Source organism: Somniosus microcephalus, chromosome 1 (genome assembly GCF_052327205.1).
Source record: "Somniosus microcephalus isolate GS21.2 chromosome 1, FLI_Smic_1.0, whole genome shotgun sequence".
Lineage (NCBI taxonomy): Eukaryota > Metazoa > Chordata > Chondrichthyes > Squaliformes > Somniosidae > Somniosus > Somniosus microcephalus.
In genome coordinates this window covers 145,243,518-145,531,875 of record NC_140987.1, presented here as the reverse complement: position 1 = coordinate 145,531,875, position 288,358 = coordinate 145,243,518, and positions in this window count along the sequence as shown.

Below are 288,358 nucleotides of genomic sequence, written 5' to 3'. Positions count from 1 at the left end.
TAGAGTGCTCAATGAGCTTCATGAGGGTCATCTGGGAGGGGTAAAAATGAAAAGCCTAGCCAGGGCTTATGTGTGATGGCCGGGAATCGGTAAACAAATCGAGGACCTGACCAAGAGCTGCTCAGGATGCCAGAAAGCCCAAAATGCACCACCACAGGCCCCTCTACACCCATGGGAGTGGCCCTCATCTCCATGGCAACAGGTGCATATTGATTTTGCTGCTCCATTCATGGACTCAATGTTTTTAATAGCCGTGGATGCGCACTCGAAATGGCCTGAGGTCATCAAAATGTCCTCCACCACCACGGAGAAAGCTATTGCAGTCCTACGGACCATTTTTGCCAGGAATGGCTTGCCAGAACAGATTTGCTCCGACAACGGGCCACAGTTTGTGTCCAAAGAGTTCCGGAGGTTCTTGAAAAAGCATCGGGTAAGGCATTACACATCCGCCCCGTATCATCCAGCCACAAATGGATTGGCTGAGAGGTTCGTACAAACCTTTAAGAAGGCAATAAAGGCTATGTACAATGACAACATTCCGCTGCAGCACAAGGTGGACAATTTCCTGTTCGCCTATCGGAATGCGACACATGCAGTCACCAACCAGGCCCCAGCCATGATGTTCTTTAACCGAAGGTTAAGATCTCGCCTGGATTTGCTCAGACCAAACGTACGAAGAGATGTTGAGAGTAAGCAATTCCAGCACACCCATGAGAAGCCAACAAGGAGCTTCAATGTAGGGCAACCAGTCTTGGCCCGCGACTACCGAACAGAAAAATGGCAGCCAGGAACGATATGCACACGGCAGGGCCCACTAATGTACACAGTGGACGTTGGGGAGAGCATCGTGAGATGCCATGCTGACCAGATCCTAGAGTCACAGGAACAAGTCAACCCCATGCCTCGCCCATACGTACCTGGTGATGAACCCGATGTACAGGTCGCATCTACCCCAGAAACAGTAGCATCGGAAGCTGATGAACCAACCGATGACAGGGGGCCAGAATCGCCTCCGCACCAAGAGCAAGACACTCAGGAAAGGCGCTATCCAGAAAGGATCAGGAAGCCTCCCCAAAGACTGAATATATAAATAGACTATTTTCAGCTAATGTTAAATGTGTTAATGGTAATTAGTTTGATATTTAATTGTTAAATGAGTATTATGGTACTGTTAATCTAAAAGGGGAGGAATTGTAATGTATATACCTTTAAGGGGGGGAACTATGTTTTACAGCTCATGTATACTGCAGTACCGGCAGTGACCACACCTGTATATAGCACTGAATAGTAATCTGTACAGATCAGTTGCAGTGTGAGCCACATTGAGTAAACACCTGTTGTACCGTTCTCCGCAGTCTGTGTCTTATTATACACGAACGCAACAGCGGCAACCCTCAAGCCTCTGCTTCTACCACGCGCAGTTCGGCCCCAAAGCCAGGAAGTGCTGGCCCTCGTGCAGTTTTCCCACGTTGAAAAAAGCTAAAGACCACTCGTCATCTGCAATGGCTGTCGGCCGTTCAGGCAGTTTGTTGTTTATTACAGACACTGACTCCGGACGCCGTTTCCTTTGCGACACGGGCGCCCAGGTGAGCATCCTGCCCGTGTCAATCATAGACATTCAAGGGGGGAACCACGGCCCCGTCCTCGAAGCCGCCAACGGCAGTTCCATACGCACCTTCAGTAAACGGAGCGTGTCGCTTTGTTTTGGCAGGCAGCGGTTCCCCTGGGACTTTGTCACAGCAAAAGTGTCCATCCCCCTTCTCGGCGCTGACTTCCTCTGCGCCAATGGCCTTCTGGTGGACGTCAAGAACCGGCGTCTCATCAACGCGGAAACCTTCAGCTTGCTCCCATGTTCCCTCAGTGGGTCCAGCACAACGCAGTTGTCCAGCGCACTCTCGGCCTCCGACGAGTTTTCCCACCTCCTTGCCCAGTTCCCGGACCTCACGAAGCCAACGTTCTCATCCGCTGCCACCAAACACGGGATGGAGCACCACATCTCGACCACCAGTCCGCCCGTCTATGCCCTCGCTCGGCGCCTCGACCCCGGGAAGCTCGCCATCGCCAACGCCGAGTTCGACATCATGGAGCGCCTTGGCATCATCCGCCGGTCGAACAGTCTGTGGGCTTCGCCCCTCCACATCACCCCGAAACCATTGCCTGTGCGGAGATTACCGGCGCCTCAACGACGCGATGACCCCCGACCGCTACCCGATTCCACACATACAGGGCTTTTCCGCCCGCCTGGCTGGGAAAGTGGTATTCTCGAAAGTGGACCTTGTCCGGGGTTACCACCAGGTCCCTGTCCGGCCGCAGGACACCCCGAAAACCGCGGTGATCACCCCGTTCGGGCTATTCGAATTTCTCCGCATGCCATTCGGCCTCAAAAACGCTGCACAGGCTTTTCAACGCCTAATGGACACCGTGTTGTGGGACCTGACGTTCCTGTTCATCTACCTGGGCGACATCCTCATCGCCAGCGCCTCCGGGACGGAGCATGTGTCCCACCTCCTGACTCTCTTCAAACGACCAACACGGCCTAATCGTCAACCCGGCCACGTGTCAGTTCGGGCTGTCCTCGATCGACTTTCTCGGGCACTGCATCACAAAGGACGGGGCGGTGTCACTGCCATCGAAAGTGGAGGCCGTGATGGACTTCCCACGACCCCTCACCGTGAAGGCCCTGCAGGAGTTTTTGGGCATGGTGAAGTTCTACCATTGTTTCGTCCCCCGAGCAGCCCAGCTTATGCGGCCCCTTTACGAGGCCCTCAAGGGCAAGCCCGACAAACTTGCCGTCGACTGGTCCGATGAGATGACCAATTATTTCATGGATACGAAAAGGGCCCTGGCTAACGCGACCATGCTGGCGCATCCGTTACCTGATGCGCCGATCACTCTCGCCACCGACACCTCGGATTATGCGGTCGGCGCCGTCCACGAGCAGTGGGTCAATGGCTCCTGGCAGCCGCTCGCCTTCTTCAGCCGGCAGCTCCGCCCCAACGAGCGGAAGTATAGCACCTTTGATCGCGGGCTTCTTGGCCTCTACCTCGCCGTCCGACACTTCCGTTTCCTGCTGGAGGCCCGCCCGTTCACGGCGTTCGTGGACCACAAACCATTGACCTTCACCATGGCCAAAGCCTCCGAGCCGTGGTCGGCCCGTCAGCAACGCCAGTTGGCCTTCATCTCGGAGTTTACAACGGACATCCAGCATATGGCTGGAAAAGACAGCCCCGTCGCCGACTGTCTCTTCCGAGCTGTCGCCAGCGCCGTACACCTCGGCATCGATTACACCCGCATGGCAGCCGACCAGGCCTCCGACCCGGACATCCAGGCCTACAGGATGGCAGTCACGGGCCTTCAACTGGCGGACGTCGCGTTCAACGCTGCCGGCACCACACTCCTGTGCGACATCTCCATGGGGCAGCCACGTCCCGTCGTGCCCGAAGGGTGGAGATGGCATGATTTCGACGCCGTCCATAATCTTTCCCACCTGGGCAGGAAGCCGTCACAGAAGCTGGTGGCGGCTAAGTTCCTCTGGCAAGGGCTCAGGAAAGACGTTCGCGACTGGGCCAGCACCTGCGTGGTATGCCAACGCTCGAAAGTACATCGCCATACTAAGGCACCGTTGGCACCTTTCGCGGTGCCCAAGAGGCGGTTCGACCATGTTAACGTGGACCTGGTGGAGCCCCTGCCGCCCTCCCGCGGGTTCACCCACCTCCTCACAATGGTCAACAGAACCACTCGATGGCCGGAAGCCGTCCCGCTGTCTTCAACGACGGCCGCCGATGTGGCTCGGGCGTTCGTCAGCACTTGGATCGCTCGGTTCGGCGCCCCATCTGACATTTCCTCCGACCGGGGGCCCCAGTTCACGTCAGAGCTCTGGAACGCTGTCACCCGAGGCCTCGGGTTGAGACTCCACCGCACCACAGCATACCACCCTCAGGCTAACGGGCTGTGCGAACGGTTTCATCACTCCATGAAGGCCGCGCTCTGGGCCAGCCTCCGGGACGACAGCTGGATCGACAGACTCCTGTGGGTCATGCTGGGACACAGGACTGCTCCCAAGGAGGACTTCCAGTCCTCGTCCGCCGAGCTCATCTACGGCCAGCCACTACGGGTTTCCAGGGGATTTCATCCGCAACGCAACGGAACCTTGGTCCGCAGCCCGTCAGAGGTCCGACCTTCTGGACAACGCCGAGGTTTTCGCGTCGGTGCCCACGTCGCAGCACAGCCTCCCACAGTCCCACGTTCCATTCGACCTTCGTGAGGCGGAGTACGTTTTCGTCCGCCACGACGCCCACCGGGGACCTCTTCAGCCACCCTACGAGGGACCATTCCGTGTCCTGGAAACCGGGGACAAGACCTTCGTAGTGGATGTTGGCGGTAAGCCGGATTACATTTCCGTTTCCCGTCTTAAGCCGGCCCACCTGGATCTGGATCGACCCGTTGAGTTGGCACAGCCCCCGAGGCGGAGCCGAACTCCGGTTTCCGCACCCTCAGTCCACCACCGAGCGCCCGAGGTCCCTCCGACGAACCCCCCGGTCCCCGCCCCGGAACTGAGGAGCTGTTCCGGCCCTGTGATCCGGCCCCCCCAACGACTGACATTGCCAGTGCTAGTGAATTCTGGGGGGACGTATGTGGCGGAGACGACATAGGGACAATAACACAATGTAGAGCCAATGCTGTTATATGTACCTGAACACAATTCACTTTGTATAGCAATGTTGTGATATGTACATGCTGGGTTGGGTTATCGGTGCAGGGTCCCTTTAAGAGCGTCGGTAGCGTGATGACGTCATGACGTCGGCGGCGTGATGACGTCATAGCCCCTGCACGGGGCTGAGCCTTCAGACCTCGTGGACAGTGATTAAAGTAAGACACGTTTTGCCTTAGCTTAAACAAAAGTCTCTGCCTGTTGATTTCTGTCGATCACAACAACCCGCCCTTTATAGAACCCGACCTTTACAGAAATCGCCCTTTATAGAACCCACCCTTTATAGAACCCGCACCTTATAGAACTCGTCCTGTACAGAACTCACCCTTTACGGAACTCGCCCTTTACAGAACCCGCCCTTTACAGAACTCGCCCTTTATAGAACTGGCTCTTTATAGAATTCGTCCTTTATAGAACTCGCCCTTTATAGAACTCGCCCTTTTTAGAACTCGCCCTTTATAGAACCCGCCCTTTATAGAACCTGCCCTTTATAGAACCCGCCTTTATAGAGGTCGCCCTTTATAGAACTCGCCTTTTATAGAACCCGTCCTTTATAGTACTCGCCCTTTATAGAACTGGCCCTTTATAGAACTGGCCCTTTATAGAACTGGCCCTTTATAGAACTCGCCTTATATACAACCCGCCCTTTATAGAACCCGCCCTTTATGGAACTCGCTCTTTACAGAACTCGTCCATCATAGAACACGCCCTTTATAGAACCCGCCATATATAGAACCCACCCTTTATAGAACTCGTCCTCTATAGAACTCGTCCTTCATAGAACTCGCCCTTTATAGAACCCGCCCATTATAGAACCTGCCCTTTATAGAACCCGCCCTTTATAGAGGTCGCCCTTTATAGAACTCGCCCTTTATAGAACCCGTCCTTTATAGAACTCGCCCTTTATAGAACTCGCCCTTTATAGAACTGGCTCTTTATAGAATTCGTCCTTTATAGAACTCGCCCTTTATAGAACTTGCCCTTTTTAGAACTCGCCCTTTATAGAACCCGCCCTTTATAGAACCCGCCCTTTATAGAGCTCGCCCTTTATAGAACCCGTCCTTTATCGAACTTGCTCTTTATACACCTCGTCCTTTACAGAACTCGCCCTTTGTAGAACTCACTCTTTATAGAACTCGCCCTTTATAGAACTGGCTCTTTATAGAATTCGTCCTTTATAGAACTCGCCCTTTATAGAACTCGCCCTTTTTAGAACTCGCCCTTTATAGAACCCGCCCTTTATAGAACCCGTCCTTTATCGAACTTGCTCTTTATACAACTCGTCCTTTACAGAACTCGACCTTTGTAGAACTCACTCTTTATAGAATCGGCTCTTTATAGAACTCGCTCTTTATAGAACATGCCCTTTATAGAAATTGCTCTTTATAGAACCCGTTCTTTATTGAACTCGCCTTTTATAGAACTCGCTCTTTATGGATCTTGCCCTTTATTGAATCCGCCCTTTATTGAATCCGCTCTTCATGGAACTCGCTCTTGATAGAACTCGCCCTTTATAGAACTCGCCCTTTATAGAATTCGCCCTTTATAGATATCCACCTTTATAGAACTCGCACTACACAGAACCCGCCCTTTATAGAGGTTGCTCATTATAGAATTTATCAAACTCGCTCTTATAGAACCCGCCCGTTATAGAACCCACCCTTTATAGAACCCAGCCTTTATAGAACATGCCCTTTTTAGAACTCGCCCTTTATAGAACCCGCCCTTTATAGAACTCGCCCTTTATAGAAACTGCCCTTTATAGAACACGCGCTTTATAGAATTCGCCCTTTATAGAACTCGCCCTTTATACAACTCGCCCTTTATAGAACTCGCGCTTTATAGAAATCGCCCTTTATAGAATCTGCTCTTTATTGAACCTGCCCTTTATCGAACCCGCCATTTATAGAAGCCGCCCTTTATAGAACCTGCCCTTTATAGAACTCACTCTTTATAGAAACTGCACTTTATAGAACTCGCCCTTCATAGAACGCGCCCTTTATAGAAAGCGCAATTAATAGAACACGCCCTTTATAGAAACCACCCTTTATAGAAACCACCCTTTATAGAACTCGCCCTTTATAGAACCCGCCCTTTATAGAACCCGCCCTTTATAGAACTCCCCTTTAAAGAACTCGCCCTTTATAGAACCTGCCCTATATAGAAATCGCCCTTTATAGAACCCGCTCTTTATAGATTCCGCCCTTTATAGAACATGCCCTTTATGGAACCCACCCTTTGTAGAACCTGCCCTTTGTAGAACGCGCCCTTTATAGAACCTGCCCCTTATAGAACCCGCCCTTTATAGAACTCACCCTTGATAGAACCTGCCCTTTATAGAACATGCCCTTTAGAGAACTCGCCTTTTATAGAACTCGCCCTTTATAGAATTTGCTCTGTATATAACTCGTCCTTTGTAGAACCCACTCTTTATAGATCCCGGTCTTTATAGAAAACTTTCTTTATAGTACTCGCTATGTATAGAAACCGCCCTTTATAGAACTCGCCCTTTATAGAATTTACCCTTAATAGAAATCGCCGTTTATTCATTCCGCCCTTTATAGACCTCGCACATTATAGAACTTGATTTTTATAGAGCTATTCCGTTATAGAAAACGCCCTTTATAGAACACGCTCTTTATTGAACTCGCCCTTTATAGAACTCGCCCTTTATAGAATTCGCCCTTTAAAGAACTCCCCCTTTATAGAATTCACCGTTTATAGAAATCACACTTTATAGAACTCGCCCTTTTTAGAATTCGGCCTTTATAGAACACGCCTTTAATAGAATTCGCCCTTTATAGAGCTTGCCCTTTATATAACCCGCGCTTTATAGAACTCGCCCTTTATACAACTCGCCCTTTATACAACTCGCGCTTTATAGAAATCGCCCTTTATAGAACTCGTCCTTTATAGAATCCGCTCCTGAAAGAACCCGCCCTTTATCAAACCCGCCCTTTTTCGAACCCGCCCTTTATAGAACCCGACCTTTATAGAAATCGCACTTTATAGAAGTTGCCGTTTAAAGAATTCGCCCTTTATAGAACTCGCCCTTTATAGAACCCGCCCTTTATAGAACCCGCCCTTTATAGAACCCGCCCTTTATAGAAGTCGCCCATTATAGAACTCGCCCTTTATACAACCCGTCCTTTATAGAACTCGCCCTTTATAGAATCCGCCCTTTATAGAAACCGCCCTTTATAGAACCCTCCCTTTATAGAACTCGCCCTTTATAGAACCCGGCCTTTATAGAACTCGCCCTTTATAGAATCCGCCCTTTATAGAAACCGCCCTTTATAGAACCCTCCCTTTATAGAACTCGCCCTTTATAGAAACCGGCCTTTATAGAACTCGCCCTTTATAGAACCCGCCCTTTATAGAACCTGCACTTTATAGAAATCGTCCTTTATAGAACTCGCCCTTTATAGAACCTGCCCTTTATAGAAACCGCCCTTTATAGAACCCGCCCTTTATACAAGTCGCCCTTTATAGAACTCGCCCTTTACAGAACTCGTCCTTTATAGAAGTTGCTCATTATAGAATCTGCCTTTTTATAAAACGCTCTTTATCGAACTCACTCTTAAAAAACTCTCCCTTTATAGAACTCACCCTTTATAGAACTCGCCCTTTATAGAACTCGCCCTTTATAGAACTCGTCCTTAATAGAACTCCTCCGTTATAGAACTTGCCCTTTATAGAACTCGCTCTTAAAGAACTCTCCCTTTATAGAACTCGCCCTTTATCGAACTCGCCCTTTATAGAACCTGTCCTTTATAGAACTCGCCCTTTATAGAACCTGTCCTTTATAGAACTCGCCCTTTATAGATCTCGTCCTTTACAGAACTCGCCCTTTGTAGAACTCATTCTTTATAGAACTCTCCCTTTATAGAACTCGGCCTTTAGAGAACTCGCCCTTTATAGAACTCGCCCTTTATAGAACATGCCCTTTATAGAAATTGCTCTTTATAGAACCCGTTCTTTATAGAACTCGCCTTTTATAGAACTCGCTCTTTATGGATCTTGCCCTTTATCGAATCCGCACTTTATTGAATCCGCTCTTCATGGAACTCGCTCTTGATAGAACTCGGCCTTTATTGAACTCGGCCTTATAGAACCTGCTCTTTATAGAACCGGCTCTTATAGAACTCGTCCTTTATAGAATTCGCCCTTTATAGATATCCACCTTTTTCGAACTCGCCCTACACAGAACCCACCCTTTATAGAGGTTGCTCATTATAGAATCTGCCCTTTTAAAAAACGCTATTTATCGAACTCGCTCTTATAGAACCCGCCCTTTATAGAAGTTCACCCTTTATAGAACTCGCCCTTGATAGAACTCCTCCGTTATAGAACCCACCCTTTATAGAAACCGCCCTTAATAGAACTCGCACTTTATAGAACCCGGCCTTTATAGAACATGCCCTTTTTAGAACTCGCCCTTGATAGAATTCCTCCGTTATAGAACCCACCCTTTGTAGAAACCGCCCGTAATAGAACTCGCACTTTATAGAACCCGGCCTTTATAGAACATGCCCTTTTTAGAACTCGCCCTTTATAGAACCCGCCCATTATAGAACTCGCCCATTATAGAAACAGCCCTTTATAGAACACGCCCTTTATAGAATTCGCCCTTTATAGAACTCGCCCTTTATACAACTCGCCCTTTATAGAACTCGCGCGTTATAGAAATCGCCCTTTATAGAACTCGCCCTTCATAGAATCCGCTCTTTATCAAACCTGCCCTTTTTCGAACCCGCACTTTATAGAACCCGGCCTTTATAGAACTCGCCCTTTATAGAACTCGCCCTTTTTAGAACTCGCCCTTTATAGAACCCGCCCTTTATAGAACCTGCCCTTTATAGAACCCGCCTTTATAGAGGTCGCCCTTTATAGAACTCGCCCTTTATAGAACCCGTCCTTTATAGTACTCGCCCTTTATAGAACTGGCCCTTTATAGAACTGGCCCTTTATAGAACTCGCCTTATATACAACCCGCCCTTTATAGAACCCGCCCTTTATGGAACTCGCTCTTTACAGAACTCGTCCATCATAGAACACGCCCTTTATAGAACCCGCCATATATAGAACCCACCCTTTATAGAACTCGTCCTCTATAGAACTCGTCCTTCATAGAACTCGCCCTTTATAGAACCCGCCCATTATAGAACCTGCCCTTTATAGAACCCGCCCTTTATAGAGGTCGCCCTTTATAGAACTCGCCCTTTATAGAACCCGTCCTTTATAGAACTCGCCCTTTATAGAACTCGCCCTTTATAGAACTGGCTCTTTATAGAATTCGTCCTTTATAGAACTCGCCCTTTATAGAACTTGCCCTTTTTAGAACTCGCCCTTTATAGAACCCGCCCTTTATAGAACCCGCCCTTTATAGAGCTCGCCCTTTATAGAACCCGTCCTTTATCGAACTTGCTCTTTATACACCTCGTCCTTTACAGAACTCGCCCTTTGTAGAACTCACTCTTTATAGAACTCGCCCTTTATAGAACTGGCTCTTTATAGAATTTGTCCTTTATAGAACTCGCCCTTTATAGAACTCGCCCTTTTTAGAACTCGCCCTTTATAGAACCCGCCCTTTATAGAACCCGTCCTTTATCGAACTTGCTCTTTATACAACTCGTCCTTTACAGAACTCGACCTTTGTAGAACTCACTCTTTATAGAATCGGCTCTTTATAGAACTCGCTCTTTATAGAACATGCCCTTTATAGAAATTGCTCTTTATAGAACCCGTTCTTTATTGAACTCGCCTTTTATAGAACTCGCTCTTTATGGATCTTGCCCTTTATTGAATCCGCCCTTTATTGAATCCGCTCTTCATGGAACTCGCTCTTGATAGAACTCGCCCTTTATAGAACTCGCCCTTTATAGAATTCGCCCTTTATAGATATCCACCTTTATAGAACTCGCACTACACAGAACCCGCCCTTTATAGAGGTTGCTCATTATAGAATTTATCAAACTCGCTCTTATAGAACCCGCCCGTTATAGAACCCACCCTTTATAGAACCCAGCCTTTATAGAACATGCCCTTTTTAGAACTCGCCCTTTATAGAACCCGCCCTTTATAGAACTCGCCCTTTATAGAAACTGCCCTTTATAGAACACGCGCTTTATAGAATTCGCCCTTTATAGAACTCGCCCTTTATACAACTCGCCCTTTATAGAACTCGCGCTTTATAGAAATCGCCCTTTATAGAATCTGCTCTTTATTGAACCTGCCCTTTATCGAACCCACCATTTATAGAAGCCGCCCTTTATAGAACCTGCCCTTTATAGAACTCACTCTTTATAGAAACTGCACTTTATAGAACTCGCCCTTCATAGAACGCGCCCTTTATAGAAAGCGCAATTAATAGAACACGCCCTTTATAGAAACCACCCTTTATAGAAACCACCCTTTATAGAACTCGCCCTTTATAGAACACGCCCTTTATAGAACCCGCCCTTTATAGAACTCCCCTTTAAAGAACTCGCCCTTTATAGAACCTGCCCTATATAGGAATCGCCCTTTATAGAACCCGCTCTTTATAGATTCCGCCCTTTATAGAACATGCCCTTTATGGAACCCACCCTTTGTAGAACCTGCCCTTTGTAGAACGCGCCCTTTATAGAACCCGCCCCTTATAGAACCCGCCCTTTATAGAACTCACCCTTGATAGAACCTGCCCTTTATAGAACATGCCCTTTAGAGAACTCGCCTTTTATAGAACTCGCCCTTTATAGAATTTGCTCTGTATATAACTCGTCCTTTGTAGAACCCACTCTTTATAGATCCCGGTCTTTATAGAAAACTTTCTTTATAGTACTCGCTATGTATAGAAACCGCCCTTTATAGAACTCGCCCTTTATAGAATTTACCCTTAATAGAAATCGCCGTTTATTCATTCCGCCCTTTATAGACCTCGCACATTATAGAACTTGATTTTTATAGAGCTATTCCGTTATAGAAAACGCCCTTTATAGAACACGCTCTTTATTGAACTCGCCCTTTATAGAACTCGCCCTTTATAGAATTCGCCCTTTAAAGAACTCCCCCTTTATAGAATTCACCGTTTATAGAAATCACACTTTATAGAACTCGCCCTTTTTAGAATTCGGCCTTTATAGAACACGCCTTTAATAGAATTCGCCCTTTATAGAGCTTGCCCTTTATATAACCCGCGCTTTATAGAACTCGCCCTTTATACAACTCGGCCTTTATACAACTCGCGCTTTATAGAAATCGCCCTTTATAGAACTCGTCCTTTATAGAATCCGCTCCTGAAAGAACCCGCCCTTTATCAAACCCGCCCTTTTTCGAACCCGCCCTTTATAGAACCCGACCTTTATAGAAATCGCACTTTATAGAAGTTGCCGTTTAAAGAATTCGCCCTTTATAGAACTCGCCCTTTATAGAACCCGCCCTTTATAGAACCCGCCCTTTATAGAACCCGCCCTTTATAGAAGTCGCCCATTATAGAACTCGCCCTTTATACAACCCGTCCTTTATAGAACTCGCCCTTTATAGAATCCGCCCTTTATAGAAACCGCCCTTTATAGAACCCTCCCTTTATAGAACTCGCCCTTTATAGAACCCGGCCTTTATAGAACTCGCCCTTTATAGAATCCGCCCTTTATAGAAACCGCCCTTTATAGAACCCTCCCTTTATAGAACTCGCCCTTTATAGAACCTGCACTTTATAGAAATCGTCCTTTATAGAACTCGCCCTTTATAGAACCTGCCCTTTATAGAAACCGCCCTTTATAGAACCCGCCCTTTATACAAGTCGCCCTTTATAGAACTCGCCCTTTACAGAACTCGTCCTTTATAGAAGTTGCTCATTATAGAATCTGCCTTTTTATAAAACGCTCTTTATCGAACTCACTCTTAAAAAACTCTCCCTTTATAGAACTCACCCTTTATAGAACTCGCCCTTTATAGAACTCGCCCTTTATAGAACTCGTCCTTAATAGAACTCCTCCGTTATAGAACTTGCCCTTTATAGAACTCGCTCTTAAAGAACTCTCCCTTTATAGAACTCGCCCTTTATCGAACTCGCCCTTTATAGAACCTGTCCTTTATAGAACTCGCCCTTTATAGAACCTGTCCTTTATAGAACTCGCCCTTTATAGATCTCGTCCTTTACAGAACTCGCCCTTTGTAGAACTCATTCTTTATAGAACTCTCCCTTTATAGAACTCGGCCTTTAGAGAACTCGCCCTTTATAGAACTCGCCCTTTATAGAACATGCCCTTTATAGAAATTGCTCTTTATAGAACCCGTTCTTTATAGAACTCGCCTTTTATAGAACTCGCTCTTTATGGATCTTGCCCTTTATCGAATCCGCACTTTATTGAATCCGCTCTTCATGGAACTCGCTCTTGATAGAACTCGGCCTTTATTGAACTCGGCCTTATAGAACCTGCTCTTTATAGAACCGGCTCTTATAGAACTCGTCCTTTATAGAATTCGCCCTTTACAGATATCCACCTTTTTCGAACTCGCCCTACACAGAACCCACCCTTTATAGAGGTTGCTCATTATAGAATCTGCCCTTTTAAAAAACGCTATTTATCGAACTCGCTCTTATAGAACCCGCCCTTTATCGAAGTTCACCCTTTATAGAACTCGCCCTTGATAGAACTCCTCCGTTATAGAACCCACCCTTTATAGAAACCGCCCTTAATAGAACTCGCACTTTATAGAACCCGGCCTTTATAGAACATGCCCTTTTTAGAACTCGCCCTTGATAGAACTCCTCCGTTATAGAACCCACCCTTTGTAGAAACCGCCCGTAATAGAACTCGCACTTTATAGAACCCGGCCTTTATAGAACATGCCCTTTTTAGAACTCGCCCTTTATAGAACCCGCCCATTATAGAACTCGCCCATTATAGAAACAGCCCTTTATAGAACACGCCCTTTATAGAATTCGCCCTTTATAGAACTCGCCCTTTATACAACTCGCCCTTTATAGAACTCGCGCGTTATAGAAATCGCCCTTTATAGAACTCGCCCTTCATAGAATCCGCTCTTTATCAAACCTGCCCTTTTTCGAACCCGCACTTTATAGAACCCGGCCTTTATAGAACTCGCCCTTTATAGAAATCCCCGTTTAAAGAATTCGCTCTTTATAGAACCTGCCCTTTATAGAACTCGCCCTTTATAGAACCCGCCCTTTATAGAACTCGCCCTTTATAGAACCCGCCCTTTATAGAACCCGCCCTTTATAGATCTCGTCCTGTACAGAACTCGCCCTTTATCGACCTCGCACTTTATAGAACCCGCCCTATATAGAACTCGCCCTTTTTACAAACCGCCCTTTATCGAGTCTTTACAGAACACATCCTTCATAGAACTCGCCCTTCATAGAAACCGCCCTTTATAGAACCTGCCCTTTGTAGAAGTCGCCCTTTATAGAACTCGCCCTATATAGAACTCGTCCATTATAGAACTGGCTCTATATAGAACTCGCCCTTTATAGAATCCGCCCTTTATAGAAACCGCCCTTTATAGAACCCTCCCTTTATAGAACTCGCCCTTTATAGAACTCGCCCTTTATAGAGCTCGCCCTTTATACAACCCGCCCTTTATATAACCCGCCCTTTATAGAACTTGCTCTTTACAGAACTCATCCTTCATAGAACTCGCCCTTTATAGAACGCACCATTTATAGAACCTGCACTTTATAGAAATCGTCCTTTATAGAACCCACCCTTTATAGAACCCGCCCTTTATAGAAACCACCCTTTATAGAACCCGCCCTTTATACAAGTCGCCCTTTATAGAACTCGACCTTTACAGAACCCGTTCTTTATAGAAGTTGCTCATTATAGAATCTGCCTTTATAGAAAACGCTCTTTATCGAACTCGCTCTTAAAGAACTCTCCCTTTATAGAACTCGCCCTTTATAGAACTCGCCCTTAATAGAACTCCTCCGTTATAGAACCCGCCCTTTATAGAACTCGCTCTTAAAGAATTCTCCCTTTATAGAACTCGCCCTTTATCGAACTCGCCCTTTATTGAACCCGGCCTTTATAGAACTCGCCCTTTATAGAACCTGCCCTTTATAGAACACGCCCTTTATAGACCTCGCCCTTTATAGAACTCGCCCTTTATACAAATCGCCCTTTATAGATCTCGCGCTTTATAGAAATCGCCCTTTATAGAATCCGCTCTTTATAGAATCCGCTCTTTATAGAACCCGCCCTTTATCGAACCCGCCATTTATAGAACCCGCCCTTTATAGAACCCGGCCTTTAAAGAACTCGCCCTTTATAGAACCTGCCCTTTATATAACTCGCTCTTTATAGAAACCACACTTTATAGAACTCGCCCTTCATAGAACGCGCCTTTTATAGAACTCGCATTTAATAGAACGCGCCCTTTATAGAAACCACCCTTTATGGAAACCACCCTTTATAGAATTTGCTCTGTATATAACTCGTCCTTTGTAGAACCCACTCTTTATAGGTCCCGGTCTTTATAGAACACTTTCTTTATAGTGCTCGCTCTGTATAGAAACCGACCTTTATAGAACTCACCCTTTATAGAACTCGCACATTATAGAATTGGTTCTTTATAGAACTATTCCGTTATAGAACACTTTCTTTATAGTACACGCTCTTTATTGAACTCACCCTTTATAGAACTTGCCCTTTATAGAATTCGCCCTTAATAGAACTCACCCTTTATAGAACCCGCCCTTTTTAGAACTCGGCCTTTATAGAACACGACCTTTATAGAACTGGATCTTTATAGAACTCGGCCTTTATAGAACCCGCCCTTTATACAAACCGCCCTTTATAGAACTCGCCCTTTATAGAACCCGGCCTTTATAGAACTCGCCCTTGATAGAACTCGCCCTATATAGAACTCGCCTTTTATAGAACTCGCCCTTTATAGAACCCGCCCTTTTTAGAACTCGGCCTTTATAGAACACGACCTTTATAGAACCTGCCCTTATAAAACTCGCCGTTTATAGAACTCGCCCTTTATAGAACTCGCCCTTTATAGAACTCGCACTTTAAAGAACTCGCCCTTTATAGAACCAGCCCTTTACAGAACTCGTCCTTTATAGAACCTGCCCTTTATAGAACTTGCCCTTTATAGAACCCGCACTTTATAGAAATCGCCCTTTATAGATCTCGTCCTGTACAGAACTCGCCCTTTATAGAATTCACCATTTATAGAAATCACACTTTATAGAACTCGCCCTTTTTAGAACTCGGCCTTTATAGAACACGCCTTTTATAGAATTCGCCCTTTATAGATCTCGCCCTTTATAGAACTCGCCCTTTATAGATCCTGCCCTTTATAGAACTCGCCCTTTAAAGAACACGACCTTTATAGAACCTGCCCTTATAAAACTCGCCGTTTATAGAACTCGCCCTTTATAGAACTCGCCCTTTATAGAACTCGCACTTTAAAGAACTCGCCCTTTATAGAACCTGCCCTTTATTGAACTCGCCCTTTATAGAACTCGCCCTTTAAAGAACTAGCCCTTTATAGAACCAGCCATTTATAGAACTCGCCCTTTATAGAACCTGCCCTTTATAGAACTTGCCCTTTATAGAACCCGCACTTTATAGAACTCGCCCTTTATAGATCTCGTCCTGTACAGAACTCGTCCTTTATAGAATTCACCGTTTATAGAAATCACACTTTATAGAACTCGCCCTTTATAGAACCTGCCCTTTATTGAACTCGCCCTTTATAGAACTCGCCCTTTAAAGAACTAGCCCTTTATAGAACCAGCCCTTTATAGAACTTGCCCTTTATAGAACCCGCCCTTTATAGAACTTGCCCTTTATAGAACCCGCACTTTTTAGAACTCGGCCTTTATAGAACTCGGCCTTTATAGAACTCGCCCTTTATAGAACCCGGCCTTTATAGAACTCGCCCTTTATAGAACCTGCCCTTTATTGAACTCGCCCTTTATAGAACTCGCCCTTTAAAGAACTAGCCCTTTATAGAACCAGCCCTTTATAGAACTCGCCCTTTATAGAACCTGCCCTTATAAAACTCGCCGTTTATAGAACTCGCCCTTTATAGAACTCGCCCTTTATAGAACTCGCCCTTTATAGAACTCGCCCTTTAAAGAACTCGCCCTTTATAGAACCCGCCCTTTATAGAACTCGCCCTTTATAGAACTCGCCCTTTAAAGAACTCGCCCTTTATAGAACTCGCCCTTTATAGAACTCGCCCTTTAAAGAACTCGCCCTTTATAGAACTCGTCCTTTATAGAACCCGCACTTTATAGAACCCGCCCTTTATAGAACTCGCCCTTTATAGAACTCGCCCTTTATAGAACCCGCACTTTATAGAACCCGCCCTTTATAGAAGTCGCCCTTTATAGAACTCGCCCTTTATAGAAACCGTCCTTTATAGAACTCGCCCTTTATAGAACTCACCCGATATAGAACTCGCCCTAAATATAAATGGATCTTTATAGAACTCACCCATTATGGAACCCGCCCTTAATAGAAACTGCCCTTTATAGAACTCGCCCTTTATAGAACTCGGCCTTTATAGAACTCGCCCTTTTTAGAACTCGCCCTTTATAGAACCTGCCCTTTATAGAACACGCCTTTTATACTACTCGCCCTTTATAGAACTCGCCCTCGATAGAACTCCCCCTTTTTAGAACTTGCCCTTTATAGAACCCGCCCTTTATAGAACTCGCCCTTTATAGAACTCGCCCTTTATAGAACTCACGCTTTATAGAAATTGCCCTTTATAGAACTTGCCCTTTATAGAACCCACCCTTTATAGAATTCGCCCTTTATAGAACTCGCCCTTTATAGAATTCACCGTTTATAGAAATCACACTTTATGGAATTCGCCCTTTATAGAACTCAGCCTTTATAGAACCTGCTCTTTATAGAAGCGGCTCTTTATAGAACTCCTCCTTTATAGAACTCATCCTTTACAGAACTCGCCCTTTATAGAAGTCGCTCATTATAGAATCTGCCCTTTATAGAATCTGCCCTTTGTAGAAAATGCTCTTTATTGAAGTCGCTCTTGAAAGAACTTGCCCTTTATAGAGCTCGCCCTTTATAGAACTCGTCCTTTATAGAACTCGCCCTTTATCGAGCTCGCACTTTATAGTTCTCGCCCTTTATAGAATCTGCTGTTTACAGAACTCGGCCTTTATAGAACTCGCCCTTTAAAGAACTCGCCCTTTATAGAACTCGCCCTTCACAGAACCTGCCTTTATAGAACTCGCTCTTTATAGAAACGGCACTTTATAGAACTCGTACTTCATAGAACACGCCCTTTATAGAACCCGCCTTTAATAGAAGGCGCCCTTTATAGAAACCACCCTTTATAGAAACCGCCCTTTATAGCAATCGCCCTTTATAAAACACGCCATTTATAGAACTCGCCATTTATAGAAACCGCCCTAAATATAACTCGCCCGTTATAGAACTCGCCCTTTATAGAACCCGCGCTTTATAAATTCCGCCCTTTATAGAACATGCCCTTTGTAGAACCTGCCCTTTGTAGAACTCGCCCTTTAGAGAACCCGCCCTTTATAGAAGATGCCCTTTATAGAACTCGCCCTTTATAGAACTCGCCCTTTATAGAATTGCTCTGTATATAACTCGTCCTTTGTAGAACTCACTCTTTATGGATCCCGGTCTTTATAGAACACTTTTTTTATAGTACTCGCTCTGCATAGAAACCGCCCTTTATAGAACTCGCCATTTATAGACTCGCCCTTAATAGAAATTGCCGTTTATTCAACCCGCCCTTTATAGAACTCGCACATTATAGAACTCGCTCGTTATAGAGCTTATCCTTTACAGAAAACGCCCTTTATAGAACACGCTCTTTATTGAACTCGCCCTTTATAGAACTCGCCCTTTATAGAATTCGTCCTTTATAGAACTCGCCCTTTATAGAATTCACCGTTTATAGAAATCACACTTTATAGAATTCGCCCTTTATAGAACTCGCCCTTTATAGAACTCGCCCTTTATAGAACTCGTGCTTTATAGAAATTGCCCTTTATAGACCCCGCCCTTTATAGAACTCGCCCTTTACAGAACCTGCCCTTTATAGAACTCGCCCTTTATAGAACTGGCCCTTTATAGAACTCGCCCTTTATAGAACTGGCCCTTTATAGATCCCGCCCTTTATAGATCCCGCCCTTAATAGAACTCGCCCTTTATAGAAATTGCCCTTTATAGAACCTGCCCTTTATAGAACTCGCTCTTTATAGAAACCACCCTTTATAGAAACCGCCCTTTACAGCAATCGCCCTATATAGAACCCACCCTTTATAGAACTCGCCCTTTATAGAACTCGCCCTGTATAGAACTCGCCCGTTATAGAACTCGCCCTTTATAGAACCTGCTCTTTATAGATTCCGCCCTTTATAGAACATACCCTTTATGGAACCCGCCCTTTGTAGAACCTGCCCTTAATGGAAATCGCCGTTTATTCAACCCACCCTGTATAGAACTCGCACATTATAGAACTCGCTCTTTATAGAGCTTATCCTTTATAGAATACGCCGTTTATAGAACACACTCTTTATTGAATTCGCCCTTTATAGAACTCGCCCTTTATAGAATTCACCGTTTATAGAAATCACACTTTATAGAACTCGCCCTTTTTAGAACTCGGCCTTTATAGAACACGCCTTTTATAGAATTCGCCCTTTATAGAACTCATCCTTTACAGAACTCGCCCTTTATAGAACACGCCTTTTATAGAACTCGTCCTTTATAGAACTCATCCTTTACAGAACTCACCCTTTATAGAAGTCGCTCATTATAGAATCTGCCCTTTATAGAATCTGCCCTTTGTAGAAAATGCTCTTTATTGAAGTCGCTCTTGAAAGAACTTGCCCTTTATAGAACTCGCCCTTTATAGAGCTCGCACTTTATAGAACTCGCCCTTTAAAGAACTCGCCCTTTATAGAACTCGCCCTTTATAGAACTCGCCCTTTATAGAACTCGCCCTTTACAGAACCTGCCTTTATAGAACTCGCTCTTTATAGAAACGGCACTTTATAGAATTCGTCCTTCATAGAACGCGCCCTTTATAGAACCCGCCTTTAATAGAACGCGCCCTTTATAGAAACCACACTTTATAGAAACTGCCCTTTATAGCAATCGCCCTTTATAAAACACGCCATTTATAGAACTCGCCATTTATAGAAACCGCCCTAAATATAACTCGCCCGTTATAGAACTCGCCCTTTATAGAACCCGCTCTTTATAGATTCCGCCCTTTATAGAACATGCCCTTTGTCGAACCTGCCCTTTGTAGAACTCGCCCTTTAGAGAACCCGCCCTTTATAGAACATGCCCTTTATAGAACTCGCCCTTTATAGAACTCGCCCTTTATAGAATTGCTCTGTATATAACTCGTCCTTTGTAGAACCCACTCTTGATAGATCCCGGTCTTTATAGAACACTTTCTTTATAGTACTTGCTCTGCATAGAAACCGCCCTTTATAGAACTCGCCATTTATAGAACTCGCCCTTGATAGAAATTGCCATTTATTCAATCCGCCCTTTATAGAACTCGCACATTATAGAACTCGCTCTTTATAGAGCTTATCCTTTACAGAAAACGCCCTTTATAGAACACGCTCTTTATTGAACTCGCCCTTTATAGAACTCGCCCTTTATAGAATTCGTCCTTTATAGAACTCGCCCTTTATAGAATTCACCGTTTATAGAAATCTCACTTTATAGAACTCGCCCTTTGTAGAACTCGGCCTTTATAGAACACGCCTTTTATAGAATTCGCCCTTTATAGAACTCGCCCTTTATAGAACACGCCCTTTATAGAACTCACGCTTTATAGAAATTGCCCTTTATAGACCCCGCCCTTTATAGAACTCGCCCTTTACAGAACCTGCCCTTTATAGAACTGGCCCTTTATAGAACTGGCCCTTTATAGAACTCGCCCTTTATAGAGCTCGCGCTTTATAGAAATTGACGTTTATAGAAGTCGCCCTTTATAGAATCCGCTCTTTATAGAACCCGCCCTTTATCGAACCCGCCCTTTATAGATCCCGCCCTTTATAGATCCCGCCCGTTATAGAAATTGCCTTTTATAGAACTCGCCCTTTATAGATCTCAGTCTTTATAGAACTCGCCCTTTATAGAACTCGCCCTTTATACAACTCGCCCTTTAAAAAACTCGCCCTTTATAGAACCTGCCCTTCATAGAACTCGCTCTTTATAGAAACCACCCTTTATAGAAACCGCCCTTTACAGCAATCACCCTATATAGAACCCACCCTTTTTAGAACTCGCCCTTTATAGAACTCGCCCTGTATAGAACTCGCCCTTTATAGAACCTGCTCTTTATAGATTCCGCCCTTTATAGAACATACCCTTTATGGAATCCGCCCTTTGTAGAACCTGCCCTTTGTAGAACTCGCCCTTTATAGAACCCGCTCCTTATAGAACCCGCCCTTTATAGAACTCGCCCTTTATAGAACCCGCCCTTTATAGAACATGCTCTTTATAGAACTCACCCTTTATAGAACTCGCCCTTTATAGAATTTGCCCTGTATATAACTCGTCCTTTGTAGAAACCACTCTTTATAGATCCCGGTCTTTATAGAACACTTTCTTTATAGTATTCGCTCTGTATAGAAACCGCCCTTTACAGAACTCGCCCTTAATGGAAATCGCCGTTTATTCAACCCAACCTTTATAGAACTCGCACATTATAGAAATCGCTTTTTATAGAGCTTATCCTTTATAGAATACGCCATTTATAGAACACGCTCTTTATTGAATTCGCCCTTTATAGAACTCGCCCTTTATAGAATTCACTGTTTATACAAATCACACTTTATAGAACTCGCCCTAGATAGAACTCCCCCTTTTTAGAACTTGCCTTTTATAGAATTCGCCCTTTATAGATCTCGCCCTTTGTAGAATCTACTCTTTATAGAAGCGGCTCTTTATAGAACTCGTCCTTTATAGAACTCATCCTTTACAGAACTCGCCCTTTATAGAAGTCGCTCATTATAGAATCTGCCCTTTATAGAATCTGCCCTTTGTAGAAAATGCTCTTTATTGAAGTCGCTCTTGAAAGATCTTGCCCTTTATAGAGCTCGCCCTTTATAGAACTCGCCCTTTATAGAACTCGCCCTTTATAGAACTCGCCCTTTACAGAACCTGCCTTTATAGAACTCGCTCTTTATAGAAACGGCACTTTATAGAACTCGTCCTTCATAGAACGCGCCCTTTATAGCACCCGGCTTTAATAGAACGCGCCCATTATAGAAACCACCCTTTATAGAAACCGCCCTTTATAGCAATCGCCCTTTATAAAACACGCCATTTATAGAACTCGCCATTTATAGAAACCGCCCTAAATATAACTCGCCCATTATAGAACTCGCCCTTTATAGAACCCGCTCTTTATAGATTCCGCCCTTTATAGAACATGCCCTTTGTAGAACCTGCCCTTTGTAGAACTCGCCCTTTAGAGAACCCGCCCTTTATAGAACTCGCCCTTTATAGAATTGCTCTGTATATAACTCGTCCTTTGTAGAACTCACTCTTTATAGATCCCGGTCTTTATAGAACACTTTCTTTATAGTACTCGCTCTGCATAGAAACCGCCCTTTATAGAACTTGCCATTTATAGAACTCGCCCTCAATAGAAATTGCCGTTTATTCAACCCGCCCTTTATAGAACTCGCACATTATAGAACTCGCTCTTTATAGAGCTTATCCTTTACAGAAAACGCCCTTTATAGAACACGCTCTTTATTGAACTCGCCCTTTATAGAACTCGCCCTTTATAGAATTCGTCCTTTATAGAACTCGCCCTTAATAGAATTCACCGTTTATAGAAACCACACTTTATAGAACTCACCCTTTTTAGAACTCGACCTTTATAGAACACGCCTTTTATAGAATTCACCCTTTATAGACCTTGCCCTTTATATAACCCGCCCTTTATACAACTCGCCCTTTATAGAACTCGCCCTATATAGAACTCGCCCTTTTTAGAACTCGCCCAATATAGAACCCGCCCTTTATAGAACTCGCCCTTTATAGAACCTGCCCTTTATCGACCATGCCCTTTATAGAAATCGCCCTTTATAAAACTCGCCCTTTATAGAACTCGCCCTTTATAGAACTCGCGCTTTATAGAAATTGCCCTTTATAGAACTCGTTCTTCATAGAATCCGCTCTTTATAGAACCCGCCCTTTATCGAACCCGCCCTTTATAGAACCCGCCCTTTATAGATCCCGCCCTTTATAGAAATCGTCCTTTAGAGAACCCGCCCTTTATTAAATCCGTGTGTTAATGGAGACACGGAATGCAGGAGTTGGTTTAACAAGTCTTTACTGAATGGATACTATCTGGAAACTGAAACTACAGAAGCCTGCCAGGGCCTTTTATACATGGATGTTCACTGCCGGTACTGCAGTCTGAGACCAGTTATTCCCTTAAAGGGACATACACAACAATTCCTCCCCTTTTAGATAAACAGTACATAACATTCATTTAACAACTAAATAATAACTAATTACAATTACAATTACGGTTGCTAGATACATTAGTTGAAGTTAAGCAATTATAAGTTCAGTCTTTGAGGAGGCTTCCTGATTGTGTCTGGATAACGCCTCTTTGGGATATCAGGTTCTTCTGGCAAGGTTGAGTCGGGATCAATGTCGTTGTTTGGTTCGTCTGCTTCCAATATCACCGATTCTGCGGTAGATGCAATTGGTACTTCGGTTTCATCGCCAGGTGTATCAGATCGTGGTGTGGAGTTGAGGTTTTCCAGTGACTCTAGAATCTGGTCAGCATGGCGTCTTACAATGCTTTCTCCAACATCCACGGTATACATTAGAGGCCCTTGCCGTGTACAGATCGTTCCTGGCTGCCATTTCTCTGTGCGGTAGTCCCGGGCCAAAACTGGGTGACCTATCTTAAAACTCCTGGTCGGCCTTTCATTCATATTCTGAAACTGCCTGTTCTCCACATCTCTTCTGGCGTTTGGCTTAACCAAATCCAAGCGGCATCGTAGTCTTCGATTGAAGAACATCATGGCTGGAGTTTGGTTGGTAACCGCATGTGTCGCATTCCGGTAGGCAAACAAGAAGTTATCCACCTTGTGTTGTAGGGATATATCTTCATTACACATTGCCTTGATAGCCTTCTTGAATGTTTGAACAAACCTCTCGGCCAATCCATTAGTGGCTGGATGATATGGGGCAGATGTGTAATGCTTAACAACATTGTTCTTTAAGAACCTCCGGAACTCTTCAGACACAAACTGTGGTCCATTGTCAGAGCAAATCTGTTCAGGCAGCCCATTCCTGGCGAATATGGTTCGTAAGACTGTGATAGTTTTTTCTGTGGTGGTTGAGGACATTTTTATTACCTCTGGCCACTTTGAATGTGCGTCCACCGCAATTAAAAACATCAAGTCCATAAAGGGACCAGCAAAATCAATGTGCACCCTTTGCCATGGAGATGAGGGCCACTCCCATGGATGTAGAGGGGCTTGTGGTGGGGCGTTTTGGACCTTCTGGCATCCAGTACAGCTCTTGGTCATCTCTTCGATTTCTCTATCGATTCCCGGCCACCACACAAACGCTCTGGCTAAGTTCTTCATTTTTACCCCTCCCAGATGACCCTCATGAAGCTCATTGAGCACTCTATCCTTCAATTTGGGTGGAATTACTACTCTGGATCCACACATCAAGGTTCCTCTGCACACTGACAGCTGTTCTCTTCTCGGCGAGAATGCTGGCAGCAGTGGTTCGCCATGTGCTGGCCATCCCTTCACAGTTAAATCATAGACCCAGGAGAGTGTCGGGTCATTTCGTGTTTCCTTTTCTATGTTTGCATTCGTCACAGGGACACATTCGACAATAGTCGAGTGGAATAACTCCACTGGATCCACTGCCAGTTCTTCTTCCACCGTCGGCAACAGTAGGCTCGACAATCCATCAGGGTTCCCATGCTGTTTAGTTCCTTTGTACTCGATGTCATATTGGTGTGCCCCTAGGAAAAGGGACCACCTCTGTAGCCGTTGTGCCGTCATTATCGGTACGCCCTTCTGAGGGTTGAAAATGGAGACGAGAGGTTGATGATCAGTTAGTAGAGTAAATTTCTGACTGTGCAGGTAGTGATTGAACTTCTTCACCCCCCACACCAGGCTGAGGACCTCTCTGTCAATCTGGACGTAGTTACGCTCGGCTGAAGTTAACGAGCGTGACGCAAAAGCTATCGGCCTCTCAGAACCATCAAGGAATTTATGTGACGGTACCGCCCCAATGCCGTAGGGAGACGCATCACACGCCAGTCTTATCGGTAGTGATGGGTTGTAGTGAGCCAATACTTCTCTTGAAGTGATTAGGTCCTTACTCTTCTGAAAGGCCCGCTTACATTCATTGCTCCATTTCCATGCTACTCCCGTTCGTAGTAGGGCGTTCAGTGGATGCAGAATTGTGGACAAATTCGGCAAAAACTTATGGTAGTAATTCACCAATCCGAGGAATGACCTCAGTTGTGACACATTTTCAGGCGCTGGAGCCTTAACTACCGCTTCAATTTTGTCAGGGGACTTATGCAACCCCTCTTCATCAATCACGTGGCCACAATACGATATCTGTTTCTTAAAAAACTCGCACTTGGGGCGATTGGCTCGTAGCCCATGTTCACGTACTCTAGTGAGCACCTGCTCTAGGTTGGCAAGGTGTTCACTGTCATCTTCACCTGTCACTAGGATGTCGTCCAAGTAACACTGAGTCCTCGGAATCCCTTGCAGGACTTGTTCCATCGTCCTTTGCCATATCGCCGGAGCTGATGCTACTCCGAATACCAGTCGATTATACTGGTAAAGACCTTTGTGAGTGTTTATCGTGAGATACTTCCTAGAGGATTCTTCAACCTCCATCTGCAAATATGCTTGCGCTAGGTCAATTTTTGTAAAACGCTTCCCTCCGGATAGTGAGGCGAAGATATCTTCTATCCTTGGAAGAGGATATTGTACTGTGTGAAGGACTGGGTTCACTGTCACCTTGAAGTCCCCACAGATGCGAACCTTCCTTGGCTCCTCAGACTTATTTTTAACGTTTTCTTCATGACAGGAACGATGGGTGTCGCCCACTCGCTCCAGTCTACCTTAGATAACACGCCTGCATTCTCCAGATTCTCCAGCTCTGCCTCGACAGCTGGGCGAATTGCATATGGTACCGGTCTTGCTTTGAAAAACTTGGAATTGCATCCTCTTCTATTTTTATTGAGGCGGTTACACCTTTAAGAGTTCCCAGTTCTTGTTCAAATAACTCTTTGGCGTTAGCTAAGATTGTTGCCAATCGCCCAGGAGTGACGTCATCATCCTTTTTACCAGCCACCATCAGTGCCTGAATGGAGTGCAAGTCTAAACTTATCTTTCTGATCCATTCACGTCCCAATAACGGTGGTCCACCATCTTGCAGAATGTAGAGATACAATTTCCGTATTTTCTTGCCGTTGTATTCGACAGGCACCCTTATTTTTCCTCTGGGGTATACTTTTTGCCCCGTATACGTCCTCAAGACAGTGGATGTCTCTCTCAAGGGTATGTGTGAGAATAGCCGCTCGTAGTCTCGTCGATTCATGACGGTTAGAGCTGATCCTGTATCCAATTCTATTTTGACTTGAGACCCTGCTATCGTGAGGGTGACCCAAATGGTTCGGTGATCCTCTTTTGCGATTACGTTGTGAAGTTTGAGACAGCTTAGTCTCTTGTTTCCGGATTCACTATCGCTCATCTGGTCTTCGGAACTACTGTCTGTCATCTTTTGTACTTTCCTGTACGGTTCCTTAGTAGCCTTTTTATTGTCGTTGGTCTTCTTCTCAGACCTGCAAACGTGTGCAATGTGTCCCATCTTTCCGCATTGCCTGCATATTTTCTCCTTGGACCAGCAGTCCTTCTGGTCTTGGTTTGTTCTGCCACAGCGATAACATTTTGCAAATCCCCGTGTCATTTCGTGGGTGCCGTATTCCTGTGGCTTTTGTTGTATTTCCGCAGCTCCCCTTGCTGCTGCTTCGTATGATACTGCCACGCTGAAAGCCTTATCTAGCGTCAGCTCTTTCTCTGAGAGTAACCTCTTCTGGGTTCCTTCACTCAGGAGTCCACAGACAAATTTGTCCCGTAAGGTATCTGCCAGTCTTGCTCCGAACTGGCAGTGCTTTGATAGCTTGCGTAGTTCCGTAAGGTAATCAGCATTGCTCTCATTTTTATGCTTGTTTCTCCTGTGGAATTTAAATCTTTCTGCTATCAGCAGTGGTGTAGGATTTAGGTGTTCCTGTAGGATAGCAACAATTTCGTTAAAACTCTTTGCCTTCGGTTTGGCTGGAGTAATCAGGTCCCGCAATAGGCCGTACGTTCTTGCGCCCATTAAATTTAGCAATACCAATGCCTTTTTCCCCTCAGCTATTTCGTTTGCCTCGCAATATACCTAGACTCTTTCCACATACGTGGTCCAGTCTTCTATTGCATTATCGAAGGGTGTGATAGCGACAGTCTCTGGCATCTTGAAAATCTAAGATGGCGTCTCCCGTGCTTTTCCTTCTTCCCCGCTGAGTTAACATGGCGCCTCCCACGCTTTCCCGCCGCTGCCGCTGCTGCCAACGCCGCTCTCCGCGGTATTTTTATTTTTAACCGTTCCCGTCGTGGAGCAGACCCCCTGGGACATTTCCCTCCCTCTTCTTAGGTCCAAACGCTGCCCGGCTGCGAAGCACCAGCCACGCCCTGTGTGCTCCACCCTCTCTCTCTCTCTTTGCTTCCCGACTCGCTGCCCGGCCCCGTTGCAGAGCCACCCGATCGAGCTCTAGCCTGCCGCAGCCCAGGAAGGATCAGTGCAGTACCTGCCACCAGCCCGATTAGCTGGGAAACCACAGACTGGGGAACCATGCCTGGCTCTTGACAGCCTCCCCTGCAAGTTTTCAATCCGATGATTTGGAGGGCGGTTGCCCACGGTCGACGCCCGTTTCTCGAGTTTCGTTGGATTATTATTTTTTTTTCTTTTCTGGCTTCGACCTTCAATAACGTCGTCTGAGGGGCTGCCGAGTTGCAGGTAAGTTCGTTTCTTACTCGTTGCCAGTATTAAATCCGTGTGTTAATGGAGACACGGAATGCAGGAGTTGGTTTAACAAGTCTTTACTGAATGGAGACAATCTGGAAACTGAAACTACAGAGGCCTGCCAGGGCCTTTTATACAGGGATGATCACTGCCGGTACTGCAGTCTGAGACCAGTTATTCCCTTAAAGGGACATACACAACACCCTTTATAGATCTCGCCCTTTATAGAACACGCTCTTTATCGAATTTGCTCTTTATAGAACTCGTCCTTTAAAGAACACGCCCTTTATAGATCTCGGTCTTTATAGAACACGCCCTTTATAGAACCAACTCTTTATAAAGCTTGCCCTTTATAGAACTTGGCCTTTATAGAATTTGCCTTTATAGAACTCGTCCTTTATAGAACTGGCCCTTTATAGAACTCGCCCTTTATAGAACCCGCCCTTTATAGAACTCGCCCTTTATAGAGCTCGCACTTTATAGAATCTGCCATTTATAGAACTTGATCCTTATAGAACTCGCACTTCATAGAACTCGCCCTTTATAGAACACGCACTTTATAGAACTCGGCCTTTATTGAATCTGCTCTTTATAGAATCTGCCCTTTATAGAATCTGCCTTTTATTGAAAATGCTCTTTATTGAACTTGCTCTTTATAGAACCCGCCCTTTATAAAACTCATCCTTTATAGAACTCGTCCTTTATAGAACCCACCCTTTATAGAAGTCGTCCTTTACGGATGTCGTCCTTTATAGATGTAAAAAGTCACACAACACCAGGTTATAGTCCAACAGCTTTATTTGAAATCACAAGCTTTCGGAGCGCTGCTCCTTCTTCAGGTGAAGTGGAGAAATGCATAAAGACACAGCTTATATAGTCAGAGAATCATGTCAGATGTTTACAGGTAACCTTTCCAACTGCCATTAATCACACCTCGGCAGAGAGATAATCACAGCAGTCAAAGGTGTGAATGGTGTCCAAACAGGTCAGTCAGGGAAACATTACATCAAAGAACAATGAGGTGGGGTCACAAGGGGTCAAATATTGCAGATGCTGGGGTCTGTATGAAAAACAAAAAAACAGACAAAAAACATTTTTTTTTTTTTGGCTGGAAATCACAGCAGGTCCGGCCGCATCCGTGTAGAGAGAACAAGCCAATGTCGACTCGAGGCCATCCCCACACCTCCACTACTCGCTTTCAAACAGCCGCCTAACCTCAAACAGACCATCGTTCGCAGCAAATTACCCAGCTTTCAGGAGAACAGCGACCACGACACCACACAACCCTGCCACAGCAACCTCTGCAAGACATGCCAGATCATCAACACAGATACCATCATCACACGTGAGGACACCACCCACCAGGTACATGGTACATACTCATGTGACTCGGCCAACGTTGTCTACCTCATACGTTGCAGGAAAGGATGCCCCGGAGCATGGTACATCGGCGAGACCATGCAGACACTGCGACAACGGATGAACGGACACCGCGCAACAATCACCAGGCAGGAGTGTTCCCTCCCAGTCGGGGAACACTTCAGCAGTCAAGGACATTCAGCCTCCGATCTTCGGGTAAGCATTCTCCAAGGCGGCCTTCGAGACACACGACAACGCAAAATCGTCGAGCAGAAACTGATAGTCAAGTTCCGCACCCATGAGGACAGCCTCAACAGAGATCTTGGGTTCATGTCACGCTACATGTAACCCCACCTGATGCAGGGTCATCCAGACTTGAGTCGACATTGGCTTGTTCTCTCTACACGGATGCGGCCGGACCTGCTGTGATTTCCAGCCAAAAAAAAACAATGTTTTTTGTCTGTTTTTTGTTTTTCATACAGACCCCAGCATCTGCAATATTTGACCCCTTGTGACCCCACCTCATTGTTCTTTGATGTAATGTTTCCCTGACTGACCTGTTTGGACACCATTCACACCTTTGACTGCTGTGATTATCTCTCTGCCGAGGTGTGATTAATGGCAGTTGGAAAGGTTACCTGTAAACATCAGACATGATTCTCTGACTATATAAACTGTGCCTTTATGCATTTCTCCACTTCACCTGAAGAAGGAGCAGCGCTCCGAAAGCTTGTGATTTCAAATAAAGCTGTTGGACTATAACCTGGTGTTGTGTGATTTTTTACATTTGTCCACCCCAGTCCAACTCCGGCATCTCCACACCATGGTCCTTTATAGAAGCCGGCCTTTATGGAAGTCGTCCTTTATAGAACTCGCCCTTTATAGAAATCGCCCTTTATAGAACCCGCCCTTTACAGAACTCGCCCTTTATAGAACTCGCTCTTTATAGAATCTGCCATTTATAGAACTTGATCCTTATAGAACTCGCACTTCATAGAACTTGCCCTTTATAGAACTCACGCTTTATAGAATTCGGCCTTTATAGAACTCGGCCTTTATAGAACTCGCCCTTTATTGAATCCGCTCTTTATAGAATCTGCCCTTTCTAGAATCTGCCTTTTATAGAAAATGCTCTTTATCGAACTCGCTCTTTATAGAACCCACCCTTTATAGAACTCGTCCTTTATAGAACTCGTCCTTTATAGAACCCACCCTTTATAAAAGTCGTCCTTTACAGATGTTGTCCTTTATAGAAGTCGGCCTTTATGGAAGTCGTCCTTTATGGAAGTCGCCCTTTATAGAACACACCGTTTATAAAACCCGCCCTTTATAGAACCCGCCCTTTATAGAACCCGACCTTTTTAGAACTCGTCCTTTATAGAACTCGCCATTTATAGATCTCGCCCTTTATAGAACACATTCTTTATCGAACATGCTCTTTATAGAAGTCATCCTTTACAGAACTCGCCCTTTATAGATCTCGCTCTTTATAGAACTTGCCCTTTATAGAACCCGCCCTTTACAGAACTCGCACTTTATAGAACTCGCCCTTTATAGAACTTGCTCTTTATAGAACCTGCCATTTATAGAACTTGATCCTTATAGAACTCGGCCTTTATAGAACTCAGCCTTTATAGAACTCGCTCTTTATGGAACTCGCACTTTATTGAATCCGCTCTTTATAGAACTCGCTCTTGATAGAACTCGCCCTTTACAGAACTCGCCCTTTACAGAACTCGTCCTTTATAGAACCTGCTCTTTATAGAAGCAGCTCTTTATAGAACTCGTCCTTTATAGAACTTGCCCTTTATAGAACTCGTCCTTTACAGAATTCGCCCTTTATAGAAGTCGCTCATTATAGAATCTGGCCTTTATAGAGTCTGCCCTTTGTAGAAAATGCTCTTTATTGAAGTCGCTCTTTATAGAACTTGCCCTTTATAGAACTCGCCCTTTATAGAACTCGTCCTTTATAGAACTCGCCCATTATAGAGCTCGCACTTTATAGAATCCGCCGTTTATAGAACACGCCCTTTATAGAACTCGCCCTTTATACAACTCGTCCTTTATAGAACTCGCCCTTTATAGAACTCGCCCTTTAAAGAACTCGCCCTTTACAGAACCTGCCCTTTATAGAACTCGCTCTTTATAGAAACAGCACTTTATAGAACTCGCCCTTCATAGAAAGTGCCCTTTATAGAACCCGCCTTTAATAGAACGTGCCCTTTATAGAAACCAGCCTTTATAGAAACCGTCCTTTATAGCAATCGCCCTTTATAGAACACGCCCTTTATAGAACCTGCCCTTTGTAGAAATCGCCCTTTAGGGAACCCGCCCCTTATAGAACCCGCCGTTTATAGAACTCGCCCTTTATAGAACCCGCCCTTTATAGAACATGCCTGTAGTGTATGTGCCTTTAAGAGCCCCAGGTGTGCTGTAATGCCGGTAATGGCCACTCGGGCTATATAAGCCTGTATATTGTGTATATCCGTTAGAACCCCCCGCAGACTTTGCTTAGTAAACACCTATGAACCAACTCCTGTCTTCAGTGTCTTTATCAACACACGGACACTACAGTGGTGACGAAGTGGAAACGGACTTATCTGCAATTCAGCAGCACCTCAAGGACATCGATTCCTTGGGCGTCCAGAAGACTCAAGAAAGTGAGAGAAGCTGTGGTTTCACCTGCTGGCCAAGCTGGTGGCAGGTACTGCGCTAATCCTTCCTGGGCATCAGGCTGGGGCTCCAGCGGCTGGCTCTACAGCTGAGACAGGCAGCGAAATTGGAGGCAAGCAATAACGGACTGGGAGGGAGCACTCGGAAGACGGCCGGCGCGGCAAGCAGGTCAGCGCTCAGACCTGCAGAGAAAGTCCGGTGTGAACGAGTCTCCAACTGTAAACAAATAAAATAAAAAATAAAAAACAAAGAACGGAAACCGTGGGAAACAGCGTTGTCATCGGCAGCAGCGGCGGGAAAGCGCGGGAAGCGCCATATCTTTGCTGCTGAAAAGAAAGAAAAGCGCGGGAAGCGCCATATCTTTTCTGAAATGCCTAAGTCTGGCAATATTGATGCTTTTGATAGCGAAATAGAGGATTGGACCACATACGTGGAAAGAGTAGAGGTATATTGCACTGCAAATGGAATAGAAGATGAAAAACAAGCTTCAGTACTGCTGAACCTAATGGGCGCAAAGGCATACGGGCTGTTACAAAATTTAATCACTCCATCCAAACCAAAGGACAAGAATTTTAAAGAAATTGTTGATACCCTGCAGGAGCACTTAAACCCAACACCGCTGCTGATAGCGGAACAATTCAAATTCTTCAAGAGAAATCAACACAAGAATGAAAGTAACGCTGATTACCTAACCGAATTAAGAAAGCTATCGAAGTACTGCCAATTCGGGGCAGAACTAACAGATTATCTTCGAGACAAATTCGTTTGCGGTCTCGTAAGTGAAGGAACACTAAAAAGGCTGCTTTCTGAAAAAGATTTAACATTGGACAAAGCTTTCAGTATGGCTGTATCATACGAAGCAGCAGCAAGAGGAGCTGCAGAGATACAACAAAAGACACAGGACTTCGGCACCCATGAAATGACACAGGGTTTCAAAAGATGATATCGTTGCGGCAGATCCACCCATAACCAAAAGGACTGCTGGTTCAAGGACAAAGCATGCAGGCAATGCGGAAAGATTGGACACATTGCACGGGTATGCCGATCTGGACAAAATAAATCCACAGACAGAAAAAAAAAAATCAATAAAGGAAAGTACAGGAAGGTACAAATGATGACGGACAGTAGCTCCGAAGACCAGAAGAGCGATAGCGACTCCGAAAAAAAGAGACTAAGCTGTCTCAAATTACATAATGTACTTGCCAAAGATGATTACCAAACCATTTGGGTTACCCTCACGATAGCAGGGTCCCCTGTTAAAATGGAGCTAGATACAGGATCAGCTCTAACCGTAATAAATCGACGGGATTACGAGAGGCTATTTTCGCATATACCTCTAAAAGACACATCCATTATCTTAAAAACATATACGGGGCAGAAAGTATACCCCAAAGGAAAAATAAGGGTGCCTGTTGTATACAACGGCAAAGAAATACAAAAGTTGTATTTATACATTCTACAAGATGGTGGTCCACCGTTGTTGGGACGTGAATGGATCAGAAAGATACGTTTAGACTGGCACTCTATTCAGGCACTGGCGGTGACCAGTAAGAAAATAAACAATGATGACATCATACCTGAACGATTAAAAGACATCTTGGCCAATGCCAAAGAAGTGTTTCAAGAGAAACTAGGAACCTTGAAAGGCATCACCGCCTCAATAAAAGTGGAAGATGCAGCAATTCCCACATTTTTTAAGGCAAGACCGGTGCCATACGCAATTCGTCCAGCAGTCGAGGCAGAGCTGGAGAATTTGGAAAAGGCAGGCGTATTATCCAAAATAGATTGGAGCGAGTGGGCAACACCCATCGTTCCAGTCATGAAAAAAGCATTGAATAATGATAAATCTGAAGAACAGAGAAAAATTCGCATCTGTGGAGACTTCAAGGTGACTGTAAACCCGGTCCTTCACACAGTACAGTATCCTCTTCCGAGGGTAGAAGATATTTTCGCCTCACTATCCGGAGGGAAACGTTTCACCAAAATTGATTTGGCACAGGCATATCTACAGATGGAGGTTGAAGAGGCCTCTAAAAAGTATCTCACGATAAACACACACAAAGGCCTGCACCAGTACAATCGACTGGTTTTTGGAGTAGCATCCGCTCCAGCTATCTGGCAAAGAGCTATGGAGCAAGTCCTGCAAGGGATTCCGGGGACTCAATGCTACTTAGACGACATCCTTGTATCAGGAGAAAATGACAACGAGCACCTTGCCAATTTGGAGCAGGTGCTCACTAGGCTGAAAGAACGGGGCCTATGAGCAAATCGCCCCAAGTGCGAATTTTTCCAAAATCAGATATCATATTGTGGCCACATAATTAATAAGGAAGGGTTGTATAAGTCACCTGAAAAAATTGAAGCGGTCATAAAAGCCCCAGCACCTGAAAATGTTTCACAATTAAGGTCGTTCCTGGGATTAATAAATCACTATCATAAATTTTTACCGAACTTATCAACTCTTCTACACCCTCTTAATGAACTTCTACAAACAGGAGTGATTTGGAAATGGAACGAAGACTGTAAACGTGCCTTCCATAAATGCATAGACTTAATCACATCCGAAGAAGTTTTGGCTCATTACAACCCATCACTGCCAATCAGACTGGCGTGCGATGCATCCACTTACGGCATAGGAGCAGTATTATCCCATAAATTCCCTGATGGCTCAGAACGGCCGATAGCTTTTGCGTCACGCTCATTAAACTCAGCTGAGCGTAACTATGCCCAAATCGACAGGGAAGCACTCAGCCTGGTATGGGGAGTGAAGAAATTCAACCATTACCTACACGGACAAAAATTTACCTTGTTGACTGACCATCAACCCCTCATCTCCATATTCAACCCTAAAAAGGGTGTTCCCATTATGACAGCGCAAAGGCTACAGAGGTGGTCCCTTTTTTTAGGGGCACACCAATACAACATACAATACAAAGGATCAAAACAGCATGGGGATGCTGACGGGTTATCACGCCTACCGTTGCCAACGGTAGAAGAGGCACCTAGGGTAGACCCAGTAGAGATGTTCCACTCTACCATAGTGGAATGTCTACCAGTAACAAATTCTGCCATTGAAAGGGAGACGAGAAATGACCCGACTCTCTCACGGGTCTACGATTTAACAGTGAAGGGATGGCCAGCACATGGCGAACCACTGTTGCCAGCATTCTCGCAAAGAAGAGAACAGCTGTCAGTGTGCTGAGGAACCTTGATGTGTGGATCCAGAGTGGTGATTCCACCCAAACTCCAGGATAAAGTGCTAAAGGAACTTCACGAGGGGCATCTGGGTGGAGTGAAAATGAAGAACCTAGCTAGGGCGTTTGTATGGTGGCCAGGTATCGATGGAGACATCGAAAAAATGACCAAGAGCTGCCTACGATGCCAGAATGTCCAAAACGCTCCACCCCAAGCCCCTCTACATCCATGGGAGTGGCCCTCAGCTCCCTGGCAAAGGGTGCACATCGACTTTGCTGGTCCATTTATGGACTCAATGTTCTTAATCGTGGTTGATGCACACTCCAAGTGGCCGGAGGTAATAAAGATGTCCTCCACCACCACGGAAAAAACCATCACAGTATTAAGGACCATATTTGCCAGGAATGGGCTGCCGGAACAGATATGTTCTGATAATGGACCACAATTTGTGTCCGAAGAATTCAGAAAGTTCTTAAAAAACAATGGGGTTAAGCACTACACGTCCGCCCCATACCATCCCGCCACCAATGGATTGGCTGAAAGGTTTGTCCAGACCTTCAAGAAGGCCATAAATGCCATGGGCAATGAAGACATAAAACTTCAGCACAAGGTGGATAACTTCTTATTCGCATACAGGAATGCAACACATATGGTTACCAACCAAACTCCCGCCATGATGTTCTTCAATAGAAACCTAAGATGCCGGCTGGATTTGGTCTGCCCAACATCAGAAGGGACGTGGAGAACCAGCAGTTTCAAGGCATGAATGAAAGGCCAACTAGAACCTTCCAGATAGGTCAACAAGTTTTGGCCCGGGACTACCGTACCGAGAAATGGCAGCCTGGAACTATCTGCACACGACTAGGACCACTGATGTATACCGTGGACATCAGAGAAAGCATAATAAGGCGCCATGCTGACCAAATCATAAAGTCATCCGAAAAGGGACAACCTAAACCACAACTCTATACGTCTAACGATGAAGTAGAGATACCCATATCTACCTCCGATCCGGTGATACTGGAACCCGATGAGCCCAACACTGGCATTCAAGCCGAATCAGCCTTGCCAGAAGAACCTACTACACCACCAGAAACTACTACACCCCCGAGGCGTTATCCGGACCGAGTCAGGAAGCCTCCTGAGAGACTGACTTATAATTAATTAACTACAGCAATGTGTATATTATTTTTCTTATAACATGTAATGAATAATTACTTAAAATATGATGTACTGGTTAGTTAAAAGGTGAGGAATTGTAGTGTATGTGCCTTTAAGAGCCCCAGGTGTACTGTAATGCCGGTAATGGCCACTCGGGCTATATAAGCCTGTATATTGTGTATATCCGTTAGAACCCCCCGCAGACTTTGCTTAGTAAACACCTATGAACCAACTCCTGTCTTCAGTGTCTTTATCAACACACGGACACTACAATGCCCTTTATAGAAATCGCCCTTTATACAACTCGCCCTTTATAGAATTTGCCCTGTATATACCTCGTCCTTTGTAGAACCCACTCTTTATAGATCCCGGTCTTTATAAAACACTTTCTTTATAGTACTCGTTCTGTATAGAAACCGCCCTTTATGGAAATCGCCCTTTATAGAACACGCCCTTAATAGAAATCGCTGTTTATTCAACCCGCCCTTTATAGAATTCGCACATTATAGAACTCGCTCTTTATAGAGCTTATCCTTTATAGAAAACGCCCTTTATAGAACACGCTCTTTATTGAACTCGCCCTTTATAGAATTCGCCCTTTATAGAACTCGCCCTTAAGAGAATTCACCAAATATGGAAATCACACTTTATAGAACTCGCCCTTTTTAGAACTCGGCCTTTAAAGAACACGCCTTTTATAGAATTCGCCCTTTATAGATCTCACCCATTATATAACCCGCCCTTTATAGAACTCGCCCTTTATACAACTCGCCCTTTAAATAACTCGCGCTTTATAGAAATCCCCCTTCATAGAACTCGCCCTTTATAGAATCCGCTCTTTATAGAACTTGCCCTTTATCGAACCAGCCCTTTATAGAAGCCGCCCTTTATAGAACTCGCCCTTTATACAACCTGCCCTTTATAGAACCCGCCCTTTAAAGAACCCTCCCTTTATAGAACCTGCTCTTTACAGAACTCATCCTTCATAGAACTCGCCCTTTATAGAACGCGCCGTTTATAGAACCTGCACTTTATAGAAATCGTCTTTTATAGGACTCGCCCTTTATAGAACCCGCACTATATAGAACTCGCCCTTTATGCAACCCGCCCTTTATAGAACCCGCCCTTTATAGAACCTGCTCTTTACAGAACTCATCCTTCATAGAACTCGCCCTTTATAGAACGCGCCATTTTTAGAACCTGCACTTTATAGAAATCGTCCTTTATAGAACTCGCCCTTTATAGAGCCCGCCCAGTATAGAAGTCGCCCTTTATAGAAGTCGCCCTTTATAGAACTCGCCCTTTATAGAACCCGTCCCTTATAGAACTCGCCCTTTATAGAACTCGCCCTATTTAGAACTCGCCCTTTATATAACTGGCTCTTTATAGAACTCGCCCTTTATAGAACCCGCCCTTTACAGAACCCGCCCTTTATAGAACCCGCCCTTTATAGAATCTGCTCTTTACAGGACTCATCCTTCATAGAACTCGCCCTTTATAGAACGCACCGTTTATAGAACCTGCACTTTATAGAAATCATCCTTTATAGAACTCGCCCTTTATAGAACCCGCCCTTTAGAGAACTCGTCCTTTATAGAACCCACCCTTTATAGAAGTCGTCCTTTACAGATGTCGTCCTTTATGGAAGTCGGCCTTTATGGAAGTCGTCCTTTATGGAAGTCGCCCTTTATAGAACACGCCCTTTATAAAACCCGCCCTTTATAGAACCCGCCCTTTATAGAACCGGACCTTTTTATAACTCGTCCTTTATAGAACTCCCTATTTATAGATCTCGCCCTTTATAGAACACGCTCTTTATCGAACATGCTCTTTATAGAAGTCGTCCTTTACAGAACTCGCCCTTTATAGATCTCGCTCTTTATTGAACTCGCCCTTTATAGAACCCGCCCTTTACAGAACTCGCACATTATAGAACTCGCCCTTCATAGAACTCGCTCTTTATTGAACCTGGCATTTATAGAACTTGATCCTTATAGAACTCGCCTTTTATAGAACTCTCCCTTTACAGAAATCGCCCTTTATAGAACTCGGCCTTTATAGAACTCGCTCTTTATGGAACTCGCACTTTATTGAATCCGCTCTTTATAGAACTCGCTCTTCGTAGAACTCACCCTTTACAGAACTCGCCCTTTATAGAACCTGCTCTTTATTGAAGCGGCTCTTTATAGAACTCGTCCTTTATAGAACTTGCCCTTTATAGAACTCGTCCTTTACAGAACTCGCCCTTTATAGAAGTCGCTCATTATCGAATCTGCCCTTTATAGAATCTGCCCTTTGTAGAAAATGCTCTTTATTGAAGTCGCTCTTTATAGAACCCACACTTTATAGAACTCGCCCTTTATAGAACTCGTCCTTTATAGAACTCGCCCTTTATAGAGCTCGCACTTTATAGAATCCGCCGTTTATAGAACACGCCCTTTATAGAACTCGCCCTTTATACAACTTGCCCTTTATAGAACTCACCCTTTATAGAACTCGCCCTTTAAAGAATTCGCCCTTTACAGAACCTGCCCTTTATAGAACTCGCTCTTTATAGAAACAGCACTTTATAGAACTCGCCCTTCATAGAACACGCCCTTTATAGAACCCGCCTTTAATAGAACGTGCCATTTATAGAAACCACCCTTTATAGAAACCGTCCTTTATAGCAATCGCCCTTTATAGAACACGCCCTTTATAGAACTCGTCCTTTATAGAAACCGCCCTAAATAGAACTCGCCCATTATAGAACTTGCCCTTTATAGAATCCGCTCTTTATAGATTCCGCCCTTTATAGAACATGCCCTTTATGGAACCTGCCCTTTGTAGAACCTGCCCTTTGTTGAACTCGCCCTTTAGATAACCTGCCCCTTATAGAACCCGCCCTTTATAGAACTCGCCCATTATAGAACTCGCCCTTTATAGAATTTGCTCCGTATATAACTCGTCCTTTGTAGAACCCACTCTTTATAGATCCCGGTCTTTATAAAACACTTTCTTTATAGTACTCGCTCTGTATAGAAACCGCCCTTTATAGAACTCGCACTTTATAGAACACGCCCTAAATAGAAATCGCCGTTTATTCAACCTGCCCTTTATAGAACTCGCACATTATAGAAATCGCTCTTTATAGAGCTTATCCTTTATAGAAAACGCCCTTTATAGAATTCGCCCTTTATAGAACTCGCCCTTAAGAGAATTCACCAAATATAGAAATCACACTTTATAGAACTCGCCCTTTTTAGAACTCGGCCTTTATAGAACACGCCTTTTATAGAATTCGCCCTTTATAGATCTCGCCCATTATACAACCCGCCCTTTATAGAACTCGCCCTTTATACAACTCGCCCTTTATAGAACTCGCGCTTTATAGAAATCCCCCTTTATAGAACTCGCCCTTTATACAATCCGCTCTTTATAGAATCTGCCCTTTATCGAACCCGCCCTTTATAGAACCCGCCCTTTATAGAAACCGGCCTTTATAGAACTCGCCCTTTATAGAACTCACCCTTTATAGAACCTACTCTTTACAGAACTCATCCTTCATAGAACTCGCCCTTTATAAAACGCGCCGTTTATAGAACCTGCACTTTATAGATATCGTCCTTTATAGAACTCGCCCTTTATAGAACCCGCACTATAAAGAACTCGCCCTTTATACAACCCGCCCTTTATAGAACCCGCCCTTTATAGAACCTACTCTTTACAGAACTCATCCTTCATAGAACTCGTCCTTTATAGAACTGGCTCTTTATAGAACTCGCCCTTTATAGAACCCGCCCTTTATAGAACTCGCCCTTTATAGAACCCGCCCTTTATAGAACCCGACCTTTAGAGAACCCGCCCTTTTTAGAACCTGCTCTTTACAGGCCTCATCCTTCATAGAACTCGCCCTTTATAGAACGCGCCGTTTATAGGACCTGCACATTATAGAAATCGTCCTTTATAGAACCCGCCCTTCATAGAACCCATCCTTTATAGAACTCGTCCTTTATAGAACTCGCCCTATATAGAACTCGCCCTTTACAGAACTGGCTCTTTATAGAACTCGCTCTTTATAGAACCCGCCCTTTATAGAACCCGCCCTTCATAGAATTCGCCCTTTATAAAACCCGCTCTTTATAGAACCCGCCCTATATAGAACCTGCTCTTTACAGAACTCATCCTTCATAGAACTCGCCCTTTATAGAACGCGCCGTTTATGGAACCTGCACTTTATAGAAATCGTCCTTTATAGAACTTGCCCTTTATAGAACCCGCACTATATAGAACTCGCCCTTTATACAACCTGCCCTTTATATAACCCGCCCTTTATAGAACCTGCTCTTTACACAACTCATCCTTCATAGAACTCGCCTTTTATAGAACACACCGATTATAGAACCTGCAATTTATAGAAATCGTCCTTTATAGAACTCGCTCTTTATAGAACCCGCACTATATAGAATTGATAGAAACTTGGAAGATAGGAGCAGGAGTAGGCCATTCGGCCCTTCGAGCCGGCTCCGCCATTCAATGAGATCATGGCTGATCATCCAAATTCAGTACCCTGTCCCTGCCTTCTCCCCATATCCCTTGATCCCTTTAGCCTTAAGAAATATATCCAACTCTTTCTTGAATATACTTAATGAACTGGCCTCCACCGCCCTCTGTGGCAGAGAATTCCACAGGTTCACCACTCTCTGGTTGAAGAAATTCCTCCTCATTTCAGTCCTAAATGGCTTACCCCTTATACTTAGACTATGACCCCTGGTTCTGGATGCCCCAGCCATCAGAAACATACTTCCTGCATCTAGTCTGTCCAGGCCTGACAGAATTTTATATGTTTCGATGAGATCCCCTCTCAATCTTCTAAACTCCAGTGAGTATAAGCCCAATCGACACAATATCTCCTCATACGTGATTCATGCCATCCCAGGTATCAGCCTAGTGAATCTTCGCTGCACTCCTTCCATGGCAAGACCGTCCTTCCTCAGGTGAGGCGAACAATACTGCACACAATACTCAAGGTGTGGTCTCACCAAGGCCCTGTACAACTGCAGCAAGACATCCTTGTTCTTGTACTCGAACCCTCTTGCTATGAAGGCCAACATACCATTTGCCTTCTTAACCGCCTGCTGCACCTGCATGCTTACCTTCAGCGACTGGTGTACAAGAACACCCAGGTCTCTTTGCACTTCCCCTTCTCCCAATCTATTGCCATTCAAATAATAATCTGCCTTCCTGTTTTTGCCACCAAAGTGGATAGCCTCACATTTATCCACATTATAGTGCATTTGCCATGTTTCTGCCCAATCACCCAACCTGTCCAAATCGTGCTGGAGTTTCACGACTTCCTCCTCACAGCATACCCTCCCACCCAGCTTTGTGTCATCTGCAAATTTGGAGATATTACATCCAATTCCCTCATCCAGATCATTAATATATATTGTGAACAGCTGGGGTCCTAGGACCGATCCTTGCGGTACCCCACTAGTCACTGCCTGCCACTCGGAAAATGACCCATTTATTCCAACTCTTTGCTTTCTGTCCGCCAACCAGTTCTCTATCCAAGTCAATACCTTGCCCCCAATCCCATGTGCCATAATTTTGCACGCTAACCTCTTATGCGGGACCTTATCGAAAGCCTTCTGAAAGTCCAAATACACCACATCCACTGGTTCTCCCTTATCTATTTTACCAGTTACATCCTCAAAAAATTCCAGTAGATTAGTCAAGCATGATTTACCTTTTGTAAATCCATGTTGACTTTGTCCGATCCAGTCACTGCTTTCCAAGTGCTCTGCTATTACATCTTTTATAATCGACTCTTGCATTTTCCCCACTACCGATGTCAAGCTTACCGGTCTGTAATTCCCCGCCTTTTCTCTACCACCTTTTTTGAATAGTGGGGTAACATTAGCTACCCGCCAATCCATGGGTACCGTTCCAGAGTCTATCAAGTTCTGGAAGATGACCAGCAATGCATCTACTATTTCTAGGGCCACTTCCTGAAGTACCCTGGGATGTAGATTTTCAGGCCCTGGGGATTTATCGGCCTTCAGTCCCATCAATTTTCCTAACACCATTTCCCTACAAATACTGATTTCTTTCAGTTCCACCCTTTCATCAGACCCTATGTTCCCCGGCATCTCTGGGAGGTTATTTGTATCCTCCTTTGTGAAGACAGACCAAAATATGTATTTAGTTGGTCAGCCATTTCTTTGTTCCCCATTATAAATTCCCCCGATTCTGACTGCAAGGGACCTACGCTTGACTTCACCAATCTTTTTCTCTTCACATATCTATAAAAGCTTTTACAGTCAGTTTTTATGTTCCCTACTGGCTTACTCTCATATTCTATTTTCCCTTTCTTAATTAATCCCTTTGTCCTCCTTTGTTGAATCCTAAACTGCTCCCAATCCTCAGGATTATTGCTTTTTCTGGCCAATTTATCTGCCCTCTCCTTGGACCTTCTGTTATCCCTAATTTCCCTTGTTAGCCACGGTTGGGTCACCTTTTTTGTTTTATTTTTATGCCAAACTGGGATGAACAAATTCTGTAGTTCATCCATTCGGTCTTTGAATGTTTGCCATTGCCTATCCACCGTCAACCCTTTGAGTGCCATTCCCCAATCAATCCTACCCAACTCGCTCCTCAGACCATCGTAGTTTCCTTTATTTAAATTGAGGACCCTAGTCTCTGAGTCAACTACTTCATTCTCCATCTTAATGAAGAATTCGATCATATTATGATCGCTCTGACCCAAGGGGCCTCGTACAACAAGATTGCTAATTAATCCTTTCTCATTACATAATACCCAGTCTAAGATGGCCTGATCTCTGGTTGGTTCCTCAACATATTGGTCCAGGAAACCATCCCGTAAACTCTCCAGGAATTCCTCCTCCACAGTATTATTACTAATTTGTTTGGCACAATCTATATGTAGATTAATGTCACCCATGATGACTGTTGTGCCCTTATTGCACGCTTCTTTAATTTCTCTTTTAATGCCATCCCCAACCTCCGCCTTACTGTTTGGAGGTCTATAAACCACTCCCACTAACGTTTTTTTCCCCTTAGTATTTCTCAATTCTACCCATACAGATTCCACCTCATCAGAGCTAATATCCTTCATTACAATTGTGTTAATCCCTTCTTTAACCAGTAATGCTACCCCACCTCCCTTTCCTTTTTGCCTATCTTTCCTGAATATCGAATACCCCTGGATGTTGAGTTCCCAGTCCTGGCCTTCCTTGAGCCACGTTTCCGTAATCCCAACCAAATCGTATTTGTTTACTTCTATTTGCGCAGCCAATTCATCCACCTTATTACAAATGCTCCTCGCATTAAGACACAAAGCCTTCAGGCTTGTTTTTTTAACGTTCTTAGACCAATTAGAATTATTATTTACTGTGGCCATGTTTGATTTAAACCGTTGATTTCTCTGACTGCCACTTTTGTTTTTCTCCTTCCTATCTTTTGCTTTTATCCTTGTTTCCCTTTCCTCTGTCTCCCTGCTCAGGTTCCCAACCCCCTGCCATTTTAGTTTAAACCCTCCCCCACAGCACTAGCAAACACTCCCGCTAGGACATTGGTTCCAGCTCTGCCCGGTACTGGGGGAAGTGGAACTGGTCCCACCTCCCCCAGAACCGGTTCCAATGTCCCAGGAACTTGAATCCCTCCCCCTGGCACCATTCCTCTAGCCACGTATTCATCTGAAGTATCCTTCTATTTCAACTCTGACTGGCACGTGGCACTGGTAGCAATCCTGAGATTACTAACTTTGAGGTCCTGTTTTTTAATTTATCTCCTAACTCCCTATATTCCGCTTTTAGGACCTCATCCCGCTTTTTACCTATATCGTTGTTGCCTATATGCACCACGACAACTGGCTGTTCACCCTCCCCTTTAAAGATGTTCTGCAGCCGCTCGGAGACATCCTTGACCCTTGCACCAGGGAGGCAACACACCATCCTGGAGTCTCGTTTGCGGCTGCAGAAACGCCTATCTATTCCCCTTACAATTGAATCCCCTATTACGATAGCTCTACCCCTCTTTTTCCTCCCATTCTGTGCAGCAGAGCCACCACTGGTGCCAGGAAGTTGGCTGCTGCTGCCTTCCTCTGATAAGCCATCCCCCCCAACAGTACTCAAACTCGCCCTTTATACAACCCGCCCTTTATAGTACCCGCCCTTTATAGAACTTGCCCTATGTAGAACTCGCCCTTTTTAGAACTCACCCTTTATAGAACCCGCCCATTATAGAACACGCCCTTTATAGAACTCACCCTTTATAGAACCTGCCATTTATAGAACACGCCCTTTATAGAACCTGCCCTTTAGAGAACACGCCCTTTAGAGAACTCGCCCTTTATAGAACTCGCCCTTTATAGAACCCGCCCTTTATAGAACTCGCCCTTTATAGAACCTGCCATTTATAGAACACGCCCTTTATAGAACCTGCCCTTTAGAGAACACGCCCTTTAGAGAACTCGCCCTTTATAGAACACACCCTTTATAGAACTCGCCCTTTATAGAACTCGCCCTATATAGAACTCGCCCTTTACAGAAATCAGCCTTTATAGAACCCGCCCTTTACAAAACTCGCCCTTTATATAACTGGACCTTTATAGAACTCGCCCTTTATAGAACCCGGCCTTTATAGAACCCGCCCTTTACAGAATTTGACCTTTTTAGAACTCGCCCTTTATAGAACTCGCTCTTTGTAGAATCTGCCATTTATAGAACTTAATCCTTATAGAACTCGCACTTCATAGAACTCGCCCTTTATAGAAGACACGCTTTATAGAACTCGGCCTTTATAGAATTCGGCCTTTATAGAACTCGCTCTTTATTGAATCCGCTCTTTATAGAACTCGCCCTTTATAGAATCTACTCTTTATAGAAGCGGCTCTTTATAAAACTCGTCCTTTACAGAACTCGCCCTTTATAGAAGTCGCTCATTATAGAATCTGCTCTTTATAGAATCAGCCATTTGTAGAAAATGCTCTTTATTGAAGTCGCTCTTTATAGAACTTGCCCTTAATAGAACTCACCCTTTATAGAACTCGCCCGTTATAGATATCGTCCCTTATAGATCTTGCCCTTTATAGAGCTCGCACTTTATAGAATCCGCCGTTTATAGAACTTGCCCTTTATAGAACTCGCCTTTTATAGAACTCGCCCTTTATAGAACTCACCCTTTAAAGAACTCGCCCTTTACAGAACCTGCCCTTTATAAAACTCGCTCTTTATAGAAACTGCACTTTATAGAACTCGCCCTTCATAGAAAGCACCCTTTATAGAAACCGCCCTTTATAGCAATCGCCCTTTATAGCACACGCCCTTTATAGAACTCGCCCTTTATAGAAACCGCCCTTTATAGAACCCGCTCTTTATAGATTGCACCCTTTATAGAACATGCCCTTTATGGAACCTGCCCTTTGTAGAACCTGCCCTTTTTAGAACTCGCCCTTTAGAGAACCCGCCCCTTATAGAACCCGCCCTTTATAGAACTCGCCCGTTATAGAACCCGCCCTTTATAGAACTCGCCCTTTATAGAACTCACCCTTTAAAGAACTCGCCCTTTACAGAACCTGCCCTTTATAAAGCTCGCTCTTTATAGAAACTGCACTTTATAGAACTCGCCCTTCATAGAAAGCGCCCTTCATAGAACCCGCCTTTAATAGAACGCGCCCTTTATAAAAACCACCCTTTATAGAAACCGCCCTTTATAGAAACCGCCCTTTATAGCAATCGCCCTTTATAGCACACGCCCTTTATAGAACTCGCCCTTTATAGAAACCGCCCTAAATAGAACTCGCCCGTAATAGAACTCGCCCTTTATAGAACCCGCTCTTTATAGATTCCGCCCTTTATAGAACATGCCCTTTATGGAACCTGCCCTTTGTGGAACCTGCCCTTTTTAGAACTCGCCCTTTAGAGAACGCGCCCCTTATAGAACCCGCCCTTTATAGAACTCGCCCTTTATAGAACCCGCCCTTTATAGAACATGCCCTTTATAGAACTCGCCCTTTATAGAACTCGCCCTTTATAGATTTTGCTCTGTATATAACTCGTCCTTTGTCGAACCCACTCTTTATAGATCCCGGTCTTTATAGAACACTTTCTTTATAGTAGTCGCGCCATATTGAAACCGCCCTTTATAGAACTCGCCCTTTATAGATCTCGCCCTTTATAGAGCTCGTCCATAATAGAAATCGCCATTTATTCAACCCACCCTTTATAGAACTCGCACATTATAGAACTCTCTCTTTATAGAACTCGCCCTTTATAAAATTCACCGTTTATAGAAATCACACTTTATAGAAGTCGCCCTTTTTAGATCTCGGCCTTTATAGAACATGCCCTTTAGAGAATTCGCCCTTTATAGATCTCGCCCTTAACATAACCCGCCCTTTATAGAACTCGCCCTTTATACAAATCGCCCTTTTATCGAACTCGTGCTTTATGGAAATCGCCCTTTATAGAATTCGCCCTTTATAGAATCCGCTTTTTATAGAACCCACCCTTTATCGAACCCGCCCTTTATAGAACCCACCCTTTATAGAACCCATCCTTTATAGAACTCGCCCTTTATAGAGCTCGCACTTTATAGAATCCGCCGTTTATAGAACTCGCCCTTTATAGAACCTGCCCTTTATAGAACTCGCCCTTTATAGAACCCGCCCTTTAGAGAACGCGCCGTTTATAGAGCCTGCACTTAATAGAACTCGCTCTTTATAGAACCCGCCCTTTGTAGAACCCGCCCTTTATAGAAGTCGCCCTTTATAGAACTCGCCCTTTATAGAACCCGCCCTTTATAGAACCGGCTCTTTATTGAACTCGCGCTTTATAGAACTCGCCCTTTATAGAAACCGCCCTTTATTGAACCCGCCCTTTTTAGAACTCGCCCTTTATAGAACTCGTCCTTTAAAGAACTCGCCCTTTATAGATCTCGCTCTTTATAGAACTCGCCCTTTATAGAACCTGCCCTTTATAGAACCCGCCCTTTATAGAAGTCGTCCTTTATAGATGTCGTCCTTTATAGAAGTCGTCCTTTATGGAAGTCGTCCTTTATGGAAATCGCCCTTTATAGAACACACCCTTTATAAAACCCACCCTTTATAGAACCCGCCCTTTATAGAACCCGCCCTTTTTAAAACTCGTCCTTTATAGAACTCGCCCTTTATAGAGCTCGCCATTTATAGATCTCGCCCTTTATAGAACACGCTCTTTATCGAACTTGCTCTTTATAGAACTCGTCCTTTACAGAACTCGCCTTTTACAGAACTCGCCCTTTATAGAACTCGGCCTTTATAGAACTCGCTCTTTATAGAACCTGCCATTTATAGAACTTGATCCATATAGATCTCGCCCTTTATAGAACTCGCCCTTTATAGAACTCACTCTTTATAGAACCTGTTCTTTATAGAACTCGCCATTTATAGAACTCTATCTTTATGGAACTCGCACTTTATTGAATCCGCTCTTTATAGAACTCGCCCTTTATAGAACCTGCTCTTTATAGAGTGACTCTTTATAGAACTCGTCCTTTATAGAACCCGCCCTTTATAGAACTCGTCCTTTACAGAACTTGCCCTTTATATGTAAGGGTTTTTTGCTAGGTCTCTCTCTCTGGTGAGACCTCTCTCTTTTGCACAGTAATTTACCGAGTGGTTCGACCCACTCACCCCTTAGGTTCTGTACACTGGACTTTGAGGCAGGAACTACAATGCAGAGAATACTCTGTGGACCAAGTTTAATTAAACTAAGTGAAATTTTATTGCATAAAGGAAAAATTGAATGTAAGCAAATAAGGTACATGGGAGGGAAAAACAAATCATAATACGGTACTAACCAATATATCCACAGACATATTATACTTTACAAGGTTCACCATGAAACAGAGAAACACACGGAACATCGAGGGACAACAACTCATTGTTAATTATTCCCTAAAATGCCCACCCCCTAAACTTAGCTAGATTAGATTATGAGGGGCCAGAAACATGCTCACCAGTCCCAGTTAGAAAATAGAGGTTTTTGAAGTCTGCATTTTGGTCCTCTCAGGCGTCCTGTCTCCACATGGTCAGCGGAGCGCAGCGGGCTACGACACACTCTTTTCTCCCTCGAGGTAATGGACACGGACAGGCTGGATGTTAGCAGGCCTGGACGTCGGCGTGGAGTGAGCCCATCTGTTTGACCATATTCATAAGTTTTCCTCTTGGAGGGTCGTCGTCTTCTCGTCTCGTCAATGGCCCAGGGTTTGTCGATGATCTCCCGATAGCTACCCCAGGTCTGGACACTGACTCAACCTGAACCACCAATGGCTACTCTTAGTCTTCAAAACGTCTCTGATCCCAATCGTCTACTGAATCGTCTTCTTCTTCCGAGTCTGAAGAGCCTCTCTACCGAACCTGAACCCCTAACCGAACTGCACCTTCTTCGGACCCCCGAACGATCTCTCGAAAATGATCTCTACAATGCTCTCTCTATAATGGCTACCCCAGGTCTCCAGTTATACTTCTCATGGAGGCCCTTATCTCCCGCCATATCAAGGTTAGTCTTTGTTTAATTTTTGGCGGGCTTGTAGCACAGAGGGGTAGTCATTGTGTTTAAAGCATTTTCGGGATGGCCGGTAACTGCCATCTCTGGTCTGGAATGACCTTGTATTGTCTTTAATGGGTCTTGATATCCCCCTTTGAACTTGAAGCTGTTCCCCTTTATCTGGGTAAACATTTTGAGGGCCTTTATGTACAGGCCAATCTGATTGGATCTGCATCCAATCTATATGTATGGGGTTCTGTCTGGTTTTGCATTCTCTGAAATTGCATTCCAGAACTTACTGTGGGCTGAATCCACAAAAGCTGTCTGTGGACTGCAGGAACCATTTTAAAATGTCCCAAAAAGCTGGTCACGGGGTCTGGTGGCCATTTTGTGTGCCCCTTTTCCTGGGCTTCTTTTAAAGCAGTCTTTAAAATTAAGGCCTTTTCTGCCAATGGACCCTTATAGGACAGTGTTCAATTTTGCAAATCCTACAGTCCACCCTGATGATACTATAACTTGCTTGAAGTATCATAATTCTGGTTGAGCGAAATTTTCTGACTCTCCATAATCAAACCATCCCCTGTATTTACCTATCTATGACCCCACGAGACATGCATTTCCCATTTCAGATAACCCACAGTGTACATTAAGCATCTATAGATGGCAATACATTGGAGTTAAAATCTGACATACATATTTCCAGGTGTGGAGGGGGGCCTAATACCCCTACACCACCTGGTTCATACATATTGTAAGGGGTTTTTGCTAGGTCTCTCTCTCTGGTGAGACCTCGCTCTCTTTTGCACAGTAATTTACCGAGTGGTTCGACCCACTCACCCCTTAGGTTCCGTACACTGGACTTTGAGGCAGGAACTACAATGCAGAGAATACTCTGTAGACCAACTTTAATGAAATGAAGTGAAATTTTATTGCATAAAGGAAAAATTGAATGTAAGCCAATAAGGTACATGGGAGGGAAAAACAAATCATAATACGGTACTAACCAATATATCCACAGGCATATTATACTTTACAAGGTTCACCATGAAATAGGGAAACACACGGAACATCGAGGGACAACAACTCATTGTTAATTATCCCCTAAAATGCCCACCCCCTAAACCTAGCTAGATTAGATTATGAGGGGCCAGAAACATGCTCACCAGTCCCAGTTAGAAAATAGAGGTTTTTGAAGTCTGCATTTTGGTCCTCTCAGGCATCCTGTCTCCACGTGGTCAGTGGAACGCAGCGGGCTACGACACACTCTTTTCTCCCTCGAGGTAATGGACACGGACAGGCTGGATGTTAGCAGGCCTGGACGTCGGCGTGGAGTGAGCCCATCTGTTTGACCATATTCATAAGTTTTCCTCTTGGAGGGTCGTCGTCTTCTCGTCTCGTCAATGACCCAGGGTTTGTCGATGATCTCCCGATAGCTACCCCGGGTCTGGACACTGACTCAACCTGAACCACCAATGGCTACTCTTAGTCTTCAAAACGTCTCTGATCCCAATCGTCTACTGAATCGTCTTCTTCTTCCGAGTCTGAAGAGCCTCTCTACCGAACCTGAACCCCTAACCGAACTGCACCTTCTTCGGACCCCCGAACGATCTCTCGAAAATGATCTCTACAATGCTCTCTCTATAATGGCTACCCCAGGTCTCCAGTTATACTTCTCATGGAGGCCCTTATCTCCCGCCATATCAAGGTTAGTCTTTGTTTAATTTTTGGCGGGCTTGTAGCACAGAGGGGTAGTCATTGTGTTTAAAGCATTTTCGGGATGGCCGGTAACTGCCATCTCTGGTCTGGAATGACCTTGTATTGTCTTTAATGGGTCTTGATATCCCCCTTTGAACTTGAAGCTGTTCCCCTTTATCTGGGTAAACATTTTGAGGGCCTTTATGTACAGGCCAATCTGATTGGATCTGCATCCAATCTATATGTATGGGGTTCTGTCTGGTTTTGCATTCTCTGAAATTGCATTCCAGAACTTACTGTGGGCTGAATCCACAAAAGCTGTCTGTGGACTGCAGGAACCATTTTAAAATGTCCCAAAAAGCTGGTCACGGGGTCTGGTGGCCATTTTGTGTGCCCCTTTTCCTGGGCTTCTTTTAAAGCAGTCTTTAAAATTAAGGCCTTTTCTGCCAATGGACCCTTATAGGACAATGTTCAATTTTGCAAATCCTACAGTCCACCCTGATGATACTATAACTTGCTTGAAGTATCATAATTCTGGTTGAGCGAAATTTTCTGACTCTCCATAATCAAACCATCCCCTGTATTTACCTATCTATGACCCCACGAGACATGCATTTCCCATTTCAGATAACCCACAGTGTACATTAAGCATCTATAGATGGCAATACATTGGAGTTAAAATCTGACATACATATTTCCAGGTGTGGAGGGGGGCCTAATACCCCTACACCACCTGGTTCATACATATTGTAAGGGGTTTTTGCTAGGTCTCTCTCTCTGGTGAGACCTCGCTCTCTTTTGCACAGTAATTTACTGAGTGGTTCGACCCACTCACCCCTTAGGTTCCGTACACTGGACTTTGAGGCAGGAACTACAATGCAGAGAATACTCTGTAGACCAAGTTTAATGAAACGAAGTGAAATTTTATTGCATAAAGGAAAAATTGAATGTAAGCCAATAAGGTACATGGGAGGGAAAAACAAATCATAATACGGTACTAACCAATATATCCACAGGCATATTATACTTTACAAGGTTCACCATGAAATAGGGAAACACACGGAACATCGAGGGACAACAACTCATTGTTAATTATCCCCTAAAATGCCCACCCCCTAAACCTAGCTAGATTAGATTATGAGGGGCCAGAAACATGCTCACCAGTCCCAGTTAGAAAATAGAGGTTTTTGAAGTCTGCATTTTGGTCCTCTCAGGCGTCCTGTCTCCACGTGGTCAGTGGAACGCAGCGGGCTACGACACACTCTTTTCTCCCTCAAGGTAATGGACACGGACAGGCTGGATGTTAGCAGGCCTGGACGTCGGTGTGGAGAGAGTCCAACTGTTTGACCATTTTCAGATAGCTTTCTTCTTGGAGGGTCGCCGTCTTTTCGTCTCGTCAATGGCCCGGGGTTTGTCGATGATCTCCCAATAGCTACCCCGGGTCTGGACGCTGACTCAACCTGAACCACCAAGGAGTACTCTGAGTCTTCAGCACGTCTCCGATTCCAATCGTCTGCCGAATAGTCTTCTTCTTCCGAGTCTGAACAGCCTCTCTACCGAACCCGAACTCCTAACCGAACTGCACCTTCTTCGGACCCCCGAACGATCTCTCGAAAATGATCTCTACAATGCTCTTCTTGCTCTTCCACACTGCCCTCTCTCCGAACCCCTAATGGCTACACCAGGTCTCCAGTTATACTTCTCATGGAGGCCCTTATCTCCCGCCATATCAAGGTTAGTCTTTGTTTAAATTTTGGCGAGCTTGTAGCACAGAGGGGTGGTCATTGTGTTTAAAGTACTTTCGGGATGGCCGGTAACTGCCATCTCTGGTCTGGAATGACCTTGTATTGTCTTTAATGGGTCTTGATGCCCCCCTTTGAACTTGAGGCTGTTTCCCTCTGTCTGGGTAAACATTTTGATGGCCTTTATCTGCAGGCTGATCTGATTGGATCTGCATCCAATCCATATGTATGGGGTTCTGTCTGGTTTCGCATTCTCCAAAATTGCATTCCAGAACTTACTGTGGGCTGAATCCACAAAAGCTGTCTGTGGGCTGCAGGAACCATTTAAAAATATCCCAAAAAGCTGGTCACGGGGTCTGGCGACCATTTTGTGTGCCCCCTTTTTCTGGGCTTCTTTTAAAACAGTCTTTAAAATTAAGGCCTTTTCTGCCAATAGACCCTTATAGGACAATGTTCAATTTTGCAAATCCTACATTATTATCTTTTATTAATAACAACACACATAATAAACTTCAATAAAAATAATAAAGAAAGAAAAATACACACAAAATCACACATGAATACTATCAAAAATAGAGGAGGGAGGGAAACTTTAACTCTATACATTGCAGCAAAATTTAAATGGGTGTCTCCTCGTCTACCCACACATAATGCTCCCTCCACTCTCCTCTGTTCTCATACTTCTGGAAACGTTTGTCCCTCTTACAATGTACAAAGAGTAAATAAATCACAATAAAAATCTGACATACTACGAGGATGTGGGAGGCTATCCTAATCCATGAAGGGACTTTTATATTAGTGAACATGTCCCACCACTGTGGGGTCACTATATCTAATATGTCTGCCCCTATTTCTAATGTCTTCTGCTCCAGCGTGTAAAAATGTTTCTGTGAAATGGCAACGGCTTTTAGTATCTTGGTGAGGTGTTCAGGGAGAGGGGGAATGACGTAGCCAAAATGTGCAACAAATCGTTGCAGATCGGTGAAATTTTCTTTGACAGTGAGGTTAACAGTGGAAGGTTCAGGAATAGGGACAATTCGCTCTTGGACCACTTGAACTTCTGCCTTGGGTTTGAAGCAGAAACTGCTGTCACTGACCGGACACCAGCCGTGCTGTCCATGTTGGTAGTGGGGCGCTGCAGTGGTGACACAGTATGTCCCACCTCCTATATATGCCACCTGCAGGGGCACATGGCTTTCTGCCATTGCCTCCGTGGTGCAATTTATGGTTTTGTGCCAGCAGTTCTGAACCAGCACTGTGGTTTCGAATAGGCATTCAAGTGCTGGGGACACAGGATGATGTGTGCTCCCCGGCTCCGGCACCCCGAGAGGTTGGTACCCGTCATTGCATGCTCCCATCGAATGACGCAAGGTGGGACCGCTGTGTAGCGAATGTGTGCACCCCCTTGAATGACTCCAATGTTCTCCACCCTGTATACCGGGGCGGGTTTAGCTGTCTTTCCCATAACGAGTCATCAAAGAGTGCTCTGAGTTTGGGTAAGTGTGAGAGTTCTTTAATTGTTATTTCTCTTTAAATCATTCTTGATAAGATTACTTAAGCAGTTTAAGTAAAGGGGAAAAGTTAAATATTTGGGATTCTGTTGGTTTAAGAAGAGTAAAACAAGGTTACACTGCAGTAGGAGTAAATTGGCACAGCAGGCAGTGGAAACCAGTTTTCTAACCAATCAGCAGGGGTGACTCATTTGGCTGTAAACAAACAAACAGTATAAAAAGACCAGTCCTAGTGCGAGACATCAAAGAGTGCTCTGAGTTTGGGTAAGTGTGAGTTAGGGTAAGTGGGGTGTTAGGTGCTCTTTTCAAACTTTAACTCTGTGGGTTGTAGTTAATAAGGCCTTTCTGGTGCAGAGTGACTGTTGGTAAACAATTTAACTGGTGTAACTAGAGGAATTGATTTAATTTAAATCCAATTAATTAAAGGGGATACTAGCATCTAAAATCGGGCAGAGGATGTCCATAACTAACAATAAAAAATTTAATTAATTACATAGAATGGAGCAGGTGATGTGTTACTTTTGCGAGATGTGGGAGCCGGTGAACCCCATTGAGGCTCACGGTGATTACGTCTGTGACAAGTGTCTGCTGCTACAGGAACTCCAGCTCCGTGTTGATGAGCTGGAGTCTGAGCTTCAGACACTGCGACACATCAGGGAGGGGGAGAAGTACCTGGACTCTGTGTATCAGGAGGTGGTCACACCTATGAAGTTAATTAATTCAGATGTAGCCCATGGTCAGGGACAGGACGGTGTGACTACGAGTGAGGCAGGTACGGGGATCCAGGAGGTAGAGCTGGAGGAGCCGCAGCCCTTGTTCTTGTCCAACAGGTTCGAGGTTCTTACTCCCTGTGGGGAAAGGAGCAGGGACTGCAGGGAGGATGAGCAACCTGGCCACAGCACCGTGGAACGGGGGGCCATTCAAGAGGGAGGAGTAAATAGAAATGTTGTAGTGGTAGGGGATAGTATTATTAGGGGGATAGATAGAGTTCTCTGCAGCCAAGAGCGAGAGTCCTGAAGGCTGTGTTGCCTACCCGGTGCTAGGGTTAAGAACATCTCCACTGGGCTGGAAAGAAACTTGCAGTGGGAGGGGGTGGATCCAGTTGTCGTGGTCCATGTTGGTACAAACAATGTAGATAGGACTAGGAAGCCGGTTCTGTTAAAGGAGTATGAGCAGCTAGGGGTCAAATTAAAAAACAGAACCTCAAGGGTGATAATCTCTGGATTATTACCTGAGCCACGAGCGAATTTGGCTAGGGCAAATAAAATTAGAGAGTTAAATGCGTGGCTCAAAGACTGGCGTGGGAGAAATGGGTTTTGCTTCCTGGGACATTGGCACCAGTACTGGGGCAGGAGGGAGCTGTTCCATTGGGACGGGCTTCACTTGGCCAGTGCTGGGACTAGAGTCCTGGTGGATCATATAACTAGGGCTGTAGAGAGGGCTTTAAACTAACTAGTGGGGTGAGGTTCCTAGAGAGCAAATAATAAAAATGACAACAGAGAAGGTCATAGACTTAGGTAGCAGTGGGGAAATTAAAAACCAGAGCGTGTCAGGAAGGGGCAGAAGGTATGGAGTAAAAGGTAAAGTAATAAAAAGGGCAAAAGCAGGAACTAAGTGTCACAAAACATATTTGAAAGTTCTCTATCTGAATGCACGTAGCATTCGTAACAAAATAGACGAGTTAATGGCACAAATAACTACATATGGGTATGATCTTGTGGCCATTACAGAAACATGGCTGCAGGGTGACAATGCCTGGGAATTAAACATACCAGGTTATTTAACGATCAGGAAGGACAGGCAGGAAGGAAGGGGAGGTGGGGTGGCTATGTTAATAAAGGAAGGAATCACTGTAATACAGAGAAATGATATTGGGTCAAAAGATCAGGATAATGAAACAGTTTGGGTGGAGGTAAGGAATAATAAGGGGAAAGAAACACTAGTGGGCGTAGTCTATAGGCCTCCGAACAGTTGCAACTCTGTTGGGCGGAGTATCAATCAGGAAATAGTTGAGGCTTGTAATAAGGGAACATCTATAATTATGGGGGATTTTAACTATCATATTAATTGGACAAATCAAATTGGGCAGGGCTGCCTTGAGGATGAGTTCATTGAGTGTATTAGGGATGGGTTTCTTGAGCAGTTTGTAACTGAACCGACCAGAGGGCAAGCAACCTTAGATCTGGTCCTGTGTAACGAGACAGGATTAATTAAAAATGTCCTAGTAAAGGATCCCCTTGGAATGAGTGACCATAACATGGTTGAATTCCATATTCAATTAGAGGGTGAGAAGGTTGGATCTCAAACAAGCATGCTAAGCTTGAATAAAGAAGACTATGAAGGTATGAGAGTGGAATTGAGTAGAGTGGATTGGGAAAATAGGTTAAAGGGTAAGACGATACATGATCAGTGGTGTACATTTAAGGAGTTATTTTACAACTTCCAAAAAATATATATTCCACTGAGAAGAAAAGGGTGTAAAAGAAAAGACAGCCATCCGTGGCTAAGTAAAGAAATTAAGGATAGTATTCGACTAAAAACAAGGGCATATAAGGTAGCCAAATCTAGTGGGAGGATAGAGGATTGGGAAAACTTTAAAAGACAGCAAAAAATAACAAAAAGATTGATTAAGAAAGGGAAGATAGATTATGAAAGTAAATTAGCAAAAAATATAAAAACAGATAGTAAGAGTTTTTATAGTTATATAAAAAGAAAAAGGGTGGCTAAAGTAAATGTTGGTCCCGTAGAGGATGAGACCGGGAAATTAATGGTGGGAAATATGGAGATGGCAAAAACACTGAATGAATATTTTGTATCAGTCTTTACAGTAGAGGACACTAAGAATATCCCAACACTGGACAAACAGGGGGCTATGGGGGGGGAGGAGCTTAACACGATCAAAATCACTAAGGAAGTGGTACTCAGTAAAATAATGGGACTCAAGGCGGATAAATCACCTGGACCTGATGGCTTACATCCTAGGGTCTTGAGGGAAGTGGCGGTAGGGATTTTGGATGCATTGGTAATAATTTTTCAAAACTCCCTGGACTCGGCAAAGGTCCCGGCAGACTGGAAAACTGCTAATGTAACACCCTTATTTAAAAAGGGCAGTCGACAGAAGGCTGGAAACTATAGACCGGTTAGCCTAACATCTGTGGTAGGTAAAATTTTGGAGTCCATTATTAAGGAGACAGTAACAGGACATTTGGATAATCATAATTTAATAGGACAAAGTCAGCATGGTTTTATGAAGGGGAAGTCATGTTTGACAAATTTGCTGGAGTTCTTTGAGGAAGTAACATACAGGGTGGATAAAGGGGAACCAGTGGACGTAGTGTATTTAGACTTCCAAAAGGCATTTGACAAGGTGCCACACAAAAGATTATTGCTTAAGATAAAAAAATCACAGGATTGTGGGTAATATTCTGGCATGGATAGAGGATTGGCTATCTAACAGAAGGCAGAGAGTTGGGATAAATGGTTCATTCTCAGACTGGCAATCAGTAACTAGCGGTGTTCCGCAGGGGCCAGTGCTGGGTCCCCAACTCTTTACAATCTATATTAACGATTTGGAGGAGGGGACCGAGTGTAACATGTCAAAGTTTGCAGATGATACTAAGATGGGAGGGAAAGCAGTGAGTGAGGAGGACATAAAAAACCTGCAAGGGGACATAGACAGGCTAAGTAAGTGGGCAGAGATTTGGCAGATAGAATACAATACTGGAAAGTGTGAGGTTATGCACTTTGGCAGGAAAAATCATGGAGCAAGTTATTATCTTAATGGCAAGAAACTGGAAAGTACTGAAGTACAAAGGGATCTGGGGGTCCTGGTGCACGAAACTCAAAAGGTTAGTATGCAGGTGTAGCAAGTGATTAAGAAGGCCAATGGAATGTTGGCTTTCATTGCTAGGGGGATAGAATTTAAAAATAGGGAGGTATTGCTTCAGTTGTACAAGGTATTGGTGAGGCCGCACCTGGAATACTGCATACAGTTTTGGTGTCCATACTTAAGAAAAGACATACTTGCTCTCGAGTCAGTACAAAGAAGGTTCACTCGGTTAATCCCGGGGATGAGGGGATGGACATATGAGGAGAGGTTGAGTAGATTGGGACTCTACTCATTGGAGTTCAGAAGAATGAGAGGCGATCTTATTGAAACATATAAGATTGTGAAGGGGTTGGATCGGGTGGATGCGGGGAGGATGTTCCCGATGATGGGTGAAACTAGAACTAGGGGGCATAGTCTTAGAATAAGGGGCTGCTCTTTCAAAACTGAGATGAGGAGGAACTACTTCACTCAGAGGGTGGTAGGTCCATGGAATATGCTGCCCCAAAAAGCTGTAGAAGCTACATCATTACATAAATTTAAAACAGAAATAGACAGTTTCCTAGAAGTAAAGGGAATTAAGGGTTACGGGGAGCGGGCAGGAATTTGGACATGAGTCTAGGTTCGGATCGGACATGGCCCTGTGGGTAGCAGACGGGCCCAGGGGCCGTGTAGCCTGATCCTGCTCCTATTTCGTGTGTCTAATTCTGTTAGATTCAGGAGATGGTTCTGTGATAGTAGATTGGCGGTTAGGATCAGATCAGCCATGATCTTATTGAATGGCGGAGCAGGCTCGAGGGGTCAATTGGCCTACTCCTGCTCCTATTTCTTAAGTTCTTACGTTCTTAACCGACATTCTTACCACTATACCCATAATGGTGTGATTAGACTGCCCACAGTCCACTGGGACTGGGTAGGTCTCTGAAGCTAGTCTGAGCTGGCACGGACTTAATGTGTTCTCAAAAGGGTGGAGTGCTGCGAGGTGCTTATTGCTGATCCAGGAGGGGACCAAACCTTGTTTTAAATCTTCCAATTTACTGCGGCCCTCGCCCAGTAACCACGCTCCGTACACCACGCACGCCTCGTTCTGCGCAGCCTGATCTGACGCATTCCGATCCTCTCTGATGAGAGAATTTACCGTTTTAGCGTGTTTCTCCAGCTCAGCTATGATTTCTTTTAAGTGTAGTGTCATGGCCTGGTCCTCATGTAACTCAGAACCCACTACCTTATTCTTGTCCGTCAGTATCTTTCTTAACCGCGCTTTTAAACCATTGATCTGGGTCTGCAGCTCCACATCATCCAGAGTGTTGATGACGGAAGTCCCTGTGTTAAAGGCGCTAAAAATATCATTGACTGTACCCCTTCTTTGTCTCCCTACCCTGTCCAAGACCTCATGTGGTGTGGTGTACAATCCGGCTCTTTCGACATCGGCAAAGTCGAACTCATAAAATTGTCTGAACATATTTGTTAACAGGACCTGGTACAATTGCTCCGTTTCCTTGGGGCACCACTCTGGCAATCACACCTCGGTGAGGTTTAAAATCACCGAGGCTACCGCGTAGTGCGCCCTTTGGTACAGCACCTGACCTGTGGGTACCAATACCAGTCCGTTCCCGGGTCCCTTGGTAGTGGCGGGGCACCCTTCCTTGCGGGCTTTGGCTACCGGAATCGTGGGCAGGGGCTTGCGGGGGCGGGTGATGAGCTCAGTGGCATTCACCGGGATCGGAGAGTATGGGACTCCGCACGCCCGCGTGCTGACGTCCCACCTCAGCCCTTTCCCAGCATCCTGCCACTGTCTCTGGAAAAAGATGGAGACTTCTGTGCAGCAGACGCGTTCTGAACCCCACATGCAGATGTAAATCCCCTCATCTGGTTCCCACCATTTGTCCCAACAGACACTCAATCCCCCATGAGTCCCCGTAATAGTCCGATGGGTATTGTTACCCAGTCGCTCCCACTCGACCGTGGAGTTTTTCATGGTCTTACTTGTAAAGTATGTTTCTATACTTAATCCAATAATGAAGAGACAGCTTGGAAGATTCAACGTAGGTCTTTACTTAATACCAACAGGCGGGAAACTGAGGGGCGATCAGTACCCACAGTACTATTTATACCCCTATGGCCAGGAGTGGTACTACGGTATCACTACGCCCTACAAAGTAGTGCTGCCCTGGCCATAGGTTTAAAGTAACATACCTATTACATACACAACATTCCTCCCCTTTTAATTAAAACGTACCCGTGCAATTAAGTCAACAGATGCCCCATAACTAGGGCTAATAACATTTGGTAACACAATATACATAACATATTTACATCAAGAGTTGCCTACTTATATATATATATAAACAGAAACATGTTATAGATTCAGTCTCTGAGGAGGCCTCCTATCTCGACTAGGATAACGTCTTTCTCTAGTCGGTCTCGGTGTAGGCGGCGGTACTTCCGTCACCCCTTCATCGCTGGACTCGTCGGTGTCTGATGGCACATCCTGTGCCGTGGAGATCACTGGAGTGCTGAACTCCTCGCAATCCTGAGACCTCTGTAATGACGAGCTGGGCCGTGATTCCGCTGTAACAATGTGCTGAGACGTTTGAGGTAGTGAATCAGTTGGGTTTCTGGACTCCACAAGTTGATCAGCATGTCGTCTGATTATGCCTTCCCCTGTCTCAACTGTGTACATCAAGGGTCCCTGGCGGGCCTTTATCGTACCAGACCGCCACTTTTCATTCCGATAATCACGGGTCAACACTTGCTGCCCCACCTCGAAGCTCCGTGTCTGTCTGTCAGGAGCCCTACGAAATACTCGGTTTTCCACATCTCTCCGAATGTTTGGTCTGAGCAATTCAAGGCGAGACCTTAACCTTCTATTAAAGAACATGACGGCGGGGGCCTGGTTGGTCACCGTATGTGCAGCATTACGGTATGCGAATAGGAAGTTGTCCACCTTGTGTTGTAGTGGCAACCTTTCCTCCCCCATTGCCTTGATGGCCTTTTTAAAAGTCTGTACAAAGCGCTCTGCCAGCCCATTTGTAGCCGGATGATATGGTGCGGACCGTATAATGTCGCACTCCATTCCTTTTTAGGAATGCTTGAAATTCTTCTGCCACAAATTGTGGCCCATTGTCCGAACAGACTTGCTCGGGCACCCCGTTTCAGGCAAAAATGGTCCTTAAGACTGCGACCGTCTTTTCAGCTGTCGTTGATGACATCTTTATGACCTCCGGCCATTTTGAATGGGCGTCCACTACAATAAGGAACATCGCATCCAGGAAGGGGCCAGCGAAGTCCACGTGGATCCTTTGCCACGGCGTTGAGGGCCACTCCCACGGATGTAGTGGGGCTTGTGGTGTTACGTTCTGTACCATCTGTCACCCTTGGCACGCTTTTGCTACTTCCTCAATGTCCCTGTCAATGCCGGGCCACCAGACATAGGCTCTGGCGAGGCGTTTCATTTTGACACCCCCCAGATGACCTTCGTGTAAGTCCTGCAACACTTTATGTTGTAATTTTTGAGGGACCACCACCCTGGCTCCGCACATCAATGTGCCCCGGCAGACGGACAACTGGTCCTTCCTTGCCGAAAACGCCGGCAATGATGCGTCACCCTGCGCCGGCCAGCCTTTCACGGTTAACTCGTAAACCCTTGCCAATGTCGGGTCATTCCGTGTTTCCCGCTCGATACATTGGCTGGTGATGGGCAAGTGTTCCATAACAGCCGTATGATATATTTCCACGGGGTCCTGTACTATCTCTTCGATCTCAGCAGGCAAGGGTAGCCGCGACAGGCCATCCGCATTGCCATGCTGTTTGGTACCCTTATATTCGATAAGGTACTGGTGTGCTCCTAAGAACAGTGACCATCTCTGTAGCCTTTGGGCCGTCATCAGGGGCACCCCTTTTGTTGGATTAAATATCGACACCAACGGTTGATGATCCGTCAGTAGTGTGAAACGTTGCCCATGCAGGTAGTGGTGGAATTTTTTTACACCCCACACCAGACTGAGGGCCTCCCTGTCGATTTGCGCATAGTTTCTTTCGGCTGTAGTTAACGACCTTGAGGCAAATGCTATTGGCCTCTCCGTCCCGTTGGGAAATTTGTGTGACAACACTGCCCCTATACCGTACGGGGAGGCGTCACATGCCAACCTCATTGGCATTTTTGGGTCAAAGTGTGCGAGCACTTCCTTTGATATAATGAGTTGTTTACCCTTTTTAAAAGCAGCCTCACACGCTTCGTCCCAATTCCAGGAGACTCCCTTTTGCAGCAAGGAATTTAGTGGATGTAAAATGGACGATAAGTTCGGGAGGAACTTATGGTAATAGTTTATAAGGCCTAAGAATGATCGTAACTGAGATACATTCTCAGGGGGCGGGGCCTTCACTACTGCCTCGATCTTTTCCGGGGACTTATGCAGGCCTTCCTTATCTATAATGTGACCACAGTATGAGATACGTTCCTGGAAAAACTCACATTTCTGCTTGTTCGCCCTGAGTCCGTATTGTTGCAACCGCAGAAGTACTCGCTCCAGGTTAGCGAGGTGGTCGTTACCCATTTGTCCTGTCACCAGGATGTCATCCAGGTAGCACTGCGTTCCTGGAATGCCCTGTAGGGCCTGTTCCATGGTCCTCTGCCATATTGCCGGGGCGGACGCCACACCAAATACCAGGCGATTGTACTGGTACAATCCCTTGTGTGTGTTAATCGTTAGGAGCTTTTTCGAGTCCTGTTCCACCATCTGTAAATAAGCTTGACAATGGTCAATCTTCGTAAAGTGTCTACCCCCAGCTAACGATGCGAATATGTCCTCTATCCGCGGCAGCGGATACTGTACCGTGTGCAGGACTGGGTTAATAGTTATCTTAAAATCCCCGCAAATGCGAACCTTCTTTGGTTCCCCCGGTGTGTTATTTGCAGATTTCTTTATAACTGGGACGATGGGCGTGGCCGACTCACTCCACTCAATCTTTGTAAGAACACCTGCACTCTCTAAGGCATCCAGTTCTGCTTCCACAGCTGGCCGAATGGCGTAAGGCACCGGTCTGGCCTTACAAAACTTGGGGTTTGCGTCTTGAGCAATAGTTATTTTTGCTCTAATGTCCTTTAAGGTCCCCAGCCCTTGTTGGAATACCTCTGGCGTTTTTGCTAATATTTTCGACAGCCTGCTTGTAATGGTTGTATCATCCTTGGTGGTCTCTACTTTTAACTCGTGTATCGACTTCCAGTCAAAATGGATTTTTCTTATCCATTCCCTACCCAAAAGTGGTGGCCCACCATTTGGTAGGACGTATAAATAAAGTCCTGCCACTTTTCTGCCGTTGTATTTAACTGTTACTTGCATTTTTCCCTTCGGGTAAACTTTTTGTCCCGTATATGTTTTTAATTTAATTTCCGTATCCTTTAAGGGAATGCGTTTGAACAGCCTGTTATAATCTTGTTCATTAATTACTGATAGGGCTGAACCCGTGTCCAGCTCCATATTAACTTCGACACCTGCTACCTTCATTTTAACCCACATTGTGCTGTGGTCCTCCGTTTTGTCTACACCATATAACTTGAGACATCCCAGACCTTTAGGCTCTGCTTTTGTGCCTTCCTGTGACTCGTCTGAGCTACTGTCAGACATCTTATGTATTTTTGTCCTTGCCTTGGTACTGCTCGGACTGCCCCCACTATTGGGTTTCGTACCCGACCGACAAACTTTCGCTATATGCCCCTTTTTCCCACACTGCCGGCATATTTTATCACGAAACCAACAATTACTTTGGTCGTGGGTGGTTTTGCCACAATGGTAGCATTTACCTTTGTGAAATGTCACCTCATGGGTGTCATAGCAGGTTGTGTTTTGTCGCATTTGAGCAGCACCCTGTGCTGCTGCTTCATGGATCGATGCTATTTCAATCGCCTGATCTAGGCTGAGCTGTTTCTTGGCTAGCAACCGTTTTCGTGTACTCTCATTTAACATGCCACAGACAAATCTGTCTCTGATCGTGTCTGCCAAAAAGGCTCCAAACTGGCAATGTTTGGACAACCTTCTGAGCTCAGCTAAATAGGCTGCCTGTGACTCATCATTCCTTTGGTCGCGTCTGTAGAAGCGGTACCTTTCCGCTATAAATGGTGGCTTAGGGTTTTAATGTTCCTTTAACGTATCAACAATTTGGCCATGCGTTTTGTCTGCTGGCTTTTCTGGAGTAAGAAGATTCCTCAGCAGACCGTATGTTTTTGCCCCCATACAACTTAATAAGGTTGCTAACTTTTTGTCATCTTCCACCTTGTTTACTATGCAATAAAGTTCATGCCTTTCGATATAGGCATCCCACTCTTCTGTGTCCTCAACAAATGCTGACAACCACCCTTCTTTAGACATTTTAAACTGCTGAAGAGCTTTTCCCACCTTTCTCCACTAGATGGCGTTTTTTAAAAAAATTTTAATTTTAAATTGCTGAAGAGAAAAAAACTTTTCCCCTTTTGTCCACTAGATGGCGTTTTTCCCACCTTTTCTCCTGCTGCTGCTAACGACCTCTCTCCAGCTTCGTTATTTTTGGCCCTTGCAGCTCCCGTTATTGTCACCGCCGCTATTAACAAAGACCTTCCCCTCTCATGGCTTGCTAGTCCTCGTGGCTCCGTTTGTTCCCCAGATCGCCTGCCCGTTCTGGCCCCTGCAGCTCCCGTTCCCCGGGAAGGATTTCAGTTTACCTGGCCCTGGGTGGACTTTTGCCCCGTGGCTGGAGCGCCCGTTCAGCCTCTTCTCTCAGCTGCCGCAGCCTCCGCTGGAAACCTCTCTCTCTCGCTCCATTGCTGCTGCTCCTCCCGAACCCGGAGTGCTGGGCGGCCTCCTTCGGTCGACGCTGGACTCTGCAGGCTGGCTGGTAAGAAGCCTCTCTCCTTCTCTCTCCGTACTGCTGCCGTTCCTTTGTTGCACCGTGTACTGGTGAGTTCGAACCTTACTCGTCGCCAGTGTAAAGTATGTTTCTATACTTAATCCAATAATGAAGAGACAGCTTGGAAGATTCAACGTAGGTCTTTACTTAATACCAACAGGCGGGAAACTGAGGGGAGATCTGTACCCACAGTACTATTTATATCCCTATGGCCAGGAGTGGTACTACGGTATCACTATGCCCTACAAAGTAGTGCTGCCCTGGCCATAGGTTTAAAGTAACATACCTATTACATACACAACATTACTCAGCTTCTGAAGCCACCACCATCTGTCCAAAGGAACATGTCCATTGCATACTAAACAAGTCTTCCTCCCGACAGTTACGCTGACTCTGGGTGCGATGATCCTCACCCTGGGACACATTAGAAAAGTCTCTCCGTATGCAAACCCGGACTGGCTGGAGTATTCCGTAGAGTTCAACCCCAGCCATCCTGGCCACCTCCCTTTGTGGAAGTAGGTGGCTGTTTCCTCAACGTCCCGTTCACCTGTCCCATCAGTCGCGATGGGGGCTGTGTCCCCGGAGCATCCATACACAATGGAGTCCTTGGTGTAGCCCCGATAGGCCAAGCTACACCCGATCACTGTGAACACGATGAGAATCCTCTCCATGGTACCTTTGGTTCCTGCAACAGATTAAACGGTACAGCCAGGCTCCCGAGAGACTCTGGCCTAGGTGAAGGCATGATCGGGTCTTTCGACCTCGATCCAAAACAAACACACATGCTGGGCAGATTCCAAAACTATTTCTTAAAACACCCATCACCTTAAAAATTTACACACCTTATACTTAACCAAACTTAAACTTAACTAAACTTATGTACAGCGCCACCCGCCCCCGGGCGGCCTGCCTAATCCCTGTTCGGACTGCAGCTCACCGCTCCCTGTGGTGGGGCCGCACTGACCTGTAGTTTAAGTTCCCCGCAGCCTTTTGCTGCCAATTGGGGACTGCGTCTTTCTAGGGATTTCCCAAGTCGGTGTCTGCTGAAGTAGGGGGAATCTGGCTAGAGTTTTATTGGCTAAGGCGTCCGAGACGACCTGCGAGGGGGTACTTCGGGCGAGGCTCCCTTTGCGAGTGGACCTTTGGTTGGTACTTTAGCCCTCACAGCCCGTGGCTTCTCCACGACTGTCGGCTTTGGCTCCCTTCCCTCAGACTCCGCCCCTTTGGGATTTGGGTCTGTGGCAGACGACTCCTCCCTACCTGTCCCTACAGGTGGAGAATCTCCGCCCCCAAGCTCTATCTCCCCTAAGCTTGAGCCGAGGGCGGGACCTCCGTCCTCCGACTCCACCTCCTCCACAATCGTGTCAGGGGCGGGGCCTAGCTGTTCGGGCTCCCCCTCTAACTGTGCTCGGGTCAGGGGGAAGGCCTTGGTCTTCGGGCTCTTTCCCATCCGAGTCCCAGGCCAATGGGGAAACCTCCCAGGTAAGCGGGATAGCTCCTCCCCTCAAGCAGGCTGCGGCGCCAGCCTGTGTGGTCTGTGACTTTTTGCACGCCTCAGGCTGAGGGTTTTTACCCTCAGACCTGGCCTCGGTTGTTGGCTCTTTTGCACTCGGCTTAAATAGTTTGCACTGGTTTACGTGAAACCATTTAGTGCGCCGGGGCAACTTCACTGCGTATATCTTGGGGCTGGCTTTATCTACAATACTGTAGGGCCCCATGTACAGTGGTTCTAAACTCCCCACTCGGGCAGAGTTTCCTACCATGACCTTGTCTCCTACTTCCCACTTCTGGGCTACGGTGGTGGGGACCGGTGGGTCTTGCACCGATTCCCGTCTAGCCTTGTCTATGGCTCTGTCTCCAGCGCGGCTGGTCAGACCCAAGAATTTTACTTCCTGCTGGCCGATCCGTGACTTCTTTGGGTTCACCTTGAAACCCTTTCTTCCTAACAGCTCCAATAGCTTGGCCAATAGTGGGCCATGCTCCTCTCTGGAATCTGTGAACAGGAGCAGGTCGGCCACATACTGCACTAGCTGATTGGGCTGGCTGAACTCTTTTAAGCTCCCTGCCGTACATTGATGGAAAATGCTGGGGCTGTTATGGAAACCCTGTGGCAAGCAGTTCCAGGTGTACTGTTGCCCTTTAAAAGTAAAGGCAAACTTGTACTGATCCTCCCTCCTTAAAGGGATGGACCAAAACCCATTGGAAATATCCAGCACCGTGAACGTGGTCGCGGATGCTGGAATACTCCCTATCAGGTCGGCAACTGCTGCTACCGTCGGCGCGCAGGCTGGGATGTTACTATTGATGACTCTGTAGTCCACCGTGGCTCTCCAGGAATTGTCCGGCTTCTTCACCGGCCACAAAGGAGAGTTTACATGGGTGGCTATCGGCCTCAACACGCCCTGCTGCACCAGTGAAGACATTGCTGTCTCCATGTCAGGCTCCGCTTCCCTGGGGAAGTTGTACTGTTTTTGGGGTCGGGCCATGGGGTCCCCGTCTACTCTGACCTCAAACCCGGTGACCCTCCCGCAATCGTGTTTGTGAGTGGCAAACGTAGTCAGGTGATCTGACACGAATACCTGCAGATCTTGTGCGACGCTGGCAACCATGAGCTCGAGGTCGTAGCCCTCTTTTGGCTTCACGGTACATAGGGTCCCTTTCCCTTCCTTCCCTGGGAAGATGACTACCTCACCTTTCTTACCCGTACTCGCTCCCCAGAGACAGTAATTTCTAAGATCCACGAGGATCCCGTGTTCTACTAAGAAATCGGACCCAAGGATCCCTTTTCCACCCTCCACCTCCCATTTCATCAGTATACACTTCCACGTGGTGCGGAGTGGCCCTAAATGAATGGAGAGAGGGATGGAGAATGTGCCAGCCTGTTCTTTGCCCGTGAAGCCCAACAGAATATATGGGACCCCGGTGGACAGAGGTGAGGTGGTAGGGTTAGCTGTGTGGATCACGGTGCACGATACCCCCGTATCCAACAGATAGATCCCTTTTACCTTCTCTACCTCCATCACCACGAGGGGTCGCCTCCATAAATCATATCGCAACGAACACAGGTAAATGGGCTGCGCGGGATCCAGTCATTGGGGTGAAGCGGTCGGGGCTGTGGGAACAACAGGACCGGTGGTGACTGCTATCTTCCCCTGTGAGATCATAAGAGACCGCATTGTCTCTAAAATTGATTCTATCGCAGCGGGATCTATAGCTGCACCGGCTCCTTTTTCTGGGACAGGGGCTGCGGCTTGGACCTGGACTCGTGCTGGGGCGGCGGTCTGGGCTTGGGCTTGGGCTGCGAGAGATTTTCCCTTATTGTCCTTCCACGGATTTTTACAGTCCCTGCGCCAATGTCCATCCTTCCCACACCCGTAGCAATTGAGCTTGGCCTGGGGAGGGTGATTCCCCTCCTGATGCCACTCCTTTTTACTTGGGGCTGCAGGTTTTGCCTCATGCACTTTTCCCTTAGAGGGAGGTGCCTCCTGACCCCTGCAATTCTTATACGCAATGGTGAGCTGTCGGAGCACTGTCTCCTCTGTGGTACCGGGACCTTGGGGGTCAAACCAAGATTTGGCTTGGGCCTGTATCTGCGGTAAGCTGTTGGCAACCAGGCAGCGGAGCCAATGAACCCGCTGGACATCGTTCATTGCAGCCCGTTCAGGCATGCCCGGACAGCTGCGCCGATACACTGGCCACAGCCTTTCTGCGAAAACCCGTGGGGGCTCTCCAGTTAGCTGCATAGTCCCTTCCACACGGAGGAATAGGCTGCCGTCGTCCACTCCCATAACCTCCAGGACCTCATCCCGGAGTTCCTCATACCCTCTCTGCCCCCTCTTACTCCCGTCTGAGAGGCACTGAAGGATTGAGCTATCCAGGGAGAATAGCAACATCTTAGCCTGTTCTGGACCATCGCAGTCATTGATGGCGGCTCTATCTCCCTGAGATGGACTGAGGGATCTCACTTCTCGGAGAGTTTTGGGAGGTGGCTCACCATTGCTCTGAGTTGTTGGGCACCGTGGGGCAGCACGAGATGGTTCTGGAGGGGTCCGTCATCGCCACTTGCGGCGGCGGGACCGTACCTCTGGTGCCGAGCAGGACACATTGGTGCCGGCTCCGGCTTCACTACCGGGGGTTGTTCTTCCTCCTCTTCTACCATCCCCCCTTCGGGCCAAACCTCATTATAGCTCGGCGGTGCTGAGGGTTCAGTGGCTGGTGCCACAACTACTTCACGTGGAATCGGTTTTTTGGATTCCTTCAGGAAGTCTATGTGACTTGCCTTTGGGCTTACGAGGCATACCATGCCTTTTGCCTTAGCCAGGGCCATTCTGAGGTCTTCCATCGCCTTTTGGCAGGGGCCGTGGTCTGCGCTTGCAAACCCCTGCTCGGTGGCCAGCATGTAAGCTGCCTTAACCTCCACTACTTTCTCCTCCTGCGCTCTTAGCTGTTGTGCGAGGCGGGCGCTTTTCTCCCGTACTCTCGCTTCATGAATCTTTGCCTCAGTAACCTGGCATTCCAGGTACTCTACTTTAGCCTGATGTTGGCTGGCTACAGTTTGGTGTTCCTGATTCAGCGCGTGAAGCGTTGCGATCAGCTTTTCCCCACCCATGGCCTTTTCCTCTATCTCTGAAGCCTGGGTTTTGATCTTGGCTGCCTGCGCTGCAACGACTCTGTCCAAAATCTGGACTTGTCTTTTGTAGCACATCAGCCACACTGCCTTCTCTACTGACTTTTTATGTTCTTTACTCTCTGTCCACCTGACGGCTGCGTCTACCGGACGCCCATCCAGTAAGAGATCGGAAATCCACTGCTTAGTGAGATTTACCTTACCAAAAACATAATCCGCTATCCTCTCATCCATAACTTTACGTCCATTTAAACCTGGGTCTAATACATTGCAATCCTGCTGCCAATGTCCTGCCCCGGTCGCCATTTTCTGTAAGGGGTTTTTGCTAGGTCTCTCTCTCTGGTGAGACCTCGCTCTCTTTTGCACAGTAATTTACCGAGTGGTTCGACCCACTCACCCCTTAGGTTCTGTACACTGGACTTTGAGGCAGGAACTACAATGCAGAGAATACTCTGTGGAACAAGTTTAATGAAACGAAGTGAAATTTTATTGCATAATGAAAAATTGAATGTAAGCCAATAAGGTACATGGGAGGGAAAAACAAATCATAATACGGTACTAACCAATATATCCACAAGCATATTATACTTTACAAGGTTCACCATGAAATAGGGAAACACACGGAACATCGAGGGACAACAACTCATTGTTAATTATCCCCTAAAATGCCCACCCCCTAAACCTAGCTAGATTAGATTATGAGGGGCCAGAAACATGCTCACCAGTCCCAGTTAGAAAATAAAGGTTTTTGAAGTCTGCGTTTTGGTCCTCTCAGGCGTCCTGTCTCCACGTGGTCAGCGGAACGCAGCGGGCTGCGACACACTCTTTTCTCCCTCGAGGTAATGGACACGGACAGGCTGGATGTTAGCAGGCCTGGACGTCGGCGTGGAGTGAGCCCATCTGTTTGACCATATTCATAAGGTTTCCTCTTGGAGGGTCGTCGTCTTCTCGTCTCGTCAATGGCCCGGGGTTTGTCGGTGATCTCCCGATAGCTACCCCGGGTCTGGACGCTGACTCAACCTGAACCACCAATGGCTACTCTGAGTCTTCAAAACGTCTCCAATCCCAATCGTCTACCGAATCGCCTTCTTCTTCCGAGTCTGAACGGCCTCTCTACCGAACCCAAACCCCTAACCGAACTGCACCTTCTTCGGACCCCCGAACGATCTCTCGAAAATGATCTCTACAATGCTCTCTCTATAATGCCTACCCCAGGTCTCCAGTTATACTTCTCATGGAGGCCCTTATCTCCCGCCATATCAAGTTTAGTCTTTGTTTAACTTTTGGCGGGCTTGTAGCACAGAGGGGTAGTCATTGTGTTTAAAGTATTTTCGGGATGGCCGGTAACTTCCATCTCTGGTCTGGAATGACCTTGTATTGTCTTTAATGGGTCTTGATGTCCCCCTTTGAACTTGAAGCTGTTCCCCTTTGTCTGGGTAAACATTTTGATGGCCTTTATCTACAGGCCGATCTGATTGGATCTGCATCCAATCTATATGTATGGGGTTCTGTCTGGTTTTGCATTCACCGAAATTGTATTCCAGAACTTACTGTGGGCTGAATCCACAAAAGCTGTCTGTGGACTGCAGGAACCAGTTTAAAATGTCCCAAAAAGCTGGTCACGGGGTCTGGCCGCCATTTTGTGTGCCCCTTTTCCTGGGCTTCTTTTTAAACAGTCTTTAAAATTAAGGCCTTTTCTGCCAATAGACCCTTATAGGACAATGTTCAATTTTGTGATTCCTACTTTATAGAAGTCGCTCATTATAGAATCTGCCCTTTATAGAATCTGCCCTTTGTAGAAAATGCTCTTTATCGAACTCGCTCTTTATAGAACTCGCCCTTTATAGAACTCGCCCTTTATAGAACTCGTCCTTTATAGAACCCGCCCTTTATATAACCCGCCCTTTATACAACTCGCCCTTTACAGAACCCGCCCTTTATAGAAGTTGTCCTTTATAGATGTCGTCCTTTATAGAAGTCGTCCTTTATGGAAGTCGTCCTTTGTGGAAGTCGCCCTTTATAGAACCCGCCCTTTATAGAACCCGCCCTTTTTAGAACTCGTCATTTATAGAACTCGCCCTTTATAGAACTCACCATTTATGGATCTCGCCCTTTATACAACACGCTCTTTAGCAAACTTGCTCTTTATAGAACTCGTCCTTTACAGAACTCGCCCTTTATAGAACTGGCTCTTTATAGAATTCGGCCTTTATAGAACCCGCCCTTTATAGAACTCGCCCTTAATAGAACTCGCCCTTTATAGAACTCGCCCTTTATAGAACTCGCCCGTTATACAACCCTCTCTTTGCAGAGATTGTCCTTTGTACAATCCGCCCTTAATAGAATCTGCCCTTTATAGAAGTCATCCATTAAAGAAGTCGTCCTTTATAGAAGTCGTGTTTTATAGAAGTCGTCCTTTATAGAAGTAGTCCTTTATAGAAGTCGCCCTTTATAGAAGTCGTCTTTTATAGAACCCGCCCTTTATAAAACCCGCCCTTTGTAGAACCCGCTCTTTGTAGAATCCACCATTTGTAGAACTCGTCCCTTAGAGAATCAGCCTTTTATAGACCTCGCCCGATCTAGAACTCGCCCTTTGTAGAACCTGCACTTTTTAGAGCTTGTCCTTTATAGAACCCGCCCTTTATAGAACCCGCTCTTTATAGAACCTGCCCTTTATAGAACTCGCCCTTTATAAAACTCGCCCTTTATAGAACCTGCTCTTTATAGAAGCGGCTCTTTATAGAACTCGTCCTTTATACAACCCGCCCTTTATAGAAATCGGCCTTTATAGAACTCGTCCTTTATAGAACTCGCATTTTATAGAACTCGCCATTTATAGATCTCGCCCTTTATAGAACGCGCTCTTTATCGAACTTGCTCTTTATAGAACTCGTCCTTTACAGAACTCGCCCTTTATAGAACCCGCTCTTTATAGAACTCGGCCTTTATAGAACTCGCCCTTTATAGAACCCTCTCTTTGTAGAGCTTGTCCTTTATAGAATCTTCCCTTTATAGAACCCGCACTTAATAGAACTCGTCCTTTATAGAACTCGCCCTTTATAGAACCTGCTCTTAATAGAACTCACTATTTATAGAACTCGACCTTTATAGAACCCTCTCTTTGTAGAGCTTGTCCTTTATACAATCCACCCTTAATAGAATCCGCCCTTTATAGAAGTCATCCATTATAGAAGTCGTCCTTTATAGAAGTCGTGCTTTATAGAAGTTGTTTTTTATAGAAATCGTCCTTTATAGAAGTTGCCCTTCATAGAAGTCGTCTTTTATAGAACCCGCCCTTTATAAAACCCGCCCTTTATAGAACTCGCCCTTTATAGAACTCGCACTTTATAGAACCCGCCCTTTATAGAAGTCGTCCTTTATAGATGTCATCCTTTATAGAAGTCGTGCTTTATAGAAGTTGTTTTTTATAGAAATCGTCCTTTATAGAAGTTGCCCTTCACAGAAGTCGTCTTTTATAGAACCCGCCCTTTATAAAACCCGCCCTTTGTAGAACCCGCTCTTTGTAGAATCCACCATTTGTAGAACTCGTCCCTTAGAGAATCCGCCTTTTATAGACCTTGCCCGATCTAGAACTTGCCCTTTGTAGAACCTGCTCTTTTTAGAGCTTGTCCGTTATAGAAGCCGCTCTTTATAGAACCCGCCCTTTATAGAGCTCGCCCTTTATAGAACTCGCACTTTATAGAACCCGCCCTTTATAGAAGTCGTCCTTTATAGAACTCGCCCTTTATAGAACCCGCCCTTTATAGAAGTCGTCCTTTATAGATGTCATCCTTTATAGAAGTCGTCCTTTATGGAAGTCACCATTTATAGAACCTGCCCTTTTTAGAACCCGTCCTTTATAGAACTCGCATTTTATAGAACTCGCCATTTATAGATCTCGCCCTTTATAGAACACGCTCTTTATCGAACTTGCTCTTTATAGAACTCGTCCTTTACAGAACTCGCCCTTTATAGAACTCGCTCTTTATAGAACTCGGCCTTTATAGAACTCGCTCTTTATAGAACTCGGCCTTTATAGAACTCGCCCTTTATAGAACTCGCCCTTTATACAACCCGACCTTTATAGAACATGCCCTTTATAGAAATCGCTCTTTATAGAACCCGTTCTTTATAGAATTTGTCTTTTTTAGAGCTCGCTCTTAATGGATCTTGCCCTTTATTGAATCTGCCCTTTATTGAATCCGCTCTTAATGGAACTTGTTTTTAATAGAACTCGCCCTTTGTAGAACTCGCCCTTTATAGAACCTGCTCTTTATAGAACTGGCTCTTTATAGAACTCATCTTTTATAGAATTCTCCCTTTCTGGAACTCCCCTTTGTAGTGTATGTACCTTTAAGAGCCCCATGTGTACTGTAATGCCGGTAATGGCCACTCGGGCTATATAAGCCTGAGTATTGTGTTGTATCCGTTAGTTCCCCTCCAGACTTTGTTTAGTAAACGCCTATGAAACCAACTCCTGTCTTCAGTGTCTCTATCAACACACAGACACAGCAGTGGCAACGAAGTGGAAACGGACTTACCTACAATTCGGCAGCACCTCAAGGACATCGATTCCTCTGGCGTCCAGAAGAATCAAGAAGTGAAAGAAGCTGTTGTTTCACCAGCTGGCCAAGCTGGTGGCAGGTACTGCGGTAATCCTTTCTGGGCGTCAGGCTGGGGCTCCAGCGGCTGGCTCTACAGCTGGGCCAAGCAGTGAAAGTGGAGTCAAGCAGTAACAGATGGGGCCTATGAGCAAATCGCCCCAAGTACGAATTTTTCCAAAATCAAGTATCATATTGTGGCCACATAATTAATAAGGAAGGGTTGCATAAGTCACCTGAAAAAATTGAAGCGGTCATAAAAGCCCCAGCACCTGAAAATGTTTCACAATTAAGGTCGTTCCTGGGATTAATAAATTACTATCATAAATTTTTACCGAACTTATCAACTCTTCTACACCCTCTTAATGAACTTCTACAAACAGGAGTGATTTGGAGATGGAACGAAGACTGTAAACGTGCCTTCCATAAATGCAAAGACTTAATCACATCCGAAGAAGTTTTGGCTCATTACAACCCATCACTGCCAATCAGACTGGCATGCAATGCATCCCCTTATGGCATAGGAGCAGTATTATCGCATAAATTCCCTGATGGCTCGGAACGGCCGATAGCTTTTGCGTCACGCTCATTGAACTCAGCTGAGCGTAACTATGCCCAAATCGACAGGGAAGCACACAGCCTGGTATGGGGAGTGAAGAAATTCAACCATTACCTACACGGACAAAAATTTATCTTGTTGACTGACCATCAACCCCTCATCTCCATATTCAACCCTAAAAAGTGTGTTCCCATTATGACAGCGCAAAGGCTACAGCGTGGTCCCTTTTTCTAGGGGCACACCAATACAACATAGAATACAAAGGATCAAAACAGCATGGGAATGCTGACGGTTTATCGCGCCTACCGTTGCCAACGGTAGAAGAGGCACCTACAGTAGACCCAGTGGAGATGTTCCACTCAACCATAGTGGAATGTCTACCAGTAACAAATTCTGCCATTGAAAAGGAAACGAGAAATGACCTGACTCTCTCACGAGTCTACGACTTAACGGTGACGGGATGGCCAGCACATGGCGAACCACTGTTGCCAGCATTCTCGCAAAGAAGAGAACAGCTGTCAGTGTGCCGAAGAACCTTGATGTGTGGATCCAGAGTGGTGATTCCACCCAAACTCCAGGATAAAGTGCTAAAGGAGCTTCACGAGGGGCATCTGGGTGGAGTGAAAATGAAGAACCTAGCCAGAGCGTTTGTATGGTGGCCAGGTATCGATGGAGACATTGAAGAAATGACCAAGAACTGCCTAGGATGCCAGAAGGTCCAAAACGCTCCACCCCAAGCCCCTCTACATCCATGGGAGTGGCCCTCATCTCCCTGGCAAAGGGTACACATCGACTTTGCTGGTCCATTTATGGACTCAATGTTCTTAATCGTGGTTGATGCACACTCCAAGTGGCCGGAGGTAATAAAGATGTCCTCCACCACCACGGAAAAAACCATCACAGTATTAAGGACCATATTTGCCAGGAATGGCAGCCTGGAACTATCTGCACACCACTAGGACCGCTGATGTATACCGTGGACATCGGAGAAAGCATAATAAGGCGCCATGCTGACCAAATCATAGAGTCATCCGAAAAGGGACAACCTACACCACAACTCTATATGCCTAACGATGAAGTAGAGATACCCATATCTACCTCCGATCCGGTGATACTGGAACCCGATGAACCCGACACTGGCATTCAAGCCGAATCAGCCTTGCCAAAAGAACCTACTACACCACCAGAAACTACTACACCACCGAGGCGTTATCCGGACCGAGTCAGGAAGCCTCCAGAGAGACTGACTTATAATTAATTAACTGCAGCAATGTATAGATTATTTTTCTTGTAACATGTAATTAATAATTACTTAAAATATTATGTACTGGTTGGCTAAAAGGAGAGGAATTGTAGTGTATGTGCCTTTAAGAGCCCCATGTGTACTGTAATGCTGGTAATGGCCACTCGGGCTATATAAGCCTGCGTATTGTGTTGTATCCGTTGGTTCCCCTCCAGACTTTGTTTAGTAAACGCCTATGAAACCAACTCCTGTCTTCAGTGTCTCTATCAACACACAGACACAACACCCTTTATAGAACTCGCCCTTTACAGACCCGCCCTTTATAGAAGTTGCTCATGATAGAATCTGCCCTTTTAGAAAACGCTCTTTATCGAACTCGCTCTTATAGAACTCTCCCTTTATAGAACTCTCCCTTTATAGAACTCGCCCTTTATAGAACTCGCCCTTTATAGAAGTCGCCATTGATAGAACTCGTCCTTTATAGAACTCGCCCTTTATAGAACCTGCCCTTAATAGAACTCACTATTTATAGAACTCGCCCTTTATAGAACTCGCCCTTTATAGAACCCTCTCTTTGTAGAGCTTGTCCTTTATAGAATCCTCCCTTTATAGAACCCGCACTTAATAGAACTCGCCCTTTATAGAACTCATCCTTTATAGAAGTCGTCCTTTATAGAAGTCATGCTTCATAGAAGTCGTCCTTTATAGAAGTCGTCCTTTATAGAAGTCGCCCTTTATAGAAGTCGTCTTTTATAGAACCCGCCCTTTATAAAACCCGCCCTTTGTAGAACCCGCTCTTTGTAGAATCCACCATTTGTAGAACTCGTCCCTTAGAGAATCCGCCTTTTATAGACCTCGCCCGATCTAGAACTTGCCCTTTGTAGAACCTGCTCTTTTTAGAGCTTGTCCGTTATAGAAGCCGCTCTTTATAGAACCCGCCCTTTATAGAGCTCGCCCTTTATAGAACTCCCCCTTTATAGAACTCGCACTTTATAGAACCCGCCCTTTATAGAAGTCGTCCTTTATAGAACTCGCCCTTTATAGAACCCGCCCTTTATAGAAGTCGTCCTTTATAGATGTCATCCTTTATAGAAGTCGTCCTTTATGGAAGTCACCATTTATAGAACCTGCCCTTTTTAGAACCCGTCCTTTATAGAACTCGCATTTTATAGAACTCGCCATTTATAGATCTCGCCCTTTATAGAACACGCTCTTTATCGAACTTGCTCTTTATAGAACTCGTCCTTTACAGAACTCGCCCTTTATAGAACACGCCCTTTATAGAACTCGCCCTTTATACAACCCGGCCTTTATAGAACATGCCCTTTATAGAAATCGCTCTTTATAGAACCCGTTCTTTATAGAATTTGTCTTTTATAGAACTCGCTCTTAATGGATCTTGCCCTTTATTGAATCTGCCCTTTATTGAATCCGCTCTCTTAATGGAACTTGTTTTTAATAGAACTCGCCCTTTGTAGAACTCGCCCTTTATAGAACCTGCTCTTTATAGAACTGGCTCTTTATAGAACTCATCTTTCATAGAATTCTCCCTTTCTGGAACTCCCCTTTGTAGTGTATGTGCCTTTAAGAGCCGCATGTGTACTGTAATGCCGGTAATGGCCACTCGGGCTATATAAGCCTGAGTATTGTGTTGTATCCGTTAGTTCCCCTCCAGACTTTGTTTAGTAAACGCCTATGAAACCAACTCCTGTCTTCAGTGTCTCTATCAACACACAGACACAGCAGTGGCAACGAAGTGGAAACGGACTTACCTACAATTCGGCAGCACCTCAAGGACATCGACTCCTCTGGCGTCCAGAAGAATCAAGAAGTGAAAGAAGCTGTTGTTTCACCAGCTGGCCAAGCTGGTGGCAGGTACTGCGGTAATCCTTTCTGGGCGTCAGGCTGGGGCTCCAGCGGCTGGCTCTACAGCTGGGCCAAGCAGTGAAAGTGGAGTCAAGCAGTAACAGATGGGGCCTATGAGCAAATCGCCCCAAGTACGAATTTTTCCAAAATCAAGTATCATATTGTGGCCACATAATTAATAAGGAAGGGTTGCATAAGTCACCTGAAAAAATTGAAGCGGTCATAAAAGCCCCAGCACCTGAAAATGTTTCACAATTAAGGTCGTTCCTGGGATTAATAAATTACTATCATAAATTTTTACCGAACTTATCAACTCTTCTACACCCTCTTAATGAACTTCTACAAACAGGAGTGATTTGGAGATGGAACGAAGACTGTAAACGTGCCTTCCATAAATGCAAAGACTTAATCACATCCGAAGAAGTTTTGGCTCATTACAACTCATCACTGCCAATCAGACTGGCATGCGATGCATCCCCTTATGGCATAGGAGCAGTATTATCGCATAAATTCCCTGATGGCTCGGAACGGCCGATAGCTTTTGCGTCACGCTCATTGAACTCAGCTGAGCGTAACTATGCCCAAATCGACAGGGAAGCACACAGCCTGGTATGGGGAGTGAAGAAATTCAACCATTACCTACACGGACAAAAATTTACCTTGTTGACTGACCATCAACCCCTCATCTCCATATTCAACCCTAAAAAGGGTGTTCCCATTATGACAGCGCAAAGGCTACAGCGTGGTCCCTTTTTCTAGGGGCACACCAATACAACATAGAATACAAAGGATCAAAACAGCATGGGAATGCTGACGGTTTATCGCGCCTACCGTTGCCAACGGTAGAAGAGGCACCTACAGTAGACCCAGTGGAGATGTTCCACTCAACCATAGTGGAATGTCTACCAGTAACAAATTCTGCCATTGAAAAGGAAACGAGAAATGACCCGACTCTCTCACGAGTCTACGACTTAACGGTGACGGGATGGCCAGCACATGGCGAACCACTGTTGCCAGCATTCTCGCAAAGAAGAGAACAGCTGTCAGTGTGCCGAAGAACCTTGATGTGTGGATCCAGAGTGGTGATTCCACCCAAACTCCAGGATAAAGTGCTAAAGGAGCTTCACGAGGGGCATCTGGGTGGAGTGAAAATGAAGAACCTAGCCAGAGCGTTTGTATGGTGGCCAGGTATCGATGGAGACATTGAAGAAATGACCAAGAGCTGCCGAGGATGCCAGAAGGTCCAAAACGCTCCACCCCAAGCCCCTCTACATCCATGGGAGTGGCCCTCATCTCCCTGGCAAAGGGTACACATCGACTTTGCTGGTCCATTTATGGACTCAATGTTCTTAATCGTGGTTGATGCACACTCCAAGTGGCCGGAGGTAATAAAGATGTCCTCCACCACCACGGAAAAAACCATCACAGTATTAAGGACCATATTTGCCAGGAATGGCAGCCTGGAACTATCTGCACACCACTAGGACCGCTGATGTATACCGTGGACATCGGAGAAAGCATAATAAGGCGCCATGCTGACCAAATCATAGAGTCATCCGAAAAGGGACAACCTACACCACAACTCTATATGCCTAACGATGAAGTAGAGATACCCATATCTACCTCCGATCCGGTGATACTGGAACCCGATGAACCCGACACTGGCATTCAAGCCGAATCAGCCTTGCCAAAAGAACCTACTACACCACCAGAAACTACTACACCACCGAGGCGTTATCCGGACCGAGTCAGGAAGCCTCCAGAGAGACTGACTTATAATTAATTAACTGCAGCAATGTATAGATTATTTTTCTTGTAACATGTAATTAATAATTACTTAAAATATTATGTACTGGTTGGCTAAAAGGAGAGGAATTGTAGTGTATGTGCCTTTAAGAGCCCCATGTGTACTGTAATGCTGGTAATGGCCACTCGGGCTATATAAGCCTGCGTATTGTGTTGTATCCGTTAGTTCCCCTCCAGACTTTGTTTAGTAAACGCCTATGAAACCAACTCCTGTCTTCAGTGTCTCTATCAACACACAGACACAACACCCTTTATAGAACTCGCCCTTTACAGACCCGCCCTTTATAGAAGTTGCTCATTATAGAATCTGCCCTTTTAGAAAACGCTCTTTATCGAACTCGCTCTTATAGAACTCTCCCTTTATAGAACTCTCCCTTTATAGAACTCGCCCTTTCTAGAACTTGCCCTTTATAGAAGTCGCCATTGATAGAACTCGTCCTTTATAGAACTGGCCCTTTATAGAACCTGCCCTTAATAGAACTCACTATTTATAGAACTCGCCCTTTATAGAACTCGCCCTTTATAGAACCCTCTCTTTGTAGAGCTTGTCCTTTATAGAATCCTCCCTTTATAGAACCCGCACTTAATAGAACTCGCCCTTTATAGAACTCATCCTTTATAGAAGTCGTCCTTTATAGAAGTCATGCTTTATAGAAGTCGTCCTTTATAGAATTCGTCCTTTATAGAAGCCGCCCTTTATAGAAGTCGTCTTTTATAGAACCCGCCCTTTATAGAACCCGCCCTTTATAGAACTTGCTCTTTATAGAACCCACCCTTTATAGAACTTGCTCTTTATAGAACCCGCCCTTTATAGAACTCGCCCTTTATAGAACTCGCCCTTTATAGAAAGTGCCCCTTATGAAATCCGAACTTTATAGAGCCCGCCCTTTATAGAACCTGCCCTTTATAGACCGTGTTCTTTATAGAACCTGCCCTTTATAGAACCCGCTCTTTATAGAAATTGCCCTTTATAGAACCCGCCCTTTATAGAACCCACCCTTTATAGAACCCGCCCTTTATAGAAACCACCCTTTATATAATTTGCACTTTATAGAAACCGGTCTTTATAGAACTCGCCCTTTATAGAACTCACCATTTATAGAACTCGCCCTTTATAGAACTCACCCTTTATAGAACTCGCCCTTTATAGACCTCACCCTTTATAGAACTCGCCCTTTATAGAACTCGCCCTTTATAGAACTCGCTCTTTATAGAAACCGCACTTTATAGAACTCGCCCTTAATAGAACTCGCCCCTTGTAGAACTCGCCCTTTATAGAACCCGCCCTTTATAGAACCCGCTCTTTGTAGAACTCGCCCTATGTAGAACCCACCCTTTATAGAACTCGCCCTTTGTAGAACCCGCTATTTATAGAACTCGCCATTTATAGATGCGGCTCTTTATAGAACTCGCCCTTTACAGAACCTGCTCTTTATATAACTCGCCCTCTATTGAACCCGCCCTTTATAGAACTCGCTCTTTATAGAACTCGCACTTTACAGAACTCGCCCGTTATAGAACTCGCCCTTTATCGAACCCGCTCTTTATAGAATCCACGCTTTATAGAACTCGCACTTTATAGAACCCGCCTTTTATAGTACCCGCCCTGAAGGGGGTTTTTGCTAGGCCTCTCTCTCTGGTGAGACCTCTCTCTCTTTGGCACAGTAATTTACCGAGTGGTTCTACCCACTCACCCCTTAGGTTCTGTACACTGGACTTTGAGGCAGGAACTACAATGCAGAGAATACTCTGTAGACCAAGGTTAATGAAACGAAGTGAAATTTTATTGCATAAAGGAAAAATTGAATGTAAGCCAATAAGGTACATGGGAGGGAAAAACAAATCATAACACAGTACTAACCAATATATCCACAGGCATATTGGCCTAGAAATTCAGTTGGGCGCTGCAAGCTTTGCGCCCAGTTGGCGCCTAAAGAGGGTTTCTGCGCCAGTATAAGAGGTTGCGCTGATATTCAGCGCTGCGGTAATGGTGGCGGTAGCCGGTAGCGCTGCGCCGACACCGATGACGTCATCGGTGTGCGCAGTGACCCGGTACCGCCCCGCTTCCGGCCCAAACCCCATATTTAGTTGCGGCCGCCTCTTCTGCAGCGGCCGCAAACAACGTTCGTGAAACGGGGCCGTACTGCTGCGCTACTGGGGCGCTTTAAGGTGGAGGTGCGGCCGGCCGCTTTTTCGGCGGCCGCCTGCCCGCACCTCCCTCCCCGGCCTCCTCCACCACCCCCCCGCGGCATTGGTGGCTGATTCCCGTGAGTCCGGCACTTCTCCGTGGTGCTGGGCTCATTTGCTGGCAGAATCCAGCGGCGATCTCACGGCTGCAGGCAGCTCCTCCTTAAGAGAAGGAGGAGGCCTGCAGTACCCCAGCCTGCCGCACCGCATCGGGTGGCGCAGCGGCAGCTGGAGCGCTGAAATTCACTTTCAGCGCCCCAAGCGGAGGCGGGCACACCCTGGAACTGTGCCCGGTTCCGAATTGGGGCGCTAAAAGTGAATTTCTGGTGGTCGCAACGGGCTCCGCGCGCAGCGCTAACTTTTGGGCGTTAGCCTGCTGGCGGGCCTTAACTGAATTTCTAGGCCATTATACTTTACAAGGTTCACCATGAAATAGGGAAACACACGGGACAACTCATTGTTAATTATCCCCTAAAATGCCCACCCCCTAAACCTAGCTAGATTAGATTATGAGGGGCCAGAAACATGCTCACCAGTCCCAGTAGTTAGAAAAGTCTTCAAAACGTCTCCGATCCCAATCGTCTACCGAATCGTCTTCCTCTTCCGAGTCTGAATGGCCTCTCTACCGAACCCGAACTCCTAACCGAACTGTACCTTCTTCAGACCCCCGAACGATCTCTCGAAAATGATCTCTACAATGCTCTTCTTGCTCTTCCGCACTGCTCTCTCTCCGAACTCGAACTCCTAATGGCTACCCCAGGTCTCCAATTATACTTCTCATGGAGGCCCTTATCTTCCGCCATATCAAGGTTGGTCTTTGTTTAAAATTTTGGCGGGCTTGTAGCACAGAGGGGTAATCATTGTGTTTAAAGTACTTTCGGGATGGCCGGTAACTGCCATCTCTGGCCTGGAATGACCTTGTATTGTCTTTAATGGGTCTTGATGTCCCCCTTTGAATTTGAAGCTGTTTCCCTTTGTCTGGGTAAACATTTTGATGGCGTTTTTCTACAGGCCAATCTGAGTGGATCTGCATCCAATCCATATGTATGGGGTTCTGTCTGGTTTCGCATTCTCTGAAATTGCATTCCAGAACTTACTGTGGGCTGAATCCACAAAAGCTGTCTGTGGGCTGCAGGAACCATTTTAAAATGTCCCAAAAAGCTGGTCACGGGGTTTGGCGGCCATTTTGTGTGCCCCTTCTTCTGGGCTTCTTTTAAAACAGTCTTTAAAATTAAGGCCTTTTCTGCCAATAGACCCTTATAGGACAATGTTCAATTTTGCAAAACCTACAGCCCTTTATAGAACCCGCCCTTTAGAGAACATGCCCTTTATAGATGCCGCCCTTTATAGAACCTGCCCTTAATAGAACCCGCTCTTTGTGGAACTCGACCTTCGTAGAACTCACTCTTTATAGAACCCGTCCTTTATAAAACTCGCCCTTTATATAAATCCCAGTTTATAGAATTCGCCCGTTATAGAACCCGCACTTTATAGAAACCATCCTTTATAGAGTTCGCCCTTTATAAAACTCGCTCTTTATAGAACTTGCCCTTTATAGAAGCCGCCCTACCTGAAATCGCCCTTTATAGAAATTACCCTTTCTAGAACGCGCCCTTTATAGAACTCGCCCTTTTTAGAACTCGCCCTTTATAGAACCCGCCTTTTATAAAACTCGCGCTTTATACAACTCGCCCATTATAGAACTCGTTCTTTGTAGCACCTGCCCTTTGTAGAAATCACCGTTTTTAGTACTCCCCCTTTATAGAACTCGCGCTTTATAGAAATCGCCCTTTGTACAACTCGTCCTTTATATAACTCCCAGTATATAGAACTCGCCCTTTATAGAAACCGCACTTTATAGAACCCGCCCTTTATAGAACTCGCCCTTTATAGAACTCGCCCTAAATAGAACCAACCCTTTATAGAACCCGCCCTTTATAGGACTCGCCCTTTATAGAACTCACCCTTTATAGAACCGCCCTTTATAGAACCCGCCCTTTATAGAACCAGCCCTTTATACAACTTGCCCTTTATAGAACTCGCCTTTTATAGAACTCGCCCTTTATAGAACTAGCCCTTTATAGAACGGGCTCTTTACAGAACTAGCCTTTTATAGAACTCGCTCTTTATAGAACTTGCCCTTTATGGAACTCGCCCTTTATAGAACTCGCCCTTTATAGAACCCGCCCTTTATAGAACATGCCCTTTAAAGAACTCGCACGTTATAGAACTCGCCCTTTATAGAACTCGCACTTTATATAACGCCCAGTTTCTAGAACCCGCCCTTTATAGAATCCGCTCTTTATAGAACACAGCCTTTAGAGAAACCACCCTTTATAGAAACCTCCCTTTTTAGAAGTAGCCCTTTATATAACTCACACTTTATAGAACCTGCCCTTTATAGAACACGCCCTTTATAGAACACGCCCTACATAGAACACGCACTTTATAGAAAATGCCCTTAATAGAACCCGCCCTTTATAGAACCCACCCTTTCTAGAACTCGCCCTTTATAGAACTCGCACTTTATAGAACTCGCCCTTTATAGAACCCGCCCTTTCTAGAACCCGCCCTGTATAGAACACTCTGTTTATAGAACTCGCCCTTTATAGAACTCGCCCTTTATACATCTCGCCCTTTATAGATCTCGCCCTTTATAGAACTCGCCCTATATAGAAATCGCCCTTTATAGAACTCGCCCTTTCTAGAACGTGCCCTTTCTAGAACCCGCCCTGTATAGAACTCTCCGCTTATAGAACTCGCCCTTTATAGAACCCACCCTTTGTAGAACTCCCTCTTTATAGGATACGTCTTTTATAGAACTCGCCCTTTATAGAACTTGCTCTTTATAGAACCCGCCCTTTATACAACTCCGCCTTTATATAAACCACCCTTTATAGAAACTGCCCTTTATAGAACGCGCCCTTTACAGAACCCGCCTTTTATAGAACTCGCCCTTTATAGAACACGCACTTTATAGAACTCGTCCATTATAGTAGTCGCCATTTATACAACCCGCCCTTTATAGAACTCCCCCTTTATAGCACTCGCCCTTTATAGAACCCGCCCATTATAGTACTCGCCCTTTATACAACCTGCCCTTTATAGAACTCGCCCTTTATAGAACCCGCCCTACCTGAACTCGCCCTTTATAGAACTCACCCTTTCTAGAAACTGTCTTTTAAAGAACCTGCCCTTTATAGAACTTGCCCTATATAGCACCCGCCCTTTATAGTACCCATACTTTAAAGAACTCTCCCTTTATAGAATTCGCATTTTATGGAACTTGCCCTTTATAGAATTCGTCCTTCATAAAATTCACCCTTTATATAACTCGCCCTTTATATTAATTGTCCTTTATAGAACTCACCCTTTATAGAACACGCTCTTCATAGAACATGCCCTTTATAGAAGCCACCCTTTATAGAACCCGCCCTTTATAGAACCCTCCCTTTATAGAACCTGCCCTTAATAGAACCCGCTATTTGTAGAACCCGCCCTTCGTAGGTCTCACTCTTTACAGAACCCGTCCTTTGCACAACTCGCCCTTTATATAACTCCAAGTTTATAGAACTCGCCCTTTATAGAACTCGCCCTTTACAGAACTCGCCCTTTATATAACTCCAAGTTTATAGAACTCGCCCTTTATACAACCCGTCCTTTATAGCACTCGGCCTTTATATAACACCCAGTTTATAGAACTCGCCCTTTATAGAACTTGCCCTTTATAGAACTCGCCCTTTATATAACACCCAGTTTATAGAACTCGCCCTTTATAGAACTCGCCCTTTATAGAACTCGCCCTTTATAAAACTCTCTCTTTATAGAACTCGCCCTTTATAGAACCCGTCCTTTATAGAACCCGCCCTTTATAGAACACGCCCTAACTGAACTCTCCCTTTATAGAACTCACCCTTTCTAGAACCCGCCCATTATAGAATCCGCCCTTTATAGAACTCGCCCTTTATAGAACTCGCCCTTTATTGAAACCACCCTTTATAGAACTCGCCTTTTATAGAACCCGCCCTTTATAGAACTTGCCCTTTATAGAACTCGCCCTTTATAAAACCCGCCCTTTATAGACCTCGCCCTTTATAAAACCCGCCCTTTATAGAACTCTCTCTTTATAGAACCCGCCCTTTATAGAACTCTCTCTTTATAGAACTCGCCCTTTATAGAACTTGCCCTTTATAGAACTCGTCCCTTTTAGAACTCACCTTTTATAGAACACGCCCTTTATAGAACATGCCCTTTATAGAAGCCGCCCTTTATAAAACCCGCCCTTTATAGAACCTGCCTTTTATGGAACTCGTCTTATATAGAACTCGCCCTTTATAGAACTCGCCCTTTATAGAACTCGCCCTTTATAGAACTCGGCCATTATAGAATATTAAGTTTATAGAACTCGCCCTTTTTGGAACTTGCCCTTTATAGATATCGCCCTTAATAGAATCCGCCCTTTACAGGACCTGCCCTTTATTGAAATCACCCTTTATAGAACCCGCCCTTTATAGAACTCGCTCTTTATAGAACTTGCTCTATTTCGAACCCGCCCTTTATAGAACCCGCCCTTTATAAAACTCGCTCTTTATAGTACTCACCCTTTATACAACTTACCCTTTCTAGAACCCGCCCTTTATAGAATCCGCTCTTTATAGAACACGCCCTATATAGAACCCGCCCTTTATAGAACCCTCCCTTTTTAGAAATCGCCCTTTATATAACTCACACTTTATAGAACCCGCCCTTTATAGAACACGCCCTTTATAGAACACGCCCTATATAGAACACGTCCTTTATAGAAAACGCCCTTAATAGAACCCGCCCTTTATAGAAACCGCCCTTTCTAGAACTCGCCCTTTATAGAACTCGCGCTTTATAGATCTCGCCCTTTATAGATCTCGCCCTTTATAGAACTCGCCCGAGAGAGAAATCACCCTTTATAGACCTCGCCCTTTATAGAACTTGCTCTTTACAGAACTCGCCCTTTATAGAGCTCTTCGTTTATAGAACTAGATCTTTATAGAACCCGCACTTTATAGAACTCTCCGCTTATAGAACCCACGCTTTGTAGCACTCCCTCTTTATAGGACCCGTCTTTTATAGAACTCGCCCTTTATAGAACTTGCTCTTTATAGAACCCTCCCTTTATACAACTCCGCCTTTATATAAACCACCCTTTATAGAAACTGCCCTTTATAGAACGCGCCCTTTATAGAACTCGCCCTTTATAAAACCCGCCCTTTATAGACCTCGCCCTTTATAAAACCCGCCCTTTATAGAACTCTCTCTTTATAGAACCCGCCCTTTATAGAACTCTCTCTTTATAGAACTCGCCCTTTATAGAACTCTCTCTTTATAGAACCCGCCCTTTATAGAACTCTCTCTTTATAGAACTCGCCCTTTATAGACCTCGCCCTTTATAAAACCCGCCCTTTATAGAACTCTCTCTTTATAGAACCCGCCCTTTATAGAACTCTCTCTTTATAGAACTCGCCCTTTATAGAACTTGCCCTTTATAGAACTCGTCCCTTTTAGAGCTCGCCTTTTATAGAACACGCCCTTTATAGAACCCGCCCTTTATAGAACCCGCCTTTTATAGAACTCGTCTTATATAGAACTCGCCCTTTATAGAACTCGCCCTTTATAGAACTCGCCCTTTATAGAACTCCCAGTTTATAGAACTCGCCCTTTACAGAACTCGCCCTTTATAGAACTCGGCCATTATAGAATATTAAGTTTATAGAACTCGCCCTTTTTGGAACTTGCCCTTTATAGATATCGCCCTTAATAGAATCCGCCCTTTACAGGACCTGCCCTTTATTGAAATCGCCCTTTATAGAACCCGCCCTTTATAGAACTCGCTCTTTATAGAACTTGCTCTATTTCGAACCCGCCCTTTATAGAACCCGCCCTTTATAAAACCCACCCTTTATAGAACTCGCCTTTTATAGAACCCGCCCTTTATAGAATCCGCTCTTAATAGAACCCGCCCTTTATAGAACTCGCCCTTTATAAAACCCACTCTTTATAGAACCCGCCCGTTATAGAACTCGCCTTATATAGACCTTGCCCTTTATACAACTCGCCCTTTATAGAACTCGCCCTTTATAGAACCCGCCCTTTATAGAACTCTCTCTTTATACAACTCGCCCTTTATAGAACTTGTCCTTTATGGAACTCGCCTTTTATAGAACACGCCCTTTATAGAAGCCGCCCTTTATAGAACACGCCCTTTATAGAACCCGCCCTTTATAGAACTCACCTTATATAGAACTCGCCCTTTATAGAACTCGCCCTTTATAGAACTCATCCTTTATAGAACTCGCCTTTTAGAGAACACGCCCTTTATAGAACATGCCCTTTATAGATGTCGCCTTTTATAGAACTCACCCTTTATAGAACTCGCCCTTTATAGAACTCGCCCTTTATAGTACTCACACTTATTAGAACCCGTCCGTTATATAACTCCCAGTTTATAGAACTCACCCTTTACAGAACTTGCCCTTTATAGAACTCGCCCTTAATTGAACCTGCCCTTTATATAACTCCCAGTTTATAGAACTCGCCCTTTATAGAACTCGCCCTTTATAGAACTCGCCCTTTATATAACACCCAGTTTATAGAACTCGCTCTTTATAGAACACGCCCTTTATAGAAAACGCCCATTTGTAAAACTCGCCCTTTATAGAAACCGCACTTTATAGAACTCGCCCTTCATAGAATGCGCCCTTTATAGAAACGGCCCTTTATACAAACTGCCATTTATAGAACCCGCCCTTTATAAAACTCGCACTTTATAGAACCCACCCTTTATAGAACCCGCCCTTTATAGAACTCGCCCATTACAATAGTCGCCCTTTATACAACCCACCCTTTATAGAACTCACCCTTTCTAGAACCCGCCCTTTAAAGATCTCACTCTTTTTAGAACTCGTCCTTTATAGAACCCGCCCTTTGTCGAAATCGCCCTTTATAAAACTCGCCCTTTATAGAACTCGCCCATTATAGAACTCGCTCTTTATAGAACTCCCAGTTTATAGAACTCGTTCTTTATAGAACTCGCCCTTTATATAACTCCCAGTTTTTTAAAATCGCCCTTTATGGAACCCGCTCTTTATGGAACCCACCCATTATAGAACTCGCCCTCTATAGAACTCGCCCTTTATAGAACTTGCCCTTTATAGAACTGGCCCTTTATAGAACCCGCCCTTTATATAACTCGCCCTTTATAGAACTAGCCCTTTATAGAACTCATCCTTTATAGAACTCGCCCTTTATAGAACTCGTCCTTTATAGAAATCGCCCTTTATATAACTCCCAGTTTATAGAACTCGCCCTTTATAGAACCCACACTTTATAGAACCCGCCCTTTGTAGAACTTGCCCTTTATAGAACTCGCCTTTTATAGAACTCGCCCCTTACAGAACTCACTTTTTATAGAACCCTGTAGAAATTCACCAATGTCGGAGGTCACCGATGTAGGAATTCAGGGCCACCAATGTAGGTATTGATGTAATCCTAACTAATAACTGAGGTCGACTCAGGAGAAGAATCAAACAGGTCTTTAATGTAAGATTCGACGATTTGCAGAGAACAACAGAGATCGATGCAGGAGAGCCATGGTGCAGGTCTTCACCCGACGGGGACGCCACGAGGACTGAGTAAGCAGTCCCATGGATTGCGTCATGGCATCATCGCATTTTCCCGCGCTTGGGGCGGTCACGTGATGTGCAACATGACGTCATCGCGTTTTCCCGCGCTTTGGGCGGTCACGTGATGTGCGACGTGACACCATCACGTTTGCCTGCGCTTGGGGCAGTCACGTGATGTGCGACATGACGTCATCGTGTTTGCCCGCGTTTGGGTAGTCACGTGATGTGCGACATGACGTCATCGCGTTAGGTCACGTTCTTAAAGGGGCAACGCCCCGTACATGCAAACTCTATATAAACATAGTTAAAGGGGATTATGTACAATAAGTAAGAGTCACTCGGTGGTACCGCTACATACACCCCCCCAGAATTCGCTTTAACGGACAAAGTCAAACGGTGAAGTGGTCTGACGAGCCTGTCCGAACGACTCCTGTAGTCTCGAGGCGGAGGCTGCTGGGCGGCTGGCGGTCTGGCGGGCGGTCGCACTTGGTCTGCCGTGTAGTCTCGAGGCGGAGGCTGCTGGCAGTCGCACTTGGTCTGCCGTAACGCCGATGGGTGTCCGACCCTGTCTCGGCGGCTGTGCTGTCTCGACGTGGCGGGCGAGTTCTAAATGTGCTGGTCGTGCGCGGATCCTTATGTGCGTCGTGGCGAATAAAACGTATTCAGCCTTGTGAAGGACCGTGGAACGTGTGACCTCTGCAGCCCGTGGTTCGAAGCGGGCACCGGTGCAAAAAATCTGGCCGCCTCATAGTGACTGGCAGGCTGGGTAGATGTGGACCATGGCTCTCTCGGTGTTGTTAGGAAGTCCCCAGTCGAACGAAATACCGGTGGCAATGCCAAAACGGGCGATCCAGGAGGAAATTAACGTGGGTCTTGCCGGTCGGGTAACTCGCCGAGCAGGCGAGCGAACTCTTCAGGTGTCGGGAACGCACAATTGGTGCATGCCGTAGTGTTACTGCGGTAACACAGAAGAATTAACAGTTGCTGCGTTGATGAGCCGCCGCTTCAAGGGTGAGGCCGTGATCAGTGTTGACAGCAATTTTACCGCGTGGCCGATCGCGATCGCAGCCGCGGGAGGCCCGATAGATCCGTACCTCGTTGGTCGCAGGGTCGGTTGCTGTTTCGTTCCTGGTGTAAACTGCCGGGAGGGCGGCAACGCTTCGCTTTCATGCTGAACTGCGCGTGGCAGAAAATACAACCAGCAGGCTGACGGCTGGTGCGTCGTCTGCGGGGAATGAGTCTTCGTGTTTCACGAGGGATGAGTCCTCGTGGTGTGCGAGGGAAAAGTCCTCGTGGTTCGCGAGGGATGGGTCCTCGTGGTTCGCGAGGGATGGGTCCTCGTGGGTCACGAGGGGTGCGTCCTCGTGGTTCGTGAGGAGCGAGTCCTCGTGGTTTGTGAGGGATGGGTCCTCGTGGTTCGCGAGTGATGGGCTTGTGGGTCGAGAGGAGTGCGTCCTCGTGGTTCATGAGGAGCGAGTCCTCGTGGTTCGTGAGGAGCAAGCCCTCGTGGTTCGTGAGGGATGGGTCCTCGTGTTTCGCGAGGGATGGGTCCTTGTGGGTCGCAAGGAGTGAGTCCTCATGGGTTGCGAGGGGTGAGTCCTCGTGGGTGGCGAGGGGTGAGTCCTCGTGGGTTGTGAGGGGTGAGTTTGCGAGGACTGAGTCCTCGTGGCATCTCCGCGGGGGTGCGCTCCGATCTTGTGGGCCCGAGAATCTGCATTACCCACGCTTTGAGGGATTCATACTTGTTGTTCTGTTGGGGGTTGTCGAGAAGACAGACGATCCGAGAGGCGGTAGAGCTGTCGAGTACGGAGACCGTATACAGGTACATGGTATGAACCGCATCGATGTTGCAAAGGGCGAACGGGGCTTCTACCAGAATAAAGCACGAGGGCGGTTGGTGCTCCCAGAACTACGGTAGCTTCAGCGAAACGGCTTTTGCTTCCATGGCGTGTTTCATTTGTGAAAAACGTTCACAAAAATCGGGGTCACCAATGTAGGAATTCACCAATGTCGGAGGTCACCGATGTTGGAATTCGGGGTCATCAATGTCGGTATTGATCTATTCCTAACTAATAACTGAGGTCGACTCAGGAGAAGGATCAAGTAGGTCTTTAATGTAAGATTCGACGATTTGCAGAGAACAACAGAGATCGATGCAGGAGAGCCGTGGAGCAGGTCTTCACCCGACGGGGACGCCACGAGGACTGAGTAGGCAGTCCCGTGGATTGCGTCGTGACATCATCGCGTTTTCCAGCGCTTGGGGCGGTCACGTGATGTGCGACGTGACGTCATCGTGTTTTCCCGCGCTTGGGTCGGTCACGTGATGTGCGACGTGATATCATCGCTTTTGCCCGCGTTTGGGTATTCACGTGGTGTGCAACGTGACGTCATCGCGTTAGGTAGCATTCTTAATGGGGCAACGCCCCGTACATGCAAACTCTATATAAACATAGTTAAAGGGAATTATGTACAATAAGTAAGAGACACTCGGTGGTGCTGCTACAACCCGCCCTTTATAAAACCCGCCCTTTATAGAACCCGCCCTTTATAGATCCCACCCTTTAGAAAACTCGCTTTTTATAGAAGCCATCCTTTATAGAACTCGCCTTTTATAGAACTCGCCTTTTATAGAACTCGCCCTTTATAGAACTCGCCCTTTATAGAACCTGCCCTTTATAGATCCCGCCTTTATAAAACTCGCTTCTTATAGAACACGCCCTTTATAAAACTCGCCTTTTATAGAACCCGCCCTTTATAGAACCCGCCCTTTATAGAACCCGCCCTTTATAAAACTCACTTTTTATAGAACCCGCCCTTTATTGAACATGCCCTTTATAGAACCCGCCCTTTACAGAACTTGCCCGTGATAGTACTCGCCCTTTATACAACCCGCCCTTTATAGAACTCACCCTTTATAGAACCCGCCCTACCTGAACTCGCGCTTTATAGAACTCACCCTTTCTAGAACCTGCCTTATAAAGAACCAGCCCTTTATAGAAATCGGCCTTTATAGAATTCGCCCTTTATAGAACTCGCCCTTTATAGAACCCGCCCTTTATAGAACCCGCCCTTTGTAGAACCCGTCCTTTATAGAACTCGCCCTTTATAGAACTCGCCCTTTATAGAACTCGCTCTTTATAGAACTCGCCCTTTATAGAACTCGTCCTTTATAGTACTCGCCCTTTATATAACACACAGTTTATAGAACTCGCCCTTTATAGAACTCGCCCTTTATAGAACTCGCCCTTTATTGAATTCGCCCTTTATAGAACCCGCTCTTTATAGAACTTGCTCTTTATAGAACTTGCCCTTAATAGAACCCGCCCTTTATAGAACTCGCTCTTTATAGAACTTGCCCTTAATAGAACTCGCCCTTTATAAAACTCGCCCTTTATATAAGCCGCCCTTTATGGAACCCACCCTACCTGAACTTGCCCTTTATAGAACTCATCCTTTAAAGAACTCGCCCTTTATAGAACCCGCCCTTTATAGAACTCGCCCTTTATAGATCCCGCCCTTTATAGAACTCACCATTTAAAGAACTCGCCCTTTATAGAACCCGCCCGTTAGAGAATCCGCCCTTTATAGAACTCGCCGTTTGTAGAACTCACCCTTTATAGAACTCGCCCTTTAAAGAAAATGCTCTTTATAGAAACCTCCCTTTATAGAACTCGCCTTTTATAAAACTCGCCCTTTATACAACTCGCCTTTTATAGAACTCGTCCTTTATAGAACTCGCCCTTTATAGAACTCGCCCTTTATAGAACTCGCCCTTTATAGAACTCGTCTTTTATACAACTCGCCCTTTATAGAACTTGCCCTTTATAGAACTCGCCCTTTATAGAACTCGCCATTTATAGAACTCGCCCTTTATATAACTCCCAGTTTATAGAACTCGCCCTTTATAGAACTCGCCCTTTATAGAACTCGCCCTTTTTATAACTCCCAGTTTGTAGAACTCGCCCTTTATCGAACTCACCCTTTCTAGAATCCGCCCTTTATAGAACTCGCCCTTTATAGAGCTCGCCCTTTATAGAACCCGCCCTTTATAGAACTCGCCCTTTATAGAACTCACCCTTTATAGAACCCGCCCTTTATAGAACTCGCCCTTTATAGAATCCACTCTTTATAGAACACGCCCTTTATAGAACTCACCCTTTATAGAACCCGCCCTTTATCAAACTCGCCCTTTATAAAATCCGCCCTTTATAGAAACCGCCCTTTATAGAACTCACCCTTTATAGAACTCACCCTTTATAGAACTCGCCCTTTATAGGACTCGCTCTTTATAGAACTCGCCCTTTATAGAACTCGGCATTTATAGAAATCGCACTTTATAGAACTCGCCCTTTATAGAACTCGCCCTTCGTAGAACCCGCCCTCTATAGAACTCACCCTTTATAAAACTCTCCCTTTATAGAACTCGCCCTTTATAGAACTCGTCCTGTGCTGTGAGTCAGATCCCGGGAAACTCCAGTGTGATTGTGCAGAAGTATGGCAGATGCAATATAACGTGGATAAATGCGAGGTTATCCACTGTGGTGTCAAAAACAGGAAGGCAGATTATTATCTAAGTGGCAATAGATTGGGAGAAGAGAAAGTGCAACGAGACCTGGGTGTCCTTGTGCATCAGTCGCTGAAAGTAAGCATGCAGGTGCAGCAGGTGGTTAAGAAGGGAAATGGTAGGTTGGCCTTCATAGCGAGAGGGTTTAAGTACAGGAACAAGGATGTCTTGCTGCAGTTGTACGGGGCCTTGGTGAGGCCACATTTTGAGTATTGTGTGCAGTTTTGTTCACCTTATCTGAGGAAGGATTTTCTTGCCATGGAAGGAGTGCAGCGAAGATTCACCGGGCTGATACCTGGGATGGCAGGAATGGCGTATGAGGAGAGATTGCGTCGATTGTGCTTGTACTCGCTGGAGTTTAGAAGAATGAGAGGGGATCTCATCGAAACTTATAAAATTCTAACAGGACTAGACAGACTAGATGCTAGAAGTATGTTCCCGATGGTCGGGGAGTCCAGAACCAGGGGTCACAGTCTGAGGATAAGGGTTAAGCCATTTAGGACAGCAATGAGGAGGAATTTCTTCACCCAGAGAGTGGTGAACCTGTGGAATTCTCTGCCAAAGAAGGCAGTAGAGGCCAATTCATTAAATATATTCAAGAAGGAGTTGGATATTTTTCTTAAGGCTAAAGGAATCAAGGGATATGGAGAGAAGGCAGGAACAAGGTATTGAATTTGGATGGTCAGCCATGATCTCATTGAATGGCGGAGCAGGCTCGAGGGGCCAAATGGCCTACTCCTGCTCCTATCTTCTATGTTTCTATGTTTCTATGTCCGTTATAGAACCCGCCCTTTATAAAACTCGCTCTTTAAAGAAACCGCCTTTTATAGAACCCGCCCTTTATAGAACTAGCCCATTATTGTACTCGCCCTTTATACAACCCGCCCTTTATAGAACTCGCCCTTTCTAGAACTCACCCTTTCTAGAACCCACCCTTTATACAACCCGCCCTTTATAGAACTCGCCCTTTATAGAACTCATCCTTTATAGAACCCGCTCTTTATAGAACCCGCCCTTTATAGAACTCGCCCTTTATAGAACTTGCTCTTTATAGAACTCGCCCTTTATACAACTCGTCCTTTATAGAACTCGCCCTTTATAGAACTCACCCTTTATAGAACTCGCCCTTTATGGAACTCGCCCTTTATAGAACTCGCCCTTTATAGAACTTGCTCTTTATAGAACTCGCCCTTTATACAACTCGTCCTTTATAGAACTCGCCCTTTATAGAACTCACCCTTTATAGAACTCGCCCTTTATACAACTCGTCCTTTATAGAACTCGCCCTTTATAGAACTCACCCTTTATAGAACTCGCCCTTTATGGAACTCGCCCTTTATAGAACTCATCCTTTATAGAACCCGCTCTTTATAGAACCCGCCCTTTATAGAACTCGCCCTTTATAGAACTTGCTCTTTATAGAACCCGCCCTTTATACAATTCGTCCTTTATAGAACCCGCCCTTTATAGAACTCGCCCTTTATAGAAATCGCCCTTTATAGAACTCGCCCTTTATAGAACTCGCCCTTTATAGAACTCGCCCTTTATAGAATTCACCCTTTATAGAACTTGCCCTTTATAGAACTCGGCCTTTATAGAACTTGCCCTTCATAGAACCCGCCCTTTATAGAACCCACCCTTTATAGAACCCGCTTTTTATAGAACCCACTCTTTGTAGAACCCGCCCTTTGTAGAACTCCCTCTTTATAGGACCCGTTCTTTATAGAACTCATCCTTTATCTAACTCCCAATTCATAGAACTCGCCCTTTATAGAACTCGCCCTTCATAGAAGCTGTTGAGTCTGTGCTTTCAAATGTAGTTATGCTGAATAACTGGACACAGACTACAGAAATACTTAAACAGGTCTTTAGTAACTGAGGGTCAGGGCTGAACTGGAATACACTTTGCTCCACAGGGTTTATATACCGGTGTGGTCACCACCGGTACTACAATGTACAGGAGCCATCAAAAAGTAGTCCATCACCTTAAGGTATCCTCTTAAGGTGGTACAGGTTACATACACTACAATTCCTCCTCTTTTAGCTTAACAGTGTACACCCCAATTTAAACATTACATGGATACCATATATACAACTTTCACACAAAACTGTTCAAAGATTCAGTCTCTGAGGAGGCCTCCTGATCCGGGCCGGATAACGCCTTTCAGGGGTCTCTGGTTCTCGTTGCTGGGGTGACTCATCCATTTGGTCTCCTATGGATTGAACATCATCATGTACGTTCGAGTCTGAGGTAGATGCTACAGGCTCAATAACTTCTTCAACTGGTGTCTCTGCCATAGACATGGGGTCGACCCTTGTTCTCGATTCCACAAGTTGGTCAGCATGACGTCATATTACGTTCTCTCCAACGTCTACCGTGTACATCAAGGGTCCTTATCGGGCACGAATTGTTCCGGATTGCCATTTATCATTCCTATAGTCGCTGGCCAACACTGGTTGTCCTATTTCAAAACTCCGAGTGGCCTTGTTATTTACATGCTGGAATTGCTTGTTTTCGACTTCCCTACGCTCATTGGGTTTTAACAAATCCAACCGGGACCGCAACCTCCTGTTATAGAACATTATGGCAGGGCTTTGATTTGTCACTGCATGCGTGGCGTTTCAATGTGCCATCAGGAAATTGTCCACCTTGTGTTGTAGTGGAATATGGTCTTCGCTCATGGCCTTTATCGCCTTTTTGAACATTTGTACAAATCTCTCGGCCAACCCATTGGTAGCCGGATGATATGGGGCAGATGTATAGTGTTTCACCCCATTCTTTTTCATGAATTTCTGGAATTCTTCTGACACGAACTGTGGTCCGTTGTCTGAACATATTTGTTCCGGCAACCCATTCCTTGCAAATATGGTTCTTAGAACTGCGATCGTCTTTTCAGAGGTAGTGGTCGACATCTTAATCACTTCTGGCCATTTAGAATGTGCGTCTACCGCTATCAAAAACATGGAATCCATGAATGGACCTGCAAAGTCGATATGCACACGTTGCCATGGGGTTGAAGGCCATTCCCACGGATGCAGCGGTGCAATTGGAGGTGCGATTTGAACTTTTTGGCACCCTGCGCAGCTTTTAGTCAGATCCTCTATTTGTTTGTCGATACCTGGCCACCACACATAAGCCCTAGCAAGGCTTTTCATCTTGACTCCCCCCAGATGACCTTCATGCAGTTCCTTCAGAACTCTCTCCCTTAATTTAGGAGGAATAATCACCCTTGTTCCATACATCAATGTTCCTTGACAGACGGACAGCTGTTCTCGTCTGGCTGAGAATGCTGGTAACAGTGGGTCGCCATGTGCTGGCCATCCCTTCACTGTCAAATCGTAGACCCGAGACAGTGTCGGGTCGTTTCGGGTCTCTCTCTCAATACTCGCATTGGTGACTGGTAAGCATTCGATGATGGTCGAGTGAAATATCTCGACAGGATCAACTGCCGGTGCCTCTTCCGCTGTAGGTAGTGACAGGCGCGACAGCCCATCAGCATTACCATGTTGCTTTGTACCTTTGAATTCGATATCATATTGATGTGCCCCTAGGAAAAGGAACCATCTCTGAAGCCTCTGCGCCGTCATAACCGGAACACCCTTCTTAGGGTTAAAAATGGAAACCAACGGCTGGTGATCTGTCAGCAGCGTAAACTTTTGGCCTTGCAGGTAATGGTTAAATTTCTTAACTCCCCACACGAGGCTGAGAGCTTCCCTATCTATCTGAGCATAGTTGCGCTCTGCGGAGGTCAATGATCTGGATGCGAACGCGACTGGCCTTTCCAAGCCATTTGGCAACTTATGTGAGAGCACTGCCCCGATACCATATGGAGAAGCATCACAAGCTAAGTGAATAGGCAGCGTTGGGTTAAAGTGAGCCAACACTTCCTTAGAGGTGATCAGTGCCTTGCTTTTTTGAAAAGCCCGCTTACAATCCTCGCTCCATTTCCATGGTACTCCCATTTGCAAAAGAGTGTTCAGCGGGTGTAACACCGTGGATAAATTTGGAAGAAACTTGTGGTAATAGTTAACCAACCCAAGGAACGACCTCAACTGGGATACATTTTCCAGAGCGGGAGCTTTCACAACAGCTTCGATCTTGTCAGGTAACTTATGGAGCCCCTCCTGGCCAATGACGTGGCCGCAGTACGAGATTCGCTTTTGAAAGAACTCACATTTCTGGCGATTAACTCTGAGTCCATATTCTTTCAATCTGGTGAGCACCTGCTCCAAATTCGCGAGGTGCTCCTTATCATCATCTCCTGTAATCAGAATGTTGTCCAGGTAGCATTGTGTGCCTGGAATTCCCTGCAATACCTGCTCCATGGCCCTTTGCCAAATCGCTGGAGCCGATGCCACTCCAAAAACCAGTCTATTATACCGATATAAGCCCTTATGAGTGTTGATCGTGAGATACTGGCGTGACGCTTCATCAACTTCCATCTGTAGGTACGCCTGCGCCAGGTCTATCTTGGTGAAGTGTTTCCCGCCAGACAGCGAAGCGAAGATATCTTCAATCCGCGGAAGTGGATATTGCACCGTGTGAAGAACCGGATTAACAGTGATCTTGAAATCGCCACAGATGCGAACCTTCCCAGGTTCCCCCGGCTTGTTGCTCAACGAACGCTTCATGACGGGAACAATGGGTGTGGCCCATTCGCTCCAGTCCACCTTTGACAGTACTCCTGAACGTTCTAGCCCTTCCAGCTCTGCTTCCACAGCAGGTCGTATCGCATAAGGTACCGGTCTGGCTTTGAAAAATTTTGGGTTTGCATGTTCTTCAACCTTGATGTTTGCCGTAATTCCTTTCAGTGTTCCCAGTCCCTGTTGGAACACCTCCTTAGCATCGTCCAATATTTTGGACAGTCGTTTAGGTTTGACGTCGTCCTCTTTACAGGAATCTACAGTTAGTGCTTGTATGGAATGCCAGTCCACATTTATTCTCCGGATCCATTCCCGTCCCAGTAGTGGCGGACCTCCCTCAGGTAACACATACAAGTCCATTTCCTGACTTTCTTTACCATTGTAGACCACATTTACCTTTATCTTTCCGATGGGGTATATTCTTTGCCCCGTGTATGTTTTCAATACAATCTCTGTATCCCTCAGGGGAATGTGTGAGAATAACCTTTTGTAATCTTGCTTATTCATGACTGTCAATGCCGATCCAGTGTCCAATTCCATCTTCACTTGGACTCCTGCTATCAGAAGCATGACCCAGATAGTTTGGTGGTCTGCTGTGTTACCCACATTATGTATTTTTAGGCAACCCAGTTCCTTACTGCTGGAGTCTGAATCCGTCTTCTGTTCATCCGAACTGTTCTCTGTCACCTTGTGTACTTTTTTGTACTTCTCCTGCAGCGACTTTTTGCTGCTGGTCTTCTTTCCTGACCGGCATACTCTCGCTATGTGACCAAGTTTGCCACATTGCCTGCATTCTTTATCTTTGAACCAGCACTGGTTCTGGTCATGCGTTGTCCTTCCGCAACGATAGCACTTTACTGCGCCCAATGCCATTTCATTGGTGCTGAATTCCAATGGCCTTTGCTGCATTTCTGCAGTGCCTCGTGCTGCTGCCTCGTGCGATGCTGCAATGCTGAAAGCTTTGTCCAGCATAAGATCCTTTTCCTCTAGCAGTCGCTTCTGGGTTCCTTCCCTTAGGAGCCCACACACAAACTTATCTCTCAGTGCGTCTGCTAGTCCTGTACCGAACTGACAGTACTTTGATAACTTGCGCAGTTCGATTAAGAATTCAGCGTTGCTTTCCTCTTTAAGTTGAATTCTTTTGTAGAATTTAAATCGTTCCGCTATCAGCAGTGGCGTGGGGTTTAAATGCTCTTGCAGGATAGTAACAATATCCACGAAACTCTTTCCTACCGGTTTATCTGGTGTTACAAGGTTCCTTAATAACCCGTACGTCTTCGCACCCATCGAGTTTAATAGGGTTAGTGCTTTCTTATCCACCGGTACCTCATTCGCTGTACAGTAAACTTCAACGCGTTCCACATAAGTGGCCCAATCTTCCACATCACTATCAAAAGCAGTGATGTTACCCGTTTTTGGCATCCTTGTTGAGTTTCCTTTCCTTCGGATTATGATTATTATTTTATTTTATTTTTCAAAATGGCGGCTTTTCCCGCGCTTGTCTTCTTCCCCCGCCGACTAAAAATGGTGATTACTGCGCTGTTGCCGTTCTCGCCTCCCAGCAGTCCTTTATTTTCCCCGACGCTGCTGCTCTTGTTCCCCGCCGCTCCCGCGGTCCTTGTGGACATAAACGCTTTTCTGGCTGCTGCGCGTCTCTGCCCCGATTGCAGTCCGGCCCCTGACACCGGCTGCGGTCGTGTTCTCCGCCCTTTTCGTCGTTTCCCTCCCCTTCTCTTACTGACAACTCAGCCGACTTCCCCCCCGTGCCGCTCGATCGGGCTTACCCACCGCTGTTGTCGAAGGGATGTTCACTGATGTTAGACTTCGTGGCCAGAACCCAACCCAGGTTCCCGATTGCCTCCCGTGCTATGCAGTGCCCAGCAGGATGTTGAGGGTGGATGTCCTTGTTCGACGCCCGTTTCAGAGGCGAAGCTTCCTTTGATGCAACTGCCGCTAGGTAAGATCAGACTCGTCGCCACTGTTGAGTCTGTGCTTTAAAATGTAGTTATGCTGAATAACTGGACACAGACTACAGAAATACTTAAACAGGTCTTTAGTAACTGAGGGTCAGGGCTGAACTGGAATACACTTTGCTCCACAGGGTTTATATACCGGTGTGGTCACCACCGGTACTACAATGTACAGGAGCCATCAAAAAGTAGTCCATCACCTTAAGGTATCCTCTTAAGGTGGTACAGGTTACATACACTACAGAAGCCGCCCTTTATAGAAGCCGCCCTTTATAGAACTCACTCTTTATATTCGCTAGATTTCAGAAGAATGAGAGGGGATCTCATTGAAACTTATAAAATTCTAACAGGACTAGACAGTCTAGATGCAGGAAGGATGTTCCCGATGGCGGGGGAGTCCAGAACCAGGGGTCACAGTCTAAGGATAAGGGGTAAGCCATTTAAGACTGAGATGATGAGGAATTTCTTCACCCTGAGAGTGGTGAACCTGTGGAATTCTCTACCACAGAAGGCAGTTGAGGCCAACTTATTAAATATATTCAAGAAGAATTAGATATATTTCTTAAGGCTAAAGGGATCAAGGGATATGGGGAGAAAGCAGAGACAGGGTACTTAATTTTGATGATCAGCCATGATCTCATTAAATGGCGGAACAGGCTCGAGGGGCCACATGGCCTACTGCTGCTCCTATCTTCTATGTTTCTATGTTTTTAGATCCCGCCCTTTATAGAACTCACCCTTTATAAAACCTGCTCTTTCTAGAACTCGCCCTTTATATAGCCCCCAGTTTATAGAACTCGCCCTTTATAAAACCTGCTCTTTCTAGAACTCGCCCTTTCTAGAACTCGCCCTTTATATAGCCCCCAGTTTATAGAACTCGCCCTTTATAGAACTCGCCCTTTATAGAACTCGCCCTTTATAGCACCCACCCTTTATAGAACTCGCCCTTTATAGCACCCACCCTTTATAGAACCCGCTCTTTATAGAACTCGTCATTCATAGAACTCGTCCTTTACCCCCAGTTTATAGAACTCACCCTATTTTTATTCCATTGATTAGAGGGTTGGGGTACATTAAGAGAAGGCAGGTGTTCCACTCTGCCAGATTACCAATCAGCCAGTGAAGATAAAAAATATACCCAATCATTTCATTTCTCATTACACAAGAAGAAAAGCACCAAGCATCGATTCACCAAAGGCATTACCCTCCAATGTTAAAAGAAATTAATTACGTAAATTTAGAATTACTGCTCTCTAACTGTAATATGTATGGCTTATAGTTCTTTACACTAAATAATAAAAGTACTATCCATCTGTACTACCAAATAACACTATTTTTAATGAAAAAGAAAGGTATTCTAGTCTGCAAGATAAGTTTTAGTAGTACTCTTTCTATCTAATCTCAACATACATCAAAATTAGATGACTGGTGGTAGAAAATTGATACATGTTATGAAAACCAGAAAAAGATCTTAAATACCAGCAAAAGAATGTACAACTAAGAAAGTGGCTATAATTATTCCAAAAATGTAGATACAATTCAGATGTAAAGAAATCTGAGCAAAGCGACTTCTCTGTTTGCATTTCCACCCCAGGCTATAATGTCTGCAACTTCAATTGATATTTTGCTCAATTCAAAGTGAAAAAGAAGTGTCTCCGATGAATAAAGCCAAAAGAACTAAGTCTGTGTAGGGGGAATTGCAGTTAGCAATCGGTTTTAAGAGAATACCATACCGGTGAGGTGTGAGAGTTTTGCTAATTTTTTTCAGCTGCCTCATTTATGTTAATGAGACCTTCGTGGGAAGAAAAATGTTGAAGAGAGATCAAAAAGCAAAATTTTAAAAAAGGAAGCCAACTGGAAAGAACATAATCAATGAACTATATAAAGGACATCATTACAGTTTGAAACCTTGGAACATTATCGACAATTTTTTTTAGCTTATAGTTTAGAAATCTGAGCTATAGTTCATGAATTCTGGTTGTCGTATTCAATATGAAATTCGAATTACTCCAAAACACACAGAAACCTGGCCTTTGGTGCTCAACATAATCTGTCTGAATTGCTGAAGCCAAACTGATTCAAGTGTAAATTGTCTCCATCTGATTCGTTACACACTGGCACCCATTTGGATAGATGCCAGTACAGCCTGCCAATGGACTGGACAGCCAATCACTCCCATTATGTCTGCTTCATCACATTTCACTATCACCCAACAGATCCATTGCCATTTACCCAATTTTCTTGTAATACAGAGTCCAACGATCCGCCATTGTATGTGTGACAGACCGGGGCTTCTTCCACTTCAATTATCCCAACATTGACTGCATTGGAAATCCTGGGGTCAGCTCATTTCAATATTTTTTTAATCGTTTATGGGATGTGGGCATCGCTGGCAAGGCCAGCATTTATTGCCCATCCCTAATTGCCCTTGAGAAGGTGATGGTGAGCTGCCTTCTTGAACTGCTGCAGTCTGTACGGTGAAGGTACTCCCACAGTGCTGTTAGGTAGGGAGTTCCAGGGACGATGAAGGATCGGCGGTATACTTCTAAGTCAGGATGGTGTGTGACTTGGAGGGGAACTTGGAGGTGGTGGTGTTCCCATGCGCCTGCTGCCCTTGTCCTTCTAGGTGGAAGAGGTCACGGGTTTGGGAGGTGCTGCCGAAGAAGCCTTGGCGAGTTGCTGCAGCTCATCTTGTAGACGGTACACAGTACGCCGGTGGTGGAGGGAGTGGATGTTTAAGGTGGTAGTTGGGGTGCCAATCAAGTGGGCTGCCTTGTCCTGGATGGTGTCAAGCTTCTTGAGTGTTGTTGGAGCTGCACTCATCCAGGCAAGTGGAGAGCATTCCATCACATTCCTTACTTTTGCTTTGTAGATGGTGGAAAGGATTTGTGGAGTCAGGAGGTGAGACACTCACCACAGAATACCTAGCCTCTGACCTGCTCTTGTTGCCACAGTATTTTTGTGGCTGGTCCAGTTAAGTTTCTGGTTAATGTTGACCCCCAGGATGTTGATGGTGGGGGATTCGGTGATGGTAATGCCGTGTAATGTCAAGGGGCAGTGGTTCGACTCTCGCTTGTTGGAGATAGTCATTGCTTGGCACTTCTGTGATGCAAATGTTACCTGCCACTTATCAGCCCAAGCCTGAATGTCGTCCAGATTTTGTTGCATGCGGGCATGGACTGCTTCATTATCTGAGGAGCTGTGAATGGCACTGAACACTGTGCAGTCATCAGCAAACATCCCCATTTCTGACCATTGCTGGGCAGGCCACAGGTGAACATCCCACCCAGCAACTGGCTAGAAAATACAATGGGTGGTGGACTGGGGGCAGAGGAAGCATTTATGGCTGTAGAATGCTATATTTAAATCTACATTGCTCTTAAAACAGTGCCAGCAAGCAGTAAGCTGAAGGCATGGATCAAAAATCAACCAGGAAGAGGAGGGCCTGAAATTTTTCAGTGAATGATGTAAATGTTTTTCTAACTGAAATTAGGCATAGGGAGGATGATGCAATAGTGGGATTAGATGGCAAGAGACCTGCCAATACAGCAGCCAGGACCATTTAGAAAGAAGTGGCACAGGTCATGAGTGGCAAATCGCTAACCCCCAGACTCCCTCTCTAATGAAAGACAAGGTTTAGTGACCTCACAAAACCAGCAAAGCTAAGAGTGATGGCTGCAACTTACCATTAATGTATATTTTGTACATTTCAAACAGTAGACCTATATTTATCCTAAAAGTGTATTCACAAATCTAATGGTATCACCCTTTGCATTAAATGATCTGTAGTGACACCTGCACATGGAAGATATCAATTAAACAGATACAACATCCTGCAATGCATTCTTGCTTATTGAAGCCTCACTATTATGGACCATTTAGGGGGATGGGAACCTGAGAGTGGATTCAGAATGGAGAGAAGCAAAGCTGGATATGGAGGTCATAAAATTAGTAAGCAAGTCTGGAAGGCAGAGGAGACAAAGGCTGGAAAATAGACACCAAGGGAGTTTGGCAGTGCTAAATGACATATACTTCAATGCAAGGAGTATAGGGAATAAGGCAGATGAGCTGAGGGCAAAGATAGTGGGAATATGATATTATAGCTATTATTGAGACATGGCTGAAAGAAGGGCAGGAATGGCAGCTCAGCATTCCTGGTTACAGGGTTTTCAGATGAGATAGAGAGGGGGATAAAAAAAGGAGAGGGTGGTTGCAGTATTGGTTAAAGAAACAATTACAACTGTGAGGAGGGATGATATGTTAGAAGGATCATCCAATGAGGCCATATGGGTTGAACTGAGGAATATAAAAGGGGCAATCACATTGCTGGTAGTGTATCACAGACCCCCAAACAGTCAGAGGGAGATAGAAGAGCAAATATGTAGGCAAATTTCTGAGAAGTACAAAAACTATAGGGCAGTAATAGTAGGGGATTTCAACTACCCGAATATTAACTGGGATAAAATTAGTGTAAAGAGTATAGAGGGTGCAGAATTCCTAAAATGCATTCACGAGAACGTTTTTAGCCAGTACGTAGCAAGCCCAACAAGGGAGGGGGCAGTTCTGGACTAATTTTAAGGAATGAAGCTGGGCAGGTGGAAGGGGTATCAGTGGGAGAACATTTTGGGGGTAGTGATCATAATTCAGTTAGATTTAGGGTAGTTATGGAAAAGGACAAAGATAGACCAGGAATAAAAGTTCTCAATTGGGGAAAAAACAATTTTACTAAGCTGAGATGTGATTTAACCAAAGTGGACTGGAAGCAACTACTTGAAGGTAAATCAGTGTCAGAGCAGTGGGAGGCATTCAAGGAGGAGATAGTGAGGGCTCAGCGCAAGTATGTTCCCTTAAAGAAAAAGGGTGGGACAAACAAATCCAGAGCCCCCTGGATGTCAAGGGGCATACAGGGTAGGATAAAGAAAAAAAGGGAGGCTTATGACAGTTACAGAGTGCTCAATACCATAGAAAACCTAGAGGAGTATAGAAAGTGCCGGAGTGAAATTAAAAACAAAATTAGGAAAGCAAAGAGAGGGCATGAAAAAATATTGGCAGATAAAAGCAAGGAAAACCCAAATATGTTTTATAAATACATTAAGAGCAAGAGGATAACTAAAGAAAGAGTAGGGCCTATTAGGGACCATGAAAGTAATCTGTGTGGAAGCAGAAGACGTGGGTATGGTTCTTAATGAATACTTTGCGACTGTGTTCACAAAAGAGAGAGACGATGCAGACATTGCAATCGGGGAAGAGTGTGAAATATTAGATGAAATAAACATAGTGAGAAAGGAAGTATTAAGGGGTTTAGCATCTTTGAAAGTGGACAAATCCCCAGGTCCGGATGAAATATATCCCAAACTGTTAAGAGAAGTAAGAGAGGAAATAGCAAAGGCTCTGATAGAAGATTGGGAAGCATTTAAAAGCCAGCAAACAATAACTAAAAGATTAATTAAGAAAGGGAAGATAGATTATGAAATTAGACTAGCAAAAAATATAAAAACAGATAGCAAGAGTTTCTACAGGTATATAAAAAGAAAAAGGGTGGCTAAAGTGAACGTTGGTCCCTTAGAGGATGGGACCAGGAAACTAGTGGTGGGGAACATGGAGATGGCAAAGACGCTGAACAAATATTTTGTATCAGTCTTTACAGTAGAGGACACTAAAAATATCCCAACACTGAACAAACAGGGGGCAATGAGGGGGGAGGAGCTAAACACAATTAAAATCACTAAGGAGATGGTACTCGGTAAAATAATGGGACTTAAGGCGGATAAATCCCCCGGACCTGATGGCCTACATCCTAGGGTCTTGAGAGAAGTGGCGGTAGGGATTGTGGATGCATTGGTGATTATTTTCCAAAACTCCCTGGACTCAAGAAAGGTCCCGGCAGATTGGAAAACTGCTAATGTAACACCCTTATTTAAAAAGGGAAGTAGACAAAAAGTCAGAAACTATAGACCAGTTAGCCTAACATCTGTGGTTGGCAAAATGTTGGAGTCCATTATTAAGGAAACAGTAACAGAGCATTTGGATAAACATAATTTAAAAGGACAGAGTCAGCATGGTTTTATGAAGGGGAAGTCATGTTTGACAAATTTGCTCGAATTCTTTGAGGATGTAACATACAGGGTGGATAAAGGGGAACCAGTGGATGTAGTGTATTTGGACTTTCAAAAGGCATTTGACAAGGTTCCACACAAAAGATTACTGATCAAGATAAGAAATCACGGGATTGGGGGTAATATACTGGCATGGGTGGAAGATTGGCTATCTAACAGAAAACAAAGAGTTGGGATAAATGGTTCGTTCTTGGGCTGGCAATCAGTAACCAGTGGTGTTCCACAAGGGTCAGTGCTGGGACCCCAACTCTTTACAATCTATATTAACGATTTGGAGGAAGGGACCGAGTGCAACATATCCAAGTTTGCCGACGATACAAAGATGGGAGGGAAAGCAGTGAGTGAGGAGGACATAAGAAAACTGCAAAAGGACATAGACAGGCTAAGTGAGTGGGCAGAGATTTGGCAGATGCAATATAATGTTGGAAAGTGTGAGGTTATGCACTTTGGCAGAAAAAAATCAAAGAGCAAGTTATTATCTAAATGGAGAGAAACTGCAAAGTGCTACAGTACAAAGGGATCTGGGGGTCCTGGTGCATGAAACACAAAAAGTTAGTATGCAGGTGCAGCAGGTGATCAGGAAGGCCAATGGAATCTTGGCTTTTATTGCAAGGGGCATGGAGTATAAAAACAGGGAAGTCTTGCTTCAGTTATACAGGGTATTGGTGAGGCCACACCTGGAATACTGCGTGCAGTTTTGGTTTCCATATTTAAGAAAAGATATACTTGCTCTCGAGGCGGTTCAGAGAAGGTTCACTCGGTTGATTCCGGAGATGAGGGGGTTGACGTATGAGGAAAGGTTGAGTAGGTTGGGCCTCTACTCATTGGAGTTCAGAAGAATGAGAGGCGATCTTATCGAAACATATAAGATTGTGAGGGGGCTTGATCAGGTGGATACGGTGAGGATGTTTCCACTGATGGGTGAGACCAGAACTAGGTGGCATAATCTTAGAATAAGGGGCTGCCCTTTCAAAACTGAGATGAGGAGAAACTTCTTCACTCAGAGGGTAGTAAATCTATGGAATTTGCTACCCCAGAGAGCTGTGGAAGCTGCAACATAAAATAAATTTAGGAGATAGACAGTTTCCTAGCAGATAAGGGAATTAGGGGTTACGGGGAGAGGGCAGGGAAGTGGACGTGAGTCTAGATTCAGATCAGCCATGATCCTATTGAATGGCGGAGCAGGCCCAAGCGGCCGTATGGCCTACTCCTGCTCCTACTTCTTATGTTCTTATGTTTTCTGACCATCATTTTCTAATCCTCTCTGGCTACAGGTGTGGTGTCAGAGGACTGGAGGACTGCTAACGTGGTACCATTGTTTAGAAAAAGGAGAAAGACTGAGTAACTACAGGCCAGTCAGCCTAACCTCGATGGTGGGAAAATTATTGGAAAGAATTCTGAGGGACAGGATAAATCTTCATTTAGAAAGACACAGATTAATCAAAGACAGTCAGCATGCATTTGTTAAGGGGAGGTCGTGTCTGACTAACTTGATTGAATTTTTTGAGAAGATAACAAAGAGGGTCGATGAGGGTTGTGCATTTGATATAGGGTATATGGATTTTAGCAAGGCTTTTGATAAGGTCCCACATAGAAACATAGAAAAATAGGTGCAGGAATAGGCCATTCAGCCCTTCGAGCCTGCTCCACCATTCAACATGATCATAGCTGATTCTCTATCTCAATACGATATTCCCGCTCTCTCTGCATGCTCCTTGATGCCGTTTGTGTCTGGAAATCTATCTATCTCCTCCTTAAATATATTCAGTGACTTGGCCTCTACGGCCTTCTATGGTAGAGAATTCCACAGGTTCACTGTTATGTCTTCTAACACTCATAGTGCTTTGTAAGGGCTCGGTAGTTTGTAATTATAACTACTGTTTTATTTGTGTTGTAATGGCTGCCTGCCGCATGGTGCGGGATGATATTTTTGAGTACTATGCGGCGCCTGTAATGATATCAGCAAATAGTGATGTTATTTGCCTGTTTGATTATCATGTCTTACCAGCATAGTTGCCTGATTGATTATTTATGCCTGACCAGCAGAGGTCATGTGACAGAGACAAGCAGTTTGGTTTAGTTTCAGTTTCGTTCTAGATGGATTTCTAGCATGATGTCTCCTGTAAATGCTGTTAACAAGAGTTGAACATACTTTAGATAAAAACTCATTCTCTTTCATAAATGTCTCGTTATTGAACTCACAAAGAAATCAATACATGGTGTCAGAAGTGATTGAAAGAGATGAAGAGGAAAAATCTGAAGTTAAATCAGCTCTCCACAGATTAGCAAGCCAAAAGAGAACATCGTTACTTACCATTAGAGAATAGCTAACGAAGTGAAAAATGGAAGGTTTACTCCCACCGGCGACGCTTCAGTTGACAGGTAATGTGGCTGAAAATTGGAGAAGGTTCAAACAACGTGTGGGGTTGTATTTATCAGCAATCGGAGCTGACGAGAAAAGTAATAAAAGGAAATCGTCACTGTTCTTACATGTCGTGGGTGATGAAGCGCTGGAGGTGTATAATAACTTCACATTCACCGCTGATGGAGACAAAATGAAGTTAGATAAAATAATGGAACAGTTTGAGGCCTACTGCATACCTAAACGTAACGTGACGTTTGAGAGGCACAGATTTTTCACATGTGTACAGAAAACTGGAGAGACTATTGATCAGTATGTGACTGAACTGAGAAACCGAAGCAAATCGTGTGAATTTAGGGGACTGACAGACTCGCTGATAAAAGACAGACTGGTGTGTGGTATTCTGGATAATGGTCTAAGGGAAAGACTGCTAAGAGAGCAAGATCTAGACCTGGGAAAAGCCATAGCACTGTGTAGGGCTACAGAGACTGTGAAGTCGCAAGCAAAGGAGCTGTTCAGTGACAATAGCTGCAACGTGGATGCAGTGAGAAAGAACGGACACAAACCGTTTAACAAAAAGAGCGCCAATGTGAAAAAAGAGGTGTGGCCAGCAAACGAAAATGAAAGGGACAATCGAAAGTCATGTAGTCGATGCGGTACACAGCATCCACCAAAAAAGTGTCCAGCATATGGTAAAACATGCAATAGTTGCAACAAAAACAACCATTATGCCCGTTGCTGTAAGAACCAAGCGCAAAAAAGCAAGGTCCATACAATAGATGAAAGCGAGATAGAGGAGTTCAATGTAGATGTTGTGTCTGAAAACAAAAAAGAAGAAAGAGACTGGATGTTGACACTAAAAGTGAATGACATACATATTCCATTTAAATTGGATACTGGAGCACAAGTTAATGTGATATCAGAGACTGATTTTAAGAAAATTAGACCCAGACCAAAGATACATGGAATAAAAGTGAAAGTGACAGGATACACAGGTACTGATATACCAGCGAAAGGAAGATGCATTGTCAAAGTAACACACAAGGACAGAGAGCACATGCTAGCATTAATCGTGGTGCCAAAGGATGTGCAAGCCATACTAGGTTTAAAAGCCTGTGAGAGACTGAACCTGGTAAAGAGAGTCCTCGTTGTGGAAAGCGAAGGAGAGAAAGTCTATGATGAACTGAATGTTGCGTACACACCGGGTAAGCTGATGTATACAGCAGACACGTTGTCCAGAGCTGTTGACCCAGGAGAGCCCGCAAACACAGTGAAAAGACTGATGTACAAGGCAAAAGACAGTGGAACTGACTTCTACCAGAGCATGCTTGTATACCGCACAACGCCGCTCGAGTGTGGTATGTCACCAGCCCAACTCCTCATGGGACGTCGGCTAAGGTCAAACCTACCCATCCCGGAGAACCTCCTGAAAACAAAAGAGGGGGAGAAAGTGAGGAAGTTCAAAGAACAACAGAAAGAAAAGCAAAAGTACTACTATGACAGAGGAACACAAAACCTACCTGAAATCCACACTGGTGACCAAGTAAGGTTCAAAGACAAAACAAACACATGGACTCAGAAGGGAACTGTCCTGAGTGAAGTTCAACCAAGATCATACACCATTCAGACAGATGAGGGTGCTGTTCTGAGAAGAAATCGTCGAGATCTTCTCATGGGACCAGCCACAGCAGGTCAGAAGACTGATACTGTTGAACAACCTAATCACACAGCTGAGAAACCATCATCTGAGGCAACAACTCAGATTCAAGGACAATCAATCAGAAAATCCTCAAGACACGTGAAGCCTCCTGAGAGACTCATTGAGCAAATTTAAGGACTATTGTTATAGAAGGAAGTAATGTTATCTTATTCTTTCTTCAAGTTCTAGTGTATTTACATATTTCATGTGAACACACAAAGCAAGGTTAAAAAACCTTGATCATGATAATGATAATGTAAGTTCATTAAGTGTTACAGTTAAAATGCAGATTAATACAAAGAAAACATGTTGTTAGTTAAAAGTAAAATACTTTTGTTTTAAGAAAAGGAGATGTAATGATATCAGCAAATAGTGATGTTATTTGCCTGTTTGATTATCATGTCTTACCAGCATAGTTGCCTGATTGATTACTTATGCCTGACCAGCAGAGGTCATGTGACAGAGACAAGCAGTTTGGTTTAGTTTCAGTTTCGTTCTAGATGGATTTCTAGCATGATGTCTCCTGTAAATGCTGTTAACAAGAGTTGAACATACTTTAGATAAAAACTCATTCTCTTTCATAAATGTCTCGTCATTGAACTCACAAAGAAATCAATACAGCGCCTGCGCACTACTTTCTCAGCATTGTAGCGCTGCTACACTTGATTTGAGTGTTAGTACACTTGTACAATGTAGTCCCAACATAACTGTGTAACATCCCTCTTTCCCAACAAAACTAATTACATCAATTTTCTATTTTACAATGTTTCCAGTTGAATAACGTTAACAAAATACAGAACGTGAGCTTTCTTTGCTCAATTTATATACAGATGTTTGTCCATGTTGTTTTACTGTTATATGCGAATTATAATTGTCTTTATAATTATTCGCGATACCGCTCAGGTGGTTGTATGTTACTCCTCCATCTTGTGGACTTGGCTGTAACTATTCCTTTCTGCGTTGTTTTGGTGTGTTCTTTTCTTGTTGCCGGTGCTGTCGTGTTTGGCTCTGGAGAGTGCATGTTTGCAGTTGTTGTATTTGAGGTGTTTGTTTCTGGCGTTATGTTGTTTTCCATGTCTGGTGCCCTAACTGCTGTTACTGTTGCCTGCTGTTTGACAGCTTCAGTTGAGGGTCTGATATGGATCCTGTTTCACCTGTATTGGTTTCCAGGTTCTGTCTCTACCAAGTAAGATCTTGGAGTATCAGCTTTTCCAATAACCTTGGCTGGACTCCATGTTCTCAACAACAGATCTTGTATATGCACTGATTGCCCATTTAGCAGCTCCAGTAGCGGTTTTGCATGCTTGTTATAGTGTGTGCTCCCCGTAGCTTGTGTTTCCATCATAGAAACATAGAAACATAGAAGATAGGAGCAAGAGTAGGCCATTCGGCCCTTCGAGCCTGCTCCACCATTCAATGAGATCATGGCTGATCATCCAAACCCTAGCACCCGGTCCCTACACCGACAGCCATCCCACCCAAGCCCTATCCCCACGTATTTAATCCCCCCTAACACTAAGGGTCAATTTTTATCATGGCCAATCAACCTAACCCGCACATCTTTGGACTGTGGGAGGAAACCGGAGCACCCGGAGAAAACCCACGCAAACACGGGGAGAAAGTGCAAACTCCACACAGACAGTCACCCGAGGCCAGATTTGAACCTGGGTCCCTGGCGCTGTGAGGCAACAGTGCTAACCACTATGCCACCGTGCTGCCCAAAACTTATTCGCAGAACAGGGCATCCCAGAGAAGGTCATCAGCTTCTGCCGAACATCCTCTTGGTCCTGGGGAGGATATACCTTTGCTGGTAGAGTTGTTTTGTATTTTCTACCGTTTAGTAGTTCTGCTGGTGATTTCGAGTCTGCTCTCAAAGGTGTCGATCTGATTGCCAAAAGGGCGAGGTCTTGGTCTTCTCCCATCTCCTTGCTTTTAATGAGAGCTCTTTTGACTGTTTGGATCTGTCTTTCAATAAATCCGTGTCCCCTTGAGTAATGTGGGGATGAGGTAATTATTTTAAATCCATATTTTCCAGCCAGTGCTCTGAATTCGCTGGAGGTGAATTGTGTCCCATTGTCGCAGATGACCTTCTCTGGGATGCCCTGTTCTGCGAATAAGTTTTTCGCAATTTTTGTGATTGTTGTGGCTCTCATGTCGTTTATCCTTCTGACAAAAGGAAATTTTGTGTAGTAGTCTGCTACTATGATGTACCACTCCTGGTTGCACAGGAACAGATCTGTTCCGGCCATGTGCCATTGTCTTGGGGGTACTTCCATTTGAACCATCTCCTCCTTCTGCTGTGTGTTTCGGTATTTCTGGCATATGCAGCATGTGGAGACCATTTGTTCTATGCTTTTATACATGCCTATCCAGTACACAGCTGATCTGGCTCTTAGTTTACATTTCTCCATCCCCATATGGCCTTGGTATATTAAGCGGAGAAGTTCCGTTTGCATCGTTTTTGGTATTATAATTCTTGAGCCAGCAAGGAGAACATCGTCCTCCACCAAGATGTCATCTCTGATTGTCCAGTATTGTCGGATTTGGTTTTGGACCTGCTGGATCTTCTCCGGCCACCCCTGTATTACCTGTTGCATGAGTAGTAGCAACTCCTCTTCTTTACCAGTCTCCTCTTGAATTTGGCTAAGCTTTGTGGGAGTAACATTTACGAGGTGGTGTATTTTTACTGTCAGGCCCTTCATCTCATGTTTTTCGTGTGGTGACAATCGAGGCAATGCATCTGCCAGTGCCATTTCTTTCCCTGGCCGGTATTTTAATTCGAAGTCGTAACTTTGGAGTCTTAACAGTAACCTTTGCAGTCTTGCTGGGGCCTTGCTTAGGTTTTTCTTGTAAATTTGTTTGAGTGGACGATGGTCACTCTCTACCTCGAATTTTCTTCCGTATAAGTAGGTGTGGAACTTTTCGCATCTGTATACTACTGCCAATATCTCTCTTTCGGTGTTTGCGTATCTTGTCTCTGCTGATGTCAATGCCTTCGATGCGAAATCTATTGGTTTTCCTTCCTGCACGAGGGCTGCCCCTAGCCCCCTAGTAGAGGCATCTACCTGTAGGGAGACAGGTTTTTTTCTATCGTAATAAGACAGGCTGGTTTCTTTACATAATAATTCCTTTAGGTGTTTGAAGTTCCTCTCATGGGATTCTGACCATTGGTATTCGGTGTCTTCGTTTAGTAATTCTCTTAGGTTCGCTGTGTAGTCTGACATGTTCGGGATGAAAGAGCTCATACACTGGACCAAGCCGAGGTAGCTTCTCAGCTCCTTCTTGTCGTTTGGAGGTTTCATCTCTGCTATCGCCTCGACCTTTTCGGGATTAGGCTTGACACCCTCCGGTGTGTAGATCATGCCAAAAAATTTGCATTTCGTACTTTTAACGATGCACTTCTCGGCGTTCAGCTTGATGCCAGCCATTGTGGTGCGCTCCATGGCCTCGTGCAAGTGCACGTTGTGGTCTCTTTCATTTGATCCGTAAACTTGGATGTCATCAGCGATTCTAATGGCTCCTTCACAGCCTTTGTATGTTTCATTGATCTTTTGTTGGAAGATGTCTTGGCTGACTTTCAACCCAAATGGCAGCCGCAGGAATTTATAACGCCCCAATGGTGTATTAAATGTCGTCAGATTAGTTGATTCTTCGTCCAGTTTTATGTTCCAGTAGCCGTTTCTGGCATCCAGTTTGGAGAAGACTTTGGCTCCTGCCAGTGCTGGTGTGATTTCTTCTAATGTTGTTGTGGGGTAGTGGTCCCGCTTTATTGTTTGGTTTAAGTCTTTGGGGTCCAGACAGATTCTGAGCCGCCCGTTTGGCTTTTCCCGTACCACAATCGAGTTTACCCAGTCTGTGGGTTCAGTGACCTTTGCGATTATTTCTTTCTCTTCCATTTCTTTTAGTTCGGTGTATAATTTTTCTTTTAGCTCGATGGGTATTTTTCTTGGAGCGTGGATGACGGGTTTTACCTCTGGATCTATTGTTATATGGTACTTGAACTCCCCGAAGCATCCTACAGTGTCATCAAAACATTCTGGATACATGTCCATCAAATGTTTCGTGTCCATGATTTGTGGACGATTCTCCAGTGGGGTGTTGCTGTCGACTTTCAGTGATGTTTTTGTTAGTTCGTGGTTTACCGAGATTAACCCCAGCTTCGTGCAGCTGTTTAATCCCAGGATTGCCGGTCCCTCGGAGTCGGTCACATAGAACATGCAGTTGATGTTTCTGCTTTTGTGTGTTCCTTTTATATAGGTTGTTCCGAGTTGTCTGATCTCGCTTCTCCCATACGCTGTCAGCATGATGTTGTTTGCTTTTAAACATCCTCTTTTCGGGTATCTATCTTCGCCCAAGTTTTCGGGGAAGATCCTCTGGTATAGCTTCAGTGGAAGGATGTTGCTCTGAGCTCCTGTGTCCAACTTTACTTTTAGATTGACGGTTGTGGGCTGTCCTTCGATCCTCTTTTTAATCTGGATGATAGTGTGCCATTCCTTCTTTGGGGTGCTTTCCGCTCTGGACGTTTCGTGTAAGAGAACCTTTATGGTTTCAATGTTCAGAGCTTTGTCGTACCCGCAGTCTTCGTCATCTTGCTCACCCATGGTATGGATTTTGTTTTTCTTTTGTTGGTTCTGCTGCCCACCTCTGCTTTTGGTGTGTAGCCCCTCTCTTTTAGCTCTGCACATCTTTTGCCAGTGGTTTGCTTTACCACACGTGTTGCAGCTTGTTCCATACGCTGGGCATTTTCTTCTGTCTGTGTAGTCGTGTTGTCTTCCGCAGTTTCTACACGTATTCTTCCCACTGTCATATACTTGTTTTTGTGTGCTGTGCTTTTCGCGCACTGCATCTATTCTGTGATCCGGTTCAGGAGTTGGCCGCACATCAGCCGTATGAGTATTCAGCGTTTTCATCTGTTGTTTTGTGGCTTCGTGAGCCCTCGCTGTATCTATGGCTTCTAATATTCTGAGCTTTTCTTTTCCTATTCGTTCTTTTTGCACTTCTGTATGTGCTGATCCCCATATTAATTGGTCTACCAGCCTTTCTTCTAGTTCTGTAAACTTGCATTTGCTGACTTCGTTTTTTAATCTTGTCAGGAAATTGTCAGCCGTTTCACCAGGTTCCTGTCTTAAGCTTTGGAATTTATACCTGTGTATGCGATGGTTTGATTTAGGCTCAAGATGGTTACTGAACTTTTCATAAATCTCCGTAGGGTTCGTTTTATCCTCTTCGGATAAACTCCAGCTGTTATAGAGATCTAAGCCTTTTTCTCCCGCCCACAGTAGAATGTAGCTGACTTTTTCCTCGTCGGAGGAGCCTTTCAGGAAACTTTTAAATGTAAGCTCGCATTTTTGCTTAAATTTCCGGAAAGCTTCCACAATATCGTCGGCTTCCCAGTTCATGATGGGGAGCATATTCGTGGTCAGTGCATTGGATGCCGCCATTTTAGCTGCCCGTACGATTCGCAGTTACAACGCTGCAGAGTTTACTTTTAAAATTTCTTTCTTCAATCTGATATCGTTTTTATTTGCGTAAGTTTTACTCACTTATACCGCTGCCACCATGTTATGTCTTCTAGCACTCGTAGTGCTTTGTAAAGACGACTCTGGACTCAGTAGTTTGTAATTATAACTACTGTTTTATTTGTGTTGTAATGGCTGCCTGCCGCATGGTGTGGGGTGATATTTTCGAGTACTGTGCGGCGCCTGCGCACTACTTTCCCAGCATCGTAGTGCTGCTACACTTGATTTGAGTGTTAGTACACTTGTACAATGTAGTGCCAACATAACTGTGTAACATTCACCATGCTCTGAGTGAAGACATTTCTCCTCATCTCAGTCCTAAATGTCCAACCCCGTATCCTGAGACTGTGACCTCTCGTTCTAGACCCCCCAGCCAGGGGAAACATCCTCCTTGCATCCAGTCTGTCTAGCCCTGTCAGAATTTTATACATTTCAATTAGCTCCCCTCTCATTCTTCTAAACTCTAGTGAATACAGGCCTAGTCGACCCAATCTCTCCTCATATGGCAGTCCTGCCATCCCAGGAATCAGCCTGGTGAACCTTCGCTGCACTCCCTCTATGGCAAGTATATCATTTCTTAGGTAAGAAGACCATAACTGCACACAGTACTCCAGGTGTGGACTCACCAAGGCCCTGTATAACTGTAGTAAGACATCCTTGCTCCTGTACTCAAATCCTCTTGCAATGAAGGCCAACATACCATTTGGCTTCCTAACTGCTTGCTGCACCTGCATGTTTGCTTTCAGTGACTGGTGTACAAGGACACACAGGTCCATTTGTACATCAACATTTCCCAACCTAGCATCATTTAAATAATACTCTGCCTTTCTATTTTTCCTACCGAAGTGGATAACTTCACATTTATCCACGTTATACTGCATCTGCCATGTATTTGCCCACTCACTCAACTTGTCTAAATCACCTTGAAGCCTCTTTGCATCCTCTTCACAACTCACAATCCTGCCTAGTTTTGTGTCATCAGCAAACTTGGAAATATTACATTTGGTTCCCTCATCCAAATCAGTGATATATATTGTGAATAGCTGGGGCCCAAGCACTGATCCCTGCTGTACCCCACTAGTCACCGCCTGACACCCGAAAAAGACCCATTTAATCCTACTCTCTGTTTCCTGTCTGTTAACCAATTTTAAATCCATGCCAGAATATTACCCCCAATCCCATGTGCTTTAATTTTGCACACTAATGTGTGGGACTTTATCAAAGGTCTTCTGAAAATCCAAATACACCACATCCACTGGTTGTCACTTATCTATTCTACCAGTTACATCCTCAAAAAACTCCAGTAGGTTTGTCAAACATGATTTCCCTTTCATAAATCCATGTTGACTTTGTCTAATCCCATTGATATTTTCTAAGTATCCTGTTATCACATCCTTTATAATAGACTCTAGCATTTTCCCTACTACTGATGTTAGGCTGTAGTTTCCTGTTTTTGTCTCTCCCTCCTTTTTTAAACAGTGGGGTTACATTTGCCACCCTCCAATCTGCATGAACTGTTCCATAATCTATAGAATTTTGGAAGATGACAACCATTATTTCCATGGCTCCCTCTTTTAGTACTCTGGTATGCAGATTATTAGGCCCTGGGGATTTATTGGCTTTCAGTCCCATTAATTTCTCCAGCACTATTTTTTTACTAATACTAATTTCCTTTAATTCTCCTTCTCACTAGACCCTTGGTTCCCTAGCATGTCTGGGAAGTTATTAGTGTCCTTTTCCGTGAAGACAGAACCAAAGTATTTGTTTAATTGCTCTGCCATTTCCTTGTTCCCCTTTATAAATTCTCCCGTTTCTGACTGTAAGGGACCTACATTTGTCTTCACTAATCTTTTGCTTTTTACATACTTGTAGAAGCTTTTACAGTCTGCTTTTATGTTCCTTGCAAGTTTACTCTCATACTCTATTTTTCCCCTCTTTATCAATCTCTAGGTCCTTTTTTGCTGAAGTCTAAACTGCTCGCTATCCTCAGGCTTGCTACTTTTTCTGGCAACTTTATATGACTCCTCTTTGGATCTAATACTGTCCTTAATTTCTTTTGTTAGGCTGCTTTTCCTTTTGTGTTTTTGTGCCAGAAAGGAATGTATAACTGTTGCAATTCATGCATTCGTTCCTTCAATGTTAGCCATTGCCTATCCACCGTCATGCCTTTTAATGAAGCTCCCCAATCTATCATAGCCAACTCACTCCTCATAACTTTGTGGTTTCCTTTGTTTAGATTTAGGACCCTAGTTTCGGATTGGACTTCTTCACTTTCCATCTTAATGAAGAATTCTATCATGTTATGGTCACTCTTCCCTAAAGGACCCCGCACAACAAGATTATTAATTAACCCCTTCTCATTGCACAATACCCAATCTAGGATAGCCTGTTCCCTAGTTGGCTCCTCAATGTACTGGTCTAAAAAACCATCTTGTACACACTCCAGGAATTCACTTTCCACAGTATTATTGCTAATTTGGTTTGGCCAGGCTATATGTAGATTAGAGTTACCCATGATTACTGTAGTACCCTTGTTACATGCATCTCTAATTTCCTGTTTGAAGCCACCCCCTACATTACCACTACTGTTTGGAGGCCTATAGACAATGGCAGACTGGTCATGAAAGTAAAAGCCCATGGGATACAAGGCAAAGTGGCAAGTTGGATCCAAAATTGGCTCAGAAGTAGGAAGCAAAGGGCTATGGTCGATGGGTGTTTTTATGACTGGAAGGCTGGTTCCAGTGGGGTTCCGCAGGGCTCAGTAGTAGGTCCCTTGCTTTTTGTGATATATATCAATGATTTAGACTTGAATGTAGGAGGTATGATTAAGAAGTTTGCAGATGATACAAAAATTGACCGTGCAGTGTATAATGAAGAAGAAAGCTGCAGACAGCAGGAATATATCAATGGACTGGTCAGGTGGGCAGAACAGTGGCAAATGGAATTCAATCTGGAGAAGTGTGAGGTAATGCATTTGGGGAGGGCTACCAAGGCAAGGGAATGCATAATAAATGGTAGGTCACTGATAAGTGCAGAGGAACAGAGGGACCTTGGAGTGCATGTCCACAGATCCCTGAAGGTAGCGGGACAGATAGATAAGGTGGTTAATAAGGCATATGGGATACTTGCCTTTATTAGCTGAGGCATAGAATTTAATAGCAGGGAGTTTATGCTTGAACTGTATAAAACGCTAGTTAAACCTCAGCTAGAGTGCTGCATGCAGTTCTGGTCACCACATTACAGGAAAAATGTGATTGCGCTAGCAAGGGTACAGAGGAGGTTTACGAGGATGTTGCCTGGACTGGAGAATTTTAGCTATGATGAAAGATTGGAGAGGCTGGGGTTGTTTTCTTTGGAACAGAGGAGACTGAGGGGAGACCTGATTGAGGTGTATAAAATTATGAGGGGCCTAGACAGTGTGGATAGGGTCAATAACCAGGGGGCATAGATGTAAAGTAATTGGTCGGAAGTTTAGAGGGGATTTGAGGAGAACTTTTTTCACCCAGAGGGTGGTGGGGGTCTGGAACTCACTGCCTGAAAGGATGGTAGAGGCAGAGACCCTCATCGCATTTAAAAAGTACTTGGATATGCACTTGAAGTGCCATAACCTACAAGGCTACGGACCAAGTGCTGGAAAGTGGGATTAGGGTGGATAGCTCTTTGTCGGCCGGCATGGCCAAAATGGGTGGAATGGCCTCCTTCTGTGCTGTAAATTTCTATGATTCTTTAATTCTATTACTGTTAGAACTCTATTAGGAAAGTGATAAGAATTCTCAAATAATTGTCAAATGAAACCATCTGTGACTGACTAACAAGCATTCATTTGTCAGGCAAGAAAAAATTGTGCATAATTCCTGAGAACGACTAGCTACAGGAGGAAGGAAAGCAGCAGGAGGAGACAAAGCAAACTCATTCAGCTAATGGTGTAGAGGATCGGGACGTGCGAGGACCTGTGGCCACAGGTTGTTTGTGCTGACTAAATGCTAATGGTCAAAGATCTGAAATGGTTTCTTGTAGGAATTGATGAATTCCTACGAATAACTGAGATCGACACAGGAGAACAATGAAACAGGTCTTTACTCAACGGAGATGCCACGAGGACTGCTTGGGCAGCCCCGTGGATTGCGACAAGATGTCATCGCGTTTACGATGTGACATCATCGCGTTTGCCCGCGTTTTCCCGCGCTCTTAAAGGGGCCATGCCCCGTACATGCAAGCTCTATATACAAAACACAGTAATGCCTAACACAATGGTACAGGTTTAGGCTGGTGTTAGAACATCGTTAAAGAGAATTATATACAGTTAGCCAGAGTCATTCAGTGGTTCCGCCACATGCGCCCCCCGCAGAATTCGCTTTAACGGCCAAAGTCAAACGGTGAGGGGGTCTGACGAGCCTGTCAGAACGACTCCTGTACTCTCGAGGCGGAGGCTGCTGGGTGGCTGGCGGTCTGGCGGGCTGTCGCACTTGGTCTGCCGAAGTGACGATGAGTGGCCGACCTCGTCTCGGCGGTTGTGCTGTCTCGACGGGGCGGTCGAGGTCTAAATGTGCTGGCCTTGAGCGGATCCCTATGCGCGTCATGGCGAATAAAAATGTATTCCGCCATGCGAAGCGCCGTGGGAACATGTGACCTCTGTAGCCCGTGGTGCGAAGTGGGCACCGCGAAACGGGCGATCCAGGAGTAAATGAACGTGGGTCTTGTCCGGTCGGGGAATTCGCCAAGCAGGCGAGCGAACTCATCAGGAGTCGGAAACGCACAGGACAGTGCGTGATGTAGTGTTACTGCGGCAACACGGAAGAGCAGTAAAAGTTGCTGCGTTGATGAGCCGCCGGTTCCCAACATCGACCAGGAGGCTGTTGGCACACAGGAAAGCCGCACCGAGGAGGGGCTGGGAAACACCATTGGCCGCTTCAAGGGTGGGGCCATGATTCCCCGTCTGCACATCGAGGGCAGTCGCGGGGTGCCCATTCTATGGGGTAAACTGCAGGGAGGGCGGCAAGACTTCACCTTCGCGCCGAACTGCGCATGGTAGAAAACACAGCCCAGCAGGCTGACGAGCTGGGGCGGCGTCTGCGGGGGGTGAGTCGTTGTGGCATCCCCACCAAGGGTTTCATACTTGCACTCCATTGGGGGGTGTTTGAGGAGGCTGACGATCCAAGAGGCGGTAGAGCTGTCGAGTGCGGAGACCGCATAAAGATACGGGGGCTGATCTGCATCGGTGTTCCTCAGGGCGAACTGGGCCTCGACCAGAATGAACCACGAGGGCGTTTGCTGCTCCCAGAGCTGCGGTAGTGTTAGCGAAACGGCGTTTGCTTCCATGCTGTGCTCGTCTTTTGTGAAAACGTTCACAAAAACGGGGTCACCAATGTAGGAATTGACGAATTCCTATGAATAACTGAGATCGACACAGGAGAACAATGAAACAGGTCTTTACTCAACGGAGATGCCACATCGACTGCTTGGGCAGCCCCGTGGATTGTGACGTGACGTCATCGCGTTTACGACATGACATCATCGCGTTTGCCCGCGTTTTCCCGCACTCTTAAAGGGGCCATGCCCCGTACATGCAAACTCTATATACAAAACACAGTAATGCCTAACACAATGGTACAGGTTTAGGCTGGTGTTAGAACATCGTTAAAGAGAATTATATACAGTTAGCCAGAGTCATTCAGTGGTTCCGCCACATTCTCTTCTTTGAAGCTTACACTCTGAGGAGACAATTACATGAGCTGAACAGGAAGGAAAATACAGACAGTGGGAAACTCTTTGACCTAGAAATTCCAATATGTCGGAAACCTGCCAGTAACAGTGTGGCCAAGGCTAACGGCCGCTCGCTGAGAGAACGCAGGCAGGTATTTTGGTGCGCTAAGCTCAGCAGGAGGCCGAAGGTCGCGTCTGAGTCCAGCTTGCAGTGAAGGAGAACGGGGAAGAAACAAGTGAACCTGTAAGCCATGTACAGAACAGTTGCCATATTTGTGACAACAATATTACCTGCCACCCGCTTAGCAATCAATGTTGCAGGCACAAAGGGTCAGCCACCTGAAACGTTAACCCTGTTTCTCTCTCCACCGATGCTGCCTGACCCGCTGAGTATTTCCAGCATTTTCCGTTTTTGTTTCAGATTTCCAGCATCCGCAGTATTTTGCTTTTGTATTAATGTTGCAGACAAATTGTTTGTGTGTTTGTGGGGAGTCTGTTGACTGCACCAGGGAAGTCTATGCTCTGATCAGACTTCAGGTTTGATGGGATCGGAGGAGGGCGTGGGTGTACAACAGGGCAAATTATTTATCAGAAGTCTGTACCACTCATAGCGCTGAAGAAGGCATGCAGCATTCAGTGTTGTTGAAAGGGACCACAGGTCATTTTTTTTGCAATTGAGCCAAGATAGCCCATGTAACGCTTTCAAGGACTCTCCCCTATCACTTTACCCACACATCTCATTCTAAAGGAATAGAGACTAAGTCAAGCTCTTAATTTTAAATGCTTGTTTAAATTTTCATGTAGCAGGAAGAAAAGGATATAGGAAAGGAACGATTAAATCCAGCGCTTCGTAGTTTTTGATGCCATTATACTGTCGTGTGGCGGAGCCACTAAGGGCCTCCGATCAACTGTATATAATTCCCTTTAATAATATGTTAGCTACAGCCTGAGTCTGTATCTTTGTTTTCACTGTTTACATGTACAGAGCGCGATCAGTTTAATAGCGCGGGTAAACGCGATGACGTCACGCCGTTCATCACGTGATCCCCCACCGGCGGGAAAAATGTGATGGCATCATGACGTCAGCCACAGGACCGCCCAAGCAGTCCTCGTGGAGCCTCCGTACTGACTAGACCTATATTCGATGTTCTCCTGTAGTTATTCCTTAAACTCTGTTAGTTTTCATTAAACCTCGTTTATTTGATCACCTGAGTGGACCTCAGTCTTTTGGATAGGAACTAGACATTCCTACATTGGTGACCCCGACTTTTGCCAATGATTTTCACAGAAGTTACTGAACATGGAATCGAACGCCGTTGCTTTGAAGCTACCACAGTTCTGGGAGCAACAGCCAGCCGCGTGGTTCATCCAGGCTGAAGCCCAGTTCGCAATCAGGACCATCATTGCAGATCAGACCCGTTACTATTACGTGGTCTCCGCCCTCGACAGCGCCACAGCCTCGCGGATCGTCAGCCTGCTTGGTAATCCACCAGAAGATCGCAAGTATGAAACGATAAAGGTGTGGTTGTTACAGGTCTTCGGGCTCACAAAGTCGGAGCGCGCCCGCTGGCTGCTCGCTATGCCCGGCCTCGGAGACTCCAAACCATCCGCGCTCATGAGCCAAATGCTCACGCTCCTGGGCTCCGAACCGGAATGCTTCCTCTTCAGGGAGCTATTCCTCAGCCAGCTACCGGAGCAAGTTCAGGCTGCCCTAGCCAGGTCGGAAGTCACAGACTGCGCAGAGCTGGCTGCCGAAGCGGACAAGATCTTCGCGGTGACACAGCAGTACTGTGCTGCCACGAGGTGCCCATCCCCCACGGACGCTGCTCCAGCCCCTTAACCTGCGGGGTTGTGCTTCTACCATGCCCGTTTTGGTGCGAAAGTAAGATGCTGCCGCCCTCCCTGCAGCTTTTCGCTCAACAAAAACAGCAGTAACCCCGTCGAAAGAGGACCGGTTATAATGAGCGCCCTGCGGCTGCGATGGCAATCGGTAATTCAGGAAAACTTCTCTTTATCACCGACTCCCTATCTGGTCGACGTTTCCTTTGCGACACCGGGGCGCAGTGTAGCATCCTACCCACGTCAAATCTTGATCTACAATCGGGGGGCATGGCCCCTCCCTCGAGGCGGCCATTCGGACCTTCGGAAGACGGCGGGTCCAGGTGTGCTTCGGCGGCCAGCGGTTTTACTGGGATTTCATCATGGCCAAAGTCTCTCAAGCCATCCTCGGGGCGGATTTTTTGTGCGCCAACGGCCTCCTGGTGGATGTACGGCACCGCCGGTTGATCAATGCGGCCACTTTTCATTCCATCCCGTGCCACCGCGGTAACACCGTGTCGCGCACTGTCTCCTGTGCGTTCCCACCTCTGGATGACTTCACTCGCCTCCTCGGAGACTTCCCAGACCTGACTAGACCCACTTTCTCTTCCACGGCCACAAAGCATGGTGTCGAACATCACATCACCACTACTGGCTCCCTGGTCTACGCACGGGCCCGGCGCCTCGAACCTGGCAAGCTCGCGGCTGCGAAAGCGGAGTTCGACATGATGGAGCGGCTAGGGATTATTCGCCGGTTGAATAGTCCCTGGTCTTCGCCTCTCCACATTGTTTCGAAACCTGGCGGTGGATGGCGGCCTTGCGGCGACTACCGACGCCTGAATGACGCCACTACTCCTGATTGGTACCCGATCCCTCATATTCAGGATTTCTCTGCCCATTTGGCGGGAAATACCATTTTTTCAAAAGTCGACCTTGTCCGTGGCTACCACCAGGTCCCCGTACACCCGCAAGACGTCCTGAAAACTGCAGTCATCACCCCATTCGGTCTGTTTGAATTTCTGCGGATGCCGCTTGGATTGAAGAACGCTGCACAGGCTTTCCAGCGCTTGATGGACTCCGTGCTTCGGGACCTCAAGTTTCTATTCACCTACCTCGACGACATCCTCATTGCCAGCCCTAATAAAGAGGAGCACATCTGCCATTTGCGCACCCTCTTTAGCCGCCTCAGTCAACACGGCTTGATCATCAACCCGGCCAAGTGCCAGTTCGGCCTGCAGCAGATTGATTTCTTAGGCCATCGCATCACATCGGATGGCGCAATTCCCCTGCAAACGAAGGTGGAGGCAGTTATTTTGTTCCCGCGCCCGCAGACCGTCAAGGCCCTGCAGGAGTTCCACGGGATGGTAAATTTTCATCACCGGTTCGTCCCTAATGCAGCTCTGCTCATGCAGCCCCTGTATGAGGCCCTCAAGGGCAAGTCCGGCAAGGATCCGATTAGCTGGACGGTCGACATGGACCGGGCGTTCGTCGACACAAAATGCACATTAGCTAACGCAACCATGCTGGCGCACCCGCTGCCAGGTGCCACCATCGCCCTTACCACCGACCTGTCAGACTACACCATCGGCGCAGTGCAGGAACAGTGGGTGCATGGGACGTGGCAACCGCTGGCGTTTTTCAGCCGTCAACTACGGCGAAATGAACGGAAGTACAGCACGTTCGACCGGGAGTTGCTGGCCCTTTTTCTGGCCATCCGCCATTGCCGGTTCTTGCTAGAGGGACATCCGTTCACGGCTTTTGTGGACCATAAGCCACTAACGTTCGCTATGGCCATGACCGCCGAACCGTGGTCAGCTCGGCAACAACGTCAGTTGACATTTATCTTAGAATTCACCACTGACATTCAGCATGTGTCCGGTAAAGACAACCTGGTGGCGGATTGCCTCTCCCGCGCGACCGTTCATGCAGTCCAGCTCGGCATCGACTATGCCCTCATGGCTGCGGATCAAGCCTCGGATCCGGAAGTCCAATCTTACAGAACCAACCCCTCTAGCCTCCAAGCAGCCGACGTCAAATTCCATGCCGCGGGCACTACGCTACTCTGCGACGTCTCCGTAGGAGATCCTCACCCAATCGTGCCGGTCGCCTGGCGCCAAAAAGTTTTTGACGCCATACACGGGTTGTCGCACCATAGCATGAAGGCCTCACAACGGCTGATGTCGTCCAAATTCGTGTGGCGGGGCATGCACATGGATGTTCATGACTGGGCCAACACCTGCGTGGTCTGCCAAAAGGCCAAGGTGCAGCGTCACGTCAAGGCTCCATTGACCACTTTCGCTGTTCCGGAACGTAGGTTTGATCATGTGCATGTGGACCTGGTGGGGCCACTTCCGCCTTCGCACGGGTTTACTCATCTTCTTACAGTGGTGGTCCGCACCACTCGGTGGCTGGAGGCGGTTCCTCTGTCATCCACCACTTTCGCAGACGTCGCCAGGACATTCACCTCCTCTTGGGTCGCCCGTTTCGGGGTGCCGGCAGACGTCTCGTCTGATCGTGGGCCGCAGTTTTCTTCTGAGCTCTGGAACGCTGTGGCTCAGGGGCTCGGCGTCAAGCTACATCACACCACTGCCTACCATCCACAGGCAAATGGCCTGTACGAACGATTCCACAGGTCGCTCAAAGCCGCACTGCAAGCCAGCCTTCAAGGCGCGGGCTGGGTGGACAGGCTTCCATGGGTCCTTTTGGGTCTTCGTATGGCGCCTAAAGAAGATCTTCAATCGTCCTCGGCGGAGCTCGTATATGGCCAACCGCTACGCGTACCAGGGGATTTCCTTCCGACTCCAACAGAGACATGGTCCGCATCCCAGCAGCTCATCAGCCACCAGGAGGCGGCCAGAAGTTTCGCTCCAGTGCCTACGTCGCATCACGGCTTGCAGAGCTCCCACGTCCCAGCTGTGCTGAAGAATGCCGACTATGTGTTTATCGGCCACGACGCTCATCAGGATCCGCTCAAACCCCCTTATACTGGTCCTTTCCGCATGATAGAGGCGGGAGACAAAACTTTTTCGGTCGATATCGGAGGGAAACCGGAACACATTTCGGTTGATCGGTTGAAGCCGGCTCACTTGGACCTTGACCGCCCAGTCGAGATCGCACAACCGCCGAAACGTGGCCGACCACCCACAGTCGCCATGCCAGATCAAACGCAACCGCCCGCCAGCTCACCCGCCGTCCATCAGCTTCCACTTCAAGGCTACAGAAGTCGATCTGACAGGCTTGTCAGGCCTCCTCGCCGTTTTACTTTTGCTATTAAAGACAATTCTGGGGGGGCGCATGTGGCAGAGCCACTAAGGGACTCCGATCAATTGTATATAATTCCCTTTAATAATATGTTAGCTACAGCCTGAGTCTGTATCTTTGTTTTCACTGTTTACATGTACAGAGCGCGATCACTTTAATAGCACGGGTAAACGCGATGATGTCACGCCGTTCATCATGTGATCCTCCACCGGCAGGAAAAACGTGATGACATCATGACGTCAGACACGGGACCGCCCAAGCAGTCCTCGTGGAGCCTCCGAACTGACTAGACCTATATTCGATGTTCTCCTGTAGTTGTTCGTTAAACTCTGTTAGTTTTCATTAAACCTTGTTTATTTGATCGCCTGAGTGGACCTCAGTCTTTTGGATAGGAACTAGACATTCCTACAGTAGTCATCATTTCATTCGTATGCTGAGGTCACTTTAGTCACTGTCTTGGGAGGGTCTGACAATGGAGGGCTTTTTACTATTCCATGCTGAGGACAGAGTACTCATATCTGACAACTTAACCAATTTGTATTCACATTTCGGATTTCAGAGATCGAAACACTGAACATCTATAGGTGATTCCTAATTCAAAGCTCAAGCTTACTCTTCTAGTCACTCAGAAGTAATCACTTGCAATACTCTACATCTTCGCATTTGTTACACATTCAGTAATACAATTTCAGCCAGGACAGTTACAAATAAGCAAACCACCGAAAAAAAATTAAACTGTACCTACAAATCTCAAGGGTTACCTCTCAAGACCTAGGCTTGCGAATAGTATAAACACTGCTACGTGGAGAGTCCTGGCTGTCATACATTTGTCAGTTGAAGCATCCTCATGGCTGTTAATGTAGTGTATGTACCTTTAAGAGAGAACTACTTTTACAGCTCCTGTATACTGTAGTACCGGAAGTGACCACACCTGTATATAAGCCTTGAGCATGCCTCTGTACCCCCAGTCTTGAGACTACCCTACTCCAGTAAATACCTGTTGATTGTTAAGTTACAGCATCCGTGTGGTTATTGAAAAACATCATACTCTCAGAATCACGGATCTAACAGTGGCGACGAGTGTCGACTCGAACCTACCTGCAACTCTGCATTTCCCTTCGAGGATTCGCTCCGGGAGGGCAGTGGAAGAAAGTCTAGGCCAGAAACACGGGTGTCGACCACGAGCAACCGCCCAGTCATCCGGCAGAGAGTGAACATCGCAGGGGAGGCTGTGGAGAGCCGGGCTTGGTTCCCCAGCCACGGCGATCAGCAATAGACTGACGACAGGTACAGCACAGGCCATTCCCGAACAGCGGCGGCTGGAGCCGACCGACGGCAGAGAAAAAGCCGAGCAGCATCGACGGGGTAAGATAGAGGGTGAAGCGCACAGGGCGCAGCCGGGGGTTGAAAACCGAGCGGCGCCGAGGAAAAACAAAACGGAGAGAGAGAGGGTAAAGCAGCAGCCGGGTTCAGGACCGAGCGGCGGAAACGGGAAAGGCGCACAAAAAAACAAAAAAAAAGCACAGAGCACAGCCAGGGCTCAAGGGCTGAACAGTGTCCACGGGGAGAAGAAGGGAGAGCGCGTGAGACACCATTGAGCCACGGAGAAGAAGGAAGAGCGTGGGAGACACCATTTTTGGAAGCCGCAGCAGAGAAGAAGGGCGAGCGCGGGAAGAAAGGAAAGCGCAGGAGACGCCATTTTGTGCCAGCGGAGAAGAAGGGAAAGCATGGGAGACGCCATTTTTGACAGTTAAATCACACCCAGGGATGCCGAAGAGTGGCAGTATCTCTACGTTCGACAATGAAGTCGAAGATTGGGCGACATATGTAGAACGTATTGAGGTGTACTGCAGGGCGAATGAAGTGCCAGATGCTAGGAAAGCACTGGTTTTGTTAAATTCCATGGGTGCAAAAACATATGGGTTACTGTGAAACCTAATAACCCCAGAGAAGCCTGTGAATAAGAATTTCGAAAGCATAGTAGAAATCCTACAAGACCACTTAAACCCCACACCGCTGCTGATAGCAGAACGATTTAAGTTCCACAAAAGGAACCAACACAAAGACGAAAGCAATGCTGAGTACTTAACGGAGCTGCGCAAGCTATCAAAACACTGCCAGTTTGGAGTGGGACTAGCAGATATGTTAAGGGACAAGTTTGTGTGTGGGCTTCAAAGTGAAGGAACCCAGAAACGGCTTCTATCAGAAAAGAATCTTACGCTGGACAAGGCTTTCAGTATGGCAGTATCACACGAAGCAGCCGCAAGGGGCGCTGCAGAGATACAACGGAGACCGCAAGAATATGGCACCAATGAAATGTCCTATGGAACAGGGAAGTTTAATCGCTGCGGCAGAACAACACACGACCAGAATGATTGTTGGTTCAAGGACCAAGTGTGCAGACAGTGTGGAAAAGCAGGACACATAGCAAGAGTCTGCAGGTCTGGGAAGAAAACCAACAGCAAGAAATCTCCACAGGAGAAGTACAAAAAGGTACACAAGGTGATGGACAGTAGTTCAGACGAACAGAAAAGTGACACAGACTCCGGAAGCAAGGAGCTGGGTTGTCTGAAACTACATAAGGTAACCAAAATGGAGGATCACCAGACTATCTGGGTTATACTCAAGATAGACGGAGTCCAAGTGAAAATGGAATTGGACACAGGATCAGCCCTAACAGTCATAAACCAAAGGGACTACAAGCAGCTATTTTCACATATACCCTTGAAAGCTACAGAGATTGTCTTGCAGATGTACACGGGGCAAAAAGTCTATCCCAAAGGAAAAATAAGGGTGAAAGTGATATACAAAGGCCAGGAAATACCTAAAATGGACTTATATGTATTGCCAGATGGAAGACCACCACTGCTAGGACGTGAATGGATCTGGAAGACACAATTAGATTGGCATTCCATACAGGCACTGAAGGTTGAGGCCAAAAAGGATGACGACATCACACCTGGACGACTGTCAAAAATGCTAACTGACGCAAAAGAAGTGTTCCAGGGGGGACTCGGAACACTAAAAGGCATAACAGCAATGATTAAAATAGAGGAAAATGCCAGCCCAAAGTTTCTTAAGGCCAGACCAGTGCCTTAAGCGATCAGACCAGCCGTCGAAGCAGAGCTGGAAGGGTTGGAACGTTCAGGAGTACTGTCCAAAGTAGACTGGAGCGAGTGGGCTACACCCATCGTTCCTGTAATGAAGAGGTCGTTGAGTAATACGCCTGGGGAACCAAAGAAGGTCTGCATCTGTGGGGATTTTAAGATGACAGTGAACCCAGTCCTTCACACGGTACAATATCCGCTTCCACGAATTAAGGATATTTTCGCCTTGCTATCTGGAGGTAAACGCTTCACCAAAATTGATCTAGCCCAGGCGTACTTGCAAATGGAGGTAGAAGAAGCCTCAAAACAATACCTCACAATCAACACTCATAAAGGTCTCTATCAATACAACCGGCTGGTGTTCGGGGTAGCATCGGCTCCGGCTATTTGGCAAAGGGCAATGGATCAAGTCCTGCAAGGGATTCCAGGGACCCAGTGTTATTTGGACGACATCCTGGTCACGGGCGAAAATGACAGTGATCACCTCGCCAACTTGGAGAAGGTGCCCCCCAGATTAAAGGAATATGGGCTACGAGCTAATCGCCACAAGTGCGGGTTTTTCCAGAAGCAGATCTCTTATTGTGGCCACGTCATCGATGAAGAGGGGTTACATAAGTCCCCTGAAAAGATTGAGGCAGTAGTCAAGGCTCCAGCACCGGAAAATGTGTCACAACTGAGGTTGTTCCTCGGGCTGGTAAACTACTACCATAAGTTCTTACCAAATTTGTCCACGGTATTACACCCACTGAACACCCTATTGCAAACAGGGGTGCCATGGAAGTGGAATGACGAACGTAGACGAGCTTTCCAGAAGTGTAAATAATTGATCACATCAAAAGAGGTGTTGGCCCATTTCAACCCAGCACTACCAATTCGTTTGGCATGTGATGCATCACCCTATGGTATTGGAGCGGTGCTGTCGCACAAATTCCCAGACGGGTTGGAGAGGCCAGTAGCCTTTGCGTCTCGGTCACTAACCTCAGCCGAGCGCAACTACGCCCAGATTGACAGGGAGGCCCTCAGCCTAGTATGGGGAGTAAAAAATTCAACCACTATTTGCATGGGCAGAAGTTCACCTTGCTGACTGACCACCAACCACTTGTCTCCATCTTTAATCCTAAGAAGGGCATTCCAGTGATGACTGCACAACGGTTACAAAGATGGTCCCTGTTTCTAGGGGCGGATCAATATGAAATAGAATATAAAGGCACGAAACAGCATGGAAACGCTGATGGGCTATCACGCCTGCCACTGCCTACTGTGGAGGAAGCACCAGCAGTGGACCCTCTCGAGATATTTTATTCGTCAATAATTGAACGATTGCCAGTAACGAACGCGGATATAGAGAAGGAGACCCGCAATGATGCGACACTGTCTCGGGTATATGATTTGACGGTGAGGGGATGGCCAACACATGGCGAGTCACTGTTGCCAACATTCTCATCCAGAAGAGAACAGCTGTCAGTATGCCAGGGGACAGTGATGTGTGGATCCCGAGTGGTGATTCCACCCAAGTTAAGGGAGAGAGTGCTAAATGAGCTTCATGAAGGTCATCTGGGAGGGGTGAAAATGAAAAGCCTTGCTAGGGCTTATGTGTGGTGGCCGGGGATCGATCAACAAATCGAGGACCTAACAAAGAGCTGCTCAGGATGCCAGAAGGTCCAAAATGCACCAACACATGCCCCTCTACACCGTTGGGAGTGGCCCTCCTCTCCATGGCAACGGGTGCATATTGATTTTGCTGGTCCATTCATGGACTCAATGTTCTTAATAGCAGTGGATGCTCACTCGAAATGGCTTGAGGTGATAAAAATGTCCTCAACCACTACAGAGAAAACGATTGCAGTCCTACGGACCATATTTGCCAGGAACAGCTTGCCAGAACAGAGTTGCTCTGATAATGGGCCACAGTTTGTGTCCGAAGAGTTTCGAAAATTTATGAGAAGGAATGGGGTAAGGCATTACACATCCACCCCATATCATCCAGCCACAAATGGATTGGCTGAGAGGTTCGTACAAACCTTTAAAAAGGCGATAAAGGCCATGTGCGACGAAGAAATTCCACTACAGCATAAGGTGGACAGTTTCCTATTAGCCTACAGAAATGCGACACATGCAGTCACCAACCAGACCCCGGCCGTGATGTTCTTTAACCGAAGGTTGAGATCTTGTCTGGATTTGCTCAGACCAAATGTGCGAAGAAATGTTGAGGATAAACAATTCCAGCACATCAATGAGAAGCCGACAAGGAGCTTCAATGTAGGACAACCAGTCTTGGCCCGTGACTACCGAACAGAGAAATGGCAACCCGGAACGATATGCACAAGGCAGGGGCCATTAATGTACACAGTGGATATCGGGGAGAATATTGTGAGACGCCACGTCGATCAGATCTTAGCGTCACAGGAACGAGTCAACCCCATGTCTCGAGTACCTGGGGATGAACCCGACATACCGGTAGCATCTACCTCCGAACCAGTAGCAGTGGAAACCGATGAACTAACCGACGAAAAGGGGCCAGAATCGCCTCCGCACCAAGAACAAGAACCTCAGGAAAGGCGCTATCCCGAAAGGATCAGGAAGCCGCCCCAAAGACTGAATCTATAAATGGACTATTGTTGTTTAATGTACATGTTAAAGTGTTAATTGTTATTTGAATATTATGGGTACTGCTAATCTAAAAGGGGAGGAATTGTAGTGTATGTACCTTTAAGAGAGAACTACTTTTACAGCTCCTGTATACTGTAGTACCGGCAGTGACCACACCTGTATATAAGCCTTGAGCATGCCTCTGTACCCCCAGTCTTGAGACTACCCTACTCCAGTAAATACCTGTTGATTGTTAAGTTACAGCATCCGTGTGGTTATTGAAAAAACATCATACTCTCAGAATCACGGATCTAACAGTTAATGCTGCTGTAGCGCTTTAGTGGGTCCGTGTAGTCGGGACAAGATGGTGGACTCCATGAGGGTGGACAAGATGGCGTCCAAGATGGCCACCCCCACGACGCGCACGCGGCGGTGGCAGAGTTGGAGGCGGGGTTCCCTCTGCAGACTTTACTGAAATGTCCTTTCTTCCCACATTTAAAACAGGTGGTGCCCTTCGCTGGGCACAGATGCCTGGAGTGTTTGTCCTGGCCGCAGAAGTAGCATTTTGGGCCCCGATGCATCGCGGCAGTAGTGGGGCTCCTGGGTGGAGGCTGGGGCTCCGACGGTGCTGGGCTGGCCTGAGACCTGGGAGGTGAAGATGGCTTCCAAGATGGCGGCCCCCATGGCACACATGAGGCGGAGTGGGCCACGTGGCCTGAGGAACAGGATTCAGAGTTCCTCTGGGCCATATCCAGCGATCGCGCTATGCCCATAGCCTGTTTTAAGTCCAGTCCCTCCTTTTGAAACAGTTTCTGCCGAATGTAATTTGAACTGAGGCCCGCAATAAAGGAGTCTCGGATCAGCTCCTCCGTGTACATGGTGGCAGACACGGCCTTACAGTTACAGTCTCTGCCCAATACTTTTAGGCTTAGCATGAAGTCCTCTAGTGACTCACCATGCCGCTGCGTGCGAGTAGTCAGAAGATGCCTGGCGTACACCTCGTTTATTGGCCGCACGTAGTGGGCCTTCAGAATGGTGCAGGCATCCTCGTAGCTGGTGGCATCTCGGATGAGAGGGGAGACCCGGTGACTCACCCGGTTTCGCAGGATTTCCAGTTTCACGTCTCCGGTGGCGGTCGCGGCTGCTATGGCGGTGGCTGAGGTTTCGATGAAAAATTCGAAGCATTGGAACCGGTGTCCGAACTGTGTGGCTGCGTCTGTGGCATGGGGGTCCAGATCCAAGCGCTCTGGTTTCAGGAGTCGATCCATCTTGGTGTTTTAGCGATTAAAATTGATGTGCCATCAATAACTCAAAGACAGGAAGTTAAAGGATTCAACTGAAGGCTTTTAATCGCTAAGAACATTGCACATCATTCCACATCGGATTCGTCTGGCAGAATGACTCATACAGCTCTTGAGACCTTTATATGACAAAAGACAGGTGCGGAGCCAATACACACAATAGGGGAAAAGGGGGCGGTACACACAATACAATGCAGGTAAAACACAGGGGCTGATGAAGACATATATTTCATCACAGCATGCACGGACATGCTTTGGAGAGGGCAGCACAAGGAGTGGCAATATCCAAAATGGATGAGCAGGTGTCAACTCTGTATTGCTCGCCGATTGACGTCACGCTCCGACTAATTACAATACTTTCGGCGAGCACAGGCAACGACAGCACTGCCAACCTTCCGAAAGTGGTGGCCGCCGCGGGACCTGCCGGCAGCAGGTGAAAGTGCGGCAGTCGCCATTTTTTCCCCTGAAATGGGCCTTAACGGCCAGCGGTAAGACCTCAAAATTTTAGGTCTTTACCTTTCTTATTCATCTTATCTCTGCAGTAGTCAGAAGCAAGAAACATGCTGCAGAGTGAGAAGAAATCAATGCCAGAATCTTCAGCATTTGGCACTGCCAGCAGAAATTGGCCCACTCTATCATGACCCCTATCACTTGCACTCATCAATCCAGATAGTTAACTTGGGTTGAAATAGATAGTCTAGATGATGGTGATATAGGGTGATTCACAACTCACAAGGAAGTTGAAGGATGAGATATTCAAGTGGAACATGATGTACCTGAACAGAGGTTAGGGGGTATCAGGTCCCGGCTGTTGAGTATTCAAACAATGATCTCAGGGGTATTGACATGAAAAGACAAATGGATGCAGAGCATCTGAACCATAAGAAGGCCTTGCAAAGACTTTCCATTGGTGGGGCAGATGGCAGAGTTGGTGGCAGAGTTTAATGCCATCCTTTGTGGCACTTTCAGAGAAGACTTCTCTGCAATGCAGAGCTTCCTAGAGTTACGGACAGCACCAACAACATCTGCACGCATCCTAAAGAACATAGACCTATCGCCTCAGACTTTTTTCACCTTGCATGAATACATTAAACTTTACAACACATTTAAAAGTAATTATATTTTGTGACAAAAAGTTTCTGTGAAAATATTTTCAATAGACTCCAAAATGTGATAATGGGACATGGTGTTCTAGAGGACGTGTAGTTTATGGAAGCTGGAAGTGGGGATGCTGGCAAGGAGGCCATTTTCCCTTCAACCAATCCCATTCACTTATGGCTATTTGTAGGATCCGCCTGTACAAAAAATGGATGTCATAACAACAGTCACTGCATTTTGTATGTGAAGCATTTTGAGGTATTACTGAGAGATGTGGGCCGCGATTTTATTGGCACTGAGAGGGCAGGTTTGGAGGCGGGTCAAAGGTTAAAATCCAAGTGACGGCTCTGGGAATTCTGATCGGTCACGCCACCAAGTGGCAGGAGAGGCACTTAAGGCAGTTAACAGCTTGTTAACTGTCTGGATAAGCCTATTTTAAGAGGGTATTTCAATTTTATTACATTTTCAGCATGTTCCACGCCTTTCGCAAACCACGCCAGCTGGGTTCAGCAAGTGCCTGACTTCTTGACAGCTGCAGCTCCAGCATAAAAACGGAGCTCTAACATGGCCGACTTACAGATGACAGAATTTCATTTTTTCAGGTTCTGGAACACTTTTTGCAGGACTACTGATCTTGTAAGTGCTGAAGCTGAGATCCATCTCCACTGTGACCTCCTTGGAAAACCCTCTGGCCACATTGACTGAGCGCTTATAACTTCTAGTCCTCAACTGACATATCTACCAGCAGAATGGGAACCATTTACACCCTATCATCCTGGTCCTCAGATTCAGAGGCAGAGCAGCTGCGGCAGCAGCAGAACCAGGCACAACAGCAGCAGCAACAACAGGAGCGCCAACCTTCTCCTCAGCCACCTGATGCTGCACAGGGCAGAGGGCGTCAGCGCAGGGCTGCACCTCGCCGCAGGAGATACCCCCAACACAGGGTTTATAGGCCGAGGATGAGCTTCCTCAACATGACTGAGCAGCAGTGCCAAAGGAGGCTGAGAGTTTTGCGAGAGGTAGTCGCTGACATCTGCACAATGCTGCACCAACACCTGGAGCACGGAGGAGCGGGTGGACACCCCTTACCAGTGGCTCTCAAAGTCACCACCGCCCTCAATTTTTTTGCTTCAGGGTCTTTCCAGGGATCATCAGCAGACATCAGCGGAATCTCCCAGTCGGCTGCACACACTTGCATCATGCAGGTAACCTGGCGTGAGCACTATTGGCTTGATGACAATCAGCTGCAGGTCAACCATTAAAGAGGATATTTGATCAGTCATCATTTGCAGGTGGCAGGACTTTGTTGTCTCAGGTCTGGGGCAACTTTTACCAGGCTTAACTACACCTGTGGAAGGTTGGAGCCTCACACACTTCTCCAGTGTGACCTCCTGCGAAACCCCTCTCACCACCCTCACTCAGCGCTTCCTCAACTGAGGCATCTGAGAGAAGAATGGGAGGCCTTTTTTTCCTTCCCTTCTTGGCATTAGAGGACCTCCAGCACCAGGCGTAGCAGCAGCAGAACCAGGAACAACAGCAGCACCAGCAACAGCAGCAGCAGCAGGAACGACAGGCTGCTGCTCACCCACCTGAGGCAGCACAAGCCAGAAGGGGCCAGCGCATGGAAGGCCGTCGGCGCAGGAGATACCCCCCAAATAGGGTCTACAGACACAGGGTCAGCTACCTCAACATGACTGAGCAGCAGTGCCAAAGGCGGCTCCGACTTTCGCGACAGGTAGTGACTGACATCTGCGCAATGATACAGCAAGACCTGCTGCCCAGAGGACCAGGTGGACACTCCTTACCAGTGGCCACCAAAGTCACCACCGCACTCAACTTTTTGGCCTCAGGCTCATTCCAGGGATCATCAGCAGACATCAGCAGCATCTCCCAGGCGGCCGCACACACTTGCATCATGCAGGTAACCGATGCCCTCTTTGCCCTCGCGCACAATCACATCCATTTCACCAGGGACCGTGCAAATGTGATGGTGCGAGCGGTTGGATTAGCTCATCTGGCAGACTTTCCAAGGGTGCAGGGCATCATTGACTGCACACATGTGGCCCTTAGGGCACCCCATCGCAATCCAGGTATTTTTGTCAACCACAAGGGCTTCCACTCCCTTAACGTTCAGCTGGTGTGTGACCACAAGAAGGAGATTTTGCATGTTTGTGCCAAGTACCCTGGCAGTTGCCATGACTCCTTCATACTGTGCCAGTCTAGTGTGCCTCCGCTATTCAGGCCGCCAGACCAACTTCACAGATGGCTACTTGGAGACAAGGGTTATTACCTGAGGACTTGGCTAATGACGCCATTGAGGAGGCCAACCAACGAAGCTGAGGAGTGCTACAACTCCAGCCACATGTCCACCAGATCCATAATTGAGCAAACCATCGGCTTGCTGAAGATGCACTTCAGATGCCTGGATCGATCCGGTGGAGCCCTACAGTACTCAGCAGCCAGGGTCTCCAGAATCGTCGTGGTTTGCTGTGCACTTCACAACATGGCACAGCGTCATGGCTTGCAGATTCCTGAGGACCAAGTGGCTCCTCACATACCTGATGATGACGACGACGATGACGGACGATCGCTAAATCCTGCGGATTCCGAGCTATTGGACCAGCATCCTGACAACTGCAAGTAATCTAAAGCCCCATTCGTGAAATGACACACGCCAGAACTGCAACACTTGCCATCAGAATTTTTATGCAACACAAACAACTGATGGTATTTTTACTAAATACACATTTCACCCAAGTGACTACCCTTGTGACTATTTGTGCATTATTTTCCTCTTATGCGTGCTCCTACGTAGTGGTTCCCCTGTGGCTTCAGCACATGTGGAGGCCCCTAGCTCACTTTCCTGCTGCTCCTGTCTCGACACCTTTGGCAGACGTCCTCTGGGGTGGCGAGCCTGTGAGGGCTCGTCAGCAGTCTGCTGCTCCTGCGGCTGTGCAGGAGTTGAGACGTCTATCTCAGTTGGGTGTGGACTCTGGCGGGGCTCTGACCGAGGGCTCTCTGCAGTGGCATGGAAGTGTGAGCCCCCACTTCCTTGAGGTCTGCCACCAACCTCCCTCTCATGGGTCAGGTCCCCCTCAGTGCCTGCAAGTGGCTTGAGAGCACCTTGCTGCACATCAGGGGGGCCATGGGGACCCATCTCTGCAATGGCAGTCCTACTCAGAAGGACTTCCATGAAGGTCTGGTTTCTCTGTTCAATAGATGCTCCTCAAGAGATGTCATTCTATTCTGAATACTCACCATGTTTTCCATACACTGGCGACTAACCTCCTCCATGGCTGTAGCCCTCCTCTCCTCTACCGTAGCCCTCCTCTCCTCTACCGTAGCCATCCTCTCCTCTACGGTAGCCAGCCTTACCACGGAGGCAGCAATCATTTCCACGTAGGTAGCCATCCTTTCCGTGTTGATGCGTTCATGCGCCACTGACTCCACAAAGGCTCTGCTCATGTTCGCTATGGACTCCTTCAGTCGCTCCACACTCGCAGCGACCCTGGAGACAAAACCTGCCAGAGACTCCTGCATCTGTGCATGGAGCTCCATCACCTCTGATCTTACGGATGGACCCAGAGGCAGAGGGTCGACATGCAGCTGAGCCGAGCTGGCAGAGTCCTGCGTCCTCCAACGAGGACTCTCCACTGCTGTCCCTGTCTCCACAATCTGCTGATGCTCACTTGTGAGCTGTGATACACCAGGTAACAACTCTACTCTATGTCCCGAAGGTCCCACCGAGGTGTGAGTGTCTACGCTGGTGCTGGGTGTGCTTATTTCTGCTGACGCTGTGCCCTCAGAGGTTGCAGATTCCTCTGAGGAGTCTGGCATCTCAAGTTCTTCCTCCTGCACACTGGGAACGGGGGCTCTTGATGGACCTGTGGGGGAGTCAAGGAAAAAGTTAGAGATGTGATGCCAAGGTTACATGCACGTTGCATTTTGCAGATGATCATAAGGCCATATGATGTAGCTTCAGAATCATTAACAGCGACTCATGCAATGTCAATGAGAGAGGTGAAAAACTATTCTGTCACCAGCTTGCGGGGATGCACTTGTCTGTCCTTCCCAACTTCTGCATCTCTGTCAGCCCCGACAATCTCCAGGATGGGTTCCTCCCAGGGGCTGAGCTGGGCTAATGAGGGTGGCCCTCCTCCTGTCCTGGCTCGCTCTCTCCTGTTATGAGCTCTCTTTTCCTGCAATGAGGGAGACAAATGGAGGTTGAGTGAGAATGAAGGAGTGAGTGCAGAGAGCGAAAAATTAAAATGACAGCGGAGAAGGCAATAGAGCAAGGTAGCAGTGGGGGAATTAAAAACCAGAGCGTGTGAGGAAGGGACAGAATGTATTATGATAAAGGTAAAGTAGTAAAAGGGGTAAAAGCAGGAATAAATTGTCAGAAAACATATTTGAAAGTTCTTTATCTGAATGCACGCAGCATTCGCAACAAAATTGACGAGTTGACGGTGCAAATAACTACACATGGGTATGATCTGGTGGCCTTTACGGAAACATGGCTGCAAGATAATCATGACTGGGAACTAAACATACAAGGGTATTTGGCAATTAGGAAGGACAGCCAGGAAGGATAGGGAGGTGGGGTTGCTATGTTAATCAAGGATGGATTCACTGCAATAGTCAGAAATGATATTGGGTCAAAGGATCAGGATAGTGAAACAGTTTGGGTGGAGATAAGGAATAATAAGGGAAAAAGTCACTAGTGGGCGTAGTCTATAGGCCTCCTAACAGTTGCAACTCTGTTGGTCGGAGTATAAATCGGGAAATAGTTGGGGCTTGTAATAAGGGAACAGCTATAATCATGGGGGATTTTAACTTTCATATTGACTGGACAAATCAAATTGGGCATGGCAGCATTGAGGAAGAGTTCATAGAATGTATTAGGGACGAGTTCCTTGAGCAGTATGTAACTGAACCAACCAGGGGGCAGGCAATCTTAGATCTGGTCCTGTGTAATGAGACAGGATTAATAACAAATGTCCTAGTAAAGGATCCCCTTGGAATGAGTGACCATAATATTCCAAATTCAGTTTGAGGGTGAGAGAGTTGGATCTCAAACCAGCGTACTAAGCTTAAATAAAGGAGACTATGAAGGTATGAGAGTAGAATTGACTAAAGTGGACTGGGAAAACAGATTAAAGTGTAAGACGATACAAGAGCAGTGGTCTACATTCAAGGAGATATTTCACATCTTTCAAGATAAATATATTCCACTGAGGAAAAAGGGGAGTAAAAGAAAAGACAGCCATCCGTGGCTTAGTAAAGTAATAAAGGATAGTATTCGACTGAAAACAAGGGCATATAAATTAGCCAAATCTAGTGGGAGGATAGAAGATTGGGAAGCATTTAAAAGCCAGCAAACAATAACTAAAAGATTAATTAAGAAAGGGAAGATAGATTATGAAAGTAAACTAGCAAAAAATATAAAAACAGATAGCAAGAGTTTCTACAGCTATATAAAAAGAAAAAGGGTGGCTAAAGTGAACATTGGTCCCTTAGAGGATGGGACCGGGAAACTAGTGTTGGGGAACATGGAGATGGCAAAGACGCTGAACAAATATTTTGTATCAGTCTTTACAGTAGAGGACACTAAAAATATCCCAACACTGGACAAACAGGGGGCAATGGGGGGGGGGGGAGGAGCTAAACACGATTAAAATCACTAAGGAGATGGTACTCAGTAAAATAATGGGACTTAAGGCGGATAAATCCCCCGGACCTGATGGCCTACATCCTAGGGTCTTGAGAGAAGTGGCGGTAGGGATTGTGGATGCATTGGTGATCATTTTCCAGAACTCCCTAGACTCAGGAAAGGTCCCGGCAGATTGGAAAACTGCTAATGTAACACTCTTATTTAAGAAGGGAAGTAGGCAAAAAGCTGGAAAATATAGACCAGTTAGCCTAACATCTGTGGTTGGCAAAATGTTGGAGTCCATTATTAAGGAAACAGTAACAGAGCATTTGGATAAACATAATTTAATAGGACAGAGTCAGCATGGTTTTACGAAGGGGAAGTCATGTTTGACAAATTTGCTCGAATTCTTTGAGGATGTAACATACAGGGTGGATAAAGGGGAACCAGTGGATGTAGTGTATTTGGACTTCCAAAAAGCATTTGACAAGGTTCCACACAAAAGATTACTGATCAAGATAAAAAATCACAGGATTGGGGGTAATATACTGGCATGGGTGGAAGATTGGCTATCTAATAGAAAACAAAGAGTTGGGATAAATGGTTCGCTGTCGGGCTGGCAATCAGTAACTAATGCTGTTCCGCAGGGGTCAGTGCTGGGACCCCAACTCTTTACAATTTATATTAACGATTTGGAGGAAGGGACTGAGTGCAACATATCCAAGTTTGCCGACGATACAAAGATGGGGGGGAAAGCAGTGAATGAGGAGGACATAAAAAACCTGCAAAAGGACATAGACAGGCTAAGTGAGTGGGCAGAGATTTGGCAGATGCAATATAATGTTGGAAAGTGTGAGGTTATGCACTTTGGCAGAAAAAATCAAAGAGAAAGTTATTATCTAAATGGAGAGAAACTGCAAAGTGCTACAGTACAAAGGGATCTGGGGGTCCTGGTGCATGAAACACAAAAAGTTAGTATGCAGGTGATCAGGAAGGCCAATGGAATCTTGGCTTTTATTGCAAGGGGGATGGAGTATAAAGACAGGTTAGTCTTGCTGCAGTTATACAGGGTATTGGTGAGGCCACACCTGGAATACTGTCTGCAGTTTTGGTTTCCATATTTAAGAAAAGATATACTTGCTCTCGAGGCAGTTCAGAGAAGGTTCACTCGGTTGATTCCGGAGATGAGGGGGTTGACGTATGAGGAAAGGTTGAGTAGGTTGGGACTCTACTCATTGGAGTTCAGAAGAATGAGAGTGATCTTATCGAAACATATAAGATTGTGAGGGGGCTTGATCGGGTGGATGCAGTGAGGATGTTTCCACTGATGGGTGAGATTAGAACTAGGGGGCATAATCTTAGAATAAGGGGCTGCCCTTTCAAAACTGAGATGAGGAGAAACTTTCCCTTATTACAAGCCCCAACTATTTCCTGATTTATACTCCGACCAACAGAGTTGCAACTGTTAGGAGGCCTATAGACTACGCCCACTAGTGACTTTTTCCCCTTATTATTCCTTATCTCCACCCAAACTATTTCACTATCCTGATCCTTTGACCCAATATCATTTCTGACTATTGCAGTGATTCCATCCTTGATTAACATAGCAACCCCACCTCCCTTTCCTTCCTTTCTGTCTTAAATACCCTCTGACCCGATTCTAGATGATGAATATTGCACCTTAGAAACTATAAACCACAGAGTTTAAGCTTAAAAAAGAGAGAAATACTCACCAACCAATCACTTACCCGCTTTCTGGTGACGTCACACTTGGATTACTTTTTACCTCTCTCCTTCCCTCTGAGTTCCAAGATTGGAGATTGGTACGCCTTACCTGGGTCTTGGGAGCCTTTATACAGCCGCTGAGCCCGCGCTTCCCGCCGATTCTCACACTGAGGGCTTACCTGGATCTCGGGAGCCTTTATACAGCCGCTCAGCCCGCGATTCCCGCCGATTCTCGCACTGAGGCCTTACCTGGGTCTCGGGAGCCTTTATACAGCCGCTCAGCCCGCGATTCCTGCCGACTCTCGCACTGAGGCCTTACCTGGGTCTAGGGAGCCTTTATACAGCCGCTCAGCCCGCGATTCCTGCCGTCTCTCACACTGAGGCCTTACCTGGGTCTAGGGAGCCTTTATACAGCCGCTCAGCCCGCGATTCCCGCCGACTCTCGCACTGAGGCCTTACCTGGGTCTCGGGAGCCTTTATACAGCCGCTCAGCCCGCGATTCCCGCCGACTCTCGCACTGAGGCCTTACCTGGTTCTCGGGAGCCTTTATACAGCCGCTCAGCCCGCGATTCCCGCCGACTCTCGCACTGAGGCCTTACCTGGGTCTCGGGAGCCTTTATACAGCCGCTCAGCCCGCGATTCCCGCCGACTCTCGCACTGAGGCTTTACCTGGGTCTCGAGAGCCTTTATACAGCCGCTCAGCCCGCGATTCCCGCTGATTCTCGCACTGAGGCCTTACCTGGGTCTCGGGAGCCTTTATACAGCCGCTCAGCCCGCGATTCCCGCCGACTCTCGCACTGAGGCCTTACCTGTGTCTAGGGAGCCTTTATACAGCTGCTCAGCCTGCGATTCCCGCTGATTCTTGCACCGAGGCCTTTCCTGGGTCTCGGGAGCCTTTATACAGCCGCTCAGCCCGCGATTCCTGCTGAAAAGCAGGTCCTGACAGCCAAGTCGTGCTGCTGAGAAGGGACGCTGTTACAGATCTAGACCCATGGTCAGCTGGGTTCAGGTCTGTGGGGACGTACCTCCACTGGTCGGGGGATGTGGACTGTCGAATACGTTGGACCCTGTTGTTCACGTATACGTAGAACCGTCTACTTTGGTTATGGATGTATCCTAGCACCACTTTGCTGTCTGTATAATACTTGATGCTGTCGAACTTCAGATCCATCTCCTCTACTATGAACTCTGCAATCTAAACTGCTAATACTGCAGTGCACAGTTCCAATCTGGGTATGGTGAAGTCTGGCTGGGGTGCCAACTTGGCCTTTCCAAAGACAAAGCCGACTTTGCTTTGTCCATCTTGAGTGGTGACCTTCAGATAAGCCACACCTGCAATGGCCTTAGCGGATGCGTCTGCAAAGACACAAAGCTCTTTGAATTGGGCATTTGAGGGCGAGAAGGACGTATAGGAGCGAGGTATTTGGATCTCCTGTAAGTCTTGAAGTGAGTCTCTCCATCTGTCCCACTCTGCTTCCATCTCTTCAGGAAGGGGTGAATCCCACTCTTCAGCGCATGTGGAGAGTTCCCTGAGGAGCAGCCTCCTTTGTATCATGACAGGGGCTAAGAAGCCGAGAGGGTCGTATAGGCTGTTGACTGCAGAGAGCACTCCTCTACGTGTGAAGGGTTTCTTGTCATCTAAGGCTTGGAACGTGAACGTGTCTGTTGCTATGTTCCAAGACACTCCTAGGCTACGCTGTAGGGGGAGGTCATCAGTGAAGAGGTCTAGATCCTTGACGTCCTTAGCACGATCTTCAGGGGGGAGTGCCTCCATCACTACTGGCCTGTTAGAGGCTATCTTGTGTAGCCTGAGGTTGGATAGTGTAAGTAGTTCCTGAGCTCGTCCAAGGGTACGGATGGCCTCTGCTTCAGTCGGGAATGACTTCAGTGCATCGTTGACGTAGAACTCTCTTTCGATGAACCCTCTCGCATCATTGCCGAAGTCATCTTCTTCTTCCTTGGTAGCCCTCCTTAGTCCATATATGGTGACAGCAGGGGACGGGCTATTCCCGAAGACATGGACATGCATTCTGTAGTCCACAATGTCTCTGCTGGGGTCATTGTTGCGATACCACAGGAAGCGAAGGAAGTCTCTGTGGTCTTCTTTCACCACAAAGCAGTGAAACATGTGCTGGATATCGACAGTGATGGCGACGGGCTCTTTCCTGAATCTCATGAGTACCCCCAAGAGGCTGTTGTTGAGATCGGGCCCTGTGAGGAGTACATCGTTGAGAGAGACTCCCTGATATGGTGCACCGGAGTCAAACACCACGTGGATCTGTTCCGGCTTTTTGGGGTGATAGACTCTGAAGGAGGGGAGGTACCAACACTCTTGGCCTTCCTGGAGTGGAGGGGCTAGCTCTGCATGATCGTTGACAAGCATTTTCTTGACAAACTCTAGGAAGTGTGCTTTCATCTTTGGCTTCTTCTCTAGTGTGCGACGGAGTGAGTTAAGACAATTATAGGCATACTTCCTCTTGTTCAGCAACCATTGTCTGGGGTTCTGGAAGGGTAAGGGTGCAACCCAGCTGTTAGAGCTGTCACGAGAGACCTCATTGTCCATAATCTGGAGGAATCTCATGTCATCGATCGATGGAGCAAGTTTGTGGTCATTGGCGGTGCGACAGAAGACTGACTGACCCGGGTTCTCTCCAGTGAGCATCATCTGTGTGCTGTTTGTGGAGATCAGCGCTGGGGGGTTCTGAGGCTGGGCCGTATGACTGAACTTCTCTGTCACTCGGATCTGGCTACTGCATGGGGTAAGGTAGCTTGGACGACCATTCTCCAAGATGGAAGTCTTGAGTGTGCGCACCAGAGATGGCTTGTGAGCATCCCTGAGGCACACGTCTCCAACAATGACCCAGTCGAGGTCTAGCCTTTGGGCGAAAGGGGAGTCACGCGGACCGTTGATCTGTTTCCTTGCCTTATGTACCCTCAGGATGTCCCTTCCCAACAACAGGAGTATGTCTGCGTCTGGATCAAGAGGTGGGATCTCGTCTGCAATGCGTCTCAGATGACGGTGGTGATGAGCTGCATTCGGAGTGGGAATCTCAGAACGGTTGTTGGGGACTTGATTACATTCGATGAGTGTAGGAAGGGGGAGACTAATCTTCCCGTCGGCTGACTCAACAACATAACCACAGGCCCTCCTGCCGGCTGTCTCTGAAAGTTCAGCACACATCTTCAGCGTGTAAGGTGACGGACTTCCTTTGACCTTGAAGATGTCGAAGAACTCGGATCTTGCTAGAGAATGATTGCTTTGTTCGTCTAGTATGGCATACATCTTTTCAGATTCCTGGCGACGTCCTACAGGGTACACATTAACGAGGCATATCTTGGAGCATGCTCTTGCGCTCACTCCTTCTCCACACACCTCGGTGCACTTGGATGTAACCTCCGGATAGGCGGCTCCCTCTCTCTCCCCGCCGTGCTCTGAGGCGGAAGGAGATGACTCTGACTTCCAAGGAGCTGGGCCTGGGTGGAATGCTGAAATGTGCCGATCACTTTCACATTCTGTGCATTTTGCATCTACCTTGCAGTTCTTGGCGAGACAACTCAGCAGGTACTTCCTGGAATACTACTTCCGGGGAGAAGGTCAAATAACACCCTGCTATACAATAACACTGCTATACACTAACTACCACTAGAGGGTGCTATCTGCATGTAATAAGTCCAGAACACTGTGTGTTGTCAGTTGTGTTCAAAGCATCAGAGTGAGAGGGAGTGTGAGGGCTGCATGGTTGAATAGTTAGGTGAATGTGAGCATAGAGAGAGAGGGACTGGCTAAGGGTGCATGGATGTGAGTGTCAAGTGGGATGTGGAGGAAGAGATTGCTAAAGCTGAGTGCTGGTGAGGAAAGGCAATGGGGATCGGATTGAGGGTGATGGAAACTTCATACTTACTTTTCCAGTGCGATGAAGGTCATGGAATCTTTTCCTGCACTGCATCCAGGTGCGCCATGTGAGCCCCAAGGAGTTGACTTCCCCTGCCACCTGTAGCCACACAGCCTTGGTCTGACTGGGAGGCCCCTTCCTCCCTGAGGAAGGGAACAGGACCTCCCTGTGGGCCATAGCACCATCCAACAATGCCTGGAGTGAAGCTTCATCAAATTTTGGGGCAGCTCTTGCCCTCCCGCTGGCCATTGCTCCTGCAGGCTCCTGTGCCATCTTAATGGTAAAGTTTGGAAGCTTGCAGAAGATGCAAGGCTTGCTGTGGACCCTAAATGCAGCAGCAATGATGACGTCATATTCTGCGACATTCTGATTGGAAATACTCAATTGCCAAGGGTTCCCACACGTTGGAAATCAATTGGCCAATTGAGTTAAAATTGCATCAATCTCAAAGACCCATTTAGATTCGTGTGGGAAACACTAAATTCAGGGAACCCGACAATTCCCCGCACCTGAGTTAAAATTGACCTCAATCTGTCACCAGCTTTCTCTACCATGCCCGCCTGACCATCCCCCACTTCCAGATCCTCAGCACCTCCTACGATCCCCAGAGCAGCCTTCTCAGCGGTGGTCAGCTGGGCAATGGAAGGTGGCCCTCCTCCTGTCCTGGCCCCCTCCCTCTTATTGTGGGATCTCTTTTCCTGCAATGAGAGACACAAGTGGAGTTGGAGTGAGAATGTTGGAGTGAGTGTAGAGAATCCATAGCATAGATGCTTAGAGGGAGACAAAGCTGGAGTGAGGTGCCAATACCAAGGGCCCCTCCCTGTGCATTGTTAGTTGTTGTTATTGCATAACAGTGAGAGCGAGTGTGAGGGGTGCATAGTCGAATGGTGAAGTGATACTGTACATAGAGAGAGAGGGATGGTTAAGGGTGCAAGGGATATAAGGGTAAAGTGGGATGTGCAGGAGTAGGTTGACAATGCAGAGTGCTGGTGATGAGAGGAGATGAGGAGCAGATTGTAGGTAAGTGTGATGTTATACTCACTTTTGCTGAGCGTACCAGGTCATTGAACCTTTATCTGCACTGGACCCGGGAGCGAGCACACAAAGATCTGGAGCTCACCTCCTCAGCAATTTGCAGCCAGGCTGCTTTGCTTTGCTGAGGAGGCTTCCTCCATCTGGATGAGGGGAAGAGTACCTCCTGGCGCCCTCTCACTCCCTCCACAAGAGCATGGAGGGAGTCATCATCAAAGCAGGGAAAGGCCTTAGCTCTTGCAGAAGTCATGGCAACAATTTCAAAACGAGAAGCAGCAGGAAAGGAAGGATTTGATACAAAGCTGCATGGGCCCCTTGAATACAGCTGGCTGACAGACATCAGCAGAGGTGAGCAGCAGACCCGAAACCACTAATTGGGCCGGCTAGAGCGCACGGACTCATTAAGTAGGCTACTTAAGGGAAAATTGATTTTTCTGGACGGTTGAAATCGGAGGCGTGACCGGAACCCGTCGAACATTAAACCCGCACCCAACCCACCACCAATGATAAAGTCGCGGTTGTGATAAGTCTGTTTTTCTTTTACAAGAGTTTTTTTTCATAAGTAAGAGTTCCATGCTGTGAGTATCCAGCTGTACTAATTCATCTGCTGGATCCTAACTGATCCATTACTGTATCTTTCAAAGGTCTGATGGACCTGTTGTGCATTTCCAGCACTTTTTGTTTTGATTTTAGATTTCCAGTAGCTGCGATCTGTCTGGCTCAAAATTTGATATACTGACCCTGGAAAACAGCACCCGGTTTCAGTCAGATTGAAGCAAAATACCAGCTCTGAAACATTCTCGGCCATCCAGTTCCAAATCGCTGCCCTTACCAAACGCACTTGCAGCATTCTAACTGTTTTACCAAGAACATTTTCTCCACAAGATCATTAAGTTACTGATTCATTTAGAATGACATTTGGGCAATGCATTATTAATATATTGCTTGTGATGAATAAAAGTGTTTATTTTAAAGTGCTAAAATAAAATAAATCTTTGTTGACATGCTTTTCAAGCTCTCACTTTGGTTCTTGTCATTTGCACTAATGGATCTATAAATAATGCTATTTTTGATATTCATCTAAAATAAACTGTAGAGGTAAATGAGAACTTAATGACTACTATGACCATCGCTCTCTAATTGAATTTGTTGCAGCTCAGCATGGTCCTACCAGAAATAGAAGAGATCTCACCAGGACTGTGCTTTCACAGGTGAGAAAGATCCATAAATTAAGAGCGCAACATATGCATGAGTTGTGACAGGTTTTCTGCTCAAGTGAAATGATACCTGGGACTACCTTGGTGGTGGGATAGTTTAATTAATATACAGTACAGTGTTGAACATTCTGGGGAATCATTACAGAGCCAATTATTTGGGCTGGATGATCAATTAACACGTTTTGGTGAGCTGTTGAGGGCCGCACACCAATATTCCCCCTAAGGCCGCACAGTCGCACACCAATCGCGAGGTCCCACGCAGGCCGCTCACCAGCTGCTGCTGCTGGAAGAGATACCGCACAGCAAATTTAAAGGGACCGCACATGTTGGTGAGAGCGAAGTGTTAAATTGGTAAATTTGAAACAGGCCAACTCATAGGGCATGATTTTCTCTGCGGAGGCGGGATGACGGCGAGAGAGCAGGTTGGCGGGTTCCAGTCCCGCTCTGTCTGCAGACACTCTCTGAAAATGATTTTCCATATATTTGCCTTGTTAAGCCCAGCCTGCAGAGTTCCTGGCCAATTAACAGGAAGCAGGTCTGATAACGTCATTTGATGACGTGTCATCAGCCGGTTTCCTTAAAGGGACCATGTCCACATTGAGTTTGACAGTTATGCTGTCAGTGTTCTGCAGCATTGAGGTGCTGCAAACACTGACAAGCACTGCACAAAGGTGCACGTCTGCACCCAGGCTCACGCATGACTCCCTCCATATGCTTATGGAGGGAGTCACAGTGCACAGGGAGATTCTCTTCCTTTCTCATGGGCGGAAAAGACCTCTCCAGGAGATCAACGCAGTCTGGTTGCATATTGCACAGGAGGACACAAGCAGGGATGTCGTCAGGAGTCCCTGGGTGCAGTGGTGCCAACCTTTCAATAATCTCAATAGATCACGAAACGTTACTGCAAAGCCACACTCAAACTCAGCCTGCTGTGCCACTCATCACATCCCCATCACTCTGCCTTCCATATCCTACTCCTGCACATCCTTACCTTGCACCTCCACCCATCCCTCTCTATCTACATTTTCACCTCCCATTTCACTAGCCACCCCTTACACTCACCCTCATCCTACTGCAAGCATACCAGCTAACAACACACAAGGGTAGACACTTGAGAGGTTTAGCCAATGTTCATGTGAAGTTTCTGTTAATGTGTTGTCAAACATTGAAATCTATATTTTCAAAACTTCACCTTATTGGACAGATTTGTGTGAACATTAGAACATAAGAAATAGGAGCAGGAATAGGCCACTTGGCCCCTCGAGCCTGCTCTGCCATTCAATAAGATCATGGCAGATCTTGGGCTCAAAGCCACTTTCCTGCCTACTCCCCATAACCCTTCACTCCCCTATCTTGCAAAATTCTGTCTATCTCCATCTTAAATGTATTTAATGACCCAGCCTCCACGGCTTTCTGGGGCAGAGAATTCCACAGGTTTAAAACCCTCTGAGAGAAAAAATTCCTCCTCATCTCAGTTCTAAGAGGTCGACCCTTTATTCTGAAACTATGCCCCCGAGTTCTAGATTTCCCCATGAGGGGAAACATCCTCTCTCTATCTACCTTATCAAGCCCCCTCAGTATCTTATACGTTTCAATAAGATCACCTCTCATTCTTCTAAATTCCAATGAGTATAGGCCCAACCTACTCAACCTTTCTTCATAAATTAATCCCCTCATCTCTGGAATTAACATAGAAACATAAAAGATAGGAGCAGGAGTAAGCCATTCGGTCCCTCGAGCCTGCTCCACCATTCAATGCGATCATGGCTGATCATTCAAATTCAGTACCCTATCCCTGCCTTCTCTCCATATCCCTTGATCCCTTTAGCCTTAAGAAATATATCTAACCCCTTCTTGAATACATTTAATGAATTGGCCTCTACTGCCTTCTGTAGTAGAGAATTCCACAGGTTCACCACTCTCTGGGTGAAGAAATTCCTCCTCATCTCAGTCCTAAATGGCTTACTCCTAATCCTTAGATTGTGACCCCTGGTTCTGGACTCCCCGGCCATCAGGAACATCCTTCCTGCATCCAGTCTATCTAGTCCTGTTAGTATTTTATATGTTTCAATGAGATCCCCTCTCATTCTTCTAAACTCCAGCGAGTATAAGCCCAATCGACCCAATCTCTCCTCATACGTCATTCCTGTCATCCCAGGTATCAGCCTAGTGAATCTTCGCTAAACTCCCTCCATGGCAAGAACATCCTTCCTCAGGTAAGGTGACCAAAACTGCACACAATACTCTAGGTGTGGTCGCACCAAGGCCCTGTACAACTGCATCAAGACATCCTTGCTCCTGTACTGAAACCCTCACGCTACGAAGGCCAACATACCATTTGCCTTCTTAACCGCCTGCTGCACCTGCATGCTTACCTTCAGCGACTGGTGCACAAGGACACCCAGGTCTCGTTGCACTTCCCCTTCTCCCAATCTATTGCCATTCAGATAATAATCTGCCTTCCTGTTTTTGACACCAAAGTGGATAACTTCGCATTTATCCATATTATATTGCATCTGCCATGCTTCTGCCCAATCACCCAACCTGTCCAAATCATACTGGAGTTTCTCGGCATCCTCCTTACAGCACACACTCCAACCCAGCTTTGTGTCGTCTGCAAACTTGGAGATATTACATCCAATTCCCTCGTCTAGTTCATTAATATATATTGTGAATATATATTGGTACCCCACTAGTCACTGCCCGTCACTCGGAAAAAGACCCGTTTATTCCAACTCTTTGCTTTCTGTCTGCCAACCACTTCTCTATCTAAGTCAATACCTTGCCCCCAATCCCATGTACCTTAACTTTCCATGCTAATCTCTCATGCGGGACCTTATCGAAAGCCTTCTGAAAGTCCAAATACACCACATCCACTGGTTCTCCCTTATCAATTTTACCAGTTACATCCTCAAAAAATTCCAGTAGATTAGTCAAGCACGATTTACCTTTTGTAAATCCATGTTGACTTTGTCCGATCCTATCACTGTTTTCCAGGTGCTCTGCTATTACATCTTTTATAATGGACTCTAGCATTTTCCCCACTACTGATGTCAGGCTTGCCGGTCTATAATTCCCCATTTTCTCTCTACCACCTTTTTTGAATAGTGGGGTAACATTTGCTACCCTCCAATCCATGGGTACTGTTCCAGAGTCTATCGAATTTTGGAAGATGACCAGCAATGCATCTATTATTTCTAGGGCCACTTCCTTAAGTACCCTAGGATGTAGATTATCAGGCCCTGGGAATTTATCGGCCTTCAATCCCGTCAACTTCCCTAACACCATTTCCCTACAAATACTGATTTCTTTCAGTTCCTCCCTCTCATTTGACCCTATGTTCCCCGACATCTCTGGGAGGTTATTTGTGTCTTCCTTTGTGAAGACAGAACCAAAGTATATATTTATTTGGTCGCCATTTCTTTGTTTCCCATGATAAATTCCCCTGATTCTGACTGCAAGGGACCTACGCTTGACTTCACCAATCTTTTTCTCTTCACATATCTATAAAAGCTTTTACAGTCAGTTTTTATGTTCCCTGAAAGCTTACTCTCATACTCTATTTTCCCCCTCTTAATTAAACCCTTTGTCCTCCTTTGCTGACTCCTAAACTGCTCCCAATCCTCAGGTTTACTGCTTTTTCTGGCCAATTTATATGTCCTCTCCTTGGATCTTATGCTATCCCTAATTTCCCTTGTTAGCCACGGTTGAGTCACCTTTTTTGTTTTATTTTTATGCCAAACTGGGATGAACAGGTTCTGTAGTTCATTCATGCGATCTTTGAATGTTTGTCATTGCCTATCCACCGTCAACCCTTTGAGTGACATTCCCCAATCTACCCTACCCAACTCTCGCCTCATACCATCATAGTTTCCTTTATTTAAATTCAGGACCCTAGTCTCTGAGTCAACACTCTCCATCTTAATGAAGAATTCGATCATATTATGATCGCTCCGACCTAAGGGGCCTTCCACAACAAGATTGCTAATTAATCCTTTCTCATTACATAATACCCAGTCTAAGATGGCCTGATCTCTAGTTGGTTCCTCGACATATTGGTCCAGGAAACCATCCCGTATACACTCCAGGAATTCCTCCTCCACAGTATTGTTACTAATTTGGTTATCCAGCCCAATCTATATGTAGATTAAAGTCACCCATGATAACTGCTGTGCCCTTATTGCACGCATCTCTAATTTTCCTTTTAATGTCATCCCCAACCACCGCATTACTGTTTGGGGGTCTATACACCCCTCCCACTAACGTTTTCTGCCCTTGCTATTTCTCAAGTCTACACATACAGATTCCACATCATCAGAGCCAATATCTTTCCTTACAATTGTGTTAATCCCTTCTTTAACCAGTAATGCTACCCCACCTACTTTTCCTTTTTGCCTATCTTTCCTGAATATTGAATATCCCTGGATGTTGAGTTCCCAGCCTGGGTCACCCTGGAGCCATATTTCCGTAATCCCAATCATTTCATATTCATTTACCTCTATTTGTGCTGCTAATTCATGCACCTTATTATGAATGCTCCTCACATTAAGACACAAAGCCTTCAGGCTTGTTTTTTTAACACTCTTAGACCTTTTAGAATTATTATTTACTGTGGCCATGTTTGATTTAAACCCTTGATTTCTCTGACTGCCACCTTTGTTTTTCTCCTTCCTGACTTTTGCTTCTCTCCTTGTTTCTCTTTCCTCTGTCTCCCTGCTCATGTTCCCAACGCCCCGCCATTTTAGTTTAAACCCTCCCCCAGAGCACTAGCAAACACTCCCCCAAGGACATCGGTCCCGGTCCTGCTCAGGTGCAGACCGTCCGGTTTGTACTGGTCCCACCTCCCCCAGAACCGGTTCCAATGTCCCAGGAATTTGAATCCCTCCCCCTTGCGCCATTCCTCTAGCCACGTATTCATCTGAAATATCCTTCTATTTCTACTCTGACTAGCACGTGGCACTGGTAGCAATCCTGAGATTACTACGTTTGAGGTCCTATTTTTTAATTTACCTCCTAACTCCCTATATTCAGCTTTTAGGACCTCATCCCGTTTTTTACCTATATCGTTGGTACCTATATGCACCACGACAACTGACTGTTCACCCTCCCCTTCCAAAATGTTCTGCAGCCGCTCTGAGACATCCTTGACCCTTGCACCAGGGAGGCAACACACCATCCTGGAGTCTCGTTTGCGGCCGTAGAAATGCCTATCTATTCTCCTTACAATAGAATCCCCTATCACTATAGCTCTACCCCTCTTTTTCCTCCCGTCCTGTGCAGCAGAACCACCCCTGGTGCCAGGAAGTTGGCTGCTGCTGCCTTCCTCTGATAAGCCATCCCCCCCAACAGTATCCAAAGCGGTGTATCTGTTTGAGATGGGGATGACACCAGGGGACTCCTGCACTACCTGCCTGTGCCTAGTACTCTGCCTGGTGGTCACCCATTCACTTTCTGCCTTTGCAATCTTTACCTGCGGTGTGACCAACTGGTTAAACGTGCTATCCACGACGTCCTCAGCCTCGCGAATGCTCCAGTATGCATCCATCCGCAGCTCCAGTGCCGCAATCCGGTCTGCCAGTAGCTGCAGCTGGATACACTTTCCGCACACATGGTCGTCAGGGACACAGGAAGTGTTCCCGATTTCCCACATAGTGCAGGAGGAGCAAACTACGGCACTGCGATGTCCTGACATGACTTACCCTTTAATTAATTTAAATTAAATCAAATCAATTCCACCAATTAAATGATATACTCAATGGCCCTTGTTTACCAACTGTTCCCGCTACACCACAGAGACCCTAGAAACTATAAAACACAAAATTTAAGCTTATAAAAAAGGAGAGAGAAATACTCACCAACCAATCACTTACCTGCTTTCTGGTGACGTCACAGTTCGATTACTTTTTACTTCTCTCTCCCGCTCTCGGAGCTGAGATTGGTAAACCTACCTGGTCCTCTGCCGCCTCGGGGTCACGTTTAAATACTGCCGTCGCTGCTGCTTCCCACACAGGTCCGCACTGCTGCCGCTCCAGGGCCTACCTGGTCCTCTGCCGCCTCGGGGTCGCGTTTAAATACTGCCGCCGCCGCCGCTTCCCACACAGGTCCGCACTGCTGCCGCTCCGGGGCCTACCTGGTCCTCTGCCGCCTCGGGGTCGCGTTTAAATACTGCCACCGCCGCCGCTTCCCACACAGGTCTGCACTGCTGCCGCTCTGGGGCCTACCTGGTCCTCTGCCGCCTCGGGGTCGCGTTTAAATACTGCCGCCACCGTCGCTTCCCACACAGGTCCACACTGCTGCCGCTCCGGGGCCTACCTGGTCCTCTGCCGCCTTGGGGTCGTGTTTAAATACTGCTGCCGCCGCCGTTTCCCACACAGGTCCGCACTGCTGCCGCTCCGGGGCCTACCTGGTCCTCTGCCGCCTCGGGGTCACGTTTAAATACCGCTGCTGCCGCCGCTTCCCACACAGGTCCGCACTGCTGCCACTCCGGGGCCTACCTGGTCCTCTGCCGCCTTGGAGTCGCGTTTAAATACTGCCGCCGCTGCCGCTTCCCACACAGGTCCACACTGCTGCCGCTCCGGGGCCTACCTGGTCCTCTGCCACCTCGGAGTCGCGTTTAAGTACTGCCGCCGCCGCCGCTTCCCACACTGGTCCGCACTGCTGCCGCTCCGGGGCCTAGTGAATCGTCTCTGAACTGCCTCCAATGCAAGTATATCCTCCAATGCAAGTATATAAGACGAGCAAAACTGTATGCAGTACTTAAGGTGTGGTCTCACCAATACTCTGTACAGTTGTAGCAGGACTTCCCTGCTTTTATACTCCAACCCCCTTGTAATAAAGGCCAACATTCCATTTGCCTTTTTGATTACTTGCTGCACCTGCATGCTAACTTTTTGTGTTTCATGCACAACTGATGAACCTTTGGAAGTGGCTTAGTGAGTTCATGATGAACTCATGAACCTTTGGAAGTGGCTTAGTGAGTTGCAGTGAACTTGGAGAGGTTTAAGCTAATTAAGGAGAGCCAGCACGGATTTGTAAAAGGCAGATCGTGTTTGACTAATTTAATTGAATTTTTTGATGAAGTAACAGAGGATTGATGAAGGGAATGCAATGGATGTTGTCTACATGGATTTTAGGAAGGCGTTTGACAAATTACCACACAGAAGGTTGGTTAACAAAATTGAGGCTCATGGAATAGGTGGGTCAGTTGCAGCTTGGATAAGGAATTGGCTTAATGACAGAAAACAGTTAGTTGTGGTAAATGGCTGTTTTTCAGACTGGAGGATGGTAGACATTGGTGTTCCCCAAGGGTCAGTGCTGGGGCCACTGCTTTTTTAGATATATATAAATGACCTGGATATTGGAATACAGAGTAGAATTTCTAAATTTGCCGATGACACAAAAAATAGGGGTGTGGCAAACAGTAAGGATGATACCAATTGACTGCAACAGAACATAGAAAGGCTAGCAGAATGGGCAGACAAGTGGCAGATGGAATTTAATACAGAGAAGTGCGAGGTGATGCATTTTGGCAGAAGGAACAGGGAGAGGCAATATACACTTAATGGCACAGTTTTAAAGAGTGTGCAGGGACAGAGGGACCTGCGAGCTAATGTGCATAGTTCCCTGAAGGTGGCAGGAAATATTGAGAGAGTGGTTAACAAAGCATATGGGATCTTGGGATTCATAAATAGAGGTATTGAGTACAACTGTAGAAAAGTTATGCTGGGCCTTTATAAAGCACTGGTTAGGCCACAACTGGAGTATTGCGTCCAGTTCTGGTCACCACACAATAGGAAGGATGTGAAGGTACTTGAGAGGGTGCAGAGGAGATTTACCAGAATGGTTCTGGGGATGGGGGATCTTCGCTACAAGGACAGGATGGAGAAGCTGGATTTGTTTTCATTAGAGCAAAGGAGGTTGAGGGGTGATTTGATAGAGGTGTACAAGATTATGACGGGTTTGGATAGGCTAGATGGGGAAAAGCTGTTCCCACTAGTTGATGGTACAAGGACCACGGGCCACATATTTAAGGTTGTGGGCAAGAGATACAGGAGGGACGTGAGGGAAAACGTTTTTATGCAGTGAGCGATGATGACCTGGAATTCGCTGCTGCCAGAAGTGGTGGAAGTGGAGACACTCAATGTTTTCAAGGGGAGACTGGATAGGCACATGGAAATAAATTTGCAGTGCTACGGGTATAGAGCGGGGGAATGGGACCGACTGGATTGCGCTACAGAGAGCCGGCACAGACTCGATGGGCCGAATGGCCTCCTTCTGTGCTGTTATGACTCTATGACTATGACTATGAATGATGAGACATAACAGTACGCCCCACAATGGTGATGGGTGTGAAAGGAATGGCTTGGGCTTTGTAGGGCTGCCTTATGGTGCTGGTGTGGGATGGTGTCAACCTGGCGCATCATGTGGCAGCCAGGGTGTACAGCATCAAGTGAAGTAAATCTGGCTATGGTAGAAACATAGAAGATAGGAGAAGGAGTAGGCCATTCAGCCCTTCGAGCCTGCTCCGCCATTCAATGAGATCATGGCTGATCATCCAATTTCAGTACCCTGTCCCTGCCTTCTCCCCATATCCCTTGATCCCTTTAGCCTCAAGAAATATATCCAACTCTTTCTTGAATATATTTAATGAACTGGCCTCCACCGCCCTCTGTGGCAGAGAATTCCACAGGTTCACCACTCTCTGGGTGAAGAAATTCCTCCTCATTTCAGTCCTAAATGGCTTACCCCTTATCCTTAGACTATGACCCCTGGTTCTGGACTCCCCGGCCATCAGAAACATCCTTCCTGCATCTAGTCTGTCCAGACCTGACAGAATTTTATAGGTTTCGATGAGATCCCCTCTCAATCTTCTAAACCCCAGTGAGTATAAGCCCAATCGACACAATCTCTCCTCATACGTCATTCCTGCCATCCCAGGTATCAGCCTGGTGAATCTTCGCTGCACTCCCTCCATGGCAAGAACGTCCTTCCTCAGGTAAGGTGACCAAAACTGCACACAATACTCAAGGTGCAGTCTCACCAAGGCCCTGTACAACTGTAGCAAGACATCCTTGTTCCTGTACTCGAACCCTCTTGCTACGAAGGCCAACATACCATTTGCCTTCTTAACCGGCTGCTGCACCTGCATGCTTACCTTCAGCGACTGGTGCACAATAACACCCAGGTCTCTTTGCACTTCCCCTTCTCTCAATCTATTGCCATTCAAATAATAATCTGCCTTCCTGTTTTTGTCACCAAAGTGGATAACCTCACATTTATCCACATTATACTGCATTTGCCATGTTTCTGCCCAATCACCCAACCTGTCCAAATCGTACTGGAGTTTCACGACATCCTCCTCACAGCTTACCCTCCCACCCAGCTTTGTGTCGTCTGCAAATTTGGAGATATTACATCCAATTCCCTCGTCCAGATCATTAATATATATTGTGAACAGCTGGGGTCCTAGGACCGATCCTTGCGGTACCCCACTAGTCACTGCCTGCCACTCGGAAAACGACCTGTTTATTCCAACTCTTTGCTTTCTGTCCGCCAACCAGTTCTCTATCCAAGTCAATACCTTGCCCCCAATCCCATGTGCCTTAATTTTGCACGCTAATCTCTTATGTGGGACCTTATCGAAAGCCTTCTGAAAGTCCAAATAGACCACATCCACTGGTTCTCCCTTATCTATTTTACCAGTTACATCCTCAAAAAATTCCAGTAGATTAGTCAAGCATGATTTACCTTTTGTAAATCCATGTTGACTTTGTCCGATCCTGTCACTGCTTTCCAAGTGCTCTGCTATTACATCTTTTATAATAGACTCTAGCATTTTCCCCACTACCGATGTCAGGCTTACCGGTCTATAATTCCCCACTTTTTCTCTACCACCTTTTTTGAATAGTGGGGTAACATTAGCTACCCTCCAATCCATGGGTACCGTTCCAGAGTCTATCAAGTTCTGGAAGATGACCAGCAATGCATCTACTATCTCTAGGGCCACTTCCTTAAGTACCCTGGGATGTAGACCATCAGGCCCTGGGGATTTATCGGCCTTCAGTCCCATCAATTTTCCTAACACCATTTCCCTACAAATACTGATTTCTTTCAATTCCTCCCTTTCATCAGACCCTATATTCCCCGGCATCTCTGGGAGGTTATTTGTGTCCTCCTTTGTGAAGACAGAACCAAGGTATGTATTTAGTTGGTCTTCCATTTCCTTGTTTCCCATTATAAATTCCCCTGATTCTGACTGTAAGGGACCTACGCTTGACTTCACCAATCTTTTTCTCTTCATGTATCTATAAAAGCTTTTACAGTCAGTTTTTATGTTCCCTACTAGCTTACTCTCATATTCTATTTTCCCTTTCTTAATTAATCCCTTTGTCCTCCTTTGTTGACTCCTAAACTGCTCCCAATCCTCAGGATTATTGCTTTTTCTAGCCAATTTATATGTCTTCTCCTTGGATCTTATGCTATCCCTAATTTCCCTTGTTAGCCACGGTTGAGTCACCTTTTTTGTTTTATTTTTATGCCAAACTGGGATGAACAAATTCTGTAGCTCATCCATTCGGTCTTTGAATGTTTGCCATTGCCTATCCACCGTCAACCCTTTGAGTGCCATTCCCCAATCAATCCTACCCAACTCGCTCCTCAGACCATCTTAGTTTCCTTTATTTAAATTGAGGACCCTTGTCTCTGAGTCAACTACTTCATTCTCCATCTTAATGAAGATGGCCTCCCGGGCAGCAATGTTGTCAGCTGCTGATGCCTGTGTCCTGTGCAGCATCAGGTGATGGCGGAGAAGGTTGCTGTTGTTGTTGGTGATGTTGGTGTTACTGGTGATGCTGGTGTTGGGGCTGATCGTAGAAGGATTCAGAGGACCAAGGTGTGATTTTTTCAAGGGCAGCGATGTTGCTGCAACGGATGGCAGCTGTAGCTGAAATGACAGAAACGACCTGTCAGTGGTGAGAGAGGTTGTTCCAATGAGGTGCCATTGGATATAAAGTTGGCTCTAAACACTTGCAAGCTAAAGAAATGTCTATGGGGGAAAAATTTGGTGTCTCAAAAAAGTTAACGCCCCTACGCCGTAAATTCAGTGGTAGCACCCCAAGCAGGAGGAGGGACGCTACTGGAAGCACGCCCCTTCCTTCCTGGGGTGCTACAAGTGAACATCGCGGTGCTACGTGCAACAGTGCCACGCGCGTTGGCATGTAGCACCATGGTATTGCAGGCCTCCCTCCCCTAATTAAAGTGGAGGGGCCTAGCGCTGTGCACTCCAGGGAACTACTGGACTACCGGGGAGCGGGACACCGGGAAAGCAGTCCGGCTCTCAAGAGGACGGCCGGCTGCGATCGCGCAGCCCAGCACGCCTCTTGAGTGCCAGGCTGCTTTCCTGAGTAAAAAAGGGGAAGGGGGCAGGTGCTGGCAGGTGGCCCAAAAACAAAATGGCCACCCGACACCTGCCTTTTAACTTGCGCCGCCACGGCTGCAAAAACGCCACCCTGACCCTATCGGACATATCGTCCGGCGATAGGTCAGGGGGCACAACTGAAGTTTGCGGCCGGCGCTGCACATGGCGATGACGTCATCGCCGGAGACACAGCGCTTAGGGTGCTACCGGCTACCGCCGCCACTAAAAACTCCCACTGAATTTCGCGGGAGGCATTAGCGGTGCCTTGCCCGGGCACTAGGAGCTTTGCGCAAAGCAATCCAATTTTTCCCTCTATATGTCTTACAAATGCAGTAACCAACAGTTTCTGAGCTCTGAAATTGAACAGCTGCAACATGGTATCCGTAATACCACTTCTGCAGCTGTCAGGTTATCAGATAAATCAAAGCAGATTCAACTCATGACACGGTGAGCTGTCGTGTTCCCCAAGCAGCGGGTAACCCATGGGGAAGCACGTAAAATTACAAGTTAGGCTCAAAATAGCATTAAACTGGCTGTTAACAAGCCATTTAATGATCTAAATTGTCTCCCCCGCCGCTTGGTATCAGGTCAGTTCTGCGCAGACAGATCTGACACCTGGGAGACTCATGGGGAGGCGGGTTGACAGCGGGTTTCCTACCCGCTGTCAATCTTTGCTATTTTGACAGTGGACCCACCTCCAAACTCGCCCTCTGAGCGCTGGCAAAATTCAGCCCACAGTGTTGAACATCACTCCCACATGTACCCTTCCAATAATTTATAAACATAAATTCAGGTAATAGTCAGATGCAGGAAACTCTCATTTAAATGGCACCTAAATATCCGGAATTCTCTATCAACCGGCAAAATTCATACTCCGAAAACAACACCTCAATAACTGGAAATGTTGCCGAGTCCGAGTCCGAGTCTCCCGTGGTGGCCAAGTTAGTCAGTGGGGGTAGTTCTCCAAACGGCTACTACACGGCTTCTTGGCGCTGTCGGAAGTCCAAACACCTCAGTAACAGGAGTCTGACTCTCCCGCGCTGCTGGTAGTCTCTTCCGAGCCGCCATTTTTCTGTGTGTCTCCCGCGCTGCCGGTAGTCTCTTCTGATCCGCCATTTTTCTGTGTGTACAGTCAACTACAGTACTGTATACAGTCGTTTACTGTATAAGTTTTGTTTTACTGTTAAGTAATTAAAGAGTTATGGATTACTCTCAACTGTCAGTACTGTACTTAATCAAGCATCTTCCACCATCCATTTAACACAACATTCTGTAGGTGAGTACCCAATTACTGTATACTGCACATTTCTTGATTTTTTTTAATTTTTGTTTGTTAAAAATAGTCTCGGTAGATAACCCTCTCCGTCATCCGGAATTTTTAATCAACCGGCACCATCCCGGTCCCGTCGGTGCCGGATACCAAAGAGTTTCCTGTACTACCTTAAATACACAAAATGTAGTGTAAAATAGTAAAATCTCCCATTACTAAATGAATGAAATGATTGATCGATGAATTATATGTTGTACTGAAAGTTTACATGGCTGTTTGGCAGAGCGGCTTAAGGCTGTGGGGCCTCCGACGTGAGAGGTGTTCTCTTTTTAGTGCGCTGAGTACAGGGGCCCGAGACCTCGCAAGGCCTGAACTACAATCACATGCCACTACCTGGAGTCCTTATGCTCCAGGATCCACTCCCATGTCTAAGATTCTGGGTACCGGGAGAGGAAAGATGTAGCACTAAAAGAATCATCGAGATGAGCAGGCATGTCTCGACTCAGACTAATGTGCAGCTCAAGCTTCAGCTCGCGTTCTATTTCTGTCCTGTCCAGCGAGCTGAATAGAATGAACTGGCAGGCTGGATATGGCCCGAGGGCAGTATTTTGCCCATCACTGGGCTAGACGCTCTCCCGCTCTTTACTGAGGAAAATCCCAGAAACGGCAGGGACCCGACATAACTGGGTCTCCGCCAAAGTTACGCCGGGAGACTGGCAGTACCCCCGCAGAATTCAGACAACACCTTTCACCCAGTTGGACCTGTAGTGTCTGAGGATCAATAATACTCAGACTGCAGGAGAACAATAAAACAGGTATTTACTGAACAGAGAGTAATTCAAGACTGAAGTACAGAAGCCTGCTATGGCTTTATATACAGGGGTGGTCACTGCCGGTACTGCAGTATAGAATCAGTTCTTCTCTTAAAGGTACATGCACAACAATTCCTCCCCTTTTAGATAAACAGTACATAACATTCATTTAACAACTAAATAATAACTAATTACAATTACAATTTTCTCTGTACTATATACATCAACTGAAATAATCATTTATAAGTTCAGTCTTTGAGGAGGCTTCCTGATCCTGACTGGATAACGCCTTTCTCAAGTATCCTGTTCTTGCGGCAGAGTTGATTCTGGCTCATTGTCATTGGTTGGTTCGTCAGCTTCCAATACCACTGCTTCTGAGGTAGACACAATCTGTACTTCGGGTTGATTACCAGGTGCACCTGCTCGTGGTATGGGTTTGGCTTGTTCCTGTGACTCTAGAACCTGGTCAGCATGGCGTCTCACGATGCTCTCTCCAACGTCCACTGTGTACATTAGTGGTCCCTGCTGTGCGCATATCGTTCCTGGCTGCCATTTTTCTGTTCGTTAGTCGCGGGCCAAGACTGGTTGCCCTATCTTGAAGCTCCTGGTTGGCTTCTCATTTATGAGCTGGAATTGCTTATCCTCAACATCTCGTTTTATGTTTGGTTTGAGCAAATCCAGGCGACATCTTAGCCTTCGGTTGAAGAACATTATGGCTGGAGTTTGGTTGGTGACTGCATGTGTCGCATTCCGGTAAGCAAACAAGAAATTATCCACCTTGCGTTGTAGTGGTATGTCGTCATTATGCATTGCCTTTATTGCCTTTTTAAAGGTCTGAACAAACCTCTCAGCCAATCCATTTGTGGCTGGATGATATGGGGCAGATGTGTAATATTTCACCCCATTATTCCTCAGAAACCTCCGGAAATCCTCGGACACAAACTGTGGCCCATTGTCGGAGCAAATCTGTTCTGGCAAGCCATTCCTGGTGAAGATGGTCCGTAGGACTGCAATAGTTTTCTCCATGGTGGTGGAGGACATTTTGATGACCTCTGGCCATTTTGAATGGGCGTCCACAGCGATTAGGAACATTGGCCTAGAAATTCAGTGGGCTTTGCACCCAGTTACCGCCCAAATAGGGTTTCTGCGCCAGTGTAAGAGGGTGCGCTGATATTCAGCACTGCGGTAATGGCGGTGGTAGCCGGTAGCGCTGCGCCGACACCGATGACGTCATCGGTGTGCGCAGAGCCCCAGTTCCGCCCCGCTTCCGGCCCAAACCCCATATTTAGTTGCGGCCGCCTCTTCTGCAGCGGCCGCAAACAACGCTGGAAAAACAGGGCCGTACTGCTGCGCTACTGGGGCGCTTTAAGGTGGAGGTGCGGCCGGCCGCTTTTTCGGCGGCCGCCTGCCCGCACCTCCTTCCCCGGCCTCCTCCACCCCCCCCCCACGGCATTGCCGGCTGCTTTCCGCGAGCCTGGCACTTCTCCGTGGTGCCGGGCTCATTTGCCGGCACAATCCAGCGGCGATCTCGCTGTTGCAGGCACCTCCCCCTTAAGAGAAGGAGTAGGCCTGCAGTACCGCAGCCTGCCGCTCCGCAGCGGGTGGCGCTGCGGCACCTAGCGCGCCGATATTCAGTTTCAGCACCCCAAGCGGGGGCGCCGAAACCCTTGAATAGCGGCCGCCTTCGAGTTGGGGCGCTGAAACTGAATTTCCGGCGGGCGCAAGTGGCTCCGCGCGCAGCGCTAACTTTTGGGCGTTAGCCTGCTGGCGGGCATTAACTGAATTTCTAGGCCATTGAGTCCATAAATGGACCAGCAAAATCAATGTGTACCCGTTGCCATGGAGATGAGGGCCACTCCCATGGATGTAGCGGGGCCTGTGGTGGAGTGTTTTGGACCTTCTGGCATCCTGTGCATCTCTTGGTCATATCCTCAATTTCTTTATCGATTCCCGGCCACCACACAAACGCCCTGGCTAGGCTCTTCATTTTTACCCCTCCCAGATGACCCTCATGAAGCTCATTGAACACTCTATCTCTTAACTTGGGTGGAATTACCACTCGGGATCCACACATCAAGGTCCCCCGGCACACTGACAGCTGTTCTCTCCTTGGCGAGAGTGCTGGCAACAGTGAGTCGCCATGTGCTGGCCATCACTTCACCGTCAAATCATAGACTCGAGAGAGTGTCGGGTCATTTCGGGTTTCCTTCTCTATACTTGAGTTTGTAACAGGTAGACATTCGACTATGGTCGCATGGAATATCTCAACACGGTCCACTGCAGGTGCTTCCTCTACCATAGGCAACGGTAGGCTCGACAGCCCATCAGCGTTTCCATGCTGTTTCGTACCTTTATACTCTATGTCGTACTGATGTGCCCCTAGAAAAAGTGAGCATCTTTGCAGCCGTTGCGCCGTCATCACCGGAACGCCCCTCTTTCGGTTAAAAATGGAGACCAGGGGCTGATGATCGGTCAGTAGGGTGAATTTCTGCCCGTGCAGATAGTGATTGAACTTCTTCACCCCCCCCCCCCCCACACCAGGCTGAGGGCCTCCCTGTCAATCTGGGCGTAGTTACGCTCGGCTGAGGTTAACGAGCGCGACGCAAAGGCTATTGGCCTCTCTGAACTGTCAAGGAATTTGTGTGACAGCACCGCTCTGATGCCGTAGGGAGACGCATCACATGCTAACCGAATCGGTAGTGTTGGATTGTAGTGGGCCAATACTTCTTTTGAAGTGATTAGGCATTTACATTTCTGAAAGGCACGCTTACACTCATCACTCCATTTCCATGTTACTCCAGTTTGCAGTAGGGCGTTCAGTGGGTGCAGAATTGTAGATAAATTCGGCAAGAACTTATGGTAGTAGTTCACCAACCTGAGGAACGACCTCAGTTGCGACACATTTTCCGGTGCTGGAGCCTTGACCACAGCCTCAATTTTGTCCGCCGACTTATGCAACCCTTCCTCATCAATCATGTGGCCACAATACGAGATTTGTCTCCTGAAGAACTCGCATTTGGGGTGGTTGGCTCGTAGCCCATATACTTGCAATCTCGTGAGCACCTGCTCCAGGTTGGCAAGGTGTTCACTGTCATTTTCGCCCGTAACCAGGATGTCGTCCAAATAACACTGGGTCCCCGGGATCCCTTGCAGGACTTGTTCCATCGCCCTCTGCCAAATAGCCGGGGCTGATGCTACCCCGAATACCAGTCGATTGTACTGGTAAAGGCCTTTGTGAGTGTTTATCGTGAAGTATTTCCTAGATGCTTCTTCCACCTCCATTTGTAGATACGCTTGGGCCAGATCAATCTTTGTAAAGCATTTCCCTCCAGATAGTGAGGCGAAAATATCTTCTATCCGTGGAAGTGGATATTGTACTGTGTGAAGGACTGGGTTCGCAGTTACCTTGAAGTCCCCACAGATGCGAACCCTCTTCGGTTCCCCAGGCATGCTGCTCAATGATTTCGTCATTACAGGAATGATGGGTGTGGCCCACTCGCTCCAGTCCACCTTGGACAGCACACCCGAACGCTCCAGACTCTCCAGCTCTGCTTCAACGGCTGGGCGGATCGCGTAAGGTACCGGTCTGGCCTTAAAAAAATTTGTGTTTGCGTTATCTTCGATTTTTATCATTGCCATTACTCCTTTTAGAGTCCCAAGTCCTTGTTGGAACACCTCTTTCGCGTCAGTTAGAATTTTTGACAGTCGACCAAGTGTGACATCATCATCCTTTTTATCAGTCACAGTTAGCGCCTGAATGGAATGCCAATCCAATTGTATTTTTCAGATCCATTCACGTCCCATTAGTGGTGGTCCTCCATCCGTTAGTATATATAGATACAGTTTCTGTGTTTCCTTGCCGTTGTATTCAACCAGCACCCTTATTTTTCCTCTGGGGTAGACTTTTTGCCCTGTGTATGTCTTCAATACAATGGACGTGTCCTTCAAGGGTATGTGTGAGAATAGCCGCTCATAGTCTCGTCGATTCATGACAGTTAGGGCTAATCCTGTATCCAATTTCATCTTTACTTGGGACCCTACTATCATGAGGGTGACCCAAATGGTTCTGTGATCCTCTTTTGCGATCACGTTGTGTAACTTTAGACAACTTAGTCTCCTGCTCCCGGAGTCATTATCACTCTCCTGATCTTCCGAACTACTGTCTGTCATTTTTTTTACTTTCTTGTACTTTTCCTTAGTAGTTCTTGTAGTGTTGGTTTTCTTTCCCGACCTGTAGACTCTTGCTATATGTCCCATTTTCCCGCATTGCCTGCATACTTTGTCCTTAAACCAGCAGTCCTTCTGATCATGGGTTGTTCTGCCGCAGCGATAGCATTTTTCTGCTCCATACGCCATTTCGTTAGCGCTGTATTCTTGTGGTTTCTGTTGTATTTCCGCAGCTCCCCGTGCTGCTGCTTCATAGGATACTGCCATGCTGAAAGCCTGTTCTAGCATCAGGTCCTTTTCCGAAAGTAGTCGTTTCTGGGTTCCTTCACTCTGGAGCCCGCAGACAAGCTTATCCCATAAGGTGTCTGCCAGTCCTGCTCCGAACTGGCAGTGCTTCGATAACTTGCGTAGTTCCGTAAGATAGTCAGCATTGTTCTCATCTTTGTGCTGGTTTCTTTTAAGGAACTTGAATCTTTCTGCTATCAGCAGCGGTGTAGGGTTTAGGTGTTCCTGTAAGATATTAACAACCTCTTCAAAACTTTTCTCCATTGGTTTAGCTGGGGTAATTAAATTCCACAATAGGCCGTACGTTCTCGCGCCCATCAAATTTAATAATACCGACACCTTCTTTCCATTGGCCACCTCATTGGCATTGCAGTACACTTCAATTCTTTCCACATACGTGGTCCAGTCTTCTACCTTGTTGTCGAAAGCAGTGATACTGCCACTCTTCGGCATCTTGGGTGATTTAAAATGGCACCTCTCGCGTTTTTTCTTCTTCCCCAATGTAATAAAATGGTGCCTCCCGCGCTTTTCCTTCTTCCCCAATGGAATAAAATGGCGCCTCCCGCGCTTTTCCTTCTTCCCCTTGCTGCCATGCTGCTCCTAGCGTTCTACAGGGTAATGGCGGCGACCCGCGGCTTCGGCGCGTCTCACTTTTCCTTCCCCGTGTTCTATCCTCTCCACGCTGCCCTGTTCTTGAGCACCGACCGCGCCCTGTGCGCTCCACCCTCTCTCTCTCTCTTCCTCCCAGCGACGCTGCACGGCCCCTTTGCAGAGCCGCTTGATCGAGCCCGAGCCCGCCGCAGTCCGGAAGGGTCAGCGCACTACCTGCTACCAGCACGACTTGCTGGAACACCTCGACTGAGGAGCCAGGCCCAGCTCTCCATAGCCTCCCCTGCAACTCTCCGATGGATCCCTGGGCGGTTGCCCGCAGTCGACGCACGCCGTTCTGACTTCGACCTCCAAGAAGCTTCTCTTCAGGGGAAAGATCCCCGTGAGGTGATGCAGTACTGCAGGTGAGTTCAAACCTGCCTGTTGCCAGTGTAGTGTCCGAGGATCAATAATACTCAGACTGCAGGAGAACAATAAAACAGGTATTTACTGAACAGAGAGTAATTCAAGACTGAAGTACAGAAGCCTGCTATGGCTTTATATACAGGGGTGGTCACTGCCGGTACTGCAGTATAGAATCAGTTCTTCTCTTAAAGGTACATACACAACAGTACCAATAAACAAAAGTAGCATTTTATAACTCACTGGAATGTAATCAAGCCCAGGACTAATTTTGAATTAGTCAGTAAAATTCCTTCAGAGATGAGTTGAAACTAAAAACTCACTGCAACTTTAAAAAACGTTCTAAGCAAACAATCTTCCAACCGATTCGATTGTGTCAATTCCGAGTCATGCTGCCAATAGCAGTATTTTATATATTTAAAGTATGTATGTTATTGTGCATTTATCTGGAACGTTTGCACAGATTTATGGAAACTGAACCCACAAACAGTGAGTAATTCACCTTTCACGTTGCAGCGACAGAGCAGAAACTGAGGTTTTAAGTGTGATAACTACACACTGATGCAGCGAATGGCAGTTTCGATTTGCCTGCCTCTGTTTTTGTTTATGACTTCCCTGATGCCTCGTAGACAATGACCCGCCTCCTGAAATTATATGGGGCGGGGTCAGGCTAGGGATCAGGTTTTTTTTATTCAATCCGGGATGTGGGCGTTGCTGGCAAGGCCAGCATTTATTGCCCATCCCTAATTGCCCATGAGAAGGTGGTGGTGAGCCGCCGCCTTGAACCGCGTGGTGAAGGTACTCCCACAGTGCTGTTAGGGAGGGAGTTCCAGGATTTTGGCCCAGCGACGATGAAGGAACGGCGATATATTTCCAAATTAGGATGGTGTGTAACTTAATGGGGAACTTGCAGGTGATGGTGTTCCCATGCAGCTGCTGCCCTTGTCCTTCTAGGTGGTAGAGGTCGCGAGTTCAGGAGGTGCTGCCGAAGAAGCCTTGTTGAGTTGCTGCAGTGCATCTTGTAAATGGTACACACTGCAGTCACAGTGCACCAGTGGTGGGGGGAGTGAATGTTTAAGGTGGTGGATGGGGTGCGAATAAAACAGGCTGCTTTGTCCTGGAAGGTGTTGAGCTTCTTGAGTGTTGTTGGAGCTGCACTCATCCAGGCAAGTGAAGAGTATTCCATCACACTTCTGACTTATGCCCTGTAGATGGTGGAAAGGCTTTGGGGAGTCAGGAGGTGAGACACTCGCCACAGAATACTCAGCCTCTGACCTGCTCTTGTAGCCACAGTATTTATGTGGTGGGTCCAGTTAAGTTTCTGGTCAATGGAGACCCCTAGGGTGTTGATGGTGGGGGATTCGGCAATGGTAATGCCATTGAATGTCAAGGAGAGGCGGTTAGACTCTCGCTTGTTGGAGATAATCATTGCCTGGCACTTGTGTGGCACGAATGTTACTTGCCACTTATCAGCCCAAGCCTGAATGTTGTCCAGGTCTTGTTGCATGCGGGCACGGACTGCTTCATTTTCTGAGGAGTTGTGAATGGAACTGAACACTGTGCAATCATCAGCGATCATCCCCACTTCTGACCTTATGATGGAGGGAAGGTCATTGATGAAGCAGCTGAAGATGGTTGGGCCTAGGACACTGCCTTGAGAAACTCCTGCAGCGATGTCCTGAGTCTGAGATGTTTGACCTCCAACAACCACAACCAACTTCCTCGACGGACGTTTGGCCTCGAAACCAGGTCTTGGCAAGTCAGATTGAATCCATTGTCAGGCCGGATATGGCCCGCTGACTGTATTTTACCTGCCACTGCTTTAGATATTTTCATTAATATTTTCTTCCAATTTTCTCCACCTCTCTTCTGAAAGTGCTGGCTCCTGCTGGGGTACTATCCATGAATGTTGGCTTGCCCTCTGACACCTCATCTTAGTAGCCATTTTTCATGAATAAGCATAGGCAGTGAGTGTCAACAGGTGATTGACCGTGGGGTCAATCTTTTCCAGTTATGAAGAAGGGTCCTCGACCTGAAACGTTGACTCTGTTTCTTTCTCCTTGATGCTGCCTGACCTGCTGAGTGTTTCCAACATTTTCTGTTGTTATTTCAGATTTCCAGCATCCGCAATATTTTGCTATTCCATACCAGATATGTTTTGGCAACTGAACCACTCAGGAACCAAATTAATTCCATAGTGTTTTGCATGGCTGCCAAACGTCATATGATAATTCACACATGAGGATTATTGTTATTTATTGTTTGTTTGGCCCGTTATCCTGCTGGTTCGGGAAAATGCAGCTCATTCGCAATTAATAAAATTCTGGAGTGATTATTTGCATGAACATTGGGGCGGAGCCTAAACACCGTTCCACCCCACCAGAGCCATGAATGTGCACCCAACATTGCGGCTGCGCATGCGCACTGGAGGACCCTTGTCCCCATATTGCTGGCAATCTGTGGGGCAGGCTGGCGGGCGTAGGCCTGAGCAGTAGGCCACGGCCTTGATGTGGGGGTCTGGGTGTGGGGACCAGACTCGGGCTCTGCAGCTGTGGGGCCAAAACTTCAACACCGCTTACTGTCTGTGTGGGTATTTCTGCAGCGATCATGCCCCCAACCCATCAACCCCGGGTGGAGATGCTGGGCTGAAGTTTCGGCCTGTTTGTGTTGCACGTGTTTGGGGATAAGGTCAGGAGATTGGATAGGGAGAGGAAAGGGTATTAGAGGGGGAAGGAGAAGGGATCGGAGGGAGAGAGGAGAGGGGATCAGAGGGGGAAGGAGAGGGGATCGGAGGGGGGAGGAAAGGGGATCAGAGGGAGAGAGGAGAGGTGATCGGAGGGAGAGAGGAGAGTGGATCGGGGGGAGAGAGGAGAGGGGATCAGAGGGGGAAGGAGAGGGGATCGGAGAGAAAGAGGAGAGGGGATCAGAGGGGGAAGGAGAGGGGATCGGAGGGAGAGAGGGGAGGGGGTCAGAGGGGGGAGGAGAGGGCATCGGAGGGGGGAGGAAAGGGGATCAGAGGGAGAGAGGAGAGGGGATCGGAGGGAGAGAGGGGAGTGGATCGGAGGGAGAGAGGAGAGGGGATCGGAGGGAGAAAGGAGCGGGGATCAGAGGGGGGAGGAGAGAGAATTGGAGTGAGAGAGGAGAGGGTATCAGAGGGGGAAAGGAGAGGGTATCGGAGGGGGGAGAGGAGAGGGTATCGGAGGGGGAAAGGAGAGGGTATAGAAGGGGGGAAATGAGAGGGTATGGGAGGGGGAGAGGAGAGGGTATCGGAGGCGGGAGGAGAGGGGATTGGAGGGAGAGAGGAGAGGGGATCAGAGGGGGGAGGAGAGAGGATCAGCGGGGGGAAAGGAGAGGGGATCAGAGGGGGGAGGAGAGAAGATCAGAGGGGGAGAGGAGAAGGAATCGGAGGGGTAAAGGAGAGGGTATCGGAGGAGGGAGAGGAGTGGGTATCAGAGGGGGGAGGAGAGGGGATCGGAGGGGGGAGAGGAGAGGGTATCAAAGAGGAGAGGAAGGGGGATCGGAGGGGGGAGGGGAGAGGGTATCAGAGGGTGGAGATGAGAGGGTATCAAAGGAGAGGGGATCAGAGGGGGGAGGAGAGAAGGTATCGGAGGGTAGAGGAGAAGGTATCGGAGGGGGGAGAGGAGAGGGGATCAGAGGGGGGAGGAGAGGGGATCAGAGGGGGGAGGAGAGGGTATCGGAGGGGGGAGGAGAGGGTATCGGAGGGGGGAGAGGAGAGGGGATTAGAGGGGGGAGGAGAGGGTATCAGAGGAGGAGAGGAGAGAAGATTGGAGGGAGAGAGGAGAGGGCATCAGAGGGAGTAGGAGAGGGGATTGGAGGGAGAGAGGAGAGGGGATCAGAGGAGGGAGAAGAGAAGATCGGAGGGGGAGAGGAGAAGGTATCGGATGGGTAAAGGAGAGGGTATCGGAGGAGGGAGAGGAGTGGGTATCAGAGGGGGTGGAGAGGGGATCAGAGCGGGGAGAGGGCATCGGAGGGGGGAGAGGAGAGGGTATCAGAGGGTGGAGAGGAGAGGGGATGAGAGGGGGGAGGAGAGAAGGTATTGGAGAGGGAGAGGAGAAGGTGTCGGAAGGGGGAGAGGAGAGCGTCTCAGAGGGGGCAGGAGAGGGTATCAGAGGGGGGAGAGGAGAGGGTATCAGAGGGGGAGAGGAGAGGGTATCGGAGGGGGAGAGGAGAGAGTATTGGAGGGGGAGAGGAGAGGGTATCAGAGGGGGAGGAGAAGTGATCAGAGGGGGAGAGAGGGTATTAGAGGGGGAGAGGAGAGGGTATCGGAGGGGGAAAGGAGAGGGTATCGGAGGAGGAGAGGAGAGGGTATCGGAGGGGGAGAGGAGAGGGGATCGGAGGGAGAAGAGGAGAGGGGATCGGAGGGGGGAGAGGAGAGGATATCGGATGAGGAGAGGAGGGGGAACGGAAAGGGTATCAGAGGGGTGAGGAGATGGGATCGGAGGGGGAGTGGAGAGGGTATCAGAGGGGGGAGGAGATCGGAGGGGGGAGAGGAGAGGGTATCGGTGGGGGGAGAGGAGAGGGTATCGGAGGGGGGAGAGGAAAGGGTATCAGAGGGGGGAGAGGAGAGGGTATCGGAGGGGGGAGAGGAGAGGGGATTGGAGGGGGAGAGGAGAGGGGATCAGGGAGGTGATGAGAGGGGACCGGAGGGGGAAGAGGAGAGGGTATCGGAAGGGGGAGAGGAGAGGGGATCGGAGGGGGAGGAGTAGATATCAGAGGGGGGAGAAGAGGGGAATCGGAGGGGGGAGAGGAGAGGGGATTGGAGGGGGAGAGGAGAGGGGATCAGGGAGGTGATGAGAGGGGACCGGAGGGGGAAGAGGAGAGGGTATCGGAAGGGGGAGAGGAGAGGGGGTCGGAGGGGGAGGAGTAGATATCAGAGGGGGGAGAAGAGGGGAATCGGAGGGGGGAGGAGAGGGGATCGGAGGGGGAGAGGAGAGGGTATCGGAAGGGGGAGAGGAGAGGGGATCGGAGGGGGAGGAGTAGATATCAGAGGGGGGAGAAGAGGGGAATCAGAGGGGGGAGAGGAGAGGGGATTGGAGGGGGAGAGGAGAGGGGATCAGGGAGGTGATGAGAGGGGACCAGAGGGGGAAGAGGAGAGGGTATCGGAAGGGGGAGAGGAGAGGGGGTCGGAGGGGGAGGAGTAGATATCAGAGGGGGGAGAAGAGGGGAATCGGAGGGGGGAGGAGAGGGGATCGGAGGGGGAGAGGAGAGGGTATCAGAGGGCAGAGAAGAGTGGATCAGCGGTGGAGAGGAGAGGGTGTCGGAGAGGGGAGAGGAGAGGGGATCAGGGGGGTGATGAGCGGGGATCGGAGGAAGGAGAGGGGAGGGAATTGGAGGGGAGAGGAGAGGAGATTGGAGGAAGGAGAGGGGCAGAAACTTGGTGCGGGGAGAAGATCCTGTTAACAATCCGTGACCCACTCATAATGCCCCATTTATTGGGAGGGGTAGAAGGTCAGGAACTTTTGGCGGGGGCAGGGGAGGGAGATCAGGAACTTGTTGAGGGGAAAAGGTCAAGAACTTGTTGAGGGGAGGAGGTCAGGAACTTGTTGAGGGGAGGAGGTCAGGAACTTGTTGAGGGGAGGAGGTCAGGAACTTGTTGAGGGGAGGAGGTCAGGAACTTGTTGAGGGGAGGAGGTCAGGAACTTGTTGACGGGGAGAAGGTCAGGAACTTGTTGGGGGAGTGGGTGGAGAAGGTCAGGAACTTGTTGGGGGAGGGGGTGGAGAAGGTCAGGAACTTGTTGGGGGAGGGGGTGGAGAAGGTCGGGAACTTGTTGGGGGAGGGGTGGAGAAGGTCAGGAACTTGTTGGGGGAGTGGGTGGAGAAGGTCAGGAACTTGTTGGGGGAATGGGTGGAGAAGGTCAGGAACTTGTTTGGGGAGGGGGTGGAGAAGGTCAGGAACTTGTTTGGGGAGGGGGTGGAGAAGATCCTAACACAGGTGGGTAAGCCCTGTCTGTTCTCTAAAAGCAGTAGTGGCTGCCTCAGCCTGGCTGTTACAATGAATGGATCAAATTACACATTGCAAAGATCTTGATTACTCCAGCAGGCAGGATCTAATTACACATTCCAGACAAACGGTTGAGTGTGTCTTGTCCTCCAAGGGGACCAATCAGAAATCTGGTGTTGCAAATAGTTACAGCCATAAAAATTTTTGTATATATAATCTTCTATAATCTTTGATGCCTTGCCAAAATGGCAACTGAGTGGTCAACAATGGAACATTCTAGGCCATGCCATACCTTGAGTGCATGCCTGTTATTTTGAATGTTTGAAATATTTATAATAAGAAAAGAATTACCTCACAAGACAAAAAATAAACATTCACATAAAGTCAATATTACTTCAATGCGTAAGATCTGTCAGCATATTCTTGACCTTGGTGCAATTTTCTCAGAACAGAGATAAGAGCAAAATAAAACCGTGCACAGATCTGACAAAAAATGGATTTTGTCAGCAACAAAAGAGCAAGAGATCTCTGAAGAATAACTACACTATTTAAATAAAACATCATTGAAACTATTTTCTCTTGCTCTGCTCAATTTAATGATGATCTGTATAAATTTTGCAGTACAGTGTGCTCTGCAGCTGCTTAGAAAGTGCAACTATAGCATAATAGTAGAGTGCTAATTAGACACAGGAATCTTACAGGGAATTACTGAGCCAGCTGCATGGCACTGCTCGCTGCTGGTTGACTTTGTAAAACATACCATTTTGATTGTGATAAAGATATGTATCAACAAAGAATGAACCTATGTCATCTGGCTCTGCAAAATGGTGGACCATTGCAGCAGAATTTATTAAAGTGACTGAGTCATAATAATGCCTAGAACATAAGACCATTGTTCAATTCCAAAGACAGCTCTGCTGGTACCTGCTCCTACACTGCTGCTAGATAACGCAAACATTGCTTTTTTATTATACATCTGTTAAAAAAAACACAAGGCAACCATTCTGAGTCAGAAGGTTGTGGGTTCAAGTCCCACTCCAGCCCCGTCTGCTCTCTCAGGTGAACGTAAAAGATCCCATGGCACTATTTCGAAGAAGAGCAGAGGAGTTATCCCTGGTGTCCTGGCCAATATTTATCCCTCAATCAACATAATTGTTGTGTCGGTACCTTTCTACCTAGACACAATTTAGGACTCAGAACTCAGAGATTCAAACATGAAGTGCTTTATTGGAAGGAAAGGAAGTTCTGGAAAGTTCCGAACAAAGAGAGCTAAACTTAACAGAGAACACCCAACCATTTATCTCCTGTGACAGCGCCACCACAGGTGGGAGGAGAACACACAATACATAACATTTCCTCCCCTCTTAAATGGAAGGTCCACATTATTCCTCAACAGGTAAGTTACTTTCAATGCATTCAACGAACCTAGGGTAGAGGTAGACTGCCTCAAACCCTGACTTTACCCTGGGGTTTATTCTGCCCCAGTCTTGTGGGTAAGTCACTAAGCCTACAGATCCAAGCGTCTTGGAGGCTGCCGCTCTCTGACAGGATACCGGCGGTCATCGCTGGCTTCCACAGCAGTAAGCATTGACACAGGCCTGGATGGAGAAGGTGCCTGTGTCAGTCGAAAGTCAGGAGTTTGCACAGGTGGAACAGTCTCTATGACTTCCTGTGTTGGAGAAGAGCACTGTGGCAAGGGATGCTGGTTTGCGGTATCATCCGGAAACAGTTCAGGCCAACCAGCCATTGGAGCCTCTGTGGCTGTCTCTGCTCCTGGCAACAGTTGATCTGTGTGTCTTCTCCAGACAACGTCCTCAGCAGTCTCAACCGTGTAAGACACAGGGCCCGTCTGCGCGATCACCGTAGCAAGAACCCATTTCGGTCCAGTGTTGTAGTTTCGAGCTAGGACGTGCTCTCCTGGATGAAACCATCTCTCCTTGGCTCTTTTCTCTCTCTTTTCAACTTGAGCTTGTTGTTGATGATGGACAACCTGCTCTGCCCTTGGAGGTTTGAGTAAGTCAAAACTTGTCCGCAACTGCCTCTTCATCATGAGCGAAGCGGGGGAAGTTTTGGTTGTGGCATGCGGCTCGTTCCTGTAGGACAACTGGAAGCTGTTCAGATGTTGGTGGATTGAGCCCTGACCTTGCGATGCCTTCAAGGCGTGCGTCAACGTTTGCACAAACCTTTCTGCCTGGCCGTTAGAAGAGGGATGACAGGGCGCAGACCTGATGTGTTGGACACCATTCACATGCAGGAAGGTTGCAAACTCCTGTGATACAAATTGTGGACCGTTGTCACTTACGAGTTGTTCTGGTGAGCCATAACGGCTGAACATCTCACCAAGTTTCTCAATTGTTTTCTCTGCCGTGGTAGACCTCATCACAGCGACCTCCGGCCACTTGCTATGAGCGTCCACAACCACCATAAACATCTTCTCTTCAAAAGGACCGGCGAAGTCCACATGTACTCGCTGCCACACTTCTGCAGGCCAATCCCAGGGGTGTAGGGTTGCCAGCTGTGGAACATTCCGGACCCTTTGACATGGGGAACATGTTTTGGCTTTCTCCTCAATATTCCCATCGAGACCTGGCCACCAGAAGTAGCTTCTTGCCATTTCCTTCATCCGAACCATCCCACTGTGGCCTGTATGAAGTTGTTGCAGTATAGGTTCCCTCAGAGGTGGCGGAATGATGACACGGCATCCCCAAAGAAGACAACCTGCCTGGACGGAGAGCTCATTTCTTTTTGAAACATAAGGTTTCAAACTAGGAGAATCTCCTATAGCTCTCCCTCGAATGACATCGTCCATTACCTCAGACAGGACTGGATCGTTGCGGGTGTACCTTCGCACCTGAACTGCAGTGACAGGTGCTCCCTCCACTTGTCTAAAGTAGAAGATGTCTATCTGACGAGGCTCTGGGGGAGTAACAGGCAAGGGTAGCCTCGAGAGACCGTCTGCGTTGCCGTGCAAGTCTGATTTGCGATATTTGATGTCGTATGTGTGTCCTGACAACAGTAAAGCCCACCTTTGCATCCTGCTTGCAGCGAGAGACGGAATTCTGGTGTGAGGCCCGAAGATTGAATCAATGGATGGTGGTCCGTCAGGAGTGTGAACCTTCTCCCAAACAGGTACTGATGAAATTTTCGAATTCCAAAAACGATTCCCAAGGCCTCGCGCTCGATCTGCGCATAGTTACTCTCGGCCTTATTCAAGGTGCGTGATGCTAAGGCGATAGGTTTCTCTTCACCCGAAGGCATGATGTGGGATATGACTGCTCCCACACCATATGGTGATGCATCACATGCTAGCTGCATGGGTAGCTTTGGGTCGAAGTGTGTCAGGACCTCCGATTTCAGCAATGCTTTCTTTGCTTGGGCGAAAGCTTCGTTGCACAGTTCAGTCCATTTCCATGTTTTGCCTTGATATAGCAACTGATGTAACGGCTTCAGCAATGTTGCTACGTCTGGAATAAACTTCCCATAGTAGTTAAGTAGCCCCAGAAATGAACGTAACTGGCTCACATTCTGGGATGCTGGAGCCTCCACGATTGCCTTGACCTTTGACGGCGCCTTATGCAGGCCAGTAGCGTCAATCACATGCCTCAGGTACTCAACTGAAGACTGAAAGAATTCACATTTGTCTTTGCGAACTCTGAGTCCATACTCTTTCAGTCATTGTAGTGTCGCATCCAAGTTCAGAAGATGATCCTCCTCATTTGTCCCAGTGACAAGGGTGTCGTCCAGGTAGCACTGGACTCCTGACAGTCCACTCAAAATCTGATCCATTGCCCTTTGGAATAGAGCAGGGGCCGACGTAATTCTAAACAGAAGGCGGCAGTACCTGTATAGCCCCTTGTGTGTCACAATTGTCAGCAGCTCCTTTGATTTGTCATCGACATGCATTTGTAGATAAGCCTGGCATAAGTCTATTAGGCTGCACTTTTGCCCTCCGGCCAGGCCCGTAAAAAGATCATCAATGAGGGGAAGAGGGTACTGTTCCGCAGACCGCACCGGGTTAATAGTCACTTTAAAATCCCCGCAGATTCGAACAGATCCATCGTTTTTCAGGACAGGAACAATGGGTGTGGCCCATTTGCTCATGCTCACAGGCTCCAGGACTCCATTCTCGACGAAGGCCTCCAAGTTAGCCTCAACTTTTGGCCTAATTGCATAAGGTACAGGTCGGGCTTCGTGAAACTTCGGCTTGCTGTCAGGTTTAATGTCCAGTCTCACGCTGATCTTTTTCATGCTCCCAAGTTCCCCATTGAAGAGTTCTGCATGTTTGTTTAACACTGCAGTCAGACCTGACTCCCCTTTTGACATCATGCGGACTGCAGGCCAGTCCAGCGTGATTTTCTCTAGCCACGCACGTCCCAGTAGCGATGGGTAATTTCCCTTTACCACATATAGTGGCAGTTTTGCAGTCTGTCCATTCAATTTAACTGTCACCTCAATGACGCCTCTCATGGCCACAGGTTCGCCGGTATACGTCTTTAGCACAATGTTTGTTGGCTGAAGGGTAAGATGCTTCAGCATTTTGTTGTAGACAGTGTCTGAAACAAGGGACACAGCCGCGCCTGTTTCCACCTCCATCTGCACTGATTGTCCCTCCACCAGTGGTGACACCCAGTAGGCATTTGAATCACCTGCAACCGTCAGTATGTGCACCTCTTCCTCCTCAGAGGTGTCGCTCCCCTCTGTTCTGCTTGTTCCATCATACTGCACTGAATGGACACTCTTTTTCCTCTCTTGTCCAAATACAGACATTTTGCTTCCATGCTTCCCAGCTCTGTCTGTTCTTTTTTTACCTCTACAGGCGCGTTCAATGCGACCCTTTTTGCCACAATTTCGGCATTCTAGCTCCGTACACAAGCAGTCATTAGCGTGATGGCCCGTTTTCCCACAACGGTAACATGTGCCGTTCTGCGCACCTTTAGGCTCAGACGATACCTTGTGAACTCTCCCTGTTGAACTCAACTGGTGAGCCTCCTTTTCCGCCATCTCCATGGAGACACTAACTTTGCAGACCACACACAAGTCTGCCTCTAATGGTGTCATTCAGCACCTCCTTGAACTGGCAGTGTTCCGACAACCTTTTTAAAGCAGCAATAAACATCGTCACTGATTCCCCCTCCTCTTGATTCCGTTTGTGAAATCTAAATCTCTCAGCAATAACCAGAGGTTTTGGTGAAAAATGTGCTCCAAGAATTTCCACTAGTTGCTTATATGTTTTAGTTCCTGGCTTATCTGGCTGCACGAGGCTGCGAAGTAAATTGAATGTCTTCGGCCCGATTACACTCAAAAAGGTAGGCACGACCTTTTCATTTGCCACCGCATTCGCCAATACAGAATAGTCAAAACGTTCCGTATATGCGCTCCATTGCTCCACATTTTCATCAAAATCACCGATGTTTCCTAATATAGTAGCCATCTCATGTTTCAAATTAAATTTTCTGTTTACTCACTGCACCCGTAACGTATGCAGATTCATCCGCTCCTCGTTGTGTCGGTACCTTTCTACCTAGACACAATTTAGGACTCAGAACTCAGAGATTCAAACATGAAGTGCTTTATTGGAAGGAAAGGAAGTTCTGGAAAGTTCCGAACAAAGAGAGCTAAACTTAACAGAGAACACCCAACCATTTATCTCCTGTGACAGCGCCACCACAGGTGGGAGGAGAACACACAATACATAACAATAATAAAAATAGATTATCTGGTCATTATCACATTGCTGTTTGTGGGAGCTTGCTGTGCCCAAATTGGCTGCCGCGTTTCCCACATTACAACAGTGACTACACTTCAAAAGTACTTCATTGGCTGCAATGCGCTTTGAGATGTCCAGTGGTCATGAAAGGCGCTATATAAATGCAAGTCTTTGTTTCTTTTCTTTATTGCTTTGAGTGCAGCAGCAGATGAGCCGAGTACTTTCTTCATGTGTATGATAACCCTAACACTGACACAATAGGATATTGAATAAAATAACATAGCATTAAGATTAATATAATTACCATTAGTAGTGCAGTTACAATATGCCTACAATTTATGGATTGCATTAAATGATGTTAGTCACTTCATTGACAAATTTCTGCAACTGCTACAGGCCCAGTAGTACTTTGTGATATGTGCTATCAACTCCATTCAAGCCTGCATCAAGGTCAGTATCATCAGAGTGGATTTTGTTCGAAACTTAATGTACATTTTGTACCTGGAAAGGGGTTAATTAGATGACTGTTATTTAGAATTTAGTGCAGTTAAATCAAACATAGCAATCGCTGATTTAGCAATATTAACAGCTAACGGTGCATCCAATTACATCAGGTGATAAGTAACTAGAAATACTGCCAAAATAAAAGCAGCTCATGCAACAAAAACTGTGTTGAACAAGATGGATTTTTTATAGCAAGCTGGTTGCAGTGAACCTTGCAAAGACCTTACTAAGGGTCAGCAAACCCTCCTATAATCTGAGCATCAGGAGGTTTGCACATCCTCACACAAAACTAACAGCAGCAGCTTGTGCGACCTTTTATATACAATGTCATTGTCATACTGTTTTATAGGTTACTAGAGTAGCATAAAAATGTTGGCATAAGAAAAAACCCAAAAAGGTATGTACTCAGCAATATTGTCCAGAGTGATTCTTTTAGCTGTTATTAATCAAAGACTATTAGCTTTGTGATTGCTGGGAGATGGACTGATTTTCGGAAGTAACATTCCTTTCCACTTATCTCTCTTTCTCTCCTCTGGGATCCTAAGTGTACATTTGTATTGCTATTGCCATATGCCGCTGGCTGTTTCTCCTTAATGTACAACAGTTATTACTTCTGGGTTGAGCCAGTGACAGTTGTCTGGGGCTTCTTTTGCTCAGTGCTACAATGATGTGTGTCTGAATTAAAGGAATCACACTACAATATGATTGTTTTGTGAAAGGGTTTGTATGTGTGTTAGGAGTCAGACAGAAGAAGAATTTAATGCACCAAATCTAATTTTATTTTAAGAGAGTGAAATTTGTCTTGGGCAGTAGCGCAAAGTGGCCAATAGTGAATCGGCAGCCGTTTTACACTTCGCCTGATTCTCTTCATGGAAATTAAATCAGATGGAGTGTAACACAGTTATTACTTCTGTGTTCAGCCGATTCGCTAGCGCCCATGTTATGCTATTGCCCAAGACAAATTTCAACCCCTAATTGTTCCGAGCTAACCAGTTTAATCTAACGTGTCAAATAAATCTATTAATCGGCTTTCTATGCTGACCCATGGTGTGAAAGCACTAGGGTTTAGGCACATCTTTGCAGAAGCGAGCCAAGGTGCCATAACATATTGTCTTACCTTGCTTTTTGATTGGCTTGTTATAATACTAATCACCTGTAGTATTCAAATACATACTGAGTTATGTAACTGACTGCATGGACCTACATTAATTGCACATCTACCTTCACTTTCTAGCTATGATTTACATGCAAACCTGACATCAATTCCGTCTAATCTAGGGCTCTATTGTTCCTAAATTGCAAGTGGCAACAACCACAAAAAGAGCAACATGACATATTATTTCAAATGTACTGTACTGCAATAAAAAGAAGAAAATGTTGCAAGTACACAGAAGCCCTATCAGCAACTGAATGAGAAAAGATAGGTTTTTGTTACACGTGGTGACCCTTTGGCCCCGAAAATATATGGGCTGTGATCCCGGAGATATGCTAGGATTACTGAGACCGGCCAGTGCCGTCCAATGCTGACCCAAAAGAGTTTACTGGGGTCAGCGGGAGGGCACCTCATTTACATGGGGCATTTACATCTCTGGCATTCACCTGCCCCCAGCAGTCAGAACCTCTGACACCTACCTGCCAATGGGGGAGGTGCCCAGGGCTCTACCCCTCAAGACCCCATTCTTCCCTCTTCGGCCCTCTGTGAAAGGGAACGAATCCAATCCACCAATCCATTAAAAAAAATAAACGAATCTTTTCTTCAGAAGTCCAGGTTGCTCCCTTCACTTGGACCCCCCTGTTGAGGCCCACTTGAGGCTGGAGGAGGATACACATCTGGAGGCTGAAACACCTCGTCTCACTCATGCTGGGCTCCAGAAATATGCTCAGTCCCAATTGAGCTAGAGAAGGGAGAATTCCCAGCATAGGGACTACCTCCCCTAGCTCCATCAATGAGGCTGCACCCTGATGTCATTAGCCTTGTATGGGATCATGTAGAAGGTTCTGTCCTGTTCAAGGCCAATTGGTAATTCCTGGAATTGGTAGGACTAGGCACCCAGCACAACCGGGTCCCTGCCATTTTCTAGAGTCTGACAGAGCCCCTGAAGGAATTTAAGGGCTTCAACTCTACTGAAATGTTAACCTGACTTTAATTTTTCTCATGCTGATCCATCCACTTTATATTTCCACCATTTCTGTTTTTATTTCAGATTTCAAACTTTTACAATTTTTCTTTTTAAAGACGAAACGTTATTTATTATTTTGTAGCCGTATAGGCTCAAGGCAGTTTTGAGCAGTAACAGAGCATTGAATTTTTTCATTTGTTTTATTTAAAGATATTTATTGAATTCTCAAGAGTTTAAATTCACACATACACGTACATGCACACACACACTTGCACAGACACATGTACACACACACATATTGCCACACACATGCACACACACACACACACACACACATGCAGACACATACATACACACGTGCACATACATACATACATACACATTAATCCTTTTTCATTACATAATACCCAGTCTAAGATAGCCTGATGTCGAGTTGGTTCCTCAACATATTGGTCCAGGAAACCATCCCATATACACTCCAGGACTTCCTCCTCCACAGTATCATTACTAATTTGGTTAGCCCAATCTATATGTAGATTAAAGTCACCCATGATAACTGCTGTGCCCTTATTGCACGCGTCTCTAATTTCCCATTTAATGCCATCCCCAACCTCCGCATTACTGTTTGGGGGTCTGTATACAACTCCCACTAACGTTTTCTACCCCTTGGTATTTCTCAGCTCTACCCATATAGATTCCACATCATCAGAGCTAATATCCTTCCTTACAATTGTGTTAATCTCCTCTTTACCCAGCAATGCTACCCGACCTCCTTTTCCTTTTTGCCTGTCTTTCCCGAATATTGAATACCCCTGGATGTTGAGTTCCCAGCCTTGGTCACCCTGGAGCCATGTTTCCATAATCCCAATCATATCATATCCGTTTACATCTATTTGCACAGCTAATTCATCCTCCTTATTACGAATGCTCCTCGCATTAAGACACAAAGCCTTCAGGCTTGTTTTTTTAACACTCTTAGACCTTTTAGAATTATTATTTACTGTGGCCATGTTTGATTTAAACCCTTGATTTCTCTGACTGCCACTTTTGCTTTTCTCCTTCCTGTCTTTTGCTTCTCTCCTTGTTTCCCTTTTCTCTGTCTCCCTGCACGGGTTCCCAACCCCCTGCCATTTTAGTTTAAACCCTTCCCCACGGCACTAGCAAACAGGTGCAAACCGTCCAGTTTGTACAGGTCCCACCTCCCCCAGAACCAGTTCCAATGTCCCAGGAATTTGAATCCTTCCCCCTTGCACCATTCCTCTAGCCACGTATTCATCTGAAATATCCTTCTATTTCTACTCTGACTAGCACGTGGCACTGAGATTACTACCTTTGAGGTCCTATTTTTTAATTTACCTCCTAACTCCCTATATTCAGCTTTTAGGACCTCATCCCGGTTTTTACCTATATCGTCGGTACCTATATGCACCACTGTAAGAAATCACACAACACCAGGTTATAGTCCAACAGCTTTATTTGAAATCACAAGCTTTCGGAGCACTGCTCCTTCTTCAGGTGAAGTGGAGAAATGCATAAAGACACAGCTTATATAGTCAGAGAATCATGTCAGATGTTTACAGGTAACCTATCCAACTGCCATTTATCGCACCTCGGCAGAGAGATAATCACAGCAGTCAAAGGTGTGAATGGTGTCCAAACAGGTCAGTCAGGGAAACATTACATCAAAGAACAATGAGGTGGGGTCACAAGGGGTCAAATATTGCAGATGCTGGGGTCTGTACACAAAGCCAACACACCTGGACATCCTATCGCATCAGGCAACGGAACCCTGTGTGAGAACCTCTCTGGATATGTCGAGGGCATCCTGAAACCCATCGTACAGGGAACCCCCAGCTTCTGTCGCGACACTACAGACTTCTTACAGAAGCTCAGCACCCACGGACCAGTTGAACCAGGAACACTCCTCGCCACGATGGATGTCTCGGCACTCTACACCAGTATCCCCCACGATGACGGCATCGCTGCGACAGCCTCAGTACTCAACACCAACAACAGCCAATCTCTAGATGCCATCCTACAACTCATCCGCTTCATCCTTGACCACAATGTCTTCACCTTCGACAACCAGTTCTTTACCCAAACACACGGAACAGCCATGGGGACCAAATTCGCACCCCAATACGCAAACATCTTCATGCACAAGTTCGAGCAAGACTTCTTCGCTGCACAGGATCTCCAACCAACGCTATACACCAGATACATCGACGACATTTTCTTCCTATGGACCCACGGCGAAGAATCACTGAAAAGACTACACGATAACATCAACAAGTTCCATCCCACCATCAAACTCACCATGGACTACTCCTCAGAATCAGTCTCATTCCTGGACACACAAATCTCCATGAAAGACGGACACCTCAGCACTTCACTCTACCGCAAGCCCACGGACAACCTCACGATGCTTCACTTCTCCAGCTTCCACCCTAACCACGTTAAAGAAGCCATCCCCTATGGACAAGCCCTGCGAATACACAGGATCTGCTCAGACGAGGAGGAACGCGATGGACACCTACAGACACTGAAAGACGCCCTTGTAAGAACAGGATATGACGCTCGACTTGTCGATCGACAGTTCCGACGGGCCACAGCGAAAAATCGCATAGACCTCCTCAGAAGACAAACACGGGACACAACCAACAGAGTACCCTTCGTCGTCCAGTACTTCCCCGGAGCGGAGAAACTACGCCATGTTCTTCGCAGCCTTCAACATGTCATCGATGATGACGAACACCTCGCTAAGGCCATCCCCACGCCTCCACTACTCGCTTTCAAACAGCCGCCTAACCTCAAACAGACCATCGTTCGCAGCAAATTACCCAGCTTCCAGGAGAACAGCGACCACGACACCACACAACCCTGCCACAGCAACCTCTGCAAGACATGCCAGATCATCAACACAGATACCATCATCACACGTGAGGACACCACCCACCAGGTACATGGTACATACTCATGTGACTCGGCCAACGTTGTCTACCTCATACGTTGCAGGAAAGGATGCCCCGGAGCATGGTACATCGACGAGACCATGCAGACACTGCGACAACGGATGAACGGACACCGCGCAACAATCACCAGGCAGGAGTGTTCCCTCCCAGTCGGGGAACACTTCAGCAGTCAAGGACATTCAGCCTCCGATCTTCGGGTAAGCATTCTCCAAGGTGGCCTTCGAGACACATGACAACGCAAAATCGTCGAGCAGAAACTGATAGCCAAGTTCCGCACCCATGAGGACGGCCTTAACCGAGATCTTGGGTTCATGTCACGCTACATGTAACCCCACCTGATGCAGGGTCATCCAGACTCGAGTCGACATTGGCTTGTTCTCTCTACACAGATGCGGCTGGACCTGCTGTGATTTCCAGCCAAAAAAAAAAAAAAATGTTTTTTGTCTGTTTTTTTGTTTTTCATACAGACCCCAGCATCTGCAATATTTGACCCCTTGTGACCCCACCTCATTGTTCTTTGATGTAATGTTTCCCTGACTGACCTGTTTGGACACCATTCACACCTTTGACTGCTGTGATTATCTCTCTGCCGAGGTGCGATAAATGGCAGTTGGAAAGGTTACCTGTAAACATCTGACATGATTCTCTGACTATATAAGCTGTGTCTTTATGCATTTCTCCACTTCACCTGAAGAAGGAGCAGCGCTCCGAAAGCTTGTGATTTCAAATAAAGCTGTTGGACTATAACCTGGTGTTGTGTGATTTCTTACATTTGTCCACCCCAGTCCAACTCCGACATCTCCACACCATATATGCACCACGACAACTGGCTGTTCACCATCCCCTTTCAAAATGCTCTGCAGCCGCTCCAAGACATCCTTGACCCTTGCACCAGGGAGGCAACATACCATCCTGGAGTCTCGTTTACAGCCGCAGAAACGCCTATCTATTCCCCTTACAAAGGAATCTCCTATTACTATAGCTCTCCCACTCTTTTTCCTCCTGTTCTGTGCAGCAGAACCGCCCATGGTGCCAGGAAGTTGGCTGCTGCTGTCTTCCCCCGATAAGCCATCTCCCTCAACAATATCCAAAGCGGTATATCTGTTTGAGAGGGGGATGGCCACAGGGGACCCCTGCACTACCTGCCTGTGCCTACTACTCTGCCTGGTGGTCACCTGTTCTGTTCCTGCCTGTGCAGCCTTTACCTGCGGTGTGACTGTGGTGATTATTCTCTATGTTTAGTAAGAAGTATTGTGATTGGTTGTTTGTTTCCTGCCTTGGGATATATGCTGTAATCTCATTGGTAGTTGATGTCATGTGATTTGTGGTGGCCATCTTAAATTCAGTTCGTTCCAGCCTTTAGTTGGGACTGGGAGTTGAAGATGTGCTACAGGATTTTTAAGTTAATAAAGCCTAGATTAGAAAGGCAAATCTATTCTTTATTTCAATTTATTAACTTTATGTCAGAATGGAGCGATATCTTCAACCAGAACGATTTAATGCTGACCCTAATTCTGCAGGAGTGGATGATAAATGGAAACATTGGTATTGTACATTTAAAAACTTTTTGGGCGTGCTGGATCAAGAGTCTCTAAATAAGCTGAATATGCTGATCAACTACATTGCTCCGGATGTGTATAAGTATATTTTGGACTGTAAAACTTATGAAGTGGCTATTTCTACATTGGAAAAGATTTTTGTTAAACCAAAGAATGAGGTATTTGCACGTCACCTTCTATCTGCCCGTAGGCAGCAGGTGGGAGAATCTTTGGATACTTATTTACAAGCACTTCGGTGCCTTAGTGTTAACTGTAATTTTCAGGCCGTGACGGCTGAAGAATATAAGGAAGAATCGGTACGGGATGCTTTTATTAATGGATTACTGTCTAGATCAATTCATCAGCGGTTGTTAGAAAATAAGACTTTGGATCTTAAGAGTGCTTTTGAGCAAGCTTCTACATTGGATGTGGCTCAGAGAAGTTCGGATTCTTATGCTCTTTTTAATCGGCCTGTGACTGTGGTTTCGGCAGTTCCGGATGAAAAGGAATTATGTGGACCTAATCGGAGTGGTTTACTAGATTCTGAAACAGTTTCTACTTCAGCGGCTGTTGCCTCTAGGATTCAGAAGTGTTATTTTTGTGGGAACGTCCGGCACCCTCGTCTGAAGTGTCCTGCTCGGGAGGCTGTGTGTAGTAAATGCGGCAAGAGAGGTCATTACGCACGTGTGTGTAAATCATCAGGTTCAATTACCTCCTCTGTGACTATTCAGCCTTTAGATAGGGCGTTTATTGCATCAATTTCTGCTGCATTTGCTCATGGCCTAAACAAAGCAATAGTTACGGCCCAAGTTAATGGGTTGGAAGTGAAGGCCCTTATAGATACGGGCAGTACCGAGAGTTTTATAAGTCTTCAGTTTGCAAAGGAGAAGCATTTGAAAATTTTGCCTGTTTCCTATCAGGTGTGTATGGCTCAGACGACTCTCACTTCACAAGTAGCTGGTTGTTGCCTTGTGAAATTGATTCTTCTAGGTAATACGTATACGGATATACGCCTATCTGTTTTCCCTAATCTCTGTGCGGATATTTTGATTGGTCATGATGTGCTTCAGTTACACGAGTCTCTCAGTCTTTCATTTGGAGGGACAAAGCCACCTTTATCTATTTGTGGATTAACCTCTTTATCCATTTTTCCATTATCACTTTTTTCCAATTTGATGCCGGATTGTAAGCCAATTGCTACCAAGTCAAGAAGGTATAGCAGTCAGGATAGAGAATTTATTAATTCTGAAGTTCAACGTCTCTTATTGGAAGGAATCATTGAACCTAGTTGTTCGCCTTGGCGGGCACAGGTAGTTGTCACGACTAACGAGAGACATACGAAATGAATGGTGATAGACTATTCCCAAACTATTAATAGGTATACTCAATTAGATGCGTACCCTTTGCCTAAGATTGATGAGCTTATCAATAAAGTATCTCAGTATAAGGTTTTTAGCACTATTGACCTAAAGAGTGCTTATCATCAGATTCCTATTGTTAAGAAGGATCAACCATATACGGCCTTTGAGGCTGGTGGAAAGCTGTATCAGTTTTGCCGAATACCATTTGGTGTTACTAATGGTGTTGCTTGTTTTCAACGGGCAATGGATGCTTTTATAAGTGATAACTCTCTCTCTGACACCTTTTCATATTTAGATGACATCACGGTGTGTGGCAAATCAAGGGTGGAGCATGATTCTAATTTAGAAAGATTCCTTCAAGCTGCGGAAAAAGTTGGTTTAACTTTTATTAAAGAGAAGTGTACCTTTTCGACCACTGAGGTAAATCTACTGGCTACATTATCTCGGGAAACAAGATTAAACCAGACCCAGAACGTCTGCGACCATTGATTGATTTACCTTGTCCTACTAATTCTAAGGCTTTGCAACGAGTTGTTGGACTGTTTTCTTACTATTCTAATTGGATTGCAAATTTTTCACAGAAGATCCGGCCTCTTATTCGGGTTACGACATATCCTCTATCATGGGAGGCCAGGACGTGTTTTGATAATTTTAAAAAGGATATCCTTGGAGCAGTTGTGCATTCTATTGATGAGCAGGTTCCTTTTGTGATTGAGACGGACGCTTCTGATTTTGCAATCGGGGCTACTCTGAACCAAAATGGAAGACCTGTGGCCTTTTTCTCACGTACCTTGAACAATAGTGAAAAAAGGCATTCTTTAATAGAGAAAGAGGCGCATGCAATAGTAGAAGCACTGCGTAAATGGAGACATTATTTATCGGGGCGACATTTTACGTTGGTAACTGATCAAAAGTCTGTGTCCTTTATGTTTGATGTCAAACATTTTGGAAAGATTAAGAATGATAAAATAATGAGGTGGAGGATTGAGTTGGCATGTTACCATTTTGATATAGTTTATCGTCCGGGGAAGGATAATGTTGCTGCTGATGCGCTGTCGAGGGCTTATTGTTCTGTGATTCACAGAGATACGCTTATTAATCTTCACAATGCCTTATGCCATCCTGGGTTACGAGGATGATACACTTCGTACGCAGTAAGAATTTGCCCTTTTCAGTTGAAGACGTCAAGCGGATGACTTCATCATGTTCTATCTGTGCTCGGTGTAAACCGAATTTCTTTAAGCCTCAACGAGCTCATCTTATAAAGGCTACTTCTCCTTTTGAACGTTTGAGCATCGATTTCAAGGGGCCTCTTCCTTCAACTACTCAAAACCGATATATATTTACTGTTGTGGATGAGTTTTCAAGGTTCCCTTTTGCTTTTCCTTGCGCAGATGTATCAGCTGCTACAGTTATCAAATGTCTGACTCAACTTTTTGTCATCTTTGGGATGCCTGCGTATATCCATTCGGATCAGGGAAGTTCTTTTATGTCTTCCCAGTTGAAGGAATACCTTCAGAGTCGGGGAATTTCTACTAGCAGAACTACCCCGTATAATCCCCAGGGTAATGGACAGTGCGAACGATACAATGGGGTGATCTGGAAGGCAGTTATGTTGGCTTTGACATCCCGGAACCTTAAGAATACACAGTGGGAAATGGTACTGCCTGATGCCCTGCATTCCATTAGATCATTGCTTTCAAAGGCTACTAATGTGACCCCCCATGAAAGGCTCTTTAACTATCCGCGGAGATCTACTACGGGATATTCGGTACCTTCATGGCTTACTATGCAGGGACCTGTGCTGCTTCGACGCCATGTTAGATTGTCAAAATATGATCCTTTAGTGGAGGAGGTGGAGCTGTTGGAGGCAAATTCCCAATATGCTCATATTCGATTCCAAGATGGGAAAGAAAGTACCGTTTCAATTAAAGACTTGGCTCCTTGTGGTGGCCAGCCCTCTTCTGAGGATATTAACAATAGTCATGATTCAGATAATGTGGATGCTGTTACAGATACTACGAATATTTCCAATCCGACTGCAGATAATTATACTTCTATTAGTCAGCCCTCGATGGATGTTCATGACCGTCCCAGTTTACCTCCTGATGGGATTTCTAATCCGGAAACCGTTGAAAATCGGGATATGGATAGCCTTCCTGCAGAAGATACTTCTGTGTCTCCTGGTGTGAGAGGGCAAGGAATTTCACCAAGGTTAAGAAGGTCGACACGAACAAGATATCCGGTCGACCGATTGAAAATGGACTTTTAAATTGATAGTAATGTTTTAAAATTGTTGAAGTACTATATTATATTGTTTTAGTTGAGAGATACTTAATACTTATGTGCAATGTTACTATTTGTTGTTGCTCACTTAGTATTGTGTCATGTTGAATAGTTTTATTTTGTCTGTGCATAGTTTTAGTTGTAAATAATTAATTATAAATTGTAAAGGTTATTTAGGTTGGAGTATATTTTAAAAGGAGGGGTGAATGTGGTGATTATTCTCTATGTTTAGTAAGAAGTATTGTGATTGGTTGTTTGTTTCCTGCCTTGGGATATATGCTGTAATCTCATTGGTAGTTGATGTCATGTGATTTGTGGTGGCCATCTTAAATTCAGTTCTTTCCAGCCTTTAGTTGGGACTGGGAGTTGAAGATGTGCTACAGGATTTTTAAGTTAATAAAGCCTAGATTAGAAAGGCAAATCTATTCTTTATTTCAGTGACCAACTCATTAAACATGCTATCCACGATGTCCTCAGCATTGCGAATGCTCCAGTATGTATCCATTCACAGCTCCAGCACCGCAATGTGGCCTGCCAGTAGCTGCAGCTGGATACACTTCCCACACACATGGTTGTCAGGGACACAAGAAGTGTCCCTGATTTCCCACATAGTGCAGGAGGAGCATACCACAGTGCCGAGCTGTACTGCCATGGTTTACCCTTTAATTAATTCAAATTAAATTAAATCAAATCAATCCCACCAATTACACTACAATTAAATGATATAATCAAGGGCGCTTGTTTACCAGTAGTCCCCACTACACAACAGAGACCCTAGAAACTATAAACCACAAAATTTAAGTTTGGAAAAAAGCGAGAAAGAGAGAAATACTCACCAACCAATCACTTACCTGCTTTCTGGTGACATCACACTTCGATTACTTTTTACTTCTCTCTCTCCTCTCGCTGACTCTGTGCCTCTCACAGGTCGACCACTCAGCTCCAGTCCCAGGCCTCCTCGCCGCGCTCTTTTTAACCTCCTCTCACTGACTCTGTGCCTCTCGCAGGTCCGCCACTCAGCTCCAGTGTTGGATCAGGACTGCTGCCTTCCGGGTTCTAGTCCCGCCCCCAGCAACGTCTGACGAACAGATGCTATTTTGCCCTGATTTGCCTTGTTAAGCCCATCCTGCGGGCTTGCCGGCCAATTAAGGGAAAGCCGGTATCAGATGATGTCAGTTGATGATGCTTCATCTGCCGGTTTTCTTAAAGGCATATGCACTGCACTTGTTTGACATATGAATTATCAGTGTTTGACAGCATTGAGTGCTGTAAAACACTGACAATCACTGTACACAGGTGAGCCCTTGCACCCAGACTCCCCAATTACTCTCTCCTTAGGATAAAACAGATGGCAGCTGTAGCTGAGATTGCAGAAACCATGGGGTAGATTTTCCCGAACCTGTCGGGAAGAAGGCGGGACTTCCCATTTCGGGTTTTTGACCCGCCTACTTCGATGTCTGGCCAATCCGTGCGCTTTTCCCTTGATTGACCTTGTTGAACCCACCCAGCGGGCTCAGCAGGCCAATTAAGGGCCACCCAGCAACAGGTGACGTCACAGATTGCTATTTCATCTGTCAAGAGTTCTTGACAGATGAAATATCAGCGTTTCACAGCTGTTTGAAGCTGTGAAACACTGACACTCTGAGTTCTAACATGAGTCCTTCTGCACAGGCTCAGTTAGAACCCTCACCGGCAGTCAAAGCTGAAGGCTGTCACTTTTGACAGATCGCAGCCATTCAGCTTTCAGTTCCGGCTGAGTGATGCGCACCCGACAGCTACAGGAAGAAAGGCTGTTAAGGTAAGTACAGGTAAGTAAAAGTTCTTTACACACTTTAGACACACCAAACACACTTACCTTTACACTCATGCACCCATCACTCACCTGAGCACCGACATTGCGACCCCTCCAACTCCTTCAACCCGATGGCCCGCCTGCTCTAACCTGGCATGGTTTGGAGCCATCGGGAAACCCACACGAAACCCCTCAAAATAGGGATTTGGTTAAAAACTGCCTGTTAACTAATCCCTTCCCGCCTGGTTTTGGCAGGTCCCAGTGCGGGGTGGGTACCCGCCGCCCCTGAAACTTACGTGGGGCGGGGTTTTGGGCGGGATGGTGTCGGGACCCCCAAATTCGGGATTTCCCCCCCCCCCCACATGCCTGAAACCCCGCCTGATGGCTCCACGAAAATCTAGCCCCATCTGTCACTTCTCCCGATGAGATGAGGCTACACAAACACTTCACAGCTTGTCACCTGCAGAAACATCTAACCACATTAAAAATTACTTTCACAACATTTCCTTACCTCTAATACTAACCATTGTCCCATTGCATCCTTCACACCACTTCTGCAGCTGTCATCTAAATACCAACATAACAACAGACCCTGGCAGGGACCCCTGTCATCGGGAAGCCCGCAGCAGCAGTCGAAAAATTGGGAAAAGCCTGTTAACTACCTGTTAACTACCTGTTAACAGGCAGTTAAGTGGCTATAGTCCTCTTCCCGCCAATCGGAGTCAGGTCCCTGCGCAAATCAGGGACCTGACTCCCGGGAAGATTGGTTGGAGGCGGGTTGGGAGAGATTTGCGCAGGGACCCGACTCCTAGTGGTGGGAAGAGGATTATAGCCACTTAACTGCCTGTTAACAGGTAGTTAACAGGCAATTAAGAGGCTTTTCACAATTCCCAAGCGGGTTCGGGACCCGATCCCATTCTTTTTGACTTTCCCAGCAGTACAGCCTCCTCAGGGCTGGTAAAATCCAGCCCAATGTGTTTGTTCTTGGTGCCTGAGGCTCAGCCTGCTTACAGGTAGTCCTCTTGGTTAGGTTCATTGCCCTCACTTGTCTATTAGTAGGCCATTGTTGCTGGTTCAATTTCTTTTCCTAGGAGGTGGCTTGGTTATTAGGTGGGTGTTATTTGTGCTAACTGAGACTCCAAGAATGCATTCAAGAATGCTTGCTATTAGTTCCAGGTGGAAGTTAAATATCACTTGTTTGGATTCACAAAATATCATATTTTTTCTGAACGAGGCTTGCAGTCTACCACAGTGGTGATTGAGGGACACACCTTTTGCAGCTAAAAGCTGTAACAAGAGCTGTGCTAGTGTCTCTGCTGCAAAGGGGTCCTCCCCTTCCAGTGAGTACATTCTGCAAGTATGGTCATGGTCCTTGTGATGTCCCTGACCACAGTCCAGAATGGCTGAATGTAGGGCCATGACCAGAATACACAGAAGAGACTGTCCTTGTTCTAAAGGTACAATCTCAACCACTCCCAAACAGAGGGCATGTTCCTGAAGTAGGATGTCTCCATGCACATATGGTCAGGGACTGGCACCAGAGCATAAAAGTTACACCAAACCCACCATCCTTTACAAAAGGAACTCTCCCCCTTGCCTACTACTTCCTTAATGAGTAGTTGTATCTCCCTAATCAGATGGAATAATTTTCCCATATAATTTATAGGAGGAGCAGACACAATAAAGATGAACATCTTTCCTGGTCTCCAATGCTGCCAGAAGAACGATCTCAAAACTATGCCAAAAGCATAGTCTTCAAGTTTCTGTGGGTAGACAAGAGGTTACAATAAGCCTCAAGCATCTTGAACTCCAGAAATAAGAAGGGTGGCTTAATGTTACAGCCACTATTACTAGGGGGTCCAATACAAGGGACTATGGCCTCTCATGACTGGAATGAAGACCGGGGTCTCCCTATTAACACCTGGACAGCTTACTCATCATAAATCTCCATAAAGGGTTGACGGGGTCCAGAAGCACCTCATGTCACACTTCCCTCCAACCTCCTAATGGATCATTCCGAGTCTGTCAACCTTTTTCTCAATCTGGTCCAATGGGAAGCCTCTAGGAGCACTGATCTTAAATAGATTCAGGACCTGGCATGAGAAAAGAGTCATCAGACTAGGGCAGCTCCTCCACAAGGGCCAAATTAGGGGGCAGATTTTCCTCTTTTGTACTTGGGCAAATAGCCACCAGGGCAGAGCAGATAGAGGAAAATACAGTGGGGTGTACTGCATGCCCATAACAGGGCTTGCTTAATTTTCCATCTACTATTTTAAATGGAAGGAATATTGGGCGGGCTCCTTTACAGGCATACGACCCTTCCCATCCTATTTTCCTCTATGCATTCTACCCAGATGATTACTTAACACCCAAAGACAAAAGAGGAAAGTGTGCTCCCATGTCTTCCTAATAGTTAGCTGACAAATTTCAGCTCCCCCTGCACAACCTATACTGCTACCTCTAGATTACACACAACCTCCAGAACCTAGTGATACTTTATAGACTCCAACACAGGGCAACTCCCAGAATTCTTCTTCTACTCTTCAACAAATCCCGGCAGACACATTTCTTTGTTCCATAATAAATGGGACCTGGGAAAAGGCCTAGTCCAATTAACCGTAAAGGAATAGTGAGTGAAATGGTCTGGAACAACATCAACTGCAGCAACACACATCAACTCAATTCTATATAAAAGTAAATTCAGTGATGCCCTCTTCCCAGTGCAGGGCTGTGCTCAAAGGGAGCATGGGTGAGGAATAGGGCTAAAACATTATAATGCTGATTTGCTGATCCGCATTCCCTTTAAACACAGCTACCCACTGGGAGTGTGGGAATACTGACCTTATCTTAAGTGGCACATACCACGCCCTATGCAATCTTCACAAACTCTGCCCCTTTGTTCCAGCCAGTTTTTCTTTTTCTCTCTATTACAACTTGAAAATTCAATAGACATTGGCAAATGAAAAGTGAAATGAGCCAATCAGATTAACAATTTAGATAGCAGATAATGAAAGGGGAGATTAAAAATTGTTTGAGAACCTTTGTAAATTCCACCTTGGTAAGACCACACCTGGAGTACTGTGTGCAGTTTTGGTCTCCTTACCCAAGAAAGGATATACTTGCCACAGAGGGAGTGCAGCGATGGTTCACCAGACTGATTCCTGAGATGGCAGGACTGTCGCATGAGGAGAGATTGGGTTGACTCGGCCTATATTCATTAGAGTTTAGAAGAATGAGAGGGGATCTCATTGAAACGTATAAAAAATCAGCCTTAAAGTACATGCGGCTCTAGGTTGAAACATAGGTTTGTTCTAGTATTCACCTTCATCTCATGCCACCACACTCCCTCGAGTGTTGTGACCTGAAATAAATATGCATCTTCTCATTCATTATTGCCTAATTAGGCTACTGCTTACTTTTGCACTTTGAACTCAGGTCAGTGAGGCAGGTTGGCTAATGAAGCCACTTGGTGTGTCAGGTGAGACTGGCTCATTGTCACTCTTCCCAACATTCATTCTGATACATTGCCATTAATCACTATCAGAACACAGCAACCATGTAGATAGTATAAGAAAAATGAATAAAAAGCAAAGTATTGAAATGAGACAAATTTACAGAAACATACACAAAAATAACAGACGTGGAGCAACACACTGCTGATCTGATGCACTATTTACTAAAAATCAATTAAATTCAGCCCATAAGTAGATAATCAAAATGCAAAAGAGTACAGTTCAGTCTTTGCCCATAACCTTTATAGTATAATGAAAATAGAAGGAACCAGATGGAAACGCTAAGGTTTGTAGAGATTATCTTTGCTGGTGTTTGACTTTACCATTGTTCAAATCAGCATGTTTGTCTTTGGTAAAAAGCAGTTTAATAAGGGCAAAGGCTAAATAGGCTCTTTCCTGCTGTGAAGAATATAACTTGCACATTTGTTTGGCAAATAAAATACAGCAAACTGCACAGTCACCATAAAGTTGATAGAATTAGGGATCTTCAGTTGAGATGCTCAGATGAAATAATTAACCACAAAAGCAAAGTTTGTTTACGGATATCGCTGGCCCTCATTAGATCAGATCCTTTTACTGTCATCAACACTATAAACTGTAGTCTTATTAACATGAAAATAATGATGATGAAAAATAAAAATAAAAATGAAATAACATTGTTAGAAGACTGACAGAGGCTACAGTGATTCCTGCAGCATATTCAATATTGTCATTAAAAAACGTTCGTATTATTGAACATTATAATCCAATATATTTCTAGCAATGTACAGCCCTCAGTAATGTTAGAATCTATTTTATAATCATGTGGTTATTTAATTTGAGAATTAACATGACTTCATAATTTTATACTAAGTTAGGAAAATAGAAACAGGAGTAGGCCATTCAGCCCCTCTAGTCTGTTCCACTTTTCAGTTAGATGATGGCTGATCTGTACCACAACTACATTTACTGCCTTTCATCTATATCTTTAAAAACCATCTTTTTGACTAAGCTTTCAGCCATCCCTTCTAATCTCATCCTCCCTGGTCAGCATCCATTTTAATTGTGCCTTTTGGTGACATTTTTTACATTAAAGATGCTGGGTACAAAATTGGGATCGTTACTGCAAGTTTTTGGATGCTACGAGTGCCCTTAGAGCTCCAAACTGACATCCACAATGGGCGTGCACACTAGTGGGGCGAATAGTGGTGGATGCCATATTGGTGCAGGCATTAGCATGCGCGCAGTGAACATCCGCTGGAAGTATGCAGAGAACATAAGAACATAAGAATTAGGAGCAGAAGTAGGCCATAGTTGTTTCAAGTTTCAAAAGTCTACAGGGGGTGGTGTGGCAGGTGCTGAAGTACTTTTTGCTGACTTCAAGGCTTCTGCATAAACCACTTGCTGCCAGACATGGATGCACTAGTAGGAATTCTCCTGGGAATACAGTATGAATTGGAGAATGAGAAGAGGCCACGCAGGGCAGGACAAGCTGCTGGAAGAGGGAGGAGGAGGAGGGGTAAAAGGGCTCTCACCAGGAGGCCCTATCTGCCCAGGATGTTCAGGGACCAATTCTCCTACCTGAACCTCAGCGAGGAACAATGTGTGAGACATCTCCACTTCAAAAAGGACGTCCTCACTAAAACCTGCCACCCACTGCAGCCACAACTGCAACCTCAGAGCAGGGCAAGGACCACATTGCCTGTGGCTGTGAAGGTGACCGTGGTGATGAACATTTATGCGTCTGGCTCCTTCCAGGCTGGAGCTGGAGATTTTTACAACATCTCGCAGTTTCGCTGTCCACTGTTGCATAAGGGAGGTCACTGAGGCTCTCTGTTCAAAGAGAGCTGACTAGATTTCATTCTCTCTTGCCAGAGGCAAGCAGGCGGTGCGAGCACATGGCTTCGCGAGGATTGCAGGCTTCCCCATGGCGCAGGGTGCCATTGATTGCACACAAATCGCTTTGCGGGTGCTGCATATCAACTCTGCCATGTACTAAAACTGAAAAGGATTCCATTCCCTCAACGTCCAGCTGGTGTGCGACCATAGGCAACGAATCGCGCAGGTCAATACCTGGTATCCTGGCAGCAGTCATGATGCCTTCATTTTGCGGTAGTCCACTGTGCCAGCTGCATTTCAGTTACCATGGCAAACCAAAGGGCGGCTACTGGGCGACAAGGGCTATCATTTGACAAGATGGCTCATGAGTCCGGTGCGCAAACCACGCACACGTGCGCAGCGTGCATACAATGAGAGCCATGCTGCACACTAAATGTGATAGAGCAGACCATTGGCATGCTGAAACAATGCTTCCGCTGCCTGGACCACTCTGGAGGAGCCCTGCAGTACTCAGCAGAGCGGTGTCAAGATTTGTGTTGGTCTACTTCATGCTGCACAACCTTGCCATCATGAGGGCACAGCCCTGGCCACCAGCTATATGACAAGCAGTTGAGGAGGAGGAGGAGGAGGAAGAGGAAGAGCAGGAAGAGGAAGGAAGAGGAGGAAAGGAGGCAACCTAGATAGCCCCTTTCTCCCCGGGCTGTCTGTGAAGAATTCATTCGAGTACAATATCAGTAACCGCAACCCCAATTCCCCATTCACCAAAAGTCCCACACCTTACCTTCCCTCTGTCACTAACCATCAGTGTCTGCTTGGCCACTATGCAAAAATAAAAGCCACCACAAAATAAACATTCCAAACCAAATTTATAACGCAAATCATGCCATATTGCATACAAACATAAACTGATCACCCTTGTGCATTCCCTTAGTGCCTGTCTTCCATGTGCCTTTGCCTGTCCTAGTGCTCCTACATAGTGCCACCCCAGTGGCTGCAGCATGGCTGGTGGAAGGTTGCTGACTTGCAATGGCAGACACTGCAGACGGCCTCGGTGGACGAGCGCGAGCAGCTCTGGGTCTAGAAGGCCCGGCTGCAGACTGCGTCATCTCAGTATGGGCGGCAGCAGTCTGAACTGGCTAGCTGATAGGCAACAGCAAGGTCACTGACGGAGTGGCAGTGGTGGGAGGACGAATGTTGTCATCCTGAGAGAGGACAGGAGGTTCGTGCTCCATGAAGCCACTGCCACTCTCCCAGGGCAGTGCCGCACCAATCCTAGTAATTTGTTGGAGGACAGATTGCTGGACTATTATGACATCTTGCAAGCCCCTTTGAACTCTGTAATCCATAACCATGATGGCAGTAGTCTGAGCTTCCACTGCAGCACTCAGACATTGGGTGGCTGCTGCTTGTGCTGCAATGGAAACTGAGACATCGGCCATCAGATGCTGCATCATGGTTGGGTCCACAAGTGCGCTAATGGAGTTGGCCACCACTTCCATGGTGGAAAGTATGGGCTCCAAGTTCTGTGCAAAGACCTGTGCCAAGTTGGTGCTGGACTCCCCCATGCTCCTTGACATTGCATCCAAGCTTTCTGGCAGGCTTCCCAATGCACCAAGCATTGCATTGTGCATACCCATCAGCCTTCTCCTGTAGCTTGCCGCATCAAAGTCCTCTTCCGAGTACTCTGTAGTAGAACCCGTGTGCGACCTCGTCCTCCAGGGAGATGGCACCTGCGATATCTTTGCCTCCTGCCCTGATTGAAGCCCACTCGTGCCCGATGTCTCACCACGTGCAGATCCCACCTCTAATCTATCCTCTAAGATACATGAAGTGTCAGTATCTGAACTGGTGGCTGCGAGTGTGAAATCAAGTGATGGTGCTGTGTCTTCATCATCACTCTCTTGTTGGTGTTCCTCCATTGCCTGGCTAGGTTGCACCTCTTGGTTATCTGAAAGGAAAAAGGCACAAGGGTAAGGTTGTGGTGAGGGGCGGGTGGGGGCCGGCGGTGATGTTGGGGGGGCGGGGTAGTAAGAGGTGCATGCTTTCACCATCTGCAGAGATTTTTGTTCCATGACAATTTCACACTTAGGTAGAAACAGGAAGGTGGAACATCTCAGGTTGCAGGTTGGGGCAGAGTCTAAAGCATAATCGTATTCCATATTATTAGGACTGAAATTGACTAGAGCAAAGAGACCCATTAGCTAGTGCATTATTGCCGGGGCGAGGCTAATCGAATGCTACATGCGTAATCCCACCCTCCGCAGCGCCACCACTGACAGTTATCGCCGGGAGCCTCAACGCCAGGTGTAACATGGTGGTCAAGGAGAAGGAGCTGGAGGGCTGAAGCAGCTGTACTCATGGCAGATCCACGCCCCAGGGAGAGAGCCCACAGATTCAGCAATCAAGCATTGGCGGCGTTGGTGTTCGCTGTGGAGAGATGGAGGGAGGTGCTCTACCCGACAAGTGGCAGGAGGCCCTCGCTGCAAGTCTTCCGCACCATGTGGAGGGAAGTAGCCCAGCATGTCTTGGGCAGCACTGTGGTCCCCAGGACCCACACACAGTGCAAGGAAAAATTTAACAGCCTCACTCAGGTGGTCAGGGTGAGTCAATGCTTCAACAAATGCTACATACCACCATCTGAACCATAGTCTGCACACACTGCCCAAAGCACCACACCCCCAGCACTCACCCACCAACAATCTCTACCTAGCAACACTCACACCCACATCTCACATCTTGCACATAATGGCAGCCATTCAGCTATGGCAGGCACATCACCCAAACACATTGCTTCACACTCACTCACACACTTTCCTTTCTCTTGCAGCCCAAGGTGGCTCACAACAGGAGGGAGCAGGAGCACACAGGCAGGAAACAAGCCAACACCCAACCACTGTCTGTGCTGGAGAATAGGGTGCTGCAGATTATTGGGTGCCAGGTGGTGGACGCCGTGGCCACTGGTGATATTGACCCCCTTGGGGACAACAATGGTATGTTCATCCCTACTCCTTCTTCTCACATTCCACTTCCCCCTCACCCCACAAGCGTTTTGCTCTTTCCAGCTAATCATGCTGTATGCATGCATTTCTCCCTTCCTACCCCCTCCCCTTACCTTAACCCTACTCTTGTGCCTTTCAGATAATGAGCAAGCACTTGAGCAGCCTGTCCCTGAGGGCACCATAGAGAGTGAGGCAGGGGAAGAGGAGGAGGAAGAAGACACCGTGTTACTGCATGTCTCATCCGCAGTCACCAGCTCAGACACTGGCAGTACGCGTTCTTCAGAGGCTAGTATAGTAGCGGGATCTGCACAGGGTGAGGGACCGGGGACAAGTGGGCTGCAGCAAGGCCAGGGGGAAAGGGTATCTCGGGGGGCCAGCTCCCCGGAGGGTGCGTTCTTGCACGAGTTCTGCTGCACAGGACTCAGATGAGGACCTTGATGGGGAGGCCTTTAGAAGAAGGGTGATGGGCATGCACACAGAACTGATAGATGCAATGGCAAGGGTGCCTGAGAGCCTGTCGGCATGAAGGGATAATTACTAGTCCTAGCCCCTTTAGGGCTACCCCGGATCAGGTGTATTCCCCAGACATTCACTTTCAACTAAAGTTAGAGGTAGCCGAATCCTAAAGATGCTTCATTGGGTCTAAAGGTCCAGACTATCTCTCCCTAAAGGAAAGGAACAACCTGAAGATGTTACCATCCTCCAGATAGCACTTTTAATAAGTTTAGCTAGACTGTAACGTTTTGGATATTATGAGGGTCCGGAAAACTCCCCAAGAATTCTGCAACTCCTCACCAAGGAGCGTACAGAGATTGAGTTCGCGAGTTTGATACAGAAGTACTATGTGAGACAATTCTAAAAATATATAGATTTATTAAAGAGCCGACATGTAATTTACAGTTGGTGATTCAATCGCAACATTAACAGTTCCAATTACAAAAATTTTACAATTCTATTATCAGAGATCCTTATTCTCAAATCTTAACTTCGCTAGTTTTTACATGTCTTAGTTTTATTCCAGGATATCCACCAAAATCAAATACAGTACCGTTGATCCCCAAGACTCAAAGAGTTGTAGACTTACAGAGCTTGCCTCTGAAGCCGAGAATCGCTTTGCCCCTTCAAGCGAATCTATCTTCCCATTTGAAAATTCAATTGTTATACCCTTTCTCAGTGGTATTTCCTTTGAAGTTTTCTGCTGATGTAAACTAATTATCTCTAGTCATTTTTCTGCTGGCCTCTGCTATTCTTGCAGTTAGTTCAGCTGGTAGCAATGCAGACTCATGTCTCTACCTTTAGGTGTTCGAAGCTTATCATAAAAAACGGTGTGGAACAGGTTTGATGTCATTCATATTCAATTCTTATGTCACCTCAGCTGGTTGCAACACAGACTTGTGTCTCCTAGGTGTTCCAAGTTCAATGCAAAAACAATGTGACAGCTGGTGCCTCCCCCACTTGATGCCATTCCCACGAAGGCATACATTTCTTAATTTTCATGTGTTTCTTTACAAAGTGTACATATAACATCTTAACAGGGTATACCATTGTGTTCTTTCCAAGGCTTCAGACTTTCAGGAACCTCCAATCTCCTGTTTCAATAAGGCTATTGATTCAGTGTCAACAACTTACCTTATCTCAATAGCCTGTATGCTGTTTACAGCTTTAGATTGTTAAGGCTTTTAGATTTTCTAGCCCAGTTTGTCATGTTTTAATAAAGTCAGAATTCTTTTATAGAATGGTATATGTTTCTGTTGTATCCGTGTGTTAATGGAGACACGGAATGCAGGAGTTGGTTTAACAGGTGTTTACTGAACAAAGTCTGGAGGTGAACTAAAAGATACAAGATGATATACAGGCTTATATACCCGAGTGGTCACTACCGGTATTACAGTACACAGGGGCTCTTAAAGGTACATACACTACAATTCCTCCCCTTTTAGATAATTAGTACATAACATTTTAAGTAATCATTAATTAACATGTTTACAAGAACAATAATCTACACATTTGCTGCAGTTAATCAATTATAAGTCAGTCTCTCTGGAGGCTTCCTGACTCGGTCCGGATAACGCCCCGGTGGTGTAGTAGTTTTCGGTGGTGTAGTAGGTTCTTTTGGCAAGGTCGATTCGGCTTGAATGCCAGTATCGGGTTCATCTGGTTCCAGTATCACCGGATCGGAGGTAGATACTATGGGTATCTCTGCTTCATCATTAGGCGTATAGAGTTGTGGTGTAGGTTGTCGCTTTTCAGATGACTCTATGATCTGATCAGCATGGCGCCTTATTATGCTTTCTCCAATGTCCACGGTATACATCAGCGGTCCTAGTCGTGTGCAAATAGTTCCAGGCTGCCATTTCTCGGTACGGTAGTCCCGGGCCAAAACTTGTTGACCTACCTGGAAGGTTCTAGTTGGCCTTTCATTCATGCCTTGAAATTGCCGGTTCTCTACATCCCTTCTGATGTTTGGCTTGATCAAATCCAGCCGGCATCTTAGTCTTCTATTGAAAAACATCATGGCGGGAGTTTGGTTTGTAACCACATGTGTTGCATTCCTGTACGCAAACAAGAAGTTATCTACCTTATGTTGTAGATTTATGTCTTCATTACCCATGGCCTTTATGGCCTTCTTGAAGGTCTGGACAAACCTTTCAGCTAATCCATTGGTGGCGGGATAGTATGGGGCGGACGTGTAGTGCTTAACCCCATTGTTTTTTAAGAACTTCCTGAATTCTTCGGACACAAGTTGCGGTCCATTATCAGAACAGATCTGTTCAGGCAGCCCATTCCTGGCAAATATGGTCCTTAATACTGTGATGGTTTTTTCCGTGGTGGTGGAGGACATCTTTATTACCTCCAGCCACTTGGAGTGTGCATCCACCGCGATTAAGAACATTGAGTCCATAAATGGACCAGCAAAGTCGATATGTACCCTTTGCCATGGAGATGAGGGCCACTCCCATGGATGTAGAGGGGCTTGTGGTGGGGCGTTTTGGACCTTCTGGCATCCTAGACAGCTCTTGGTCATTTCTTCGATGTCTCCATCGATACCTGGCCACCACACAAACGCTCTGGCTAGGTTCTTCATTTTCACTCCACCCAGATGCCCCTCGTGAAGCTCCTTTAGCACTTTATCCTGGAGTTTGGTGGAATCACCACTTTGGATCCACACATCAAGGTTCCTTGGCACACTGACAGCTGTTCTCTTCTTTGCGAGAATGCTGGCAACAGTGGTTCGCCATGTGCTGGCCATCCCATCCTCGTCGCCACTGTTGTATCCGTGTGTTAATGGAGATATGGAATGCAGGAGTTGGTTTAACAGGTGTTTACTGAACAAAGTCTGGAGGTGAACTAAAAGATACAAGACGATATCCAGGCTTATATACCCGAGTGGTCACTACCGGTATTACAGTACACAGGGGCTCTTAAAGGTACATACACTACAGTTTCTGAATAGGTATATTGCTTAATCCTTCACAGGCAATAGTAAGGAGCATGGAGTAGTCCACCTCCAACATTGCACAAGGCTCTGTGCACACCATGGAGCCCATCATTTCTAGTCTGCAAAGGATGGTAGACTCCCAGAGAGACCGTGGTGAACCAGACCTGATGCCGCGTGTGATGGGCAATCTGGCAGCTTTCATTGCAGCACAGGCAGAAGCAACGCAACATCTTAGTGCTGTAATGCAGTCTCAGCTTGATGCCATGCAAGCTCTGACTGCTGCCATCATGGTTGGGGCTACCACCATCGAGCAGGGCTTTCACGGTGTCGCAACAGGCCAGCAATCTGTGCTCCAACAGATTGCCAGGGATGCTGAGGTGCTGCCCCGTGGAAGTGGCAGTGGGTCAGTGGAGCAGGAACCTGCTGTCCTCTCTCAGGATGATGGCATTCCTGCTCCCACCACTGTCACTCCGCCATTGCCCTTGTTGCTGTCTCTCACCCAGCCAGCCCAGACTGCTGCCGCCCATGCTGAGGTGGTGCAGTCTACAGTCGGGCCTTCCAGGCCCAGAGCTGGTCGAGGGCGTCCTGCAAGGCCATCAAAAGTCTCCCATTCAGCAGCCTTCCACCAACCCTGCTGCAGCCACTGGGCCAACATTTTGTAGGAGCACTCGAGTAGGCAGAGTCACAGTAACGAGAGGCACTAAGGGATTGCTCAAGGACGAATAGTTAATATTGTTGCAAATATGTGTTCACTGATTATTGATAAATGTATTAATTCAGTTTGGATTCTTTTGTGATGTGTCTCATTTCAGCTTGAATGATGGGGATATGGTGAGCAACAGGGATCTGGGGTTTAATTCATTCGAACCGCAGTCTGATGAGGCGATCACGGGAGGCCGATTGAGTGGCTGCCTCTTCTCTCGCTCCTGTTCGTCCTCCTTATCGTCCAACTCATCTTCCTCTTCCTCCTCATCCTCCTCCTCTCCCTCTTCCTCCTCCTGAGGTGGTCCCGCAATCCCTGGTGGTATGGGCTGGGCCCTCATGATGACCAAGTTGTGGAGCATGCAGCAGACCATCATGCAAAGGGACACCCGCTCAGCCAAGTACTGAAGGGCTCCTCCTGAGCAGTCAAGTCAGTGGAACCGTTGCTTAAGCACCCCAATGGTCTGCTCAATGATGTTCCTGGTGACAACATGGCTCTCATTATATGAGTGCTGGGCAGGAGTGTTGGGGTTGCGGAGGGGAGTCATGAGCCACGTGGAGAGCGGAATGCCCTTGTCTCCAACTAGCCAGCCACGAGCTTGACATGGTGGCTGCAAGAGTGCTGGCACACCGGTCTGGTGCAGGATGAAGGCATTGTGGCTGCTGCCAGGATAGCGATAATTGACATTGAGGATTCGCTGTCTGTGGTCGCACACCAGCTGCATATTAAGTGAGCCTTCAGTGTGCCAGTGAAGCCTTCGGTCGCCTGAGGAAGAGAGTGTTTGTAGACCACGACCTCAAACCCGGCACTAAGCTCATGGTCTACAGAGCAGTAGTAATACCCGCCCTCCTGTTTGCCTCAGAGACATGGACCATGTACAGCAGGCACCTCAAAGCACTGAAGAGCTACCACCAACGCTGCCTCCGCAAGATCCTGCAAATCCATTGGCAGGATAGGCACACTGTCAGTGTTCTCGCTCAGGCCAACATCCCCAGCATCGAAGCTTTGACCATTCTCGATCAGCTCCGATGGATGGGTCACATCGTCCGCATGCCTGATATGAGACTCCTAAAACAAGCACCCTACTCGGAGCTGTGGCACAGCAAGAGAGGCACAGGTGGGCAGAGGAAACGCTTCAAGGACACCCTCAAAGCCTCCTTGAAAAAGTGTAACATCCCCATCGACACCTGGGAATCCTGGCCCAAGACCGCACAAAGTGGAGGAGAAGCATTCGGGAAGGCACCGAACACCTCGAGTCTCTTCGCCGGGAGCAAGCGGAAGCCATGCGTAAACAGCGGAAGGAGCGCACGTCAACCTAAGCACCCCACCCACCTGCCCCTTCAACCACCGTCTGCCCCACCTGTGACAGAGACTGTAGGTCCCGCATTGGACTAAGCAGTCACCTGAGAACTCATTTTTAATGTGGAAGCAAGTCATCTTTTGTTCCGAGTGACTGCCTAAGAGAGAAGATTAAGTGAGTGGTAGCCTTTGTGGTTACGGAAGATCTCAGGATTGTTATGCGGTGCCCGCAAAGCCACGTGGGTGCAGTCAATGGTGCCCTGCACCATGGGGAATCCCACTATCCTGACAAAACCACATGCAAGTTCGTCCTGCTTCTCTCTGGTGATGGGGAAGGAAATGTAGTCCCTTCTCCGACTATCGAGAGCCTCTGTGACTTCCCGGATGCAGCGATGGACGGTGAACTGTGAGATGTTAGCTATGTCTCCTGTTGCAGACTGGAAGGATCCGCTGGTGAAGAAATTGAGGGCGACGGTTGTAAAGTCCGCATCTTAATAATACACGGACTGCGGGAGAACAATTAAACAGGTATTTACTTGAACAGAGGGTAACGTCAGACTGAAGTACAGAAGCCTGCTAGGGCCTTTTATACAGGTGTGGTCACTGCCGGTACTGCAGTATAAAATCAGTTCTTCTCTTAAAGGTACATACACAACAATTCCTCCCCTTTTTGATAAACAGTACATAACATTCATTTAACAACTAAATAATAACTAATTACAATTATAATTTTCTCGGTACTATATACATCAACTGAAATAATTATTTATAAGTTCAGTCTTTGAGGAGGCTTCCTGATCCTGACTGGATAGCGCCTTACTCGAGTATCCTGTTCTTGCGGTGGAGTCGATTCTGGCTCATTGTCATTGGTTTGTTCGTCAGCTTCCAATACCACTGCTTCTGAGGTAGACGCAATCTGTACTTCGGGTTCATTACCAGGTGCACATGCTCGTGGTATAGGTTTGGCTTGTTCCTGTGACTCTAGAATCTGGTCAGCATGGCGTCTCACGATGCTCTCTCCAATGTCCACTGTGTACATTAGTGGTCCCTGCTGTGTGCATATCATTCCTGGCTGCCATTTTTCTGTTCGGTAGTCACGGGCCAAGACTGGTTGTCCTATCTTGAAGCTCCTGGTTGGCTTCTCGTTGATGTGCTGGAATTGCTTATCCTCAACATCTCGTCTTATGTTTGGTTTGAGCAAATCCAGGCGACATCTTAGCCTTCGGTTGAAGAACATTATGGCTGGAGCTTGGTTGGTGACTGCATGTGTCGCATTCCGGTAAGCAAACAAGAAATTATCTACCTTGTGTTGTAGTGGTATGTCGTCGTTATACATCACCTTTATTGCCTTTTTAAAGGTCTGAACAAACCTCTCAGCCAATCCATTTGTGGCTGGATGATATGGGGCAGATGTGTAATGTTTCACCCCATTATTCCTCAGAAACCTCCGGAAATCCTCGGACACAAACTGTGGTAAACCACTGTATTGTATATTGCCACCTCTGGGTGGCGCTGTGTATGGAGGCATGCCTCAGCTGACTCCACCCACCACTGTGTGGGTTTCGTTCAGACTTGTTCAGTCACTCACGAAGAAGCATGGTCTCTTCTTAGCTAATAAAAGCCTTATTCATCTCTTCTTTCGACTCATCATCTCTTCTTCGACTCATCACCTTTTATGAAGTAATTGATAAGCGTATCAATTTTATTAGCTAAAAGTTAAATGGCGACACCTGAGGAGCAACAACAGCAACGGATACAGCAGACATTGCTGAGAGCCCTCAGACCACCACGCCTGGACCTCGACCCTCAAGATGTGGGTGTATCAGCCAAGTTTGAACACTGGCTGAGCTGCTTTGAATCCTTCCTCGCAATCTCACAGGTTACAGAGGAGGATCACAAACTGAAAATTTTGACCGCCCAGGTGAGCCATCAAGTATATATGCTAATCCGGGACTCTAATACGTACGTGGCGGCCCTCGAGCTACTAAAAGGGCAATATACGCGCCCAGTGAACACAATTTACGCCCGACACCTCTTGGGATCCCGCAGGCAGCAACCGGGAGAATCGGTAGGGGCATTTGCACGGGCGCTACTGGCACTCTGCAGAGACTGCGATTGTAAAGCGGTAACGGCTGTGGAGCACGCGCAGGGACTCGCCTGTGATGCCTTCGTCAGGGGCCTCCAGTCAGACCACACCCGGCAGAGACTGCTAGAAAGCAAGGAACCCGACCTGAAGACGGCCATTGCCCTTGCGCTCTCGTTAGAGGAGGCCCACCGAAACCTCGAGGCATACCCCCATAACGGCGCCGAGACATGGCAATCGAAACCGTGGGACACGGGACCGCCGCCCCCGGCACCAACCGCTGCAGCGACCCAACTGAGACAGCAGCCTCCGGTAAGAACTGCTTCGATGCCCAGTAACCAGGCCCAAAAATGCTATTTCTGTGGCCAGTTAAAACATCCCAGAGCGCACTGCCCAGCTAAGACAGCTACCTGCTCGGGCTGCGGGAAGAAAGGCCATTACGCTAACGCCTGCAAGGGGAAGCCAGCCAGCAGCGCAGCGTGCGGGCCGTGGGAGCAGCCATCTTATCCGCCATTTTCTGTACCCCCGGCCGCATGGCATCCGCCGCCATCGTATCCAACGCACTCAACCGCCATTTCGTCACCGGAACCGACCACCGTCTCGGCGGATGACTATAGTGACTCACTAAGCCACATACTGGCCTCCGTGACGCTGGATCAAGGCCACCCTCACCATCTATCCAGCTCCATGATGGATATCGCGGTAAACGGCCACGCCACCAGTTGCCTGATCGACAGCGGGAGCACAGAGAGTTTCGTCCACCCCGACACGGTACGTAGCCACTCCCTCACGATTCTGCCAACGCACCATCGCATTTCTATGGCGTCCAAGTCCCAGTCAATGGACATCAGCGGCTACTGTGTGGTGACCCTGTCAGTAGGGGGCACTGAATATCAAAAATTTAAACTGCTAGTCCTGCCCCGTCTTTGCGCTGCCGTCCTGCTAGGGTTGGATTTTCAGTGCCACCTTAAGAGTGTCACACTAGCATACGGTGGACCCCTCCCCCCACTCACAGTCTGCAACCAACAACTTTTAAATCGCCCGCTGCAAACCACCTGCAGCCTTTCCACATTAAAAGTCCCCCCCCCTCCCCTGTTCGCTAACCTCACCCGCGACTGTAAACCCATCGCTACCAAAAGCAGGCGGTACAGTGCCGGGGACAGAGCTTTTATCAGCTCTGAGGTGGAGCGGCTCTTGAAGGAGGGCATTATCGAAGGTAGCACTAGCCCCTGGCGAGCCCAGGTTGTAGTCGTTAAAACCACTGCAAAACGCCGCATGGTAATCGACTACAGCCAAACCATAAACCGGTACACCCAGCTGGACGCGTACCCCCTCCCTCGCATATCTGATATGGTCAATCAGATTGCGCAATACAAAGTATTCTCCACCATCGACCTTAAGTCAGCGTACCACCAGCTGCCCATCCGCCATGAGGACCGCCAGTATACTGCCTTCGAGGCAAACGGCCGCCTCTACCACTTCCTTAGGGTCCCCTTCGGCGTCACCAACGGGGTTTCGGTCTTCCAAAGGGAGATGGACCGAATGGTTGACCAGAACGCGCTGCGGGCAACCTTCCCCTATTTGGATAACGTCACCATCTGCGGCCACGACCAGCAGGACCACGACGTTAATCTAGCAAATTTCCTCCGTACGGCCCAACGGCTGAACCTAACGTACAATAAGGAAAAATGTATGTTTCACACCAAGCGCCTGGCCATCCTCGGCTGCGTGGTGGAGAACGGAGTCATCGGGCCCGACCCCGACAGAATGCGCCCCCTAATGGAGCTACCCCTTCCCCACTGCCAAAAAGCACTGAAGAGATGCCTGGGGTTTTTCTCCTACTACGCCCAGTGGGTGCCCCTCTATGCAGACAAAGCCAGGCCCCTCATCAAAGCCACCTCCTTCCCCCTGACACCAGAGGCGTGTGCAGCCTTCACTCTTATCAAGAACGATATCGCGAAGGCCGCAATGCACGCGGTGGATGAGTCCATCCCCTTCCAAGTGGAGAGCGATGCCTCCGACTTCGCCCTAGCCGCGACCCTTAACCAGGCGGGCAGACCCGTGGCCTTTTTCTCAAGGACCCTCCAGGGCCCCGAGACGAGACACTCCTCCGTCGAAAAGGAGGCCCAGGCTATTGTAGAAGCGGTGCGTCACTGGAGGCATTACCTGGCCGGGAAACGATTTACCCTGCTCACTGACCAGCGTTCAGTAGCTTTTATGTTTAATAATAAGCAGAGGGGTAAAATCAAGAACGACAAGATCTTGAGGTGGAGAATCGAACTCTCCACCTACAATTATGATATCTTGTATCGGCCAGGGAAACTCAATGAGCCCCCAGATGCCCTATCACGTGGTACATGCGCCAACGCGCAGAGTGATAGGCTGCAGTCCCTCCACAATGACCTCTGCCACCCGGGGGTCACCAGGTTTTTCCATTTTATCAAATCCCGTAACCTGCCCTACTCCATCGAGGAGGTCAGGACCATGACCAAGAGCTGCCAAATCTGTGCCGAGTGCAAACCGCACTTCTATAGGCCGGACAGAGCAAGCCTGATCAAGGCCACCCGCCCCTTCGAACGCCTGAGCGTCGATTTTAAAGGGCCCCTCCCCTCCGCTGACCGCAATGTGTACTTCCTCAACATAGTTGATGAGTACTCCCATTTCCCCTTTGCCATCCCTTGCCCAGACATGACCAGTACCACGGTCATCAAGTGTCTGAATGACATCTTCGCTCTGTTCGGGTTCCCCAGCTATATACATAGCGACAGGGGCTCATCGTTCATGAGCGACGAACTTCGGCAGTACCTGCTAACAAGAGGTATCGCCACGAGCAGGACCACCAGTTACAACCCCCGGGGGAACGGCCAGGTGGAAAGGGAGAACGCGACGGTTTGGAAGGCAGTCCTCTTAGCACTAAAATCTAAGGGCCTTCCGACCTCCCGCTGGCAGGAGGTCCTCCCTGCAGCGCTTCACTCCATTCGGTCACTGCTTTGTACTGCCACTAATGCGACCCCTCATGAGAAAATGTTCGTTTTCCCCCGGAAGTCTACATCGGGAACCTCGCTACCGGCATGGTTGACTTCTCCTGGGCCCGTCCTACTGCGGAGGCACGTGAGGATGCATAAAACGGACCCCCTGGTCGAGCGGGTGCACCTCCTACACGCCAACCCCCAGTATGCCTGGGTGACATACCCAGACGGGCGGGAGGACACGGTCTCCATACGAGATCTCGCACCCTCGGGTACCCCTGAATTACCACCGTTATCCCCCTTACCACCGTTATCCCCCTTACCACTGTTATCCCCCACCACCCCTCCCAACCCAACCCCTGCAGACGGCATGCCAAAGCCCCAGGAATCTTCGCCAACCACCCAGACACCAGACCCGACGTCGGATGCTGCAACACCACCGCCGCCACCACGACGATCAGGACGTCAGACAAGGCCTCCTGATAGACTTAACTTGTAGTACCCTTCACCCCGCCGGACTTCACATTAAACAAGGGGTGAATGTGGTAAACCACTGTATTGTATATTGCCACCTCTGGGTGGCGCTGTGTATGGAGGCATGCCTCAGCTGACTCCACCCACCACTGTGTGGGTTTCGTTCAGACTTGTTCAGTCACTCACGAAGAAGCATGGTCTCTTCTTAGCTAATAAAAGCCTTATTCATCTCTTCTTTCGACTCATCATCTCTTCTTCGACTCATCACCTTTTATGAAGTAATTGATAAGCGTATCACAAACTGTGGTCCATTGTCGGAGCAAATCTGTTCTGGCAAGCCAATCCTGGCGAAGATGGTCCGTAGGACTGCAATAGTTTTCTCCATGGTGGTGGAGGACATTTTGATAACCTCTGGCCATTTCGAATGGGCGTCCACGGCGATTAGAAACATTGAGTCCATAAATGGACCAGCAAAATCAATGTGTACCCGTTGCCATGGAGCTGAGGGCCACTCCCATGGGTGTAGAGGGGCCTGTGGTGGTGCATTTTGGACTTTCCAGCATCCTGGGCAGCTCTTGGTCAGGTCCTCGATTTGTTTATCAATTCCCGGCCACCACACATAAGCCCTGGCTAGGCTCTTCATTTTTACCCCTCCCAGATGACCCTCATGAAGCTCATTGAGCACTCTGTCTCTCAACTTGGGTGGAATTACCACTCGGGATCCACACATCAAGGTCCCCCGGCATACTGACAGCTATTCTCTCCTTGGCGAGAATGCTGGCAACAGTGAGTCGCCATGTGCTGGCCATCCCTTCACCGTCAAATCATAGACCCGAGAGAGTGTCGGGTCATTTCGGGTTTCCTTCTCTATACTTGAGTTTGTAACAGGCAGACCTTCGACTATGGTCGCAAGGAATTTCTCAACAGGGTCCACTGCAGCTGCTTCCTCTACCGTAGGCAACGGTAGGCGCGACAGCCCATCAGCGTTTCCATGCTGCTTCGTACCCTTGTACTCTATGTCGTACTGATGTGCCCCTAGAAAAAGTGACCATCTTTGCAGCCGTTGCGCCATCATCACCGGAACGCCCTTCTTTGGGTTAAAAGTGGAGACCAGGGGCTGATGATCAGTCAGTAGGGTGAATTTCTGCCCGTTCAGATAGTGATTGCACTTCTTCACCACCGCCCCCCCCCCACACCAGGCTGAGGGCCTCCCTGTCAATCTGGGTGTAGTTACACTAGGCTGAGGTTAACAAGCGCGACGCAAAGGCTATTGGCCTCTCTGAACCGTCAAGGAATTTATGTGACAGCACCGCTCCAATGCGGTAGGGAGACGCATCACATGCCAACCGAATCGGTAGTGTTGGGTTGTAGTGGGCCAATACTTCTTTTGAAGTGATTAGGCATTTACATTTCTGAAAGGCACGCTTACATTCATCACTCCATTTCCATGTTACTCCAGTTTGCAGCAGGGCATTCAGTGGGTGCAGAATTGTAGATAAATTAGGCAAGAACTTATGGTAGTAGTTCACCAGCCTGAGAAACGACCCCAGTTGCGACACATTTTCCGGTGCTGGAGCCTTGACTACAGCCTCAATCTTGTCTGGCGACTTATGCAACCCTTCCTCATCAATCATGTGGCTACAATATGAGATTTGTCTCCTGAAGAACTCGCATTTGGGCCGGTTGGCTCGTAGCCCATATTCCTGCAATCTAGTGAGCACCTGCTCCAGGTTGGCAAGGTGTTCACTGTCATTTTCGCCCGTAACCAGGATGTCGTCCAAATAACACTGGGTCCCTGGGATCCCTTGCAGGACTTGTTCCATCGTCCTCTGCCAAATAGCCAGGGCTGATGCTACCCCGAATACCAGTCAATTGTACTGGTAAAGGCCTTTGTGAGTGTTTATCGTGAGGCATTTCCTAGATGCTTCTTCCACCTCCATTTGTAGATACGCTTGGGCCAGATCAATCTTCGTAAAGCGTTTCCCCCCAGATAGTGAGGCAAAAATATCTTCTATCTGTGGAAGTAGATATTGTACTGTGTGCAGGACTGGGCTCATAGTTACCTTGAAGTCCCCACAGGTGCGAACCTTCTTCGGCTCCCCAGGCGTGCTGCTCAATGATTTCTTCATTACAGGAATGATGGGTGTGGCCCACTCGCTCCAGTCCACCTTGGACAGCACACCCAAACGCTCCAGAGTCTCCAGTTCTGCTTCAACAGCTGGGCGGATCGCATACGGCACCGGTCTGGCCTTAAAAAATTTTGGGTTTGCGTTATCTTCAATTTTTATCATTGCCTTTACTCCTTTTAGAGTCCCAAGTCCTTGTTGGAACACCGTTTTCGCGTCAGTTAGAATTTGTGACAGTCGTCCAGGTGTGACGTCATCAACCTTTTTGTCAGTCACAGTTAGCGCCTGAATGGAATGCCAATCCAATTGTATTTTTTGGATCCATTCACGTCCCAATAATGGTGGTCCTCCATCTTGGAGTATATATAAATACAGTTTCTGTGTTCCCTTGCCGTTATATTTAACTGGCACCCTTATTTTTCCTCTGGGGTAGACTTTTTGCCCCGTGTATGTCTTCAATACAATGAACGTGTCCTTTAAGGGTATGTGTGAGAATAGCCGCTCATAGTCTCATTGTTTCATGACAGTTAGGGCTGATCCTGTATCCAATTCCATCTTTACTTGGGACCCTGCTATCATGAGGGTGACCCAAATGGTTCGGTGATCCTTCTTTGCGATCACGTTGTGTAACTTTAGACAACTTAGTCTCCTGCTCCTGGAGTCGTTATCACTCTCCTGATCTTCCGAACTACTGGCTGTCATTTTTTTTACTTTCTTGTACTTTTCCTTAGTAGTTCTTGTAGTGTTGGTTTTCTTTCCTGACCTGCAGACTCTAGCTATATGTCCCATTTTCCCGCATTGCCTGCATACTTTGTCCTTAAACCAGCAGTCCTTCTGATCATGGGTTGTTCTGCCGCAGCGATAGCACTTTTCTGCTCCAAACGCCATTTCGTTAGCGCTGTACTCTTGTGGCTTCTGTTGTATTTCTGCAGCTCCCCGTGCTGCTGCTTCGTAGGATACTGCCACGCTGAAAGCCTGTTCTAGCGTCAGATCCTTTTCCAAAAGTAGTCGTTTCTGGGTTCCTTCACTCTGGAGCCCGCAGACAAACTTATCCCATAAGGTGTCTGCCAGTCCTGCTCCGAACTGGCAGTGCTTCGATAACTTGCGTAGTTCCATAAGATAGTCAGCATTGTTCTTATCTCTGTGCTGGTTTCTTTTATGGAACTTGAATCTTTCTGCTATCAGCAGCGGTGTAGGGTTTAGGTGTTCCTGTAAGATATTAACAATCTCTTCAAAACTTTTCTCCATTGGTTTAGCTGGGGTAATTAAATTCCGCAATAGGCCGTACGTTCTCGCGCCCATTAAATTTAATAATACCGACGCCTTCTTTCCATTGGCCACCTCATTGGCATTGCAGTACACTTCAATTCTTTCCACATACGTGGTCCAGTCTTCTACCTCGTTGTCAAAAGCAGTGATACTGCCACTTTTCGGCATCTTGGGTGATTTAAAATGGCGCCTCCCGCGCTTTTGCTTCTTCCCCAATGGAATAAAATGGCGCCTCCCGCGCTTTTCCTTCTTCCCCAATGGAATAAAATGGCGCCTCCCGCGCTTTTCCTTCTTCCCCTTGCTGCCACGCTGCTCCTAGCGTTCTACAGGGTAATGGTGGCGACCCGCGGCTTCGGCGCGTCTCACTTTTCCTTCCCCTCGTTTATTTTCTCTCCGCTGCCCGGTTCTTGAGCGCCGACCGCGCCCTGTGCGCGCCACCCTCTCTCTCTCTTTTTCCTCCCGGCGACGCTGTGCGGCCCCTTTTGCAGAGCCGCTCGATCGAGCTCGAGCCCGCCGCAGTCCGGAAGTGTCAGCGCACTACCTGCTACCAGTACGATTTGCTGGAACACCTTGACTGGGGACCCAAGCCCAGCTCTCCACAGCCTCTCCCGAAATTCTCCGAACACCGACGGATCCTTGGGTGGTTGCCCACGGTCGACGCCCGTTGCTCAGACTTCGAACTCCAAGAAACTTCTTCTCAGGGAAAGATCCCCATGAGGTGATGCAGTACCGCAGGTGAGTTCGAACCTGCTCGTCGCCACTGTAAAGTCCGCGCCTTAATAATACACGGACTGCGGGAGAACAATTAAACGGGTATTTACTTGAACAGAGGGTACTCTTTTATTTGGACCCAAAAAAAACCAATTCGACTGTAAATAAACAAAAGTTCAACTAAAGCTTAACAAATCAAATTAAAATTTGGTTATCCATGTTGATGATGCACTCCAGTCCCCGCGGCGCCCACTGGTCGCGGAAATACTCAAGCGCACCGGCGGACACCGCGTGCTCCATCTCCAGGGCCACCCGGGCGCGAACATGGCCGCGGAAGAGATGCAGGCAATCCGGCTGGACGACCCCCTCGACCGCCCGCTGCCTGGACCAATTGATGGCTCTTTTAGCCAGGCCCAGGAGCAGGCCCACAAGGAGGTCCTCCAACCTGTCCGCTCCCCTCCGCACCGGGTGACCGTAGATCAAGAGCGTGGGACTGAAGTGCAACCAAAAATCGAGGAGCAGCCCCTTCAAGTAGTGAAAGAGGGGCTGCAACCTCTCACAATCCATATAAACGTGAAACACGGACTCCTCCAGGCCGCAAAAAATGCAGGCGGCCTGGGAGTCCATGAACCTACTTAAAACCTTATTGCACGGGACCGCTCCGTGCAACACCCTCCAGGCCAAGTCCCCGATGGAACAAGGGAGGACTCCCGCATAGAGAGCCCTCCATTGGGGACCTCCGCTACCGCCGGTCGGCAAAACGCCACGCCAAGGCGTGTCCGGACGGTAGACGAAGATGGCAAAGTGGAGAGTGTGCAGGAGCAGCCCGTACAGGAAACCCCTCCGCGCGGAATGAAAAGGCACGGAGGGTATTTCCTCGAGACGGCTCAAGTTGTGAGGCGCCGGTTCCCGAGGGGAGTTTCGGGGCCGGGCGCCGATGAGGAATTCCGTCCGAACGGGGGTAAGCTCGGACGGGATCGCCCCACGTGCTTGAGCCGCCTCGATACACCTAGTGGAGTCGGGGCCCAGTGCCGCTTTTACCGATTCGATGGTTTCGACCGCGAGCCGGACGTTGGCCCAGGACAGGCGCCGCGCCAGCTCCTCCGGCGCCATCCAGCCCGCTCCTCCGCCATCGAGCAGGTCCCCGACTCTGGTCACCTTGCCAGCCACAGCCCTACCCTCCGCCAGCCGCCCGAACCCGTGTTCGTGGAGGTGCGGATTCCTGAGCAGCGGCTCCCGAAGGAGAGCCGCCGCTCCTGACGGGGGAGAGCTCCGCCTGGAAGCGACGTAGTTCCAAACCCATAGTAGTTCCTGGTAGAAGACAGGCAGCTCCCGCAGGCCGGCACGCCTGCTGCCCACTTTCGCAAACAGGAGCTGCGTGTCGTAATTGAGGCCATGCAGCTGGCGGAAGAAAAACGTCGCCAGCGCACACCATCTCGGAGGATTCTCGACGTACAGGTATCTCTGCAGCGTCTGAAGACGGAAAGTCGCAGCCTGGGTGCGAAGGCACACCAGCGCCTGACCGCCCTCCCTAAGCGGGAGACACAGAACCGCGGCAGAGACCCAGTGCTTCCTTTTGTCCCAGAAGAAGTCGATGAGCTTCTTCTGAATCTTGGCGACAAACGCAGGGGGAGGGATCAAAGTGACCAACCGGTACCACAACATGGCGGCCACCAGCTGGTTTATGACCAGCGCTCGACCCCTGTAGGACAACACTCGGAGCAGTCCTGTCCAGCGTCCTAGGCGAGCGGTGACTTTGGCCTCCAGCTCTTGCCAGTTCGCCGGCCAAGCGTCCTCGGCAGGGCTAAGGTAGACTCCCAAATAGAGGAGGTGCGTGGTGCTCCAGGCGAAAGGCCTGAACTCCTCCGGCAGGGAGTCCACCCGCCACTGACCCACCAGGAGTCCGGAACATTTCTCCCAGTTGATCTTGGCGGAGGATGCGTCCGAGTAAATCTGCTGGCATTCCCGCATCCTCCGCAAGTCAGCGGGATCCGTGACCGTGAGGAGCACGTCATCGGCGTAAGCCGAGAGGACCACCTCCACGCCCGGCCCTTGCAGAGCCAGTCCCGTCAACCTCTTCCGCAAGAGGCGCAGGAAAGGCTCCACGCAAATGGCATATAACTGGCCGGACATGGGGCATCCCTGACGCACCCCCCTCCCGAAGCGAAGGGGCGCCGTCAAGGACCCGTTAACTTTAATCAGACACTCCGCGGCGGCGTACAGAAGTCGGATCCGGGCGACGAAATGCGTCCCGAACCCGAATGCGCGCAGAGTCCCGAAGAGATACTCGTGATCCACCCTGTCGAACGCCTTCTCCTGATCCAGGGAAAGGAAGGCGACCGACAGACCAGCCCTCTGGGAGTGGTGGACCAGGTCCCGGACCAGATGGATGTTATCGTGGATGGTCCGGCCCGGGACCGTGTAGGACTGGTCGGGGTGGATCATGTGGGCCAGCACGGTGCCAAGGCGAGCAGACATGGCCCTGGCAAAGATTTTATAGTCCGTGCTGAGGAGGGAGACCGGGCGCCAGTTCTTAAGGAGGCGGAGATCGCCCTTCTTAGGCAGCAGGACAATGACCGCCCTGCGCCAAGAGAGGGGCATCTCCCCGGTCGCCAAACTTTCCCCCAGGACCCGCGCGTAGTCGCCCCCCAAGACGTCCCAGAACGCCCTGTGGAACTCCACGGTCAGCCCGTCCAGCCCCGGGGACTTTCCCCTAGAGAGCTGGCGGAGGGCGCCGGTCAGCTCCGCCAGACTTAGCGGAGCGTCCAATTTTTCGGCGCCCTCCGGGCCAACCTTCGGCAGGTCCTCCCACAAAACTCTGCGCGCATCCTCGCTGGACGGATCCGGAGAGAACAGAGCCCCATAATAGGCGCGGGTCTCCGCGCTGATTCCCTCCGGATCCGAGACCAGAGATCCGTCGTCGGCCAGCAGCCCCAAGAGCTGCTTACGGACCCCCCGTCTTTTTTCCAGCGAGTAGAAGAAGGGGGAGCCGCGGTCCAGGTCCCGCAGGAGCTGGATCCGCGACCTCACGTACGCGCCTCGGGACCCGACGAGCTGCAGGTCCTTCAGCGCGCCCTTCTTCTCTTCGTACACCTTCCGCAGGGCCGGGTCCTCGACGACCTGACCGAGACGGGACTCCAGGTCGAGCACCTCCTTCTCCAACCGCCCGACCCGGGCCTCCCGCCTCTTGGTCGACCCCTTCGCGTACTCCTGACAGAAGAGACGGATGTGAGCCTTGCCCACATCCCACCATAGCCTCAAGGAGGGGAAGCCCCCCTGCTTCCTTCTCCAGTCGGCCCAGAATCGACGAAACGAATCCCGGAACCGTGCGTCCTCCAGCAGCAGGTTGTTAAAATGCCAGTACACGGACCCCCCCCGCGCGCGCAGCGGAGCGAGCTCCGCCCACACCAGGTGGTGGTCCGTGCACGGCACCGGCCGCATGGAAGCTGCCGGAACGCAGGAGACGAACGCCCGGGAAATGTAGAGGCGGTCGATTCTGGACCTTCCTCCCCCAGACCTCACACTAGTGAAGGCGCTGGAGTCGGGGTGGAGATTTCGCCAGACGTCCACCAAGTCGAAGGACCCAACCAGGTCCCTCAACTTCTCCATCGCCGCCGGGCTTCGCGGGGGACCCGAACGGTCCCTCGCCTCGAGGGTGCAGTTAAAATCCCCCCCGAGGATGACGCACTCGCCCACGTCGATGGAGCCCAAGAGAGCGGACACTTCTTCGAAGAAGCGCACTTGCTGCGCACTGGTCTGAGGGGCGTACACGTTCACTAGATGGAGCGGCACGCCCCCCAGGCGAACAGTGACATGGAGCAAGCGGCCCGGCACGTGCTCCTTGACCCCCAAGATCTCCGGCTGAAAATGCGGGGCCAGCAAGATAGCCACCCCGCTGGAATTGTTGGAGAGGTGACTCATGCTGACCCCTCCTTGCCACTCCAGGAGCCACGTGGCTTCGTCTCCCGGAACGGTGTGGGTTTCTTGCAGGAAGCACACCGCATACTTCCCGTCCCGAAGGACCGAGAAGTTATTGAATCTGCGGCGCGCCTCCCTGCTGCCGTTGATGTTGAGGCTGGCTATGGTTATCTTCATGTCAGAAGCATAGTGCAACCTCTACCTACACCTAACGGGGCGAGGAAGCGCAGCCGCTGGTCCGCCGCCACTTCCTCAGCAGCCCAGTGAGAAACGTTGTGAGCCGACGCAGCTCGAGCGGGTTCACACCCTCGTCCGCGCCCAAGATCTTAACGGCGGCGCGGACGGAATCGATGAGCAGCGCCAGCTCCGACCACCTGTCGAGGGCCAGCCGGACCTTATTGCGCTGACCCAGGCACGTGGCCATAAAATCCCGGAGTTCCCTTACGGAAATGAGGGGAGACTTGGCAAGGGGCACGAGGTCATCCATCGCCACGTCGGCGCTGGAGTCCGAATCGTCCTCCGTGCCCATCACCGAGTCCCCATCCTCCTCCAGGGGGTCGTCACCAGCGGCCAACCCGTCCGCCGCGCAGTGCGAAGCGAACGACTCGGCCGCGCCAGCCAGCCCCGCCTCCGCCCGGATCCCACCCCCAGGATCGGCGGCAGAGGATTTCTCCCTGGGCTCCTCTAGGGGTGCCGGGCCAGAAGACGGCGGCGGTTCAGAGCTCCCCTCCGCCTCAGACGCCGGAACGACCGGAGAAACCGGGGAGAGAACAATTTCCAGCTCCTCCAGTACGTCCGGCACCAGAGACGCAGCCAGGGGGCCATCCTCCTCCCCGCCACCAACCTCCGACCCAGCGGACGGGGGGTTTTGAATTAAAAGCTCTACCAGGACGAGCATCCCCTGGGAGACGTCCGGGTCGCATTGGGCGAGCTCATTATCCTCGAGCTCGCCCGACCCAACCCCCAGGCTGCCCGACCCGGCGAGGGGTAACGACACCGATAAAAGGTCAACTTCAATTACTGCCGCGGGTTGTTCCGCAACCCCCCCCACGGGCAGGGTCTCATCCCCATCCCCGGGAGGCACGTGCTGGACAGACACATCTGCCTCAGCCTCCCGAGGGACAGGCGACCCCTGCCGATCGCTGGTGATGACGACAGCGCTGGGGGGGCGGGGGGGCGCAGTACCCGCGGCGGGCGACGACTCCCCCTGCTCGGAGGGACCTTCCTCCTCCCGGTCCTCCTCCTCATCCAGGGGGTCGCGCCTTCTTTTTAGCACGGAGGGAGCGAGGGAGACCTCCATGTCTGCAAAGGCCTCCTCCTCGACTCCCTCCGGCGGAGCAGGTTTGTCGGGTTCCTCGGGCCCGAGCCCGGCCGCAGGTATTGGCATTACCGCTGCGGCGGTTGCGGCCACAGGCTCGGGCACGGGGCCCCTCCCGCTCACATCTGCCCTGATCAACTCCGCGAGGAGCGCGGGTGTAAGGGGCTCAAGGGGCAAGGGCTCACCATCCACGGGGGGACCTGCCCTAAGGTGCTTCTTTTTTCCCCGCGCCTTCTTTCCGGCCGGACACGCTCCCTCCCCCCCGCCGGAGGCCTTGGTGGCATCGGCCCCCGACGTCAACCGCGCATCAGACGTACTTGACGCGTGGGCAGATCCGGGGGGAAGGGCGGCGGCGGCGGCGCCAGCCTCGGCCGCACGAGATGATCCGGCGGCCTTGGAGGCAGGGCAGTTCCTCCTGATGTGCCCCACCTCCCTGCAGGCATGGCACCTCACACCGTCCGACGTCCAAAAGGCGCGGTAGGCGGTCCCCTCGTGGAGGACGACGAACGCCCCTTCAGTGTCCTCCTCCCGCGCCAGCTGGATAAACAGCTGGCGCCGGAAGGAGAAGACGTGGCGAAGGCTGGCCTCCCGGAAGCCGAGCGGGATGGGCGTGATCCCCGACCTCACCTCCCCAAGTTGTCGCAAATGGGGAAGGAGGAGCTCACCAGGAACATAGGGCGGGACGTTGGAAATAATGATCCTCTGCGCGGTGGCCTCGAGAGGATCCACCGGCAGGAAGGTCCCGCCCACGGTGAGCCCCTTGGCGACAGCCAGGGACACCGCCCGCTCCGACCCCAGGAAGAACACAGCCTTCCCATACATTTTCGAGGCCGCGACGATGGCTGAGGGGCCGACAACCCCAGCCATGGCCTTGACGCAGGCCTCGATGGTCATAGTGGGGTGAGTGTAGCTCTTCACCCCAAGCTTTTTTGTTATTAATCGAAAAGGTGACGGGGCAGCAGGAACAGCGGGAGCAGCTGTGGCCGTGGCTACCACTCTCGCATAGGTCCCGGCTGGCCCCGCCACCGGCGAAGACGCAGTCGCCATTCTGGGGTGCTTTTTTTAAGGGCTACACTCACCCCAAGTCACAGGCCTGAAGGTGTTAATGGCCTCGGTGTATATATATTTTTTTTGTCCTCTATTGAGCAGAGGGAGCTGATTAAAATGAGGACACACCTCTCTCCTTATTGATTTAAATTGGGAGAGTGGCCTCTCCCCTCTGCTCAATTGGCAATTAATAAAATAGATGAAACTAAGGTGCCTTAGAAAGACAGGCAGAGAGAGACAAAGAGAGAGAGAGAGGTGGGGGGGTGGGAAGGAGGGAGGCCGCAAAGGGCAGTGTTGCCACTCAGGATGGTGGGTGGGTGTAGGCAGGGTTGCACTCTCCGATGGAAAAAGTCTTTGGTGATGGTGGTCTTCTGGCAGGGGGAGAAGACGTCTTCACCTGGAAAAGCTGGAGAAGCCCAGGCTTAGTCCTGCAACAGGTCTTAACGATGTAATTAAATTAAATTAAAGACTTCACCTTGGGCAGCTCCAAGCTCTCCCAGGGCAGGCAATAGAAGGGATGCTAATTAGTGGTGTGTGTGGCCTAGCTTTTAACAAGAGCACACACACACACACACTACACCCCTTGATGATCCGGCCTTGCTTCTTCTTTTCTCCCCCCACCTAAAATACAAAGTCTTGGGAGAGTGCCCCAAATAACACCCACCTGTAGATGTTCCGGATGAAGTTTTCTTCCCTCCTTTCAAGCAGTTGGTTTCTCTCCCCTCTCTCCCTCTCCTGAAGTGGAGGCCAAATTGGGGAGGCAGTGATAGAAAGGCCTCTCCCCTGGTTGATGTTGATGTAGGCCTCCTTTCTCCTTCTCCTCCTCTGTCCTCTCTCTCCAGGCACCTCAGTTGATGTAATGATGGTGGAGTTGGTGGTGGTGGTCCAACGTTCTCCTCCTCTTCCTGGTCAGGGGACCACCACTTTAATCCACTCTCCAAAGTCTGGCTGCTCCCTCTGCTCGTGCTTGCAGCTGCACAGCCAACAATGCTGTGCAAACTGAAGAGAGGGTAACTTAAGACTGAAGTACAGAAGCCTGCTAGGGCCTTTTATACAGGTGTGGTCACTGCCGGTACTGCAGTATAAAATCAGTTCTTCTCTTAAAGGTACATACACAACAACGGTGACCTGGACTGCCACTGAGAAAGCCGTGGTCGCCCTGATCTGAGGCTGGAGGTCTGGTTGTAGGAGGTGGCAGAGTTCTGTGACCAACTCCTTGATGAAGTAGAGCCTTCTAATACACTGCTCCTCACTTAATTAGAGGTAGGAGAAGTGCTGTCAGAATACCCTCAGAGGGTAAGGTCTCCTGTTGAGATCTCTGATGGCCCTCCTCCTCCCTCTGGCCACATGTTCCAGTTTTTCTCGCTGCCTCCACTCCCTCTGACATAGATCCTGGAGGTCGAGGTTGATTGTCAGTATAGCCCCCAAGTGTAGCAGTTTGATTTTTTTTTAAGAATAAATGTAGCTACTTTTTATTTGCCACAACACTCCTGATACTAAATAACCTTGAAATTAAAGAATGAGACTGTTGCACTATGTGAAACTGACAAGAAACGACAGAAATGCAACTAACCTACAGCTGCAACTCATTCCTGATGATCTCTTTAAAAAACGCCCGTTGAGCTGGCTCCCTGTTGCTTCACACCAGCTCTCCCTGTTGCTGTTTCCTCCAGGCAATAAGTAGGTGGCAATCATCAATTTCGCAGATTGGGTGGCCAGTAAGTGTTGCACACTCACTAACATTACGATCCACCTGGCATTGAGGCTTCTGCCGCTAACTGTTAGTGGCGGTGCTGCGGCTGGAGTGGGGTGGTGGTGGGGGGGATGGGGGTTGGGATTTGGCGTATGGCATCGGATTCGCCTCGGCCCGGCAATATTGCTCTAGCATCCCGTTAGCCCCATCTGCTGGAGCTAACGGGAGGCGCTAATTAACAAATTTTCCCCCCATAGAGTGGTAAACCTCTGTAAAGGAAAATTCCATTAGAATACACGTCAGGAAGTTCCTGAGAGCTGCTCCTGCATTACTTCACCGGAAGTGCCAGAGGAGCGGGAGCAGTTCCAAGGAATTTTCCAGCCATAGAGAAACACAAAGGTCGATTTTTGTCTTTACTACCTGAGTTTTAAGCATCATCTGGGCAGAGTGCAGAGAAAAGAATTGGCAGAGAGAATCAGACCCCACTCCCATAATGGGGCCTGCCTGATTTTCCACTAGAGCAGAGAAGGCTAAGAAGAGATTTAATAGAGGTTTTTAAAATTATGAAGGATTTTGAACAGAGGAAAGATTATTTCCTCTGGTTAGCTATTAGTGGCCCTGGGGTCATCAATTTAAGGAGAGCAGTTAAAAGAGAAATTTCTTTATGCAGAGGATTGTTAGAGCCTGATTGCTGTGCCACCGGAAATGGTTCAGGCAGACATTATTTTATCTTTGAAGGGAAAAGTGGATAACTATTTGAAGCAGAGTAATGCATAGGGCTATGAGGAGAAAGTGGGACAGCGTGATTCGTTTTGGATTGCTTTAGCAAAGATCTGGCAGATGCTATGAGCAAATTTGATTTATTCATTTCTGTGATGTGGCATTTATTGCCCATTCCTAGTTACCCTGAGAAGGTGGTGATGGGCCTCATTCTTTAACAGCTGCAGTCTGTGTTCTTTGTAGCAGTTTGATCTACTGACTGTTTTGCTAGGACACTTCAGAAGGTAGTTAAGAGTCAACCACATATAGACCTTACCGGGTAAGGATTCCTTCCCTAAAGGACATTAGTAAACCAGTTGGGTTTTTATGACAATCTGATAGTTTCATGGCCAGTTTTACTGCTACCAGCTTTTTGCTTTTTTTCCTTCTGTGCTGCAAACTTCTATGGTTCCTCCCATTAATTTAAATAGAAGGAAAATCGGGCGGGTTTCATTAGGGTCACTAATAGCTAACCAGAGGAAATAATCTTTCCTCTGTTCAAAATCCTTCATAATTTTAAAAACCTCCATTAAATCTCTTCTTAGCCTTCTCTGCTCTAGTGGAAAATCAGGCAGGCCCCATTATGGGAGTGGTGTCTGATTCTCTCTGCCAATTTTTCTCTCTGCACACTGCCCAGATGATGCTTAAAACTCAACTAGTAAAGACAAAAATCGACCTTTGTGTTTCTCTATGGCTGGGGAATTCCTTGGAACTGCTCCCGCTCCTCTGGCACTTCCGGTGAAGTAATGCAGGAGCAGCTCTCAGGAACTTCCTGACGTGTATTCTAATGGAATTTTCCTTTACAGAGGTGGTGGTGGACCTCATTCTTTAACAGCTGCAGTCTGTGTTCTTTGTACCAGTTTGATCTACTGACTGTTTTGCTAGGACACTTCAGAAGGTAGTTAAGAGTCAACCACATATAGACCTTACCGGGTAAGGATTCCTTCCCTAAAGGACATTAGTAAACCAGTTGGGTTTTATGACAATCTGATAGTTTCATGGCCAGTTTTACTGCTACCAGCTTTTTGCTTTTTTTCCTTCTGTGCTGCAAACTTCTATGGTTCCTCCCATTAATTTAAATAGAAGGAAAATCGGGCGGGTTTCATTATGGGCTTGCAATACTCCCCATGCCATTTTCCCCTTTGCGCTCCATTCAGGAGATGTTTAATACCCCAGGTAATATAGACACAAATCTACCCCATAGGTTATATTTTCCTCTGTTTGACCATTTTTACAAAGAGTAAAAGTATGGAAACGGGGATACAGTAAGGGTAGAACGCTCTAACAGACTATTTGTCCATGTTCACCATTGCTGTGCAGATCAGTCCTATCCAAAAATGGGTTCAGGCAAATTAGCAAAAAGTAAATAAAAAAGCAGCTTCTTGTTTGTGGGATGAGAGAGAGTACAGCAACTATGTTGATACCTTGGAATTTGCACCTGAGCTATGAGGAGAAGCTATGGAAACTGCGAATGTTTACATTGGATAAATAACAGCTCAGGAGAGATTGTCAAGATTCTAAAGGGATAGATTGATTGAACCCTTTAGATTTCAGTTCCGAAGAGGAAGGGTACATAGACAATTTGGATTTAACTAATTTAAACAGAGGGGTGGTGAATATAAGGAACACATTTCTAGAGACAGTGAGGTGAATGGTGTTGACAAATAAATATTTGGCAGAAGAAACGATTGAGGGTTATAAGAAATAAAGTACTGCAAGGAAATTTTTTTAACTTTTGGGATCGGGCAGATAGATTGAGGGATGTAAACAGTGGTATCCCCAGTCATTCTTAGGACCACTGCTCTTCTCAATATATATATAAATGATCTGGACTGGGGTATGTAGGTACATTACCAGAATTTGCAGATATCACAAAAAAATGGGGTGTGCTTAACTCTGAAGAGGACGTCTGGAAGACATAAATAGGCTAGTAGATTAAGCAGAAAGATGACTGCTGAAATTTAATGTGGAAAAATGAGAGATGATACATTTTGAAAGGAAGAATAAGGACAGGACGTATACACTAAATAGCCAAACTTTAAAAGAAGAAGAAGAGCACAGAGATTTAGGAGTTCAAGTGTGCACATCTTTAAATGGATGGAAAATCAGGGGGCTTTCTTACAAGCATCTGCTCCTCCTCATCCCGTTTTCCTCTATGCACTGCACCCACGTGATCCAATAAATGTGGGTGTAGGAATAGTATAATCTGCCCAGTTGTTAAAGCTGTACAAAAAAGCACAGAGGTTATAGAGTACAAAACAGTATTGATGTGGACAGAACTCACCCTGGATAAGGAGCAGCTGCAATGAATGCAAGAATAGACAAAGAGGTCTTGTGCTCTATTATGGTACCTCTATGTACCTAGCCTCTGTGTTTTGCTGGGGGATGCCATCCTAACCCACCAAAAAGGTACTGAAAGATCTCCATCACACAGTTCACTAGCCTGTGAAACATGTTTTATTACCTTGACTCAACCATTTTTCAAATGTATTGAACACTTTACAGCCAGATTAATTTTTTGTCATCTATACTGGTTAAGCTGCTAGATAGGTGCTTGAGAAGTGTAAAAGGATCATTATTCTGGGTTGTATTGATTGGCTGATTATTTTGCTATCTCCACTAACAAAATTGTATTGCACCAAACCACCTGTTTAAAAATTCTGTGCATCCATTGACCCCGATATTGCCTGAGCGCTGGGCAGGTGGACCACACCAGAAGTGCACGCCATCTGTCCAGGCCAAGGTACACCTGATTTTAGTGGGTCAGGTTATTACCATTACCAAGATGCATGCCCGCCCCCACCCCGCAGGACCTTGTGCTGGGAATCAGGGCAGAAACAGGAGCACAGATACAGGCTTGGCTGCTGGCATCAGGGCATTATAGTTGCTGTTGCAGAACAGGAAGCTTCCAGGCCCAAAAGTCTGGTGAGCCTCTAAGAAATAAATGGGCCACTTACCATGTTGACTATCCTTGGCTTGCAATTTGGACTCATTAGATCCTTCAATTTGAGGGTGGTTCAGGCACCAGCTACTTGGGTGACACTGTAAATGGACACCTCTTAGATGTTAACCAAACATATTGAGGTTGGAGAGCGGGAAATGAGCCCTCATGCCTCATTACCATGTCATCACCTGGGGGCTCCACCCTCTCCTATGCTACTAATTCCATTCTAAAGCCATCAGCTTACTCAATGGAAGACCATATCCAGTCCAAGCCTAAATTCCAGCTCTTCTGGCATTACAGCAGGTGTATTCTGGAAGGATCACCAATTTCCAACTCCAACAAATATCATTTCAAATGCAGCTCATACTTCAGTGAGCTCAACCTTATTGATAAATGGAGAGTGCACATCAATGAACATTGGAATGCTCAGTGTACAGGATGAGTGAGGTCCTCTATAACTCAGCAATAAAAAAGTCACAGGAGAATTATTCAGCTTTCCTCATGAATTGAATAAATTTGACATCCCACTGTTCTGTATTGTGTATTCTGTTTATACAAGTGAGGGAATCATTTTAGAAACATAGAAACATAGAAGATAGGAGCAGGAGTAGGCCATTCGGCCCCTCGAGCCTGCTCCGCCATTCAAAGAGATCATGGCTGATCATCCAAATTCAGTACCCGGTCCCTGCTTTCTCCCCATACCCCTTGATCCCTTTAGCCTTAAGAAATATATCCAACTCCTTCTTGAATATATTTAATGAACTGGCCTCCACTGCCTTCTGTGGTAGAGAGTTCCATAGGTTCACCACTCTCTGGGTGAAGAAATTCCTCCTCATTTCTGTCCTAAATGGCCTACCCTTTATCCTTAGACTGTGTCCCCTGGTTCTGGACTCCCCGACCATCGGGAACATCCTTACTGCATCTAGTCTGTCCAGTCCTGTCAGAATTTTATAAGTTTCAATGAGATCACCTCTCATTCTTCTAAACTCCAGCGAGTACAAGCCCAATCGACCCAATCTCCCCTCATATGTCATTCCTGCCATCCCAGGTATCAGCCTGGTGAATCTTCGCTGAACTCCTTCCATGGCAAGAACATCCTTTCTCAGATAAGGCGACCAAAACTGCACACAATACTCAAGATGTGGTCTCACCAAGGCCCTGTACAACTGCAGCAAGACATCCTTGTTCCTGTACTCAAACCCTCTCGCTATGAAGGCCAACATACCATTTGCCTTCTTAACCGCCTGCTGCACCTGCATGCTTATCTTCAGCGACTGGTGCACAAGGACACCCAGGTCTCGTTGCACTTCACCTTCTCCCAATCTATTGCCATTTAGATAATAACCTGCCTTCCTGTTTTTGCCACCAAAGTGGACAACCTCACATTTATCCATGTTATATTGCATCTGCCATGTTTCTGCCCAATCACCTAACATGTCCAAATCATCCTGGAGTTTCTCGACATCCTCCTCACTGCACACACGCCCACCCAGCTTTGTGTCGTCTGCAAATTTGGAGATATTACATCTAGTTCCCTTGTCTAGATCATTAATATATATTGTGAATAGCTGGGGTCCAAGGACCGATCCCTGCAGTACCCCACTAGTCACTGCCTGCCACTCGGAAAAGGGCCCGTTTATTCCAACTCTTTGCTTTCTGTCTGCCAACCAGTTCTCTATCCAAGTCAATACCTTGCCCCCAATCCCATGTGCCTTAACTTTATACGCTAATCTCTTATGCGGGGCCTTATCGAAGGCCTTCTGAAAGTCCAGATACACCACATCCACTGGTTCTTCCTTATCTATTTTACAGTTACATCCTCAAAAAATTCCAGTAGATTAGTCAAGCACAATTTACCTTTTGTGAATCCATGTTGACTTTGTCCGATCCTGTCACTGTTTTTCAAGTGCTCTGCTATTACATCTTTTATAATGGACTCTAGCATATTCCCCACTACCGATGTCAGGCTTACCGGCCTGTAATTCCCCGTTTCCTCTCTACCACTTTTTTTGAATAGTGGGGTAACATTAACTACCCTCCAATCCACGGGTACTGTTCTAGATTCCATCGAATGTTGGAAGATGATCAGCAATGCATCTACTATTTCTAGGGCCACTTCCTTAAGTACCCTAGGATGTAGATCATTTTGTTTAAAATGAAATAAATAATTTTAATTTAAATGTAGTTTAGGTTTTTGATTAAGTTTGATAGGGATTATAACACTTACAGTTGTGTCATATGAGTTATTTTACCTCAATCCAAGTCATCTTGAAAAATCTCAACAGCGAAATTGAAATGTCACATTTCAGCTCCACATACTACTTCTTCCATGAAGGAATCATGAAGCCAGTATAAATATCAAGCTCCATCTCTTCCTATAAGGGAAAAGAGGTAGAACATGTGGCCAATTTTGTAGGCAACTTAATGGGTTGTAAGTGAAGGATAATGGACCACCTGAATATCCCAGACCTGTGACAGGACCCAGGAAAGGAAAAGACATTCTGGTCATAGTGCTTTCTGATAATCATTTAATATAACGGGATTTATCAAAAGGAGTGCTGTGTAAATACGTAGCACATTGATTTGTTGCAGAATAAAATATACAGAAATATATATCTGCAATAGCCAGCATGAGTTATGGGAAACATGCCCATAAGTCAAGCTGACCAGATAAGATGTGAGTGACAATGTTATGATTGGGTTTTGGCCAGCCTCACAAATGGCAATAGTAATCATATCTCACTGAATGCCAGAGTGTATTCTATTTATACTTCTTGTATGTTTATAGAATTAAACAATAATTTTAGTAATCACATTTGTAGTTATTGTAGCTCATGAAACTCAGCTGTGTGCTTTATCAGTGAAGTGTAATTCTTGTAAAAATATGATTTTTATGTCTACTGCCATTTCACTACACAAGTGTTATAAATTGCATTAGATTCATCTTACGGAAGAACTAATACAATCATTACGGAACAGATTTGTGTTGTTTTTCAACTGCCTTGTGGCCATGCTAAGTAATTCATTACACAGACCACTGGGTATCTCAGATTCATTTATAAATTGTATTACCTTCAAGAACGCCTTGCAGTGGAGTAAGGGTCACAGCAGAAACAGAGTTTACTGAACTAAGCAGTTAAAACAGTGTATTATGCAACCAGAAATACAAACAGTAATAACATTTGATTCCCAGCAAATGAAAAGTAAAATTGTTAGTAGTATGGGAAGCTTCTTGCAATTATTTTTTTATTTGTTCATGGGATGTGGGCATCACTGGTAACAATAACAACAACAACAACTTGTATTTTTATAGCGCCTTTAATGTAGTAAAACGTCCCAAGGTGCTTCACAAGAGTATTAAAAGACAAAAAAATTTGACACCGAGCCACATAAGTAGAAATTATGACAGGTTTGGTCAAAGAGATAGGTTTTAAGGAGCGTCTTAAAGGAGGAAAGAGCGGTAGCGAGGCAGAGAGGTTTAGGCAGTGAATTCCAGAGCTTAGGGTCTAGGCAACAGAAGGCACGGCAACCAATGGTTGAACAATTATAATCAGGGATGCTCAAGAGGGCAGAATTAGAGGAGCGCAGATATTTCGAGGGGTTGTGGGGCTGAAGGAGATTACAGAAATAGGGAGGGACGAGGCTATGAAGGGATTTGAAAACAAGGATGAGAAATTTGAAATTGAGGCGTTGCTTAACCGGGAGCCAGTAAGGCCAGCATTTATTGCCCATCCCTAATTGCCCTTAAGATGGTGGTGGTGAGCTGACTTCTTGAACCGCTGCAGTCTGTGTGGTGAAGGTACTCCCACAGTGCTGTTAGGGAGGGAGTTCCAGGATTTTGACCCAGCGCCGATGAAGGAACAGCGATATATTTCCAAGTCAGGATGGTGTGTGACTTGGAGGGGAACTTGCAGGTGGTGGTGTTCCCATGTGCCTGCTGCTCTTGTCCTTCTAGGTGGTAGAGGTCACAGGTTTGGGAGGTGCTGCTGAAGAAGCCTTGGCAAGTTGCTGCAGTGCATCTTGTAGATGGTATACACTGCAGACACGGTGTGCCAGTGGTGGAGGGAGTGAATGTTTATGGTGGTGGATGGGGTGCCAAGCAAGTGGGCTGCTTTGTCCTGGATGGTGTTGAGCTTCTTGAGTGTTAATAGAGCTGCACTCATCCAGGCAAGTGGAGAGTATCCATCATACTCCTGACTTGTGCTTTGTAGATGGTGGAATGGCTTTGGGAATCAGCAGGTGAGACAATCATCGCAGAATACCCAGCCTCTGACATGCTCTTGTAGCCACAGTATTTATATTCCCTGAAATTCTGATAGTATCTGCTAGGAATGATGTACCGGAAACTTCCAGCAGGTTAGTCAGCATCTGTGGAGAGAACAAATAAGTTAACATTTCAGGTGTAAACCATCATCAGAACTGGAAAGCATTACAGATGAACAGCATTTAGAAGGAACAGAACAAAGGGAAGGGGAGAAAAAAAAAACACACACATGTGAGCAAGGAATTAGAATGATCTATAAAGTGCTTAACTGGAAAACAGGAGATGGTTAATGCCTGAAATTATAGTAAAATGGGACAATAGGAAGAAGCACAATGAATTAAATGAAAGACATTAAAAAAATACAGAGAATGTGTGAATAACTAAGATGGTGGGTGGGGGGGTGAATAAGGTAGATCTAAAATGGAAATATAAAAGCTGGTTAATTGGAACAGAATCTGTCAGTTTAGCAGAAGAAAAAAGGTGTAGGGCTGCAAACTGTCTGATCGAAAGATAAAGTACTGCTCCTCAAGCTTGTGTTGATTTTCATTGGAACAGGGCAGAAAGCCATAGATGGAGAGGCCAGAGTGGGAGTGGGATGCAAAATTGAGTTTGGGCTTGTACTTGCAGACATAGCGGAGATCTTCAGCAAAGTGGTCACCTAAACTACATTTGGTCTGCCCATTGTAGAGCAGACTGCACCGTGAGCAGCAGTTACAAAATAGAAGACAGGAGGACTGGTGAATAACGTCAGTAGGTAAATCTCCCGGCCGAGTTTAACTGCCCGCCTGCTCAGTTTCCATTGGGTGGGTAGGGTTAAAATTGCCCCTGAAGAAACAGAGTTGGACCATGTAGTGTATGTACCCGTCTACCTTTAAGGGAACTATTGAATGTAACCGTTCACCTTTAAGGGAACTACTTTAGGGGTGGCACTATTTGTTTGGCTTCTGTATACTGTAATACCGATAGTGACCACACCAGTATATAAGTGTTGTAGCAGGATTGCTGGGGCAGATTCGCCCGGACCTTCGAATAGTAAAGACCTGTTTGTTTGTTACTTCTGAAGTCTGTGTATTTATTAACTGCACAACCCACAGACTTTACAGTGGCGACGAGTCCGATCGTACCCTGCGGCAAGATTACCAAAAGCAATGAAGAGCGTCGAAGAGAGACAACCGCCCTCGTCGTGCTACCAAAAGAAAACACGAGGCTGCAACAACAGAAAGCAGGAAGACTAACAACAAAAGCTGTATCAGCAACAGGCACTGACTACCCTTCTGCCACGGTGCGGTGTGAGCCGACCAGCAAGAAACAAGGCGGCCGAAGAGACTGTGAGTAGGGGAAGGTGTAGAAGTATCTGGAGGATAAGGGCAGAGCACTCGACCTCGGTCGAGGGGGAGCTGTGCCGGCCAAAAGTCGGGTCCAACGGCGTCGGGTGACAGCCGGACCGCGATCGGCGGGAAAAATCCGGGCAGCAACCGCAGCCACGAAGCGCTGAGCCTGCGAGTAGGCGCGGGAAGAGAAACCCAGCCACAGCCGGGGAGGGAAACACCGGTCTGCGTGAGGGCTGGGGAGGCGAACGGGAACCGTGCGGGTGAGAGCCGGGTACGGAGAGAGAGACTGCGCGAGAGCCAGTCCAGCGGCTGAACTGTCCTCCGTTAACGGGGTGTACCCAGCGCCGGTAGAGCCATGCGGGCGGGAGGAAAAGACATAGCCGAGTAAGGGGAGCTGTGCGGTAGCCAGCCAGCGGCTGAGCCTGTTTGCTGTGGGGGAAGCGTACCCCTTCCACCGGGAAGAAACGCGGGAAGCCGCCATTAGGCGGAGAAGACGCCAGAAGCGGGAAACCGCCATTGAAGTGGGCGGGGCGAGAAAGGAAGAGCGGGAAACTGCCATTTTCACGGGAAAACCGCCATCTTGATTGACATACCGCCATTGAAGTGGGCGGGGAGAGAAGGAAAGAGCGGGAAACCGCCGATTTCGCGGGAAAACCGCCATCTTAGAAACAAACAAATAAATAAGAATACTTAAAGAAATACTGGTGCTGCTCCCAAGGGAAGAAAGATGCCTAAGCGAGGGAATATTAACGACTTTAATTCTGAAATAGAACACTGGGCCACGTACGTGGAACGCATAGAGATCTATTGCGAAGCCAACAAAATAGAGGAAGACGACAAGGCGATAACATTGCTAAACTCGATGGGGGCAAAAACATACGGGCTCTTGAAGCATCTAATAGCACCAAATAAACCAGCGGATCAGACCTTCGAAGAGATTGTGGCTGTGCTGAAGGACCACTTGAACCCCACACCGCTGATGCTGGCTGAACGATTCAAATTCTACGCAAGAACACAGAAGAAAGACGAAAGCAATGCGGAATACTTGGTCGAACTGCGTAGGCTAGCGAAATACTGCCAGTTCGGAGGGAATCTGACAGAAGCGCTGCGGGACAAGTTCGTATGCGGATTGTCCAAAGAAGGGACGCAGAAGCGACTACTGGAAGAGAACGACCTCACACTGGACAGGGCTGTCCTTATAGCTGCATCGCACGAAGCCGCAGCGAAAGGAACGGCGGAAATGCAACTAAAGGCGGCGGCACTCGGGGTGGACCAAATTACTTCAAGCACAACAAAATGCTACTGTTGTGGGAAGACAACGCATGACCAGAATCAATGCTGGTTTAAGAACCAAGAGTGTAGGAAATGTGGCAAACTGGGTCACATCGTGAAGGTATGCCGGTCCGGGAAAAAGACCAATAATCAAAGGAAGCCACCACCAGAAAAGTACAACAAGGTACACAAGGTGGCTGAGAAGAGTTCAGACGAACAGAATTCAGACTCAGACCCAAACAACCAGGAGCTGGGTAGTCTGAGAATCCACAATGTGGGTAAAGAAACGGATCTACAGGCCATCTGGGTCATACTAAAAATAGCTGGAGTCCAAGTAAGAATGGAGCTGGACACTGGATCAGCTCTATCAGTCATCAACCGAAGGGACTACCACCGGCTATTCTCTCACATACCTTTAAGAAATACCAAGTTCGTATTACAGACATACACGGGGCATAACGTATACCCCGTGGGGAAAATAAGAGTCAAGGTGAGAGATAGGGGTAAAGAACACCCAAGAATGAGCTTGTACGTATTACCTGAGGGAGGACCACCACTTCTAGGATGGGAGTGGATTAAGAAAATAGACATGGAATGGCATTACCTAAAAGCCATAATGAGGGAGGACTCGGTGCAAGCTATTAGCTCAGATTCTGAAATGGATGATGATAAGACCAAGTCGAAAATGGAAGACAAGGCTAAAAGGGACTTGCCGACGATGGGAAAGAAAATGAAGACATGCAGAAGGACTTATGGTACCAAGAAGAATAAAGCTGCAGAGCAGAACTCCAGGTTGACAGAGAATTCTGAGCCTGTTCAAGCAAAGGATTCATCCATGACGGAAGAACACCGAGCTCGGACGCAAACTTATGTCAAAGTACGACAACAATTAGAACAGTTGAGTGACCGTCTCGTACAGGAGATGAAAAATATGGAAAAGTTCTGGGACACCGAATGGGGGAACCTGGAAAGACTACAGAGACAGCTAGCTCAAGCAGAGAGCGACCATAGAGCCATCATGGTCAAATACCAATCACATTCCCCTGATGCTGTTCAGGAACTAGAATATTTACAGAATGAACCAAAGGAAGAGGAATCTTCAGGGAGCCAGGATTTTATTCCAGTTCTTCTTTACGACTCCTTACAAGCAGAGTGTGAGAAGTTGAAAGAACAGTATGAACAGGCCCAGGCTACAATTCTGGAGGGGGTTAACTCGGCAGCCTCCGAAAAGCTAGTTTCAGTAGAAGCATATGAACAACTAAAGGTTGAACATGAGCAAGAAGTCCAAAGGCTGCAGGAAATTCTTGATGAGCTCAAGGCCAAGACAGACTCATCGATAGAAGCTCCATCCATAGATGAGCAATTAGAGGTGAAAATCATGGCAGAGCATGAAAGACAGGATGTCCAAGAACTTATAAAAACATTGAAGGACACCCAAGACAAATATGAGGCGGCAATGACCGAGGTTCAACAACTTGAAGAACAGATTCAACTGGGAATCCTTTCAGTGGAAGAACAGGACACTGTAAGAATGGTCCCTGACCATGAACTAGAGAGCATCAGGGCGCAACTTTTCCGAGCGCTGAAAGCCAAAGTTCAAGAGGAACGTAAGGTGGAAGTATTGGAGAAAGAGGTGGATGAAATGGAGAAGACTCTGATCCACCGTGTTCCCAGGGAAGAGTTAACGGTCGGCCAACTCCTTCATATGCTGAAGGACAAGGCTCTGCAAGGGGAACAATCTGAACACGAGCTTCAATCTTCAGGGGGAACGAGTTCAGAGCTCTCAAAAGTCACGGAGATAGCTGAGGTGGCAACACAAATTTTACAAGGATGCCAAAAGTACGTTGAATCACGTCAAGGTGAACAGAAGAAGGTGGAAACCGTTACTTCAGTAGAAGGGTTAAATAGCCTGATAACGCAATTACCGATGGAAAGGAAGGTATTGAACTCACAAATGAGGTCCGTCGTGAAGGAATGGCAGATAACCCAGGAAGAGCGGGATGAATATGAATGCATGAAGAAGGCTTTTCAAGAAAGATGTTTAGGGAAGGAACCACCGTCAGCTAACGTCCAGACGGGTGAGGAGGAAGAAGAAGTCTCTCTCGCTGGCCTAACTCAGGACGACCCTGAATATTACCATGACCTGTTGAGTGACACTGAATATTACGAGGATGTGGTCTGCCCAGCTTGTGATGAAAACTCTCAAAGTGCTGAAATCCGGATGAAGCACTTAAGGTCTAAGGAACATAGAGAGTTGGTGGCGCTACAGCTGGCAGCCGAGAAAGGAGCTCCGAGAGTTTCAAAAAGGCAGAAAAGAAAAAGAAGAAGCAGAAGATAATAACTGTCTAAAATATTAGCACTTCTACCATTCCAGGCGGGACATTACGAAAGGAGCTAAATTAGTTGAAAAACTGGAAAATGTCAAGACAGCCAGTTGGTTGTAAAAGTCCGCACTGCTGGTTCAACAGGACGAAAGTTCAAGCTGTTACGTCAAGAAAAAGGCTATGGAGGAGTCACGCTAGCCAGGTGAACCGGCTACACCAAAGAAATGTTGTTCGGAACGAGTCAAGATCAGAGACTGAATCTATGAACTGTTTCCGCAGAGACTGAACCTGTGAACTGTTTCCACCGAGATTATATTTGTAAATTGTTTTATATGACATTGACTCCACCGAGATTATATCTGTAATTTGTTTTATAGGAAGTTGAAGATATGTATGTTTAACGGGGACTCTGTAAGTAATAAGCTAAAAAGGGAGGATTGTAGTGTATGTACCCGTCTACCTTTAAGGGAACTATTGAATGTAACCGTTCACCTTTAAGGGAACTACTTTAGGGGTGGCACTATTTGTTTGGCTTCTGTATACTGTAATACCGATAGTGACCACACCAGTATATAAGTGTTGTAGCAGGATTGCTGGGGCAGATTCGCCCGGACCTTCGAATAGTAAAGACCTGTTTGTTTGTTACTTCTGAAGTCTGTGTATTTATTAACTGCACAACCCACAGACTTTACAGACCACATAAAGGGAAGGGATGGGCAGAAATTAGAAGCATAGCTAATAAACTTCTCTAGGTGTGGGCGAAAGCAGGACGGAGCATCAACACAGTCAACAATATAATGGAAAAAGAGGTCAGGGAGGGGATCTGAGTAAGGCTGGAACAAGTGTATTCAACACATCTATAAAAAAGACCAACTAAACTATGATCCATCAGGTTCCCTTTAGTTTATATTTATCACTCAAGTGCAAATTTCTTAACTGCACAGACAGCAATGAGTCCTGAATTGTAAGCATGCTAGTTTACCAAAATGGGAATGATTGAAAACATCTTTACTACTCAAATCAGAGGCAAACTGCAAACCACAGCATGGCTCTTTATTATTACTTCCATTATCCACTCAGGCCAGGTGACAGGAAATCAAAATGTCACTTAGCTGAGGCTGAAAGGCTGCTGCCACTGCCCTGACATCTCCTTCAACCACAACAATTATTAATGTGTGTATTGCTGTTGGATAGTAATTATCTTGAGCATGTGCAATAAACATATGCTAATGAGATCAGCCTGCCAACATTTGGAATACATTTCACATGCAAGCAAAAGACGTAAAAGGAAAAAAGAAGAAAAGCTAAATTACCAGCGTTAGATGGCAAACCAATGCTGTCGCTATGGCATAAGAGGTTTGCAACCCGCTGACCCATACATGTATAGTTACATTAAATATTTAAGACCACAATGTTTTATTCAGAATGTCAGGAAGATGAAATGATTGGTCTGAAACAGTAGAAAGATGAGAGGGGGACAGGGTGAGCAGGAGAGAGACAGATTGAGAGAGAGAGCGAGCGAGCGGGAGGAGCAGAGCAAAGAGGAAAAGAGATACTTATTGGTTGCAGACATCCTGAAGGCAAATAACGCTGTGAGATTCTTTAACTTCCTGAATTATTCATAAGCATTTAATGGAACAAATTCAGAAAAGCTGACTGCATTCAATAGGTTATACAATAAAAACATTAATTTGTACCATCCTATTCCATCTCCTTTCTATAAAATTCATATATTGCTGTATCATTTTCCTAATGTATAAAATCACTAGCTCTGTTCCTTTCTGGCAGTATATCATTTATTATTCCTTTAATGCCCGAAGTCTCCTTCGTAGATTGAAGACAGCATATTGTTTTTTCCCCAAAATTACCATGATGAATATTCCAATAATGAGTAATGCACTTGAGAGAGCCAGCTTCCAATAAGTTTGGCAAGTGTTCAAACATGTGTGTAAATACGAACCATCAAGTGCAGTGGTAGGCTATGTGTTGGCCAACCGGCCAGGTTTTTTTCTTGAGGTTTGGCTCCCCTCAAAGTAAAATAAGTTTGTCAAACTTGTAAAACCAGATGTTATTGCAACAGAGCTCTCTGAACATCAGCTTCAATTTGTCTGGAAAATTCTGAAGGAATATGACCTTAACAAGAATTACTGATTGTGGCACAAGCCAAGATTACTGACTGTCATTCACTTAGTTAGACCAGCAGTCAGCATAGATACAGTTACAGACATCCAGAAAGAACAGTTTAATATATGTTGTTGGATGGGTCATTGGGGCAGTTATTGTGAGGTAACACTACAGAATAATGAAATAGAACAAAACCAGAAAATGCTGCAAATACACAGCAAAACTGTCAACCTTCCCACAGAGAAAAGACAGGTTAATGTATTGGGGAGACCAAATGCAGATTAAACATTCCAATTTTTTCCCAAGTGTAATCTCCAATTCAACTTCCCTTCCAATGCCCTTTCCACCATTGGTCTCCTACTCTGCTCCAGCTTCAAGAACAGCCATGCTGATTCTCTAATACAGTGCTCACAGGGGCACATCTCAGGAAATCACTGGCCCCGCAGCTCACGCCCAGTTTCTCAAGAGTACCACTCTCTGTTAGGAGGCCCATTGCAGAGTAATGTCATGTTTCACATCACATTAGATTTCAAATCACATCACATTTTAAATTATGTTACGTTTTATATCATGCCCCGTTTCACATTGCGTCATGTCTCACATTGTGACATGTTTCACATCACGTTTCGTTTAAGCCACGTCATGACATGTTTTATGTCATTACACTTTTATGTCCTGTCACATTTTACATCACATCACATTTTATGCCACATCACATTTCACATCATGTCACATTTCACATCATGTCACATTTCATGATACATCACGTTTCAAGTCACGTCAAGTTTCACAACACTTTACATTTCACCTCACGTCACATTTCCCGTTGCGTCACATTTCACATCATGTTCAAGTCACGTCATGTTTCATGTTACCTCACATTTCACGTCACATCACATTTCACGTCACATCACATTTCACGTCACATCATGTTTCACATCATGTCACATTTCATGTCACATCACGTTTCATGTCAGGTCACATTTCGCGTCATGTCACATTTCACATCAGGTCACATCACATTTCACATCACATCGCATTTCATGCCACATTTCACGTCGCGTCACATTTCATGTCACATCACATTTGACGCCACATTTCACATCATGTCACATTTCATGTCACGTTATGTTTCATGCCACATCACGCTTCACGTTACACCACATTTCACATCAGGTCACATTTCACGTCACGTCACATTTCATGTCATGTCACGTTTCATGTCACGTCACCTTTCACATTATGTCACATCTCACATCTCGAGACATTTCATGTCATGTCACATTTCATGGCGCATCACAGTTCACATCACCTCACATTTCACATCACATTTCACATCATGTTCACGTCATGTCACATTTCATGTTATGTCGCATTTCATGTCACATTTCACGTTTCATGCTGAGTCACATTTCACGTCACATCACATTTCACATCACGTCACATTTCACGCCACATTTCACATCGCATGACATTTCACCTCATGTCACCTTTCACTTCATGTGACATTTCACATCATATCATGTTTCAGGTAGCGTCACACTTCACCGCCTCACATTTCATGCCCTGTCACATTTCATGCCACATTTCACATCATGTCACATTTCACATGTCACCATTCACAATGTCACATTACATTTCATGTCACATCACATCACGTCACATTTCACGACACGTCACATTTCACATTTCAGGTCACATCACATTTCACATCACATCGCATTTCACGTCATGTCATGTTTCACGTCGCATCACCTTTCATGCTTTGTCACATTTCACGTCATGTCACATTACACGTCGTGTCACATTTCATGTCAGGTCAAATTTCACAATGTGTCATGTTTCACATCATATCACATTTCGCATTGCATCACATTTCACATCACATCACATTTCACATCGCATCACTTTTCACGACACGGCACATTTCATGTTTCAGGTCGCATCACATTTCACGTCACATCGCATTTCATGTCACGTCACATTTCATGTCGTCACATTTCACATCACATCACATTCACGACATGTCACATTTCATGTCACATCACATTTCACAACACATTTCATGTTTCATGTCACATCACATTTCGCACCACGTCACATTTCACATCATGTCACATTTCACGTCATGTCACGTTTTAAGTTATGTCACATTTCACATCACGTCAGGTTTCACGTCACATCAAATTTCACATCATGTCATGTTTCACATCGCATCACCTTTCATGCTTTGTCACATTTCATGTCATGTCACATTTCACATCACATCGGATTTCACATTACATCACATTTCACGTTTCACATCGCATCACTTTTCACATCATGTCACATATCATGTTGCGTCACATTTCACGTTGCGTCACATTTCACGTCATGTCACATTTCACATCGTGTCACATTTCATGTCAGGTCAAATTTTATGACGTGTCACATTTCACTTCACATGTTTCACATCATGTCACATTTTGCATTGCATCATGTTTCAGGTCATGTCACATTTCACTTCATATCACATTTCAAGCCACATCACATTTCACGTCATGTCACATTTCTGGTCACTTCACATTTCACGTCATGTCACATCACATTTCAAGCCACGTCACATTTCACGCCATGTCACATTTCATGTCACATCACATTTCACAATACAGCACATTTCACATTTCAGGTCGCTTCACATTTCACGTCACATTGCATTTCACATCGTGTCACATTTCACATCACATCACATTTTATGACACTTCACATTTCACGTTTCAGGTCATGTCACATTTCACGTTACATCGCATTTCACGTCATGTCACATTTCACGTCACGTCACATTCACGACATGTCACATTTCACATCATGTCACAATTCGTGTCACATTTCACTTATTGTCACACTTCATGTTGCGTCACATTTTACGTCACATTTCACATTTCAGGTCGCTTCACATGTCACGTCACATTGCATTTCTCGACATGTCACATTTCACATTTCAAGTCGCGTCATATTTCAAGTCGTGTCATGTTTCAGGCCACTTCACATTTCACATCACATCGCATTTCACATCGCATCACATTTCACATCACATCACATTTTATGACACTTCACATTTCACGTTTCATCTCATGTCACATTTCACATTACATCGCATTTCACGTCATGTCACATTTCACGTCACGTCACATTTCATATAACATCATATTTCACGACATGTCACATTTCACATCACATCACGTTTCACGTCACGTCACATTTCATGTCACATCACATTCACGACATGTCACATTTCACATCATGTCACAATTCGCGTCACATTTCACTTATTGTCACACTTCATGTCGCGTCACATTTTACATCACATTTCACATTTCAGGTCGCTTCACATGTCACGTCACATCGCATTTCTCGACATGTCACATTTCACATTTCAAGTCGCGTCATATTTCAAGTCATGTCATGTTTCAGGCCACTTCACATTTCATGTCACATCGCATTTCACATCGCATCACATTTCACATCACGTCACATTTCATGTCACATCACATTTCATATAACATTACATTTCACATCATGTCACATTTCATATCACGTCATGTTTCAGGTCACATCACATTTCACATCACATCACATTCACGACATGTCAAATTTCATGCCACATTATATTTCATGACACATTTCACGTTTCATGTCACATCACATTTCACATCATGTCACATTTCACGTCACATTTCACTTATTGTCACTTATTGTCGCATCACCTTTTACGTCACATTTCCCGTTTCAGGTCACTTCACCTTTCATGTCACATTGCATTTCTCGACATGTCACATTTCACGTTTCAGGTCACGTCATATTTCACGTTGTGTCATGTTTCACGTCACATTTCACATTTCCGGTAATGTCACATTTCATGTTTCAGGTCACATCACATTTAACGTCACATCACATTTCACATCACGTCATGTTACACATCACATCACATTTCAAGTCACATTACGTTTCAGGTCACGTCACATTTCATGTCGAGTCATGTTTCACGTCATGTCACATTATATGTTACGTCACATTTCACGTCATGTCACATTTCACATCACGTCACATTTCATGTCTCGTCACATTTCACGTCATGTCACATTTCACGTCATGTCACTTTTTATCTCAGGTCAAATTTCACGATGCATCATATTTCACTTCACATCATGTTTCACGCCGCAACATGTTTCACACCATGTCACATTTCACATTGTGTCACGTTTCAGGTCACATCACATTTCACATCACACCACATTTCAAACCATGTCACATTTCATATCATGTCACATTTCAGGTCACTTCACATTTGCCATCACATCGCATTTCACGTCACATCACATTTCACGTCATGTCACATCACATTTAATGTCACGTCACTTTTCACATCCGTCACATTTCACGACACGTCACATTTCACGTTTCAGGTCGCATCATATTTCACATTGCATCACATTTCATGTCAAGTCATGTCACATTTCACCTCGGTTCAAATTTCAAGATGCATCACATTTCACTTCACGTCTTGTTTCACATCACAACACGTTTCACATCATGTCACATTTCACATTGCATCACAATTCACGTCACATCACATTTCACGTCATGTCACATTTCAGGTCATGTCACATTTCACGTTACATCACATTTCACGTCACATCACATTTCACATCACGCCACATTTCATATAACATCATATTTCACGTCATGTCACATTTCACATCACATCACGTTTCACGTCACGTCACATTTCATGTCACATCACATTCACGACATGTCACATTTCATGTCACATTATATTTCATGACACATTTCACGTTTCACCTCACATCACATTTCACATCACAGCACATTTCACATCATGTCACAATTTGCGTCACATTTCACTTATTGTCACACTTCATGTCGCGTCACATTTTACGTCACATTTCACATTTCAGGTCACTTCACATGTCATGTCTCATCGCACTTCTCGACATGTCACATTTCACATTTCATGTTGCGTCATATTTCAAGTCGTGTCATGTTTCATGCCACTTCACATTTCACGTCACATCGCATTTCACGTCACATCACATTTCACGTCATGTCACATCGCATTTCACGTCACGTCACATTTCACATCACGTCATATTTCATGTCACATCACATTTCATGTAACATTACATTTCACATCATGTCACATTTCATATCACGTCATGTTTCAGGTCACATCAGATTTCACATCACATTCATGACATGTCAAATTTCATGCCACATCATATTTCATGACACATTTCACGTTTCATGTTGCATCACATTTCACATCATGTCACATTTCACGTCACATTTCATTTTATTGTCACTTATTGTCGCATCACCTTTTACGTCACATTTCCCATTTCAGGTCACTTCATCTTTCATGTCACATTGCATTTCTCGACATGTCACATTTCACGTTTCAGGTCACGTCATATTTCACGTTGTGTCATGTTTCACGTCACATTTCACATTTCCGGTAACGTCACATTTCATGTTTCAGGTCACATCACATTTAACGTCACATCACATTTCACATCACGTCATGTTACACATCACATCACATTTCAAGTCACATTACATTTCAGGTCACGTCACATTTCACATCGAGTCATATTTCACGTCATATCACATTACATGTTACGTCACATTTCACGTCATGTCACATTTCACATCACGTCACATTTCACATTGCGTCACATTTCACGTCTTGTCACATTTCACGTCATGTCACATTTCACGTCATGTCACTTTTTATCTCAGATCAAATTTCACGATGCATCATATTTCACTTCACATCATGTTTCACGCCGCAACACGATTCACATCATGTCACATTTCACATTGTGCCACGTTTCAGGTCACATCACATTTCACATCACACCACATTTCAAACCATGTCACATTTCATATCATGTCACATTTCAGGTCACTTCACATTTCCCATCACATCGCATTTCACATCACATCACATTTCAAATCATGTCACATCACATTTCATGTCACGTCACTTTTCACATCCGTCACATTTCACAACACGTCACATTTCACGTTTCAGGTAGCATCATATTTCACGTCGCATCACATTTCACGTCACGTCATGTCACATTTCACCTCGGTTCAAATTTCAAGATGCGTCACATTTCACTTCACGTCTTGTTTCATATCACAACATGTTTCACATCATGTCACATTTCACATTGCATCACAATTCACATCACATCACATTTCACGTCATGTCACATTTCAGGTCATGTCACATTTCACGTTACATCGCATTTCACGTCACGTCACATTTCACGTCATGTCACATTTCATATAACATCATATTTCACGTCATTTCACATTTCACATCACATCACGTTTCACGTCACGTCACATTTCATGTCACATCACATTCACGACATGTCACATTTCATGTCACATCATAATTCATGACACATTTCACGTTTCATCTCACATCACATTTCACATCACATCACATTTCACATCATGTCACAATTTGCGTCACATTTCACTTATTGTCACACTTCATGTCGCGTCACATTTTACATCACATTTCACATTTCAGGTCACTTCACATGTCACATCACATCGCATTTCTCGACATGTCACATTTCACATTTCAAGTCGCGTCATATTTCAAGTCGTGTCATGTTTCAGGCCACTTCACATTTCACGTCACATCGCATTTCACGTCGCATCACATTTCACATCATGTCACTTCACATTTCACCTCACGTCACATTTCACATCACGACACATTTCATGCCACATCACATTTCATATAACGTTACATTTCACATCATGTCACATTTCATATCACGTCATGTTTCAGGTCACTTCACATTTCACATCACATTCACGACATGTCAAATTTCATGCCACATCATATTTCATGACAGTCTACACCTGAACTGTGAGGGAGCCGATGTCCTCGGGGTAATATTTTCTAGGGCGGTTCGGGAGGATTTAAACTAATTTGGCAGGGGGATGGGAACCTAGGTAGTGGAAAAGAGGGAAGTCATATGAAGTCAGAAATAGATGGTAGAAAGGTGAGAAGCAATAAGCAAAGGAGAGAAACACAAAGGGCCAAACTAATTCATAATGAGAGTGTGAAAAAAGCAAGCCTGAAGGCTTTGTATCTTAATGCTAGAAGCATTAGGAACAAGGTGGATGAATTAGTTGTGGAAATAGAGCTAAACAAGTATGATTTGATTGGGATTACAGAAACGTGGCTGCAGGGTGGGCAAGGCTGGGAACTTAACATCCAGGGATATACAATATTTAGGAAGGATCGGCAAAAAGGTAGGGGAGGTGGGGTAGCATTGCTGGTAAAGGAGGGGATTAATGCAATGGAAAGGAAGGATATTAACTCGGATGAAACGGAATCTGTATGGGTAGAAATGAGAAATAGCAAGGGGAGGAAAACGTTAGTGGGTGTGATATATAGGCCTCCAAATAGTAATATGGAGGTGAGGGAAGGCATAAAAAGGGAAATTAGAGAAGCGTGCGATAAGAGCACAGCTGTCATCATGGGTGACTTTAATTTACATATTGATTGGACTACCCAAATTAGTAAAAATTCTGAGGAGGAGGAATTCCTGGAATGTTTTCGGGACGGTTATCTGGACCAATATGTCGAGGAGCCGACTCGAGATCAGGCCATTTTAGACTGGGTATTGTGCAATGAGAAGGGACTTATCAGCAATCTTCTTGTGCGAGGCCCCTTGGGTCAGAGCGATCATAATATGATCGAGCTCTCAGTCGAGATGGAGAGTGAGGAAATTGAATCAGAGACTAAGGTCCAGAACTTAAATAAAGGGAATTACGAGGGTATGAGACGGGAATTGGGTAAGATTGATTGGGTGGTGTTTCTGGGGGGATTGACAGTGGATAGACAATGGCAAGCATTCAAAGATAGAATGGAAGAATTCCAGAACATGTTTATACCGGTTTGGCATAAAAATAAACCTAAAAAGGTGACTCAACCGTGGATAACGAGGGAAATTAGGGACAGCATAAAATCAAAAAAAAGGGCATATCAACTGGCAAAAAAAAGCACCAGACCGGAAGATTGGGGGCAGTACAGGATACAGCAAAAGAGGACAAAGGGATTAATCAGGAAGGGGAAAATAGAATACGAAAGTAAACTTGCAGCAAACATAAAGACAGACTGCAAAAGCTTTTATCGGTATATCAGGAGGAAAAGACTGGTAAAATCCCAAGTCGGTCCCTTGCAGTCCGATTCGGGAGAATATATAATGGAGAATAAGGAAATGGCAGACCAATTAAACTCATACTTTGGTTCTGTATTCACAAAGGAGGACACAAATAACCTCCCAGGAATATCGGCAAACATAGGGACTAATGAGAGGGAGGAGCTGACAGAAATTAGTATCTCTAGGGATATGGTGTTGGGTAAGTTGAGGGGACTGAAGGCCGACAAATCCACAGGGCCTGATAAACTATATCCTAGGGTACTTAAGGAGGTGGCCCTGGAGATAGCAGATGCTCTAAGGATCATCTTCCGGAACTCCATTGACTCGGGAACAGTACCCGTGGATTGGAGGGTAGCTAATGTTACCCCAATATTTAAAAAGGGGGGTAGAGAGAAAGCAGGGAATTATAGACCAGTAAGCCTTACATCGGTTGTGGGCAAAATGCTAGAGTCCATTATTAAGGATAAAATAGCGGAGCACTTGACAAATGGGGAAAGGATCGGACAGAGTCAACATGGATTTACAAAGGGTAAATCGTGTTTGACTAATCTGCTGGAATTTTTTGAGGAAGTAACTGGTAAAATAGATGGGGGAGAGCCAGTGGATGTGGTGTACCTTGACTTCCAGAAAGCCTTTGATAAGGTTCCACACAAAAGATTATCATGCAAAATTAAGGCTCATGGAATTGGGGGCAAAGTATTAACGTGGATAGAGAACTGGCTGGCGGATAGAAAACAGAGAGTTGGAATAAACGGCTCGTTTTCGGAGTGGCAGGCAGTGACCAGCGGGGTGCCGCAAGGATCTGTCCTGGGACCCCAGCTGTTCACAATATATATAAATGATCTGGATCAGGGAATTGGATGCAATATTTCCAAATTCGCTGACGACACTAAACTAGGAGGAGGGGTGGGCTCTGATGAGGATGTCAGGAGGCTACAGTGCGATTTGGACAGGTTGGGGGAATGGGCGGATACGTGGCAGATGCACTATAATGTGGATAAATGCGAGGTTATCCACTTTGGGGGTAAAAACAGGAGGGTAGATTATTATCTAAATGGCAATAGATTGGGAGATGGGGAAGTGCAGAGGGACCTGGGTGTTCTTGTGCACCAGTCACTGAAGGAGAGCATGCAGGTGCAACAGGCGATTAAGAAGGCAAATGGTATGTTGGCCTTCATATCAAGGGGGTTCGAGTATAGGAATAGGGATACCTTACTACAGCTGTACAAGGTGCTGGTGAGACCGCATCTGGAGTATTGTGTACAGTTTTGGTCGCCCCATCTGCGGAAGGATGTTCTTGCCATGGAAAGAGTGCAACGGCGATTCACCAGGCTGATACCTGGAATGGCGGGAATGACCTACGAAGAGAGATTAAATAGTTTGGGCTTGTACTCACTGGAGTTTAGAAGATTGAGAGGGGATCTCATCGAAACATATAAAATTATGGCAGGCCTGGACAGGCTGAATTCAGAGAGAATGTTTCCAATGGCCGGGGAGCACAGAACCAGGGGCCACAGTCTAAAAATAGCGGGCAAATCATTTAAAACAGAGATGAGGAAGAATTTCTTCACTCAAAGAGTGGTGAGCCTGTGGAATTCCCTGCCACAGAGGGCTGTGAAGGCTAATTCAATAAATATTTTCAAGAGAGAATTGGATATATTTCTGAAGGCTAAGGGGATTAAGGGTTACGGAGAAAAGGCGGGGACGGGGTACTGAACTGGTAAGATCAGCTATGATCTCAGACGAAGATCAGCCATGATCTCATTGAATGGCGGAGCAGGCTCGAAGGGCCGAATGGCCTACTCCTGTTCCTATCTCTATGTTTCTATGTTTATTTCACGTTTCATGTTGCATCACATTTCACATTATGTCACATTTCACGTCACATTTCACTTATTGTCACTTATTGTCGCATCACCTTTTACGTCACATTTCCTGTTTCAGGTCACTTCACATTTCATGTCACATTGCATTTCTCGACATGTCACATTTCACGTTTCAGGTCACGTCATATTTCACATTGTGTCATGTTTCACATCACATCACATTTCAAGTCACATTACCTTTCAGGTCACGTCACATTTCACGTCGAGTCATATTTCACGTCAAGTCACATTACATGTTACGTCACATTTCATGTCATGTCACATTTCACATCACGTCACATTTCACATTGCGTCACATTTCACGTCTCGTCACATTTCACGTCATGTCACGTTTCACATCATGTCACTTTTTATCTCAGGTCAAATTTCACGATGCATCATATTTCACTTCACATCATGTTTCACGCCGCAACACGTTTCACATCATGTCACATTTCTCATTGTGTCACATTTCAGGTCACATCACACTTCACATCACACCACATTTCAAACCATGTCACATTTCATATCATGTCACATTTCAGGTCACTTCACATTTCCCATCACATCGCATTTCACGTCACGTCACATTTCACGTCATGTCACATCACATTTAATGTCACGTCACTTTTCACATCCATCACATTTCATGACACATCACTTTTCACGTTTCAGGTCGCATCATATTTCACGTCGCGTCACATTTCACGTCACGTCATGTCACATTTCACCTCAGTTCAAATTTCAAGATGCGTCACATTTCACTTCACGTCTTGTTTCACATCACAACACGTTTCACATCATGTCACATTTCACATTGCATCACAATTCACGTCACATCACATTTCACGTCATGTCACATTTCAGGCCACTTCACATTTCACGTTACATCGCATTTCACGTCACGTCACATTTCACGTCACATCACATTTCATATAACATCATATTTCAGGTCATGTCATATTTCACATCACATCACGTTTCACGTCACGTCACATTTCATGTCACATCATAAATCATGACACATTTCACGTTTCATCTCACATCACATTTCACATCATATCACAATTCGCGTCACATTTCACTTTTTTTCACACTTCATGTCGCGTCACATTTTACATCACATTTCACATTTCAGGTCGCTTCACATGTCACATCACATCGCATTTCTCGACATGTCACATTTCACACTTCAAGTCGCGTCATATTTCAGGTCATGTCATGCTTCAGGCCACTTCACATTTCACGTCACATCGCATTTCACGTCACATCACATTTCACGTCACATCACATTTCATATAACATTACATTTCACATCATGTCACATTTCATATCACGTCATGTTTCCGGTCACATCACATTTCACATCACATTCATGACATGTCAAATTTCATGCCACATCATATTTCATGACACATTTCACATTTCATGTTGCATCACATTTCACATCATGTCACATTTCACGTCACAGTTCACTTATTGTCACTTATTGTCGCATCACCTTTTACGTCACATTTCCCGTTTCAGGTCACTTCATCTTTCATGTCACATTGCATTTCTCAACATGTCACATTTCACGTTTCAGGTCACGTCATATTTCACGTTGTGTCATGTTTCACGTCACATCACATTTCACGTCACATTTCACATTTCCGGTAATGTCACATTTCATGTTTCAGGTCACATCACATTTAGCGTCACATCACATTTCACATTGCGTCATGTTACATATCACATCACATTTCAAGTCACATTACGTTTCAGGTCACGTCACATTTCACGTCGAGTCATATTTCACGTCATGTCACATTACATGTTACGTCACATTTCACGTCATGTCACATTTCACATCACGTCACATTTCACGTCTTGTCAATTTTCACATCATGTCACGTTTCACGTCATGTCACTTTTTATCTCAGGTCAAATTTCACGATGCATCATATTTCACTTCACATCATGTTTCACGCTGCAACACGTTTCACATCATGTCACATTTCACATTGTGTCACTTTTCACATTGTGTCACATTTCACATTGTGTCACTTTTCACATCACACCACATTTCAAACCATGTCACATTTCACATCATGTCACATTTCAGGTCACTTCACATTTCCCACCACATCGCATTTCACGCCACGTCACATTTCACGTCATGTCACATCACATTTCATGTCACGTCACTTTTCACATCTGTCACATTTCATAACACGTCACATTTCACGTTTCAGGTGTAGGGGTTCGCAAAATCCCCTCAGTCCCCGAAGATCGGGAAATATTATTCCACATCATGGACAAAGACTTTGCGTGATTTAAATTGTCTCTGGGTTGGACAATGTTTTAAAACGTGCCCAGAACCGCAAAAGGCTGCGTTAAGGGGCCCGTGAGCTAAGCAGCACTTGGACAACACCGGAATCAAAGAACTTTGTAAAAAAATCGCACACCTTAACACAGTACATTTTTATCAAAAATTGTACCCTTGAGTTTGGTAAATTGCCCAGGGATAAAAATGGCTGTCAGAAAAGCATGGCCAAGGACAAAGGGGCTTGGAAGCAGCTCGTGTATGCCTGTGAAAAGGGGGAGGGTCAAAGTTGGCAGTCAAATTCTGTCAATCAAATGGGGAGTTTCCCCCTCCCTCCAGAGACAATCGATGTTTATTTACAAGGATGTTTGCACAAGGGATTAGAACCACTTGACTGCAGTTTCAATGACCACAAGAGAATCGGTTTCTGTTTACATTGTATTCCAACTCCATTCAAAACCCATCACACACAATGAAACACACCTAAACTATGGAAGAGACTTTTTAGAATAAGAAAAGGAACAGTTTAAGAATGAATGGGTTTGAATCACCCATTACTAGACAAGGGGATGGTTTGGATCCCTTTGTTTCAGCCCAGAAAACTCCGGATGTGGGCGGGAACATTTTGGCCCCAGAATGAAGACACATTCAAAACCCCTGCAGTTTTATCGACAGCCATCACAGACAATGGCAACTTTATTCAAACCCACCCCAGACAAGGGGATGGTTTGGATCCCTTTGTTTTAGCCCAGAAAACTCCGGATGTGGGCAGGAACATTTCAGCCCCAAAATTGGGGTATATAGAGATAGCTTCTCAGAGGCCTCTCTCGCTCTCTCTCTGGCTTGCCTCCATGTGCCTTCTACAGCATGGAGTCTGTCTGTGGAAGTTAAACACCAGCAGTTTACTTTTAAACACTGGGGTGTTTTCAATTCTGGGCAATGAAAATCTAAGATCGCAGGGCACGGAGCTAGCATTGCAAGTGGTGAGCATATATTTTTCTGGCCTTCCACAAGGCAACTTAGGGTAGGCTTAGGGGTGGGGGTAAAGTGGGGATTTTGTTAATAATTGTTATTTTAGTCGTTTTTCCCTCATTGTGTCCATTTCTTTCCCTCCCCTATTTAAGCAATTTTACAGTGATTACTTTAATCGTGTGGTGTAGTTTCTTTAGTTTAATAAAATTTGACTTTCTCACATCCAGACCATTTGTCCGTTTTAATATATCATTAATTATAAGTTCCTCCAGTCAGAACTGGAAGGGTGGGTTTAGCAATTCGAAACCGCTGATTGGGATTGGTCAGAGTGCAGCAGCAAAAAGCTGCCTGACCAGGTGAATTACTGTAAACCAGGTAAAGGAAGGTAAATTACCATAAACCAGGTAAAGGATGCCCCCTACAAATTGGCGACCGCGGCAGGACTGGAGGCAGTTTTTTGTATAAGTGGTCTGGATCTGGAGAAAGCATCAGCTCTTGCTTTTCTTGCTTTTAGTCTGTGGGTAGCCCTGCAGAAGTTAGCGGCAGTGTGTAAGCTGACCTATTATGGTATAGGTGGCTGGGTTAAGAAGGGTGAGATGAGGGTGCGGGAGGAGGTTAAAGAGGCCAAGAATCGGGAGTCAGAGTTTGGAAAATGCCAGGCGGAGGTAGAACGCCTCAAAAGAGAGGTGAATGAGGCCAGAGATAGTGGGATGAGAGTGCGGGAAGAAAATGCACGCCTCACACTAGAGGTCACGAAATGCCAGGCAGAGATAGAGTGCCTTGTGCAGGAAGCCACAGAGGCTAGGGACAGTGAGATGAGGGTACAGGAGGAAAACACACACCTCACCCAAGAAGCTAGCGAGGGCAAAAGCCACGCGAGGCACAAGATAGAGTTCCTAAAGTGCCAAATTACAGAAGCTAAGAGTAATGAGATGAGACTGCGGGAAGAGAATGCCCGCCTCACCTTAGAAGTAACAGAGCAGGAGAAAATGGTTAGGGAGGTAAAGGCAGCTTATAAGCTGGCCTGCAACCAAAGGTTTAGTGGAGCAGATCATACCCCATGTAACAGAAAGGTAGAGAGCTTGGGTATGGAGTTATTAAGGACTAAAGGGATGGTATGTCTCGTAAGTCTGAAGGGAAGTCCGTCGGACAGTACCAGCCGCCTAAACCAAACCGCCCCACAGGCTGCACCCAGGACAGAGCTGGCCAGGGAATTAGAGATCCAAGACCACAGCCCACAGCTCCGAGTTTTGAGGAGCTCTGGCAGCAAGAAGGGATGGACAATGGGGTGGTAGGAGAATGCCAGCATGTCCCGCTAGGCAGGCGGGGACCAGGACAAGAGTACCCCCTCCGACAACGGAGGTACGGTCCGCCCGTGAATGATAATGACCATGGGGCTGTTCAGCATACCTATCTGGTACCCTATGATACCCAACAGCTCAGAGGCCTGGTGAAACATATTCCCCTGCTCTCCGAAAAGGGAGACCCCTCAGTGCACTTCCAAGGGATAGAACAGGCAGCCTGTGTTAACGGCTGTGATGACGAAGAGAAAGCAAAATGTTGCTTTTCTCTGTAGACAGTAAGCTCTATCAGACCCTTTCAGATGAGGCTAAGAGAGGACAGAAGGGTTTTGAGGACCTAAAGGAGGAAATACTGGAAGCCATGGGTGCGAACGACGGCAATTCGTTCGATCGCATAGGGAAAACACTACAGAAGGAAGGGGAGACCCCACAGGCATTTGCAGACAGGCTGTGGCCAGTCTACAACAGCGCGTGTACAGGGGGACAAAATAGGGCACACCTGAACCAGCAGCAGCAGACCCAATGGCTTCGTTGCCTGGTGTCCAATTGCCTGCCCCAGATAAAAGCAAAGGCTGATACTTGGTTTGACCACCGAGACCCCCTAGCAACCGAAGAGACTGTAATCTGGCAGCTCACGGTAGCATATAGGAATGGTAGGAATAGTGGGACCCCCCAGCAAAAGGGTAAGGTCCACGAGGTTAAACCTGGGGCCCAATACAAGAAAGAGTGGCGCCAGGAGGGGAGCCGTCCCTCCCAGAACAAGGTCACTTGTTACAGGTGCAGGGAGGAGGGCCACTGGCGCAGGGATTGTAAAAAGCCTGGGAGAGACGATAAAGCCAGGACCCCCGCCGCCCCAACTCAGAAGGCAGAGACAGAAACTCCTCCCGATACAGTCGAGTCCATCATGGAGGCGATAAAATCTTTCCCCAGGGCCAATCAGGGAAAGGTAGCAGCCATCAGTGGTGCTGCAGCCCCCTCGCCCACCTCTGCCTCCCCACAATGACTGGAGAAAAAGGGGTTTAAAGTCAACCCCAAGCAGGCAGCAGACAGCATGGGGAAGCAGCATCGGAATAATCGGCTGCTGCTCGAGCCTAGCAGGAGCCACCAGTGGGAGATAGGAGACCTAGTGATGGTAAGAAACTATGCCCGGGTGGGAAGTTTGGAGCCACTCTACATGGGACCCTATAGTATAGTGGATAGGGCCAGCCCCATGGTCTATGCAGTAAAACTACCCCGGTGCACAAAGTGGTTCCACGCCAACCAATGTAAATTGTATAAATCTGACCATACAAGTCCAAGTTCACAGGCTGTAAAAACAGGCAGTGTGGCTTGTTTCAAGGGAAAAGTTGTCCGGCCCACCAATTGGGACAGTTAACCGCCCCAGTGGGACCTAAGTTTTGACCAATGTTTAAATTTGAACCAGTTATCTAGTTCAGAAACAGAGAAACAGCAGCCTGAGAGTAGAAATCTGCAGGCTGCTGCGAGTTCATTCACAGAAGAGACTGCCCGCGCATGCGTAGTCGCTGGTCTGGAAGCAGGAATTCTCCAGTCTTTTGAAGAAGAGGTTCACGCAGGCGCAGTCGCGCGCCTCAGGGGAGAGGTTTCCCAATACCAGGTTCACGCAGGCGCAGCCGCGCACCTGAGGGGAGAGGTTTCCCAACACTGGGTTCGTGCAGGCACAGTTCCCCAGCCTGTGACCCCAGCGGCTCATCTTCAGTTTTCCTGCGCAGGCGCAGATGCCTGGTTGAAGACAGAGGTTTCACAGCCTCTGCCGTGGGACTCTGGGGAGGAGGTTCACGCAGGCGCAGTTCCCCAGCCTGTGACCCCAGCGGCTCCTCCTCAGTTTTCCCGTGCAGGCGCAGTCGCCTAGTTGAAGACAGAGGTTTCACAGCCTCTGCCGTGGGACTCCGGGGAGGAGGTTCGCACAGGCACATTCCCCAGCCTGTAACCCCAGCGGCTCCTCTTCAGTATTCCTGCGCAGGCGCAGATGCCTGGTTGAAGACAGAGGTTTCACAGCCTCTGCCGGGGGGCTCTGGGGAGGAGATTCACGCAGGCACAGTTCCCCAGCCTGTGACCCCAGTGGCTCCTCCTCAGTTTTCCTGCGCAGGCGCAGATTCCTGGTTGAAGACAGAGGTTTCACAGCCTCTGCCGTGGGACTCTGGGGAGGAGGTTCACGCAGGCGCAGTTCCCCAGCCTGTGACCCCAGCGGCTCCTCCTCAGTTTTCCCGTGCAGGCGCAGTTGCCTGGTTGAAGACAGAGGTTTCACAGCCTCTGCCGTGGGACTCCGGGGAGGAGGTTCACGCAGGCACATTCCCCAGCCTGTAACCCCAGCGGCTCCTCTTCAGTATTCCTGTGCAGGCGCAGATGCCTGGTTGAAGACAAAGGTTTCACAGCCTTTGCCGGGGGGCTCTGGGGAGGAGGTTCATGCAGGCACAGTTCCCCAGCCTGTGACCCCAGTGGCTCCTCCTCAGTTTTCCCGCACAGGCGCAGTCACCTGGTTGAAGACAGAGGTTTCACAGCCCCTGCCGTGGGACTCCGGAGAGGAGGTTTGCGCAGGCGCAGTCGCCTGTTTGAAGACAGAGGCGTCACAGCCTCTGCTGTGGGACTCCAGGGAGGAGGTTTGCGCAGGCGCAGTCGCCTGTTTGAAGACAGAGGCTTGCCATGGGACTCCGCGGAGGAGGTTTGCGCAGGCGCAGACGCCTGTTTGAAGACAGAGGCTTCACAGCCTCTGCCGTGGAACTCCAGGGAGGAGGTTCGCACAGGCGCAGTCGCTTGCTTAAAGGGACAAGCTTCCCAGCCCGCTTCTAGAGTGGTTCCCCCTATGGTGTGGGACTCTGGGGGGGAAGGGATAGCAATTCCTCTTGTAGGGGAGATAAGGAAGGAGCTGGTAACAGGTTTTGGACCTGGAGAGGAAGATTTTCAGCTACCAGCAGTGGGTGGTGAGGGGATACCTGCCCCCAGTACAGGAGTGGGTAGGGAAAAGGAGACAAACCCGGACTACCAGCAGGCTGCCAGTTATATTATACAGTGTGGGCTGTTTGCATCAGGCGGAGAAGGTTCCCAGCCAGCTAGGGCTGTGACCCAGGCTCAGGGTCCGTCAGCCAAAATTTGCCCCACAGAGACGCCCCTCAGAAGGTCTCAGTGGGTCCGCAAGCCCGAGATAAGATGGTCACCCACTTTACAGTGGAGTAGGGCGGTCTCCCGAACCAGGGAGAAGCCAAAGGGCAGAGGTCCCCAATCAGCAGCCATAAGCTGACAGGGACCTGAAGCAGGAGGCAGTCCAGCTTCGCTGCAGGCAGCAGTAACCTGCGACAGTGACACCAGAGATTAGCCTGGCCGTCCAGAGACGGGCGGCATTTGTATTATAGCTTTGTGTTAAGTAACCAATGTTTATAGCTTGATTTTAAGGTGTTTAAATTTTAAGTTTTGATATAACTAGTAGTTTTGAGTTTAAGTTTATAAGTGTGCCAAATGCTTGTATTTTGGTCCGAGGTCGAGGGACCTGACCATGTCTCCACCTAAGGCAGCCGGTCAATGAGAGACCTGGCTGCATGTCCTTTTAAGTTTTTTTGCAGAAGAGTGGACAAAGGAGCAGCCCTGTTCGCCCAGCCCGAGCTGGGCCTCGAATGAAGATATGGATACAGAATGTTGGGGATCACATCGCCACTGGACAAATCCAGGAGGAGACTTCACAGCAACCTTCGGGAGAAACTGGACAGAGTCCGGAGGAACCTGCCTACTCATCCTACGCGGAAGAGATGGCCCCAGCTGGGTGGGACACGGCCCCAACCCAGCACTATCCTGACTGAATTTCACTTGCGGGAGACCTCGCTATTGAGGAGTCATGGTGGGGAAGCGTGGGCGCCTTGTCAGATAGGGACGCGTTCCCCGGGAGAGGGTGGTGATGGCCCGGGAAAGATTGTAAAGGGGAGGGGGAGACCCAAGAGTCACGTGGGTGCGTTCGGGGAAGGGAGGAACTCACCCGCGGCCCACGGGCAAAGTTAGAGTGTAAGTGTGGCTGGGAAGGATGAGTGGGTCGCCGGATCTGGGATCCAAGTTTGAGTGTGGGGCCAGTGAGAGCCGCCACACAGGCACCCATCATTTTCTCCAGCCAGTCGAGGGAAGACAGGAGGGGGAGGGACTGGGAGTCGCGATCCCATACTCTCCGGTCTCGGTCTGTGAAACATGAGGGGTACCCCGCCTCCACAAAGGGACAAGGGAATGGCTCAGGGCTGGTGGATCAGACTGTTCTGTAAAAATCCATTCTGTATGTTTTAAAAGTTTAAGACCACTAAAGGGGGGGGGTGGTGGAAGGAACATTTATTGCCCAGGTGGGAGGAGCGATACCCACTCGAATTTCATGACCCATCATTGGCACTTGATGGTCGGGGTTTATTTCAGCATTTTGTATCAAATGTTTAATGAAGATTTTTTGTATTTTGTTTTACAGTTCCAAGCTGTGCAGAGGCGTAGGACCCTCTCCGTGCTTGGGATCATTTTGATTACATTGTATAACCAAGATTGCAACATTTTGTAATATGTTATAATGTAACAAGTGGTGCAGGGGTATGAGTCCCCTTGTTGTAACATTTTGTAGTTGATGTATCTGTAGATGCCTACCGTACCACAGTTTTTTTCTTGGATTTGAGGGGAATAGATGGGTCAGGGAATCAGTGATAGGGAGCTATAGGTAAATACAGGGGATGATTGTTTGTGAGGGGTCAGAAAATTTTGCTCACTTCTTCAAGAGGATACTACAAGCAAGTTGGAAGTATCCAAGGGGGGAATGTAAGGGTTCGCAAAATCCCCTCAGCCCCCGAAGATCGGGAAATATTAATCCACATCGTGGACAAAGACTTTGCGTGATTTAAATTGTCTCTGGGTTGGACAATGTTTTAAAACATGCCCAGAACCGCAAAAGGCTGCGTTAAGGAGCCCGTGAGCTAAGCAACACTTGGACAACACCAGAATCAAAGAACTTTGTAAAAAATCGCACACCTTAAGACAGTACATTTTTATTAAAAATTGTACCATTGAGTTTGGTAAATTGCCCAGGGATAAAAATGGCTGTCAGAAAAGCATGGCCAAGGACAAAGGGGCTTGGAAGCAGCTCGTGTATGTCTGTGAAAAGGGGGAGGATCAAAGTTGGTAGTCAAATTCTGTCAATCAAAAGGCGAGTTTCCCCCTCCCTCCAGAGACAATCGATGTTTATTTACAAGGATGTTTGCACAAGGGATTAAAACCACTTGACTGCAGTTTCAATGACCACAAGAGAATGGGGTTCTGTTTACATAGTATTCCAACTCCATTCAAAACCCATCACACACAATGAAACACACCTAAACTATGGAAGAGACTTTTTAGACTAAGAAAAGGAACAGTTTAAGAATGAATGGGCTTGAATCACCCATTACTAGACAAGGGGATGGTTTGGATCCCTTTGTTTTAGCCCAGAAAACTCTGGGTGTGGGCGGGAACATTTCGGCCCCAGAATGAAGACACATTCAAAACCCCTGCAGTTTTATCGCCAGCCATCACAGACAATGGCAACTTTATTCAAACCCATCCCAGACAAGGGGATGGTTTGGGTCCCTTTGTTTTAGCCCAGAAAACTCCGGATGTGGGCAGGAACATTTCAGCCCCAAAATTGGGTTATATAGAGATAGCTTCTCAGAGGCCTCTCTCGCTCTCTCTCTGGCTTGCCTCCATGTGCCTCCTACAGCATGGAGTCTGTCTGTGGAAGTTAAACACCAGCAGTTTACTTTTAAACACTGGGGTGTTTTCACTTCTGGGCAGTGAAGATCTAAGATTGCAGGGCATGGAGCTAGCATTGCAAGTGGTGAGCATATATTTTTCTGGCCTTCCACAAGGCAACTTAGGGTAGGCTTAGAGGTGGGGTAAAGTGGGGATTTTGGTAAGAATTGTTATTTTAGTTGTATTTCCCTCATTGTGTCCATTTCTTTCCCTCCCCTATTTAAGCAATTTTACAGTGATTAATTTAATCGTGTGGTGTAGTTTCTTTAGTTTAATAAAATTTGACTTTCTCACATCCAGACCATTTGTCCGTTTTAATATATCATTAATTATAAGTTCCTCCAGTCAGAACTGGAAGGGTGGGTTTAACGATTAGAAACCGCTGATTGGGATTGGTCAGAGTACAGCAGCAAAAAGTTGCCTGACCAGGGAATTACAGTAAACCAGGTAAAAGAAGGTAAATTACCATAAACCAGGTAAAGGATGCCCCCCTACACAGGTCGCATCATATTTCACGTCGCATCACATTTCACGTCACGTCATGTCACATTTAACCTCGGTTCAAATTTCAAGATGCATCACATTTCACTTCATGTCTTGTTTCACGTCACAACACATTTCACATCATGTCACATTTCACATTGCATCACAATTCACGTCACATCACATTTCATGTCATGTCACATTTCAGGTCACTTCACATTTCACGTCACATCACATTTCAAGCCGCGTTACATTTCACGTCATGTCACATTTCAGGTCACTTCACATTTCAGGTCACATCACATTTCATGGCACATCACATTTCACGTTTCAGGTCCAGTCACATTTCACATCACATCGCGTTTCATGTCGCAACAAATTTCACGTCATGTTACATCACATTTCACATCACATCACATTTCACATCACGTCACATTTCACATCATATCACATTTCACGTTTCAGGTCGCATCACATTTCACGTCACATTGCATTTCATGTCGCATCACTTTTCATGTCACATCACATTTCACGAAACTCCAGGATGATTTGGACAGGTTGGGTGATTGGGCAAAAGCATGGCAGATGCAATATAACGTGGTTAAATGTGAGGTTATCCAATTTGGTGGCAAAAACAGGAAGGCAGATTATTATCTGAATGGCAATAGATTGGGAGAAGGGGAAGTGCAACGAGACCTGGGTGTCCTTGTGCACCAGTCGCTGAAGGTAAGCATGCAGGTGCAGCAGGCGGTTAAGAAGGCAAATGGTATGTTGGCCTTTGTAGCGAGAGGGTTTGAGTACAGGAACAAGGATATCTTGCTGCAGTTGTACAGGGCCTTGGTGAGACCACATCTTGAGTATTGTGTGCAGTTTTGGTCGCCTTATCTGAGGAAGGATGTTCTTGCCATAGAAGGAGTTCAGCGAAGATTCACCAGGCTGATACCTGGGATGGCAGGAATGACGTATGAGGAGAGATTGGGTCGATTGGGCTTGTACTCGCTGGAGTTTAGAAGAATGAGAGGGGATCTCATTGAAACTTATAAAATTCTGACAGGACTGGACAGACTAGATGCTGGAAGGATGTTCCCGATGGTCGGGGAGTCCAGAACCAGGGGTCACAGTCTAAGGATAAGGGGTAGGCCATTTTGGACAGAAATGAGGAGGAATTTCTTCACCCAGAGAGTGGTGAACCTATGGAATTCTCTACCACAGAAGGCAGTAGGAGCCAATTCATTAAATATATTCAAGAAGGAGTTGGATATATTTCTTAAGGCTAAAGGTATCCAGGGGTATGGGGAGAAAGCAGGGACCGAGTACTGAAATTGGATGATCAGCCATGATTGCATTGAATGGCGGAGCAGGCTCGAAGGGCCGAATGGCCTACTCCTGCTCCTATCTTCTATGTTTCTATGTCACATTTCATGTAACATCACATTTCACATCATGTCACGTCATGTCACATTTCATGCCACAACACATTGCTCATTTCATGTCACATGAAATGGGCAGGAGCCCAGGAGAGCGAGAGTTCGGAGCTACTAAAGCAGCGGGAGCCCAGGAGAGCGAGTATTCGGAGCTAATAAAACAGCGGGAGCCCAGGATAGTGAGAGTTCGGAGCTACTAAAACAGCGGGAGGCCAGGAGAGCGAGAGAGTTCGTAGCTACTAAAACAGCGGGAGCCCGGGAGAGCGAGAGTTCGGAGCTACTAAAACAGCGGGAGCCCGGGAGAGCGAGAGTTCGGAGCTACTAAAACAGTGGGAGTCCAGGAGAGCGAGAGTTCGGAGCTACTAAAACAGCGAGAGCCCAGGAGAGCAAAAGTTCGGAGCTACTAAAACAGTGGGAGCCCAGGAGAGCATAGGGTAAATAAGATCAGAGAAATGAACGAGTGGCTCAAAGACTGGTGTGGGAGAAATGGGTTTCAATTTGTGGGGAACTGGCACCAGTACTGGGATAAGAGGGACCTGTTCCATTTGGACGGGCTTCACTTGAACCGTGCTGGGGCTAGAGTTCTGGTAAATCGAATAACTAGAGCTGTAGAGAGGGCTTTAAATTAAATAGTGGGGGCGAGGATCCAGGTGAGCGGGAATTAAAAAAGTCAATGAGAAATGAGAAAGCAATAGAGCAGGATAGAGATGGGGGAAATAATAACCAGAGTGTGACAGGAAGGGACAGAATGTTTAAAAATAAAAGTGAAACAGAAAATGGGGCCAAAACAAGGAGAATTGGTAAAAAGACAAAGTTAAAAGCTCTATATCTGAATGCACGCAGCATTTTTAACAAGGTAGATGAGTTGACGGCACAAATAGATACAAATGGGTATGATCTGATCGCCATTACAGAGACGTGGTTGCAAGGTGGTCAGGGCTGGGAACTGAATATTCCAGGGACAATTCGGAAGGATAGACAGAAAGGAAAGGGAGGTGGGGTGGCTTTGTTGGTAAAGGATGGGATCAGTGCAGTCGTGAGAAGTGATATTGGAGCAGAAGATAAAGATGTATTTTCCAGCATTTTCTGTTGTTATTTTGGATTTCCAACATCTGCAGTAGTTTGCTATCATATAACAGCCCTTCCCCTTCGCCCGGCACCTTCCCGTGCAAGCGGAGGAGATGTAACACCTGCCCCTATACCTCCCCCCTTCCCACTGTCCAGGGCCCCAAACACCCCTTCCAGGTGAAACAGCGATTTACTTGTACTTCTTGCAATCTAGTATACTGTATTCGCTGCTCACAATGCGGTCTCCTCTACATTGGGGAGACCAAACGCAGATTGGGTGACCGCTTTGCGGAACACCTCCGTTCAGTCCGTAAGGGTGACCCCGAGCTTCCGGTCGCCTGTCATTTTAATTCACTGCTCCATTCCCACTCGGACCTCACCGTCCTTGGCCCCTTGTATTGTTCCACGGAAGCTCAACGTAAACTCGAGGAACAGCACCTCATCTTCCGATTAGGCACTCTGCAACCTTCCGGACTCAATATCGAGTTCAACAATTTCAGATCATAACCTCGGCCCCTATTACACATTTTTTCTTGTAATTTTTCCACTCCTTTCCCCCCCCCTTTCCTTTTGTTTCTCTCTCACACCTGGCAGCTATCTCTTGCCCTGCCAGCACACTTTACACCTAATCCCAGCCTATTACCATCTCATCTAGCTCTTTTGTTTCTTTCACTTCTTTTGTCCGATCGCAGCCCTGCCTTCGATCTAATTTCTTTTCTTTCCAGTTTTGATGAAGGGTTCGACCCAAAACGTCAACTCAAATTTCTCTCCATGGATGTTGCCTGACCTGTTGAGTTTTTCCAGCATTTTCTGTTGTTATTTAAGATGTAAAATCAGTTTGGGTGGAGATAAAAAATAATAAAGGAAAAAGTCTCTGGTGGGCGTAGTCTACAGGCCTCCGAACAGTAGCAATGCTGTTGGACAGAGTATGAATCAACAAATAATAGAGGCCTGTAAAAAAGGCACAGTAATAATCATGGGTGATTTTAATCTCCATATTGATTGGAAAACTCAAATTGGAAATGGTAGCCTTGAGGAGGAGTTCATAGAATGTATCCGGGATGGTTTCCTAGAACAGTATGTAATGGAACCAACCAGGGAGTAGGCTATCTCGGATCTGGTACTGTGTAATGAGACAGAATTAATAAATGATCTCATAGTAAAGGATCCTCTAGGAAAGAGTGATCATAACATGGTTGAATTTCAAATTCAGTTGGGGGGTAAGAAAGTTGTATCTCAAACCAGTGTCCTGATCTTAAACAAAGGCAATTACAATGGCATGAGGGCAGAACTGGCTAAAGTAGACTGGAAAAATAAATTAAAGGGTAAAACTGTTGAAATGCAGTGGTGGACATTTAAGGAGATATTTCATAACTCTCAACAAAAATATATTTCCAGTGAGAAAGAAAGATTTTAAGAGAAGGGAGCACCATCTGTGGCTAACTAAGGAAGTAAAGGATGGTATCAAATTCAAAACAAAGGCATACAATGTTGCCAAGATTGGTGGGAGACCAGAGGATTAGGAAATTTTTAAAAACCAGCAAAGGATGACTAAAAAAATAATAATGAGAAAATGAATTATGAGAGTAAACTGGCAAGAAACATTAAAACAGATAATAAGAGCTTCTACAGGTATATAAAAAGGAAGAGGTTAGCTAAAGTAAACATTGGTCCCTTAGAGGATGAGACTGGGGAATTAATAATAGGGAACGGGGAAATAACAGAGGCTCTGAACAAATATTTTGTATCTGTCGTCACAGTAGAAGACACTAACAACATCCCATAAATAGATAAACAAGGAGCCACAGGGAGGGGGGATCTAAAGACAATCACTATCTCTAAGGAAATAGTACTTGGTAAAATAATGGGACTAAATGATGACAAGCCCCTTGGACCAGATGGCCTGCATCCCAGGGTCTTAAAAGAAGTGGCTACAGAGATAGTGGATGCATTGGTTGCAATATACCAAAATTCCCTGGACTCTGGAGAGGTCCCAGCGGATTGGAAAACTGCAAATGTAACACCCCTATTTAAGAAAGGAGGGAGACAGAAAGCAGGAAACTATAGACCAGTTAGCCTAACATCTGCCATTGGGAAAATGCTAGAGTCCTTCATTAAGGAAGCAGTAGCAGGGCATTTGGAAAACCATAATGCAGTCAAGCAGAGTCAGCATGGTTTTATGAAAGGGAAGTCATGTTTAACAAATTTGCTGGAGTTCTTTGAGGATGTAACGAGCAGGGTGAACAAAGGTGAATCGGTGGATGTGGTGTATTTGGATTTCCGGAAGGCATTCGATAAGGTGCCACATAAATGGTTACTGCATAAGATAAGAGCTCACGGAATTGGGGGTAATATATTTGCATGGATAGAGAATTGGCTAACTAACAGAAAGCAGAGAGTCGGGATAAATGGGTCATTTTCTGGTTGGCAAATGGTAACTAGTGGGGTGCCACAGGGATCGGTGCTGGGGCCTCAACTATTTACAATCTGCATTAATGACTTGGATGAAGGAGTCGAGTGTAATGTAGCCAAGTTTGCAGATGATACAAAGATGGGTGGGAAAGCAAGTTGTGCAGTGGACTCAAAGAACTTCCAAAGAGATATAGACAGGCTAAGTGAACGGGCAAATATTTGGCAGATGGAGTATAATGTGGGAAAGTGCGAGGTTATCCACTTTGGCAGGAAAAATAAAAAAGCAAATTATTTTTTAAATGGAGAGAGATTACAAAATGCTACAGTTCAGAGGGACCTGGGGGTCCTTATGCATGAAACACAAAAAGTTAGAATGCAGGTACAGCAAGTAATCAAAAAGGCAAATGGAATGTTGGCCTTTATTTCAAAGAGGTTGGAGTATAAAAGCAGGGAAGTCCTGCTACAACTGTACAGGGTATTGGTGAGACCACACCTTGAGTACTGCGTAAAGTTTTGGTCTCCTTATTTAAGGAAGGATATACTTGCATTGGAGACAGTTCAGAGACGATTCACTAGGTTAATTCCGGAAGTGAGGGGATTGACTTATGAGGAAAGGTTGAGCAGGTTGGGCCTAAACTCATTGGAATTTAGAAGAATGAGAGGTGATCTTATTGAAACATATAAGATACTGAGGGGGCACGACAAGGTAGATGCAGAGAGGATGTTTCCCCTCGTGGGGAAATCTAGAACACGGGGGCACAGTTTTAGAATAAAGGGTCGCCCTTTTAGAACTGAGATGAGGAGGAATTTCTTCTCTCAGAGGGTCGTAAATCTGTGGAATTCTCTGCTCCAGAAATCTGTGGAGGCTGGGTCATTAAATACATTTAAGGTGGAGATAGACAGATTTTTGCAAGATAAGGGAGTGAAGGGTTATGGGGAGCGGGCGCTTAAGTGGCTTTGAGCCCAAGATCAGCCATGATCTTATTGAATGACGGAGCAGGCTCGAGGGGCCAAGTGGTCTATTCCTGCTCCTATTTCTTATGTTCTTATCACATCACATTTCACGTCACATTCCACATTCCACATCATGTCACGTTTTAAGTTATGTCACATTTCACATCATGTCAGGTTTCACGTCACATCACGTCAGGTCACTTCACATTTCCCGTCACATCGCATTTCATGACATGTCATATTTCACATTTCAGGTTGTCTCGCATTTCACGTCGCATCATGTTTCACGTCATGCCATGTTTCATGTCACATTTCACATTTCCAGTCATGTTACATTTCACATTTCAAGTCGTGTCACATTTCACGTCACATCGCATTTCATGTCACGTCACATTTCATATCACATCACCTCGAATATCATGTCACATTTCACGTCACATTTCACTTATCGTCACCTTTCACGTCACATTTCATGTGTCAAGTCACTTCATAGTTCTTGTCACATCGCATTTCACAACATGTCACATTTCACATTTCAGGTCATGTCATATTTCACGTCGCATCATGTTTCACGTCATGCCATGTTTCACATCACATTTCACATTTCCGGTCATGTCAACGCCCGGGCCTGCTCACCAGCCGCCCCTCCCGGGGCTCCTTCCGTGACCTGCTCACCAACCGCCCCTCCTCGGGGCTCCTTCCGTGACCTTCTGCACCTGGTCTTCCCTGATGGTCACCCCTCCAGGTACTAACCAGGCCTGGCTCTGCTTAGCTTCACAAACCTTGCCAGTGACCCTGTCCCTAGGCCCAGGAACAGAATCATGCCACATTTCACATTGCGCCACATTTCATGTCACGTCACATTTCACATCATGTCACATTTCATGACACGTCACATTTCATGTTTCATGTTTCAGGACGCATCACATTTCACATCACATCGCATTTCATGTCGCGTCACATTTCACGACATGTCACATTTCATGTAACATTACATTTCACATCATGTCACATTTCACATGTCACATTCATGACATGTCACATTTCACTTGGTGCAAACATAATATTGTAGGAATGTCTAGTTCCTACCCAAAAGACTGAGGTCCACTCAGGCGATCAAATAAACGAGGTTTAACGGATAACTACAGGAGAACATCGAATATAGGTCTAGTCAGTTCGGAGGCTCCACGAGGACTGCTTGGGCGGTCCCGTGGCTGAAGTCATGACGTCATCACGTTTTTCCCGCCGGTGGGGGATCACGCAATGAACGGTGTGACGTCATCGCGTTTACCCGCGCTATTAAAGTGATTGCGCTCTGTACATGTAAACAGTGAAAACAAAGATACAGACTCAGGCTGTAGCTAACATATTATTAAAGGGAATTATATACAATTGATCGGAGTCCCTTAGTGGCTCCACCACATGCACCCCCCCAGAATTGTCTTTAATAGCAAAAGTAAAACGGCGAGGAGGCCTGACAAGCCTGTCAGATCGACTTCTGTAGCCTTGAAGTGGAAGCTGATGGACGGCGGGTGAGCTGGCGGGCGGTTGCGTTTGACCTGGCACGGCGACTGTGGGCAGTTGGCCATGTTTCGGTGGTTGTGCGATCTCGACTGGGCGGTCAAGGTCCAAGTGAGCCGGCTTCAACCGGTCAACCGAAATGTGGTCCGGTTTACCTCCGACATCGACCGAGAAAGATTTGTCTCCCGGCTCTATCATGTGGAAAGGATCAGTGTAAGTGCGTTTGAGCAGGTTCCGATGAGCGTCGTGGCGGATAAACACATAGTTGGTGTTCTTCAGCTCAGCTGGGACGTGGGAGCTCTGCAAGCCGTGATGCGACGTAGGCACTGGAGCAAAACTTCTGGCCACCTCCTGGTGTCTGACGAGCTGCTGGGATGCGGACCATGGCTCTGTTGGAGTCAGAAGGAAATCCCCTGGTACACGTAGCGGCTGGCCATATACGAGCTCCACCGAGGACGATTGAAGATCTTCTTTAGGCGCCGTACAAAGACCCAAAAGGACCCATGGAAGCCTGTCCACCCAGCCCGAGCCTTGAAGGCTGGCTCGCAGTGCGGCCTTGAGCGACCTGTGGAATCATTCGCACAGGCCGTTCGCCTGTGGATGGTAGGCAGTGGTGTGATGTAGCTTGATGCCGAGCCCCTGAGCCACAGTGTTCCAGAGCTCCAAAGAAAACTGCGGCCCACAATCAGACGAGATGTCCGCCGGTACCCCGAAACGGGCGACCCAAGAGGAGATGAATGCCCTGGCGATGTCTGCGGAAGTGGTGGATGACAAAGGAACCGCCTCCGGCCATTGAGTGGTGCAGTCCACCATTGTAAGAAGATGAGTAAACCCGTGCGAAGGCGGAAGTGGCCCCACCAGGTCCACATGCACATGATCAAACCTACGTTCCGGAACAGCGAAAGTGGCCAATGGAGCCTTGACGTGACGCTGCACATTGGCCTTTTGGCAGACCACGCAGGTGTTGGCCCAGTCGCGAACATCCATGTGCATGCCCCGCCACACGAATTTGGACGACATCAGCCGTTGCGAGGCCTTCATGCCAGGGTGCGACAACCCGTGTATGGCGTCAAAACATTTCGGTGCCAGGCGAGCGGGACGATAGGGCAAGGATCTCCTACGGAGACGTCGCAGAGTAGCGTAGTGCCGCGGCATGGAATTTGACGTCGGCCACTTGGAGGCTAGAGGGGTTGGTTCTGTAAGATTGGACTTCCGGATCCAAGGCTCGATCCGCAGCCATGAGGGCATAGTCAATGCCGAGCTGGACTGCATGAACGGTCGCGCGGGAGAGGCAATCTGCCACCAGGTTGTCTTTGCTGGACACATGCTGAATGTCAGTGGTGAATTCTGAGATAAACGTCAACTAATGTTGTTGCCGAGCTGACCACGGTTCGGCGGTCTTGGCCATAGTGAACGTTAGTGGCTTATGGTCCACAAAAGCCATGAACGGACGTCCCTCTAGCAAGAACCGGAAATGGCGGATGGCCAGAAAAAGGGCCAGCAACTCCCAGTCGAACGTGCTGTACTTCCGTTCATTTCGCCATAGTTGACGGTTGAAAAACGCCAGCGGTTGCCACGTCCCATGCACCCACTGTTCCTGCACTGCGCCGATGGCGTAGTCTGACGCGTCGGTGGTAAGGGCAATGGTGGCACCTGGCAGCGGGTATGCCAGCATGGTTGCGTTGGCTAAAGCGCCTTTTGTGTCGACAAACGCCCGGTCCATGTCGACCGTCCAGCTAATCAGATCCTTGCCGGACTTGCCCTTGAGGGCCTCGTACAGGGGCTGCATGAGCAGAGCTGCATTAGGGACGAACCGGTGATAAAAATTTACCATCCCGAGGAACTCCTGCAGGGCCTTGACGGTCTGCAGGTGCGGGAATGAAGTAACTGCCTCCACCTTCGTTTGCAAGGGAATTGCGCCATCCGATGTGATGCGATGGCCTAAGAAATCAATCTGCTGCAGGCTGAACTGGCACTTGGCCGGGTTGATGATCAAGCCGTGTTGACTGAGGCGTCTAAAGAGGGTGCGCAAATGGCAGATGTGCTCCTTTTTATTAGGGCTGGCGATGAGGATGACGAATAGATATTTGAGGTCCCGAAGCATGGAGTCCATCAAGCGCTGGAAAGCCTGTGCAGCATTCTTCAATCCAAACGGCATACGCAGAAATTCAAACAGGCCAAATGGGGTGATGACTGCAGTTTTCAGGACATCTTGCGGGTGCACGGGGACCTGGTGGTAGCCACGGACAAGGTCGACTTCCGGTTCGGAGCCCAGGAGCGTGAGCATTTGGCTCATGAGCTCGGATGGCTTGGAGTCCCCGAGGCCGGGCATATTGAGCAGCCGGCGGGTGCGCTCCGACTTCGTGAGCCCGAAGACCTGTAACAACCGCGCCTTTATCGTTTCATACTTGCGATCTTCTGGTGGATTACCAAGCAGGCTGACGATCCGCGAGGCTGTGGCACTGTCGAGGGCAGAGACCACGTGATAGTAACGGGTCTGATCCGCAATGATGTTCCTGATTGCGAACTGGGCTTCAGCCTGGATGAAGCACGCGGCTGGCTGTTGCTCCCAGAACTGTGGTAGCTTCAAAGCAACAGCGTTCGATTCCATGTTCAGTAACTTCTGCGAAAACCATTCGCAAAAGTCGGGGTCACCAATGTAGGAATGTCTAGTTCCTATCCAAAAGACTGAGGTCCACTCAGGCAATCAAATAAAGGAGGTTTAATGAAAACTAACAGAGTTTAACGGATAACTACAGGAGAACATCGAATATAGGTCTAGTCAGTTCGGAGGCTCCACGAGGACTGCTTGGGCGGTCCCGTGGCTGACGTCATGACATCATCACGTTTTTCCCGCCGGTGGGGGATCACGTGATGAACGACGTGACGTCATCGCGCTTACCCGCGCTATTAAAGAGATCGCGCTCTGTACATGTAAACAGTGAAAACAAAGATACAGACTCAGGCTGTAGCTAACATATTATTAAAGGGAATTATATACAATTGATCGGAGTCCCTTAGTGGCTCCGCCACAATATCGGTAATATTTCTCTTTAAATCTGTCAATTACTAGGACAATTTTTTATACCCACAGGCGAAAATAGACATGGGCCCAGAAATTCGGGTCGGGGGCTTCCCGCGGGTGCAAGCCCCCGACCTGCAATTACCTAGCGCGTCGGCCATTGAGCTGTGGGCCCACGTGGGACTCCAATCCTGGGCCTCCTCCAACTGCCGGCGCGCAGTGCTTGCATATCCCAGGTAACATTTAACGTCACATCACATTTCACGTCGTGTCATGTTTCACATCACGTCACATTTCACGTCATGTCACATTTCACGTCACGTTTCAGGTCACGTCACATTTCACATCAAGTCATATTTCACATCATGTCACGTTACATGCCACATCTCGTTTCACATCGTTTCGCATTTCACGTCGCATCACATTTCACATCACGTCACTTTTCATGTCATGTCACATTTCACCTCAGGTCAAATATCACGATGTGTCACTTTTCACTTCACGCCATGTTTCACGTCACAACACGTTTCACATCATGTCACATTTCACATTGTGTCTTGTTTCAGGTCCCGTCACATTTCACATCACATCACATTTCAAACCACATCACATTTCACATTTCATGTCGCATCACATTTCACGTCGCGTCATGTTTCACGTCACATCACGTTTCACGTCACATTTCACATTTCATGTCGCATCACATTTCACGTCATGTCATGTTTCACGTCATGTCATGTTTCATGTCACATCACGTTTCATGTCACATTTCACATTTCCGGGCACATCACATTTCATGTTTCAGGTCATGTAACATTTAATGTCACATCACATTTCACGTCGTGTCATGTTTCATATCACGTCACATTTCACATCATGTCACATTTCATGTCATGTCACGTTTCACATCATATAACATTTCACGTTGTGTCACGTTTAACGTCACCTCACGTTACACATCATATCACATTCCACGACATGTCACATTTCACATTTCAGGTTACGTCACATTTCACATCATGTCACATTTCATGTCATGTCACGTTTTAAGTTATGTCACATTTCACATCACATCAGGTTTCACGTCACATCACGTTTCACGACATGTCACACTTCACGTCATGGCACATTTCACATCACTTCATATTTCATGTCACATTACATTTCATGTAACATCACATTTCACATCATGTCACATTTCATGTCACGTTTCAGGCCACGTCACATTTCACATCGAGTCATATTTCACGTCATGTCACGTTACATGCCGCATCTCATTTCACATCGCGTCACATTTCATGTCACGTCACTTTTCATGTCATGTCACATTTCACCTCAGGTCAAATTTCATGATGCATCACTTTTCACTTCACGCCATGTTTCATGTCGCAACACGTTTCACATCATGTCACATTTCACGTTGCGTCTTGTTTCAGGTCCCGTCACATTTCACATCACATCACATTTCAAGCCACGTCACATTTCACATTTCATGTCGCATCACATTTCACATCGTGTCATGTTTCACGTCACATCGCGTTTCACGTCACATTTTACATTTCCGGGCACATCACATTTCATGTTTCAGGTCATGTAACATTTAACGTCACATCACATTTCACGTAGTGCCATGTTTCACATCATGTCACATTTCACGTCATGACACATTTCACGTCATGTCACATTTCACGTCATATAACATTTCACGTTGTGTCACATTTAACGTCACCTCACGTTACACATCATATCACATTCCACGACATGTCACATTTCACATTTCAGGTTACGTCACATTTCACATCATGTCACATTTCATGTCATGTCACGTTTTAAGTTATGTCACATTTCACATCACACCAGGTTTCACGTCACATCACGTTTCGCAACATGTCACATTTCACGTCATAGCACATTTCACATCACATCACGTTTCGCATCAGGTCACATTTTACGTCAGGTCACATTTCATGTTTCACATCACATCACATTGCATCACATTTCACTTCGTGTCACAATTCATGTAACCTCACATTTCACGGCACATTTCACATCACATCACATTTCACATCATGTCACATTTCCAATCACATCGCATTTCACATTTCAGATTGAATCACATTTCATATCACATCGCATTTCATGTCGCATCACATTTCACATCATGTCACGTCATGAATGTCGTCATGTCACGTCACATTTCACATCATGTCATGTTTCACGTCACGTCACATTCATGACATGTCACACATTTCATGTCACATCACATTTCACATCATGTCACATTTCACCTCAGGTCAAATTTCACGATGCGTCACATTTCACTTCATGTCATGTTTCACGTCGCAACACATTTCACATCAGGTCACATTTCACATTGCATCACGTTTCAGGTCCCGTCACATTTCACATCACATCATATTTCAAGCCATGTCACATTTCACGTCATGTCACATTTCAGGTCACTTCACGTTTCACGTCACTTCACATTTCACGACACGTCAAATTTCACATTTCAGGTCAGGTCACATTTTACGTCAGGTCACATTTCACGTTTCACGTCACATCACATTTCACATTGGGTCACATCTCACTTCGCGTCACAACTCATGTAACTTCATATTTCACGGCACATTTCACGGCACATCACATTTCACGTCATGTCACATTTCACGGCACAACGCATTTCAGGTTTCAGATTGAGTCACATTTCACGTCACATCGCATTTCATGTCGCGTCACATTTCCCATCATGTCACATCACATTTCACGACATGTCACATTTCACGTTTCAGATTGCATCACAGTTCACGTCACATCGCATTTCATGTCACGTCACATTTCATGTCACTTCACATTTCACATCATGTCATGTTTCACGTCATGTCACATTTTACGTCACATCACATACGACATGTCACATTTCACATCACATCACATTCACGACATGTCTCATTTCACGTTTCATGTCACATCACATTTCACATCACATTTCACTTATTGTCACATTTCACATTGCGTCACGTTTCCTGTCACATCACCTTTCACGTCACATTTCAGGTCAAGTCACATTTCACGTCACATCACATTTCAAGCCGTATCACATTTCATGTTTCAGGTTGTGTCACATTTGACGTCATGTCATATTTCACGTCATGTCAGGTTTCACGTCACATTTCACATTTCCGGTCACGTCACATTTCATGTTTCAGCTCACATCACATTTCACATCACATCACATTTCACGTCGCGTTACATTTCAGATCATGTCACATTTCATGTCACATCACATTTCACTACACTTCATGATTCACGTCATGTCACGATTCACGTCATGTCATGATTCTCATCATGTCACATTTCATGTCATGTTACATTTCACGTCATGTTACATTTCAAGTTACATCAAATTTCACTTCATGTCACATTTCACATCACGTCACATTTCACATCATGTCACATTTCACATTGCACGTCATATCACGTTTCACGACATGTCACATTTCACATCCTTTCACATTTCACGTCATCTCACTGTTTTTGCCATGACACATTTCAAGTCACAGCACATTTTACGACACTTGATGTTTTACGTATCACATCACTTTTTACGTCATGACAAGATTTATGCCACATTATGTTTCACATTATATCATGTTTCACGTCACATCACATTTCTTCTAGTGTCATGTTTCACGTTGCATTTTCTGCTAGGTCACTTTTTATGCCAGATCCCATTTTACACCATATCACATTTTGTCCTTTCATATTTTACACCACGTCACGGTGCACTTGGCATCACATTTTATATCGTGAAACGTTTTACCTCATGCCACACTTTATGTCATGATACGTTTTACGTCGCATCACATTTTATGTCACGTCATGTTTTAGGTGATGTCACTGATTACATGGACTCCTAGTTCCCCAGTTTAAATTCCTCAGCCTTGTGTTAAAATCTGTTCATGGATTGGCCCCTTTCTATCTCTGTAACCTAATTTAACCCTACAACCCCCTCAAAACTCTGAGTTCCTCCAACTCTGGCATCTTGTACGTCCCCTTCAGTTAATCCCACCTGATGTGCCTCAATAAATCCGAGACTCAATGTTAGCGGAACAAAACAAGGCTTTTATTAACTTAGAAGGTAACACACAGTGGAGAGGTGTCTTCCATCCAGAGGTCTGCAGTACTGGATGTGAGGCATGCTGAGCCTGCTTACATAGGGGCCAGGTATGGGCGGAGCCCTACACACAATACAATACAAGGTGAGGAAACGGAACTGAGGTAAGGGAAATGAAACTGAAACTAAACCACAGTCAAAGGCACAATCACACAGAGAATACAGATGAGTGATGAATGGCATATTTCATCACATTCACCCCTTCTATAGATTTAGTCTGTTCGGGGGTTTGATAGTCCTCTGTGACCGACGTGGCTGTTGTGGTGCCGCGGGTGTTGGCTGGGTGTCCCCGGTGGCCTCCTGGGTCTCTGCCGGGGGCGCCGCCAGGGTTGTTGAAGGGGTAGTTGGTGGGGGTACCGTTGGTCGATGTTCTTCCGGGGGTGATGAAAGAGTAGTGGGTGGGTAAGAGTTGCTGTGATCGTTGTTGCTGCTGTTGTCGTGGTTGTTGTCATTACCGGCTGGGGCGACGTCTTTTATGGACACGGTGTCCTCCCTTCCGTCGGCGTGCCGGACATACGCGTATTGGGGGTTGGCGTGGAGTAGGTGCACTGACTCCACGAGAGGGTCCGTCTTGTGGCCCCTCACATGCCTTCGCACGAATACCAGACCTGGGGTGGAGAGCCATGATGGCATGGATAAGCCTGAGGTGGATTTCCGGGGAAAGACAAACATTCGTTCATGAGGCGTGGCATTAGTGGCAGTACATAATAGCAACCGTATCGAATGGAGCACATCTGAGAGGACTTCCTGCCAGCGGGAGATAGGGAGGCCCTTGGTCCTTAGAGCTAGAGTGACTGCTTTCCATACTGTCCCGTTCTCTCGCTCCACTTGACTGTTACCCCGGGGGTTGTAGCTGGTGGTACGGCTCGTGGCGATCCCCCTGGACAGCATGTACTGGCGTAGCTCTTCACTCATGAAGGACGCCCCCCTATCCGTATGGATGTAGCTCGGCATACGAACGAGGTCGGGCAAGATGGCGTCCAAGATGGCTGCTCCCACGGCGCACACGCGGCGGTGGCGGGTTTTCCGGCGGGGTTCCCTCTGCACACCTTCCCGAAGTGCCCCTTTTTACCGCACTTAAAGCAGGTGGTGCCTTTCGCCGGGCATAGGTTTCTGGTGTGCTTCGACTGCCCGCAGAAGTAGCAGTTGGGTCCCCGACGCATCGCGGCTGCCGTAGGGCTTCTGGGGGGAGAGCGGGGCCCCGACGGTGTCGGGCTGCCGGGCGGGGAAGATGCCTTCCAAGATGGCGGCGCCCTTGGTGCACATGTGGCGGCGTGGGCGGCGCGGGCTGAAGAGTAGGCGTCTGAGTTTCTCTGTACACTGTGGCTTTTACATCTTGGCACTTGCAGTCTTTGCCAAGCGTTTTCAGGGTGACTAGGAACTCATCCAGCGATTCCCCAGGTCGCTGTGCGCGAGTAGCGAGCAGATGCCTAGCATACACCTCATTCGTAGGCTGCTGGTAATGCGCCTTTAAGATGTCGCAGGCGGCCGGGTACGTGTCGGCGTCTTGGATGAGGGGGTAAACCCTGTGGCTTACCCAATTCCGCAGGATTCCGAGTTTCATACTTTCAGCGTCCGTAGCGCCTGTGACGGCTGCAGAATTGTCCAGGAAGAATTCCATACACATAAACCAGTGTCCAAAGCGTGCCGATGCGTCCGAAGCATGCTGGCCCAAATCCAAACGTTCGGGTTTCAAGAGTTGATCCATTGTGTTGAAAAGTAAGTTAATAAAATTGATGTGCCTCAATAAATCCGAGACTCAATGTTAGCGGAACAAAACAAGGCTTTTATTAACTTAGAAGGTAACACACAGTGGAGAGGTGTCTTCCATCCAGAGGTCTGCAGTACTGGATGTGAGGCACGCTGAGCCTGCTTACATAGGGGCCAGGTATGGGCGGAGCCCTACACACAATACAATACAAGGTGAGGAAACGGAACTGAGGTAAGGGAAATGAAACTGAAACTAAACCACAGTCACAGGCACAATCACACAGAGAATACAGATGAGTGATGAATGGCATATTTCATCACACCACCATTGGAGGATTTGCCTCCAGTCATCTGGGACCCACATTCTGGAATTTCCTCCCTAAACCCCTCCGCCTCTCTACCTCTCTCTCTTCCTCTTTGATCAAGTTTATGGCCCCCTCTCATAATATCTCCTTTTCTGTCTCAGTATCCATTTTTGCCTCGGGCGCCTTGGGTTGTTTTTCTATGCTAAAATGCTATATAAATGTAAATTGTTGATGATCAAATATTGCATTGGACATACTGGCCTGGATTTTGTGGTCAGTGGCGAAGCGATGGCGCTCACTGTTGACCTCGAAGAAAGCTGCCAGATAGTTTTAGCAGGCTCTGTTGCATCAATTTCCCCTTTTCGGCTGTGACTTTCCATCAGGTGCCAACTATAGGGGACCTATGGCGTCCAGCAACAGTGAACATCAAGTTGGCTGAGCAGCCAATCACATTAAAGAATTCTCTCAGACTGCAAACCAGGAAGTATAAAGTTAGTTTTATCATTCACCTTTTTACAGAATAATTTTACAGACTGCAAATTGGGACATACAAATGGGATTAAGGTAGAAGCTGAAATATCATAAACAAACTTTAAAAAATAAAATAAAAATCAATTTTTATTATTTTAAAAATCTATGGCATTTTTAGCATGAAATGGAGAAAATGACACTCCACAAATATAAAATTAGTTTTTCAGGGCCAGAGAGGTTATTCAGTGGTAATTATGACAGTATGCTGGTAAAAACCCATTTACCCCTTATTCAACAAGGCTTAACCTTTTCAAGGGTTTTTACACTGAGAATGGGGTGCAAAAAGTTGAAGTTCATGTCAAATCACTGATTTTGTGTTGATTTCCATCTGCAAAGACTGCAGCAGCACATCCTGTGGATGAGCAGGGTATCATTGACAGCAACTTCCAGATTTCCGCAATTAGCTGTGCATGTGCAGATGCTAGAAGTTGCTGTCAGTTTTACAGAGTAATGAAGATGAACGCTGACAGTTTTGTTGTCATTACAACCGCCAATTCCAGGTCAATGATTCCCATTTTGCTGGAGGGTGGGGAATGTTGCTGCTCAAGAGTAGCAGGTCATGGTTGAATAGGGGTGGTGTGAAGATGGATGAATACTGTGCAGTTTCACGTGATTACCTCTGGAGATCAGGGGTTGTCTGTGTAGATCTTTCCCTTAGGAGATTAAATAGAGTCCTTGGTAGGGTACATTGCACTTGGTCTGTTTGGCTGCATGGCCTTTTCTCTTTCATTCATTTCTCATGTTCTTCTGAGGTAATAGTAAATTTAATGGCAATTTTGATCTCATTAAATTTAATAATGCATCAGCAATGGTGCCCCAGTGATGCCATTCATCTATCATCCGTGTAAAGGGCTTTCCCCTGAGTTTAAAAAAATGCTGGTAGGGTAATGTCAACCAGTGAGATCATCTGTTTATTCTATTATAGATTGTTCTGAAACAGTCCAACAATCAACAAAGCAACCCTTTCACAGATACCCATTGCTCAGATCTAAGTCTTGTCTTACCATTCATCAGAACTGAGAAGGCCAGTTGGCAGGCTGCAGGCAAAAATTGGCAAGACTGTAATAATTTTATATGTGGATCAAAACTTATACAGTAACTTATTATTGTGACATGTCTGACACACTCATGTGCATATCCACTACTAATCTTTCATCTTCCATTTGCTATAACTCCTACAATGTGCAACCCTTGTGGCTTCAGCAGAGGTAGAGGCAGGCTGCTCACATCCTTGCCCTGACTGCTCAGATGCTCTTGGCCGACGTCCTCTGGGTTTGGAGCCCGTGAGGGCCCCGCCAAAGGCTGCTCCACCTGCACCTGTGCAGGGGCAGACTCGGCCATCGGGACAGGAGGCAGCAAGTGGGGAACAGACTGAAGTGGGGGGGCAACAGGTGAGAAGTGGAAGCACTTTGAGCAGGGTCCCCACTTTTATGTCCCTTTTCACTATCATCTCTCTCGTGGCCCACCTGCACTTCCCTGCTAGCAATGAGCTGGAGAGCACCTTGCTGCACATCAGTGGGGTGCTGAATGGCCAAGGCTAGGTTTTGATCCATCCTGGTTAAGGTGGCATTCAGAGTGTGCAAGCTATTGGTGAGGGCAAGCATGCACTCGTTTGACAGTTGCATTTGATGCTCTCTGCTGGAGGCCACTCTTTCTATGGATGAACACAGCATAGCTAAGACATGTGACATCATGCCAGTCATGTGTGTGATGGACTCCTCCATTCTCTCTGCAAGTGTGCACATTGTGGCTGGAAATCCTGCCAGAGCCTCACACATTTTTTGCTGCTCCTCCAGAATCATCCTCTTTGTTGATGGCCCCTGAGGTTCAGCATCTTCATCCAGCAGAACAGAGCTTTGAGCATCCTCCGGCGAGGACTCTCCACTGCTGTGCCTGTCTCCACCATCTGCTCTTGCTCACATGTGATTTGTGAGACAGCAGGTGACAGCACAACTATCTGTCTTGATGGTCTCAACGGCGTGTGTGTATCTGCTCTGGGTCATGGTGTGCATGCGTCTTGTGACAAAACATATTTGAAAGTTCTCTATCTGAATGCACGTAGCATTCGTAACAAAATAGATGAGTTAATGGCACAAATAACTACATATGTGTATGATCTTGTGGCCATTACAGAAACATGGCTGCAGGGTGACAATGCCTGGGAATTAAACATACCTGGTTATTTAACGATCAGGAAGGACAGGCAGGAAGGAAGGGGAGGTGGGGTGGCTATGTTAATAAAGGAAGGAATCACTGTAATACAGAAAAATGATATTGGGTCAAAAGATCAGGATAATGAAACAGTTTGGGTGGAGTTAAGGAATAATAAGGGGAAAAAAACACGAGTGGGCGTAGTCTATAGGCCTCCGAACAGTTGCAACTCTGTTGGACGGAGTATCAATCAGGAAATAGTTGAGGCTTGTAGTAAGGGAGCATCTATAATTATGGGGGATTTTAACTATCATATTAATTGGACAAATCAAATTGGGCAGGGCTGCCTTGAGGATGAGTTCATTGAGTGTATTAGGGATGGGTTTCTTGAGCAGTATGTAACTGAACCGACCAGGGGGCAAGCAACCTTAGATCTGGTCCTGTGTAACGAGACAGGATTAATTAAAAATGTCCTAGTAAAGGATCCCCTTGGAATGAGTGACCATAACATGGTTGAATTCCATATTCAATTAGAGGGTGAGAAGGTTGGATCTCAAACAAGCGTGCTAAGCTTGAATAAAGGAGACTATGAAGGTATGAGAGCGGAATTGAGTAGAGTGGATTGGGAAAATAGATTAAAGGGTAAGATGATACATGATCAGTGGTGTATATTTAAGGAGTTATTTTACAACTTCCAAAAAATATATATTCCACTGAGAAGAAAAGGGTGTAAAAGAAAAGACAGCCATCCGTGGCTAAGTAAAGAAATTAAGGATAGTATTCGACTAAAAACAAGGGCATTTAAGGAAGCCAAATCTAGTGGGAGGATAGAGGATTGGGAAAACTTTAAAAGACAGCAAAAAATAACAAAAAGTTTGATTAAGAAAGGGAAGATAGGTTATGAAAGTAAATTAGCAAAAAATATAAAAACAGATAGTAAGAGTTTTTATAGTTATATAAAAAGAAAAAGGGTGGCTAAAGTAAATGTTGGTCCCTTAGAGGATGAGACCGGGAAATTAATGGTGGGAAATATGGAGATGGCAAAAACACTGAATGAATATTTTGTATCAGTCTTTACAGTAGAAGACACTAAGAATATCTCAACACTGGACAAACAGGGGGCTATAGGGGGGGAGGAGCTAAACACGATCAAAATCACTAACAAAGTGGTACTCGGTAAAATAATGAGACTCAAGGCGGATAAATCACCTGGGCCTGATGGCATACATCCTAGGGTCTTGAGGGAAGTGGCGGTAGGGATTGTGGATGCATTGGTAATAATTTTCCAAAACTCCCTGGACTCAGCAAAGGTCCCGGCAGACTGGAAAACTGCTAATGTAATGCCCTTATTTAAAAAGGGCAGTAGACAGAAGGCTGGAAACTATAGACCGGTTAGCCTAACATCTGTGGTAGGTAAAATATTGGAGTCCATTTTTAAGGAGACAGTAACAGGACATTTGGATAATCATAATTTAATAGGACAAAGTCAGCATGGTTATATGAAGGGAAAGTCATGTTTGACAAATTTGTTGGAGTTCTTTGAGGAAGTAACATATAGGGTGGATAAAGGGGAACCAGTGGACGTAGTGTATTTAGACTTCCAAAAGGCATTTGACAAGGTGCCACACAAAAGATTATTGCTTAAGATAAAAAATCACGGGATTGGGGGTAATATTCTGGCATGGATAGAGGATTGGCTATCTAACAGAAGGCAGAGAGTTGGGATAAATGGTTCATTCTCGGACTGACAATCAGTAACTAGTGGTGTTCCACAGGGGTCAGTGCTGGGTCCCCAACTCTTTACAATCTATATTAACGGTTTGGAGGAGGGGACCGAGTGTAACATATCAAAGTTTGCAGATGATACTAAGATGGGAGGGAAAGTAGTGAGTGAGGAGGACATAAAAAACCTGCAAGGGGACATCGACAGGCTAAGTAAGTGGGCAGAGATTTGGCAGATGGAATACAACACTGGAAAGTGTGAGGTTATGCACTTTGGCAGGAAAAATCGTAGAGCAAGTTATTATCTTAATGGCAAGAAACTGGAAAGTACTGAAGTACAAAGGGATCTGGGGTCCTGGTGCAAGAAACTCAAAAGGTTAGTATGCAGGTGCAGCAAGTGATTAAGAAGGCCAATGGAATGTTGGCTTTCATTGCTAGGGGGATAGAATATAAAAATAGGGAGGTATTGCTTCAGTTGTACAAGGTATTGGTGAGACCGCACCTGGAATACTGCATACAGTTCTGGTGTCCATACTTAAAAAAAGACATACTTGCTCTCGAGTCAGTACAAAGAAGGTTCACTCGGTTAATCCCGGGCATGAGGGGATGGACATATGAGGAGAGGTTGAGTAGATTGGGACTCTACTCATTGGAGTTCAGAAGAATGAGAGGCGATCTTATTGAAACATATAAGATTGTGAAGGGGTTGGATCGGGTGGTTGCGGGGACGATGTTCCCGATGATGGGTGAAACTAGAACTAGGGGGCATAGTCTTAGAATAAGGGGCTGCTCTTTCAAAACTGAGATGAGGAGGAACTACTTCACTCAGAGGGTGGTAGGTCCATGGAATATGCTGCCCCAAAAAGCTGTAGAAGCTACATCATTACATAAATTTAAAACAGAAATAGACAGTTTCCTAGAAGTAAAGGGAATAAAGGGTTATGGGGAGCGGGCAGGAATTTGGACATGAGTCTAAGTTCGGATTGGTCATGGCCCTGTGGGTAGCGGAGCGGGCCCAGGGGCCGTGTAGCCTGATCCTGCTCCTATTTCGTGTGTCTAATTCTGTTAGATTCAGGAGATGGTTCAGTGATAGTAGATTGGCGGTTAGGATCAGATCAGCCATGATCTTATTGAATGGCGGAGCAGGCTCGAGGGGCCGATTGGCCTACTCCTGCTCCTATTTCTTATGTTCTTATGTTCTTACTCGCTGAGTTAGCGACCTCCTCTGAGGAATCTTCTTCCTCCTCCTCCTGCTCGACCACCTGTTGGACACTTGATGGGCCTGTGGGAGAGTAAAGACATGAATTAGAATTGTCATGGTAAGAATGTTTTAAGTTAACATTATGCACATGATCATATTTCACTGGCTGCTAACATCAAGTCAACATGAGTGACTGTTGTATGCCATGTGGCTGTCTGATATTTAACTCTCACCACGAAGCTGGGAGCTCCCTGTCTCTTCATCTCCCACCGCCAGGTGTGCCGACATACCACTTATTTCAAGTGCTTCCTCTTCTGTAGCTGTGAGTGTTGCGATGACTGAAGGGCCACCTCCAGTTCTTTGCCTCTCCCTGGTGTTCTGTGCTCTCTTCTCCTGCAAGGAGGGAAACAAGAAACCCCTGAGTGAGAATCATGTAATGAGTGGATGTAGCTGAATGTGGTATTGTGCACACCTTTCCTGCCCTCATGAGGTCATTAACTGTCTTCCTGCACTATATCCAGGAGCATGGCACCACACTCCTGCTACTAACCTCTTCTGCTATCTCCAGCCATGCCTCCCTTACACCTCACAACATGAGGTCCAGGGAGGCATCACTAAAGTGAGGGCAGCTTTGGAACGTTGAGACTCTATTGTTAGCAGCAACCAATCTTTCTCCCACCTCCACAATCCTTCAACTGTCATCTTTGCTGTGTTCCTTTAAATACCTCAGCTGAAATAGACCCATGCGTGTCGTCATTACGCCCGCTCACGTTAATTGGTCGGGAAACCTGGAAGTCAGATGCAAATGCAGTGTCTGGATTAAAAAGCCACTGACAGACGCGCTGCAGCAATTACAGGTTTCCTGCGCGCTATCGGAACTCCCCCACCTCACTCCCAGTGCATCTCCAGGTAAATATTCCAGCCAAAGCGAGTTGTTCAAACAGTTGAATGGTAGATTAAGAAAAGAGAGAAGAAAAGCTGGTTTTATATTATGCAAGGCCCATGGCAACATTGCAAGTACCTGATGCATAGATCTCATGTAGCCAGTTGCAGCCCTAAAGTACTGTGGCTGGGTTTTGGCAGCAGGAAAGCACTATTGTTACTGTGGCTCTTTCCAGCCACCATTCTCTGCGAATTATGGCTAAAAAGAAAGAGTTGCATTTATATAGCACCTTTCATGACCTCAGGATGTCTGAAAGCACTATACAGCCAATTAAGAGGTTTTGAGGTGTAGTCACTGTTATAATGTAGTCTAGTTTAATTTTAGGTTGCAGCCAGCTACCTGCGACTCGAGCATTAGCAGTGCGAGTTTTAGTGCAATATCAAAGCAGCTTTACTCATGTCTGTGTACTCTGGTGACTCGTGTCTTGTTAAAGAATCTCAGTATTTCCTGTCTTTAGTGACATATTATTGACATCAACATCGGGGGAGTGGTTTGCACCTAAGTTATATCAGATATACTGTAGCAGTGAGAATAAAGGCTGACGCTGAGTTGAAAATGAACTTTAGCGTTGATGTCAAATTGTGTATATTCCAGAGAGAAGTGAAGGAAGACTCCCTGGAGGTTGTAGTCTCACACCACTTCTGTTTGACACCACATGGTGTGTAAACCTAGTGAGGTGCCAAACCAATTTTAAAAGTGCTCAGAGCTCTAATAGACCTTCTGGCCACATTCTATGCCAGGTCACATTTTATGTCATGCCATGTTTCATCTCATGTCGCATTTCACGTCATGTCACGTTTCATGTCACGTTTCACATCATGTCACGTTTCACATCATGTTTCACATCATGTCACATTTCACGTCATGTTTCACATCATGTCACGTTTCACGTCGTTCCGTTTTACATCATGTCACATTTCACATTGTGACACGTTTCAAATCACGTTTTACTTCCTGTCACGTTTTATGTCCCGTCACGTTTTATGTCCCGTCACGTTTTATGTCCTGTCATGTTTTAAGCCACATCAGATTTTATACCACATCATGTTTTACACCATGTCACGTTTTATGTCATGTCATGTTTCATATTGCGTCATATTTCACATCATGGCAGCACTGCAAGTGCCTGATGCATGGATTTGATATAATTTGAGGTGTTGCTGGACTGGGAGCCAATGTAGGTCAGCAAGCACAGGGGTGATGGGTGAGTGAGACTGTGTGGGTTAGAATACAGGCAGCAGAGTTTTGGATGAGCTCAAGTTTATGAAGGGAGACTGACAATGGAAGCATTGGAATCGTCACATCTGGAGGTAACAAAAGCATGAATGAGGGTTTCAGCAGCATCTGAGCTGAGGCAGGTACATGGACAGGGGACGTTATAGAGGTAGAAGTAGGCAGTCTTTGTGATGGAGAGGATATGGGGTCGGAAGCTTAGCACAGGGTCAAATAGGATGCCGAGATTGTGAACAGTCTGGTTCAGCCTGAGACAATGGCCGGGGAGGGGGATGGAATTAATGGTGAAGGAATGGAGGTGGTGGCAGGGGCTGAAGAAAATGGATTTGGTCTTCCCAATATTTAATTGAACTAAATTGCGACTCATCCAGGACTGGGTGTTAGCCACGAAGACAGACAACACAGAGGCAGTGGAGGGAGATATGCTGGTGAGGTATTGCTGGGTGTCATCAGCATAATGTGGAACCTGATGTCATATCTTCAGGTGATGTCGCCGAGGGACAGCATGTGGATGGCAAATAGGAGGGGGCTAAGGATAGATCCTTGGGTGACTCCGGAGGTAATGGAGAAGGGGCAGGAAGAGAAGCTATTGCAGGAGATCCTCTGGCTACAACTGGATAGCTAAGATTAGAACCAGGTGAGGGCAGTTTCACTCAACTGGACAACGGAGGAGAGGTGTCGGAGGAGGATGGTATGATTGACCGCGTCAAAGGCTGAAAGGTCGAGAAGGATGAAGAGGAATAGTGCACCACAGTCACAGTGAATGTCATTTGTGACTTTAATTAGAGTTGTTTCATTTCTGTGGCAAGAGCGGAAAACTGATTGGAGATCTTCAAACATGGAGTTGTGGGAAAGATGAGCACGGATTTGGGAGGTGTAATATATTTGGATAGAACAGATGAGGGTTAACGACATGATGAGTTGTCATTCCATGGGCGTGTTTATTAGGCCAGTGTGAACTGCGCATGCTCATACAAAACCACGTGTCTACATTACACTGCTTTTCCCCTAAAAAAAACATTTGTATTGCTTTCTCAAATATAACAAACCTATGCTCTTATCTTTCTCAGTATGTTTATTTTATGACGGTATCTTATATATGGACACTAATAATAGTGTCAGTCAATAAATGTACTAAAGAACATACAAGACAACTTGTGTACTGTTTTCATATTTCCACCTCCATAACATCACCCGTCTCCGCCCTTGCCTCAGCTCAAACGCTGCTGAAACCCTCATCCATGCCTTTGTTACCATGAGACTTGTCTATTCCAACGCATTTCTGGCTGACCTCACAAATTCTACCCCACATAAACTTCAGGTGAACCAAAACTCAGCTGCCCGTGTCCTAACTCGCACCAAGTCCCTTTCACCCATCACCCCTGTGCTCGCTGACTTACATTGCCTCCTGGTTAAGCAATGCCTCGATTTCAAAATTCTCATCCTTGTTTTCAAATTCCTCCTGGCCTTGACCCTCCCCTATCTCTGTAACCCCCCTGAGTTATCTGCACTCCTCAAATTCTGCCCTCTTGAGCATCCCTGATTATAATCACTCAGCATTTGGTGGCCGTGCCTTCTGTTGCCTCGGCCCCAAGCTCTGGAATTCCCTGCCTAAATCTCTCCACCTCTCTACCTCTGTTTCCTCCTTTAAGACGCTCCTTGAAACCTACCTCTTTGACCAAGCTTTTGGTCACCTGCCTTAATTTCTCCTTATGTGGCTCGGTGTCAAATATTTTTGTCTTATAATAATCCTGTGAAGTGCCTTTGGACGTTTTACTAAGTTACAGGTGTAATGTATATACCTTTAAGGGGGGAACTATCTTTTACAGCTCATGTATACTGCAGTATCGGCAGTGACCACACCTGTATATAGCTCTGAGTAGTAATCTGTACAGATCAGTTTCAGTGTGAGCCACGTTGAGTAAACACCTGTTGTACCGTTCTCCTGCAGTCTGTGTCTTATTATACACAGACACAACATTGGCGACAAGGCAAGTTCGAAACTACCTGCAACTCTGCATCACCTCCCGGGAATTCGTTCCTGGAGATCAGTGGATTGGAGGTCAAGGCCAGAGACTCGGGCGTCGACCACGGGCAACCGCCCAGTCATCCAGCAGAGACTCGAGAATTGTGGGGGAGGCTGTCGAGAGCCAGGCTTGGCTTTCCAGTCCAGGTGGTCCAGCGAAACGGGCTGGCAACAGGTAGTGCGCAGACCCTTCCCGGACAGCGGTGGGCTAGAGCCCAACCGAGCGGCACAGCAAAGGGCTGAGCAGCGTCGACGGGGGGGAGAGAGAGAGGGCAGAGCGCACAGGGCACAGCCGGTGTTCAGGGGCCGAGCAGCGTCGAAGAGAGGGAGAGAGAGACGCGCAGAAACCCGCGAGGCGCCGCCATTGCCACGAGGACCACCGAGAGCGGCATTGGCAGCAACGCAGGAGAAGTGCGCGAAACCTACAGGGTGCCGCCATTGCCACGAGAACCGCCGGGAGCGGCGTTGGCAGCAGCAGGGGAGGAAGGAAAGCGCGGGAGATGCCATTTTAAGCCATTGGGAGACGCCATTTTAAACCACACCCAAAATGCCAAAGAGTGGCAGTATCACCACATTTGTCAATGAAGTCAAAGATTGGACTACATATGTCGAACGAATAGAGGTATACTGCAAGGCAAATGAGGTGTCAGATGACAAGAAAGCGTCGGTATTGTTAAATTTAATGGGTGCAAAGACGTATGGTTTATTACGAAATCTAGTAACCCCAACGAAGCCAATGGAAAAGAGTTTTGAAGACATAGTAACGATACTACAGGAACATTTAAACCCCACACCGCTGCTGATAGCAGAAAGATTCAAGTTTCACAAACGGAACCAGCATAAGGATGAAAGCAATGCTGATTATTAAACAGAACTGCGCAAACTATTGAAACACTGCCAGTTTGGAGCGGGACTGGCAGATACCTTAAGGGACAAGTTTGTGTGTGGGCTTCAAAGTGAAGGAACCCAGAAACGGCTTTTATCTGAAAAGGACCTTACGCTGGAAAAGGCTTTCAGCATTGCGGTATCATATGAAGCAGCAGCACGGGGCGCTGCAGAGACACAACAGAGACCGCAAGAATATGGCACAAACGAAATGTCATATAGAACAGAGAAGTGCTAGCGCTGCGGCAGAACAACACATGACCAGAATGATTGCTGGTTCAAAGACAAAGTGTGCAGACAGTGTGGAAAAGTAGGACACATAGCACGAGTCTGCAGGTCGGGAAAGAAAACCAGCAATAAGAAACCTACCAAAGAAAAGTACAAGAAGGTACATAAGATGACGGAGAATAGTTCAGATGAACAAAAGAGTGATAATGACTCCGAAAGCAGGGAACTGAGTTGTCTGAAACTACATAATGTGATCACAACGGAGGATCACCGAACCATTTGGGTCATTCTCAAGATAGCAGGAGTCCAGGTAAAGATGGAATTGGACACAGGATAAGCCCTAACAGTCATAAACCGATGGGACTACGAGCGGCTATTCTCACACATACCCTTGAGAGACACAAAAATTATTTTGAAGACTACCCCAAAGGAAAAATAAAGGTGACCGTTATATATAACGGTAAGGAAACACCAAAACTAGACCTGTATGTATTGCAAGATGGAGGACCACCATTACTGGGACGTGAATGGATCCGGAAAATACAACTGGATTGGAATTCCATACAGGCACTGACTCTGGCTGAAAAAAGGATGACGACGTCACACCTGGGCAACTGTCAAAGATCCTAACTGACGCGAAAGAAGTGTTCCAGCAAGGACTCGGAACACTAAAAGGCATAACAGTGACGATTAAAATTGAAGAAAACGCAAGCCCAAAATTTTTTAAGGCCAGACCGGTACCTTATGCGATCCGCCCAGCCGTCGAAACAGAGCTGGAGAGTCTGGGACGTTCAGGTGTACTGTCCAAGGTAGACTGGAGCGAGTGGGCTACACCCATCATCCCTGTGATGAAAAAGTCATTGAGCAGCACACCTGGGGAACCAAGGAAGGTTCGCATCTGTGGGGACTTTAAGGTAACAGTGAACACGGTCCTTCACACCGTACAATATCCACTTCCGCGGATTGAAGATATTTTCGCCTCACTATCTGGAGGGAAACGCTTCACTAAGATTGATCTGGCCCAGGCGTATCTGCAAATGGAGGTAGAAGAAGCATCAAAAAAATACCTCACAATCAACACCCATAAAGGTCTCTACCAGTACAACCGGCTGGTATTCGGGGTAGCATCAGCTCCGGCTATTTGACAGAGGGCAATGGAACAAGTCCTGCAAGGGATCCCAGGGACCCAGTGTTATTTGGACGACATCCTGGTCACGGGCGAAAATGACAGTGATCACCTTGCCAACCTGGAGCAGGTGCTCACTAGATTGCAGGAATATGGGCTCTGAGCTAACCGCCCCAAATGCGAGTTTTTTAGAAAACAGATCTCGTATTGTGGCCACCTTATCGATAAAGAGGGGTTACATAAGTCCCCAGAGAAGATTGAGGCAGTAGTCAAGGCTCCAGCACCGGAAAATGTGTCACAACTGAGGTCGTTCCTTGGGCTGGTAAACCACTACCATAAGTTCTTGCCAAATTTGTCTACAATACTACACCCACTGAACACCCTACTGCAAACTGGGGTGCCATGGAAGTGGAGTGACGAATGTAGACGAGCTTTCCAGAAGAGCAAAACACTAATCACATCGAAAGAGGTATTGGCCCATAACAACCCGGCATTACCAATTCGGTTGGCATGTGATGCGTCACCCTATGGCATTGGAACGGTGCTGTCGCACAAATTCTCGGACAGCTCAGAGAGGCCAATAGCCTTTGCGTCACGATCACTAACCTCAACCGAGCGTAACTATGCCCAGATTGACAGGGAGGCCCTCAGCCTAGTGTGGGGAGTGAAAAACTTCAATCACTATCTGCATGGGCAGTAATTCACCTTGCTGACTGATCACCAGCCTCTTGTCTCCATTTTTAATCCGAAGAATGGCATTCCGGTGATGACTGCGCAACGAATACAAAGATGGTCACTTTTTCTAGGGGTGCACCACTATGAGATTAAATATAAGGGCACGAAACAGCATGGAAATGCTGATGGGCTATCACGCCTGCCACTGCCTACTGCGGAGGAAGCACCAGCAGTGGATCCTGTCGAAATATTCCATTCGACTATAGTTGAATACCTACCGGTAACTAATGCTTGTATCGAAAAGGAAACCCGAAATGACCCGACACTGTCTTGGGTAT